The 227,618-nt window shown below is 38.9% G+C and overlaps 14 protein-coding genes and 1 long non-coding RNA gene across 28 annotated transcripts; 9 read left to right on the forward strand and 6 right to left on the reverse strand.

Annotated features, from left to right (window-relative positions):
• The first annotated feature begins 6,373 nt into the window (after positions 1 to 6,373).
• Positions 6,374 to 23,050, forward strand: rab11fip1b (RAB11 family interacting protein 1 (class I) b). 2 transcript variants are annotated; one of them, XM_079599901.1, is made up of 6 exons: positions 6,374 to 6,907; positions 15,187 to 15,614; positions 16,085 to 17,660; positions 19,301 to 20,476; positions 21,897 to 22,008; positions 22,158 to 23,032. In XM_079599901.1, exons 1-6 carry the CDS (start codon positions 6,558 to 6,560, stop codon positions 22,362 to 22,364), a joined length of 3,849 nt encoding a protein of 1,282 aa, XP_079456027.1. In that variant the 5' UTR covers positions 6,374 to 6,557; the 3' UTR covers positions 22,365 to 23,032. The 2 variants fall into 2 exon arrangements, with proteins under 2 accessions (XP_079456027.1, XP_079456028.1); XM_079599902.1 differs by lacking the exon at positions 19,301 to 20,476 and having other exon boundaries at positions 22,158 to 23,050.
• A 508-nt stretch (positions 23,051 to 23,558) lies between these two features.
• On the forward strand, positions 23,559 to 28,759 carry brf2 (BRF2 general transcription factor IIIB subunit). Its single transcript, XM_079599941.1, has 6 exons — positions 23,559 to 23,749; positions 24,004 to 24,153; positions 24,244 to 24,303; positions 26,015 to 26,336; positions 26,417 to 26,594; positions 28,016 to 28,759. The coding sequence occupies exons 2-6, from the start codon at positions 24,006 to 24,008 to the stop codon at positions 28,610 to 28,612; spliced, it is 1,305 nt and encodes a 434-aa protein (XP_079456067.1). The 5' UTR covers positions 23,559 to 23,749; positions 24,004 to 24,005; the 3' UTR covers positions 28,613 to 28,759.
• Positions 28,760 to 32,478: 3,719 nt separating this feature from the next.
• On the reverse strand, positions 32,479 to 36,338 carry prlhr2b (prolactin releasing hormone receptor 2b; the record flags this gene model as incomplete). 2 transcript variants are annotated; one of them, XM_079599950.1, is made up of 3 exons in its annotated part: positions 36,140 to 36,338; positions 34,214 to 34,654; positions 32,479 to 33,115 (listed from the first exon to the last, which is right to left on the reverse strand). In XM_079599950.1, exons 1-3 carry the CDS (start codon positions 36,223 to 36,225, stop codon positions 32,479 to 32,481), a joined length of 1,164 nt encoding a protein of 387 aa, XP_079456076.1. In that variant the 5' UTR covers positions 36,226 to 36,338. The 2 variants fall into 2 exon arrangements, with proteins under 2 accessions (XP_079456076.1, XP_079456075.1); XM_079599949.1 differs by having other exon boundaries at positions 34,214 to 34,657.
• Positions 36,339 to 36,932: 594 nt separating this feature from the next.
• Positions 36,933 to 112,606, forward strand: aak1b (AP2 associated kinase 1b). Of its 8 annotated transcripts, XM_079599905.1 has the most exons (22): positions 76,618 to 77,622; positions 81,071 to 81,189; positions 81,618 to 81,726; positions 88,122 to 88,264; positions 88,510 to 88,631; positions 89,183 to 89,264; positions 89,940 to 90,072; positions 91,519 to 91,622; positions 91,786 to 91,871; positions 91,952 to 92,118; positions 92,737 to 92,819; positions 93,421 to 93,723; positions 95,032 to 95,207; positions 95,362 to 95,582; positions 96,184 to 96,264; positions 96,741 to 96,800; positions 100,143 to 100,247; positions 100,872 to 100,973; positions 101,822 to 101,932; positions 102,245 to 102,349; positions 110,598 to 111,112; positions 112,424 to 112,606. In XM_079599905.1, the coding sequence occupies exons 1-22, from the start codon at positions 77,457 to 77,459 to the stop codon at positions 112,430 to 112,432; spliced, it is 3,102 nt and encodes a 1,033-aa protein (XP_079456031.1). In that variant the 5' UTR covers positions 76,618 to 77,456; the 3' UTR covers positions 112,433 to 112,606. The 8 variants fall into 8 exon arrangements, with proteins under 8 accessions (XP_079456032.1, XP_079456034.1, XP_079456036.1 ...); XM_079599906.1 differs by lacking the exons at positions 76,618 to 77,622; positions 112,424 to 112,606 and adding an exon at positions 36,933 to 36,997 and having other exon boundaries at positions 110,598 to 111,332; XM_079599908.1 differs by lacking the exon at positions 93,421 to 93,723 and having other exon boundaries at positions 76,610 to 77,622.
• On the reverse strand, positions 50,631 to 59,001 carry adrb3b (adrenoceptor beta 3b). 2 transcript variants are annotated; one of them, XM_079599947.1, is made up of 3 exons: positions 58,851 to 59,001; positions 56,353 to 57,660; positions 50,631 to 52,642 (listed from the first exon to the last, which is right to left on the reverse strand). In XM_079599947.1, exon 2 carries the CDS (start codon positions 57,559 to 57,561, stop codon positions 56,389 to 56,391), a length of 1,173 nt encoding a protein of 390 aa, XP_079456073.1. In that variant the 5' UTR covers positions 57,562 to 57,660; positions 58,851 to 59,001; the 3' UTR covers positions 50,631 to 52,642; positions 56,353 to 56,388. The 2 variants fall into 2 exon arrangements, with proteins under 2 accessions (XP_079456073.1, XP_079456074.1); XM_079599948.1 differs by having other exon boundaries at positions 56,353 to 57,573; positions 58,851 to 58,978.
• anxa4 (annexin A4) lies at positions 61,512 to 75,619 on the reverse strand. Its single transcript, XM_079599961.1, has 13 exons — positions 75,336 to 75,619; positions 73,090 to 73,144; positions 71,927 to 72,014; positions 69,081 to 69,175; positions 67,761 to 67,874; positions 65,496 to 65,586; positions 65,294 to 65,373; positions 65,098 to 65,154; positions 63,990 to 64,083; positions 63,310 to 63,405; positions 63,163 to 63,221; positions 62,953 to 63,075; positions 61,512 to 61,815 (listed from the first exon to the last, which is right to left on the reverse strand). Exons 2-13 carry the CDS (start codon positions 73,096 to 73,098, stop codon positions 61,756 to 61,758), a joined length of 966 nt encoding a protein of 321 aa, XP_079456087.1. The 5' UTR covers positions 73,099 to 73,144; positions 75,336 to 75,619; the 3' UTR covers positions 61,512 to 61,755.
• An 11,192-nt stretch (positions 112,607 to 123,798) lies between the features above and the next one.
• On the reverse strand, positions 123,799 to 163,867 carry antxr1b (ANTXR cell adhesion molecule 1b). 2 transcript variants are annotated; one of them, XM_079599936.1, is made up of 18 exons: positions 163,337 to 163,867; positions 151,242 to 151,313; positions 150,831 to 150,902; positions 150,403 to 150,484; positions 150,282 to 150,315; positions 146,914 to 146,993; positions 146,568 to 146,636; positions 146,353 to 146,433; positions 144,583 to 144,643; positions 144,277 to 144,375; positions 142,174 to 142,243; positions 141,063 to 141,141; positions 140,088 to 140,183; positions 139,744 to 139,788; positions 137,295 to 137,390; positions 137,025 to 137,192; positions 127,960 to 128,040; positions 123,799 to 126,135 (listed from the first exon to the last, which is right to left on the reverse strand). In XM_079599936.1, exons 1-18 carry the CDS (start codon positions 163,489 to 163,491, stop codon positions 125,581 to 125,583), a joined length of 1,995 nt encoding a protein of 664 aa, XP_079456062.1. In that variant the 5' UTR covers positions 163,492 to 163,867; the 3' UTR covers positions 123,799 to 125,580. The 2 variants fall into 2 exon arrangements, with proteins under 2 accessions (XP_079456062.1, XP_079456061.1); XM_079599935.1 differs by having other exon boundaries at positions 140,928 to 141,141; positions 163,337 to 163,837.
• Positions 144,300 to 148,222, forward strand: LOC306991795. Its single transcript, XR_013796167.1, has 3 exons — positions 144,300 to 144,421; positions 144,553 to 144,648; positions 148,087 to 148,222. It is a non-coding gene; the product is annotated as an uncharacterized lncRNA (long non-coding RNA).
• On the forward strand, positions 151,704 to 159,665 carry LOC306991759 (uncharacterized protein). Its single transcript, XM_079599900.1, has 2 exons — positions 151,704 to 151,871; positions 152,029 to 159,665. The coding sequence occupies exon 2, from the start codon at positions 152,799 to 152,801 to the stop codon at positions 158,967 to 158,969; it is 6,171 nt and encodes a 2,056-aa protein (XP_079456026.1). The 5' UTR covers positions 151,704 to 151,871; positions 152,029 to 152,798; the 3' UTR covers positions 158,970 to 159,665.
• Positions 163,868 to 164,627: 760 nt separating the features above from the next.
• On the forward strand, positions 164,628 to 169,724 carry npffr1l1 (neuropeptide FF receptor 1 like 1). Its single transcript, XM_079599942.1, has 4 exons — positions 164,628 to 164,802; positions 165,332 to 165,618; positions 165,736 to 165,835; positions 167,953 to 169,724. Exons 2-4 carry the CDS (start codon positions 165,348 to 165,350, stop codon positions 168,761 to 168,763), a joined length of 1,182 nt encoding a protein of 393 aa, XP_079456068.1. The 5' UTR covers positions 164,628 to 164,802; positions 165,332 to 165,347; the 3' UTR covers positions 168,764 to 169,724.
• Positions 169,725 to 171,183: 1,459 nt separating this feature from the next.
• bmp1b (bone morphogenetic protein 1b) lies at positions 171,184 to 195,481 on the forward strand. Of its 2 annotated transcripts, none has more exons than XM_079599912.1 (20): positions 171,184 to 171,861; positions 176,741 to 176,851; positions 178,752 to 178,901; positions 179,177 to 179,294; positions 182,313 to 182,491; positions 182,662 to 182,767; positions 184,842 to 184,966; positions 185,698 to 185,813; positions 186,504 to 186,606; positions 186,744 to 186,860; positions 187,870 to 188,015; positions 188,254 to 188,449; positions 188,528 to 188,653; positions 190,387 to 190,550; positions 191,683 to 191,863; positions 192,214 to 192,339; positions 193,610 to 193,737; positions 193,855 to 194,068; positions 194,147 to 194,397; positions 194,474 to 195,481. In XM_079599912.1, the coding sequence occupies exons 1-20, from the start codon at positions 171,726 to 171,728 to the stop codon at positions 194,606 to 194,608; spliced, it is 2,928 nt and encodes a 975-aa protein (XP_079456038.1). In that variant the 5' UTR covers positions 171,184 to 171,725; the 3' UTR covers positions 194,609 to 195,481. The 2 variants fall into 2 exon arrangements, with proteins under 2 accessions (XP_079456038.1, XP_079456039.1); XM_079599913.1 differs by having other exon boundaries at positions 171,268 to 171,861; positions 190,390 to 190,550.
• Positions 195,482 to 196,707: 1,226 nt separating this feature from the next.
• Positions 196,708 to 202,372, reverse strand: trim69 (tripartite motif containing 69). 2 transcript variants are annotated; one of them, XM_079599939.1, is made up of 6 exons: positions 201,713 to 202,372; positions 201,530 to 201,625; positions 200,149 to 200,382; positions 199,033 to 199,055; positions 198,813 to 198,928; positions 196,708 to 198,263 (listed from the first exon to the last, which is right to left on the reverse strand). In XM_079599939.1, the coding sequence occupies exons 1-6, from the start codon at positions 202,232 to 202,234 to the stop codon at positions 197,719 to 197,721; spliced, it is 1,536 nt and encodes a 511-aa protein (XP_079456065.1). In that variant the 5' UTR covers positions 202,235 to 202,372; the 3' UTR covers positions 196,708 to 197,718. The 2 variants fall into 2 exon arrangements, with proteins under 2 accessions (XP_079456065.1, XP_079456064.1); XM_079599938.1 differs by having other exon boundaries at positions 196,714 to 198,263; positions 198,813 to 198,931.
• Positions 202,373 to 206,500: 4,128 nt separating this feature from the next.
• On the forward strand, positions 206,501 to 208,997 carry pcna (proliferating cell nuclear antigen). Its single transcript, XM_079599966.1, has 6 exons — positions 206,501 to 207,032; positions 207,591 to 207,688; positions 207,854 to 207,921; positions 208,024 to 208,218; positions 208,302 to 208,425; positions 208,508 to 208,997. The coding sequence occupies exons 1-6, from the start codon at positions 206,812 to 206,814 to the stop codon at positions 208,582 to 208,584; spliced, it is 783 nt and encodes a 260-aa protein (XP_079456092.1). The 5' UTR covers positions 206,501 to 206,811; the 3' UTR covers positions 208,585 to 208,997.
• A 1,159-nt stretch (positions 208,998 to 210,156) lies between these two features.
• LOC306991768 (GTPase IMAP family member 8) lies at positions 210,157 to 213,372 on the reverse strand. The gene is made up of 6 exons (XM_079599937.1): positions 213,250 to 213,372; positions 212,371 to 212,971; positions 212,165 to 212,241; positions 211,312 to 211,903; positions 211,181 to 211,230; positions 210,157 to 211,059 (listed from the first exon to the last, which is right to left on the reverse strand). The coding sequence occupies exons 1-6, from the start codon at positions 213,257 to 213,259 to the stop codon at positions 210,428 to 210,430; spliced, it is 1,962 nt and encodes a 653-aa protein (XP_079456063.1). The 5' UTR covers positions 213,260 to 213,372; the 3' UTR covers positions 210,157 to 210,427.
• A 12,194-nt stretch (positions 213,373 to 225,566) lies between these two features.
• LOC306991789 (GTPase IMAP family member 7) lies at positions 225,567 to 226,935 on the forward strand (the record flags this gene model as incomplete). Its single annotated transcript, XM_079599965.1, has 2 exons — positions 225,567 to 225,669; positions 226,172 to 226,935. The coding sequence occupies exons 1-2, from the start codon at positions 225,603 to 225,605 to the stop codon at positions 226,933 to 226,935; spliced, it is 831 nt and encodes a 276-aa protein (XP_079456091.1). The 5' UTR covers positions 225,567 to 225,602.
• Positions 226,936 to 227,618: the final 683 nt, after the last annotated feature.

Below are 227,618 nucleotides of genomic sequence, written 5' to 3' on the forward strand. Positions count from 1 at the left end.
CATGCAAATACTAATAATATTACACTGGAATAATGTTTGCCTTCAATTCAAATTTGTACATTTAGTTTAATACCATTACATGGACAAAATTTCATGTTGAAGGCTTTTGAAAGCTTTGCTGCCATCTTGTGTTCCAGTAAAAAAATCATATATTTACGACAAGGCACTTGAGTATTAAATTCTCGTTATCTGTTTTATCTTCTTGTTGTTCCCTCTCTCTTCAACTTTCAACTGATCTTTCTGTTTGTGAGCTCTCTTACACCATGCGTTTTCTAATCCCTACTATTACTAACATGCGTAAATCCAATGTCACACGTCGGAGGCGGTACAATCCTAACAACCTGCGTACCCTTCCGATGTCTTCTACTATTTTCTCTTTTCCTATTGGTCTCTGGAATTGCCAGTCTGCGGTAAACAAAGTTGATTTCATTACATCTATTTCTAGTCATTCAGGTCTCAGCCTTTTGGCCCTGACTGAGACCTGGATCAGACCAGAGGACACAGCCACACCGGCTGCGCTCTCCACTAACTTCACTTTCTCACACACCCCTCGTCTGACTGGAAGGGGTGGAGGTACCGGTCTGCTCATCTCAAACAATTGGAAATCATTTACCACCTCTGTGTAACAACAGCTCATTTGAATCACATTCTATTACCATCACTAGCCCTATTAAAATCCATTGTGTAGTTATATATCGTCCCTCAGGTTAGCTTGGCAGTTTCTTAGAGGAGCTTGATGTGCTACTCTCATCCTTCCCCGAGGATGGCACTCCTCTCATAGTTCTTGGAGACTTCAACATCCATCTTGAAAAACCTCAAGCTGCTGATTTCCACACTCTGCTTGCCTCATTCGACCTCAAACGAGTATCAACTGCGGCTACTCACAAATCAGGTAACAAATTGGACCTTATTTACACACGCTACTGCTCCACTGACCAGTCACTCCACTGCACACCTCAGATCACTTCCTCCTCACTCTCAACCTCAACCTGCCCCAGAACACAACACACACTCCTCCACAGGTCACCTTTCGGCGGAACCTATGCTCACTCTCACCCTCTCGCCTATCCTCATTGCTCTCATCCACACTTCCTCCACCAGACCAGCTCTCAGCACTATACTATCAATACAACTGATACTCTTTTCTCCACTTTAACATCCTGCTTGGACAACTTCTGCCCCCTTTCCTCCAGGCCAGCCCGCGCCACTCCCTCTGCTCCCTGGTTATCTGATGTTCTCCGTGAACATCGTGCTAAACTCAGGGGTGCAGAGAGGAAGTGGCGCAAATCCAAAGATCATACTGACCTTGCTCTTTATCAATCCCTCCTCTCTTCCTTCTCTGCTAACATATCTACTGCTAAAATGACTTACTATCACAACAAAATTAACAATTCTTCTGACTCTCGCATGCTTTTCAAAACCTTCTCCTTCTCCTCCTTCATCAACCCAAACAGCTGACGATTTTGCCAAATTCTTCATAAATAAAACAACCACCATCAGCGGACAATTTACCAATCCACAAACTGACACACACATTTTACCAGCTAACACACACATTCTTCCCTCCTTCTCCTTGCTTTCAGACACAGAAGTCTCAAAACTCCTCCTTTCCAATCGCCCTACCACTTGACCGCTTGATCCTATTCCCACTAACCTACTTTTAACGCTATTTCTTCCTCGGTTATACCTGCACTCACACGCATCATAAACACCTCTCTTCACACTGGTACATTTCCCACAGCATTCAAGCAGGCTCGGGTAACCCCACTGCTTAAGAAACCCACTCTAAATCCAGCACATCTAGAAAATTACAGACCGGTATCCCTTCTTCCATTCATCGCAAAAACACTTGAACGAGTCGTTTTCGACCAGATCTCCTCCTTTCTTACGCAGAACAACCTCTTGGACAACAATCAGTCTGGCTTCAAAAGCGGACACTCAACTGAGACTGCTCTGCTCTCAGTAATTGAAGCTCTGAGACTGGCAAGAGCAGCTTCCAAGTCCTCAGTTCTCATCCTGCTGGATCTGTCTGCTGCCTTTGACACAGTTAACCACCAGATCCTCCTGTCAATCCTAAAGATGAAGGGCATCTCGGGAACTGCACTTCAAGTCTTACCTCTCGGGTAGGTCCTTTAGGGTGTCGTGGAGGGGTGAGGTGTCAAAGACCCAACATCTAGCTACTGGTGTGCCTCAGGGCTCAGTGCTTGGACCACTTCTCTTCTCCATATACATGACATCACTAGGATCTGTGATTCAGAAACATGACTTTTCCTATCACTGCTACGCTGATGACACACAACTCTACCTCTCATTCCAGCCTGATGATCCGACGGTAGCCGCTCGCATCTCAGCCTGCCTGGCAGACATTTCTGGCTGGATGAAGGACCACCACCTTCAACTAAACCTTGCGAAGACAGAGCTACTTGTAATCTCGGCTAACCCAGCACTCCATCACAACTTCACCATTCAGCTAGGCTCGTCATCCATAACTCCATGAAGATCAGCCATCAATACCATCATATACAGTCATGAAACTCTAGAGGGCGCAGGCTAATTTTATTTCAGGTCCTTTACATACATTCTGCAGGCAATCATTACCGCATGGCACAAGCTGATTGGCTCTGCTGATCCTACTTGCTCTACAGCAGCAGCATCAACAGCAGCAGCAGCAGTGTAGCAGATCTTGTAATACTAACACTGCCATATTCAATAACCTATTTATAATACATTCAGAGAGTTGTCGTGAGTGATACATCTTATTTATAGAGCATAAAATAACATTAGGATGTCTTGTTGAACTCATGCTCTCCGAGTCTTGTGTCTGGGTGAGCTTTAATTATCCAGTATGAGCTACAGTCTCGTTGACCCTAAAGAGCTCAGGAGAATCAGGACGCAAGTTCAACCTCAGCGACCCAGACAGTCCAACACTTTCAGAATACTACAGGAAGGACTAGAACATGAGTATTTCATTTCACTCTTATCACATGATTCATTCCTGCATTAAAACCTCTCAAATAAAACATAAAGTGTGCCTCATGTAATGTAAATGTGCATGATTTTTGCAGGAACATCACAGCCATCTGGAGCGATCCAGCACAATCAAAGGTTACACACTTGTGAGAGATGTGGATACGTCATTGTGTGAGAACCTAAAACAGAGGACATATTATGCTTTTTTACATTTTCTACTTTTTTATTGTGTAATGCTGCTTTTTGAGCCTGTAGAGTCTGTAAAAAAGCACAAAGTCACACCAAAGGGAGTTATTCTCTATATCAGTGCGCACTGTTTCTGAACTCCCTGAAACTCCTCCATTGTAGTCTTCAGTTTTCTTCCAGGAATGTACATGTCACAATATCCCTCATTTAAATAATTCCTGCACAAAACATATGCAAAAAAAGGAGTGAGGCCTGGTTGAGTTGCGTTAGTAATGTGTTGAAACTTGCGGTTATGGTAAGGCCTTTAACATTTCCAAAACAAAATTGAAACAGCTGACCAATCACAACACACTGGTCCAGCGGACCAATCAGAGCACACTGCACTTTTCAGGAGGGACTTCATAGAGACCGGAACTAAACAGAGCGTTACTGACAGACTGGGAAGAGAGGTTCTGCAACAATGTCAAATATTTAATAATTATTTTTTTAACATTCAAGCATGAAAAAAAATTCTATTCTACTATTCTAGTAAACCCCCAAATCAAAATCAAGACTCTGAAAAAGGGCATAATATGGCTTCTTTAAATTAAGCTTACATTTTTTTCCATCCTGCGAGTTATATTGTACAATATTATATTGTCTCAACAAGAAAGAAAAGTGATAGTGTTTTGATATTTTGTCTAATTTGAAGTGTGTTTTAAGTATCTAAACACTTTTTGTGGTGTTATAGTTTTTATTAACAATTTGAGTCAGTTTTATTTTTTATATTTGCCATTTAATTTTTATTTTAAAGGGTTTAGTCATTGTTTCTTTTGACATTTTTAGGAGTTTTTTTAATGTCTTTATCATTTTTATAATTTTTAATTTTAAAGTTAGTCATTTTTATTTTTTTTAGCTATTAGCATTTTAGCAATTATAACCCTGGTTTAGCAATTGTATGTTTTTTATGATGCTCATCAAAATACAGTTGCTCCAAAACTTTTACAATAGTGGCAAATATATAATTCATCTTAAGTTCACCAAAAAAATCTGTCTTTTTCTACTCTACAGAACAATGAAAGTGGATGATAACCATGGCTATCAAGCTCCAAAAACGACAACGCACCATTAAAGCATCATAAACATGTCCTGAAATCTTCAAATCCCCCTGTGGTGAAAATTAAGCTTTTGTTAATCTGTGTGGTGTTTTTAATATGCTTTAAGACAAACCATGTGCAAATAATTCATAAGTCAACACCATTGCTGAGTATTTTCAGTGAACCAAAGACAGTCTCAAATAATCGCTGGTGTTTCTGACGTCACAAACTACCTTGTAACCAATCACGACTTCGAGTGGAGCGAGTGGAGGTGGCGCTAATTTGCATATTCATAAAACCCATAGACAGTATATAAAGATAAAACCGCATATACTAAATGAGGCAAGGATGTAGAGTTACATTCAAGCTATTTACAATTTTTAAACAAACGTTTAAATATTTCATTTTGATGATCAAAGATGAGTTTTAAAGGATACAATTATTGACTACAGGGGGACTTTAAACCATACAGTACCTTTGTGTTTTTCATTATATGGTTAAGTTATATGGTTTCAAAATTCCATGATGAAATGATGACAATTCAGATTTTTGGCTGAATTATTCCTTTATTGCATTGGATCATAGTCCTCTCTAGAGGGCAGTATTTTCTCATGATTCACTATTGCATTATAGTAATTCAATACATGCAGTCTGTGACTGAATGATAAAATGATGCTTTTAATTAGTCTCTGGCTCTTAGTGGAAGAGATGACATCATTGGCACACATCCCACGGCCATAACATAGAAAAAAAAGAGTGTGGCATTTCATAGATGCTTTTTTAAATATTATGATTGTATTTTTGCTGCTGTAGCAAACCATAACCTGCAGCCTGACCTCATTTCATCATGTAAATAATACAATGATAAAGAGTTAGACGGCCGTGCCCTGTTGACTTCCACTCCCCGTGCAGATATGAAGGCCTTGAACGACAGGTTTCAGGAACAATACAAGCACGCATTATCCTCACGAATGAACTGGTGTTTGTCCTCGTCATGTTTATTAACCCTGAATGACAATGAAGGTTCATCAGTAACGTATGATGGTGACTTTGTGTTAATACCTGGTGTTTTGTAGAACAACAACAGACTAATATACAATTATAAATTATGAAACAGTAGTCACATATATTTACATTGCGCTTTAATGCAGATTGCTTCAAAAGCAGCTTCACAGTAGTAAACAGGAAAATACATGTTGTAAACTTAAATTTCAGCCGTAAAGCAGCTGTATTAGGTCATTATAAAACTTTATTTGAAGTTATCAGGGTGGAAGTGTTTGTTTCAGTCTCTTAAATGGCTTATCCCTGTTGGTTTGCTCTATATATCAGTGTGGACATGTGTTCTTTACAGAAAAGTCTTTCTTTTAAGTTTTTTTTATCTATTTTGCATTAAGAACAGAATAGATCCTGTTCGTTTGTGTTCCTTTTTTCATGAACAATGAGAACTGGTCCCTGCCAGCATGACAATTTAGTATAATTGTTGCTTTGTGACACTGTGCAGTTCTCCAATGTCTAAATTTAGACAATTTAATTATACATCTCTATTAAAGTGTCATAATTGAAAGAAGCATCAATTATTATAAGCTACAAAATAGAAAAGCTGGGAACTCAAGTGTGCTGGGAACTTCATAACCGAAGCAGCATTAGTCATGGGTTAATTTAGGCAATGTCATGTAAATAAAATCTTAGAAAATAGTCCATAAACCTTCCAAATGATATATATATATAATAGTAAAGAAGCACAAAAATTAAGCTTTTTTCAGAGATTGTTTCCAGCTTTTTTATTATTATTTTTATTTATTGAAGAAATATCAAAACAAACAATACAAATAGAATACATTTCAAATGCGTGGGGGAGGTATTAAACAGTATTATAGGAATACTTTAAAGAATGTATATGTTTGTAAAATTCGAATAGCTTTTGGTTTCTTTGGGCAATATTGACTCAAGAGCCTAATGCTTCACTTAATTTTTAAATGTAATAAAACATGTTTTTTGCTTTTCTGAAAATGTACATTTATGAATGTGAAATTTAGCCATCAAAATAAAAAAATGAGTGTGGGGTAAATTGTTTCCAGCTCTGCTCAATGAAACAATTATTCGTTGCGTCACATCAGACCACGCCCACACGCAGTTGCTCCATATGAACAGGCGTGTGGGCGTGGCCTCAGAGTGACGCTCACTTGTTGCTTCACAGGATAAGTGAAACTTTTCCAGCGAAACATTAACGGACCGCTTTGACACAACTTCTCTTCTGGCAGGACGGCTCGAGCGTCCTTGTAGCTTTTTCCAGTTCCAACTGAAACGGGTTAGGTTTTCACAGAAATGTCTCTGGCAGAGCAAAGCCAGCAGTGGTATCCCACCAGCGTCCAGGTAACGGTGCTCCAGGCGCGGGGGTTGCGGATCAAGGGGAAGAATGGCACCAACGACGCGTACGCCATCATGCAGGTGGCGAAGGATAAGTTCTCCACCTCGGTGGCCGAGAAGAGCGTCGCGCCGGTGTGGAAAGAGGAGGCCGCGTTCGACCTGCCGCTCTTTCACCCCGGTAACGCGGAGCGCTGCACCCTACAGGTGTGTGTGATGCACCGGGCTCTGATGGGACCCGATAAAACACTCGGTCAGGCGACCGTCAACCTCCTGGAGCTCCAGGACAATAAATCCCGTAATAAACCAGAGTGAGTGAACGTGACTTTACATGTATCCTGATGACTTGTGCATTCTTGAGTTCTGTTGCGTCACATGAATTGCATTACACTGAAACATTTTATTATTAGAAATAGAATATAACACACACACACACACACACACACCACATTTGGCAGAGGATATCTATATCCTTCTGACAAACTAAGGCATTTCTCAAGTGCATAACTTTTCTCTGCTTCTTATTAGTGTTTGAAATATATATTTCACAAGCATACTAATGTGCTGAGGGATGCCATCAACTAATCCTCATGTGGAAATAATGAGCTGAGTTTGGAGATCTCTCATGTACTTGGTCATGGTAGACTAGACAGGATCCCCCCCCCCCAACCAGAACCGTCACAGACCTCCATGTTTTCTTTAAAGGATCTGAAAATCCTAAATGAACGCTAATCGAATGTGGAAACTCATAAGATCAAACTAATAATGACTTGTTGGATAGAAATTCCTATTTTGGGTTTATTTGTTCAGATTTTCCGTTAATCCAGTGGGATATGTGATTCTTGTTTGAGCCTATTAGGATTGTTTGATGGAAATTCCATTGGAATGTTTGTTAAAGGTCTGGTGAAACCAACAAAAGATCTGGTGATTGTTCCATCTCGCTGAGAGCCACACGGTGTACATTATGCACAGACTTCATGAATAAATTAGTTTAGCTCTAGACATCATTGTAACATCAGTCACGGCATAAACGGCAAAGGTCAGAACTGAAATCTAAAAAGTGGCACACAAATCCGTCACTGCTTGAAGAGCTTGCTTTAAAGAGCTTGTTTTCTTCACCTGCTCCCTGAATGACTTTCATTGTTTGCTTCTAAATGCATAAAGCTTTTGATTACACCTCGTCTGGTCGTTTTCATTACGAGACCTAATTCAATCCCATGCACAAAGGCAGCCAGTGCACGTCTGGCCTTCTGCCGAATAATCGTTGTTCTCTACAAGTTTATCTCGCTGTTGAGTCAGAATGAAAGCTGTTTTCCAATGAACTGGGCCACTAGAGAGCTTGGCTTCTATGCCGTCGGGTTCTTTTGAGTCTGAGACGTTTCCTGTTGTGATGTGAACGTTTAAGTGATATCTTGTCCTGTTCCAGCGTGGGCTGCTGTTCCCCTCAGGACAGGAACCGGGAAACACAGTCAGGTGTCTCGAAGTAAGCGGACTCGTATGAAACTGGACCTCTGTGTTTCTTGTAAACTGATCTGCCATTCTGATGGTGATTTAAAGGATTAGATTGCCAATCTTGTGGCTGACTGACATCAACAGGGTGTTCTCGCTGGAAAATCTCATTTGAATATTCAAGATTCAATGCGGTCGAGCTCAATTGACAGCGTTTGTGGCATAGTGTCGATTACCACAAAATTAATTGATCACATGTCCTTCCTTTTCTTAAAATATATTAATGTTGAATGTTTCCAATTGTAAGTGTGTAACCTAAATTATTTGTAAGACTTTTTTGTTTTTTGTGGTAATCAACATTATGCTACATCAATTAAAGGGGTGGTATAATGCTATTTTCACAAAATGTAAATCAGTCTTTGATGTCCCCAGAGTGTGTATGTGAAGTTTTAGCTCAAAATACCCCTCAGATATGTTCAAATTGTCACTTTTTGAGGGTAAGCAAAAACGCACCGTTTTTGTGTGTCCCTTTAAATGCAAATGAGCTGCTGCTCCCGGCACAGAGGGCGGAGCTACAAGAGGTTGTGTCACTTTACCTCACATGCACCGAAAAAATTTCAATGTTTGTTCAAACCGGAGTCTGATAATAATGGAGAGACTCAAGAAGTGACAACATAATGCAACTGGACATTTCTGAATGGTTAGTTGATGAATTTCTGTAGCTTATGTGTAGTTATCTTCTAGTCATTAATGAGCATATTCTGTCATGATGATCTATAAATTGTGTTCCGGGGGGCGGGGTTTATGTGAATGTTAGTGTTGGTGATGTCACTAACCCGGGAGGAATGTCGTGTATTCCCTATCAGCCGTTTCTTGTCCTTAAACTATTTCTTTAAAGGACAAGTTCGGTATTTTACACTTAAAGCCCTGTTTACAGATAGTATCTGATGAAATAGAACGGTTAAGATTAAAATTTGGACACATGCTCCTGTCGCGAGAATTTTAGGTTTATTTAGGACCTATTTTGCCAAACGTGTCACACCCGTGATTCTTCCGTTGAGAGCTTGAATAATAGACACTCAAGCGGCGGAGTAATACCGCACCTCACACAGCACATTCAATACAAGTCATGGAGTTGGACAAAAACTACGATAAAACCTGTTGGAATGCATCTTTTTCAGCGATTTTTTTTGGGGACCGTATCAGTGAACACCCCTGACCACTCTGTGAGTTTCACGTCTTTGTAAACGAAAGTTTAATGTGTTTTAGGAAGGAATCTTCCAGTGGCCATAGACAACCATTGTGGGGGTGAGGGGGGAAAGCGATATAAACCTAAAATTCTCGCGACAGCAGCATCTGTCCAAAGTTTAATCTTAACCGTTCTATTTCATCAGATACAATCTGTAAACAGGGCTTTAAGTGTAAAATACCGAACTTGTCCTTTAAAAGCAAATATCTTCCTTTGCTTTGAGCTTCATAACTTTGCAGATGTTGTTTATGCTCAAACAGCAACATAACACACTAATTAAAGTTAGAAAAGTTAAATCATAATCAACCACCCCTTTAAGCATAACTTTTATTGAAACCAGAACATTGCTTGATTTCCAAGAAGCTGATTCATTCTTTCTGCCAAAACAAAAAAAATATTTCCTGTACTTCTCATTGCTGTCAATTTCACTGATCGTCATATCAGTATTTTCTTATCTACTGTTCTTATCAACTTATCAACTAGTTCTTGTTTTTTCTTTGATCATAACATTAGAAAATAAAGGTCACTACTTATAAAATGTTTGTTTATTTTTTTATATTAGTTAATATTTGTACATTTTTGGTATTAGTTAAGGCTAACAGAGTTAGTTAAGTCTTAGCCATTAGTTAAGGCTAAGACATTAAGTTATAAAATATTTCTATATCAAATAAATGCTTTTCTTGAGCAGCAAATCAGAATATTACTTCTGAAGAATCATGTGCTTGAATGGAGTAATGATGCTGAAAATTCAGCTTTGCATTACTAGAATAAATTACATTTTGAAATATTTTAATATTAGAAAATGGTTATTTTAAATTGTAATATTTCACAATATTGCTGTTTTACTGCAGATTTTAGATTCCCCTGTTATATTGTGCAGTTATTTAAATAAAACAGTATTTTGGAGAAGGTCAAATATCCAACATCCCTTTTTCTGGTGTCTGATTGTTCTGTTTGTGCCCCAGTTCTCTCTCAGGCTTTGACTCATGTTCCCAGATAACGCTAGTTCTGTTAGCGTGGCATAAAGTCCAGGCTTGTCAACCGCTTCAGACTTCAAAGTCACGAAAGCACTTAGTTTTAGTAGGACGCTTCAGAGGATATGCCTAAAATATGCTAAATGCCTCATGCTAATACAGAATCTCCTGAAAGGCATCAGCTGTCTCTTTCTGCGTGACCTTATCCACTGAGACTTTGACACCGTAACTCTTTCCTGATTCCAGGCAGAATGGGAGCACGTCTTCCCCGACTGCAGTCTGTTGTCGTCTTATCTCCTTTGAATATTACAGGTTCTGTCAGGACCACTATCATCAAATACGATTGACATTAGCATATTGTTTGGATTGGCGGTATAGTTCTGTTCTGGGCGAGAACTCCCTGCGCTTCATGCAGCCTAGCATGGATAAGAGAGCAGCGATAACACAACTGAACCAACATGAATGTATTGCAGATATCATTAATTCAAGATTTTAAATGTGTTTCTTTAGATTTTTTTTAGTTTTAGGTATTATAAATGTAGTTATTATAGTACCTCAACTTTAAAAAAAAAAGAGAAAGGATTTCCTTGACAAATAGCTGAAATAAAATATTGATTTTTAAAATTTTATATTCTTTCCTTTCAGTTAATGTTTACTTCATTTCAAGTACTGAACCGTTTTTATATAGTTTGTTCTAATGATAATAATAGCTAAATAATCTTATTCTATAGGCCTACATCCTCTCATTTTACATGGTCAAGCTCAACCCTACAGCATAGGACAAACTGATCAAACAAATATTTTTTTTATTAATTTATGTGAAATGTACTTGTCAAAACAACATGTGGTAGTAAAGTTGTAAAACTATTATTATAACACTAATTTAACACCATTAAAACATGCTCATATAATTGTTTATATGACTAATGGTTCATTGACCATTTGTTGAAGTGACTATTTTGTAGCCTGCTTATGGAAAGTGTCAGGGAAGATAATAAAAAAACGAAATAAGCAAAGTTCTTCTTGATAAACTCATGTTCTGCCCTGAAAGATCCTCAATAACAGCTGAGCCCAGACAGGAAGTGCACGCAGCATCAGATGAATCAGCACTGGAGGTCCCATTGTTCCAGTGTGTCTCTCAACAGCTTGACTTCCTGTATGTGTGCTGATAAGACCGTTGACTGACAGGACTGTTATCACACACACAGCAGCGCAGGGACCTTGCTTCTCACAGTTGGTGATATTCAACAAATTATCTATGTTGCTCTGACATATTTTGTCACGTGACATAAAAACATGATACTTTATAGGAACCAGCAAAACATCACTAACCAAGATTTAAAGTTTGTAACAACACAAAGCAGGTTGAAAATAAACAATGTTGATAGTATGTAAATGAACAAGGTTTACTCGTTCTCTGTTACCTGGGCCGAGAAATGTATTTGTCAGAAAAAGTCTGCCAGATGAAGCAAAACGTTGACTACAAACACTGATTTTCCATTCCAGAATTCTCTCCATATTTACGACTCTTTGCAGCCTTTAGTCACTGACTCTCAGCTGATCCACGTCTATATAGAATGCGACGCCTATCACCGTATACATATATAAGCTCTTCAGTATTATCAGCTGCTATCGTGTATCTCAGGAGCGAATTACCCTCCTCCCTCCCCAGCTCCTCTCGTCAGTCAGGATTTGGCATTCGGATTCCCCTTTAAATCAGAATAAATTCTCGAATGATGTTCTACTTTAAAAATAAAACCTAATTCAAAGTATTAACAAAAACTATAATAGTATATCGATAATGCTAAATCTAAAGACGCTTGTTCCAAAGAGAATTTTAAGAGTGAATTTGAGAAATTTTAAGTATATTTTTGTAATGGAGAAATCATGATGTAACATCAAAAGTAAATATCACTTCAATTTTAAAGTAATTTTTTACTTTAAACACAAACAACATTTGTGTGTGTGCGCATGGGGCGAGGGGCAGACTTTGTATTAAAAATAGCTCGTTTTCATGTTAGGTTAATTCTTGACTAGATAATGGCTTATCTGAAATGTCTCACAAAAAAAACTCTTAAACAAGACAACACCCTGTTGCAACTTCCCTTCTGTGAACAGAACTGTAATGCAACTTGTGTGCAGTTCAGCGATCTGAATGACATCATAGTTTGCATCAGTGCACTTCTATGGGTGTGTGTGAGGTGTTGTCCAACATGTCGTGTCAAATGAGCACCTCAGATGTGCAAAGCCGTTTCTCTTGTCATCGTGTAATTAGTTGGTTTAGCAACATCTATTGTTTAAGGGCATACTTGTGATGCTTATGGTTCAGTCTCCAGGACTTGATTCAGCAATTTTCTAGTTACCAGCCCTTTAACCACTTCTGTTAAAGGGATCGTTCACTTTAAAATGAAAATTGTGTCATCATTTACTCACCCTCAAGTGGTTTCAAATTTCTTTCTTCTGCTGAACACAAAGGAAGATATTTTGAAAAATGTCAGTAACCAAACAGTTAACTGGTCCCATTGACTGCCATAGTAATTTTTTTCCTATTATGGAAGTCAATGGGACCAGTTAACTGTTTGGTTACCGACATTCTTCAAAATATCTTCCATTGTGTTCAGCAGAAGAAAGAAACTCATACAGGTTTGAAACAACTTGAGGGTGAGTTAGATGACACATTTTTCATTTTAAAGTGAACTATCCCTTTAATACCTTGAAATTCCTGTTTTACACCATGATTTCAGTTATTCAGGCTCTTAGTTTTACATCCATGCTGTGATCCAGAAATGTAGAAAAGCGACATTAAAAGCCTGATTTAAAATCTTTATTGCAAAAATTCAGTATTGCTTTGTTGTCAGTACAAAATTAACCAACATTGTGATGATTTGAATGATGACCTAGTGAAATGGTCTTGAAATTGTACATGCTTTTAAAATGGTTTAGTTAATATATGTAGGTGAATATTGCTGTTTAGATGTATTATGTTGCATAGAAATCATGCAAATTAATGTGTGGAAAACAAGACTTGAGTATTTTATAAAACTAAATTTGTGTACTTATTGTTTTACTTCTGCTTGGCTCAAAAAGCTGTTTTTTTTTATCACAGAGATCATAATCAAAATATAGATTGTTGTTGCCATATCAGAGCAAATATATAAATATCATGGCCAAAATGGAGTTGTTTTTAGCAGTATTGTCCATTCTTACTAGCCAGTATGTTGTTCTTTGACGTAGATGTGCTGTGTAATGGTGCTAAATGTTGTTGAGGCGTAGGCTAGCGGCAGAGATCATTTACTAATAATCCCAGGGTTAGATGCTATATTTAGCTCCAGAGTCATCACAGTATTATTCATCAGATAGACACAGATATAAACACACGCCCAACATGTTATTTTCTCCACCGCATTATCATTGCATTACTCACTGTGTCCAGTGCGTGTTCTGTCGTCATGAACACAACCCCCTGGTTTCACAGACTAAAATGAGCTGTTAACCCAAAAATATCTTCAAGTATGTCAGCCACGGTTTTGTCTCGATGCACACCAGGAATGTATTTATTTTTCTAAGGCATGAATAAAAAGCTACTTAAATGTCTAATCCTGGCTTAATCTAAGCCTTGTCTGTGAAACAAGGCCTTAAAGTAGCAGCTGCTGTTTAAGTGGCTTGTCGAGACGCGTAAAGTCTCAATTCAATATCCATCAACTGTGTTAAGTTCTGTGATCATCACCAGTTCTCCATTTCCCCCTAGACCTCTTAGAAGAAAACAAGGCAATTATCCCAGCATTTAATTTCCAAACCCTGAAGTCAGGCACTCGTATTTGTCGTATTTTATATATGGCTTTTTCCTATTTTTGTCTAAAATGCAGATTTTAATTTCAAAATGCACTTTCATTTGAGACCACTATGCAGTAGACTTCAAGTCATTGTCCTCCGCTAGTGTCCTTGAGTTACGATAAGACGCCGTTGAGGAATGTCAACAATCCCGTTAATCTATTTACACAGACTTTGGGCTTTATCTTTTTTTTATCGCCAAACCTTATCTCAGGCACTGTCATATTTTATATGGGGTTTTCCTGCGATGATTAAAGTTGTTTAAAGAAACACGTTTGGCTCTTATAAGGTTTTAGTGAACTGCCATTTTCCCTCGTAAATTCTTCATCTGACCCTAATATGCCGAAGTGTGTTTTCTGCCCTGAGTGTCAGTAATGTCACTGTGTCATTCACAGAGCTTTCTCTAAATTGCTTTTCTAAGCCACCCACTCAATTCTCACAGCCGTACGCTACTGCTTTTCCATAAAATGAGGCCTGTGTGCAGTTACAGCACCCTTGTGTTCTCATCTTATTCCTCTGTTTTTTCATGGATCTAAGTTTGTTTTTACTTAGTCATGTTAGCTCAGCAGCTTAGTCATTAATTTCCTACAACATTAAGCCTGGAAAACATGATGCGTCTCTTATTGTTGCTCAAAAACGGCTTGCTCAAGGCTGTACATTGTTTTTTGGGCATTTTAGATTGAGTGGCCTATTTTATTGATGCCCAAAAGAAAAATGCAGGGTTTTAAATTCAAACTGTCCAATGCAGTACATTTTTGTTTTGGACCCTGAAACCATTGTCCTCTGTCAGTGTCCTTGAGTTATAACAAGTCAGTGTCTAGGACATTGAACCATAATATGCCACTCTGGTTTAGTCGCTGAGGAATGTCAACAATCACATGAAACTATTTACTTGGACTTTGGAATCCCATAGCTTTGAGTGCACAACAACCTTGTCATTCTTTGCACTTCTGACCAGTTTTGCAAAGTGTAACTACATGGCACAACACAATCTTATTCTATAATCTCATATTTTTTTCTTTGAGGGGGGTTCTCTGGAAAATGAAAAATGCTTAACTAAACATCCTGTGCTATTTGTTTCCAACAGCTGGTTTAAATTGATGGACAAGACGGGTAAAGCTGACAAAGACCGAGGTGAGGTGCTCCTAGATATCCAGTTCATGAGGAACAACATGACAGCCAGCACGTACGACCTCTCCGGGCAGGACAAGTCACGCTCACGGCTTGGCAAGCTTAAGGATAAGCTTAAAGGGAAAAAGAAAGATGGGATGTCAGATTCTGCTTCCGCCATTGTGCCTTCATTTGGACAGGTACTGACTGACAGCGAGGGTGAGGAAGAACCAGACGTCACACCTGGAGCCAAAAAGAAGAATAAACTGAAGTCTCTCTTTGCACCCAAGTCGGGTTTGCAACGTAACATGTCCCAGTCCATGTCCACGCTCGCCACCCTGCCTGAAAAAGACTCGCCCATCAGTCTGAGCAGATCGTCTGGCCTAAATGTAGAGTCTCCTGAAGGTATCACCACACAATGCATTGCTGCAATATTGATATATCTGCTACCATATTGTTATTGTAGGTTAGTACAGTTTAATGGTAGCAATGCCAAGGTTATGGTTCGATCATGAGTCATCGTGAACTGATTCATTTATGCTCTTGTATCTGCCAAATGTAAATATTGATATCATCCATTATTAATTATACTGGTTTAGTCTGATTTAGATGAAGTTGAAATCAAATCATATTTATTTATTCTAAAATTCAAACTATTAAGTATTTCCCCGTGACATAAGGAATCAAGTCATATTCATTTAAAATTCTGACCTATATTAATAGAGATGCACCAGTCGACCGGCCATACATTTTGTTTTATTTTTGGCCGATCTCTATTCTGGACTTGTGCACAAACTGCATTGCAATCATTTACCAAACTAGTGACACATTTCAGTGGTGTTATATTATTCATTTATCTCTTTTTATCTTCAAAGGCAAAAAGAAATTTAAATTTCTGAAGCACAAGCGGACTGAAAGCTCTGACAGCAAGGTTTCCCAAGGTACCGGCTCTCTTGGAACGGGCATGGTGCAGGGCAATGTGTGCATCAATGGCAGTCACGTCTACACGAAAGCGCAAGAGAACAGAGCTGGTTCCACCTTCAGCCTGAACAGCTCAGGCCATGGGTCCATGGAGGACCTGCGCAGAGGTCATGACCAGAAAACCTCAGTGGACTCTCTTAAAAACTCTGACCTGCAAACTCAAGGGAATTCAGTGGAAGAGATGCACAGAAAACAAGAGGAACAGAGGAAACGGGAAGCGGAAGTCCGGGAAAGACTAGAGGAGGAAAGGAGACAGGCTGAAAAGGAAGAGATGAAATTGATTGAGAGAGAACAGGGAAAAAAGAGATTGGAGGAGGAGGAGGAGAGGAAACGGTTGGAAAGAGAGGAAGAGAAGAGGAAGCTAGAGAAACAGATAGAGGAGAGGAAAAGGATTGAGAGAGAGGAAGAGAGAAAGAGGATAGAGAGGGAAGAGGAGCGGAAACGGATCGAGAGAGAGGAAGAGAAGAGGAAGCTAGAGAAACAGGAAGAGGAGAGAAAAAGGATTGAAAGAGAGGAAGAGAGAAAGAGGATAGAGAGGGAAGAGGAGCGGAAACGTATGGTGAAGGAGGAAGAGAAGAGGAAGCTAGAGAAACAGGAAGAGGAGAGAAAAAAGATTGAGAGAGCGAGGGAAAATGAGCAGAAACGGATGGAGGAAGAAGAGAAGAGGAAGTTGGAGAAAAAGGAAGTGGAAAGAAGGATTGAGAAAGAGGAGACAGAAAGGAAAAGGATTGAGCAGGAAGAAATGATCAGAATAAAGAAGGAACAGGAAAGAATTAGACAGGAAGAGGAAAAACGAGGGGTTGAGGAGAGGATCAAAGAGGAGAAGAGGAAGCGAATGGAGGAAGAGGAAAATGCAAGGAAGGAAGAAGATAAACGGAGAAAAATGGAGGAAGAGGAGAGAACAAGACTTGAGAATGAAAAGCTGCGAAAAAAAGGAGAGGCCGGAAAGATTGAGTTGGAAAGACGCGCTGAAGAAGAGGAAAGACGACGGAAGGAAAATGAAAAGGTGGAAGCGGAGGAAAAGAGGAAAAGGGAAGAGGAGAGAAGAATGACTGATGAGAAAGAAGCGAAAGAGCAAGAAAGTTTGCGGCTGGAAAAAGAGAAGGTGGAGTTCGAGAAAAAGAAAATTGAAGAAAGGATGAGAGAGGAGCAGGTGAGAGAAATGGCGGAGGAAGAGAAGAGGAAGCTGAAGGAGAAAGCAGACCAGGAGAGAATCAGGCAAGAGAAAGAAGAGATGGAGAGACAGAGGCAAGAGAAAGAACAGCGGCCCGAGGTGAAACCCAGGAGTGCTCGACTGAATAAAAGTAAAAAAGCACCTGACGAGATGAACTCCGACTACACCCCATCCAGCAATCCCTTTGAAGACCTCCTCTCAGTAGACGAGAGCTCCACCAATCCCTTCGAGCAACCCACCGTTCCTCAACCTGAAGCCCTCAGTCGCTCAACCAAAGTGTCTGCGGTCAAGCCAAGGTCAGTTTGTTACCTGAAATTACAGAAGCTTGTGTATTTAAACTACACACTTCGGCATTATTCATGAAACATGAAGAGATTTTTCATGTAAACCCTTAGGCAACAATTAATATAAGAATGAATTCACTAAGATTTTGATTTTATTTTTATGATTTACACAGAATATCTACTTGTTACATGAATCAGGCCCTAAAACACAAAATGACAACTTAGTAATTTATCTGTCCTCAGTGAAAGCAAAATGCTGTGTCTCAAATCTCCCTCATACCTCTATACCATCAGGGGACGTAACACTGTGGAAAGTGTTTTTATGTTTAATATACAGCTACTGTGTGTGGGGTAGATTTTGGGCAAATTGGATTTTGCATAAACCATTCTAAAATATAAATAAGCAAACTACTAAATTAAAACAATTTATTGACCAGTCAGTTGAATGTATTTAGCTTGTTTACAAATCAGAACCAAAAGGAAGCGCTCCTTTTTCATGAAGTTTGTGGCTTGACAGACATCCAGCAGACTCTAATAACTCCACATCTTTGGAGCTCACTGACAGTCCATGTTCTTCATAACTCATTAATGTATCATTTCACAGAACTGTTTCAAATCATTCTCCAAACGTCTCCTTTTTACCAATTCTGCTGGAAGGCAAATCCATGACCTGTGATCACAGCTTTAATATTAAAGGCATGGAAGTGTCTCTCAGTGTTTCTGTGGTATGTTTAGACTCGATTTCAGTGTGGTAGGGTCCATAACACCACGCTGCCATGATTAACACCGTCCTGTAAGAGCTTTTGGCACCATTATGAAATATGCAGTACTCTGTGTTTGTGTGTGTGTGGTGTTGTGAGCGTGTCTGTTTGTGTCCTGGCATGCAAACGTCTGGCATGAGAGGCAGTTGTTTTGAAACGTTTTCAAGGACTCAAAGTATAATATAGACATGCACAACTTCTATTAGTCTTTCTCTCTCATATTTTCTGAAGATGATTGCCATACCAACAAAGTTGAATAACCCTTAACCAAATGAAATACAAAAACCTGAATAAACAAAATTGTCTATTTATTTTCTGCTGAGATGCATTAATGCTGACAGTTATTTATAAGGTCTCTAACCCTCATTGTGTTAACTCTTGTGTGGTACTTAATTGAGGTCTAACCCAGAGGAAACTGGAGAAATCTGTTTCCCTGGGAAAACCGCTGATCAAACCGTTTCTTTTCTCTGACTCATGCGTTTCTACTTGAGGGCTTCATAATGGTTCTGGAATGTGTATGAGACTGGAAGTAGATAACATGATTTGTGGGTGGCTCTTTAAATCTAAACCAGTTATCTCTAGCAGTTAAAGAAAGCTCGTTCTGTCCTCATTTTCCTTCTGAATTTGTCTCGGAAAGCTTTGTTGCTGAAATATAATAAATGTCCATAGACTTATTCCAAACAAGTTTAGAATGACATTAGTAAATGATGGCATAATTTTAATTCTGGTTTTTAATGCAAGTAAATGGGGTCAGTTTTAATGTGTTTAATGCTTTCAGTGGTTTTGATTGCTATTGAGCGAAGCAAAGTGGCTTTATCTTGCAACATATTTTGACATTTAGCAGATGTTTGATCGAGTTTAATCTTCCCTCTCATTATCCTGCTCCTTCAGTTCTTCTGTTTCTGGAAACTTCTTTTCACAAGCATCTGTGCCGAACACCAACCCATTCTTAGATGATTCTGATGCCATTAGCAGAAACGCAGAGAGCGTTGTCAGTCTCAGAAACGTCACAGAAAGATCAGAGAAGAAACAACGTGCCCCAATGCCTCCCCAGAACAAGGTGCAGATGGAAAAACCAGAGATCCCTCCAAGAGCACCAGCAATTCCTCAAGCCACACAAAGTTTTCAATCTAGAGCTTCTGAGGAAGGTGGAGACTCCGATTCCTGCAGTTTACGACAAGACAAACGTCCCGCACCTTTATTACCAGATGTCTCAAAGAACAGGCAAGAAATGCACAACGAACATGCAGACCAATCTACGACTCTTCATATTGGAGAATGGAGAACTACTAGATTCCAGGAAAAAGACCAGATGAACCAAGGGTGCCCAGTCTCGCAGGATGAGTCAAGGACATTTGACGCAGACAATTTTAAGAACACCAGTTTATCCCATCTTAGCCAGAGTCTTCCCAGTAACCGACAAGAAACCAACCCTTTTATATCTACAGAGGTCAAAGTAAATAAACACAACAAGGGTCCAGCTCCAAAGCCTTTATTACAGTCAACATCTAACACTGAACCCAACAACCAAGCCATTCGTGAGGTATATATGACTAAACATGCTGTATCCCTTGTTGAAGACAGAGCTACCTCAAACTCCTGCATTGATCAACTAGATGAGTCTTCAAACCAGTTTACTGGAAAGCTTGTATCTGAAGAGCCTTCCACCAAACCGGAGTTTGAGCACTCTGATGACCTTTCCTCAAGAGAAAGTAGACAAGAGGATTTGCCAGCAAAGTGTAAACTAGATTTTCTTGAAAGAGACATTACTTTAAGGTCTGAACCAATCCATGGAATATGCCATAACGAAAATGTCCTGCCTGATATTGGTGTTTCCAAAAAGAGTCGGGCCCCGTTGCCTCCTGCCAATTCAGCAGCAACTAGCAACCTCAGCAAAGTGCAAACTAAGAATGAACCTTTTCTGAGAGTGGAAGCAGGCCAAGGGTCAGGGCACCGGTCCCTGCCAAAGGCCATAGTTTCACCGATTGATGTTAAGTCCATCATTGTGCAGAATAATGGAAGTGAACATGAGAGAACAGGCGATACTGCTGCCTTCAAATCCTGCAGGTGAGGCCTCTCGTAGAACATTTAGAGACCCTTAGAAGTAGTAGCAGATGTCGACGGTAGGTTTCTGTTAGCCATTAGTTAAGTTCTTGAGAATTGAAAATGGTTTGAAGTAATGTTCGACACAGAATTACTCTCAATAGAAGTTGTTTTTTTTATGTTATTTTCAATTACTCCATTTCGATGGAGAGCAGACAGTAGTATTAGAATGATCTTGGCTCATGAATATTAATTATGTGAAATGATGCACACCTAGCTCCCCAAACTTCTGGAGGGCCACTGTACTGCAAAGTATAGCTCTAACCTGCCCCAACACACTGGCATGGACTGCGTTTCCCAAAAGCATAAATCGATAGAGACCATTGGCACTAGTGGTCTTTATGATCTACTTGTTTTTAGGTAATGCAGCCCTAGAAGTTTCTAACAATATTGGAGGCCTTGATTATCTTGTTCAGTTGTGTTTATTTGGGCTTGAAGCTAAAATCTGCAGGAAGTTGGCCCTCCTGAAGCAGGGTCTGGTACCCCTGTCTTGCCCGGATAGTTGCTTACTGCTTGTGTGTTTGATAACCAACAGAACCCTTTGCTTGGTGTTGAATCTGTAAATTGATGTGGCCAACTGTGTTATACTGTGTTTTTGTTTTGACAAGTAACATCAACAACTCTTATAATTGGCTCTTATAATGTTTGTGTAATTTCCCAAAAAGTAGCAAGGTTATTGCTATTTATTATGGTGTCTGTTGAAGACTACAACAAAAGTTCATGTAACTTATTGCCTGACTGCAAGATGTGCATATTGGTCTACATCAGATTACACTCTGGACCCTAGATTACTCATTGTTGGGACGTCCGTGTGATGTTCCACATAACTAGTCTTTCTTAAAAACACAATGGTATAAACTGTCTTTTCAGAGTCTCTGGTGAAATGGATGGGGTGTTTAATTTCCCAGTGTGAACCTTCTCCTTTTACATTAACTCTAAAATGCTTATCCAATCATTGAAAACCACAGATATGAACACTTTCATCCTTGGAAATAAAGGCTTAAATTTTCACTTTTTTTTTTAACAAAGTACATTTAAAGCAATCCCAATCCTGCTCCTGGATGCACACCAAACAGTGCACATATTGGATGTCTCCCTTATCTGACCCATATATTTCTGGTCTTGAAGTCTCTACTAACAAGCTGATGAGTTGATTAAGGTGTGATTGATTTAGGAAGAGATGGAAAATGTGTAGCGTGTGTGTGTGCCTCCAGGAACAGGGTTGAGAAACAATGCATTAAAGCCAACAAATTCAGGGCTCAATGTATTCTTTTTTTTTTTAAAGAATGATCTTCTTGCAGAGTCCTCCGATTGACTGCTTTGTATTCTACCCCTGTATTCTTAGATCTGCTTGTAAGACTTACAGCTCTCCTTCTCTTGTCAGGCCGCATGCAGTGAAACCCTTGAGCACCACTGACAATCATCCAGACCTCAGAGAGACCCAAGACAATTCCAGATCTGCTACAATTACAACTGACATGGAAGTCAAGATGAAGGTAGTGTACGCGTTTTTGTTTTGTTTCTCATCTACTATTGTGCAACCGTTTACCATGCATTGAACAGAAATATGATATGGTGTTTAAGAAGTTCCTCTCACTTTACTTTTTTTAAAAAAGATTATATTTGTGTTCCAACTATCTTTTAGGCCCCAGTGGCTAAAGCGACAGGGCCGTACTCCCAGTTAACCAACGAAGAACTCATGAACTTGTTGGAAAAGCAGAAGGTGCAGCTTTCACAAAAGGACTCTAAGATAGGGGAATTGGAGCAGTATATAGACAATCTTCTAGTCCGTGTCATGGAGGAGAACCCCGCCATCTTGATGTCCTTGACCTCGATGAAGAAATCTGTTTGAGGGACAGTACTTTTGTAGTTGAGGGTTGTGTATCTAATGTGCACTGTAATCACAAATATGGGACGAACGACAATACAAGGTTGTGGGCAAATCACAAGGTCTTTCACTAAACCACACTACTGAGCTGAAGATCAGGTTGATGTATACCTGATTGATGACATCTCACACTAAATGGTGACAACATGAATGTTTATGATTTGGCTTGCCCCAGATCCACCTAACCATGTGACTGATAACATATGATTTATTTCAAGAATTTAAGTATTTTCCCCGAAGGTTTTTGCTGTCCACTTTTTCCATTTGAATTGCTAATATTCTTTGATTGGTTTTCTTTTTTTCATGTTATCATCTATTAAATGTTTTGGTCAATGCATTCAATGGAAATGATCCCCACATTTTCATTAAGTAAACAAAATTGCGCTATATATCATTCTTTATGCAAAATATTTTATATTGTTTATGAAGCTGTATCATGTTTTGTAGACTGAGCACTGTATTGATTGATGCATATTGAAGCACTTTAAAAGAATCAGGTCATCTGTAAATAATAAATGTGATAATTTGTATGTTATGCCTTTTGTCATGTAACTTTACAGCTTTATTATTCTCGCATTCTCAATGTATTCTGCTTTTGAAATAAAGAATGTCATAGGTGTGGCCTGCCTCATAACATTGTGTCTACGTGCATTTTTAAGGCGGCAGGTAAAACTTAAGTATTATAATGAAAAGCATTGAGTGAATGTCAGATGACTGTCTACACACAGCTCTTCCTCTGAGAGGAACTAACCACATTTATTTTAGTGTTACATTCACAACTAACTGATCAATATAATATTACCCTAGGTCACACTTAATATATTAATTTACTCATTGCATTTTACATTAGTTTTATTTTATCTCAGTTATTTTGTTAAACTGATATCTTGTTGGACACTAATTTCCCATGATCGAAACTTTTTAACAATAAAATATTTCCAAATTCCAACTACGAAAGTATTAAAATACCATTTGTCAAATGCATAGAAGAGAATATTATTTGCTGGTGTGTTAAATTTAGTCATATAAGAGACCTGTAATTATGATTATAAATTGTGATGACAGTTTTTGTACATTTCTTTGTTATATTTTATTATTTTATTTTTTTCGAACATATGTAGTTACATAATAAAAGGAACTTTTATTGACAACAGTCTTGTTTCCGCCCGGACTAATAACGTCATCAAGAAGCGCGGTTGCGTCCCGTTCAAAACAAACGTACATCTGTCGCAATAGAACAGAAGCCGCTTTCAGAAGTTTGTAATGTGCATAACAGGAGAAACGCATTTTGATAGTCTGCCATTGTAACGTTAATACTCCGCCGACCATTTGAAGAGCAACTGCCACAAGTAAGATCTTCAAAATCCCCTGTATAATAAATATTGTCTGTTTGTATTGATACGTGCGGAACAGTGTGATTCTCTTTCGTTTATTTCGTATTGCATAACATTGCATGTTTGTCATTAACTGATCAGAAAGTAAGTGCTGCTAAATGCTTTTAATATGAATATAGGGATTTTCTGTTTTCTCATGTGCAATGGTCGCATTAAGAGTGTGATGGTGGACTGCAGCTGATATAACGTTAACGTTACTTCTCATGCAGGAATGCCGAGCAGTTGCCCTGAGTGTGGCTCGTCCAGAGTGGTGGAGGATGATCTGTACTCTCAGAGGCAGTGGGTGTGTGAGGACTGTGGCTCAGTGGTCGAGGAGGGCTTTCTGACTACCTTACTGAGCGATGAGACCCAGGGCAGAGGTAACCCATCACGGGACGTTTCGCTTTGAACTGATCCTAATTCACTCTGCTTGAAAGCTTCTGCTTTGACACCCGTTTCATTTTATCCAGATGTTCCCTATCATGCTTCCACGGAGGAGATCAAGAAACCGTGCAGAAATCTAATTGCTGGTAAGATCAATAGCTCACGTTTAATCATGGGTAACACTTAATAAGGTCCCGCTAGTTAATGCATTAACTAACAGTGAGCAATACAATTACTCATATTTGTTAATATTACCTAATGAAAATACAACTGTTCATTGTTAGTTAATGTTAGCTCAGGTCCACTAACTAATATTAACAGATAGAACTATAATGTATTTGTAAATGCTGAAAAATTAACCTTAGAGGTACAGGGGTTGGACAATGAAACCGAAACACTAGCCAATATAGTGTTGAAGGTTTCACACGTATGATGGCCGATCTGTGTGAGTGTGCAGGTTGAATTAGAAGAGCAAAAGCAAAGCTCTACATAAAATATTGCAATCCACACAACATAATGGGAGACATATCAGAGTTCAAAAGAGGATAAATGGTTGGTGTCAGAGTCTCTCTGGCTCATCTGTGACCAGGACAGCAAGTCTTTGTGGTGTATCCAAACAAAGCTGTGGTATTCAGGTTAATGTCGGCTTTTCACCACATAGGATGAACCGCATCCAACAGGAGTAACTGTCGACACAAGAGGAAGCTGTCTGAGAGGGATGTCCAGCTAATAATCTGAATTTTATTTAAAAACAAAACAAAAACAAACATGAAACCACAGCTGCCCAACTCCCTGCAGAATTAAACACGCACCTTAACTCATGTTTCCACCAAAACAGTTCATCAGGACTGGAGCTCCACAGAGTCGATATTCACAGTCGGGCTGCTATAGCCAACATTTTGGCCATTCGTACCAATGCCAGATGTTGGTTTCATTGGTGCCAACAGTGCAAATCTCGGGCAGTGGACAATGTGAAACATGTATTGTTCTCTAATGAGTCCATCATTCTTTCCCACATCCGAGAGAGTTACGTGTGGAGAAGCCCCAAAGAGTCTGACCACCCTGTTGCTGCCCAGAGTGAAAGCAATACACTTGTGACAGAGTGGTTTGATGTATTGAAAGTGAACTTGAACCTCACTCATGGGCTGCACAGTCACCAGATCTGAATATTTTGGATGAGAAAGTTAGAAAAGGCTTTCCTCCACCAGCACATCGTGACCTGGCCACAGTTCTGGCTCAGAATCCCTCTGGCCGGCCGCTGTGCAGGACTTGTATCTGTCATTCCCAAGACGAATTGATGTTGTTTTGTCCGCAAAAGGAGGATCTACTATACCGTACTAATACATGATTGTAATCTAAAACCATGCGTTTCAGTTTCAATCTCCAGCCCTGTGCTTTTCATTGTTAGTTCATGTTAACTAATGCAGTGAACTAATGTGGACAAATGCAACCTTATTGTAAAGTGTTACCAATTTTTGTAAACAGTCCATTTCTAGTGTCTCGGTGTATGCCATTTTTGTATTATTAATGTATGGTACTATTATATTACTTATAAATATTTTAATTAGGTTTTTTTATGTTTTTAGTTTTCTTAATAGTTCTTACAAACCCTATTTTTATTTCTGTTATAGTTTGTCATTTTAGTACCTCAACTTTTCTCATTTAGTTGCTAAGGCAGCATTTCTAAAACATTTTTTCTAATATTAAAAAATTTCATCTAATATTTATTCATTTTCAGCTTAATTTGTTACCTACAATTATTTGTAATAGTTTTAGTACAAAAGTTAAAGAGTTTGCTGGCTTTTCATGGTTTTGAATTTTGTATGGACAGTATCTCCTCTTCTCCTGTCTCTCCAGGCTTCATTCGTGTGCGTGCGATGTGCCGTATCCTCAGGTTATCCAACGACATGGAGTCGGAAGTCGTGAGTCTGTTTGAGCGCGCTTACAATCACCCGAACTTCCTCCATGTGACCTTAACCAAGAAGGAAGTGTTGGGAGGCTGTTGCATACTCTGCGTCTGTCGCCAGAGAAACTGGCCTGTTGCCATGGGAACCGTTGCTTACCTGTTGGGAGCGGACAATTCGGTGATCGGCGCGGTATATCAGGAGCTCATGAAGAGTCTGAACATCAAGGCCACCACTACCGGCATCACAGACCTGATGGAGAGCTTCTGCTACGAGTGAGTCTGACGCTGTCACGACTTCCTCAATGTTTGAGTCGATGTAAAAGTCCGTTTGTTTACTTGCAGTGTTTTTGTAGTTTCAAGCTGGGTCCTAAACAGGTGGAGGAGGTGCTCTCTGAAACCCCCCAGCGGCTGCTGGACCGGATGTCTGCTTTGATTGAACTTGCTGCTGATACCTGGATCGTGACGGGACGCCAGCCTTTGCCTCTCCTCATGGGATCAGTGTATGTGGCCTGGCAGTCGCTGAATCCTTCCGTGAGTGACGTAATATTCTGATGAGTGTGTGCTTCTGAAAGCCAACGATGCAGTTTGTAAGACGATGATCGGGCAACATAAAACAAATGTGCACTACCATTCAGAAGTTTTTTTTTTTTTTAAAGAAATTAATGCTTTTATTCAGTAAGGACAATTTAAATTGATCAAAAGTGACCGTAAAGACATTTATAATGTTACAAAAGATATCAAATAAATTTGAAAGTCCTTTGTTGAAAGTGTATAACGTGATATTAAGCAGCACAACAGTTTTCAACATTGAGAATAATCAGAAATGGTGCTTGAGCAGCAAAATTAGCATATTAGAATGATTTCTGAAAAATCATGTGACTGATATGGTAGCCCATTTCTGTCACATAAGGGGGAAAATCGTGCTTTGGAAAATAAAAGGACTTACTAAGTCATAATGGAGTCTTTTTATGAGATAAAAAGTTGAAATTGTCAATTGAATTTTGTCTCACAATTTTGACTTTTTAGTCTCATAATTTCAATGCCATAAGTTTGACTTCATGTGTCATTGAAATTTAGTTACACAAATTTAGTTATTTTTTAAGTCACAATTTTGACTTTAATCTCATATTTTAATGTCATTTATAAAATAAAAAAATTAAATCAATTTTGATGTCACAATTTTGACATTAATCTCGTAATTTGTCATAATTTTAATTTGTAGTCATATCATAATTTACTTTTTAATCTCATAGTTTCGATTTAGTATGTAATAATTTTGACATGTCAATTTCACCTTTTTATGTCATCATTTGTCATCTCATAGTTTCGATGTCATCATTTTTATTTGTCATAAATTTGACAGAAAATGTTAATTTAATGTCATAATTTCAACTATCTCATATTTCAGTTTAGTAATTAAAGTTTTTACTTTTTAATGCTAGCTTTTGACCTTTTGATTTGTCAAATTCAACATCAATTTTAAATTTAGTATGTCAATTTTGACTATCACATAATAAAAATTTTAATCTCATAGTTTTGATTAGTCAATTTCAATTTGTCATAATTATGTTTTTTTTTTTAAGTCATAATTTAAAATGTTCATCTCAAAATTGCGTCTTTTTTTCTTATGTGGTGGTAATGTGCTTCCTCACACTGAAGACTGGACTAATGATGCTGAAAATTACAGAATCAATTATATTTTAAAATGCGTTAAAATACAAAACGGCTATTTTAAATTCAGTTTTTGATCAAATAAATGCAGCCTTGGTGAGCATAAGAGATTCTTTCAAAAACATAAAAAAAACATACCAACCCCACACTCTGAATGGTGAGTGTTGTGACGAATAGAAAGTGAATTTTATTTTTTGCAAAAAAAGCATACACATTAGTTACAGCACTGGTTTTTCCTGCAGGGAAATGTTGAATTATTCACGATTGTTGAACTTTTGCAGGCCCGCATGAAATACTCCTTCACTACGTTCTGCAAGATTGGAAAAGCACCGGAGCAGTCGTGGCGCAGAAGCCGGGATACGGCCCTGAAGCGTGTGAGCGAGCTGCTGGAGGTGTTGTGTAAACTGGGCCGAGAGCTGCCGTGGCTGAGGGGCGTCCCAGTGGATCCCAAAACCGTGATCACGCTGGTGGAGGACATCCTGAAGCACCGCAGGGCTTTGCTCTCGAGGGCCGTTCAAAAATACCAACAACAGCTGCAAAATCAACTCTCCGAGACCCAGACGACAGAATGTGACGGTGACCCATCAGAGGCGACCCGCTCCGAACCGCCCTCCTCGGAGAACTCTGACCAGACCGAATGTGAGAATCCTGCCGATGAAGAAGCCACGGATTGTCAACTGCCACCAGGCCACTGGGGTAAAAGCCACTTGTTTTTACCCCCCTGCGTGAAGAGTCGCAAGCGGCAGAGGGTGGACGTTCCCCAGCTGGAAGTGACCGGAGACGAAGACATATCGGACAGTGAAATTGAATCATACATTCGCTCTCCGGGTGAGGTTAAATTGTTTCAAAAGGCTCAGAAGGAGCTAAAGCAAGCATAATTGTTGCATCGTTTACACATAATTAATTACTGCTGATTAGTTTTTCGTTACGTTGATATTTATTTTTTGTTACATGGATTTGTAAGATTTTGTTGTTTTGTAAATCTTACGAATTGTTATTAATAAAAATATTTTTGTCGGATTTGATATATTTCTCTATTATTTTTGTACCGTTTTATATTGCAAAGCAATGCCATTTTATCCTGGTTTGAATCAGTGAATTAGTGCTGTTATGAATAGTTGCTGTGCAGGAAGTGGTTTATAATCTGGCCGGAGACTGTGATTTCATATTATTTGATTGATGCTGGATGCCTTTGACGTAAATAACAGCCTCTATATTCCCTGTGTCCTAAACAAATTGATTTTCCTTTGCCATCGTCCATCGAATGCATCATTCCAGGAAAGTTCATTTCCGAGACCTTGATATTATTAGTGTCCAAGTCACAGCTGTTCCTGCTCACGTCGTGTGTGTGTGATGGAATCATTAATATCAGCCGTTTTCATTCTTTCATTAGCTTGAGGCTGTGATGCAGACCATTTAAATTGTCCTGCAGGTGTGTGATCTTGACGACTTCACTGTGGCAATGATTTAAAGTGCTTGTTCTCATTATGTTGTCGTATTTGTCCGGTCCTTCAGGAGATATTTTCGTTTTAAGATCAATGGCTGCTTTGAATAAAAGGCTTTCTGGCAATTGGACCTCATTCAAGGACTTGTGTAAATGGATCAGACATCAGAACACGAGGTATTTTTTAAATGTCATTGCACTAGATGACAAAATATCAACCCAGCTGGCATTTATTTTAAAGAAAGCATGAACACGGACTACTTTCCATAGTTAATGTGATTATCTGCTACACCATAGTAGTTCTGCGAGGACTCTGAGCCCCATTTCTAAAGCGTGTGTTTATGCTCAGATTTGATCTTAGATTATGCATACACTGAAATCCACGGCAACATTCATATTAAAACGGTCTTTGATGAGGAAAAGTGCTCAGGGTCTAGTTATTATGGTTTAACTGGTTTCAACCTTGATAATAATAATAATAAATGTTTCTTGAGCACTAAATCAGCATATTAGAATGATTTCTGATGGATCATGCGACGATTATGCTGAAAATTCAGCTTTGCCATCATTTCATTTTTAAATATATTCAAATAGCAAACAGTTATTTTTATTTTTTACTGTATTTTTGATAAAATAAATGGTGAGCATAAGAGACTTAAAAAAAACATTAAAAAAAATCTTACCTTTGAATGGTAGTGTACACTGAACATCCAAAAATCACCAAAACACCAATTGAAAGTAAATCTTTATTCATCTTTAATAGATAGCATGCAATAATTTAAACAGCATGTTGTAAAAGCTTTGTCTTCGAAGCACAGATGAATCAGTTTTGTTATTTTCCCTCATGATGCATCCGACTTTTAACATTGTTGACATGTTGCACTGCACATTCGCAGAGCTCTAGTGCATTGAATGATTACAACTCCTTCTTAAGCAGGAAATTGCTAATGGAAAAGTGAATGGCAAAAAAGTAGTCATTACTGGAGCACACGGGCTTCTGGGACTCTCAAAGTCAACATGAAAGGTTTCTGCTTTTATTGTGCATGATTTCAAAGAAAGAGCTTTTTTTTGCAATGTCATCTCGCAGTAAAATGTAATAGCTGAAGTCACCAGAGACACGTTCCCTGATGAATATCCCGTTCCACTCATAAAAACAACATTGCAGCAGAAAAATTGGTTGAGAATGCCATTTCATGTTGATTTCACCCTTGTGGATCCTTTGAAAACAGCCCAACGAGCTTAGAATCATTTGTTACAACGTCAATAAATAACAGTAATGAATCAGTCGAGTTAACACAGCCGTCCTAATGGAGCGTCCTTCAATTACATTAGGCTATGCCCACACTAATCAAATGGATCTATTTGAAAATGCCGTTTTCACGTTGTAGTGCGAGATGTGAAAACAGGGATTTCAACACGATGGCGCATGTTTAGTCATGTGACGCATATTGTACCCATACAGTAGATATCTAGATGTGGTATCTGTCAGGAGTTGGGCGTTTACACAATGATGTACAAAAAAACTGAAAAGTTTGTCCTTTGAGTTTTTCTGCGTTAAGGATGACAATGCTCTCAGAACGATAACCATTCATACGGATCCGCGAGAACGGCTAAAAACGAGCATGAAGTCACTGTTTTCACAAACGCACATTTTTGTAGTTTATATACAGAGATGATAATGGTGTGGTTTTCAAAAACTTGCATTTTGGGGCCGTTTACTCACAATTTTCAACAAAAAAGGAAAACTTTTTATGCTTTTTGGCCAAATTGCAAATTCAAATAGCAAGTTTTTGAAAGCGATACCGTTATCATCTCCGTGTAAACTACAAAAACACGAATTTGTGAAAACTGACATCATGCACCTAATGTTTCCTTACAAAGTGACCACCAACTACTGGCCTGGAATGAATAATGCAGCCTTTTAAATCGTTTTTGTGGATCTGTGTGACTGGGGATCGTTTTGACAACGTTGTTAACTGTACGACGTGAAAAAACGCAAAGGAAAAACGTTTCCGTTTTTAGTACATCGTTGTCATATAAAGTACTTCTGACATCCGTTTTCAAAAGTTTAAGTTTTTAGGCCACCAAAACGCTGGTGTCATGTATATGAATGGCCAAAACGCATAAAAAGTTTTCAGCTTTGAGTTGAAAATGGTTTTGTGTAAACAGCAAGAAAGCACACAAGACATGAGTAGCGAACTTCACACAAGTTAGTGAACGTAACACAACATTTAAGAATAGTAGTCAATAATACAATTCAACACAAAACTATAGTTTTACCGGCATTGTTGTGCCTGCTATTCCATTTTCAGAGTATTGTTAAAATAAATGTTTTACTTTAAAGATTGCCGTCCTGTGGCAAAACATGAGGGCAACTCCCATTCATGGAGTAGAGACTTTTTGCATATTTTGCTAGTAAAATTATTGTGCCAGAAGAACTTTTTTATGTTAGGTTTCTCTGTATTATTTTCCGACATTACAGTGTGGATGAGAAACTTTTTAAAAAATCATTTGAAAAGGCTTGTGTGGACGGAAAGTGGTTTGAAATTGAAATGCCATTTTCAAATGTATCCATAGGATAGCCTTAAAGGGATAGTTCACCCAAAAATGAAAATTAGCCCATGATTTACTCACCCTCAAGTCATCCTAGGTGTATATGACATTCTTCTTTCAGACGAATACAATCAGAGTTATATTAAAAAAAGTCCTGGCTCTTCCAAGCTTTATAATGTCAGTTTCTGTTTTGAAGTCCATAAAAGTGCATCTATCAATCACAAAAGAACATCTATCCATCATAAAAGTGTATCCATGATAAAAGTACTACACACAGCTCCGGGGGGTTAAAAAAGACCTTCTGAAGTGTTTGTGTAAGAAAAATATCCATATTTAAACCTTTATAAAGTAAAATAACTTGCTTACAGCCAAGCGAACATACGGATTTGACTTAAGTCTAAAGCGCAACTTATACGAGTAATGCGACGTACTGCTGATATTTACGCTACTCCATGACGCACTACGCTATTCTGACGTCACAAGTTGCGCATTAGGCGTAAATAGACTGCGTATGGCCGTAAGCTAGTTATTTTACTTTATAAAGTTTTAAATATGGATATTTTTCTTACACAAACGCATCGCTTCAGAAGCTCTTTATTAACCCCCCGGAGCTGTGTGGAGTACTTTTATCATGGATAGATGCACTTTTATGGACTTCAAAACAGAAACGGCCATTCACTGCCATTATAAAGCTAGAAAGAGCCAGGACTTCATGAGTTTTCATCTTTTCTGAAGCCCGGAGCGACGTCATAGTACGACGCTCGCGGTTGCGCAGTGGTTGGCGGGAATTCCAATGCGACGGTGGCAGGTGAACATCTTGCGCAGTTCTGCGCGGAAACGGTCGTGCAGCCACGCGTACAGGAACGGGTTGCAGCAGGACGAGCTCATGGCACACAGATGACACAACAACTGGATCAACAGGAAATGGCGCTTGTTGATGAGGCGGATGTCGATGTCGCGCAGCACGTTGAACACGTGGATGGGCAGCCAGCAGACGGCGAACGCCGCCACCACTAGAGACACCAGCCTGAAGATCTTCCGCTTGCGTGCCCGCTGGGCCTCGGCCTGGTCCCGCGTGCGGTGTCCGGGGGCCACGCAGTTCCGGAGTTTGACGGAGATGCAGAAGTAAGAGACACAGACTGCGGATAAAGGAAGGATGTAGGTCAGTAGCAGTGTGCTGTAGGCGTACACCAACCGCTGGGTCTCCTGGCCCAACCAGAACTCCTCACAGATGGTCAGACCCTCTTCTCTGAACTCCACGTGATACGTGTGGGCCACAGCGGGAGCGACTAGCACACACGACAGCAGCCAGATCCCAGACAGCACATAACCGCAAGCCGCCATTGAGATTCGCTTCTTCAAAGGGTGAACTGTAGCGTAGTACCTGTTACAACACACAGAGATTTTAGATTATATTATAAACATATATTTCATTATTTCAAGTCTTTTTCTTTTAAAAATTACCCACAAATCAAATAAAATAATTATAAAAGCATTGTTTTGTGTAAAGAAAATTAAGCCTGTTTTTTGAAACATATTAATATATTTTTTTTTACCATTTAATCACTTTTAAACTCAAATTCTCATTACTGTAATTCATCTGGACATTTTACATTTGAGTTTTTTTTATTCCTGTTAATTTATGCATTACTAGAATAATGCATAAATAATCATCATTATTTATAATAATTTATATTAAAATATCATTTTAATTATAAAAAGAATCAATATAGTTATTTTTACTACAGTAATATGCAGTAATGTTTTTATTATTATTTTTCTTTCAGATATTACCCCAAAATTAAATTAAATAATAATAAAAAAGACATGTTTTGTATAAAGACAATGAAGCTTATATTCAGAACCATTAATATTATTGTGTGTTTATGTATATATGTATATTTAGCACTTTAACCCTTAAATACTTGCAATTCATCTGGACATATTACATTTACAATCAATATAATAATTTTTACTATGGCGAAAACGCAGATGGTTTAAAAAAACAAACAAATAGAAAAGTAGTTCACTACTACAACATTTAAAAATAATATTATAACTTAATAATATTATAACTTTTTACTATTTTTTTAGATTATAGTAAAAAATATTTTTCCAATTATGGTCATGAGACACTAACAATATAGTTATTTCTTTCTGTATGAGATTTGCGAGGTGAAATATGACATATTTTGTGGGTTAAGAAAGCAAGAAACAATTCAATTTGGTCAACAAACATCAAAGCAGGAGTGGGGAAACCGCACGGATAGTGACCTTTTCTCAAACTGCAGACTTCACTTTACAGACCTCTAATGATCTCCAAAGACGCAAAAACCCTTTTCAAAAGAACCATGATTCAGTGCACATCCTTTGGACATCCTTTCATCTCAAGTGATCTGACCCACTTTAGCCCCACTCAGCTCTGATATCTAGCGTCTGAGCCATTAGTGAAATCATTAGAAGGTCAGGTGGGCTCACTCACCTGTCGACGGCAATGGCCGTGAGAGTGAAAACGGACACGTATACAGTGACGGGCTGGATCAAGAACACCAGGTAACACATGAAGCGTCCGAACGTCCACCCGTGAGGGCTGAAGGCGTAGGCCAGCGTGAAGGGGACGCAGGTCACGCATATCAACATGTCCGAGAAGGCCAGGTTACCGATGAAGAAGTTGGTGACGTTGTGCATCTTCCTCGTGCGGCAGATGACGTAGATCAGAAGGTAGTTGCCAAAGACGCCCACCAGCAGCACAAGAACGTAACAGGGGATGATGAGCGGCTTGAAGCTCTGCAGCAGGGCTACGTCTGCGAAGGGGAAGCTGTGAGGGGACGAGGAGTTTTGGACCACCGTCACCTCGTACACGTGGCTTCCAGGAGGCTCTTCTCCACCTTGCCAGCCAGAGCCCTCCATCTTCTGTCTCCACCTGCTGGACGAAATCACAAGGGTTTTTCAAAGGTTCTACTTCAGTTTATTTGTACAGCACTTATACAACAGCCACACGACTGACCAAAGTGCTGTCCAGAGGTTCGTCAATTAAGGTCTTTAACAAAGGTCTCACTCAGTCTTGAATATTTTGTTACATAACTGCTCATTTATGAATCAAAGTGCTTTAATGTACCTGTATGAAAGCGACTATAGAAAAACGAAGGTCGTAAAAAAGCTTCTCGTTCACTTTGCTCCAGCATTTTAAAACACACCAGTGTGCCTGCAGTGATGTATTTTTCAAAAGAGTTTTTGTAATCTTCCTACATTAATCTACTTTCACTGTCAGACAAACAAGAATGATGAATGTCAAAACTTAGCAGGTAAACGCTGCTTGAATTCAAATGTTGGACTCGCGTCATCTGTGTGAATGCAACATTTGTTTAGTTTAAACTCAAATGCCAGTCTTTTTGACGAATTGGCATTGTGTTCTCTGTTCTTGCTGAGTTCAGTTGTGCGAAAATGAAACTTTTGCAGTTTCATAAAATACCCCCCTTTCAGACATCCATGGTGGATATGGGAAGAATTATGAGATATGATTATTAAGTTGACATTACATTATTTTAGAAAGTTGCAGTGCAACAGGCTAAACTGTTTTAAACGGAATTGTACTATTCTTCTATCATTAATTTGCATGCAGAGCCTGTGTGATCATGTTAATTGAGAAGTTGCATGGAATATTTGTACTTTTCAAAATTCATACATTTGGAGTTCATTAACATCTCTAAAGACATTTTGAATCACAGAATTTCATAATATTCATCAGGACAGCATCTTATCACATGCAATCATCTAATGAGGACAGCAGATAAAGAGCTACTTGAATAAATATAGACTGTACATGAGAATAAAGGTCATGGCGTATGGATCTATATGGTCTGAGAAGGAATGGGTGTGAATCTGCAATACCATAATTCTCTTACTGTCAGTGTAATAATGCTGATAATGGAACTTAGAAATAAAGTATTCTGTTCTCGGTTACATCCATAGAGTATTTTTTATTTACGGTATTTTATTCTTTACATTTAATCATTCTACTAAATTAAACAGATGCATAGCTTTAATCCACCCTATACCTGTAGCCAAAATGTAGATTTGATAGTGAATCAATATATATTGTTAAGTTTTGCAGGGTTGTTTTTATTATGTTTTTTTATTTATTTCAGGGATGAAGTAAAAAGATATTCTCGTGTCCACATGATTAAAACGAACATGCAGAGCCAATACTGCTTTTTTTAATCAAAACCAGTTACTGAGATATAGCCCTTCTGTTGTGACAACTAGCCCCGGGATCTTCTAAGCCTATGCATTCTTTAAATATCATGACTAAAATGTAAAGAAAATTCGATGTAGAGTCAAATTAGCAGTAGCCTAGATCAACGAGACTTCAGGATATTTGCGTTAGAATAAAAAAACAATACATTACCTAAGACACAGAATATTCCTGTTTCTGAGAAGTGTGTGAAAGCAGCGTTGTTTCTCCGGTGTGGTTCTCCGAGTGTCTCTCAACATCTGATGCGCAGCTTCTGCTCCGAGAAACAAATCACACAAACCAGAGACCGAATGTGCAGCAGGAACAAGTGCTCCACAACTGCCACTCGTTTACTCAAGCAAACATGAAGCCCAGCAACTCCTGTCACCCTGTCAGTGAAGACCGTTGAGGGTGCGAATGGAAGGGTTGGGAGGGGTCCAATTAAAGCTCGAACTTCGTCAAAGGAGGTTAAAAAAAAAAACGTTTTTGTTAATTTTTTAAAAATAAGATATACGATACTCAGCAACGTTTTTAAACAATGTTGTCAAAGGAGTTCAAGGAAACGGTTTTGGTTACAATTATTTATCATAATATATAGCCTAGTTAACGGTTTTTAAAAATTAAAATTTTTAAAGGCCACTGTGAGTTTTCGTCGCCCCCAAGTCAACTAAATTTAAAAAATGAGTCAATACATCACCATCCTTCTTCCAATGTCGTGATGGTTTTCGCGAGAAATTGCATACTTAGGCTACGTCATTCGCCGGCGTGCGTGTCTGTCCATCATAAACGGAGACAAGTTGAGGCCTGTAGATATCATGGTGCTAGGAGTGGCATTTTCAGTCACAGAGAAAGGTTGGAATTTCCAGGGAATCACCCGTAAAAAAATTACTTAAAAAGTCTGCTGCAAAATGAGAACTGACGGAGAACACTATAAAACGAGAAGCAACATGGCTTGGCTTTTCGGAGATGGCGAGAACTGAGGGATTTGAAATGTTGAAAAAGGACATAGAGATGGTGTTTATTACTAAACAGGTGAGTAAGGTATTTTATTGAACAGATAAATTACACACGGCTCTCTAACAGATCATCGTAAACATTTTTATTAAGGGTAGGCCTAATATTTATTTTCAGTCACAACAATGTTCTTCCACAAAATAGCCTAGTAGCCTACATGCATATATTTTTTAGGGTTTTTAAGGTAGCCTATCCACTGAGTAACAACAGCTCCTTGACCAAATTTATTATTACATTATAAATTTACACATCACAAATGTGGACTGTTTTTGTTTTGTTTAAATTACTTTATTGTTTTATTTAAAACATCTAAAAAAGTGGTGCCAAAAGACAATTCGGTTCGCGCGAGACGAGCCTCGAACACCCTGAGGCCCGAGCCTTTTGGGGGCCCTAAGCAGAATTTGATTTTGGGGGCCCCTCCTACCACGCGGAGTCACCTGTGCTTGACGATTACTGACACAAATGTCACGCTATAATGCTACATTATAAATACAGTGAGGTTATGTGTTAATACAAAATAAATACTTAATAAAAAATAGATACTTAAATAAAAAGTTGTAACTTTTACTTTACTCTTTTACTAACTCATTGAAACTTCTGAAAACAAACTCTCACAAAATCTTCAACTACAAAATAAAACCAAAATAGACAAACATGGATATAATCAAAAATAGAATGTTACAAAAAAAATAGATAGGCTACTTAAATAATGAAAGTGCATACATTTTTCACTTTTGTTTTTAAAACGTTTAACTTTTACTTTACTCTTTTACTAACTCTCTCAATTATTTACATCATTTAAAATAATGACAAAACTGAGAAATCAGAAACATAATAACAGCAACAACAATGACAATTATTGACGGTGTAACTGTCCTCAAAATATATATTTTTAATATATAGATTATTATTGTAACAGACTTTGTTGGATTGTACATGCATCATGACAGAATCCAACAAAGTCTGTTACAATAATAATGATGTACTGGCGCTAGTTGTATATGTGTGCATGCAATGTATTTTTCCCCTCGGGGCTTGCCGTAGATGCGCACTTGGTACTGGAGTGTCGCGGGGTTTTGGAGTTAGTGATCTGATGTGTGGAATATAATAAAGTCAGAGAATGTCTAATAAGGGGAGAAGGTTCACTCTCACTACACTTCCGGCTTCTGACTGGTTGCAGTTCCACTCTGATTCCATATGAGGGCGCTCACAGGACGAGTGCAGAATGAATGGAGGTCTATGGAGCTATACCCCTCAAAATCCACTTTTCTCAAGATATAATTTTTTGTCTAGTAATTTGAATGTTGTATTCGAAAGGAGATGCAAAGAAATTGCACATTGCTGGGTGTTAGATTTTTTAGAGTCACTTATTTGCTTTAAAAAGTCTTTCAAAATGTCAATGACGTCATACACATCGTACGACCAGAGATACTGCTTTACGGCAATCCTTCAGTCACTTTGGTGCTTTCGCGCTCTGCACTTTATTTTCTCTCGAGGCATCACCAGCACAGCTGACACAGGTAAACACACGTGCTAGAAGAGTTTCTGCTAGAATACATTCTGTTCCCGCTTCGGATGCCATAATGCCATCAAGCGGTATCTCTGGTCGTAACCTGTCCTTCACTGACCAATCAGCGTTCATTAGCAGAATGCTAGCGTGTTATGGGCAACAACAACTCAACCTGTAAGAAATCGAAAGGACATAAGTACTCGTTCATTCAATTTTCGACCTATAACCCATGTTGAACTTGCCAAACCTACAATCAAATCTGAGATTTCTCAACGGCAATCGGCTGAAAGGGACAAATTTAGCCGTCTAGCCCCATAGACTCCCATTCATTTTGCACTCGGGGGCGATCGCCTCCAGTGGAACTCTGGTGGAACTACAACCAAAATTCGGTACAATAGGACTTAATAGGGAGTGAACAGGCTCTCCGTAGACGGGCTCTGATAAAGTGGAGAAGACTTCAAACTGCTATCGTTTATTATTTTCTTATTTCTGTTAGTGTTAGGTGAACCCTATACGAACGCTCGGTCACATTATTAAGATTATTAAAACCACATTATTAATAAAGTTGAAGTCTATTTTCATCACAGAAGTCTCCCCACCCACGAATTGTCTATGCACGCGAGGTGTCTAGAGCCAGGGGGCCCCATGCAGCCGCTTAGTTCGCTTATGCCTCGGGCCGGCCCTGAGACATATAAAAAGTCGCTGAAATTAAAGTAATTGAATACTTTGTGCACTGCACTTCTGTTTGCTGTTAATCAAAAAATGATCTTTGCTATTTAATCTCTTCTGCAAAGCTTTTGTGGATCTCAAGTTTTACATCTGACGTCATGTGTCAATAAGTCATGGAGCTGCAGTCGATTAACACAGACAGACTAAAGAGCTTTCACATGAAACTGTCAGTGATCAATATGGATAGAGCACCACGACTAACCTCTTCGTCTCTTTTCGTGTAAGAAAACCAGAGGTTTGGAACGACATTAGGGCGAGTAAATGCTGACAGAATTTTAATTTTGGGGTAAAGTTGAACAACTTCTTTCAGGCAGAGAAGCATAAACAGTAACCCCCGACACAAAACACCACCAATCCAAAAAGTAAAGTAAAATTGGAAAAATGCTAATTTGATACAAGCCCAGAGGTCAAAATAACAAGCAAACTAATGAGCTTGTATTAATTTTTTCTCACACTTATGTGGTTAGTTTTAAATGATGAGCTCTATGGCCTGAGGGCCAGAAATCTGCTATTTTTTTGCAGCCAGTAACAAGCTTCTGTTAGGCAAACAACTGCTCTGATGAATAATAATAACATATAAAAACACTAAAACTAAATTAAACCACCATTTAGCAGCACCGTTTCTTTTTTATTTGCTCAGCTTCTGATACTTTATTTGTTGCAAGTGCTTTTATCACACATTTTGTCATTTGGTGTGATTGTTTTCAGTCGTCTATGTTTTAAACAGTTTAAAGCCGCAGTCCGTTAGCCTGGCAAGCCAGACTTACATCAAGATGTTTAGTCTGGAAACTCTCCATAGGCTTAATCCGAGGGGCGGGATAAACAGTTGTCTCTCAAAATCCCTCTGCACGCAATAGGATAGCGCTACAACCAACCAGAGCAACGAAGGTGACGTAGTCAGAGCGGCAAAGATCCGGTCCAGCAAAACTCCGAACACTTCTTCCTTCCTTTTTTAACCCTTTCGCACGTACGATCACACCGGTGTGATCAGTCTTGGCTGGTCCCTGGAGCGTACGATCACACCGGTGTGATTAGAACGGTCAGCGCATCACGTGATCAACTGCTAAATTCAAATGTGCTTTTGCGCGTTGGCTGGCGCTGAGCCAGAGATGGACGTGCTCGCGCTTGTCATATATCACAACTATTCAGTGTTTTCAACCACATAATGTTTATTTTAGGTTTCAGGCATTTAAAATCACATAAGTACTAGCAAACCACTGAATTTGAGTTTGTAAAATACACACAGATGTCTATGGAAGCGCCAATAATAATCCTTTCCATTATAATAAGACGACATGTTTTATTCATATCAGATACACAATGTGTAAGTAGCTTTACATTTTACCCTATTCTTCTCCCAGTTAACCTGCCACTTACTTTCATGTATTTCGTGAGAAGTGGAGGAATTGACGTGTTGTAAATCCGGCACAAACTAACATGGCGCCGCCCATCGCGCATACAGCTCAACTAACGCGATCGTTATAAAAGTGTTTAAACAACCAAACACATCCACAAGCACATATTTGACAATCGGAATATCTGTGTTTCATGCTATATCTAACATATTTTTGAATATTTTGAATCAAAAAGAGAAAATTACATAAAAGCAGATCATCATTCATTCAGCGCTGTGTTGTGTTTGCGCTGTGTCACGTGACAAGCAATGACGCGTCACCATGGAAACGATAAAGTGACAGGTTCTAAATAACGGTCGCCTTGAAAAACTCACGCTGGGGGGTCAGTTAGAATATTTTAAACTTACGTGTGAAAGGGTTAAGAATGACTTAAGTGCCGTTCTTTGCTCTTTTCTTAAAGAAAAACTTAACTCCAAGTCCTCCAGAGTCGCGGCCAAAGCTGATTCGAAAGACCGCTGTTCTCCATCCGCAGCCGCCATTCTTTGTTTTCAAGTGGCAGCCGTCGCAACTCTGTCGTCATATGTTAAGCCCGCCCCGCCTAGTCTATACACGACGTGATTGGCCTGACCCAATTTAGGTTTTTGCAGCTAGAAGGTCTATGGAGAGTTGCTAGACTGCCCTGGCTGCAAAATACTTTTTGCTGCCGCTAGGGTGCGTCTAGATTTCTAGGCTAGCAGTCCGTAACTTTTGGCGATCTAGTTAATAAACAGAACTGCATGGGCTCCGCAGTGGTATGACCCATACCAGTCTAAAATAGTCCAAATATAAACACTTTCATTCATGTACCGTATCAGGATAAGACAGAAACACGGTTTGGAAAATGGATTCATGATGTACTTGCTTATTATATACATTTTGTAAATTTTTAACACAAAGTTACAGACTACAGCTTTATTTAGTACATCTTAAATGGCGGATGTTCACACTCTCCATGCATCCTAAAGTCAGCATGGAAGTTGTGATAGTATCTTTTCTGTACTAGCCTATAGTGAGTGGAAACTGCTTCTCAAACAAGAAAAAATTTAGGCTGGGATGTGATTTTGGGCTCGGAAATTGATTGGATCGTCGTGGTTTGCTATTGCTGTGGTGTGATGTCATGTGAGTGAGAGGTTGCCCCGCCTCACGCCAGTAAACGCATCATCAGAGAAGAGATGTAGGTGCAAGAGGGAGGAAGAAGTTATTTTGATTAAAGATTATGCCGGTAATTATGCCGGTCTTTTTATATATAAAAAAAGATTTGTATGAGGAATCATTTATAATAAATACTCCAATATTCCTTAAAAAAAAAAATATTTTTTCAATTTGATTTCATGGTGACTTTAATGTTCTACATCTTCGCTGAACAGGTTTCCGACTCGTCCTTTTTTAACAGTAAACGGCCCACTGCTGTATAGCATGCTTGTAATGAAGAGATAAACAAAACACTCGAAAAGGATCGAGCCACACAGGCCTGACATTCAGGGAAATATTATTATAATTTTTGTGTGTGTGGTCATTCTGTATCACAACTTAGCTTGAGGGGAAAACATAATGTGGTGCGTGACGTCATTAGCGAGTGGCGTTAGCACAAGCTGAATTAATATCAAATTGGTCGGCTGCACTATGTCATAGGACGAGCTTCTACTCGAACAAGATAATTTTAAATGAATAGCACACCGTTTATGGCCTCCATCATATTCAGAACAGATTCTCGAATTTATACAAGGCTGCATTATTCCATTATGAGAGTCATCTAAATGGCTTATAATCTTCTGGTATGTTTTTGTGTCTTATTGCACATAATATTGCCCATCTGACGTTACTATTATATGTTTTAGTCTACTAAGATTAGTCTACTACTAAGATGTCTGGCTAAACAAGCTTCTTCAACATGTTCTCCACACAAATGAGATTTGTTTAAAAGACAATACATGTACAGCTTTCAAACATGTTCCTAGAAGAAGACAGGCAGATATGTTTCTCTGTGTTTAGTACATTTGAATTCAGACTGTGATGTAGAATGAAGAATAGATAGATAGATAGATAGATAGATAGATAGATAGATAGATAGATAGATAGATAGATAGATAGATAGATACAGTAGATAGATAGATAGATAGATAGATAGATAGATAGATAGATAGATACAGTAGATAGATAGATAGATAGATAGATAGATAGATAGATAGATAGATAGATAGATAGATAGATAGATATAGATAGATTGATAGATGTCTCTTTATGTGAGTACATTGTATGTATGCAGATATATTTATAGTTTAAGTTGAAAGCAGGATGCTGATCACAGAGCCTGAGTCGACTCATGATTATTCCTGCCATTTAAATGAATCAGTTGACATATATCATCGTTATTGAATAATTGTGACTTTGGCCTTTAATTTAGATTTATTTGTTCAGGTTTCAGTGGCTTCCACATGTTCAAGCCAATTACCATCCTTCTGTCTGGCTTTGCCTGCATGGCATCAGCAGATGTGTGTCTTTTCGGATTGTTAATGGCTTTTATTTGTCTTGTTATTGTGTAGCAGAACATTATTTTTTACGTTTTCTTTAGAAGGCGGACAAATAAATTTGACATACAAAACATTGCATCGGTTCCGTTGTAAGAAAGTGTTTAAAGTGCACTTTTTATATTTCCTCACAAAACACACATCCATTTTGCTTTTAGTGACCACAGCTCCCAGCTGTCGTCACTCCCTCACAACATAATTCCCTTTCTCATTACTACCACCTCTATTTTTCACTTCATTCCCACGTTCCTCTTCTTTTCTTCCCTCTCTTCTCTGTTCGCTCGTTGAGTCACAGTTGAGATTCCGATTAAAGGTCTCTAAAAAGCGTCGGAAACATTTCCGTGGATGCTGAAGTCTTAATGGTATTTAATGATCAGGAGCCTTTCGCATGTTGCTATGAGAAATGATCATTCTAGTATGAGCGGAGGATAAAATGCATGTCTTTATATGTGCTCTGAATGCCACATGGGTTTTATTATGTGTCATTTGCCCAGCTTGCATGGGAAGACCATCAAAACAGATTATTTGTGAAATTGTACAGAGCATTTGTTTTCTCTGTGGAAGCATAGATCTGTCATCATTTATTCACCTTCATGCCGTTTCAAACCCCTATAACATGCAAGTCTTTTGTTCAGGTTTGGAACAGCATGAAGGTGAATATGCCTAAATGATGCCAGCATTTGCATTTTTGTGTGAACTATGCCTTTAAGGGCAGATTTCCCTTTACGGGCACTTGGTCCAGTGAGCGTGAGTGAAACTCTTCTCCCTGTAAGGCATGATGCTCTTCCTCTAGTCAACAATGAGCAGTGCAGCTGATGGGTGTACGTGCTTTCTTGCACACTTTCAGATGTTGTTTTGTTAAAAAGACATTTTGACCAGCTGTAGTCTTTGACATGCTGTATGTTTTTCTTAGTACTCCCCATTTCTGCCTGTTGCATTAAACACAAGGTTATTCAGATGTATTAGTGGCAAACTGCAAAAGGAAAAATGTTCAATAGCCTGTTTGCTCACTTTAAGCTATTACAAGCTGTTTCTAAGAGGAAATGTAGAGGGGAACGTTGAAATTGGCAAGTACTTTTTAAATGCATGTTCCTGATGTTTTATGACCAGTTTATCCTTGTGTGTTGTCTTAAATCATATAAATGGGCTTTCATATAGAGTCCACTTATAGTGATTCAAGCTATTCCTAATGGATAAAATGAAGTGCAGCCTTTTTTCTGTTCCCCCCCCCCCCCCCCCCCCCCATGTTTAATATCCTTTTTCGCTCTGAGAGACAGTATATACCTAAATGCTGACTTTAATGCACGCTCACTCTCTCTCTCCCCCTCTCACAAACACAGATTTGCCTCACCTGCATTCATATGTGCATTGCATAGATCTGGTGTGATTATGAAACATTGAAAAGGTGAAATATTGATGGCATGAACTGAACTTTCCCCTTTGGCCCTTTCATTAAATCTCCATCAGGTGCTTGCAGGAATATGCTTGAATGTTAGAGCAATGTCCCCTGGGTAATATGTTCACACTCCAGCTTTATAATGTGCTATTATTAGGGCTAGGATGGAGTCTAGAACATCAGCAGCCCTTTAAAGCAACACTAAATAACTTTTCCTCTTCGGTCGCCCTACAGGTTGGAAGCGAAATTGACCCTTCGTAGGGAGCTTGATTGACAGGTGATCTGACCAATCATACTTCGCCATCCGCCATTTTGTCGGACAAAGCAGTCAGGAGAGTTAGTAGATTAACATGAGAATTTGAACTTGAAAAACGGAGTGACGTCTTTCCGCGGTTAAAACAACATTCCTTCTTATGTTCATTCATGTTTATTTTATGCTATAAATTAACTAGGAGGAAGAGATGATCAGTTCACGAGCAGCTTTAGCTCTACAGCGATCTGTCAGACACATTAAAGAGCCACAAAACGGTATTTATTGTTTAAATTTCTTTTAAAAAATGACCAAATTTAAAAGGTGAGACTTTGTTTAATACGTTTAATATCAAAAGTAACCAAAAAGTAACCTGGCATGTCCTGTCTGTCAGTGTGTTGTCGGTCTCCTCTCTGCTCCGCGATGTATTTCTCACTGCGTGAGAACATGGTGTGGCATGAGAGCGGCGTAGCTTGTCGGGCATAGCGACAGTAACTAAGGTGGGCGGGTCTTTGCAAACGGTCAATTGTCCATTACCGCTGCCGTAAATAATTTAGCCTACCACAGCCTACCGTCGCACGCACGCTCGCTGTTTATCCAGCACTGGCTTTGGAATGAACAATGTCCACAGACAAGGTAGAGTATGTTGCATGATTTCATGAAAGTATGATGCATTGCGACATCAGAAACGAAGAAAAACAAAATAATGACTATTGTAATAGTGTATGGCAATCTTACAGTGTGTGGTTATAGCAGATATAGGGCCGCAAAGCGAAGGCAGAAGTGTCTTTCACCCTGTTACGACTTGATGAACCGCTGAAACAATTTTGGAAACATTATTTTAAGGTAAAAAGGTAAAAAAATATTATTTAGTGTTGCTTTAAATCAACTGTGATTTGGGATAGTTCACCCAAAAATGAAAATTGTGTCATTACTTACTCACCCTCATGCTGTTCCAAACCTGTATGAGTTTCTATATTTGAAGAGTTTCTGATATTTTGAAAGAGAGAGAGAGAGAGAGAGAGAGAGAGAGAGAGAGAGAGAGAGAGAGAGAGAGAGAGAGAGAGAGAGAGAGAGAGAGAGAGAGAGAGAGAGAGAGAGAGAGAGAGAGAGAGAGAGAGAGAGAGAGAGAGAGAGAGAGAGAGAGAGAGAGAGGAGAGAGAGAGAGGTAGCTAACAATTGGGGTGTGGTGCTTTGCTGCTTGTGCATCATAACAATAGATGTTCCCTGGGGGCAAGAAATGCCTTCTTCCATCATTCCACATACATCATTCAACTCAGCTCCTGCTTACTCCTTTACTCCTGAGTATATAGAAGTCTGAATGGATGATCAGAAGGTTTGTGCATTGAAGGGACATTGAGAGAAGACTTACTGTGAGCGCTCTTCACTTGAACTCTATACCTGTTTTCCTGATGAACCTGCACACCTTGAGCTGCATCTGTTCAAAGAACACTGCATCAATGAAATAGGCACATGCGTGCAAAAATAGCAGGTGAAATGATATTATTTTGACACTGACTGAATTCAGGCAGAGGAGAAGGTACCACCTGTGCCCTATATCAGTCTCTGCTGAAGATTTAGAAGTATTGAAGGTTTTTTTATTCTGTTGTTGTTGTTGTTGTTGTTGTTGTCTGTGGTGGTGGTTATCAATTTACAGGAATAGATCACCCAATATGTCATTTTATATATTATATTATACAGTTATTTATTATATATTATATTATACATATACAATTGTCGTCAGAATTATTGGCACCCCTGGTAATATGATCAAAGATGGCTGTAAAAATAAATCTGCATTGTTTTGATCTTTTGATCTTTCATTTGATTCCATGGACCTTTCATTGAAGTAAAATTATTTAAAGTGGGAGGAAACTCACATAATGAAATAAATGTTTTTCTCCCAAACACGTTGGCCACAATTATTGGCACCCCTAGAATTTTTGTTGAGTAAAATATCTCTGAAATATATATTCCCATTAATATATATTTCAAAAATGCACACCAGGGGACTAGGAACATGAAAATGTCTAACTTGTTTCACAGGAGTATAAATACGAGGAAACACAAAGGCCAATAATTCCATTAATCATACATCACAATGAGTAAAACCAAAGAATATAGTTCTGATGTGCAGCAAAAGATTGTTAAGCTTCACAAAATAGAAAGTGGCTGTAAGAAAATAGCTAAAGCATTGAAAATTCACATTTCCACCATCAGCGCAATCATTAAGAACTTCCAATCAACTCAAGATGTTGAATCTGCCAGGAAGATTCGCTAGACACGACTGGAACTTCAAAAGGGACCCGGTTATATGGTCAGATGAAACTAAAGAAAGAGCTTTTTGGAAGCAAACCCACCAGATGGGTTTAATGCAAACATGGAGAAAAAGTACCCCCTAAATATTCTGCTGGACCTTTAATGTTGTGGGCCTATTTTTTTGCTGGAGGTCCTGGACATCTTATACCATGTAATATAAAAAATACAATCAACACAAAAATGTGTCACTGAGCACAAAATGAAGTCCCCTGACCTGAACCCTACAGATAATGAGTGGACTGAACTGAAGAGGAGAAGCACCAACATGGATCTGAGAATCTGAAGGATCTGGAGAGATTCTGTATGGTCAGGTGTTCTCCAAACTCATCAGGCATTATAGGAGAAGACTCTTGGTAAAAGGAGTTTGCAAAAAGTATTTAATAAAAGGGTGCCAATAATTATGGCCAACGTGTTTTGGTAACACAGTCTCACCCCAAAACGTCACATACTGACGGGTCTTGACCATACGGCAACATACGACGAAAAGGGTACCCTTTAACGTCCATGTGTGACGATTCGGGTATGGTTGGGTTTAGGTATGCGTTAGGGTACCGCTAGGAGGCGCTGCTGGTGCGCTTATGTCTGCGTTATAGGGGTACCCTTTTCGTCGTATGTTGACGTATGGTCAAGACCCGTCAGTATATGACGTTTTGGGGTGAGACCGGGCTGGTTTTAGAGAAAACTCCATAATGTGATTTACCCTCCACTTTCAATTCTTTTACTGCAGTGAAAGCTTGGAATTTTTCGAATGAAAGATCAAAAGTAGGCTATAAACAATGCAGATTTATTTTTGATCATATTTACCAGGGGTGCCAATAATTCTGACCACAACTGTACAGGGCTCACTGAATGTAACAAAATCAGAATCATTCTTGCATTTCGATGCTTAGTTGTCTGGTCACTTGGCTCTTCAAAAACTTGTCCCGGACATGTGTTAATGTCGAGCCCTGATATATATCATATAGGCTATACTTTTTTAATATTTATATATTTCCTTCTTTTTATATATGTTTGTATATAATATATGTGTACATGCATTATGAAACAACACCATGTTTTCATGAGAATTGCTTGAGAATGTTATTTTGAAGAGAGGCATATGGTGTAATTATCCAAAGATTAAGGCAAGGACAAATTAACGAATATTAATAACCACTGAGACAGCTGATGAGAATTATTACAACCTGAAGGGGGCATTAATGAACCATAAATGCATTTAATTTGACATATTTTGGAAAAATCAGTCAACTACATGGCCAATCTTTACTCTTTGGATTTGTTCTAGACAGACAGGCAGTCAGACAGATAGTCAGACAGACAGACAGCTTGGATGAGCCGACTGAGTGCATGTATTGTGCGAGGGCAGTGCTGTTGCATCAGGACAGGAGTATGAATCCGTGATGAAGAGAGCAGGGCTCTATACTCTGATGAGGAAGCATTGTGCTGCTTCCCGTGAGCAATCACACCTGTGGTTTGTTCAGGCTTTTATGCCTGCTGGGCTATATATACATTTTACAGAAAGCGAGAGTAATTTTCAAGAAGCTTTTTCCTCTCTAAAGCAAACATTAGGCTAGGCCTAACTAAAGTGATGAGAGAAAGAGAGGCAGGCTTCTCTTTCAATTTTTTTTAAACAACATGTCAGCTCAGACTAAACGTGTCTGTGGAATAGCCTAACTAATAGGAAGCTAACATTCTAAAAGGGTACCATGCCTTCTACATGTTGTGTATCTATAATCATAATGAAAGAAATGGGAAAGCTGCTTTAGAATTGTAGTTTGAATGTGAAGTTATTTTAGTGGCATTGGTGTCAGGAAACTTAGTTAAAAGAATGACTTTTTTTAACGTATTTTATATATCTGATTTGGTCCATTTGTACAATTTCACCTTTTCCATAATGTCACGTTATGCAAAAAAATCTGTTTTGACCTCCCTTGCCTATATGCTTAGTGCTGTGTTTAACTGCAAACCTGAATCTAACTGATGGAGTTTTTTCTTTTTCTTTTTTTTTTTATGCGTGTAGTTGTCTTTGGTCCTGTCCTATGATTTTTACTGTTGATTTGTCTGTAAAACTGAAAATACTACGATAGATATAAGAAAAAAAAGGAAAAAGAATAATGACTTTTTAAAGGATGCTCTTGATCGATCGTCTGATAATCACTTCCTATGCAACGATTGATGGTTTCTCTACTTGTCTATCACATAAACGGATCAGATTGTGATGAGTGATGATGCATAAAAACAATAGCCTGAAGATTTCCTGTCATTACCGGTGTGGTTTTTATAGGTCTTGAACATTTCTTTAAAAGAATAATTTGCCTCATTTCAAACCGGAGGTCGCATTTTTAGCATTTGTTTATTATTAAAATGTACTTAAACCATTCAAATGGAATCCAGAAACATTTTAACGGTAAACACAGGATTTGGTAAAAAGATCACATGAAATTTGAGAAAAAAATTAATTAGCCTATTTATTAAATGTATTAAATATAAATGATATATAAAATTTCATAGGGCACAACATTTTTTTTTTTGCTAAAGTTTTAATAAATTGCTGTTAAATTGTATAAGTTTTATGATTTAAAATAAGTATACTTGCTTTTGGATTAATAAAGTGTATAATTAATAAAATAAAATAAACGGAATAAAAAAAAAAGAAAGAATTTGGGAAATAATAAAACGGATTTCAGGGCCCTACTTCGTACACAATAACGGTAACATTCAATGGATCATTTTTGAGAAGAAAATTAACTCAACCTTATTAATTATTCATGCCCCAGTGCATGATGGGAACATTTTTCTACAAGCTTGAATTGAGTACTAATATAGAACTTACTTAGTTTTTTTAATTCTTGCCTGAACAAATTATTTAATGTAGAAATAATTTTTTAGAAGCCTATTTACTTCACCACATAATAATTTTTATCAGTGTGTATCCAAAAAGTTGAGCAATTGTCAAATAGTGTGTTTGTAATGTAACAAATAGGTCTACTAGTTAGCTTACGGTAAGTAGGTTTGGCAAAAGTGTGTTTTCTAAATTCTTGACCTTATTCACTCTGTTAAGTTGTTGCTCAATGCGAATCCAGGGGGACGGTGTTATGGACTCTGCAAGATTTGAAAGCTGATGCTATTCATTATGCTGTTTATATTTTCTTGTGATTCAACCATTGGCCTATTTTAGCAGCACTCACGTCGAGGAATGTCATATGATGCTGGAAGAGTAGCGTATGCTAGCTCATGATTAATGCTAAAACTATATTTTTGGCTTTCTTTGTAGAGTGCATTCGTAATAAACTATTGCTTTGAAATTTCAGGGATGTGAACTTTAGTATGCATGAGCATGACACAAATGAATTCAGGATAGTCTGGATAAAGTCATAAGTTTTTCACATTTGCAGTTGTCAGTGTGTTTCTTCTCATGTACACTTTCAGATGAGAATGGAATAGCACACTGCTTTCTGCATACTGAGCCAATACTACCAATAATAAAAACAAAAGTATGTGAGACAGTACCTTTCTAAATTGTTTCGTTCTTCTAAATCCTTTTATTTGATTTTTATAAATACAGTCATTTTGCATTTTTAATCAGAATTGTATCATTTTTAAAAAAAAAATCAGCAAAGAAAAATCAATTAATCAAATCAATTTAATAAGTTAAACAAAAGATGGCTGATTTTACTTACAGTTCATTTACACATAAAATGGAAAGTCATATAATGCACATATTGTGGGATATGGTATTTTGTTCAGTTGTGCATATTTTGCACAAGGAAGATCCCTAAAATGCAAGCAGTTACTGCAGTGCATGCAGAAATGATTTGAATATTGTGCCATTTCAAACTTGTTCCTCCGGCAGGTGCTTTTCAATGGCATTAGCATGCCGGCTGTGCAGAAACCTCCAGAAGGTAAAAATTATTATTCAGCAAAAAAAAAAAATTTTGTATAAAGGTCCTCATATTGATTGTCAAGGGCTTGCATTCGCCTTCAGATTGGCACATTTTTGCATCTCATTTCGAAGTAAAGCCTCAGGATGCTCATTTCAGACCGGTGAGTCAGAGCCTTGGAAAAGACTAAAGCAGAAGTTGCAAAATGATGTTCTGACCTTTTGTTGAGTTTGCAGTTAATTACAATGCTTCCACCATTTGTATAGTTGTGGAGTTGAGCTTCATCAAACTAATGCATTTGATGTTTTCCACAAGACAATGACAAGCAGAGAGAACAGACTCAATTCAAATGACTCATTTCCCTTGTGACGCCTGATTTGAATTGATAAAAACATGCGAAGTAACAGCTTGTTATTCGGAAATCAAATATTTCCATGTAGCTCTTCGAGATTGCTCCATGAAAAACACTCCGCATCAAGACTTTGAACATAGATACTTTTTTTGTAAATATATTACAAAGTGCATGCATTTATTCATTCTGCTTCAAATGTCTGTACAAGGTTTTTTTCTTGTGAGGATAAAAGTTTCAGAGTCAGGATCAAAGAAGCGAGTGAAGGTGACTCGCAGCGCTCGGATCAGAAGATGAATAGAAGTTTGTCCTCGCCACCAACCGCACCGATGCCAGCGTGCATTCACATTTGATCAAAACACCAATATCACAAACCAAACACTCAGACATGCAACTGTTCAATTGTCATGATTTGTTTGGCCGCAGTTGCATATTTATAAGCCAAACGCTTTGGCACTGCATTCATCTGGGCTGTTAGCTTGGAGCTGAAGTGTTGAAACCGAACAGATGCTTAGATGTGTGGCACAAACAGCCAGTGAAATGTCCATCTGATCCACTCCAGAGTGCGTGCAGCGTCCAAAAAGAAAGCTTTGCCACACCTGCTGATGAAAAAATGACCATAAATGTTTCCCATGAAACTGTAATTTAGATTGTTTTTATTTGAATGATTTGTCTGTTTTTCGCCAGTCGTTGTGGCACGTGTGCATTTTGGTGAATTATTGCAATGAATATTCCATGTACTTCTGGAGAAAAAGAAGAATTCCAATCATCCTTTTCCGATTGTCATTTTTCCGCTGAGGTTGGAAATGTTTCTTTAGCACCATTTTTGGAGCTATTTGAAATTATGAAGAAAAATGAACTATTATGGCACCATCCAAGGCCAGCTTGTGCGATGTGCTCATTGTGTTCCTATATTTCCAACCAACGGCCAATCGACTCTCTAATTTATTTAATCACCAATGGCAGTCTGTTTTGGACCCTGATCATTTTTCATTCAAATTCATCTCTGGAGGCCAATTGAACTGTTTTGTTTGTTTATATGATTGTAAGGTAAAGAGATGGCATTTTAGGACTTCAACTTTCAATCAGAAGTTCAAAAAACACACTCTGCGTGATCATTTTTTATGTCACGGTTTGATCTCAATATAATTTTTCCGCTTTGTTGCTCTTCACTATGAAAATTGGTCTATTTTGCCTTCGCTCTGGTGTGAATGTAAGACAGTCGGGGTCCGCGTGAACAGCATGACGTTAGAGTACAGTTGATTCCCTTGAAAAGCATAGGATCTGTTTCCAATCTTCAATGTTCCCTGTGGGAGGAAAATAATTATGAAATCATTAGACATTTGATCTGGAAGAGAACAGAGAGCTAGTGTGTGTGTTTCTGTGTGGCCTGGTACTTGTATGCGTTGTTTACGCACAATATGTATTTTTCTATCAACACACGTCGTTTGTGACATCAGAGGGATTATGCTGAAATGTTTCTCAGATGTGTTTGTGTCTGCAGTGTCTCAACGTGTTCTTTTCAATCACCATAAGTACATGTGATTTAGTACACTATAGTGTCTTATCCCCTGTGGCGTAAGATGTACACTCTTTTAAAAATGCTGGGTTAAAAACATCCCAGGTTGGGTTGAAAATGGACAAATCCAGCGAATGTGTTGTTTTAAGTCAGCGGTTGGGTTAAATGTTTGCCCAACCTGCTGGGTAGTTTTATATAACTTAACTATTGTTTAAACATTAGTGTATTTCTTTTTTTAAATGAACCCGAAGTATGTTGAAAATTAACATTTGTTAATCCGTTTAATAAATGAACATTTATTCATACGTTTAATGAATAATAATTAAACAATAAACATTTAATAACCTTTTGGTTATTATTGTTGCCTCAAGTTATTATGTGTGTGATTTTTAATTTCCAACCTATTTTTGGGTTCATTTTAAACCAGCCATATAGTAATTTTTAAACAATAGTTGGGTTAAATAAAACTGCACATTCCAACGTTTAACCCAACCGCTGGGTTTGTCCATTTTCAACCCAACTTGGGTTGTTTTTAACCCAGCATTTTTCTGAACCATAATTCTGATCCAGACCAGAAATATTATAATCTGTGTGCCAGATTCTGCTGTCTCTACTCACTGTAATGTTCCCTCAGTTCTTTGATTACCGGTATATTAATCATTTATTAGTTGTGCTTGCTAAAGCTATTGCTCATTCACAAACTTTAATTCTTTCATTTTCATTTCATTATATCTATAAAATCATGCAGCTTGTGTTATATTCTTTTTGTGACTGAAAAATAGCCATAGATTTACATGATCATAACCATCTTTTTTTGTAAAAAAAAAAAAAAAAAAAAATGAATCATTTAATCATCAAAAAATCATTTATTTGATCAAAAATACAGTAAAAACATATCAAATATTGTGTGTAATAGTATTACAATTTAAAATAACTATATATATATATTTTAAAATGTAATGTATTCTTGTGATGTATCATTACTCCAGTCTTCAGTGTCACATGATCCTTCTAATATGCTGATTTGCTGCTCAAGAAACATTTATTTTATTCTGCTCTATTCATTTTTATTTAATTTGATATTTTTCTGCCTAATTCTTTAATGAGAAAGTTCACTTAAACAGCATTTATTTGAAATAGAAATAATTTGTAACATTTTAAATGTTTTTACTGTCACTTTGATCAATTGAATGTGTCTTTGATAAATAAAAAATAGTATTAATTACTGACTGAGCCCAAACTTTTGCTCAGTAGTGTATCACAAACCTAAACATACATCACAGTAACTGTTCGTCTGACATTACAGAAGAATGTCAACTCCTTTCTGTAACTGTTTTTTCGTGAATCTTAAAAGAACCGGTTCATAAGAGTCATTTGCTTGCTAATCGGGCATGACAGTTCACACTGTGTTTGTTGTTATTTGTAGGAAACACTAAGCTTTGCTGACCAGATTAAAAATGACTGTTTCACATTTTTACTTTCGTCGAAGTAATCACTTCTCCCTTCTTAGCTCAGAAAATTTAGAAATCTTGTTTAGCCTAATAAAAAAAAAAGAAGCTTAGATGCACAAAAGATGAAAAACGTATTTAATCAAATACAACACACACATATATATATATATCACGCAAGCACTCAAGGCCTCTCCAGCATCATGAATCAGTCACAGCACTACCTCTCCTATTATTATCTCACATTAATGAGGTCATGAACACTTAAGATCCATGGGTTTCCCACCCTTAAGTATTCGCACACACACACACACATGCACACACACACACACACACACACACACACACACACACACACACACACACACACACACACACACACACACACACGCACACATGCACACACACACACACACACACACACACACACACACACACGCTCACTTCAGAATGTCTCTGCCAACTCATTTCAGCCACTTCAGAAACCTCTTGAATTGTATTGTTCTAATCAGTTTTGAGGGTCTGATATCACCCGAGGAGTATTTTAAAGGATATGAGGTAAAGGATAAGAGGTTTAATCTAGCTAAGTACTTTTCACGTCTATCAAGATTGGAATGAAATGCATCGTGGGACAAATTTTGAAGGCTGCTACTCTGGGTCTCTGTTGGAAAGGAGGAGGTATAGATTTATGTCCTAATTTGTGTAATCATCACCGTCATACTCCAGATCCAGGATAATAGTACATGCAAACGGTGTGGCATGCTGTGACCCAGTGATTCTGAAAAACATTGCCACCAACCAAAAAAAAAAAAAAAAACTTTTTGTGTGGTTGCTTGTTTTTGTTTTTTTGCACATGTCAAATTGTATTGAATATGACCATAGACTGTTTTTAGGAAGATTTATTGTTGTTGTATTTTGCCTTTATTGAGATGTGCTAGAAGAGAAGTGGTAGAAAGAGGGAAAGGTCCCCAAGCCGGGACTCCAACTCAGGTTGCCCTCGAGGCCATCGCCTCCGACGACCATAACATTTTTAAGTTCACTTTTGAGTACACTTGTAATATTAGCTTGAGTTAGAGGTGTTAGTTATTTTGTTCAGTGCATCCATTCATCAAAGAGGAAGTCCAGTGAAACACTGAAATGCTTTCAAATGAATGTGAAAGCGATAAGTTGACAAACCGCAATCTCCACCCACATGGAATTGGTACAGTATTCGTGAGAGTGTCTCATATGTGGCTTTCTCAAAGATAAGCTTGATTGTTAGAGTTCAATCGGTTACACTTTGTGCACTTGTTAAGGTGCACTTGTAATTAACTACATGTACGTTCTATAGAGTTACGGTTAGGGTTTGGTTTAGGGTTAGTTACTTGTAACTATGCATAATTTACTGTTATCACTATAGTAAGTACATGTAGAAGCGTGTATCTACTGTACGTTAGGGTTACACTTTATTTTAACATGTCATTGTTACAGTGTAATCATATATTTAAGTACTGAATAATAATAATTAACAACATGTACTTTCTATAGGGTTAGGGTAGGATTAAGGTTAGGTTGAGAAAATTATGGTGAATTTTTTATTATTAATCATAATATTTTCCAGATCATATTGTAATCATTGCTCTTGGCTTCGGTACAGTAAAAGTGTTTTTTACTATATCATTTTATTTTTAATATCACGTTTTTATATCACACTGTAAAGGAGGAATAAATAGCTGGGGGATCATATGTTTGGGGGTCTTTTGCATCAGTAAAATATTCAGAAGATAATTTGAGCGCTGCTTCAGAACTCAATGGCGTAATGCTATAGGGTGTTGCGAATGCTTGCCAGCGCATTGGTATAAGGTGTTCTGAGTAGTTTTAGCATGTTGTAATGTAGTTTCTAGGGATTCTTGGTGTTTTAAATGTTAATGGGATTCTTTTCCCCAGCAATTTGATCATCCTCAAGGTGAAGATCCAATCACTTAGATAAGTATTAGCACACCCCACCTCACCAACTTGACCGGTTTGAGGCATCGTTCACATTTAATACTTTGAGTTTTTTCGCCCTTACCTTAAACGTCTCTTCTACATTGATCCGTGCCACATTTCAGTCTTCGAGAGCCTGAGTTTCTACCTCTTGTACTTCAAGAACTGTACACATGTCAGAGCACATGTTCCCACCCTCTCCAGTCGGGTCTTCGTGACCCAAGCAATCCATCCTTACAGAACTGTTGCTTTGGATGTATGAGGTGAGGCTCTGTAGATGCTTGTGCATGGACTCGTGATTTAGCCTCTTCGCCAGTTTTTTGCACCCTAGGAGATTCAGGAAGGCGTTGCGGTACTCGGGACTGTGGCAGTAGATGATTGGGTTCAGGCCTGAATTGGCGTAGCCGAGCCAGTTCAACAGGACGAACACGGACCGTGGCGGCACCTCGGGATTAAAGACCTTGATGATATTGAAGAAGAAGAAGGGCAGCCAACACAAAATGAAGATGCCCATAATAATCCCCAGTGTCTTGAGCGCCTTGTGTTCTTTGACATAATGCCTCGTCGACCTCCACCTATAACCTCCAGCTGTTTTGCTTGCAGAAACTGTACTTTCACTAGAATCCTCCATGCCTGTGCTCGGAAAGCGCAGTCTGTCCTTGGTGATGAGTTTCAGCTGTTTGGTCGCGATGGCAAAGACCTTCCCGTACACGAACACCATAATCACGAGGGGCACATAGAAGGACACCACTGAGGAGACGATGGCATAGGTCTGGTTAGTATGGAAATCACAGCACTCTGTGTTATTGTAACAGACTTGCGCATCTGTGGCATTTACATGAGAATAATGGTTCATGATCGGCACGAAGGAAACTAGGGACGACACCATCCACACCATGCATATGATGAAGCCGGCTCTGCGCTTGCCCAGGAGGACCTGATGCTCGAGGGGTCTTGTGACCGCAATATAACGCTCAACGGCGATGGCGCACAACGTCTCGATGCTGGCCGTGACGCAAAGCACGTCCACGGACGTCCACAGGTCGCAAACCGTTTTGCTCAACAGCCACTTCCCGCTAACCAGCATGCTGACGCCCAAGGGCTGGACCACACAGCCCATGATGAGATCCGCGAAGGCCATGGAGATGATGAAGACATTGGTGGTTGTGTGGAGCTGAGGGGTGCGAGCAATAGCCAGGATGACCAGCAGGTTCCCCATCACCGTGAGGAAGATGACCGGCACCAGAGGAAGAACAAGCAAGGGGTATGCATCGCTGGAGTTGTTGGTGCTCATCCTGAGAGGAAGCTTTCGGTGAAAAAGAGAAATGGATTGGTCAATCCCAAAATGCAACAAAAAAAAAATCTGTCGTCCTTTGCGTGCTGGGTTAATGTCCTGCAAGAAACAGATTCCAGGTGAGTTCACGGTCAAGAACAACGGCGGAACGTTTCCACCATCGAGATGGAGATATCAAGGGCTTGCTCATTTTCGAAAGATCATAGGCTTTATAAACATGAGAGATAATTGCGTGGAAACTCCCAGACTGTAAGTTAAGCAAGCTGGGCAAGACTATTTATCTTCATGCACTAGGAGGAGGAGCATTCGCTGGGTAGGAGAACTGGTTGTTAACATATAGCTTTGAGAGACTTCTTGACCCTCCTTCTGACCTACAGTATAATGCATTATTTGTGTCATAATATTTTTCATGTGCTACTTTGAAGTTTATGCAATATATCACAGCAGCAGCTTATTTCAAACTACGTATTTATGTGCTGAAGTGAAACCGACCGGCATGGAAAGTCTGATGCCTTTATGAAGTAATAAAGCAATTTCAGCTAGCTTACCCAGACTTCTTGTCATTTGAGCCATATGGGTCACATGACCCATAATGCATCATATGTGCCATATTTTTTACTTTTTACTGATTTTATTGTATTATTTTCTTAATATTAACTGCGATTTTCATTATTGTTGATGTGAGTTAATTGTTAATGCACTACTCTGCATTTTATGCAGTATAAGGTCACAAAAACAAAAATATTTGCTGCAATGAAACCGGCTGATGTGGAAAGTTTATGCATTATGAAGTAATAACGCAATTTCAGATTGGTCATTTGGGATGATCAAATATCCTCCTGACCCATAATGTATTTGTGCTAATTTATTATTTAATTATTCATGCACTAATCTACATTTTATGAAATATAACTTCACAAAAACAAAGCTGCTGGTGTTTACTTGTTTTTTTTTTTTAAATGTACATGCTGAAATTACACTTACTGATGTGGAAAGTTTGATGCCTTTATAAAGTAACAAAGCAATTTCAGCCAGCTTATTCAGACTACCTCCTCCTGATCCATAATGCATGATTTCTGCCATATTTTGATGCTTTTATTGTAAAATGTTCTTGGTATTAACAGCTATTTCCATTATTGCTAATGTCATTCAATTCTTAATGCACTACTCTGCATTTTATGCATCATATACACCAAAACAAAGCTGCTGCTACATACAGTACCTATTTCAAATATTTCCGTGTTGAAATGAAACCAGTCGATGTAATAAAGCAATTTCAGCCAGCTTACCCAGAAAGGAACTTCCTCTCTCAATTCATCTTGATTAATTTACGCTTGATGAGAAGTTGCCCCAACATTTAAACTCTTATCTTCCATTATCGTGCACTCTTGCTCCGCGCACCTTCCCACGCCTATGTGAACATTATGTTCAGAAGGATGCAGGACGTGTGGTTTGTGGCGGGCACCGTATTGTCAACTTCCTGTGGCAGAATGGCCTTTACAGAAGAACTGTTATAAGGACACGGTGAATGAGAGCATTGCTTTCAGAAATGTCATTGTTCGTGAAATAATTAGGCCAAAAAAGAGAGCAATTATGCATTTCTGTTATAGCCACTGTAAAAAAAAATGGTACATTGTACATTGAACTTGGATGTTTAAGTCATATCAACTTAAATTACATTAAACTGACTTAAAAAATGAGCTTGTATAACGTATAAAAAAGTTGAAAATTGCTTACCTTATTTTGATGAGTTAAAGCAACGTAAAAACATATGTTGTCATAACTTATTGATAATGTCATTTTTTAAGTGTATGTTTTATAACTCTTGAATCAACCAACAACACTCTCTTTACACTTTGTTACAGAACGTTTCTTGTTTCCTGTGTTGCATCTTAGTTTAGGTTTTGTTTACTCTAGATTCACAGCGTATGGTCATGCTATGCATTTCTGTTTGTCAGACAGATTACCCATCATTCATTTGCTTCTGCCCTCTGGCAGTTCTGACAAAGTTTCACAACATTTCACAACGTTTTCAATTTACATCTTGACAGATTGTTTATTAGAGCGGGTTTATGGGAAAATATCACAGAATGGCAGATGGTTTGTTGGGATGTCAATGGTAATAAGGCTACCGAAACCGTCTTAATTGGTCAATGCAGAACACTGACTTGGGAACATGTTAAAGTTTTTTGGGAGCATTTGCTAAGTATTCTTTGATTGTGATGTGTAATTCATACGGTGGCTGTGAAGCACACAGCTTGACATTGATGGACTCTGGCCTCAGGGAAGTTTGCCGCTCGCAATTTCACACACACACACACACACACACACACACACACACACACACACACACACACACACACACACACTATCTGGGTTACTTTGGTTCACTGTGATAACGATAAAAAAGTATAGTTACTTTTTTTAAAAAATCAAAAACTTTCTTGCAAATTGACTACAAAATCTGGGCAAAGATCGCATGGCCTTAAGTGGAAGAGATTTATTCATGCTGTGAGCCATCATTAGCCCGGGAAAGAGAGAGCGCTTTCTGTCATTTGCTGTCATTTGCAGATGATGCTTGGATAATATGGAGATTTACAATCCCGTTCATGTCAGGATGTTTGGTTTTTATACTGTCTTCCACTGCAGAGTCTTTGAACAAAGCCTTTCATTTGTCTAAGAAATTGCTTCCCATGTTGGTCCATCTCTGATAATACAAAAATCATCAAACTTGAACAACACATCTGACGGGGCCAGACAATCTGCTGTAGAACTCAAGATATATAAAAACACACACTACCAAGATTAGACTCCCAAGATCAGTTGAATTTTCCAACTGCACACACGCACGCACGCACACACACACACACACACACACACACACACACACACACACACACACGTTTGCTGGCATCATGGCTGCCATTATCTGTATCTGTTTGTCTCTGGCACTTTCCATGAATATGTTACAAGAAAATTGGTATTAACATTTTCTGTGTATAGGAATATTTAAATCATACAACAGGGCCGGTTGTATAATTTTGTCATAAGTCTGAAATTTTAAACTAACTTGTTTCGATTACTTTTATTTTATTTTAAATTACCAACTAAAAAAAATCATTTTTGACATTTATGTTTTAGTATTTATTTGAACAAATATTCAAACATCAAATCAGTGTTATTTTAGTATCATTTAGATACTATTATGGTTTTTATTCATATTTAGGATTTTTATTTTAGTTAAAGGTTTAGTATTTTTTTTTTTTTTTTAGGGGCCAAGCACCTAAGGTGCGGAGGCACCTATTGTTTTTTTATTATTAGTTTTTTATGTCTATATGTCTATATATATATATAATTTTTTTTCATTTTTAGTTATTTTAGTGCAATAAGCTACACTAAATGAAAATGAGAAATGTATTATTTCAAGTAACAATTTGTTTTTAGTTTTAATTAACTTTAAATACATTTTATTATAAATGACCAAACTACCAAGAAAAAGGATTTAATGAAATAAATAAAACAATACTTATTTTAGAGTAGCATTTAGTGTTTATTGCTAGAAAAATAACAAATGTTTTTAAAACTGTATGTCCAAAAATAAAATACAGATTATGTAATACTTTGTGCACAGTGCCACTTAGTGGTAAAAGTGTAAATACACTGCTTTTTGTCAGTAATTTCCCCATAATTCTACCAAGCCTCATGTGATTCATATGCTGCACTTGATTAAACTGAGGCATGTAGTCTGTGAGACTTCTAGAATCTAGAAAAACACAGAAATAGTCTCATGAGATCTCGTATGCCGATGCAAGCAACCATGAGCAATTACTATAATTGGGCCGAGTACACATAGATGTTGTACATTAAACAAATTATACTCGGAGTAATTAAACAAATGGACCTCAATGAGTGTGCTGAGATTAAAAAATGATCCAGAGAGACAACAAAAGATCAATACAGTCAATATGGGCTGTTCTTTTCTCCTTTTATTTATTTGACAAACTAAGATGTGCCAATCTATAAAGGGCTCCCATAAACTCCAAGGCAATAAACAACAACAAAAAGAAAAATCACAAATCTTATTTAAAACGTCACTGTTTGCTTTTAATAGGTATTACAAACAAGGAATGTGTTTGAAATGCAGAGGCCAGGTGTGAGGGAGAGCGTTTCACACTAATGAACGCGCCAGATGTGTTACTTTTCCCCGCCGCACAACTCCAACAGGATCTTACGGTAATCGCCCGATGTGTCCCCCTAGAAAACACACAGAACAGGGTTTCAGCATGGGGTAAACCAGCGGAGTGCTTGGGTCTGTAGAAAAGTTTAGAGAAAAACTGTAAAAACTGTTCAAAATGTATAAATAAATAATAATGTAACATAATAATATAAAATTATTATTTAAATAAAATTATATTTTATTATATTATAATTAGGGCTGTCAAAAGATTAATCGTGATTAATCACATCCAAAATAAAAGTTTGTGTTTACATAATATATGTGTGTATACTGTGTAGAATTATTATGTATAAATACACACACATTCATGTATATATTTAAGGAATAATTGCATTTATATACTGTATATACATTTATATAATTTATATTACCGGTATATATAAATATTTTATATATAAATATAACCAATTTTTCTTAAATATATACATGATTGTGTGTGTTTTTATATATATAAATAATTATACACAGTACACACACATATATTATGTAAACACAAACTTTTATTTTGGATGCGATTAATCTTTTGACAGCCCTAATTATAATATATTATATATTTCTCACATATATTTTTTTTATTTACTTTTTATTATATTATAATAATTTATACAGTAGCTGCATTTTAACTTTTAAGATGGGCCCTCGCATCAGCATCATATTTGAGGGTCTGCGGCATAGAAAAGATTGAAAACCACTGGGTTAAACGGTAGTACTTTTGATAAGGGATTTTAGCGTGTGTGTGTGTGTTTGTGTATCTGGAAAATTAGCTAAAATTAAAAGTTTGGCTTGGCTTGATTCCTCGTGGATTGTTTTAAAGTTATTGTAATATATGCTTTTAAAGGGACTCAAAAACGAAAATTCTGTCATCATTTACTCACACTCAAGTTGTTCCAAACCTGTATGAATTTCTTTCTTCTGTTGATGTCAGTAACCAAACAGTTGACGGGCCTCATTGACTTCCATAGTATTTTATTTTCCATACTATGGAAGTTAATGGAGCCCATCAACTGTTTGGTTACAAACATTCAAATATCTTCTTCTTCAAAGATATTTATACAGTTTTGGAACAACGTAGGGGTAAGAAGAATTAAAGTTTTTGGGTGAATGACTTTAATGGCTTTTTAGTCAAATGTCCTCATGAAACAGCGGTGTCCCACCTTTATAAAGGAGTGAAGGGTCTTTCCATACATCTTCAGGAACTCTGCTTTAATGTCGAGCATATCGATCTCTGCGCGAGCCACCATGATCCTGATCAGCACACTATCTGTGGTGCCTAAACCCTAAGAGAAACAAGAGGAATTATTACTTTAGCACCGGCCATATCCCTATCGTGTGCAAATATTAGATCAATTAGTGTTTTCATTTACCTTCATTGACTTGTAGAGCCTTTCAGCGAAAAATGCCGGCTTGTTTTTAATGCATTTCACTGTAAAGGTGAAGGACGCTTTTTATATCCAAGTAGGCAATTGAAACCATAAAAATGTTACTCACAATACTCAATACTCACAACTGACCTATTGCCAGAAATGCATCCTCTAGGGAGCCGGACATCTCTCTCTTGATGCTGTCTTCAATGTCCCGTCCGGAAACCTTCTGATACTCCTGAAACACTGGGAAAAGAACAGGGCTTGAGAAAATGTTGGACGTAATACTGCAGCGTATGTAAATTAAGTATGTGTGAATAAATGTGCAGTGATAAAGGTTTCAAACAATAGTACTGGCCGGACAATTTTGCATGTTCAATTCAATCATCATATAAATAAACAGCAATTTTGCATTTTTAAATAAAATAATGAGTTAATATAACAAATAATGTACATAATTGCAAAATATGATACTTGGCAAATAAATAAATGGACAAAGATTGTATACTGCACATATACAGTGTGTGTGTGTGTGTGTGTGTGTGTGTGTGTGTGTGTGTGTTTAACCATTTGATTTCAGCTTTAGTGAACCAAAATTAAATAAATTAAACATATATATATACTGTATATAGTAAAATAACAGTGTACTGCACATAATTTAAATAGACAGAATGAGAAGCAGTGTGAGGAACTATGTCACCACAAGGTGGAAGTAATGAGTCTACTTCATTGTCGCAGGGTTATTTCCCCATGCTGCTTTCTAAGATTACATAAGAACGATCACATAACTGGGAAGGAAGATTGGTGTTATTATCTGGTGGCACAGATACCTCGGAGTAAGTGATTTCTGTTTCTCACACACAGCACAGTGAGGAACTTGACCTCGTCTGTTCCCCATCGAGCTTCGCCCGCCTCGAAGATGTCCTGTGGGATAAACAATAGAGAACTTTACCTGAGCAATTTACTTTTTAACTGTTAATGATTAATAAACATCAGCATGACTACTGTGTGTCTAAGGCTGAACCCCACACAAAAGCAGCTCACTGAATGTATACAGAAACACAGCCATGGATAATTGTAAATATGGAGAATACAGCAGCTCCATTCATTCGAAGTATTTGCACACCTCAGCCACACATGAAAAAATATAACTATGTTACTGCGTTAGATAAAATATCAAAGCAAGGGGTGTTTGTTTATTTTAAGGAATGGAAGGCAGCAAAAAAACACTTTTCACAGCTGATGAATCAGCGCCGTCCGAACAAATGAATTGAATGAATCGGATCTTTTGGTAAATCAAAAAGATAAAATGCGACCAACGTGCTCCGAATACCGAACGAATGACTCTTATGAGCCGATTCTTTTCAATTAATCAAAAACATACAGCGCAACCACCAACGTAGTCCGAATCCCGAACGAACAACTCTTATTACCCGGATATTTAAGTGACCAGCCACCATGCCAGCCACCAGTCTAAACGATTCCCAAACGCATGACTTAATGAATCTGTTATTTGTATAAGCTAATCATCGTACAAAGTTGTGAGGGTGTAAGGCTAACTGCAGTTACTGGCTGGTTGTTCACATGACAATGTTGAACACTATGGGTTGTATTATATATATAGCCTATAATGAAATATGCATTTTATTGTTTGTATATTACTTCAATTTAATTTAAAATGACATTATAATTTAAAAATTATAATCGTTTTTTTTTTCTTTCTGTTTAAAGAGACTAAAAATGTGTTAATGAAACAATTAAGGAAGCGAAATCAGGAATTCAGGTTGATTGGGACACTTTTTTGTCCCATCATCTCAATGGCAAAAAGTGTACCAATTAACCTTAATTCACCCTAATATATGCAAAACCCATTACACCACAAAAATCGAACGTGTTTATTAGGCAGAAAGCTACAGCCAACCCCGTCAAAATCTTCACCTTTGCGTCCTGGACAGCCTGAGCCTCATCTACCTTGGTGCTCTCGTCACGCCCAGCCTGTAAGCAAAGCAGAAAAGACAATATCTATAAATCCAGCATGAAAAACACCAGGGGTCACACCTGCCCCGGCCGGACACTGTGGACGGCGAAGGTTTGCATGGCAAACAAGATAAATACAGGCGATTTGTTTATTTACCGAGAGTAAAGACACCAAGACCCTCTGGAACATTCCGGACGTGTCTCCGCAGATATCGTCTTCAAGACTCTTGTCATTCACTGTGATGACGTAAGAAAAGTGAATGAAAATAGTGTAATACGGGAAGAAATATATATTTTCACAGTATAACTTTCATAATGGAAAAGACTGTCCGTTTCCATCCATAAATCTTAGCATGTACCTCTCTTGTAAGTAGCGATGATTTCCTTAACCTCAGAATTGGTTCTTGAGGCCAGGATGTCAATGAGACAGGCCTCCTCTGTCCCGGCACCCTGGACACAGGGAAGAAAAGAAAATGAAGAATTCACCTAAAGCCATCAATACACAGTGACATTTTAAAATAGACTGACTTAAATAGTATTTGTAGTAACTTAGAACAACTACAGTGTACCACATAATTTACATGTTAAAGGGATAGTTCACCCAAAAATTTAACTTCGCCCATGATTTACTCACCCTGAAACCATCCTAGGTGTATATGACATTCTTCTTTCAGACGTATACAATCAGAGTTATATTAAAAAATGTCCTGGCTCTACCAAGCTTTATAATGGAAGTCAATGGGTATATTTTTTTGGAAGTCCATCAAAGCGCATCTATCCATGATAAAAGTGCTCGAAACGGCTCTCCGGGGGTTAATAAAAGCCTTCTGAAGTAAAGCGATGCGTTAGTGTAAGAAAAATATACATATTTAAAACTTTATCGTCTAAAATAACTAGTTTCCGGCAGACGGCCGTACGCAAGCATATAAAAGTTTTTTTTATCACGGATGGATGCGCTTTGATGGACTTTGACTTTGACATTGACTCCCATTATAAAGCTTGGAAGAGCCTAGTAATGGGCGATATAAACGATACAAAATTGGCCTACGACAGAGATTTTAATTCTATTGCACTATCGCGATAATGCATGTTGATGACGCAATCTACCCGCGAAATTTAGAGCCACGAGCTGCAACCGGCTGAAACGCATCATATTCGTAAAACCTTTTCACTATATTCTAATTTTGGGGTTTCATAAGCTGCTAGCCATAATATAAACATTAGGGCTACTTAAAGTCTCTGCAGCTAGTGTACTTTAATTTTATTTATCTGCAACATGTGGTGGAAATTTTAATTCTAGATGTGTTTTTACCTTAGATGTGTTTTTACCTTAGATGTGTTTCTACCTTAGATGTGATTTCTTTTACTTTAGATGTGATTTTTACTTTAGATGTGTTTCTTTTATTTTAGATGTGATTCTTTTTTGTTTTTGAATATATAGATATGACTAACATTGAACTTTTATTTACTCATAAGCATTTAAAGGAATATAATCATATAAGCTGAAGCACAATAATAGAATATGTAACCAACCTTTAATCATATAAGCTAAAGCACAATAATAAAATATGTAACCAAACATTTAGAGATGCATAAGTTAGAATAAGCTTGCAGGAACAATATGTTCTAAGAAGAACTAAGTAGCAAAAGACTATGTATACTCCGAGTGACCTTTTGTACTCCAAGTGTGAAGAATATATGTGTGTGTGTAGTTTTGTTCGAACTAAAGATAGGCAATAGGTGTGAAAAAAAAAAGCTGTAGCTGAGAGAGGGGATTTCTGTGCAGGCAGGGCATTGTTCTGTCCAGATAGAATTTATGTTTAGACGAGATCTTGAACACAGAAGTATACAGACGTTTCCTTTTAAGGTAAACGAGAGACAAGTCTTTATGACAAATGCAACCCACTCAGGATATGTTGGGGGTATATAATCTTGGCAAAAGGGACTGACCTTTGCCTTCTCATATCAGACGTTCTCTGTATGTGAATGCCAATTTCTTGCAAGAAATAAACTTTTGATACTTTGACTTTTCGAAGGTTCCACTTGTCTGTATTCCTCCTCACTTTTCAAATAGAATATTTTCCACAACAAACATTATGTTGTATAATTACAGTTTTGCACAATAAATGTTCTCAAAACTACATGCACTGTTTCTTTCTTTCTTTCTTTAAAAAAAAAAAACATTTAGCAGTTGTTTGGCTTTCCTTAGGGTCTGTGTAACCTGTTCTGAAATGATTGTTTTATTATAATTTATATATCGTGATATATATCGCTATCGCAAGAGGCTGCAATGTATATCGCAATATGGATTTTAGGCCATATCGCCCATCCCTAGAAGAGCCAGGACATTTTTTAATATAACTCTGATTGTATTAGTCTAAAATAAAGAATGTCATATAAACCTATGGCTTCAGGGTGAGTAAATCATGGGCTAATTTTCACTTTTGGGTGAACTATCCCTTTAAGTACAATAATGCATTTTTAAACGATGCAATGGTACATGTCCAAAACCCATATAATTCCTATATAGAAATATTTTTCAATTCAAACAGAGAAAGAAAGAAAATTGTCCCTGATTTTGAAAAATAAAGCACAGTACATTTCCCCGCTCTGTCCTCACTAACCTTGATGGCGTTTCTCAGCTCATATGCGTCGTACACCGGGCCGGGCATCATCAAGCCAACCACTACCGACTCAAAGTTTCCAGTGAGCTCTGACTTCAAGCAGTCAAGCAGTTCCTGAATGAGGGTTTAACATATACTGTTATTTACCACATGCTTTTAAAAACTCCAGTGCAGAAAAGCTTAAAATTAGAATATTTCTTCTTAGACACATTCATTCATGCTTTAAGCCACAAGGTTACAAATCTAACATCCCAGAAGGAAAAAGAAACCAATGGATTTGCTGTTGGGAAATGGTGTTTTGTTGACAAAATGGTGTAATCTCTGCTGTGAGAGCTGGGTGGGGAAGGCATGTCGAGTCCACGAGACCGTCCTGAACACTGTCCAGAACTTCCCCCACAATGACTCACACTTTCTTGCTCTACAGAGAGCGCTTTAGTCACTCAAAGTTTCCATTAACATACGCATCGAGACCTGACTGTGACTTTCACTGACCGAGTTACAGAGGGTTTACAGATTAACAGAAGACAACCACCTGGAAGTACAATAAAAGCCAGTGCTGCATTCTTTATTATAGTCGGTTACGATAACAGTCATAAAGCAGGGATGTCTCCTAAAAGACAGTTTGTAAATTGCATGGACTCTCTGTTCCCTTAGTGTGAATATTGACATGAAGAGTTAATGATTGAAGTCGACAGCATCTGTTATCAGTGACACATATTCTGCTTTGTCTATCTTCGTTCTGGCTACAGTATCATCAAGAAATGTCAACACTGTTATCTAATCTCCTCGTGAACCAATGTGTTTAATGTAAATACAAACTGATGGCTGCTCACCCTGCCATTAGGACCTTCCGCAAAGATGAGATAAGATAGCAACAACAAGTTTCCCTAATTTTGTTCCATAGTTAGATCTGTTAATGTTAGGCCACTGTTATTTATAGGTCTCATGCACAACAAACTTCAGGTTGTATCGCTTCCGGTTCAGGTCTTTAGTATGTGCTTTGTTAAATATAGAGCCTTCAAATGAGCAAGCAAAGATGAGCATAACCAACATCCGTCGCATATGCTGATCGATACCTAAAAATTTTTTCTTCTTCTCACTAACATTCAGATGGTAAAATTTAAAAAATAGCCAACGATTTAAAAAAAAACTAGCTAGGATAGCTACATGGTTTCCTTAAAATACCATATTATTCTCTGACAAGTGGATGCGAAGAGACCCGTTTTCCTGTTTGTTCATGTGACGTTCGGCATAAAGCCCATTGCAAGTGAGAGAATGATGGCTGTTAATGAGGCAAACGTAAAGAATGGAGTGTGTTACCTTTCCCACGCTCTGTTTGAAAGCTTCCTTGATTTTTATCCTTTGTGCAATAGTGCGATGAGCGAAGATCTCGATGAGAGCCGCCTCGTTGGTTCCTGAAAGTATATCATTACAAGAAACAGTTAATGCAAAAATCACATTTCAAAGCAATAATTTAACCATTTTGAGATTATCAGCATAAGCGGATAACGGCATCCCTTTCACCTTTAGTCATCTTCACCAAAACACATTGATAATGGATAGTGTGGTTTTAAATGTGCCATTACATCTATATAAAATACATTATATTATAATTATTACATATATAATAAATAATGTTGCATTTTTTGAAAGTGTCTTATGCTCACCAAAGCTGTATTTATTTAATCAAAATACGATAAATACAGTGATATTGTGAAATATTATTAGTATTTATAATAACTATATTTAAAAAAATATATAATGTCATTTATTCCTGTGATGTCAAAGCTGAATTTTTAGCATCATTACTCCGTCTTTAGAGTCACTTAATTCTTCAGATTTTAATTCTTAATTCTTCAGATTCTTGTTATTATCAATGTTGGCATTATCTTATTATCAAACAGTTGTGCTGAATAAGAACAGAATGAACAGAAAGTTCAAAAGCATTTATTTGAAATAGAAGACTTTTGTAACATTGTAAATGTTTATATATATTTAATTTGTATTTGATATATACAGTCATGTGAAAAAGAAAGGACACCCTTTTGAATTGAGTTAAAAAAAAAAAAAAAAATGATCTGGTCGTTAGCAGGTCTTAAAATGAGGTGAATACAACCACAGATGAACAACAACACATGACACAATACACCGTGTCATAAAGCCAAAATGGAGAAATCATGTGTAACAAACTACCGGTAAGTACACCTTTTGATTCAATTGCTTTTAGAGCCACCTTTAGCAGCAATAACTTGAAGTTATCATTTTCAGTATGAATATTTGACCACTCTTTTTTTTAAAACTTTGTTTAATTTATTTGTGGTTTGTGGGAATTTGTTTATGCACAGTCCCACCACAGCATTTCAATCTGGTGGAGGTCTGGACTTTAACTTGGCCAGTGCAACACCTTGATTCTTTTCTTTTTCTGGTGTAGATTTCCAGATGTGCTTAAGATCATTGTCCTGTTGCATGGCCCAATTTCAGCCAAGCTTTAGCTGTTGGACAGATGGCCTCATATTTGACTTTAGAATACTTTGGTTTACATAAGAGTTCATGGTCGACTGGTCCAGGTCCTGTGGCTGCAAAACAAGCCCAAATCATCATCACCCCTTCATTATGCGCTGTGCATTATGACCAAACATCTTTACTTTTGTCTCGTCTGTCCAACGTTCCAGAAGTCTTGTGGTTTGTTCAGATGCAACTTTGCAAACCTCAGCCGTGCTGCCATGTCCTTTTTAGAGAGAATAAGCATTCTCCTGGCAACCCTTCCAAACAAGCCATACTTGTCCTGTCTTATTCTAATCGTATTTTCATGAACTTTAACATTTAACATGTTAAGTGAGGCCCGTAGAGTCTGAGGTCTTGGGTGTTTTTGCAGTTTCTCTGAGAATTTGCTGGGATGTCCACTCCTTGGAAGATTGGCAACTGTCTTGAATGTTTTCCACTTGTGAATAATCTTCCTTACTGTAGAATAATGGACTTCAAATTGTTTGGAAATGGCCTTCCATCTTGCTTCTCTAAGATCATTGCTGATGTCTTTTTTCCTTGACATTGTGTTAACACACACCCAAAGGCTCCAGACCAGCAATCTGCCAAAACTTCTGCTTTTATAGAGGTGATCACACTTACTGAGGATCAGATAATGAAAGGCATTTGATTATCAGCGCCCGACTGCTACTTGCCCTCGTAATTCCTATGGAGCAGTAAGGGTGTACTTAGTTTGTCACCCATGGCTTCTCCATTTTGGTCCTAGTTTTTGTTAAATAAATAATGGCACGGTGTAATATGTCATGTGTTGTTGTTCATCTGAGGTTGTATTCACTTAATTTTAAGACCTGCCAAGGACCAGATGATTTGTTATTATTATGTCCTGATACATAAAACCATCGAATTAAATAGGATGTCCCATTTTCACATGACTGTATATATATATTTTTTTGTTTTGTAATACATTAAATTGTTTATTCTGCAGAACTTCTCCTTTTACTTTCACGTTCCATGGAAGTGATTGCACAATTTCCATTTCTGCATAAATTTTTTTGAATTACAAGCTTATTGGTATTACTAGGTTATTGGTATTATTAGGCCTCAGGCTGGAAATCACATGCTTGATAGTAAAACTGCAAGAGATACTTCTTTCTTTTTTGTGTGTGCACTGCATTTTACATTTTTGACACTTTCAGAATTATGTTCACAGTTATTTAAAGTATCAAATCGCATGTTTCTCATAACTCACTTTAGGCCAACACGTGACTCTGTGAATAACAGCACCAGTGTGAGTGTGAGTGGTGTTTTGTAATGTTCCTCACACTAAAATCAGCTGATGTCCATTAAACTAGAAAGCTGCGTTCTCATCATAATGCCAAGCTCTAGTCTAAACCGATGAGGAAACACCTTTTCGGTTACAGGACAATTGCCAGAGACTTCTCTTTTTTTGGATCAAAGCAGCTGAGGTGTCAGTGCTGGTAACAGCTTGCAATTTTAACTGGAAATGAAGAGCGAGTTAGTTCTCTGATCTGTCTGTTAAGACACTTAATGAGGAATGAATGCTTAGACATCATTTAAAATGCAACCAGGGGGTGATTCTCGTTTTATTCAAATAGGCAGAAAACTCGATCATGTAAATGCGCTCATCTCCAAGTCCGGTTCTGATTTGTCTGATCACTTACCAGCTCCTTTCATAGCACCATAGATTTTCTGGGCATCTTCCTCTGGCTTGAAGCCTGATGCCTCAGTCACGGTTCCACGGTTGCCCAACTACAGCAAAAAGAAGAGAGAACAGCACCTTTACACAGAGAAGTGTAAACTGACACCTATAAATTTAAATTTGCTGTCACAAGGCTGCTTGACAACTCGCATATTTTTAAGATCAGATTGTGTCAAAGGAAAAGCATAAATGTGAAAAATTAAATGTAGAGTATCACTCAAAATCTTTGACACACAAAGTTTGGGGTCGCTAAGATTTTTTAAATGCTTTAAAATCCCTTCTGCTCACCAAGGCTGCATTTATTTTGATCAAAAATACAGTAAAAACAGTAATATTATTACTATAACTGTAAATAACTGTTTTCTATTTTAGTATATTTCAAAATGTAATTTATTCCTGTGATGCAAGGCTGAATTTGCTCCAGTCTTCAGTCACATGATCCTTCAGAAATCATTCTAATATGCTGATTTGCTGCTCAAGAAACATTTCTTTATACAGTCAATGTTGAAAACCGTTGTGCTGCTTAATATTTGTGGAAATCATGAGACATTTTTTTTTTCAGGATCCTTAGATGAATAGAAAATTGAAAAGAACAGCATTTGTTTGAAATAGAAACGTTTTGTAACATTATAAATGTCTTTACTATCACTGTGAATTTCATGCATCCTTACTGAATAAAAGTATTAATTTATTTAAAACAATCTTACTGACCCTAAACTTTTGAACAGTAGTGTACTCATCCTCTATTGTGATGTTTTTCCACATAACTATTTTCCATTATTTGAGAATTTAAAACTACAAAACTAATTTGACGCATTTAAGCAGAAGCCTTTATGTTAAAAGGTTTACAAGATCCAGAATTTTGACTGGCAAAAAATGAGAATTAATGAGAGAAAGCCACTTTTATTTGACTCCAAATATATGTGATCAAATAAATTGCCTTTGAATTAGCCAGAAGTGTGAATAAACGCGTCAGTGTTTCAGACATTCTCATGCAAATGGTAAATAGCGAGATGGCGGTAACAGTGTATCTTTATAACTGCCCATATTGGAAATGTAATGTAGATGTGCAATTTAATTGTAGAAATCTTAAATCTCTCTTTACATTCAAAATACTTTTCTTACCGCTGCCATTGTGATGGAGGAAAGGTTTCAGTCTGGAGATGAAGAGATGAGAACACTAAAGGCAAGATATACAAAATAAGCATTAAAGTCATTAGGCAACCTTCCATATAAAACACAAATACATTTTTACACGGTCAAAATGCAAAAGTGGTTGGTTATAATACATTTTGAAATCTCATTCACAAAAACATTCACAAAGCAAAAAGTTTTATTTTTGACACATACCGGAAAAGTGACACATTCTGTGATCTTTTTGCTTGAATAATAAAAAAACAACAAGACTGCATTTCCCAAAAGCTTCCTAAATCGATCATTTGTGCCAGTGGGTTCTGCGATCTATTACACTTGCAAAGCTTATGGGAAACTGTGATGGAAATTTTAATTCTAGATGTGTTTTTACCTTAGAGGTGATTTCTTTTACTTTAGATGTGTTTCTTTTATTTTAGATGTGATTCTTTTTGTTTTTGAATATATAGATATGACTTGTATTAACGTTGAACTTTTATTTACTCATAAGCATTTAAAGGAATATAATCATATAAGCTAAAGCACAATAATAGAATATGTAACCAACCTTTAATCATATAAGCTAAAGCACAATAATAAAATATGTAACCAAACATTTAGAGATGCATAAGTTAGAATAAGCTTGCAGGAACAATATGTTCTAAGAAGAACTAAGTAGCAAAAGACTATGTATACTCCGAGTGACCTTTTGTACTCCAAGTGTGAAGAATATATGTGTGTGTGTAGTTTTGTTCGAACTAAAGATAGGTAAGAGGTGTGAAAAAAAGAGCAGTGGCTGAGAACGGGGGATTTTTGTGCAGGCAGGGCATTGTTCTGTCCAGATAGAATTTATGTTTAGACGAGATCTTGAACACAGAAGTATACAGACGTTTCCTTTTAAGGTAAACGAGAGACAAATCTTTATGACAAATGCAACCCACTCAGGATATGTTGGGGGTATATAATCTTGGCAAAAGGGACTGACCTTTGCCTTCTCATATCAGACGTTCTCTGTATGTGAATGCCAATTTCTTGCAAGAAATAAACTTTGATACTTTGACTTTTCGAAGGTTCCACTTGTCTGTTTTCCTCCTCACTTTTCAAATAGAATAATTTCCATAACAGAAACCCAGCCCAGTTTGTTTGGGTTTTGAAATTTAATGAGTGGAACTGAGCTCTTAATAACAGGGTTAATGACACTTTTAAATAAATTATAACTTTGGATGCCTCAAGCAAAATGGTTTCCACTTTACTATTCAGCTCATTAAACAGAAGAGGCTCAACCGGTAATTAACAGCCTTCTGCTCGGAGTCGGTATCAGTTTCTCATTCAAACAATCACTTGCAACCTTTTGTTGTAAGGTTTTGTTGCAAACCCCAAAAGACCTCGTTTAAAACCAAGAAACAGTTGACATGCGGTCTTTCATTTTTCGCCTCATTGTATTCTAACATTGGCTCTATGACGATATAATGCATCATTTAATGATCTTTTAATAATTTATTGAACATGCTCTATATTCAAAGGGCCCGTTGACACATGCAGTGCAACTTTGACACTATTCAGAAACCTCTTTTGATTTTGAGTCACATTATCAGAGATTAATTCATTGACACTCACAACATATTTCAGTATTTGACATCTCAGCATGTTTCTACCAGTGTATTCTATTCTGCAAATTAGTGCCCAGAGCTCATAATATCAGGCTACATAACTCAGTTGTAGCTGAAGTTATGATTTATCAACTAATTATCAACTAAATAAGATTCCTCTGAAGACATTAAAACAGAAACACTAACTTTTGACACGAAAATTACTATTAGATATGAAATGTTTGAGTTCATATTGAAATCTCTATTTTTTCTTTCTTTCCTGTGAGACCAAGTAGGTCATTGTCATGTATGTAAAACATGCGGTGTAATTTATTTGCAAAGCAAAGCCATATGACTCATTGTATTTTAATGAAAGCCACATATCGGAGGATCATGTTGAGCTGTACTACAGTCACGTGACAGGAATATGGGCGTTTAGTGCTCTCGCAAAAACGTTAGGATAACACTTCATTTTACAAGCTTCATTTCACGACTACTTTTTATTTCCATAACATGATTTTCATTCGCCTATTAAATGAGAAAATGAACGTCTATAAACGTTCGTTATAGAGCGAAAAGAGACGAGGGGTATCATGAAAGCACTCAAAGTTTTCTATTAAAGTCTATAAAATTCTATATAATGTGTCTTACCTGAAGCGCTGGATTCAACGAGATGCGCGAGACCCGTCACTCTAAATGCGGAGGTCTGCGGGAATGTTTCTGAGTTTTGTTTCCAACTTTAATGGGTGTTGGCTTGTGTGGAGTACTTGAGTCGTGTTACAGTTCCTTATTTACGGCCCCTCCTCTTTATTTTACGTTGAGATGAATGATTGAACAGTTCATAACCCGAGCTGAAACTCACTTGTTGACTTATCCTTACTGAAGCTTTTGAACTCTGTAAAAATGTCTCAGCTAACCATGCCTTTAATTGCTGTTTGTTCTAAACGTTGAGGTAAAGTTTAAAGTCGTGCATGTTTTAAGTAAAATTTTAGTGACATTAAAGAAAATTTAAAACATGCACGAGTTTAAAGGGATAGTTTACTATAAAATGAAAATTTTGTCATTACTCACCCTCAAGTTGTTCCAAACCTGTGAGTTTCTTTCTTCTGTTGAACACAAAAGAGGATATTTTAAAGAATATAACCAGACAGTTAACTGCACCTATTGATTTCCAATGTAGCCTATAGGGGGGAAAACGGCAGTGCCGTTTACTCTCAGGTTACCGATATTTTTTAAAATATCTTCTTTTATGTTCGACAGAAGAAAGAAACTCATACAGGTTTTAAACAACTTGAGGGTGAGTAAATGATGACAGAATATAAATTTTTGGGTGAAATATCTCTTTAATCGCATTGCACGATCCATCATGGATACATAAGTAAATCAGCTATGTTACATATTGCAGCAAATATGTACTTTTGTAATTGTGTACCTATTTGTACATAAAGCTCTTCCCTGTTGACAAGTGTCTCTTCTGAGTAGCATCCACTCTTGACAAAATTGAAAGTGCCCATCCTTCACATAAACTGCTTTCTCCTTTGTTCTTCTTTGCAGTAAATGCCAGTCTTTTTGCTTTGGTTATTTCTTGTTGCTGTTAAAGTATGAAGGTAGTAGTGACCTATACATTTTAAAATGAGTAAAAGTAGGTCTTTGTGGTGCCTATTTACATGTAGATAACAATTTTTTGAATGTTATTTACAATATGTCATTTAAATTCAACATCATTGAAAATAATAGGCTATATATATATATTTTTTTTAAATAACCAAATTATGCCTTTTTTAAATATTATAAATACGTATTTATATGTGGACGCCCCACATTTAGATGACTATGTTGCAAAACTCATAACAATAAAGTACAATGAAGAGTTTTTTCTATTAAGACTTTCGGACTTTTATTATAGTTACTTTAGCGCTGACTTCACTCTTCCGGTGTGGTTTCCGGTTAGCTGGCGCATCTGCAGCATCCGAAGCCGCAGACGAGAATCGCCATGAACAACACGCTCATTTCTGCATGAATTCGATTCTGTCTGATTAAAATCAAATCGCATCCGTTCACCGTTCACCTGCAGGCCACCGACGGGAGCGCGCAGATGAGATGCGAAACGCGTCTGAGTGGGTTCTGCAGGAATGCTAGCGTTAGCTCCTAGCTGATTATATGTTGAATTTAAATTATATATTTTCATCAGTCAAGGGCCGAAATTAATATGCTTATGGGCGTTTAACTCGTGAAATTATCAATCATTCTGATTAATAGCCGCATGTCATCTGTTTTTCTGTGAAAAGTGGGTGCTTTTTCAGAGGCTTTAATGAACTGCACAGCTGGCTGATGATGGAGAGTTTGACTTTCATCCATCCAAACAATCACTTCTGTTGACTTCACATCTGAAGGTTCACTTTTCAACAGGGCTTGAATGTTTACATCGATGTCAGCTGGATTTAAATATTTATATCGTGATATGGGCTCGTGTCACTTGTATAGACACTAGACAAACACATTAATCATATCAGGCCATCGCTGATTGATGCTGTTTATTTGGATATACTCAACTGTGATGCTTTAATTTAGTACATATACTGTTTACAATCGTTTACTTGTACGTTTTTGTGGCTATACGGTTCATTTAAGCTGTGGTCAGCACCAGAGTTGGGCAGCAAGTCCATGTTTGACAGTCGCAGCTGATCTAGACCTCTGGCACCAGAACAACCAACCCTCCCACTTCAGTTTCTTCTAGACTTGCATAAGTGTTTGAGGGATCTTTGACACATCATGAAGAAGTTCTTTGACTCCCGGAGGGAGCTGGTGGGCTCTGGACCCGGTTCTGGAGGGGGAGCTGGAGGTTCTGGATCCAGCAGTGGCGCTGGTGGGAATTTCATCGGTCGGGCTTTCACTGTCGGGAGACACCAGGTCACTGTAGAAGAAACTTTGGCAGAAGGTACGTCAGGCTGATGTTTGACATTTCCTTGCAACTTTTCACTTAACAGGACAGATCTTCGGCTAAGCACATCATAATCGACATCATGAGAATCAAAAACAATGTCAACGATGAAATTCTTTAAGACTGGTTGAATTTAATTTGATTGAGCTTCAAACAATATCCAGATTTGACAATGACAAAGTTATCAACAAAAACATTCAGTGACTATAATTTATAGATGATCGGGGACAAGTGTAATGCATTACTGTAATTGAATTACTTTTCCCATGAAAAAGTAATGGATTTCGCTTATTTTTTCTGTTATTTAATTAGTTACTCCTGATGTAATTACATTAAATGCTGTATAGACTATATAGAACAATTCTATATAAACCAATAGTGGATTTAACATAAAAATGTAACGGATAGTTATACAATATGTTTTTTATGTAACCTTTTCCCTTTAAATACTTAATTATTTTTACAATTTTGTGTTATTTATTTGAAGGAATTAAAAGGGCAGTTTCATGTCTATTGTTCAACTGGTTGAGGTTGATATGGGATTTAGAAAGTAATAAGTAATGTTATACTTTTTAGAGAGAGTAATTAGTACAGTAATCTGATTACACTGTTTAAGATGTAATTAGTAGTAATTAGTAATTAATTACTTTTTTAGAGTAACTTACACAACACTGATTGTAAACAAGGTCATCCTATGGTCATGGAAAAGGGAAATATTATAAAAGTGTTAGCAGTTTGGTAAATTCATAGAAAAGTAATGAAGCTAGATATATATAGATATGAAAGTGTGTGTGTGTGTATATATATATATATATATATATATATATATATATATATATATATATATATATATATAGCCTATATATATATCCACGCACAAATAAATAATGCACATGCAATTTTTTCCTCAAAATTCACTCTTTAAATGTTGTTTAAATGATCAATTGCCAAAGCTGTCAGTTAATTTTGGACTTGCAAAAGGGGCAGGTAGTACTTCTGCCAATCATTGGTCAATGCTGATCATTTTAAAATCGCCAAATATTGAATAATTATTCTGGTTGACATGTCGCTCTGTCACTGCATAATGTTTTCTTTTCGATCCTTTCATGATGTTCAATATTATAGGCCGGTTAGTTACACTTACAGATAATTGAATCCAACAAACAAATGTCGTGCGGGTGAACTGTGGTCAGATCTCTGCTCTTCTCGGCTCCTCTGGCAGCTTTATTTACTGGCCTAAATCCTTTGTCTGGAAATCCCTGCTCATCTGTACTTGGGTGCTGACATGTCCGGCGCTGTGACATGTTATATTCCTAAAGCATTTCATTGATTCTTTTATCATTATTATAATGCAGTTTTTCTATTAATTGTGAGACTATATTGAGTATTTGTACTTTCAAACATTAATTTGCCACATATAATGTTCAAAAGTACAGGGTCAGTAATAATTAATTAAACGATTAATTAAAATGATTTTATTCAGCAAAGATGCATTATATTGTTTAGTTGACAGTATAGACATTAAACATTTATAATGAAAATATTATTTCAAATAAATGCTCTTTTGAACTTTCTATTTATCAAGTAATTATTAATCCTTTAAAAAAAGGTCGCCATTTCCGCAACTGTTGTAAACATATAGCAGTCATAATGTTTCTTGAACACCGCGTATTAGATTTCTGAAGGATCATGTGACACTGAAGACTGGAGTAATGATGCTGAAAATTCAGCTTTGCATGCATCAAAGGACTAAATTAGATGTTAAAATATATATAAATAGAAAAGTAGTTATTTTAAATGGTAATATTTTACAATATTACTGTTTTTACAGTGTTTTTGATCAAATAAATGCAGCCTTGGTGAGTAGAAGACACTTCTTTCAAAAATATTAAAAAAAATCTTTCTAACCCCAAACCTGTATGTGTCAAATCTAACCTGACAATATTGATGTTGATTCAAAGATCCATTTTTTTAGTGAGGAATTTGAAGTCCCCTAAACAATAACAATCTGTCATTATTTACTCTGCCTCGTGTTGTTATAAGAGAGGACATTTAGTTAAGCATAGTATTGACACCATACTAGGAAGTGAATGTTGTCCAGGTTCTGTGAAAGCTTAAATTGTTTAAAAAAGCAATATGAAAATCCTGCCTAAAACCTCTTTTGTGGTGTACAGATGAAAGCATTACATTGGTTGAGTGTGCGTTCATTGGGTCATCGTGAATTGCGTGCGTTATCAGTGTTGTAAAGGACACAGTTGTTTACTCTGTTTAATTTAATTTCCAGTTCACAGATGGAACTGGTAAAGAAGCGAATAGACTTTCAGGCCTGGTGCATCTCAGACTCATCTGTGCTGTTCAAACACCTCTCAGCGTCTTTTTTCAGCTCTGCAATAAACACAAAACACAGATAATCGCACCGATTGTTTGACTGTAAATTGACTGTTTCTATAGAGCTAGAAATATCTGTGTCCTACTTTCCCCCAGCAGTTTCCCCTGTGCCTGCTTTGAGGAATAACACCCTGCTCCACATTGTGCTAACACAGCAAAACCTGAGTGCAAACATACAGGCTCTGATGTCTGACCGGACACTTCAGCATGGACTATAACACCACGAGTAAATGCTTAGACTAAGTGTCTATATGCTGTTCACACACGCCTGCAGTTGCTTACGCTTGTTCCCAGTGCTTCCACTAAAAATGTCTGGCTCAACGAAACACAATTTAATGCTTGCATGCAGAAATGTGAAGAATGGATTTTTTAAGTGAACTTATAGACAGGGTGACCGGTGTTTGATCCCAAATAGTCCCTCTGTGGTTAAAATCCAGCTTTTAATGTTGTTTATATGTCTGTATGTGGTGTTTTTAATATACTTTAAGACAAACTAAGTGCAAATTCATTAGTCAACACCATTGCTGAGTATTTTCTCCTTAAAACTGCAGTGAACAGTTTTAAAAACACGGTTTGAAGTCGCTGGTGTTTCTGACGACACAAACTACCTTGTAACCAATCACAACAACGAGTGGAGGCGGGACTAATTTGCATATTCATAGAACCGCGTATACCAAATGAGGAAAGGGTGTAGAGTTATATTCAAGCTATTCTAAGGCATGAAGAAATGTTTTCAAGGAAAAAACTTTCAAATATGTCATTTTGGTGATCAAAGATGAGTTTTAAGGAATAAAATTGACTGCAGGGGGACTTTAAATAATCATATTAATATCAATAATTTATTATTATTGCTGTTTTGATTTATTACAAATGAACTATTTAAAAAATAAATAAATGATTTTATATAATATAATAATTCTAACAAAAGAAAATTCTAATGTAAACTGAATTAAAATTCCTGCTGATTTCCACATGGAGGCAGTGTTGTGGTGTAAATATCAGCTTACTCCTTTAGTTTTCAGCAAAAGCATTTAAACTTGTGTGCTTTCCTTTGCAGGCGGCTTTGCAATCGTCTTCTTAGTGCGGACGAATCAGGGTGTGCGCTGCGCACTAAAGAGGATGTATGTCAACAACGAATACGACCTGCAGGTCTGCAAGCGCGAGATCCAGATCATGGTGAGCATGATGAAATGTCTTCTGTGCTTTAACACTGATAAGATCATTTATATTTGAGACATGTTATGCTGTAAAAACATGACTTGCACTACTGTTCAAAAGTTTGAGGTCAGTAAGTTTTTTATTTATTTAGCAAGAATAGATTAAATTGATCTAAGGTGACAGTAAAGACGTTTACAATGTTCCCAAAGATTTCTAGTTTAAATAAACGCTGTTCTTTTGAACTTTCAATTCATAAATGACTGTTTTTATGATCAAATAAATGCAGCATTGGTGACATAAGAAAGTTTTTTTTTAATAGCAGGTACCATACAATATTTATTTTAATATAGTATTTAAAAAATCTGTGCTTTTTGTGACGTGGGCCTGCTTGAGCTCATTTCGTCTGATTCATTCACACTTTCTGTTCTTTGTGGATTGTATTCCAGCGGGATCTCAACGGTCACAAGAACATCGTTGGGTTCCTGGACTCCAGCATCACGGCTGTAGGAGGTGGAGACGTGTGGGAGGTGTTTATCCTCATGGACTTCTGCAAAGGTAAGTCTGCCTTTCAGCCCCATAATGCCTCTGTGCACGGCCGCCTTGTGCTCTGTGTGGGAAAACAAACATGCATTTGACAGAGTAAACTTAAATACAGATTAGTCAACTAGACAACTGTACTACCTATATGACAAACAGTGATGTGACTAAAAGCTAAAAATACTCCAATGTTTATGTTAAGCATCTTTCCAAAGCAGGGAACTACACTGCGACCAAAATGGTCGCATATGCGACCTTTTGAAATGCCATTGCGACCCTAATTTTTAATGGGTCGCAAATGTATCACTGATTATTTTTGTTCCTACCTTATGTTTTAGGCAATATGCTATGATTTACTATGAGCATTTATTAAAACAGAAATTTGTATTTTAAGAATACGTTTTATAACGTGCTCTGAGCATTCAACACAAAGTTGGCTTCAGCCCCGCGACTTATAAAGTAATCGGGTTGATGTGCGCGTTTACATGTCACACGTTTCCCGCTGTTCGCGCATAACCATTCTCCTCTATTGGTTCTTTATGTGTTTTAAACAGCAGACGTAATATTAATCCGTCTCTGGTCATGATTTGGAGACAATGAGCATTGAACCGGTTTGCCGTGCTGCTTATATTTATCACGCCATAAAAATGCCCCTCCCCGCGGCCAAAACCAGTCGTCTGTGGATGAGAATCCAAAACAATTAGTGGGACGTTGTCCTGCTTCACTTCACAGGCGCTGAGTGAAATGAGAATTTTAGAATGACGGGACACTCATTTATATTACACTTTATTCAACAGGAAGAACAGCTCGTTCCGCGCGTCATACGTCATTGTACATGCGCAGTCCTTTCAGTTTCGGTTTTCAATCCGATCAAGTGTTGACATGTTCTCTCGATCGCATTACAAAAGGAATAAACCACCCCTTTCAATCCGATCGAAATTGCATTCGGATCGAGCTCAATCCGATCGATTAAGGTGTTTACATGAAGATTTTTTTAGTCCGATTGAGCCGTCAATCCGATTATAAGTGTCCATGTAAATGGAAGCTTCACAATGACAGTATGAAGCACGCAAAATGTATAGACATGTACATATCCCGTGACGCAGCAGCCCTCCCTACTGCATTTCGGCGTCAAGCAAACCGAGCAAGTGAGGAATCTGAATTGATAATTAGGCTAAGTTCAATGTAGCTTATAATATAGCCTTATTTGTGGCTTATTATATTTCACTTAATTGTGAAGTAGACATGCATTTTTTTTATTATCTTTAATACTGAATAGTCAATAGCTGCTGAAAATCTATTATTATTTTATGGATTATATTTATTTTATTTTAAGAGTTCAGGAGTCTGCCCATCTGTGGCAACCATAGCATGTTGAAATCCAAAAGAAATTAATTTAGCACATTATTGTGTACTGTATTTTCTATTGCAGTAAATCTATCCCAACCAATGTTAAAGAAAACAAGGCGGCATGTGGTTTAAAAGATGGAAAGTAAAATAAAAAGCACATCTGTATGCAATACAGTTTCATTATTGTTCATTATTATCCAGAGCGGCTTACTATAAATAATTTGTGCGACCAAATCATGTTTTGCGCCAGTAACTGAAAAAGTTAGTAGCGCAAGTGCCACCAGTGGAAAAGGTTAGTGTAGTTCCCTGCAAAGAATAGTTAACAACTAATAAGACTTTCTTTTCAAATGTCTTATTAAATTTCCCTTTTATTTAGTGTGTGTTCACTGTTCACTCTTGTAGTTTAGTTATTTCGGTCCTGACCAAAGGAAAAAATAGTCCTGGTTCACTTAGCGTTCAAACTATATATTTTTTTACACTAAACCTAAAGATACAAAAAACAAAAACAAAAGAAAAACGCTTTTATGACTTATATTTTGAAAAGGAACGTACTGGACATCCAAAACAATGCTTTGTTCTGGGCTAAATGTGCATGTGATGCTATTTTCATCAGATGAGAACTCACAAAGAATTTAGAAAATGTGTAAATGAGCCAAAACCACACTAAAAATTCTTCTGATCTGCTGCAAGAATATTGCAATTCTGCCACCTGTACTGACCTGTAATATGCAACATTGCTCCTATGACAAGAAAAATCAAGTATGTTTGAGCGTTCTGCCCTTTTTAGGTTCGCATCTTGTGAAGTCACGTCCTGTTTAAGATGACATGCTGTCTTCATCTGATAGGGTTTCCCTGTCTTGATTGGTTAATTCAAGATGTTATTCTTAGACTTTCGTAAAGCTCAGAACAGTTTGATTTTTTCATTATTCTAAAAGATGCTTGTTTCTTTCTTTTGAGTCTTCACAAAGGCCAACCCATTGGATGTATTGAATGCGGCCATGACGTGATATTGATACTTACAAGATATTGATTGAGATAAACGTGCTTGTTAGGGAGTCAAATTAAGGCAAATTGACATCATTGCTGGCGAATTGAAAAGGCAGATTCACTCTCTAACAGTAGGTTGCGCTTATAGAACAGCGGCAACATGCCGTTTCTTTGGTTACTGCTGTACACTTCCTATATTTTGCATGTCATAAACTTTTTGAGCTTGGTACAGTATCTGTTCTGCTGGCGCATCTGCTCTCTTCTTTGCATCCGTCTTCAGCGTGTCCCGTCTGGCCTGTGTTAACGTCTTGTTTAAGAGACTTTGGAATAGAGATACAGTCATGGTCAGAATTAATGGCACCCCTGGTAAATATGATCAAAACTGGCTGTAAAAAATAAATCTGCATTGTTTATCCTTTTGATCTTTCATTAAAAAAATTGTCAAAATTCTAACCTTTCATTGAAGCAAGAGAATTGAAAGTGGGGCTAAATCACATTATGAAATAAATGTTTTTCTCCTAAACACGTTGGCCACAATTATTGGCACCCTTTTATTAAATACTTTTTGCAACCTCCTTTTGCCAAGATAACAGCTCTGAGTTTTCTCCTATAATGCCTGATGAGTTTGGAGAACACCTGACCCGAGATCAGAGATCATTCCTCCATACAGAATCTCTCCAGATCCTGCAGATTCCCAGATCCATGTTGGTGCTTCTTCTCTTCAGTTCAGTCCACTCATTTTCTATAGGGTTCCGGCCAGGGACTGGGATGGCCATTGCAGATCTTGGTTTTGTGCTCAGTGACCCATTTTTGTTTTGATTTTGATATTTGTTTTTGGATCACTGTCCTGTTGGAAGATCCAAACATGGCCCGTTATAAGATTTCTAGCACAGTCTGTTAGGTTTCGATTTTTTATCTGTTGGTATTTGATCCAATCCATGATGCCATGTATCTGAACAAGATGTCCAGGACCTCTGGCAGAAAATTAGGCCCACAGCAGTAAAGATACAGCAGAGTATTTCATTTTACACATGGGGTACTTTTTTATCCCTGTGTGCACCAAACCCATCTTACGTGTTTGCTGCCAAAAAAGCTTTTTTGTTTTTGTTTCATCTGACCATAGAACCCGTCCCGTTTGAAGTGCCAGTTGTGTCCGGTACTTTTCAAACGTTCTATGGACAGAGGAACCAAAAAAATAGCTTTTTTGGCAGCAAACACGTAAGATGGGTTTGGTGCACACAGGGATAAAAAAGTACCCCATGTGTAAAATGAAATACTCTGCTGTATCTTTACTGCTGTGGGCCTAATTTTCTGCCAGAGGTCCTGGACATCTTGTTCAGATACATGGCATCATGGATTGGATCAAATACCAACAGATAAAAAATCGAAACCTAACAGACTGTGCTAGAAATCTTATAACGGGCCATGTTTGGATCTTCCAACAGGACAGTGATCCATAAACAAATATCAAAATCAAAACAAAAATGGGTCACTGAGCACAAAACCAAGATCTGCAATGGCCATCCCAGTCCCTGGCCTGAACCCTATAGAAAATGAGTGGACTGAACTGAAGAGAAGAAGCACCAACATGGATCTGGGAATCTGCAGGATCTGGAGAGATTCTGTGTGGAGGAATGATCTCTGATCTCGGGTCAGGTGTTCTCCAAACTCATCAGGCATTATAGGAGAAAACTCAGAGCTGTTATCTTGGCAAAAGGAGGTTGCAAAAAGTATTTAATAAAAGGGTGCCAATAATTGTGGCCAACGTGTTTTGGAGAAAAACATTTATTTCATAATGTGATTTAGCCCCACTTTCAATTCTCTTGCTTCAATGAAAGGTTAGAATTTTGGCAATTTTTTGAATGAAAGATCAAAAGGATAAACAATGCAGATTTATTTTTTACTGCCAGTTTTGATCATATTTACCAGGGGTGCCATTAATTCTGACCATGACCGTATAGGCCAAAAATAAAAGGAAAAGAAAGAAAAATATTTCTGGCTGGACGACTGGTGCATCTCTATTTGGAAGCAGCTTTTCAGGGGTTTTCAAGCTCCACTTGTTTGGTGCGCACCAGGGTTTGGATATCGGCGTTCACGCTTATTCAAATGAACCGCACTAACAAAGCAATCGCACCAGAGTTCGTTTTAAATGAACTAAACATGCCAAGTGTGAACACAGCCTTAAAAGGATCTTTGATTTATTTTATTTTGAATGTGTTTACACAGCCACAAAAGACGCCTGCTCTCCACCTACTGACCTAATGCGTCAACATTATTGGGAAGCGCACTAGCCAGACGGGATTTAAACTTTGTCGGCTGGAGACCCAAGTTTGGTTTGAAGATGAAAAACGTACCAAGCACAATGTTCTCTCACCATTCCTGATTTCTAACACTCACTCACTCGCAGCGTTTGGCTGATCTTGCGGCTGTCAGAGCAGAAAAGAAAGCTGATGCTCTCCGAGTGTTTTTCTGTGTTCTCCGGGAGCGTTCATGTGTAAATTGCACAAGCTTATTTTGTCCATTTGATAGAAAAATCTGAAAGAACTGCCTATAGACCCTTCCCTTGAAGAAATCAGGACAAGTGGACAAAAGAGACCGATTAAAACACCAGGTGTAAACGGGAATGTGTCTTCCTCATCTACTTGTGATCCGATCGACCAAAACGCATTTTAATACCAGGGGTGCTTCTCAATTCTTATTTGTGCATCTTCGTTTCCTTTCCTCGAGTCTCAGCTCCACCCCCTGCAAGGAAAAGACGTGAGGACGGAGGAATCGAAGGAAGGCTTATTTATACATTGGAATACTTGATCACTCGAGCGTCACTTCATAACGTCATCAGCCGCGCTCAAAGGATCTGTCCATATGTTGTTGAAGTTTGGTTATTTAAGAAATTCATAATAATAATAAAGCAAGGAGACGAGGAGGGATATTGAGAAGCACCCCAGGTGTAAACAGGGCCTTATATACAGTATCTCCTCTTGTACAAGGTGTTTGTGCTATTTATACAATTCATCCACCTGGAGGCGCTCTTTAGATAGATTTCAGACCTCCATCACAGCCTGACAAGACCTTATATCCTAATCTTCTTGTACCTTGAGAAAGCTTTTCTGTACTCAAAGTCTCGAATTGTGTAAGGCCGGTATGTCATCTTTTAACAGCACCTACACAATAAACTAATCCTCACTACTGGAAAAACGTTTTCCAGTGTCCTCATCTGAAAGGGTTTCCCTAGGTCTTGATTGGTTAATTTGCTAAAAGAGGTTATCCTTAGAATTTCGTAAAGCCCAGAACAGATTGATTTTTTCATTATTCCAAAAGAGCTCGTTTCTTTCTTTTGAGTCTTCACAAAAAGGCCAACCCATTGGATGTGAATGCGGCTTTCACAGCGAGCTTCCATCACGTGATATTGATACTTACAAGATATTGATTGAAATTTAAACATGCTCGCTAGGGAGTGAAATGAAGGCAAATTGACATAATTGCTGGCTAATTGACTTCTGAAGTGCTTACAGATGGATTTAAGGGCCGACATGTGGGTTCTTGTGTTCAGATATATAATGTCCAGGGATACACTTTGAATTAATTGTTTAGATTTGGACTGTGGGTTTATCTTTCTAATTTCACATAGTGTCTCTGCTTTAAATGGATAGTTCATTTTAAAATGAAAATTCTGTCATCATATACTCACTCTCAAGTTGTTTCAAACCTGTATGAATTTCTTTCTTCTGCTGAACACAAAGGAAGATATTTTGAAGAATGTCAGTAACCAAACAGTTAACTGGTCCCATTGACTTCCATAGTATTTTTTTTTTCCTACTATGGATACTGACATTCTTCAAAATATCTTCCTTTATGTTCAGCAGAAAAAAGAAATCCATACAGGTTTGAAACAACTTGAGGTTGAGTATATATGATGACAGAATTTTCATTTTAAAGTGAACTAACCCTTTAATTCTCCTCAAGAACCTCAGAGAAAACCCTCTCAATCGCAACGCTTTGAATACTATCCTGGTTTTCTTGGTGTTTACTTGGTTCTGGTATTGTAGTGTTCTACATCTCTGTTTGTTTGCGTGCAGGTGGTCAGGTGGTGAACCTAATGAACCAGCGTTTGCAGACGGGCTTCAGCGAACAGGAAGCGCTCCAGATCTTCTGTGACACGTGTGAGGCTCTGGCACGTCTGCACCAGTTCAAAACTCCCATAATCCACCGAGACCTCAAGGTTCCTTTATTTTCTGCTTTGCTTTTCTACTTCTCTTATGAGCAGCACTTTTTTCTAAGAAAAAGTGTTTCAGTTTGGGCTATTGATTACATGAGTCACAGTTACAGCTGTTTGTGACTGACTGTTACCTTGGTAAAACTACTTCATAATGAACACTTGATCAAGAGTTTAAAAAAAAAACATTATTTCATTAGTTGAAGATGTGATGTTGTACTGGAGTGTAATTTGTGTATGACTCTTTGCAGGTGGAAAACATCCTGCTTCATGACAGAGGACACTATGTTCTGTGTGATTTTGGCAGCGCCACCATGAAGTTCCAGAACCCCCAGAGTGAAGGAGTGACCGTGGTGGAGGACGAAATTAAAAAGTAATTCTCTCCAATCAGCCTTTTTCTGTGAAAGTCAATTTGGTTTGTTACCAGGTGAAATCGGCAGAGGAGGTTTTCCTACTAATGTGCAGAACTCAGAACAGTGATGAATATAAAAATATATTTTATTCAACATTTTCTCACGGTCATTACTGGAGGTGAGTCCACTCACTTCACGGATTCCAAGAGGCTATTGATTATTTGGAATGAATATGCATAATGTTGTAAATTGTTGTATTGATGCATTGAACCTTCCTATATTGACATGTTGGGTGAGTGATCAGAAAAAATATAAAACATTGTTAATCAAGACTATAGACAGATCATATACTTTTTTTCCTCCATTAAAGTAGATGGCCAATAACCATTATGATGGATACAATTCTAAGTCTGTACTGTTCATCGTTCAACCTAGAATTTTGAGGTGAAATCGGCCATTAAAAAATTGCTTGTATTTATTGCAAATTATGACAAATTTCTTTTGATGTGATAATAATAATAATAGCACTAATTATAATGGAGAGTTTTATGAAATTGTCTGTTTTGTTAAGGTACACAACCCTGTCCTATCGTGCTCCTGAAATGGTGAACCTGTACAACAGCAAAATTATCACCACTAAAGCAGATATCTGGGTAAGTAAATATATTAAAGATATCAGAAGATATTTTAAAGTAATTGGCTTTTCTACCCAGTTGTAACTGAGAGCGGGTCTGGGGAAGGTTCATTCACAGCCCATTTCCAAAGGGACGTCACTCAAATGCCTCTGGGTGCAATTGGATAGACCTAAAACCAATCAGAGTGATTGTCATTGTGTAAATCCCGCCTCAACGTTTGTGATTGGTGCCTCGATTTGGAAAAATTGGAAATGGGCTTGAATGGGCTCTTGGCCAGACGGACTTGCAGAGCATATCTCAAATTTGCTGGAAGTTCGTCAGGGTTTTCCCAGGCTATGGCTTTTCTTAAGCTTTTCGAATCTATCTTTCACCAGACTAATAGCAAGTTTGCTAAATCAATGCCTAAATAGCTGTTAGGTAATTGGTTATATTAACGTCAGTAGATAAGGAAAGTCATTCCAGAAGAGATTACAAAATGTTTGCAATAAGACCAGAATGTGTATTTAAAAAATAAGTATGGTCAATTTTGCTTTCTTATTAACTTTAATGTATGCTTGTTTTGTACCAAAAAAGAACAGAAGTTATAAGACTGTTTAATTAACCATATTCAAGGCTTTTATACATTATATTTTGACCTCAATCAAGGGTCTTTTTCCCGTACTGTACAATGACGTGTGTTCTTTGTTCTTTCAGGCAATGGGCTGTCTGCTCTATAAAATCTGTTTCTTCACATTGCCCTTTGGTGAGAGTCAGGTGGCCATTTGTGATGGCAACTTCACCATTCCAGACAATTCCCGCTACTCACAGGACATGCACCGTCTCATCCGTAAGTATCTGTCTGCCGCTGCTCGCGTCTCGCACCAGGTGTGTGTCCGTCTCACCACTGGCTCAGTATGGCTGTGGGTCTCACTTGAAAGGGCCAAAACTGAAATTTTGTCATCATTTATTCACCCTCAAGTCCTTTCTTTCTTCTGTGGAACACAAATGGGGAATATTCAAAGAAAATCCCAGTCTTTAATTAAAGGTTATGGAAATTACAGAGTAGCTTTGTGTGACGAACAGAGCAAAATGTAAGTCAAAATCTTTCTATCTAATCTTATCTTCCCTTCTTTTGTAGATATTTAAAATAAAAAACATGGCAACATTAATGTCAATTTTGTTTTGTTTAGGGAAAAATAATGGTGTTTGGCTTTTTAATGGTGTCAACACCATTTTATTGTTTATATGGCTACGTTCAGACTGTCAGTCCAAATCTGATCAGATTTTGCAAGTGTGAACGGCAAAAAATCACAAGAAATGCAATTTTTCCAAATCCATTTTGAGGTATATGCATATGCATATCTGGAAATCCGTTTCAGTTTGACTGATCTTATCGGATTTCGCGTACCGTAGTTTATGTGACTTTCTCACCTCGCATAAAACGTAAATGTCAGGCGTTGTTTTAGGAAACATGCTGAAAGTTGCTGCAGAAACAAGGTTATGTTGTTGCAAAGTGCTGGACGAGCAGAAAATAACATTATTACGGAGACATGTTTTGAGACCGATATTTCCAGAGTTTTCCAATAGGAAACAGATAATCATATTTGGATTGAAATTGTGAACGTAGCATAAGATAGTCGATTTTAGAGCTTTAATGAAGTGATATTTTAAATACAGGTCATGAACAGTTCACCAATTTTTTTTTAATTCTTTTAACATTTACTCACCCTCATGTCGTTCCAAATCTGTATGACATTTTTTCTTCTAATAAACATAAAATAATATTTTTTTTAAAGAATGTTGGTAACCAAACAGTTTCGGTTCCCATTGACTTCCTTTGTATTTTTTGTCCACACAATGGAAGTCAACGGGAGCCAGATAAGAAAGTAAGATATACAGGTTTGGAACAACATGATCATGAGTAAATGATGACAGAATTGACATTTTTGGGTGAACTTATTCCTTTTCATTTCAGTCTGTTGCTCACACAAAGCTATCACTTTTGTGGTACTTTTAGTAATTTAGGATCTTGACAGCCCATTACATGGAAAAGATTGGCATACTCATTTAGTGTTTCATGGATGTACAAATGGGTTTTGAACAACTTGATGGTGATTAAATGATGAAGACTTTCTAATTTTTGGATGTACTATTCCTTCAACTTACTCTATTTATGAACGTTTATACCGATCATCCACTCTCCTCTTTTTTTCCTTTGTCACGTTGTGACACTCTCTCCCTTCCTCCCACTCTCCCTCCTCTTTACCTCTCTTTGTGGTGGTGATTTTATCAGGGTACATGCTGGAACCAGACCCTGATAAGAGGCCTGACATTTATCAGGTGTCCTATTTTGCTTTCAAACTGGGCCGGCGGGACTGCCCTGTCCTAAACGTCAAGGTTAGTCTCTTTCCTTCCTCTCCTCCAGGGTTACTCTCGGCCTGTTGTTGGGTCAGCACTTTTACCTCTGGGATCAGTTGTTGGATTGGGTGCTTGTGTGCGTCAGCCTGCAGGAATGCCTGAAATCATAAAAACTAAACTAATCTGAAATATGTCCCCCTAGAATTCTCCCATTCCTGCTAAACTTCCTGAGCCAATCAGAGCGAGTGAAGCAGCTGCGAAGAAGAGCCAAACGCAGATTAAGGCGAGGTACGTGTCCAGAGGCTCCATTGTGCTTTATGGTCGGTAAATTTGACCTGGTCTCATTTGTCTCTGTTTTTGTCCCGTAGACTTACAGACCCCATTCCCACCACTGAAACTTCCATCACCCCTCGCCAGCGGCCCAAAGCAGCACAATCCCAGTCTCAGGCACTAGGAGGCATCCTGCCCATCCAGCCTGCTGCCCTGACCCCACGCAAGAGAGCCAACTTACCCGCCGGAGCCGCCCAGCCAATAGGTACAAATGATGAAATATTTGTCACAGTTCTCTGTGTATTAGCACAAAATAAGCTTAAGGCAAACAGTAGTTTTAACATGAACTTAAAATCCCATTCATAAAAAACGTACTATTCAGAACGTGACGGAGAATATTGAGCTGGGTGATGTTGAGAAGTGCTATTATCGTGCAGTGTTTAGATATAGCCAACCGAAGCAGAGAAAATATTTTTTTGTAAAAAAAAAAAAAAATATTTGACAACATTAGTATTTATAATATATTTTTGTTATAAATAAATGTATAATAAACATACATTCAATAATAATACATATTAAATGTATAACATTTTAAATGTATAACTTAAATGTTCAATATATATATATATATATATTTATATATATATATATATATATATATATATATATATATATATATATTTATAAATATATATCTTTAATACAATATTTTGTTTATTGTAGTTTTTAATTAGTGTCATTTTTAATTTAACATTTTATCATGTATAGCACCTTTTATCATTATCTTTATAAAAATATATCAAACATATTAAATAAATCATACATATATTGACATTTATCAAAATGCACCACATCTATCCACTAAGTTCTCTGTGTTTCCCAGCGGTCAGTGTGAACTTGGCTCAGCCAGCTGCAGCTCTTCAGTCTCAGAAAGCCCTGGCGTCTCCAGCCCCACAGCATAAAACGGTCTGTATTTCACTTCACTAATCCAATCCCACAATACACAGCTCTTTTTAATTGCATAATATATTATAAAAGAATGTTAGAAATTAGTATGTCATTGTTAAAAATAACAAAAATGCAGGTTGGCAAGGAACTGAGATGAAATGAGGAAAAGCAGCTATGCTATTCTATTTGAACTTTATTACATTTAATTCCATGGAAGAATGTGTAACTTCTGTGCATCTAATGTCACCAAGTATGACTAGAAAAATGACTGATTTCCAAAAGGCTTTGTAAACATCATTTCCATCTTTTGTTGGTAGGACAAACATAGGCCTATAGCCCTGCCTCAAACTCACGCTATTAGTTGTGAGAGATTGAATTCGTATTGAATTCAAATATTGGTTTGAAGTCCTACGAAAGCAGTAGAAAGTAGTGAAGTCTGGATAAAAAGAAATAAGAGTCAGATCTATATGACGTATAGGCATCACATAATTTAATCCATTTCAATGACTCTTCCAGCCTGTAGATTGCATGTATTAAATGAAACCTACAGTCTGGGGTGTGAAGGTCACTTTTACAGTTTGCATCATGGTATAGTTGTCTGGTGCTGTCTGTGTGCCAGCCCGTGCAGCCGATCCCCATCACAGCAGCGGCTGCGGCAGGAGGAGGGGGTGTTCCAGTAGCAGCGGGTAACCCTGCGCCTCAGAAAGCTGTAGCCACTCCTCCTCCATCCAGCCCTGCGCCGCCCACCGCACCGGCACGGAGCGCCCGTCGCAAGCAGGCGCCAGCGGCTCAGCAGCAGCCCATGCCCGTCCAGCCCACCACCACTCAGCCGGCTGGTGCCCCGCTTCCAGCACAGGCAGAGCCCGCTGTCCAGCAGCCAGCGCCTCAATCCCAGATCAGCCCAGAGAACGCAGAGGAGAGGGTAATCACCTCCACCCTGTGCATGCTGCTCTGTCCTGTCCTGTCCTGTCCTGTCAAAGAGCTGGCAGACTCACACTCACTGTTGAAGCACCTCATGCAGTGCCTCATCATCCATTGTTTTGCATCCATCCCTGGTTTATTTTGGATCCGCGTAGATGGTTTTGATTGTTTGTGTGACGGGTGTTTGCTCGTTTTGGTTTATTTGCTCTGAAAAATGTCTGAAGACTGTGACAGACAATGTTTTTGCTAAAACAATACGTTTTGATGAAGTTAAAATCTAATGGTGTTTATTCTTCATTTACACTGCATTCAAATCTGATTTGTTTGTAATGAAAATGAATGATGAAATCAGAGCCATTTGTTCAGACAGTGTAGTAAATATCCTGTGTAATTAGATGTTGATTTAGAAATGACTTAAGTATCAGCGTCATGATGCAAAGAGGGACAAAATAAGTCATTTACTACACAGTACTATTTTTCACATTTACTATTCACTAAACACTAACATCAAAATGTCGAAATCTGTACTTTTTTTCAATATTTTTGAAAGAAGCCTCTTATGCTCACCAAGACTGCATTTATTTGATAAAAACATATTAAAAAGAGTAATATTGTGAAATAATATTACAATATAAAATAACTTTTTTTTCTATTTGAATATACTTTAAAATGTAATTTATTCCTGTGATGGCAAATCTACATTTTCAGAAGCCATTTATCCAGTCACATGATCCTTCAGAAATCATTCTTATATGCTTTATCAAAGTTGAAAACAGTTGCTGCTTAATGTTTTTGGTGGAAACTGTGATACTTTTTCCAGGATTCTTTGATGAATAAAAGTTTAAAAGAACAGCATTTATTTAAAATATAAATCTTTTGTAACATAAAAAATGTCTTTACTGTCACTTTTGGCCAATCTAATGCATTCTTGCTGAACAAAAGTATTAATTTTGTTTAAAAAAAGTCTTACTAACCACAAAGAGATGTGATTTCGGATTGGGTTTATAAAATGTATATTTTTCTACTATTACGCCAGTACTTTTTCGTCTGATACGCCAAATTTTACGGCAAAAATCAGATTTTTACTACCTGTCTAAATTTAGAGGTAATTGAATTGAGAAGTCATTTTGGAAGTCATCTGTTAATATTTTTATTTTATATCTGTATTCATTGACGCTTGATCAATCACCTTTTGTTTTCATTTTGTTTTTAACATTTGTAAATTTCATTTGCATGTCACACTCTAATTTCTCTGTATTTTATGAGTTCTTAGTTGCTTCATCCTCCTGTCTTTTCATCTTGTCCTCAGCCTGTGGTCCCTAGCCTGTCTCAGACTCCTCCATCGTCCCCGAGGACGGCCCAGAAGGCGGGGCACAGGCGCATCCAGAGTGATGTCACACACAGTGCTATGTTCGGAGTGCCGGTCAGCACGTCCACTCAGCAGCTGCAGGCGGCCACAGCAGAAGCCAGCCTTAATAAGTCAAAGTGAGAAATCAAACCTACAAATATAGAATTTAAACCCTTCGCAATGTGACACTGCCATTATACAGCCTACATAATCAAGAAGAAGTGTTCTGTCACCTTCGAACCTACTTAAACTAATATATGAACACTTCTTTCATTGTTTGGACACAATTAGGTCAGCCAGTGCCACCCCTTCCAACTCTCCCCAGTCCTCCCAGCAGAGTGTGTACCAGCCTGCCCAGCAAGGCAGCGTTTCTGTCCCCCAAGCTCCTGCTTCAGCCGCTAGCCTGACGAGCCCCCCGGTCCAGCCTACCTGGAATCCCTTCGGAGACGACAATTTCTCCAAACTCACGGCTGAGGACCTGCTCAACAAAGACTTCACCAAGCTAGCTGATGGTAACTTTGCTTGCTCACACACTTTGCAGAATGCAGTTATCAATGTTTTAAAGGCTACATCTACATGAATCCAGATTCATCCAAAAACGCTCTCCGTCCACACTTGCGTTTCCAAACGTTTTTTGTACACTGAAATGTCAAAAAAATGCCAAAATCATGTTACTGTGTATGCGTAAAACATAAGAAAAACTCACTGAGATGATACAGAGAGACCAAACATAATACAATCATTTTATTAGCAAAATATCCCACCATTTACTGGTGCACCCAGTTTGCACTCAGTCGCCATTCTATGGTCTAAAATGCAATTGTTCTTATATTTTACATAGTACATTTTCTGTCATCTTTGCAAGAATATAATGAAGATTGTACAAAGTAACATTTATCTTTAACAACACTGTGAAAGTTAATGGCACATAGCAGACACAAACCAGTGTAAACAGAGATATCTATCGGTGCAATATGCATGACTAAACATGCTTCATAAGTTTCAAATACCTGTTTTAGATTTATCCACTTGGGAGTTTCTTTTAAAAAAAAAGTGTTTTCAAGTGGAGCCAGATTAGTGTGGATGTAGCCAAAGTGTTTTTGCTGTTTGCAGAACCTGTTGAACCTCTGATTGCTGCTACTGAGAGTCTTATTCCCGACCTGGAGGCTGCAGAACCTGCTCCTCCACCTCCCGGTAAGTGTACCATCAGCCCTAATCTGATGTTCCACTCTTAAAGATATTTGAGTGAATTGAACTCACTCAGCAAATATGAATCACTGCAAATCCCCCCAAGTCCCTAATCCACTGCAAATCCCCCTCATTGTGAATCCTTGCTGCTTGTTCCATACGCGTGAGAGTGCCAGTCCCTCTCTTTATTTCGATACCATTCCTGGCCTCCTTCGCTAAATGTCAGCACATGCTCAGTATATCTAGAGGGAGTCAAACTGGTCTCCAGAATCAGCGGGAGACTCCTATTAACATGAAACACTCCAGTACGATGTGCCCTTTGAATCGCATCCCACCACTTACCTCAGCATCCCTGCTGAGCTGCTTGTCAGTGTCTTTGTGCTTCTTCTGTTTATACCTATGCTTAGCATTTAATGATTCCCGTTGATGTCCAGCTCTTCTTGACTACCTTATGCCCATTTTCTTTCTCTGCTCTCATACAGCTGAAAGACCCACTGACATTCTGGGCTTGGAATCGGGAGCTGGTTTTCTAGCTGTGCCAGGTAATGCAGAGGTCCATGCCAGCTGTGCTCACCTCAGTACTCATCACACATATGCAGTTGTCACCATACCAAATACCTATTCTGGTGAAATTTTGTGATGCACAGTAACATTTTTGATACCAAAGCGATCACTATTGTACTATTGAACAATATTTTTTATTTAAAAAAAAAAATGATATTAACAAATGAATCCTGACACGTTCTTCAGGCTTTTCTAGTCATTTTTTAAATAAACTCTTAAGAACATTTAAATAATACATTAAAGAACAAAGAAATAAAAAGCAATAGAATAAATGCGGAACAAAGAAATAAATTATAATTATATAAAGCTGCTTGAGCTTTATCAGATATCATTCAAAAAAAATAAGTATTAAAGTAAACATTTAGAAATTTGAAAATAAATTAATCAAATATAAAAGGAAATTACTGAAATAATTGCTGTTGTCTTCACGGCAAGATTATTTGATATTTAAGACTGATTGGATGCTGTTAAGTGAAAAACTGCTGTAGTTTATTTTGATTTATCTTTATACCGAACTTTGTGTTGTTGTTTGATTCTTTTTTTTTTTTTTTTTTTTTTTTTGCATTTACTTAAGGCAAGCCAAATACGCTTTCATTAATACCTTGCCAAAATGGTAATTTTAACAAAAGGTCATTTGAGCACATATGCATGCAAGCAGAGGCATCGTGCCCAGTATGGAGACGAAGCTGGTCATAGGTCTGTGCAGAGGACTTATCTAGTTCTGGTTCTTGTGGTCTTTGCTGAGGATCTGTGCCGATGGCTGTCGTGTCGACGAGGCCTTCACAGGGGATTGTCTAGTTGACAGAAACTCTGCTGACCTTCAGGGCTGCGTTTTGGTCGTGTCTAGGTGCAGGTCCAACATCTGATCTGGATACGGACCGGATACGTCTGACTACGGTAATCTCGGGATAAACAGAGAGACTTATATTAGCGTAGTAGATCATTCTTATGATGAAACGAGTACATCGGGTGTTATGGGAAGTGCTCCCCGTTTGGCCTTATTTATCCAGCCTAACAATCCTTTAACAGGTGTGAATTATAGAAATGTGATAATGTGTAACTTGTGTATGCCAGGCTAAAGAGAGTGTTTGGGTGCTAAATAGGAAAAGGATCTACCGCCTGCAGATGATTTTAATATTCTAGCTATTATCAACTGGCCAGAACTTTGAGACGGACTGTAATGCGTTAAGAGCTTGCTCAATTACTGAGGAGCAAACCATTTAGTGCTTTTTAAGTAATTAGCAAATATTTAATTCAAATGGATGCAATGTTTAATAGGAAGATAATGCAGTGTTGACAGAACCGGGCTAATATGGTCATACTTCCTGGTTCTAGTAAGAACTCTAGTTGCTACATTTTGAACCAGCTGGAGTTTGTTTATTAAGCGTGCTGGGCAACCACCCAGTAGAGTATTACAATAATCTAGCCTTGAGGTCATGAATGCATGAACTAACTTTTCTGCATTTGTCATTGAGAGCATATGATGAAATTTAGATATATTTTTAAGATGGAAAAGATCTTAGAAATGTGGCTTTCAAATGAAAGATTTTTTTTATCAAAGAGCACACCCAGGCTCCTAACTGATGACAAAGACTTGACAGAGCAGCCATCAAGTGTTCAGTATTCTAGGATATTATATTCAGAGGTTTTTGGTTCAATAATTAAAACCTCTATTTATTTATTTTCAGAATTAAGTAGTTGTAGATTACTTGGTCATCCGATTTTTATATTGAAAACTAACACCATGCTTTCTAATGGTATCAAATGATTCTATAAGGATAGAATGTACAGGGTGAAAAGCAACAGTCCTACTATTGAGTTAATGATTAATTGAGTAATATTAAGTGTGATTTGAACCATGCCATTGCAATTCCACTAATGCAATGTAATTTTGGAGTCTATTCAAAAGAATGTTGTGGTCGATATAGATACTGGATCTTACTGCTGCATTTGACACTTAACACTAATAGAGAGATACAACCACTATCCGATGATAAGAGTAAATCTTTTGTAACTCTAATGAGGGCAGTCTCAGTACTATGGTACGGTCTAAATTCTGACTGGAAATCCTGGCAGATACCATTTCTTTCTAAAAAGGAACAGTTGTTAGGATACAGCCTTTTCTAGTATTTTTGACAGAAAAGGGAGATTCGAGATCGGTCTGCCATCAACTAGTTCTCTAGTTTAATAACAGCCTAATGACAATGATGAACTAATAATATTAATAAGAGGATCTATAACTTCTAAAAGCATCTCTTTCAGTAGCTTAGTCGGTATATGTTGTTTATTTTGATGATTTAACAAGTTTAGACTATTATTCCTCTCCTATAGCAAAGAATGAATGGAATTTTTCCTCAGGGAGTCTATAGTGCAATGTCCAATGCGCTACTTTAGTAGACGTTTGCAAGGTTATAATTTTCTCTCTAACAGTATCAATCTTGCAAGTAAAGAAATTCATAGTCATTTCTGCTGTGCTGTTTGAAAACATCTGAAGTTGAAGCTTTATTTCTTGTTAATTTAGTCACTGTATCAAATAAATGCCTAGGGTTGTATTTGTTTTCTTCCAAGAGTCAAAAAGTAAACGCATAGAGCAGTTTTAAGGCCTTTCTGTATGCAGTAATACTGTACTTCCATGAAATGCGAAATACCTCTAGTTTTATTTTCTTCCAGCTGTGTTCCTTTTTTCCTGCTGCTCTGTTGAGGGTGTGAGTGTGCTAGTTATACCACACCGTCTGACTATTTTCCTTAAAATTCTTAATGTACAAAGGAGCTACCGTGTCTAAGTGCTGGAAAAGAGAGTCAATAGTTTCTTTTGCAACATCGCATTCTTCTAAGATATCTGGTTTGCTGAGGAGTTGAAACCGATCAGGAAGATTATTTATAAAGCAATCTTTAGTGGTAGAAGTGATAGTTCTACCATATTTGTAACAGGGAGTTGTTTTTGCAGCCTTGGCTAAATGGAATATACACGAGAATAGATAATGATCTGAGATGTCATTGCTCTGCTGCAGAATTTCAACGCCCTCAACATCGATTCCGTGTGACAATATTAAATCTAAAGTTTGATTATTACTATGAGTGGGTAAAATAATGTGTCTTTTACATTGTGCACTTGGCCTGAATTGTGCAATTTATAATTTAGACCCATCGATAATTCTTCTGCGGTTTATTTCCGTCTCTGCAAGTTACCTTTTTCTAATCACCAGTCTTGCTTTCAAACCCTCCATTGTCCTTTCCCTTTCCTCTTAGTTTATGCATTGGCTACATTTCGGTGTGTTTATTCTGGCTAACACTCGCTGTTTCCACTGGCTGACTTACAGAGAAGCTGATAGAGGGCCTGAAGTCTCCAGATACCTCTCTCATGCTGCCTGATCTGCTGTCCATGGACGACCCCTTCGGCAGCTCCATGGACGACACCAGAGGTGGTAAGCTCTCACTGACTGTCTTTCTGTGTGCTTGCTCCTTTTACAAAAGCTATACTAAACACTTTCGTATTCTCTGAGACAAAGGATATTTTCTATATTCATCCAGTCCCTGTATTTGTGATAGCTTGCAATTTTCTCCTCTTGCCACATACAATTTAACTTGAGGCAAAAATGGATTTGTATAGGCATTGTGAAATCAACACAAAAGGCTGAAACGACAGTTATAGCTGTGTGTTATGGAATTGCCTTGGAAGAAAAAGCTGAGTCATTTAGTAATGGGTCCCCGAAATATTGTGTATTTAAAAAAAGATGAGGGGGCTAAGCACCGAACTCTGATGTACACCTGTAGTTTGTTTATATGACTTGCACACCCCTCCTCTCCAAGATACCTTGAATAATCTATTCATCATGTTGGGCTCAAAGTAGTGAAAGGAAGTTCTTATGATGTCCATTGTTGAGAAAATAGACAGGGTCCAGTGAGTCACAAGGCATCACAAGATCCAGCAGAAAAATGGTTTGAATTGTATATAAAAGATTCCGGTGATGTGTTTGATGATTTTTTAAAAAACTTTAGATTGTGGCATCATCTGTTTTCTTTGACTTTCCTCTCTCTCCTACTCCCAGTCAAAACAGACGTGTGTTTGGACTCTCTGATTCCTGGCTTGGAGCCCCCTCAGGCTCACCTGCATCCTGTGGAGGCTGAACCAGTATTATCAGCACTGGCAGGTAAAAATAGGCATCATAGATTGGCAGAAGAACCTCTGCCTAGCATTATAACACCCTGTCGGATATTCAGTGGTGACAGAATGTTTTCTTTGTGCGGAGAGAGTGCCTGAGGCTATGACTGATTTCACACATTAAAACCCTGATACCCTAATCCTTTCCCCCTCCACATTATGCACAATGTACCTTAAGCAGTTAATTTCAGATGTGCTCAAATGGGTCATATCATGAGGAAATTTTCTTCAACTTTAGATATAAGTTACTTCAGTGTACTTTGAAAAACTGTAATGGTCCAGTCATATTGAAGGCAAAATTCAGCTATATAAATTGCATTTAGGAATTTTGGGTAAAACTTCCCCATTCAGATTTGGCAACAGGTTCAAGTTGGCCACGCAGAATAGAAAACTGCTTGGTTTGAAAGTGACTTCTGTGTGAGTTGTGCTTCATACATCGCTACACTATTGACAAACAATAGACCTTTTTTGGACTACAAAATTCTATATATTGAAACTAAGTTGCCACATCTTGCTGACAGATGTTGAACACATATGTATTACATTTCCACATACACCTGTTTGGTGTATATGGGGAAGCAAAAACTTTGGTTGAATCAGCATCTCTGAAAATTCATCAAAAATGATAATTTCATTAAATTCTGAGGGTCAGAAAAATAGTAGGAAATGGTTATGATGATAAACTATATTGACTTTTTAGCACAAAATCCTTCAACATTATAAGTGGACCACGAAAAACATAAATAACATGATTTTAACCCCCTGATTTTTTTATGTACCGTAGTTAGCATCTTTGTGATTTAATGTTTTCGTGCGTTTCTCTCCACTGCACTACAGACCCTTTGATTGGTGAGGACTCCCTGCTTGGCTGTTCACTCCCCTGTGGCTCCGCCTCCTGTCTGGATGACTTTGCAGCTGTCTCAGGAGGCATCTCCCAGAACATACCAGGTACAACCAATAATTTTTTGTTTTTCTGGCACTTATAGCTTATATGCCTTGGTGCAGCATATAACTTGGGGACAACACTGAACATTTTACTGGTATAAAAAATGAAAAGTAATTATTATTTACATACCATATGGACTTTCTTGACATTCATTTAGCTTTTGAAAAGTGTCAGCCACAAACATTAATGTTAAGCTTTCAGGGTTTACATCATGCTAACAGTGCTGTATTTTTCTCACCCATCTGTTTTTCTCTACCACCCTCCCATCTTTTACCCATAAACTGTCATTTTCCCCAACCTTCATCACCTCTAAGCTGCAGACTCCTGTTTGATCTCAGGCTTTGAGCCTCTGGGCGCTGAGACAGCCAATGAAGATGAATTTGACCCCATACCAGTATTGGTCTCCAAGAACTCCCAAGGTAAAGCTTTGAGGAACCAAATCCTCTTTCTGAGAATGAGTGAGCAATTTGCTTCTGGGTCATTCCGTGTCAACTCAACCAGACGTCCCCGGTTCAAATTTTTTATTTTGTTTATTGTTTTTCTGTAGAAAGACTAACATAAATAGTGATGAAAGCATCATATTAAATGTCACAGATGTACATTTACTGAGTAATCCACTATTTTGTTGAGGGGCTCAAAATGACAATTTTAACCTGAGATTTGGAGCCAAATTTGAGGGGTGTAAAATACTGTAGAAAGATGGCAGCAGCATATATTTTTTAAACAGAGATTTGTACATCTATTAAACATCTATTAGTAAAATCTGCTGACTTTAGCAACATTGTTTAGCAATCTTTTTTTTGCCTCAAGTTTGCCTGCCTATAACTCAAGAAGCATTAAAGATATCTTAATATCCTTAGGCATGCAAACTTGAGGCAAAATAACACAAGTGCTTTTTGTCATTTTTGAATCACCGTTAGCATTTAATGATATAAAAATTGAAGATATTATGTTTGTCTTTGTACTGAAAGCCAGGGAAGTTTCCGAAATTTGTTTGATTTGACACAGAATGACCCTTTTCACTCTCATTGTAATGAAAGAAAGCAGTTAGTACATATATGTGTGACCTGTATATTTTGCACACGTTTTTTTATTTTTGGCAGTTGCGAAAATTCCGAATTGAGATGTTTTGTTCAAGGCAGATGAGCCATTTTGCACTCATATGGCTTGGGATGGGAGTCGAATCGAAATTCTTTTTTTTCAGTTCCACTTTAGGATTCGTTATAATATCTTATAAGATAAATATATTCTTCAACCGTACATTGTCAATTCAATAAATATCTTCAACCGTACATTGTCATTTAAAAAACCCATCCAATATTTCACAGATTTAAGCCTCATGCATGCATAATAGTGTAACTAGTTTGAAGTTCACATGACAAAAGTAATTACTTGCATTTACATTTATTCATTTAGCAGATGCATTTATCCAAAGTGACTTAGAATTGAGGAATACATCAAGCGATTCATCTTACGAAGGCCAACGTTTCAGTCATCGGTCAAGATAGTACAAGATATTACTTGTCAGATATTATATTGACACAAAAGAGTCATTCTTCCCCAAATCAGATTACACTGGATGCAATGTATATATTTGTTATTGTGTATAACAAGTGAGGACTTTTCAAAGGAATATGCATTTTTGTGTTCTTTGTTTTTATCAGTATCAATGCAGACAAGCCAGTTTTTTAGTATAATTTATATATTATTATAGCACTTATGTTGAGTTAGCTTTTCCCCCAGCTGTTATTCTTAATCAGTCTTTCATTCTTATTAAATATTTTCATGTTGTTTTCATTTTCTTTATTTCAATTTTAGTACTTATTTTTTCAGATAGTTGCCAGCCAAGGCAATGTGCCTAATTTTCATTTGTTATTTGTATCTAATACTTATTTCTTCTATTTTAGCTATTTCATTTACCAAAAACGATTGAATAGCGTTAGTTAACAATAACAACACTGAGACGAGTTTACGTTTTTTTACCTTGACTTGTAGATTCAGTAGTGGTGCAGGAAACACTGAGAGGTACTACTAAACATTAACATGTGCTTTTTGTGATCTTTAATTGAGTGAAACCTCATCTATAATTACTTTATAGTTTGTTTAAAAGAAATCAGCTCCCAAGATCTCGATTCCCAACCCTACGCGCGATCTCTCGTAACATTCTCTCTTGACTTTTGGTGAACATCTACTTACCTTTGTGTCTTTCTCTCCCTCTCTCCTCTGCTGTCCCCTTCCTCGGTCTCGATTTGACTGTCCTCCCTTTCCTCCTCCCCTAACCTTCCTGTCCATCTGGCCTCTTTTAGGAGGTCACTCTCGCAGTAACAGTGGCAGTTCTGAGTCCAGCCTGCCCAACCTGGCCCGTTCCCTGCTGTTGGTGGACCAGCTCATCGACCTCTAGGCCCTACAGATAACTCCCGTTGCGCTGAAGATGACGTCAACCGCTGTAGTCTTCTGCCTTTAACCATGAATCCCTCCTCCTATCATTTGTCCTATCCTCCACCCTCTATCATGGTCCATTTCCTTCTTTAATCAGTTGTTCATCTTTCCATTCTTCCTGCTCGTCACATCTTACGTTTTTATTCTTTCCCTGTCACTTTATTCCTTCAGTTCTTGTCGTCATCAGCATCATCGCTCATTTGATTTGACGTCCTCCACATTCCTACCCTGCACCATGCCATTTCTCTCCCTGATGAGTTTATGTTCAACTTTTTTCATTCGAGTTTAGTGCGACCTTTTTCTACAGGCTCAAAATCCGATTTCCTCTGGCATCCATATCTGTGCTTCCTTTGGACACGCATTTCATCCGCCTCGCGTGCAAGCTTCAAACATCAGATGTTTGCCCGATCCTTCTTCTCTTCAGTCTTTATCTGTGTATTCAATGGCACTCAGGAAGCTCGTCTCCAGATTAAACACACATGGGTTTTAGTACAAGGGAACCAAATGTTTACAGACAGGAATATTTTTGCTGGATGTTTACAGATCTGCAGGTAGGCAAACACAGCTTGTAAGAATTTATCTTCATCCAGACTGAGCGCAGGGTACGAACAGATCTTAACACTTCGTGTAAAGCTGACCAGAAACTCCTCATTGCCATCAGTGGTACCCGTTTTCACCATCTCATGACCTCCAGACCATCATTCCTCTGTTATTTCTTTGTAAATAGCTCTATTGATGTTGTACGTTGGCTCGAAGCTATGTAAATTGATGTATATCTGCAGTATTCGACTCTCCCGCCCTCGAAAGTGATTTGTTCTTCCTGTGTATAAAGCATCTGGTCCAAATGTCCAGCCATTCCTTCAGAGATCCCCTTCGTCTCACCCCATAATATACATGGAGAATAATTTAAAATAAATATTTCATATAAGGTTAAGATTATATGTGAATATGAATAGAGTGTTAGAGAATGAATGTATGAATCGAGTATCCATATATAAATGCAGATATGTGTATATGAAACCTATTTAAGAGGAAACTTTATCTCTTTGTTCTGTGTGTTGAGACGTGTTTGCGAATGTAAATTTGTCGGTTTCATCTTCAACGGCCATCGCTGAACAAAGTCGGTTAAGAAAAGAGGACAATCTCGAAGCATCGTGACACGGTTCGCGAGCAAATCGGCTGGATTTGTTTTCGGGTTTCATTGCCTTTTATTCTCAAGACATTTATCAACAGAAACAGGTTGTAGTCGAGGAAAATCCTCAACGCTGTACGTATACCATCTCCTCCTCCGAACTACCGCCCGATGCCATGCTTTCTTGCACAGTTCTCGTGAATCAGACGCATATCGAAGCATGGCAGCTATTATGAATATGAAGTTACGACATGTCTGTGGCCAATCTTCATATCAGTACTGTACGTATGTGTGTGCGTGTATGTGTGGACGTGAGGTAAATAAATAGCTAGTCTTAGTTGTTGAAAGTGGTGGGGTGGTTTTGTCTTTGACATGGTTTAAGGCCCCGCAGCAGGCACCTCGGTTTCAAGCACAGGTTCTCCTCATTCACTGAGTCTTTAGACGTTGAAGCACCTGATTGAGAGCAGGGGAAATGAAGAGCAGAATCCCGATCGGTGAGAAATGCTGTAGAATTGAACGTTCTGTAATCATAAAACAATATCAGCTTTTTGACATTGGAATCTGTAAATGCCATTGAAATGAGTTCCCCAGATGCATAAGAGCAACTGCAGTAGGGCTGGGCGGTCGGATAGAGATTTTGCTATGCGCTTTATATCACTTTAGATATATTTGCACGGCTATAATACATTAACTGCTTTTCCCATGCTGTCAAATTTGGCTTATCTGATCAGAAATGATTCTGGTTTAATTTGACTGGTTTTAATTTTTTTTTTTTTTTTTTTTTTACTTACAAAATGTTACTTTTTTTTTTTTTACATTCGATGCTGTGTGTGTGAGTGTGTGTGTGTATATATATATATATATATATATACTAATATTTAATATTTATATATATATAAAATGAATTGTTGGTAAGAATTTTTTGGTACCACTTTATTACAATAAGGTTTAATTGGTTAACATTAGTTAACTGCATTTGTTACCATGAACTAGCAATGAACAATGCTTATACAAAATGTATTAGTCTGTTAATGTATACATTTACAAATACATTATAAAAATCTAAAGTTGTACATGTTAACATCAGTTAATGTTCTGTGAACATTTTTATTAGCTTACATTAACAAAGATTAATATATGTTGTAAAAATATATTGCTCATTGGTAGTTTGTGTTAACTACATTACTAATGTTAACTAATAAGACCTTATTGTGAAGTGTCGCTTTTTTAATGTTTTTGAGAGAAAACAAGAGTTAACCTTATGCTCACTAAGGCTGCATTTATTTATTCCAAAATACAGTTAAAACCGTAATATTGTGAAATATCATTACAATTTAAAAATAACCGATTTCTATTTGAATATATTTTAAACTATAATTTATTCCTGTTTCATTGCAATTTGTTGGTCAAAAAAATAAGTATTTTTTTTATGTTGAAAACGGTTGTGCTGCTTAATAAAATAACAGCATTTATTCTAAATAGAAACCCCAAATTTTTGAATGCATGTATGTGCGTGTGTGTACCTTGTGTTACAAATCTTATCTTAATGAGATAAACAAATCAAATGTAGTACCTTTTCTTTTGTATTCAACCGGTTTAAAAACAAACATTACCAAAAGTATGTGTGTATATATATATATATATATATATATATATACACTGAGATAAAAGATATTAGTCATACCGCCCATCCCTAAAGTGCAGTAATGAAACCAAAAAAACAAAACAATTCTTCAAGCTTGGGATATTTGATGAGGCATTGGTGAAGAACCACAGAATAGCACTGCACGTCAAGAGGAAAAGAGATGCTGCCGGGTCTCCGTTACTGATGTTTGTTGTTGGCAGTGTGGATTTCTGAGATTTCTATATCCTCGCCTCTCCTCTGTACAGCCGTCCGCAGACTCTCATGTTAACCTATGCAATCCTAATGCTTCATCTTGTAGTTCTCAGTAGAGGTCTTTGCCCCGCGGGTAGTGTTTGACTTGTGTTGTTGTGCAAAAATCAAAGATTCCTTTTATGTGCTGTTTTTGTTCAGAGAAAAAAAAACAATATTTATGACCATGTTTATCCCCAGAGTTGGAACCTCATTGGTCTCTGTAGCAAACACCCTCAGCCCAGTGTTAGAACAGTAATGGGTTCATGTGCACCTTCTATTTTTGTCAAAACCAATAAACAAAGAAAGGGGTGGTAAATAAACATGTAAATGTGAATGTAAATTGTGCCGGTGTTCTTTTTCTTTTGTCTGTTGAAACTGCGCACTTTGTTGTCAAGCTAATCGTGCATTGAAATCTTCTACATGTGAACCACTGTTGAATAATATTAATAATAATCCAATATGTAAATATGAAATGCTGTTATAATATATATTTTATATTTAGATATTGGATTATACATTCAAAATATGAATGTGTAGTCAGATTATTTAAACTATATTTTAGTTATGAAATTTGTGTTGATCAACAAATAGAAAAATGGGCAGGGGGGGGGGATGTAGGAAAAGAAAAAATAATTGAAATAACTGTTTACTATATTCTGTGAATATTTATTGTGAAATGCGCTATACAGATGCACTTGAATTGTTAAAAATATCCACCTTTTTTATTATTTTAGAAAGGCCAACATATTTATCAGCTTCTTTTTGTGATTCACATCGGTGATACTCAGGCCTCTGTGTGTTCCTGTAAGACTGCGGTCATGTAGTGGGCATAACAAATGTAATGATATATTGAAGGATTACTTGGGTGTAAAACAGTTCTCTCTTTCTTATCACGTTACAACTTCTTGCTGGAGGTCTGGCTGACTCAGCCGCGTCTTCTCCAGGTAAGTTTTCTTCATCAATGTTGTGTTCTTTCTCACTCCTTCCTTCCTTTGTCATTCGAGCATTCATTCGAGCATATACACTTGTATAGGAGAATTGCACATTCACACAAAAACGTTTCGATGAAGGAAATGGATTCCGGGCAGACACAGAAGGCGAGGTGGCTGAACTCCTTCATTTACTCTCCCTCATGTTGTTCATAAACCTGCAGAATCACAAGACAAAAGCACTGGCCTTTCTGCCTCCATTTGGGCGCATCTTACAAAACATTATTCAAGGACGTCCGAGTACCTTCTGGTTTTATGTCCTTTGTTGCAGAAGCCTTGATCTGTATGCTTCCAGACCTGAATCAGCCTTAACCTTTTAAATATTAATCTTAGGTATGTTCTTATTTTTAGTCATAAACGAACCATCATTCTCTTTCAAGCATAGTGTTTTACAAGTCTGTGTAGCCAAACTTGCCAGGATGCCTGTAGGTATTTTGCCTTTTCAGGAGATTTTATAGAGTTTCATTCCATTAAAATCACTTGAGACTTTAATTGACCTCTTAAAGCGTCAAGTTCATGAATAAATTAGGGCTTTGAAGCAAGAGTAGCCTAATTTGGTACTGCGCTTCAGGCTGGTATTCAGTAACACAAAAACAGTCTTCCTCAAAGGCTTGATTATCTATTCTACACATTTGAAGAATTCACAAGCAGGTCCTCATGCTGCTTTATACAAATGACCTGTTTTGTGATTGGCTTACCTCTTTGCATGTGAAATGGGTAGCAGGTTGATAAAGAGGATAAATGTGGTCATCATGTAAATGTTCACATTGTTTGGACCTCTATAGAGGATGTTTCTTTGAATGGTCTGGTTGGACTGGTGATGAAGGTTTTCGTGAAAAATGATTGCGAATTCAACCGTAAAAGACTGCAAAAATGCTACATTAAAAACCTGTTAATTAGTTAATCTTAAAGGGATAGTTCACCCAAAATGTTTGTCATTTACTCACCCTCATGTTGTTCCAAACCTGTATGAGTTTCTTTCTTCAGCTGAACACAAAATATATTTTAAAGAATGTTGGTAACCAGACAGTTGGCAGTAGGCATTGACTTTCATAGTATTTATTTTCCTATAATGGAAGTAAACGACTACCATCAACTGTCTGTTTACCAACATTCTTCAAAATATCTGCTTTTGTGTTCAGCTGAAGAAAGAGACTCACACAGGTTTGGAACAACATGAGGGAGAGTAAATGATGACTGAATGAATTCATTTTCATTTTTGAGTGAACTATCTCTTTAATTTCCTTTACATCAGTGGTGTCCGAACTCAGTCCTGTAGGAACACTGTCCTGCAGAGTTTAGCTCCAGCTTGCCTCAACACACCGGCCTGGAACTTTCTAGTCTTGTTTCTAGTCCTGCTAGTCTACCTAGCAAGAATGTGGCTGTGTCCGAAATCACCATCTTCACCCTAATCGACTATTCCCTACATTAGTCCAATAATATAGTTCACTTGAGGGAGTGAATGAAACCGGGTGAGCGAAATCGGACACTGAGTGCGCCAGAAGGGATACTACTTTTTCATAGTTTGTTCTTGCTGTTTAATAATAACTTAAACCTTAGCAAACTGGCAACTCCAGTAGTAATGAAAAGACGCTGTCATGGAAACTGTACAAACCTTACTTAAACATGAACCTTACATTATACCTGTATGATATTACACTGTAACCACATTGAACCAGCGGTTTGGAAAATGGATTGATGATTCAGCTGCAGCGCCATCTTCTGATGACACATGGAAATTCATTCAGTACGCGACTCTCAGTGCATTATGGGTGGCCTAGCCGTTGAGCGTACATCGGTTGTATTGCAGTGCATTGTGGGATTGAATGAGTGCACTCGATTATGTCCACTATGGTTTCGGACCCCACTACAAATGGCTGTCCCCTCAGATGCCCTATTTAAGGGTGTAGGGCCGATTTCGGACACAGCCCTTGATGAACTGTTTTAGGTGTTTAGTTGTGGTTGGAGCTGAACTCTGCAGGACAGTGGCCCTTCAGGAGCAGGATTGGACATTAAAATCACTGTTGCACACAGTGTCATACACAGAAGAAGAAAAAAACACCATCACTGTAACACAATTGAAACTAAAATGGTCACTTAAAGAAGCGAGTAAAATGTTGCTTATATTTTTGTAAAAAAAAAAATTTTTTACTGTAAATTTCACTTTTTTATAGTATGGAAAAGCAAGTGTTCTCTCCTTTTATTTGTTGTGCTCTTATTCTCTTTTGCAGATGATCTTCCTAATGTGAACGGCTACGCATTGGCACCGGGAGCCAGTGACGTCCAGAGCTCAGAGGTTCCTTCAGAAGAAGAAGAGGTTCTGCACACGTGCGGTGGCTCAAAGCTTCTACTGCTGGACTCCAAACTCAACGCAACCGCTCTCAAACTCTCGCCATCATCCTCTCCAGACGTTTTCTCAAGTGCCCCATTCCCTGGATGTGGGCGCGACGGTAGGGACATCTTCACCAGTGCTCCCTTTCCCCAAATTCAACGAGCCCACACGCAGCCTGACATCTTCCTCCAGGCGCCCTTCTGCAGGAAGAATGATCCACAACATCTCACAAGATGCTCGAATGGCAACGAGCCCATCTTGCCCCATCCACCTGTGCACAGTCAAATCCGGTTTCCCTATTGTTCTGAGGCTCCGATGCCCCAGCAGCCCATCGCCGCCCATCGCGTGGTCTCCAGCGTGGGCCAGCAGGCAGCCGTGAGCTCCGTCCCCGTCGGACCCCTTCACTCCTGGACGGTAGGTGTTCGAGCGGTGATGGACCCCTTCCTGGCGGCCCCGTTCCAACCTCGGGGCCCATTGGGAAAGCCTTAATGTTTGAGAATGTTGCGAGTGCCCCTTCTTGCCGCCCCATTGCTGGTCGTGTCTGTGGCAAATCTGGCGTAGTCTATCGTGAGACGACTACCTCAGCCCTCGTGATGCCTCATCTGGTGTTTCCACAGCACTTTAGCTCCGCTTCACTCCGATGTTCTGCATCCGTGCATCGCGCCACCAGACATGTAGAGAGCCGTTTCATTTTTATGATATAGAGGTCTATTACCCACATGTATTCATCCATTTCTGGTTTACACAAGCTTTTTTATATCATATGTAGTAAATTATTTCTTACTTCTACATTGAGTCCAGTATTAAAAGGACATAAAAATTTGAAAATGAAGGAAGTTTAATGTGTGGTCACATTAGCGAAATGTAGGCAAAATTTTGCAGGCAAAAAAGTTCCTTTTCCATTGTCAATAGTAAAGCGATGGGTTACACTTATGTTAAGGTGACGTAGTTACAATGTACTCCCTTAAATAAGTACTGAGTAATATTAATTAACTACATGTACTTACTATAGAGTTATGGTTTGGTTTAGGGTTAGTAACTTGTAATCATGCATAATTTACTGTTATTACTATAGAAGATTACACTTTATTTTAAGGTGTCTGTGTTACAGTGTAATAATGCATTTAAGTACTGTAATAATCAACTACTTACTATACGGTTAGGGATAGGTTTGGGTTTGGTTTAGGGTTAGTTGGATGTAATTATGCATAATTTGTAGTTATTTCTACAGTAACACGTGTAACATGGACACTGGTAAATAAAGTGTGACCCTATAGAATGTACATGCAGTAACGTGTAACTATCACCTTAAAATAAAGTGTTATTCTACTCGAATAGAAGTCACTTTTAAACCAAGAAACTTCCTTGTGGTCGGCGCTGCAAATTTGCACGACCAACTTGAACGAAAGCAAAATCTGGATCGGAACGTTTTCACCCAATCGCACGCATTCCTATTGAATTGAATGGAATTCGCATGTGAAATTTTGCAGTGCAATGTTAAATGTGACTGCACCTTTGCTCTGTTTACTGGTATTTTTGTATAAGGGAGCAGCTGATGAGACTATTTAAAGGGGTTAGACTTTTTGTAGTACTAACTTCCCTTTTGATTCTCAAAGCAGGCAGAATACCCAGAACCTTGTGACGGTTGTGATGAGGCCTTACGTAGGTAAAAATGGCTGGAGAATAATGTTTCTTTGCTGATATTGTGCTTTTCTTGAACCTAAGGTACTGTAGACGTTTCTAAGCAGGGCTGGAATGGACTGAAAGTAACTGACGGGCACATCCACACCGTCTGGTGTGAAAACATTGAAGCACTTTTACAATCTGTAGTCGTGGATATACTAGTTTTGCTATATAACAATCTGCTGTATATTCACTGTATATTCCTTACATGATAAAGACTTTGTTAAAATGTCTTGTCTTTGACTCTTCCTTCATAACTTAATATTAATCATCCTTTGAACTCCTGCAGGACTTGAAGGCTGAAGCGTCAACCAGAAGTTATTTTCTTTATGTACAGTTTATATATATATATATTACACTTTTTTATTTATTTATATCACTTCGCCAGTTTATTGCTTCAGTGTTTTGATCAAAAGCTTCACGTCTATCAAAAATTCAGAACTTATTGGATTTTTTGGTGTACAAAGGAAAATATTTTTCTCTGTGTGTGTGTGTGTATATATATATATTTTTTTTTTGCGTTTGAGGATCAACATCAAGACCATGTCTATCAATTTTATTTATGGATCTTTCACGGAGAATGAGAAAAAATGTATAGGCTTGTAGCTACATTTTCACACATTGAATAGGCCTTGAGAAAACTACGCTTTAGAGGTGAAAATACCAGCAGCTCCTTTTATTTAATTCATACTTAGTAAGGTGTGATATAAATGCATTCAGTGTCTGGCAGAATATAAATATATCTTGCATTAATGAATCACAGGACATAGGGAGTTTTGTTCAGAAATGATACAGCCATTAAGCAGCAGCAAGGTGTTGAACTCAGCCAGTGTGCTGCTATTGGCCAGTTCCACCTGACGACTGCTGGCAGATTCCACTGCTTTTGAAGAGCTCAAGAACTTCTTAAGTTCTTTTTTTCAAGTTGCTTGACGGGAATTCTGGGACTGAACCGCCTGCAGGTTGGTTTCATATATTCGCCTTCACTGATCACTTTATTCAGTCCTCAGAAAACACTAAAATAGAAACATCAGAACGTATTTGCTTTTCATGTTAGAAGCTTCAATGCCTACTTTAATACATTTCAAGGCAGAACGGCCGGCCATGTATTCTGTTTTATGCAAATCCTATTATATTATATATTATATCGGTTTCCAATATATTTCTCTACTTGTGTCTGTAATTCGGAGGGTTTACACGACAACAATGTAGGCTACTAAGAACAGAAAAGTTTTTCCTTTGTATTTTTCATGTACAGACAACGTTTTCCTAAGGCCTATTTACTTTTTGTGAAAGTCGAGCTGTATTTTATTTTTATTCTCCATCAAAAATCCTTTAATTAATTTTTGATGGACATGCTTGATCCTCAAACAAAATACACACAAAAAAAACTTGTGTCTCAGGGGCGTTTTCTCTGAGGAGGCAAGGGAGGCAGTGTCTAAAAGTAACACTGTCCAACAGCGACACCCGCGGGTTAAGTTACAGCGGGAGGCTTGCCTCCCTTGAGCCCATTGACTTTTAACAGATCCCCTAAAGCGTGTGCAGGGTTTGGTGGGGGGTTATAGTGGTGCAAGTGTGACGTCAACCGAGAGTTAGCATCGCACTGGCTCCCTCGACAAAAAAAGATGTTGATTTTTAAGCTTTTGGATTATCGCATAAAACAAGCTCTGTGATCAACGAAGGTTTATGAAAACAGTGTAGTGTAAATGACCCCGACACTTCTCTAAACACAGTAGCCTATCAGAAATTACACTCAAGACTGTTGACACCATTTTCAACTAAAAACTGAAAACTTTTTGTGCGTTTTGGCCATTCATGCGTGATAACAGCGTTTTGGGGGACCTGAAAAAGCCAACTTTTTTTTAGTTTTTGGGAAAACAATTCCCTTTTCTCTGTGTCAACTACCAAAAACGTACTCGGTTACTAACGTAACCTCGGTTCTCTCTAGGAGAGGGAACGAGTACTGCGTCGAAAGAACGCTACGGGAAAGATATTTCTTTGTCGAGATTGAAGCCAAAAATTAATCCTTAATTTTGTAATATTGTAAAACGCTTTTCTGAAGCATACAACCTAGGCGGAGCAATACAGCTCACCCATTGGCTGCTCTGCCAGAAAAGCACAGCCTATGCGAGGCCAGGACGCTGACCAATGAGGACGCTTCGCGCCCTTCTGCGTCACCTCCCGCCCAAACAGGCGTGGCCTAGGCCTATAAATACGAGCATAGCTGTCTAACACGCCGATTTTCGTCAATGAAGCGACGCAGCGTGGACACGCACGGCATGAGACGCAGTACTCGTTCCCTCTCCTAGAGAGAACCGAGGTTACGTTAGTAACCGAGTACGTTCTCTTACGTAGAGTTCTCTCGTACTGCGTCGAAAGAACGCTACGGGAACCCTATGCAAACCGCCGTGCGTGTTCTTGGATCGACACAGACACCTAAGGGCGCGCGCGCCCTGGTATACAAGCGCCTACCCCAAGAAGTATAAGGAGAGCGGCTAAAATAGCATCATCCCTTATAGTAGTGCCTCTCAAGGCATAATAGCATATATATGTAAATATAGATATATATGAGGGGTAATAGCATGCTCATGGGACACATTGTCAGTGAGTGATGCTTAAAACATTGAAGTGACCTGGGCCGCAGCGCGGGGCAGGAGCACTTATACATATTAGACATTGAAGTGACCTGGGCCGCAGCGCGGGGCAGGAGCACTTGTACATATTACCATTGAAGTGACCTGGGCCGCAATGCGGGGCAGGAACACTTATACATAGTCTTCTAGACCGAGAGCAGTTTAGCCTGCAACGCAGGAACCTCTAGGTTATAGAACCTAATAAATGTAGACGGGGAGGCCCAGCCTGCCGCCATACAGATATCTTGTAACGAGATTCCGCTATACCAAGCCCATGAGGAGGCCATGCCTCTCGTGGAATGTGCTCTGATGCCCAAAGGGCATTCCAAGCCTCCAGATGCGTAGGCTAGCGCAATGGCGTCCACTACCCATCGAGACAGACTCTGTTTCGTTGCGGCTCGTCCCTTGGAGCGCCCGCTGAACGAAACGAAGAGCTGCTCCGTCTGTCGAAAAACAGCGGAGCGGGACACGTAAGCTCTTAATGCCCTGACCGGGCAAAGGGAGCTATTTCCGTCCTCTGAGGCCGGCAGGGCCGACAGGGAGATGACCTGAGCCCTGAACGGTGTGTTGAGGGACTTAGGCACGTACCCATGCTTCGGTTTCAACACGACTATAGAGTCGTTTGGCCCGAACTCCATACAAGAAGCTCTCACTGAGAGCGCTTGCAAGTCTCCCACACGCTTCACTGAAGCGAGAGCCAAAAGAAACACGGTCTTGAGAGACAGGTGTTTCATGTCAACTGAGTGAATAGGCTCGAAAGGGGCCCCTTTCATAGCGTTCAACACTGTAGAAAGGTCCCACACGGGGACTGAAGGAGGCCTTGGAGGGTTTAACCTCCTGGCGCCTCTCAGGAAGCGGACCACCAGGTCGTTCCTGCCTAGTGAACGGCCAAGCGTTGGATTAACGAACGCTGATATGGCAGCCACATAGACTTTGAGCGTGGATGGGGTTCTTCCCTTATCCAATAGCTCTTGCAAGAAGGAGAGAATCTCCGGTTCTCCACACTGAAGTGGTGACAGACCTTGATCTGAACACCATCCAGAGAACACCGACCATTTGGAAGCGTAGAGCCGTCTAGTAGACGGAGCCCTAGCTTGTTCGATCGTGTCTAACACTCCTCTTGGGAGGTTAGCGGGTACCCGTTTATGGCCCATACGTGTAGGGACCAAAGCTCGGGGTGAGGATGCAAAATCGAGCCCTTGGCCTGTGAGAGGAGGTCTCTCCTCACTGGTATCGGCCACGGGGCAGTACTTTTCAGTCGCATCAAAGCTGGGAACCAGGTCTGATTCGTCCAGTATGGAGCAACTAGTAGTACTGAGCATCCGCTCTCCTTGATACGCTCCAGCACTTGAGGCAGGAGTGAGACAGGAGGAAAAGCATAGAGCGGACGGCGGGGCCAGACTCTGGCCAGCGCGTTCGTGCTCTTCGAAAAGAATTCTGGGCAGTGAGCGTTTTCCTGGTTTGCAAACAGGTCTATTTCCGCTCTGCCGAACGTTTTCCACAGCAGACGCACCGTCTGTGTGTGTAGGGACCACTCTCCCGTAGGAACGTTGTTCCGTGAGAGTCTGTCCGGGCCTACGTTCAAGTGGCCTGGCACGTGCATTGCTCTTAACGAGCGCAGGTTGTGCTGGGCCCACACCAGTATGCGTTCCGCTAACCTGAATAGGTTCCGGGATCTCACGCCACCCTGGCGGTTTATGTAGGCTACTACCGACATGTTGTCCGAGCGGACCAGGACGTGGTGTCCTTTTATCCGGGGACAGAAGCGCCTCAGCGCAAAGTCCACTGCCATCATTTCCAGGCAGTTTATGTGCGGTAGTTCGGCTCGCTCTGACCACTGGCCAAAGAGCGGACTGCCGTCGAGCAGTGCTCCCCAGCCTGAGGTGGACGCGTCCGTGGACACCACCTTTAGGCTCGAGGAAGTCCCCAGGCTTACACCTGACCGGTACCAGTCTGACGCTCTCCATGGTGTCAGGGCTGAAATGCATTCCTGAGTGACCTTGAGGCGATAACGACCGTGTAACCATGCTCGGCGCGGTACGCGCGCTCTCAACCAGAACTGTAGTGGGCGCATGCGCAGCAGGCCCAACTGCAGCACTGTTGAGGCTGAGGCCATGAGGCCCAGCATTTTCTGAAATCTCCTGAGTGGCACTATGTGGCCGCTGAGGAAGGATTTCGCCATTGCAGGGTATTTTGCCTGCGCTGTGATGACAGCTGTGCTGTCATAGACAGTGAGTTCAGATCCAGTCCTAAAAAGGAGATCCTTTGACTGGGAAACAGTGAACTTTTCTCCCAATTGACTCTCAGACCTAAGCACTCGAGGTGATCGAGAATTAGGGTCTTGTGGCGGATGCGTTCTGAAGGTGATTGAGCTAGAATCAGCCAATCGTCCAAATAATTCAGAATTCGAATGCCGCGGAGTCTCAGGGGTGCCAGCGCCGCGTCCATGCACACTGTAAATGTACGAGGTGCTAGAGACAGGCCGAATGGCAGGACTGTGTACTGATATGCCTGGCCCCCGAAGGCGAATCTCAAAAATCGCCTGTGACGTGACGCAATTTGTATGAAAATACGCGTCTTTCAGATCTATTGCCATAAACCAGTCTCCTCGGCGAATCTGCGCGAGGATAGCTCTGGTCGTGAGCATTCTGAACTTTCGCTTTGTCAGCGCTTTGTTCAGATGCCTGAGATCTAAAATGGGTCTGAGACCCCCGTCTTTTTTCGGTTCCAGAAAATATCTGCTGTACAGACCCCCTTCGCTCTGAGCTTGAGATAAAGGCTCTATGGCCCCTTTGCTCAATAGCTTCGCTATTTCGGCTCGAAGTAGATGTGCTACTTCTGTTTTCACCGTAGTTTCGACTTTCTCCGTGAAACGGGGAGGGCGTCGATGAAACTGTAGCGAATAGCCTCTTTTTATAGTCTCTAGCACCCATTCTGAGACCCCGGGAAGTCATTCCCATGCATCTGCACGTGTGACTAGGGGTTGAATGTAATCTGGGCCCTGGTCGCGAAATGGCGGCGACACGAGAGCAACCGTGTGCTGTGACATGGACGCCGTGGCGTGTGAGGCGGGGGGCATGTTTAACACAGTATGCATCCCGCGCGCGCTCAGCTCTCTGTGTCGAGAGAGAGCGCGCGGGACGAGTCCCGTAGGGCTCGTGATGTTTGTGAATAAACGTGGGCGCTTGGTGGCGGGCACATTTATAACACCGGGAACACTGTTTTTGTGTACTGACTGACCGTTCGTTAGTTTCGTTTTTACAGAAAACCGCGGAACGTGCAGTGTGTAGTGGTTGTGGGCACTTGGCAGTGGGTCACGCTCACTACATGTAAAACACAATCGGCATGAGCCGATTTTATGTGTGCAGACCCTGTGTTGTTCAGGGCTGTGCTTGCACGGGTTGAAAAACCGGGCTCTGGTCGCGAAATGGCGGCGACACGAGAGCAGTCGTGTGCTGTAACATGGGCGCCATTGCAGCGTGATGCGGGGGCGCGCTTAATCGAGCGGGCAGCCCGCGCGCGCTCTCAGCTCTCTCAGCTGAAAGAGGGAGCGCGCGGTGCGAGCCCCGTACGGCTCGGCATGTTTGAGAATAAATGTGGGTGCGTGAACGCGGGTACATTTATAGCACTGGGAAGTACTGTCTATTAGAACTGACTGACCGTGCATAGGTTTCGTTTCATAGAAACCGTGTGACATGTAGCTTGTAGTGATTGTGGGCGCTTGAAAACGGGCACGCTCACTACATATAATGCACAATCGAAATGAGTCGATTTATGTGTGCAAGCCCTGTATTGTGCGGGGCTGTGCTTGTGTGTACAGATGGGCACTGGGTCGTGGGCATACAGTTACACACATTACATCATCGGCCATGGCCGGGACACCGTGTAGCACAGAGAGTACTGTCTATCAGAACCGACTGACCGTACATTCGTTTCGTTTTTACAGAAACCACGGGACATGCAGTGTGTAGTGATTGTGGGCACTGAAAAGCGGGCACGTTCACTAGCTTACATGTGAAGCACAACCGACACGAGTCGATTTTATGTGTGCAAGCCCTGTATTGTGTAGGGCTGTGCTTGTGTGTACGAATGGGCACTAGGTCGTGGGCATTACGGATACACACATTACACCATCGGCCGTGGCCGGGACACCAGTAAATACATTTTCAGATTTACCTGGGGCGTCGTGAAAACGGCGTCTGTGTGCAGGCAAACGGGCATTGATGCCGATTTGGTGACTGCAAAATACACTGGCACGGTCGCGAATGTTGGGACTGTGCGAGCGAGACATTTTAGTGAAATCCGGCCGCGGCGGGATTTTAACACTGTAGCTTTCCTCGAAGCAGAAATGCGCATCCTGGCTGAAAACGGGGCTTTCCGGGACTCCGCGATTTCTTCGTGAATTCAGGAAGAAAAAGGCGCGGGTCGTGAGGACGGTAACGTACGTTCCTCTGCAGAAAAGCAGCCATCCAGCCGGTAAGCGCATCGATGCTGGTCTTTCTCCGTCGACGCTCACGAGCGGCGGGGGAGGGGAGATCCTCGGAGCTCGCCCATCCCTTGCTACCCGAAGCGAGGAGAGAACAGCAGTCGTCCTTCACAGACACGGCTTCATCTTCCTCATCCATGACGGACGCGGCGGCACACAGCGGCCCTTGTCCGTCGGTCAGAGAGTCCAGCGAAGCGGGCGGAGGAGCTAGCGGCAGCAGCGGCGAGCACCTCGTGGTGAAGGGAGGTTCCGGGCTCCGCTGAGCACGGCGCTTTTCACGGCGCGGCACTACAGCGGGCGGAAAAGGGTGCAGCTTCAGTAAATGAACGCCAGGCGAGTCCGCAGAGTCACCGTAGGCATCAAATTACAGCGATGGCAGCCGCCATCGACGAGAGCTGAAGCTGCGTGATACTCACAGGCAGGAAACACAGCACGTGGTCCCTGTCGCTGAGCGGGGCTCTACACGAGCCACAGGAGGTGCGAGACATCTTGAAAAAGACGCTCGGCTCTTTTAGTGTGGAAAAACTGTGTGACGCGACGGCGAACACACACACAAAACACACACACATAATGTAAAGGATATTCCACGCCGGAGAAGCGCAGCAGGGAACGGCGGCTGAAGGCGGCGATGACCAGCGGCTTCAGGTAAGAGGCGCGTCCTGCTGAGGTGCTTGTATCCAAACGGCTGTGGTGGCTCGAATCCAATCCAACGATGCGTGCAGCTTCGTGAATTTAAGAAAATCGGCGTGTTAGACAGCTATGCTCGTATTTATAGGCCTAGGCCACGCCTGTTTGGGCGGGAGGTGACGCAGAAGGGCGCGAAGCGTCCTCATTGGTCAGCGTCCTGGCCTCGCATAGGCTGTGCTTTTCTGGCAGAGCAGCCAATGGGTGAGCTGTATTGCTCCGCCTAGGTTGTATGCTTCAGAAAAGCGTTTTACAATATTACAAAATTAAGGATTAATTTTTGGCTTCAATCTCGACAAAGAAATATCTTTCCCGTAGCGTTCTTTCGACGCAGTACGAGAGAACTCTACGTAAGAGAACACATTTGTATTACGGGTTCAGTCAGGCGCGTAGTGTTTCTTTACAAAGTGACATTGCCAACAATGTCATTTTTAGTCATTTTCGCGGATCTGTGTGAACGGAGATCGTTTTGACAAAGTTGTCATCTGTACACGAAAAACGCAAAGGAAAAACTTTTACAGTTTTAGTACATCATTGTCGTGTAAATGTACCCAAAGATGTAAGACAAGAATCCCTTTGTTTTATTCTCTTTTGTTGATTCAGAGAAGTATCTTCAGTTTCAAGAGCATTGAGCTGCATCAAACATGAGTTTTCACAAGCTTGGAAAAGTCCTTTTAAACCAATATGGAAAAACTTTGTCTTCCCTTGATTTGTGTTTTTAGGATTTATACAAATATTTGATTTCTTCTTTTATTATGTACATTTAGCATTCGAAAAGAAATCAAATCCTTTTCTTTCTCATTTCTTGTCTGACACGTAACACTTTTAATAGTTTCCCGGTTCGTTTTTTTGGCCAATTGTCCTTGTGAATGTGAGCAACACACGAGTGGAATTTTCCACCCTGCGCACTCGCTTCAAAACCAGTCGCGCTTTGTCTCCTGCTTTATATAGCTCTGTGTGTCATGGTCTCAGATTATCCTGCAATAATCAAACATTGATCATTATTAGTACTCTGATAATAATAATCAATACATCTGTTTTTACAACCCTGTTTACAAGCTTCAATTAAAACCTAGATTTTTAGCATTTTCAAAAAGATGTTGGGGTGTTTTAGTTGTTTGCCAGGGCATTGCTGACATTATTTTAGTATGTATATACTCTTCTTCTATTTAATCATATTTTGAATTTACTGTTGTTATTTTTTTATATTTTCAGTTTTAATTTTATTTTTAGTCTAGGTTTAGAAATGTTATGTGCTTTTGTAATTTTATTAGTTTTTCTTTCTTTAAAAATTAAATCTTTATTAAATTAAATCTTTCTATTTTGCCTTATTTTTATTTTAGTTTTGGTTATTTTACTGTGTTGCTGTGTGGTTGCTAAGGTGTTCTGAGTGTTTTAGCATGTTGCGAAGGAGATAAGAGTATTTGTGTTGGTTGCTAAGATGTTCTGCGTGCTTTTATGTGTTTGGAGTAGTTTTTACCAGTCAAACAAGCATTCTGATTCTTAGATGATTCGAGTCCCTCTTCAATGTTAATTGTCCACAATAAAATGTCACATATAGAAAGTTCAACATGCAGGTAAAAAACGGCATTGGCGTGTATATGAAACTGTAACAATCGCTATTGCTGCCGACTGGAAACATTTTGTTGATTTCTAACAATATAATGCTGTGAGAACATGAATGAGAACAAACAATGCCCGTCTCTCTGAGTATCCAATACAAATAGTAATTTACGTCTTAAAGGGATACTCCACCGTTTTTTCATATTAAACTATGTTATTCCCTTAACTAAGACGAGTTGATGCATACCTCTCTCGTCTCAGTGCGTGCACTCAATCGCTCTGGCGCGCGGAGACACTTTGATAGCACTTAGCTTAGCCCAGTTCATTCATTAGTGACCAAACAGAGATGAAGTTAGAAGCGACCAAACACCTCCACGTTTTCCCTGTTTAAATACAGTTACACAAGTAGTTACACGACCAAGTACAGTGACACAAAATAAAACGTGGTGCTTTTCTAAGCGGGTAAAATGGATAACTATAATGGCGGAATAGCACTTGGAAGCACTTCGATCGGCGCAGTAATATCATCACTCCTGGATTTTTCATAGATCCTAATGAATGAACTGGGCTAAGCTAAGTGCTATCAAAGTGTCGCCACGATTGAGTGCACGCACTGAGACGAGAGAGGTATCGTCTTAGTTAAGGGAATAACATAGTTTAATATGAAAAACGGTGGAGTGTTCCTTTAAATGAAAGTAAACAGTTGAGAAAGAAAATGCATATGTACAGATTGTATCATTGGATCCGTGTATTCGGTCTTAAAGTGACAGCGGCCTAATATTCCTGCTGCTGTCTGCGTTTAAAGTTAAAAATCACTCACTCGTGACTGAATAACTTTAAGGATTAATCTGTTTAATTTATACAGTGAAGACTGTGCAGTGTTATTTTACTTTTGATTAGCCTACTTTACTCAATTTCTACCTGAAAACTAGTGTTAGACCTGCCTGAAAAGCACGGTTTATTTAACTTGTATAATTGGCCGGTAAAACATGGCTGATAAGTTTCCTTGAGTCACAGGCCATTGGCAGGGGAAGCAAAAAGTACGTTTTAGGCCCTGTTTTCAATGACACCATTTGAGTGTTGTTTTTGAATAGAAAAACAGTAAAAACATCGGGAGAAAAAAACAAACCGTGGGGAAGCTGAAACCAGCTCCAATAGATTCCCTTTATTCTACAAACCTCTTGAAATGTTTACAACCTTTCCAGTAGGGTGAGTATGACCAGGAATCAATTACAGCTGTTATAACCACATCAGCCTGGAAGTCATTTTGACAGGTCAGTCTGCCACACTTCAGAGCGAGATTAAATCCTTTATCCTCCTCTTAGGTATTTACTACACTTGGCTCTTGAAAGCTGAGAGCTGATGTCATTAGCCACAGGACCGAGAAGACGGTCTCACATAAAAATAAATCAACAAACAGAGCTGCAAAGCCTTTGTGACGGGGAAAAAGGTATTAACAACAGAGCCAGAAACCACTGCCACGTTGCTTGAATGCTTCATCAAACTCTATTTATCTGACGAGTAAGGGAATGCAAGCGTATTTTTCTGTAAATTGAGCGAGACGGTTTGTAAATGTAGTGCGCTTGCAGATGCCAATGTGCAACATTTTTAAAACGCTGCTCTTATCCATGCTAAGCTGCATGAAGCGCAGGGAGTTCTCGCCCAGAACAGAACCATACCGCCAATCCAAACTGTATGCTAATCGTCAATTTTCGACGATAGTGGTCCTGACAGAACTGCATTCACAACCCATTTTACTTCTGTATTATGGCATCTCTGATTGAAACACGACATGCAATGGAAAGAAGCGTGCCAGAATGGAGCGAATGATGTGAATGTGAGATTGCATGGACCAGAGCATGGGGGTTAGATGTCAAGTTCACCCTCCAGAGCATCTCTACAATTCCAGTGGTAATGCTGCTTTTTCAGATCTATTATTCAGTATTTGCAATTATTGTTGTAACCTGTGTGACATTAACCAGCATTAGATTGCAGACGCAGCATAAAGTAACTAAATAGCCGGCTATTCATTTTTGAAGAACGATTGTGAACTGAAAAAAATATTTATTTATTTAGAAAAACGTACACCGATAAATCATGCACAATTAGGAAAACATAAAATTCAATAGGGTTCATTTTAATTTCAGGCTGACTTTATGCTGGATTTACAGAGCCTTCAAAGGGACCTTGAGTTTGGTGAATTACAAATAACCATGCTTCATTTAATATTGTATATCTGAGTGGCTTGTCTCAAAGGAGGCACATGAATTATCTCTGTAAAGGAACACTCTAATGTACTGTAGCATTCAAATGATTCAGTACCAGTTCTGGGAATCTGATTTGCATATGGACATGTGACTTGTGGCTCAAGTTGAGTGTTTCCTTTATCAACAATGTGGATGGTTTCAAGAAAACATGCTATTTTGCTGAAATTCTTGATAGCCCATAGAAATGAGACTGACCCAAATGTAAGACGCAGAAATACAAATTCCAACATTTAATTGAAGCGTGTAAAAAACATGCTCTTCGTTTAGAAATAATTGCCTGACACACACTGAACATCTGCAACAGCTCAAGCATAAACGTTCAACCCAGCATGAGAAATAAAAAAACATTGTTGAAGAAAAAAAAAAAGAGAATAGTTCAAACGGCAAAATTCTGCCATATGCTTGAATGAATGGTTTGCAGAATAATTCTACATTCTGTGATCGTTTACTCACTATCACGCTGTTTCAAACATGTGTGTGATTTTCTTTTGCAGAATATACTGGGAAATATCTGAAATTCATGGAAAAGAGAATCCCGGGCATCCTTCATTTGCGAGTCAAACGGGTTTGGAGTGACTTGAGGGTGAGTAAATGATGACAGAATTGTCACTTTTCAGTGAACTATCCCTTTAAATGCATCACTGGCAAACAACAGAACAAAAGACGACATTTAAATTAAAGAATTTGTTTTTTTCATGAATTTTTACTCATGAATATTGATCTATTCTTAGCACAGCTGTTTGGGAAGCATTCATATATACAAAACAAAAGCCTGCATTGCTCCTCAAACATTGGAAATGTATGTTGATTTTCTTCTGGGTTGAGTTTGTGTCAATGTTCCCTTCCTGAAGGTTTTATCCTGCAGATGTTTTCCTGACCTATTCAGACGGCTTTAAAGCTGAACATGATCTCTCAAGCACAACAGGATCTGTAATACTGATGCTTCTCGTTCAACCTTTTCGAATGTATCTGAAAACTATATTAAGATGTTAATAATGATGACAATGTGAATAATTTACAGAATCATTTTTTACTAACAATGAAGACAGTAGGTATTAGAATATGGCTACTTTTTTTTGTAAGAATTGTCAACAGACTGCCGTATAGTCTTCAATTATTTAATGGTCTATCACCAATTATTCTGTATGAAGACACCATTACCTCATGTTGATGTGTATATATCTCTCAGTTTTTCAAATAACTATGCATTCCATTGATATTTTTATTTTTTTATTCAAATGTTTATAATTTGCTTCGTCTGTCTCTTTCTGGTTCTTTTGCTCTGACTCTCTTTGGCGTTCTGTTCATTTGAAACAAAATAAAGAACATGGCAAGGTGATTCTGAAAGTTAACAAACCTAGAGCTACTTCATAGACGTGCAGTTTTAGAAAATTAACACCTTTGAATGTTTGTCAACCAATCAGAATGAAGTGTGCAGTACAGTCACTGCCATCTGCAGCCAATGCCAGTTAATCATGCTGCTCCTTTCTAATGCCTGGAAAATGTAGGTCTCAATTTTTGCCACCAGCGTAACCAGCAGTTTTTCTTGTGCAAATCTCTTGCATCTACTCAGTCCTGGTAGAACTGTGGGTCCTCTGGGCCTGGACGTGGAGGTGGACGAGAAGGGGGCGGGGCTCGCCCGGGCGGAGCTGCCAGAGGGGGCGGAGTCAAGGTGCTGGGTGATGATGGCGGTGTGGGAGAAGAAGGGGGCGGGACTCGCACGGGTGGAGCTGCCTGAGGGGGCGGTGATGAGGGCGGTGTGGTTGGATAAGGGGGCGGAGCTGCCTGAGGGGGAGGAGCCAAAGTGCTGGGTGATGAGGGCGGTGTAGGAGTAGAAGGAGGCAGAGTCACATTGATACTCAGACTGGCAGAAGGAAGAGCTCTGGTTGGAGGTGGTGTGTAAGGGGGAGGGGTTATGGATGTTGGGGGTGGGGTTGATGGCAGGGGGGGCAGGGTGGAGGTGGGAGAGTGGGCGGAGCAGCGTGGGGTGGGCGGCAGGGTGCCCTGTGGGACAGGAGGGCATCTGCTATGGGGGAGGCTGTAGATGTGGCCCGAGGGGTTGTTGTAAAGCGGGTATCGAGGAGGTGGGCAGGATTTCATACGGGTGAATTTCATACAGCGACCCTAGAGAGTGAAAAATGTAAAAATCCATTTACAAAAGCTTTTATATGTTTTTACACTTGGATGTGCTAAGCTTCTGAAAACCTAAAAAGAGTTTTTTTTTTTTTTTTTTAAGAAATGAATACTTTGATTCCCCAAGGACACATTAAATTGAGCAAAAGTCACAGTAAAATGCTGTTCTTTTGAACTTTATATTCATAAAAGAATATTGACAAAGACTGGAGTAATGATTGTGAAAATTCAGCTTTGATCACAGGAATAAATTACATTTAAAATTGTAATGATATTTCACAATATTAGTTTTTTTACTGTCTTTTTGATCAAATAAATGCAGCCTTGGCGAGCAGAAGAGCCTTTTCAAAAACATTAAAAACCACAAACTTTTGAACGGTTGCATATATTAATAGTTTCTGTTTTCTGACATCAGAATAAGCTGTTTTTGCACTATTACTATTCAAAGCATTTAGTACATCAAACTTTACAAACTTAACTTTATATTTTTAAAAGATCAAGGAAAAGAGTTTCTACTTGTTTGAAATCAGTTGTTGTTTTCACAGTATGGCCCTGAATAATAAAGATGGCATTCGTGAGATGAATTTAGCCCAGTTTTGTGTTCTATAGTTCAGTGCAGTTTAATATTGCTTTAAAGTATCAACAGAAGCTCTTTCCCAGTGAAGATGCATAGCAGGCCAATTGCTTTCATTTTAAAGGCCATTTGATTTCTGTCCAGCATTCTTGTTCTATTTACCACAGCAGATCAGACACTAAACTCCCCTCTGTGCATTCCTCTGAGGGAAAGGGGAGGGTGGCTGATGCTTTAAGCAGACTGTGGTGCATTCCTTTAGGCAGGAGAATATTAGCAGACTGGTTCTATTGGTCTGAACCAAAGCCAGAATCCTGAGTACTTTCACTCTGCCTCTGTTTCTGACTGCACTTATTGCTAACAGCTGGCCTCCTTTCATCCTTAATATACCTCACATTGTTTTTCACGTGATCCTCACAATCTGCCTGCAACATTTTCAACAAGAATAGATTCTGGAAGAAGCCAGAGGTCTGCTTTTCTGGGCATTAACTACTATTACCTCCTTATGTGAAAACAGATTCTGCCTTTTAATGTAGTGTTTTTCTAACTTAAGAAAATGGTCATAGACATAAGCAATAAGCACAGCTGAGTATATATATTAGGGGTGTAACAATATTATCATGTCACGATTCAATACATATCACGATACTGAACTCACGATACGATAAAAAATGTACTGTTAATTAAAATGCTACATTATATTGTGGGTGTAAATGAATAGGCTTGGACTTGGTGCTGATAACCCAATGCACAAAACAATGGTGACACCAGAATAAAAATATTGATGATTCTGAAGCTGAAAATACAGAATTATTTAAGACGAATATGCTTGCACTCTGACACTGACTAGATGTATTTAAAATAGTGTATGCCACTTTTTACTGGAAACATAACATATTTGGCACTATCAGGACCCACAAATATTCCCCCATTGCATTATTATACATTATATTCAACATTATGTATTGTAGTCTAATGTAGTACTGACACTAAAAGTCTGAAAACGTGATTTTTTTTTCTCTCACAGTAATACTGGGATAGTAATAGAATATAGTAAACTATACACAATAAATATTGTCACTATCCACAATACATATTGGTGCATTTTTGTATTGCGATATATTGTGATATGATATATTGTTACACCCTTAATATAATGATATATATATATGCGTAAGCCACAAACTGACAACATATATGCAATTTTATGGAGCATTTGTGTCATGCATGACACTATTTATCACCTTCTCTCCAGGTTGAGGTCTCATCACGGACACGCGGTCATATCCTCTCCTAAGCCACACCCACAGGGCATCCAGTTTCCCCTGAAAGATTCAAACACAACAGCGGTTCAAGCAGATCAACACTTCAGAGCGTGCTGCTGGGACATTCAGGCTGCAAAACACACTTCATCAACAATGCAAAAGTGGTTGCCAGGGTAATCTGTAACTGACTACCCAGGGCCGTGCAAAGAGACATAGGACCAAGGTACTTAATTTACATTCATTTTATGCAATAAATTGAGTGTTAATTGACAAGTTTCTAGTTTACTGTCTGAATCAAATAAATATAATAAGTGGATCAGCAATGAGAAAGAAATGCATGTTCCTAAAATTGGAACATCTAATTGGAACGTATAATTGGAACATCTAATAAACTGCAGCAGACAGACAGAATTTTTCCTGTTACTTTTCTCAGATATCGAAGACTAGGAGTGCCGCTCAAATAAAAATAAATCAAGTATCAATGTATATAATAATAATAAAATGTTACTTTTCAAATTGATAAATAAACAATTAAATTGATAAATCTTTAACAACATTTGCCTTTGTTGGTGGCCAGTGTGTGTCCAAGGAACATGTCGTTCATTGGTTGTTTCCACATATGAAGGGTCCAGTTGGATTTATTTTTTTATTAAGTGGATAATGCAAATTGATTACTATGCATCATTTTGTTTTTGTTTATTATTTATTGTTACATTTAACTACCATTTTAATTTGTGAATTATGTGAACATCTGTGAATTATAAATAATCTATACATTGATAACTGATTCCTTTATTTTATTTTTGTGTGGCAATCCTGGCCACTTTTGAGTAATAATTGGATTAGGATTTTTGTATTTTGTAGCTATTCCATCAAGATTGCTGGGATGGATTTCCATTTATAAGTCAGCTACAAATCATTAGACTTGCTTTTTAGTAAACAAATGTCTCCTATATGACAAAGCATCCCAATATTTTAATATAGCTCAATAGAGGATTGGCTGTTGGAACCACCAATAACTCCCTGAGGTACAGTCAATCATTTTCTCTTAGAAAACAGTTATTAGTAACTGTCATAACGTGTCCCGTGAAGGTCAAGGGGAGGTGGTAGATAGGCTCAGGACTCAGACATCATCCAAAGAGGATTTTTATTAAATGCCAGTGGACAAGAAGGGGTGAACATATTCACAGTGATGTCTCAAAATAAAAATAAAAAATTACAAAATTAAACAAAAATAAATATACACTTAACTCAGTGCAAACTTTGATGTATCAACCAAAGGAAAAACAAATTGCTACAGGCAGCATAATCTTCAGGAGTACATTCAGCAATATGACCCCGTCTTTACCCCCCAAGGTTCAGTTTAGACTGTCTTATATAGCCTAGGACAGGCTCATTACACTCAAGACCGTACCAACTGCAGGGGCATCAATACAAAAACCTTTGTAGCAAAATAACTTACAAAAATAACTTCCAACAATAATTTAAATAAACTCATTCAGCAACTTAAACTACATGTAAACACCATAAGGCATTTCCCCATGCCTACATTACCAAGGGTTAAGTCCCATTCCCTATTATTAGAGATGGTTTGCCCCAACACAAGAAAAGGGAAAGCTGTGGTCCCGCCCCCTCCTTTGAGGAGTCACAGGAACAGGAAATGGTGAGTAGACAACATGTGGGGTAACAGTTTGCCATGTGGCAATAACTACAGATTTGAAATAATAAATACCAAAACGTATAACTACAAACTTGTCTCTGTGTGGTTAATGAGAAAAACAAAGGAAAACTATAGTAGACATAACATGTTGTGATGACCGCTGATATGTGCACCTATCTGCAATCAACTCAAACAGCATATCTTAAACGTATTATAAATTAATGTTATAGAATAATGAACCTAAGGGACCTAATGCCATAGTCAACAAACACACAACCATAAATAACAAATGTAAAGAAACATAAGCCCATAAACAGTTTGTAATGACTTTGGCAGTGATGACGTCATCCTAGTACCCGTCATCACACACCCCACCCCTTAAGCCCGTCACTCATCATAGTGACGGGACAGAAAGTCCGCAACAACATTCTGAGCTCCAGCCCTGTATTTCACTTGAAATTTAAAAGGTTGCAGGGAGAGGAACCAGCGGGTAATGCGAGCATTACTGTCTTTCATCCTGTGGAGCCATTGTAAGGCCCGATGATCAGTCTCTAAGGTAAAATCTTTACCAATGAGATAATACTTCAGAGTATCCAATGCCCACTTAATAGCCAGTGCCTCCTTCTCCACCGTAGAATATCTGACCTCACGGGGGAACAATTTCCGGCTAATATACTGCACCGGCCTTCGATTTTCACTGTCACCTTGCAACAGGACAGCTCCTAGACCTACTCCCGATGCATCCGTCTGCACTGTGAAAGGAAGGTCAAAGTTGGGGCTCTGCAACACTGGCCCCTGACACAAACAGCCCTTAAGATCTTGAAAGGCTGTTTCACACTCAGGTGTCCACACAACCTTTTGGGGGCTGGCCTTCTGAGTGAGATTAGTGAGCACAACTGCTCGGGTGGAAAAATTAGGAATGAAACGTCTGTACCAGCCCACCAGACCTAAAAAGGACCTCACCCGCTTTTTGGTTGTTGGAGGTGGGCAAGAACGCACCGCCTCCACTTTGTCCACTTGAGGTTTAATTACCCCACCCCCCAGCACATATCCCAAATAAGACACTTCAGGCTTTGCCAGATGACATTTAGTGGCGTTAACCACCAGCCCAGCATCATGAATTCTGGCAAATACAGTTGACAGGTGCTCCAGATGGTCTTCCCATGATGAGCTGTAAACAACCACATCATCAATGTAGGCTGCTGCAAAGTCCTCAGTACCTCTCAGTACACAGTCCATAGTCCTCTGGAAAGTTGCTGCGGCCCCATGAAGGCCGAACGGCATGACCCTAAAATGATAGAGCCCACTTGGGACTCTGAAAGCAGTTAGCTCCTTGGAAGTGTCAGTCAAAGGAATCTGCCAATAACCCTTACATAAGTCCAGTGTGCTCAAATATTTGGCTTTACCCAAACGCTCTATGAGTTCGTCAACCCTTGGCATGGGGTAAGGGTCAAAGGCAGAAATAGCGTTCATCTTGGAGAAATCTACACAAAATCTTAATGTGCCATCCTTTTTCGGCACCAAGACGACTGGGCTGCACCACTCACTCCTGGAAGGCTCGATCACCCCCATCTCCAGCATTACCTTTACTTCATTCTTTAATTCGGGTATGAGTCTTGCAGGAACTCTACAGCAAGTCTGTCGGACTGGACCCTGTGATAGCAGGTGGATGTCATGCTGCATCACCTCTGTCCTGCCTGGTCTATCACTGAATAGGCCCTCTGGAACCCGTGATTGGAGGTTTTCCTGCTGCTCTGATGTCAGGTGACTCAAATCAGGGAAGACAGGAGAATTCACAGCTGTAGGGAAATATTGCTCTTTGGACTCTTCCTCCTCGTCGATCTTCCGTGCAAACAGCTGGTCTGATAGCGGCCCTAGTCTTTCTTGCCAGGGTTTCAGCAAGTTGATGTGAAAGACTTGCTTCTTTTTCCGCCGTTCAGGCAGGTATAGTTCGTAATTGACAGGACCCATCTTCCTCAATATCTCATAAGGGCCCTGCCACTTGGCGAGCAGTCCACTGTCTGACGTTGGGAGGAGTAGTAACACTTTTTGGCCAGGGGTCAAAGTTCTTTTCCTGGATGACTGGTCATACCATGACTTCTGATGTTGCTGTGCCTTGGCCATATTGGTATGGACCAATTCTGCCATAGAGTCCATTTTCTCTCTCATTCTCAAGACATATGAAACCACATTCACCTGTTCCCTTGCTTTGCCTCCCTCCCAGGCCTCCTTCAGGATGTCCAGCGGTCCACGTACCTGGCGACCATAGAGCAATTCAAATGGAGAGTAACCTGTTGAGGCCTGGGGAACCTCTCTATAAGCAAAGAGGAGATATGGAAGCCACTGATCCCAGTCTGAGCCTGTCTCAGATACGAACTTGCGAAGCATTGCCTTTAAAGTTTGATTGAACCGTTCAACCATGCCATCAGTCTGGGGGTGGTACGGAGTGGTCTTAATGGCCTGTATACCTAACAGTGAATAGACTTCTCTTATCTGTCTGGAAGTGAAATTTGTGCCTTGATCTGTAAGGATTTCTGAAGGTATCCCTACCCGTGAAAACAATTGCACAAGCGCATTCACAATTTGCCTGGTCTTAATCTTTTTAAGAGGAAAGGCTTCAGGATACCTTGTTGCATAATCGCACACGACCAAAATGTACCGGTTCCCTGACCTACTTCTCTCTAAAGGGCCTACTATGTCCATAGCTACTCTCGTGAAAGGTACATCAATTACGGGTAGGCTGACCAGAGGTGCTCTATCACCTTTCTTAACAGGAGCTGATAACTGACACTCTGGGCATGACTTACAGAAGTCAATCACATCCATGTACAACCGGGGCCAATAAAATCTGCTTGAAATTCTTGCCAGCGTTTTCTGTTGCCCTAGGTGTCCCGACCAAGGAATGGAATGGCCCAAATGCAATACTTTAGCCCTCACCGACTTTGGAACAACTAACTGATCACCACTATCTGTTTGTCGGTACAACATGTTATCCTTCAACACAAACAATTCTTTGTCTTGAAATCTATTTCCTGAATGTGATCTACCAGCCTTCTGAAATAGACCTTCAAGTGTAACGTCCTTCTTCTGCAAATCAACTATATCCTGAGGGATGTCATAAAAGTCGTTCCCGTCAGGTTCTGGGAGTTGCTCTACAATAACCGTTCCCCTGACTTTTCCCTGCCTTTTCTCCCTTCTGGACCTTTTAGCTTTGGGCTCCTCTGCAAAAGGTAACAAAATAAGAGTTTGTTTCTGCTCTTCTGTCTGTCTTGCCTTTGCCCTTGTAACTGCTCTAACCTCTGCTACACCAGTCTGCCTTTGCAATAAATCAACAAGTACTGGCACATCCCTACCCAAAATAACTGCATAAGGGGCTTGGTCCACAATGCCTACTGTCAACAGGTAGGGTTGACCCTCAACCTCCATCTTCAAATCAACAGTAGCATACTCTCTCTCGTCTCCATGAACACAACGTACCCTTAGCTTACCCTGACTGGACATCTGTAGATCTCCAACACACTCCTCTCTCACCAGCGTCTGACTAGATCCAGTGTCTACCAAAGCCATAAACTGCTTACCTCCTATTTTCACAGGAACAACTGTGTCAATATTCTGACCCGTTTCAACTGCTATTTGAGACGGTCTGGGAACATAACAAAGACGTGCATTACTAACTCTTTGTAACGTACATTCTGCCTTCTTGTGCCCTGCCTGGCCACATCCATGACATATAAGCACTGCCTTCTCTTTGTATTGACCTTCTGACTGTGGATAACTTTTGGGATAAAATTTGGATTGGGGAGTCTGTGAACTAAAACCTTTAGTGCCGCTATAAGGTTGACCACTACCGAACCCCCTCCCAGACTTACCCGTCATACTGTAGGCGCCGCCATGACTGTGACCCAGCTGATAAGTTGACCGTCTAGCAGCAATGAAAGTCTCAGCCAGCTCAGCTGCTTGTCTCGAAGAGGTGGGGTTGTGCTCACAAATCCAGGTTCTGATTTCAGGGTTAATCACTGCCAGAAACTGTTCCAGCACAATCATTTCTCCGATTTCCTGCTTGGTTCGCTGTCTGGGTGTTATCCATTTGTCATACAGGTCTTTCAATCTTGCCTGCAGCTCTTTAGGAGTCTCCTCTTGTCGTAGAGCCTTTGCCCTAAAACGACGCCTGTAGGTCTCTGCATTAATCTCAAATTTATCCAAGATTGCTTCTTTCACTCTAGCATACTCAAAAGTGTCAACAATATCCATGGCAACATAAGCTGCTCTTGCCTTGCCTGACAGCAATGGCACTAGATGCAACGCCCAATCTTCACTTGGCCATCTACAGGCTTGAGCAATCCTCTCGAAGGTTGTTAAATAATGCTCAATGTCATCATCCTCTTGAAGCGGTAACATCTTTGGGCCTTGCCAGCCCATCCATTGCGGTGGAGCAACTCCCTGCGTGGTTACAGGTGGTGCTGTTTCTTGACTCTCTCCTTCATTGCTCCGCCGTCTGTGAAGTACACGAGTGGGAAGGGCTGTATTGTCTAAGGAAGTCAAAGGGGAAAAGGCTCGAGCTGCCACACCTCCCAATGTTTGTCGCTCTTGCCGCTCTCTCTGTACCTCCGTCTGCAACTGCCCGAACTGATGTTGAAGAGTGCGCCACCGGTGTTCTTGCCGCTGTGCTTCCTTTTCCAGATGCGACTCTCTGGCATGCTGTGACTGCACGAAGCTCTCCACAGTCTTTCTGAGCTGATCCATTTTCTCCCCTGTTGAGTCTGCCATCTGTGAAGATGTGGCCCCTGACACCATACCCTCCTGGTCAGGCATTGACTCAGCATTATCGTCAACTTCCTCCACTGTTTTCTGATTAGTCTGCCTCTTGGGTGGCATCTTGACGTTTACTGAAGCCTTCTACTGCACTGGACAAGACCGCTGCCACCATTTGTCATAACGTGTCCCGTGAAGGTCAAGGGGAGGTGGTAGATAGGCTCAGGACTCAGACATCATCCAAAGAGGATTTTTATTAAATGCCAGTGGACAAGAAGGGGTGAACATATTCACAGTGATGTCTCAAAATAAAAATAAAAAATTACAAAATTAAACAAAAATAAATATACACTTAACTCAGTGCAAACTTTGATGTATCAACCAAAGGAAAAACAAATTGCTACAGGCAGCATAATCTTCAGGAGTACATTCAGCAATATGACCCCGTCTTTACCCCCCAAGGTTCAGTTTAGACTGTCTTATATAGCCTAGGACAGGCTCATTACACTCAAGACCGTACCAACTGCAGGGGCATCAATACAAAAACCTTTGTAGCAAAATAACTTACAAAAATAACTTCCAACAATAATTTAAATAAACTCATTCAGCAACTTAAACTACATGTAAACACCATAAGGCATTTCCCCATGCCTACATTACCAAGGGTTAAGTCCCATTCCCTATTATTAGAGATGGTTTGCCCCAACACAAGAAAAGGGAAAGCTGTGGTCCCGCCCCCTCCTTTGAGGAGTCACAGGAACAGGAAATGGTGAGTAGACAACATGTGGGGTAACAGTTTGCCATGTGGCAATAACTACAGATTTGAAATAATAAATACCAAAACGTATAACTACAAACTTGTCTCTGTGTGGTTAATGAGAAAAACAAAGGAAAACTATAGTAGACATAACATGTTGTGATGACCGCTGATATGTGCACCTATCTGCAATCAACTCAAACAGCATATCTTAAACGTATTATAAATTAATGTTATAGAATAATGAACCTAAGGGACCTAATGCCATAGTCAACAAACACACAACCATAAATAACAAATGTAAAGAAACATAAGCCCATAAACAGTTTGTAATGACTTTGGCAGTGATGACGTCATCCTAGTACCCGTCATCACAGTAACATTTGCCTCACGCTGCTCTGGATAACATCTCACTTCATTTCTTGAAGACTTGTGGGCTTCAATGGAGACTAAAACGAGAGCAGAATTTCGTGCAGAATCACACACACTGAAGTTTGTCTTAATTTTTCTCAACCTGTATGTGTTTAATCTCTGCCTCTCAGAGTGGACTGTCACCCAACATAATCCTGAGGAAAGAAGGTGGAAGAGAAAGAGAAAAGGAGTTTGTTTTGTTGGGAAACGGACCAGCTCTGCAAAGCTCATCTCTCTTGGGTCAGCTCGGTTCAGCGTCTGGTTTATATCAACCCTCCCCTTCCATCTGACAGAGACATTATGAAACAATGCATGAACCGCTTCCCGGACTGGCCGAGGCCACCACAACAGCGCGCCGCTTCTTCTGAGCTCCTTCCAGTCTTCCATACCCTGGCCACGTCATTTGTTGTCCACCAGATGAGCATAACGTAAGCACGACACTGTACTGGGTCATCCATGGCTGTTGTGTAATGTGGTTTTGTGAGGACACACTGGGATTTGAAAAATGTTTGGCTTCGTAAAAGGTACCTTTTACAATGCCATCCCTGGCCAATTGGTTTAGACCTATATTAATTTTAATTCTGGTCCAGGCTGGTTAGAGCTGCTTTGGTTCTGGCCAGTGATTGGCCAACAATGCAATGCTGTTCACCAGCAAAACATGGTGAATCAAGAATTAAAATTTTATATTATAAAAAATAGTAATATATACTGTCATTTTTTTGTGAATTAATTAATCTGTTGGTGTATAGATGAAAAAATCAATTTAAAAAAAAATATCTACAACATAATATTAGAAGACTTGTTTGACTGTTTTAAAAGATTTGTCAATAAATCTGTCATCAAATATTTCATTATTTTACCTTTTTTTCAGAAGATTTGTTTTCATTGCTTTCAGCTGTTATTGGTTATCTCATTATGTTAACTGAGTTAATAGTTTGGTTAAAGACAGGGTAGGCAAAACAATTTTATCAACACTTTTTGTTATACTGGTTGAAACTCTCTTCACATCCTGATAGCAGTTAATAATAGTGGTCTAAATATTAAAACATGTACAAATATCTTCTGGGGAAGTCTCAGGACCAAAATGTTTTAGTTCCATGATGTGTGATGTCTGCGCGAGCAGGTGCGCGGAGGTATGGAAAATAAATACATATGTTAACAGGCAGGTACAACACCGAACCAGATCACACATCATCAGCGCGTTACATGCTATATAGACAGACGTGTCACCGAGCGCCACGACCGAAACAGCAGCCGCCTTTTACTGTTCCCTGAACCAAAACAATGAGCTTATGCTGCGCTCACGCCATGTTGTAACTATGAGATGGCAACCTGTGATTTTCTACTTTGAGAGTTTACATTCTCTCGCCTCGTGGTGGTTTGAAGTTCATATGTTTTGAAGGAGGTGTGGCTTTAACCTACATTTAATTTGACTAACAAAACCTTTGGCTTAAACAGATCTACCTTGATAGGGGAGTACCACTTCTGAGGGGAGATTGGTTTCCGCATGCCGTTGTTTAGGGTCCGTGTGGTGGGAAACTCAAACTCTTGCTTGGGCATCTTCACCCGCGCATTCTTGGCCATCTCCAGTTTGGCTCCTTCATCAGTGGATCCCTTATCTCCCCAGCGCACCTGGAGTTGTGACAGACACACACACACACACACATTCGTATTACTGCAGTGGACCGGAGCGAATGCAAGCTGTTCTTTTCTTTCCAAACACCCTTGACGTACTTCCATCCTTTTGATGCCACCAACTCCTCTCCCACCGTAGTACGAAGCATCCACTGTTGGCCACTTCTTCTTTGGGTAGCCTTCATCCTCTTCATCCTTTAGAAAAATACAATCTTATTAAAATTTACGTGAATTATTCAATGAGAAATGTTAAGCAGGGCTTGATTGGATTGTGAAAATGCATCTCTGTGTAAAATAAATAGTAAATAGAAAATAAATAGTTGATTTTAATGCCATGTTAACTTCTGCTAACTTTAAATTGTCATTGTAAAAACATCTACAAGAATATAGGGGAATATTTGCCATTACTTTAAAAAACAATCAGTGAAAGATCATAGAAAAAGATGATTTTTGCATAGATAATGGTGTAGTTACTTAATCTGCCAGCAGGGGCTGACTGGCTTATGACCAGCCAAACTGACCCAGTTATTAGGCATTAAAGAGATGTTTGGAAGAGCCAATTACAAATGAATGCATCCTTTGTTTGATTTGATTATGCTAAGGGCGCAACAAGAACAAAGTCATTATTTATTCTCATGAACTCAAATCCACTTTGAGTTCAAAACCATGTAAAAAAAAAAAATCCTTTCCAAGCATCTCAGGAAATGATGTCAGCTTATACCTTCCTGTCATCTATCTGAATTTCTTGGCTCATAAAAAAATCTGACAAAATTGAATTTCCATATGTTCCCTTGCAGTCTGACTGCAACCGTTTTAATGAGCTTGGGAGGACGAACTCTCTTAGAAGAACTGTTTTCATATTTTTATTTTGAGTATTACCCTAGGTTACCCTCTGCTGAAACTGAAACTTTTGGCAATCTGGTAATGATCCACAACTTATCTAAACACTTCAGGATTTAAGAAAAATGTTTAATTAAACTATTTTTTCAATTCAATTTTAATTCTGCTGTCTTAGGAGAACTGTTGACTAATTGACTGATGGATGAAGCAAAGCATTTGGAAAAAAGAAAATTGTTTTTAAATGAAGTTCGGGGTCAGTAAGTCTTCTGTTTGAATATATTTTAAAATGTAATTTGTTCCTGATCAAAGCTGAATTTTCAGCGTCATCACTCCAGTCTTCAGTGTCACATGATCCTTCAGAAATCATTCGAAAATGCTAATTTGCTGCTCCAAAGAATGTTGAAAACAGTTAATATTTTGTGAAAACCAATTTTTTTTTTCAGTAACAGAAGGTTAAAAAGAACATAATTTTTAGAAATCGAAATATTTTATAACATTGTAAATGTATTCAATCTCATATGTGTCAATTCAATGCGTCCTTGCTAAATATAGGCTAAACGTCATTCTTAGTAAATCTTAGAATAAAAATACTGACACCAAGCTTTTGAACAGTTAATATGTGTGAATTATTTTCAACCATCATGACCCATCCCTAATAGAGCACAGTTGGTCTTTCTGAGGTAAAAAGATACACATTTCGCAGTGATGAGCCCTGAGAGCGGGAATACGGGATCAGTTTATACTTCCACTGCAGACTGTTACCTCAGACACTGCGAGACCTGCTTTAAGCTTGTGGAATTTCCTGTTTTGAAGGAGAAATCGGAGACTTGGAAAGAGGAAGACAACGTGTCCAGGTTGAAATGTGCTATGGACAATTAAATTGTTCTCAAAAATTCATAAACTTGAAGAGGTAGGCTACAAAAATTCCTTAACAGTGGAACTGCTCTTTGTCATGTCGTCTCCAGATGTTTACATTTAAAGAAGGGGAAATTGTTCAAATTCATCTACATTACAGGGTGGATTTTCTTTGAAAATTCGAGACCTTAAATCACATAATTTTCTGACGCTTTCTGTCTTTTGTCATTATCAGTTTGGCGCCCGGGACCACATCTGTGAAAACTTTGCTGAGCAAATGTTTGGAACAAATGTCAGCTGGCGTCTCCTCACAAGCAAAACCCTCTGAAGAAATCTTGTTGGAGGAAAAAGGTTTCATGATGAGAATGGTGGCTTCTACCAAAACAGCAAGCATTGAAAATCTACATTCAATTTAAATGATTATTTGCTATATTCTACTCTCCAATCTAATTTGAGCTTTCCAAAATGTGACTTGAGAGCTACAGGGAAGAATTTCAGTGAATTATGTCTTAAATATAGATCTGTATACACAAAGCTATCACATGGCTTCAGACCAGTGTTATTTCAGTTAAAGTTTATTTTATTCAAGCAACAAAAATTATTCTTTTATGGTTTTAGATTGAGTTTAAAGTATAATAACCCTGCTTCAGATGACTAGCCCTATTGACTTCCGTATTGAAAAAAATAAACTATAGAAGTCAATGAGGCCCATCAACTGTTGGTTACTGACATTCTTCAAAATATCTTCTTTTGTGTTCAACAGAAGAAAGAAACTCATAAAGGTTTGGAACAACTTGAGGGTGAGTAAGTGATGACTGCATTTAAGTTTTTGGGTGAAAAATGCATCTCTTACCGAACTGTCGTCCATCACGTGTGGCGGCGGCGGCTCATGGACGATCTGTTGCAAAAGAAAATAATTTTTTTACAGTCTTTAATGTTACAGGAACCATCTTTGAAGGAATGGAAATTAGATTTTAATGCAAAATGTCATTTTTTAAAACTTTTCTTTTTATCCCATCTCACTTCTTAGCAAGACTTTTTCCATCTCACATTCATTTGCACTTCAGAAGAGACATCATAGGCTCAAAAACTGCTTGAAAAGCACTTTTCAGCACAGTAATGACTGGATTTTGGGCTCCGGTCGGGGTAACTTCAGAAAAAGAAAGCTGAGATGAGGGGCTTCAGTGCGAGACTTACCACGGTGCAACAGAGGGGCCAAAACCACCAGAATGTGGCCATAGCGATCAGCAGCAGAAGTATCAGCAGCGCTATGGCCAGGAACGTCCCGTCGGTCTGATGGACAGAGCAGAAACACAGATCCAGGGGAGGTTTATGGTCCAAAGGAAATAAACATTGAATAATCTTTCCTCATGCCACACTCAAACCCTTCTGGATGGGGTTCCACTTAAAAGTTTGCGGTGTAAATGGAGTTTAGGGAGAGAATATTAATGGGAATTTATGCAAGGAGCTTTTTTAAAACAGTATCTGGATCTCTGCGTGAGTGACAATGCCTGGAACCCTGTCTGAAGTTAAATATAGTATCTCACGAAACCTTTAAAAAACATCGATTTCAGTCACATTTCACCACAAAATCAAAGAAAAGAAATAGGAATTTATATTTAGCTTGGAAATGAAACTGAAGCCTATTTTTTTCACTGTGACATTATTTTCTTAATTATTAACTAATGCAAAAAAAAAAAAAAAAAAATTTGATAATTCAATACTTCAATTGTAAAGTATTTCAACTGATTTTAAAAACCGTACTACAGTAATACGATTATGAGAATCACCTAAAAACTTAATTCAATTAAAAAATGTATGCAAAATATATACATTTATTTATATCTATATATTTATCTTCTGGTTTGCTGGTGAAACGTGACGTGGACATGTTTTAATGAGATCACACCTTAACAATGGAGTTCAATCAATTCACATGCTTTTGTGCCTCTGTCTCGCAGCAAATCTACCAGTAAAGGCACCCCACCAGAGGAGCGTTGGATTTTAGAGAGGGCAAGAAGGACAGAATATACTGACTGTGTTCAGAGGGTAGACTGAAGATGGAGCTGAGCTAGAGGAACTGCCCAGTGTAGTGGTACTGGGAGTGGCTCTGCCCAGTGTAACAGTGGTAGTGGGCTTGACACTGCTGCCCTGCAGGGTTACTGTACTCACACAGCTGACGGTCGTGATGGTCACAGAACTGGAGATAAAACTCAGGCCGTTGTTCATACTGACGTGGAGGGAGGCAGACCTGTGAATGAAAAAGAGAGATAAGATTTTTGTTCTTTTTTTAAAGTTCTTTTATGAATTTGGCTTTCATATTTAAATACAATCTGCATTTTTCCACAAAATTAAAATTACGTACACTGGTAAAAGTGATCAGTTGACTTAACTTAAAACAAAATTAGGAAACCGTTGCCTTAAAATTATTAAGTAAATAAACTTAATGCTTAATCCAAAAAATTAGGTAATGTGGGTATACAGTGCATACAATTACATATACACTACCATTCTTAATCCTGGGGTGGTAAAACTTTATAATAACTTTCATTATTAAATAATTAATAAACATTACATAATGCTTAACGGATCATTAGGTAATTCAAATAGCTAGAAATATGAAATATGCTTGCTAATGTTTACTAAAACGTACTAAAGGTACTAAATGTATTATAAAGTGTTACCCCTGTGGTCGGTAAAAAGTTAAAAATGCTCCACTTATATGATATTACACTTTAGTAATTCTGTGAAATATAATTAAAATTCGAAATGGGTCTTCTATTTGAAGATGTTTTAAAACGTGATTTAATTCCTGTGATCAAAGCTGTATTTTCAGCATCATTACTCCAGTGTCACCCGATCCTTCTGAAATCATTATATGCTGATTTGCTGCTTAATATTTTTGTGGAAACTGTGATGCATTTTTACGTAATATATATTGTCATGTAAAATCTAAAAAAAATGTAATACAATAGAATCAACTATGATGGGTTATGCAGGGACTTCCTTTTACGGTTTCCACTGTAAATTAAAACGTGACTACATGCATTTTTTAAATTTGATTTCAATGAATAGATTGTAATTGAATATAAAATTCAACATATAAAGTTATAAAGATGTTTTACAATGCTTGATAAGCTAAAAAGCCTGGAATAAGAATGCCTTTGAGAGAGCTGGGCGTCTTTCTGTCCTATATTTGAATTTGTTTCTTGGCTTGTGTGTTTCTCTTTCCATTCTAGCTTTATTTGCTTCAGCTGAAGAAAGAGTTTCCAGCAACACTTACGTTCCCTCCTCCTTCAGTACAGGCGCTGGGCAGAGCAGGTACGTGTCTTCAACTACCAGAGGCCTCTTCACTGGAGAAAAACACACAGGACAAGAAGCAGCTTGGCAAGTGCCCTTAAGATTGATTTCAGTGACTCTGTTTCATTTTACCATGTATTTGTGGATCATTTTACAGCATCTCAACGTATAAACCACCCTTACAAAAATAGTTTCATACTGTTCAAAAGTTTGGGGTCAGTAAGATTTATTTTTTTGTTTAAAAAAATTAATACTTTATTGAGCAAGGATGCATTGAATATATCAAAAGCTTCAGTAAAGAAATGTATATATATATTTAAATCCTTTTTTAAAAATGCTGCTATTTAGAAACTTTCAATTCATCAAAGAATCCTGAAAAAAAAGTGTATTTTTCCCCCCACAAAAATATTAAGCTGCACAACTGTTTTGAATAGTGATAATAATAAATGTTACTTGAGCACTAAATCAGCATATTATAATTATTTCTTAAAAGATCATGTAAGGACCCCCTAAAGGAACATGGTGATGGAAAAAAAAATTCGATTGGAGGAAAAATTGTCAATGGTTTTGTGTTTTCTCGCTAAATGTTTTGCATTCCCCAGAGAAACTTTGTGCTCGCTCACAAAACCTTTCCTTGCGTTCCTTGCGGGGGAACGCACAACGTTTTTTTCCCCCCAACCCATATTTTTCCAATTTATTGCTTTTTTTAATGAACAAATCCATAATAAACTAGATGTTTATATGTTTGAAGCATAATTCCAGTGCTTAATGCAGAACTCAACACCATCTGGTTGGTTGCCAGGGTGTTACTATGTAGTTTCTGGGCTGTTTTGTGCGATCGCTAGGTGGTGACTCCCTGTCTCAAGTCAGAAGTGTCCACACTCAAGTCTCTATGATATTTTGTTCTGTAGATATGACTCAAATCCCTGTTGAATTGTAAGTCTATGGAGTTGTTTTGCTGATTTTCTCGTAATAGCACACCTCTTCTCAATAAACCGCATGCTTTGAGGCATTATTGCACAAACAGTGCAGGACACGTTATTTGAAGACCTTTGAAAAGCCCCTAACCCTACGTATGAGTAATGGAGATGCTTGGCTTAGCAATTACCACTTATAATTATTTTCAGAAGAAAAACACTGAAGCTGCATTGCATATCTTTACCATTCAGGTTCAGCCTACAACTGAAGGGCAGAATTTTTCATCCTCTTGTCATTTTCCACATGAAAAATGAGAAACTGGAAAATGTTTGACTCCAAAAGCCTCATTTACCCTGGCCGAGAATCGCACTGGTGAGACGGGCCCTGCATTCCCATGTGCCATCTGATATTCTTTAAGTAAAACAGCAGCTGAGAGAGAAGGATAGAAGCTCAGAGCTCAGAAATCATTAAGACATCAACACCGCAGCAGACCAATTTCTAGCCATTCACTTCCAAGATAAATCCAGCGTTCCAGGCGCTGTGCGTTGAGCCATTTTATTAGTTACCAAATGTTACTGTTATGCAAGAGCCATACGATGGTGAGTATAATTTACGACATACGCTAAAAATAATTTGTTCACCTATATGTTTTTTGTGACACAACTCTACACATGCTAATCAAACCAATACAAAACAATTAAAAACATCTAATATCCTGAACCAAAAGTCCTGTTAATATTTTCCATGGTGTGTTTTTTAATGGTGTGTAGATGTGTGTTTGTTGCACATGTGGTTTGCGTTCAAGGCAAGTCTTGTGATTTACAAGTGTTGCGGCCAACCTTTCCCGAGCCCATTGCAGAAAACACGGCAGCCATACTGCCATTTGGATTCAATTGGCTTCTTTATCATTACGAAAGACAAAAACAAAGCTGTCTGCCTTGTCACATGCATGAAGACAATGCTTATTTTTCTATGTCCACTGGTGAGTTGAGCTTGGCCTTGATGAATAAAAGATTCAGTCCTTTATCAACTAGCACTTTTGTTCTTTATCAACTGAGGAGATCATTTGGGTTAGCAGCTAATGCTAACACAGGATGGCCTATTAATTCAGCAGGTCACAGCTAGCAATGCAAGGAACAGGAATCCGTCTGTGCTGTTTTTCACTTACTCACGGTGAGGGTGTTGTTGATACGGAAGCTGCAAAGGATTCTGCTCACATCGCGGGCGTGAAGGAATCCGTTCCCTTGAACCACAACCTCAAAGGATTCTGGGGGGGAGGAAACACATTGCGTTTGATGTTATATACATCAACGGTATATAACAAGTGTCCTGAACAGAATTGTTTTTTAATCCAATATATAAGTTCATATAAAAGTTCAGATGGTGATGTTTTACAGTTGTATATGTAAAAAAAAAGCAGATTTTTGTTGTCTGTCTTAACTAGGTCTTTGCTTCAAGCCTGACGTATGTTTACCTCCTGCACAAATGCTCGAGGGCTCCACGGCGAGGATCTCTATACAGGATCTCTTCAGAATCTGAGGCAAGAAAAAATGTATGCATTTATGTTTGAATGTTTTGCATGTCATAGGCAATTTATTGTAGAGACACACCAATTTTGACAACTTACTGTAAGTTTTACTGATATAAAGGCTCTGTGCCCAAACCTAGTGAGCTGGCTTTCTCTCTAGTGCATACTAAAGCACTGAGCACTGTCCGTGTGACGTCATTTTCGTCATCAGGGAGGGTCTTTCCGTGTGCAGCCCAATTTTTTTGTGGCCGTGCGGATGGTGCGCGTACAACAGCGCATATATGAGTAACTTGAGTGCTTGAAAACAAAGTCCACTAGACTTCACTTGAAAGGCTCGCTCAACTGTGCACGAGATGGTGCGGAACATGGAAAATGAAGTATACCCGGGCCTTAACTCATGAAAACTCATAAATGACTGATTGTAGTGCTCTACACGGGCAGCTAATATGCGTCAACTCACAATTGATATCAATAGAGTTTATCTTTAGTGTAATGGAGGCCAGCTAATAAGAGCTGTGCAAGTAAACCTCACTCGCTTGGCCTCAAGAGGCGGACGTTAGAGGCTGGGCTCTTTAGCGTCCTTTTTATCGCACACACCTCCCATGTTGGAAACGCTGGTTAGAATCCTGCTCGTCACTGTTGCATTGGTGCCGTGACCCGGATGGGAGTGAGGTTTAAGGGGGGTGAGTTTAATACCTGTTACAGACTGTGCGATTTTGGCAATCCTATAAAAGCAGTACAAATCACACTATATTCGTGGATCTAATAAACTTGGGTACAACATGTACGTATATGTAGACTGTACAACGATGATGATACATATTGAATCGTAGGTTATGGAGCAAGTTAATATAGAAGAATAAAATGCCATCAGCATGCGCTAATAATGGTAAACAAATAGAGCCAGATAAATCACACTTTGGCAATTGTGATTTTTATGTGCGCTGAAAAAAAAAGAGGAGGAAGCGAAAGAGGAGAAAATGGACGCGGTCATGGCTAGGGGAAAGAGGCCAGCTTGGGATGCTAATCTTGCAAATAGAGCTTGAGGTAGTTTTAAGTTTTAGCGCCATGTTACGTTGATAATTGTATTGGCTAGTCAGTAGACGTAGGTCGTAGCAGCAAACACACAGTGAGATGATCATGCTAAATTTCTGACACTGTCAGAAAATGATCGCAGGCTAGCTTTGGTCGCAAGACCGTGACAACGGCAGAACCTCTCACACTGTACGACGAAGCAGTACTGTTTAGGAGCCACGACCACAGAAATCGCCACGTTTGGTCATCTTGCGTCTGGGACAGCGCAAAATCATACAATGTGTACCGACATAACGGAGGCCAGCTAGTAGAACCAGTGTTTTTTATTTATTTATTAGCTAACGATGATACTCTAATTATCATCAAAATACATACCACTATGTTGGCCAAACTTGTTGCTGGATTTGAATAAGATTGAACTCTTTAAAAAAAAAAGATAAATGTTGATTTTTTTCACTGAGTCACATTATCAAATTGCTTTTTCAGTGAATGATACATGCAACGCCACCTTAGAATTTGGCTAAAAGACGCCATGCTTTTTGTCTCAAAAGTGCACATTGATAACATAAAATGCTGCCTAGGCAGCTCACAAGGTTTTGGAACACAGCTTTTAGATGCATTAATAAAATGATGAAATGAAAGATGTGAGAGTAGCTGTGACTGTTTAATTAATTCACTCACTGAATCAATGACCCCTTGCAGTGCTTCAAAGCCATCATTGACAGGAAAGACGTGATCTTCGCTGTCGGCTATTGTTGCCAGCTGTGATTGAATGAGAAATCAAGAAAAAATATGCTTCTCTATTCTTTCGTTCTTACATTGTACATCAGTTGCTTAAAAACCCAGATTGAGGTGACCTGCTCACAATGAAGGGGCAAATCATTTTATCACCTTACCTGGGTTTCATTAAAGTCCTTCACTCCAACACAATACACAGAAGCTCCCAGCTGACGCGAGCGACCGGCCTGCCATTTCAGCGTATCAAAGACAGGGTTCAAAAAGATGTGTTGGGTTGCATATATTCAATTAGAGCCAGCAGCACATGTGAAATATCAAATATTATCTAGATAATAGGCTAAAAGAGACAGTCTGAGCAAAAGAATGTCCAAGATTCAGTTTATTTTATAGCTGCTACCTCACGGGTGAAGTCAAAGCTAAAGGCTGTCGGGGCAAAATAGATTTTTTCATGCTCGGGGGAGAAAGAATGGAAAATATGGCAGGATCTAAGGTGTAAGGTCTCACCTCTCTGGCTGCCAAGTCAAATTCATTCTCGCGCAATTCTCCATCGGTCAGAGCAATGATGACACTCGCTGTGCGGTATCCTAAGAAAGAAAGAGAGAATCTATAATAGTCTATAGAACCCAGCAAACACAAAGCATTGGCACAACGTACCCAACCCAACTTCTAACAACGTTTTAACAACATGGCCAAACGGTTGCTATAACTACGTTGTGTGGTGAAGGTTGTTACAGCGTTGTCACAATGTTGACATTGAACCACCGTTCAGGGCCATTGCTTAAGGTTGTGCCTGGACAACCACTGGACGACATATGTACTCGTCACTGCCCTGAAGCGCAAATCAGCCTTTTAAATTTCAACCGACCGGTGGGCCGTCTCATTCTTCATCGAGCAAGGATACATTTAATTTACCAAATAAGATGCGTAATTATTCAAACACAACCTACAACTTCCTTGTCTAATGTGATATTTATTTGTTCTGTCTAACTGAACCCTTTAATCCTTACCGTTAGGAAAAGTGTTGAACATCTTCTGGTCAGGTATGACAAATGTTTTAACTTTATGCCAAAAGTTCAATGCATTCTCATCCTAGGGCGTCATATACTGACATGTTTGACATTTCGTCTACATCCAACGCACATGGCACCCTTTAGCGTCAATATGACACGCACAGAGCTTTGTTCGGTTATGGGTTTACGTCTGGGGTAGGGTAAGTAAGGGTTAGACCGCTAGGAGGCGCCTTTTGGCCCATATCTATCTGCGTCTCATATTGACGCTAAAGGGTGCCATGTGCGTTGGATGTAGACGATATGTCAAAAGCGTCAGTATATGACGCCTTGGAATGAGATCAGGCTGCAAAAGTTATAACCCATAATGAAGCTAAAATGACTTTAATGATGAGTTATTGACATTTCAGAACTCCTTGAACAGACAGTGACTTAAGCGTGTACTTGTTGCACGGTAATGTTTTTTTTTCCTTTTTGGAAACGCAGAGAAAAAAAGGCACACGCACACCTGTTTATTTTTTCCTTTGATTTGTCTGCTATTTAGTCTCAACTGTTTCAATGCTAGATTTTCTCTTGTCTGCCCATGCTAGTTAACGTTAGTCACTCCCAGTATAGTCCTGTCACGTGAAGCTTCATTTGCTTTGTTCTCTGTGTTTACCTGTGCCTGCAGTGCCGCCCTTTCTGGTCCCGGATTGTCTACCTGGACGCCTACTGGTTTCTGGGCTTGCATCTCTCCTCTGGATTTGTTGATGTTTCCTGGACTGATTCCGGTTACCGACCTTTATCGCTCGGCTTTTGACTACACTCCCCTGTCTGCCATGTACATGAAACTTTTGTTTATTAAATGTTCTGATCTGCCTTTGCTTTTTGTTTTATTTATTATACTTAAAATAATTTTGTATATTCGTATATTTATTTTTTTCTTCTTTTTCCCCCCACAAATATATGACTTTTGGAAGTGCAATTTGATTATCATATGCATTTTTCATAAAATTGAATTAGCTAAACTTCTATGTCATTTTTACAAGTATACACTTGCAGGTCTTGATTATAATTAATTTACTGTTAGGCCTATACATAATAATAATGATTAACCATAAAACATAACATGCTAAATGGGTGATATCTATATCTAGCATTAAAAAAATTGTCAGAACGTCGTCTCGCAGTTGCTGAATGTCGCTCACCGTTTTACAGTCCTGTCGCGTCTTTACAATTCTACGATGTTACAATGTTGCGCGAGCACGTAGACAGACCGCGACGTTGCCATATAGTATAAATGCAATTATGTGCCACAGACGTTGCCACTAAACAAATGTGTTTGCTGGGAACAACCTCAATGGTTCAGAGAGCAAATTATTCAATTACTTTTTGAATTTCTGACAGTAATTTCTGGGGGCAATCAATCGTACTTTGGGGTTCGTCTCGCGCAACCATTGTATTTTGGCAACTGTAGCGCATTTAGCTAACCGTCAACTGTCGTTAACAAGTTTTAAACTTTCTTTGTGTTGGATAAACAGAATAACATGATAATGCCAGTACCCTAGCTACTTATATTTTTTCGATTTATCCTACATCATCCGATACAAACCTCGTCAGGCGAAAGAACGAACGAATGTGACATCTTTAAACAGGCTAGGCCTACTTTGGTGCGGTCACACACATTAGTAATGTCAAAAATGTAGAAATGTATGAAAGTCTTTTTGCGAGCGACATTCCTGCCCCACTGCGCAATGTGGCGTCGGAGTGACGTCTTTTCTATGACATTTTTGGACGTCCAGTTTCGGTCCACTGACGGGGTTGTTTTGTAACGCCAGACGACGTCTTTTTTTTACATCTACCGCACGCCTAATGTTGACATCCGTGTAAGGGTTATTTATAGTTCAAATGTGGTCGTTTGTGGATGTCTTTTCAACATCAAATTTAGACAAATTTGTGTTTTTGGAAAACAATCTTAAATAATTATTAATAATCTGTATTCATATGTATTAATCATGTTGATAACAACAATGTTGATATTTATAAATAAAAAATATTATATATTAATCAGGTAAATTTCCTTCACCTGTCATAGACGTCCAAATGACGTCCAAAAAATGACCCATTTCAAAGGTCAAATGTTGAATGTCAATATGACGTCCAAGTTGGGTCATGGTTGGACGTCCAAATTGTGGACCTAGTGGACGTTGAATAGATGTCCAGAATTGGTCATGGACCGACGGACCCAATATAGACATGATCTGCACGTCTATCCGACATCCAATGTTTAGTGGGGCTTTGGTCGATTCCAAGTGAAATTACTGTAGGCTACTTCGTAAATGTGCTAAATTTAAACATCGGCTTAGTTTAACTTTTAAGGTTGTTGTAACGTCGTTAAAAATGTAGGCTATATAGCCGTAACATGGGGAAATATGCCCCCTTAAGAACTTTTAAACTGTAACCTAGAAGTTTAGCATGTGAAGGATGATGATGCATCAGCCAATTTGTTATTATAGGAAATAAATAGAAACATTTGTTAAATTAGTTGTTATAGAACAAAATGTACAATTATTCAAAGAGGCCATTTTACCCCACTACACCCCCACCCTTACCACCTTTCCCACCCTTACCACAAGGGTCTAATTTTAGGGTATTTTTTAATCATTAAAATAAAAACTATAAATTTTACTCCACAAATCTAAAAACATTACTGTGTCCACAAATCCCTCATTAACAAGTATACACAAAAAGTTTGATATTCAACATAATACAATGTCAATGTCATAGATCACTATTTTCCAGAGACACTAATTTAGATAAATTCACCTTTCCACTGACTAAATAAAAAAAAGGTCAGTTACCAGAGGATTTTGATTTGTAACTTACCGTCACCTGTTCCATAGTAGATCTGCTCGCTTGCCTAGAAAACCACACAATGTTTTTTAATAAACTGCGTTTAATGTTTGTTCTGATTTGTACTTTAGTGTATTTTACAATATCCTCTTACCCTCTGAAAACCTTTGTGCATGAAGGTATCTCCACCTGGTAAGACATGCTGAAGTTCCTCCAGCCCCGCACGAATCAGATCCCTGAATATTAAGATTTGTAGCAGTTTGAGTTTTCATGACAATTCAAGTATTTATACATCATGCAATATTTGCTTACTGTCTTTTATTTAAATAAATACTTAAAAAGAGAGATACAATTCATGTCAATGTACTTTTTTGTTTTTTTTTTACCAGCTAGACCAGAGCCAAACCAACGGTGACCAGCATAAAGCCTGGACCAGCATGGATTTGAATGTTGCCAGCTCTTCTTGATTTGTTGGATCAACACAAATAAAGCTGACAGACTCACAGCAAGTACATAGATATCAAAGTCAAAAGCTTTTCAGCTAGAGATGTTGGCAGTATGAAATCACAGCATGATTCTTGCCTGTCTTCTGTAAGTTTCATCAGGATCCTTCCCTCCGTTGAAAAGACTATAAATGACATTCGGAGCTGGGGGCTGAAGACAGAGAAGAATTGCAAAATGTCATTTGTTTATTCACAGACCATCATGCTGTAGTGGCCGACTAGCTGACATTAATAGGGTCAACTAGGAGTTCCAGTATAGCTATTGTTATACAAGCTGTCATTATTCCTTATTATATTATATTTTTTGGACAGTGGCAACTCAAAATTGCACACCACAGTAAAGTGTGCAGGCTTTCAACAATTTAATTTGAACAGAACAACTACCTAAAACTTTAGGTTACATAACAGTTTTTTTATATAAATATATTGTGGTAATGAGATAGCAAAAATAAGAATAAAACACAGCATGCTGAGTTTCTGCTGGAGTCACCTGATGAACTTGTGTGCAAGGTGATCAACAAAGTAGTAGATCTCATTCCAGTGGTGCTGTACACTTCCAGACCTGAGAAGATGTTATGCATGAAGGGTTCAGTATTAGGATTGCACAAAATAACAATGGGATTTTTTTTTTTTTTTTTTGTCATACAAATATATGGGCACTTAAGCGACACTCAAAATTAACGAATGAATTTCATTAGATAAACTATCAAGCTAAGAGGCATCTGCAAATAAATACTGCAGGAGTTTTGTAGCTGCCAGCAGAGACAGTTGCATAATTTAAGTTCCATAAAAGAATAGTTTTAATTTAATAAGTAACCACGTTTAAATACATCATAATATATTTATATTTATCTGCATTTCTTTTACTTTGAAATATGTGTACACGCTGACTTGTTTATGTAGGCTTATATAGCGGAACTATTGTTCTGAGGTTTGGTTGGTTCAGACGTTTATTGATGTTACACCAGCATCGGAGAATGTAGCCTGCCGAGCTAACTGCGGCTCGTAAAGTTTGATATTGGTAATATCATTACATTTGTAAGTTCACTGAGAGACACACGGAAGAGAAGTTGCCTTTGTTACCTGTTTTACACTCCCTGGAGTTAACGCGGCCAATGAGGTATACATTGTTCTTTTAATGTGTAATTATCAATGTAAAGCATAACTGTGTGACAGTTAATTAACAGTCAATCTAACGTTGTGTTTATTTATTAATGTGCTATTCTCTGTGAGAATATTCTTATTTCTGTAACTTATGTGAGTTTGTTTTTATTTAGTTCTCACGGCATGTTTGATGGCATCGAGGATGTTTGACTAATAAATGCCCGTAAAGAAGAACGCCTTGTGTTCGTGTCTGTTGACTGGAGGGAGCTATAGTGAGAACTCAGCCTGCTCGACACGAGGTGGAGACGTGGGGGAGATGATGATCCGCGCCTGCCGTCCGTCGACGGAGCTGAACGCACGTTTACATTGAATGTGAGCGTCAAAAGATAAGACTGTGCATACAACGTTAACATATTAAGAGGCAATCAGAACCCGGGAGCATTGCATGGTTAAACCTACAAGAAGTCGAATATTTAAAACAAGTTAAATATTAAGAAGTGGAATAACCTTCAACTGCTAAAGGGGCTCTATAAGTGCTAAAAGTTAAATGTTAATTTGTGATGTGCATGTTTACATGTGGAAGTGATTGCTCAACTCACCAAGTTATTTACTGCTAAGCTATTTGAAGGGTAAATAATTATTTAAAGGGCCCATCATAATATTTCATTTATTTTATTTTATTATTTTGGTGTTAAGAGAAGTGTTTATTCTGTTTTAAGTGAAAATAAGTTAATTTGCATTGTGGAAAGTGTTTCTAGCACTGTAAAAACATACTTGGTTAAATCTAAAGGTAAAGTTAAGGTACATAATTACAATCTAAACAAAAGCTTACTGTAACATTAAGCTAGGTTTGTCACTTACTTTATTTAGCTACTTTATTTAGCTACTAAGTTTTAGCTACTAAACAAAAGGTGTTAAGGTGCCAATTAAAAAAAAGATAAAAATGTCTGAGCACGAGTATGAGACAAATGAAAAGGGCTTAGATGCTAACAATGAAGCCACAGGTTTACAGCAGCAGTTTAAAGACCTTGATATAGATGCAAACCTATCAAAAGAGACTGAGGTAGCTGTAGAGACCCAAGCTGCTGTAGAAGAAAGTCTAAGAAGAAGCCAAAGAACCCGAGAGCTTACTGAAAAGGGTCAAGAACTGTATGACAGCCAAACTAAAAAGCTTCAACATCGCTTTACTACCTCTTATGACAAATGGAAAGTTCTTGCTAAAGAGACTAGGAAAGCAATCGATGGAACATCCTCCACTGAAATCCTGCAAACCTACATAACCAAGATCAGTAACGCTTCAACAAGTGTAAAACAAGCTTATCAAGATTTACGCCAACACACTACTCCGGATGGCAAGACGCGCCGCCGAGTAGACACGTGTGATGCTGTCTCAGGAAAGCTATTGGAACATGCAGAGGATTCTCTTGAATTAAGAGAAAAGATACCAGACACTCACAAAGAACGAGCATACTGGACTGAGACTGGCTCAGTGCTTACACGTGCAACCTCCAAAAGGTCTAGTGTATGTGCGCGAAGTTCAAAGTTTGCAAGCACCAGTTCAAAGCGATCAAGCCAGACCTCTTCAAAGAAACTGGAAGCTGCAGCAGAGCTAGCTGCCACTCAAGCCACATTAAAGGTATTAGAGGACATGGAACTTAAGGAACAAGAGCTTGGGAACCTCGAAGTTGAGAACAGAAAGAGGCTTGCACTACAAGAAGAAGAAAATGCTGCAAGAAAAAATGTATTAGAGGAGAAGCGCAGGCAGTTAGAGCGCTTAGAGACAGTTAAAAAAATTAATGCTGCAAAAGCACGTCTACAGGTCTACGAACAGGAAGTGGGTTCGGACGAAGAGATATCAGAGTTGCTCCATAGCAGTACGCATGTGAAAACCGAAGCTAAAACTACCCAAAGAAGTCTTTCTGTGCATCATGTGACAACACCACAAAACGCCACACATGTACAACCTGCTATGGTGAGACAGACTGTGGAAAGTGTGCAACCTGCTGCCATTGCTCATCAAGAAGATAGCACCACAGCACTTGCCAAAGCAATAACAGAGTCGATCAACGCAAGCCATCTCCCAATACCAGAGCCTTCTGTTTTCAATGGAGATCCACTAAGGTACAAAGACTGGAAAACGTCCTTTGAGACATTGATCGGTAGAAAGAATATTCCAGTGAATGAGAAGGTCTACTACCTCCGCAAGTATGTTGGAGGACCTGCAAAGAAAGCTATTGAAGGTTACTTCCTGCTAGGCACAGATGCAGCCTACTATTCAGCATTGGACATCATGGAAGAAAGGTATGGAAGCCCCTTTGTGATTGCCAAGGCCTTCAGGGATAAGATAACTTCATGGCCAAAAATAGGACCCAAAGACAGCATTGAACTAAGAGAATTCTCAGATTTTCTACGAAGCTGTGAAGCAGCAATGTTGCAGATCAAGAGTCTTGCTGTCCTAAATGACTGCGGTGAAAACCAAAGAATGCTCAACAAGCTTCCTGATTGGCTAATAGCCAGATGGAACAGAAAGGTCCTGACGGTTGAAGAATCAACACATGATTTTCCAAGCTTTAGCGAATTTGTTCAGTTTGTTGCAAGAGAAGCCAAGATAGCATGCAACCCTGTGACATCTCTTCATGCTTTGAAGTCTGGTGATAGTGAAAAGGTTAAGACACCAAAGCCTCGAAATGTTGGTGCAAAGGTGCTGGCAAGCAGCTCAGAAGAAAACCCAGACCCAAAAACATGTGTCTTTTGTGAGAAGTTGTACCATGGCATTCAAACATGTCGAAAGTTCAAAGAAAAGTCAATTTCAGAAAAAGTCAAGTTTGTGCAAACTAAAGGACTGTGTTTTGGATGCTTGAAGTCAGGGCACCGTTCTAAGAACTGTGAATGGAGGAGTGTCTGCGACACATGTAAAAGGAAGCACCCAACCTGTCTGCATGAAGACCGGGTCAGGGATGACGGAAAGAAGGATCACAGAGATGACGAGAGAAAGGAGAGTTGGAACCAAGCCAAAGAGAAGGAGAGGTCAAAGGAAAGGACAGATTCTAAGCAGTCAAAGGAAGCTTATAAGGAAGCCACCTCTAACCGTGTGGTGCAAAACATGAATGGAACATACACGTCCACCGTTATTCCAGTGTGGTTGTCAACAACATGTAGCCCAGAGCATGAAGTTCTCGTATATGCTTTACTGGATAACCAAAGTGACACCACCTTTATCCTAAAAGAAAAGGCAGATGCTCTGGACACACAGAAGGAACCAGTGCAACTAAAACTTTCAACATTGTCATCGAGAAGTACAGTCATTCCAAGTCAGAAGGTAACTGGGTTGCAGATCAGAGGGTTTTATTCAGCGAAGAAAATCACTCTTCCGGTAACCTATTCAAGAGACTTCATTCCTGTCAATGTTAGTCACATTCCCACACCCAAGACAGCAAGAGCATGGCCTCATCTAGAGCATCTTGCAGAAGAGATTGCTCCTTTAATTGACTGTGACGTTGGTCTGCTCATAGGTTACAATTGTTCTCAAGCCTTGTTACCCAGAGAAGTTGTGTCAGGCAGAGACGAGGAGCCTTTTGCTCAAAAAACAGACCTCGGCTGGAGTATTGTTGGCCCTGGTAGTTCCTGTGTCGACTACGGAGATGCAATTGGAAGCAGCCACAGGACTATTGTCAGACAAGTAATGCCATGCCTTCAGTCGTCTGCCAATTTGACAAATGAAGTCCGATACATATGTCGAACACAAGTCAAGGAGTTAGTCACTCCGCAAAATGTTATGAGGATATTGGAGTCAGACTTTAATGAAAGAAGCGTGGAGGATGCTCACTTCTCACAAGAAGATCTTCGCTTCATTTCAATAATGGAGGAAGGAATCAAGATCAAGTCTGACGGTCACTGTGAAATGCCTTTGCCATTTAAAGAAGACAGGCCGAGTCTGCCAGACAACAGGAAATGTGCTGTTCATCGCCTTACGTGTTTGAGAAAGAGATTTGAGAAAGACAAACAGTACCACAAGGACTACTTAATCTTCATGAACGAAACAATGACGCGTGGAGATGCTGAGAAAGTTCCTGAAGAAGAAATCAACAAGAGCCCTGCTTGGTACATCCCTCATCACGGGGTGTATCACCCACAAAAACCAGGCAAGATACGCGTTGTGTTTGACTGCTCAGCAAAGTTTCAAGGCGTGTCATTGAACGATCATCTGCTTACTGGGCCAGAGCTGACCAATACGTTGGTAGGTGTTCTCTGTCGTTTCCGTAAGGGTCCAGTAGCAATAATGTGCGACATAGAGCGCATGTTTCATCAATTTCACGTAAGAGCAGAAGACCAAGACTATCTAAGGTTTCTCTGGTGGGAGAATGGGGACTACCACTTCGAACCATCCGTCTTTCGGATGAAAGTGCACTTGTTTGGTGCAGCCTCGTCACCTGGCTGTGCAAACTACGGCCTCAAACACATTGCTGCACAAGGGCAAGGTCGTTTCAGTGAAGCATCCATCCGCTTCATTGAACGAAACTTTTATGTGGATGATGGACTGACCAGTGTGTCAACAGAAGAAGCAGCGAAGCAGCTAGTCAGTGAAGCAAGACAGCTTTGTAGCAATGGCAAGCTACGCATCCATAAATTTGTTTCTAACAGCCAGGAGGTGCTAGAATCAATTCCCAAAGAAGAGTGTGCTCAAACAGCCATACATCAAGACCTAGCCTTGGGAGAGTACCAAATGGAGAGAGCCCTAGGGGTTAACTGGTGCATTACCTCAGATCAGTTCAGATTCAGAATAGTGGTGAGTGAACAACCGTTCTCTAGAAGAGGAGTGTTATCGACCGTTGCCTCTGTCTATGACCCTCTTGGCTTTGTAGCACCGTTCGTTCTAGTCGGAAAGCAGATGCTTCAACAAATGTGCCGGGACAAAGTCGGATGGGATGAACCACTGTCAGATGATCTTCTACCACAATGGGAATCCTGGCTCTTGGACCTACAGAATCTAGGTGATCTCAAGATAGACAGATGTTACCTTCCAGCAAGTTTTCCAGAAGACCGGAAATATGAGCTCCATCACTTCTCTGATGCTAGCATCACAGGATATGGAGAGTGCAGCTACCTGAGAGTGATCGGGACATCAGGACAAACTCACTGTGCTTTGGTGATGGGCAAAGCCAGAGTGGCTCCTACGAAAGTCACAACTGTTCCAAGACTTGAGCTTTCAGCAGCTGTTGTTGCTGTGCGTACAAGTGATCTGCTCAGAAAGGAGTTGGATATAGCAGAGGTCCAGGAATTCTTCTGGACTGACTCCAAGGTCGTCCTTGGATACGTCAACAATGATGCAAGACGATTCCATGTTTTTGTGGCAAACCGCATTCAGCGCATCAAGGACAGTACCAAACCAAGTCAATGGAGATACGTGTCATCGGAAGAAAATCCAGCTGACCATGCGTCAAGAGGCCTTAAGGCAAAAGAGCTCATAGTTTCTAACTGGTTTAACGGTCCAGATTTTCTTTGGTGTGAAGAGCTTCCCAGTGGAGATAGTAAGGTGGGAGACATTGCAGTTGAAGACCCAGAAGTTCGTAAGGTCTTTGTGCATAAGACATCGACAACAGAAGATTCACTGCTTAAACGCTTTCTCAAGTTCTCCAGCTGGACGAGGTTGGTCAAAGCCATTGCTAGACTTAAGCGATGTGTCAAAGAGTTCAAAGGGTTGACATCAAGAACCAACGAAGCCAGCAGCCTGGAAGAGAGAGAAGATGCAGAACTTACCATCATAAGCATCGTCCAGAAGAATAACTTCTCTGTGGAGATTCAAAGTCTTCAGTGCAAGGAGGAAATAACCAAAGGCAACCTGCAAAGGCTAAATCCTTTTGTGGATGGACAAGGCATCCTCAGGGTGGGAGGACGATTAGAGCATGCTGCTCTGCACCCTCACATCAGGCACCCGGCAGTCTTACCAAAGACCAGTCACATAACAAAGTTACTGGTTGCACACTACCATGAGCGAGTGCAACACCAAGGACGTGGCATTACAATGAATGAGCTAAGGGCTAACGGGATCTGGATACTTGGATGCAGTCATGCGGTTTCGTCCTACATCTACAAGTGTGTCAAGTGTCGAAAGTTCAGAAGGTGTACAGAGGAACAAAGAATGGCAGACTTACCTCGTGAACGTATGGAGACAACGCCCCCCTTTACATATTGTGGGATGGATTGTTTCGGGCCATTCTACGTTAAAGATGGAAGGAGGGAAGTGAAGCGTTATGGCCTGCTATTCACTTGTCTGTGTTCTCGTGCTGTGCACCTAGAAGTGCTTGATGATATGACGACCGATGCTTTTATCAATGCTCTTCGTGCTCTCATTGCTCTGCGTGGTAATGTTCGACAACTTCGTTCTGACCAGGGCACCAACTTTGTTGGCGCAAGACGTGAGTTCCTGGAAGCGGTTAAAGAGATGGATCAGGAATGCCTTAAGAAATTGGGCTGTGAGTTTGTCATGAATCCTCCATCTGCGAGCCACATGGGCGGAGCCTGGGAAAGGCAGATCAGGACAATACGAAGTGTGTTGACGTCCATTCTAGATCAGGCATCCCAAAGACTTGACAGTTCATCTTTGAGAACTTACCTTTACGAAGTAATGACAATTATAAACAGCCGACCTTTAACAGCACATTTGCTGAGTGATCCAGCTGGGCCACAGCCTCTTACGCCTAATCACATTTTGACGATGAAGTCTTCCATAGTCTTGCCACCACCTGGAGACTTCGTGAAAGAAGACCTTTATCTTCGCAAAAGATGGCGTAAAGTTCAGCACTTAGCCAATGAGTTTTGGTCTAGGTGGAAAAAGGAGTACATGTTAAATCTTCAAGAGAGACAAAAATGGCACAAAACCCGCAGAAATGCACAGGTCAACGATATAGTGATTGTGCAAGATGACAATGCACCACGAAATGAGTGGAAACTCGCCAAAGTCACTGAAGTGTATCCTGGTGAAGATGGACATGTGAGAAAGCTGCGATTGCTGATCAGTGAATCAGCACTGGATGACCAAGGAAAGCGGCTCACAAAGCAGACTTACCTAGAACGGCCTATTCACAAGACGGTAACCCTGCTTGAAGCTGATTAATGCAGTCTTGGTTGTTGCTACCTCACTTAAAACAAGTCTCATAATTTTAAGTTCAAATCTTATGTTTATTAAGTTAATAAGAAATCACCAGTGATTTGGTGGGAGTGTAGCTGCCAGCAGAGACAGTTGCATAATTTAAGTTCCATAAAAGAATAGTTTTAATTTAATAAGTAACCACGTTTAAATACATCATAATATATTTATATTTATCTGCATTTCTTTTACTTTGAAATATGTGTACACGCTGACTTGTTTATGTAGGCTTATATAGCGGAACTATTGTTCTGAGGTTTGGTTGGTTCAGACGTTTATTGATGTTACACCAGCATCGGAGAATGTAGCCTGCCGAGCTAACTGCGGCTCGTAAAGTTTGATATTGGTAATATCATTACATTTGTAAGTTCACTGAGAGACACACGGAAGAGAAGTTGCCTTTGTTACCTGTTTTACACTCCCTGGAGTTAACGCGGCCAATGAGGTATACATTGTTCTTTTAATGTGTAATTATCAATGTAAAGCATAACTGTGTGACAGTTAATTAACAGTCAATCTAACGTTGTGTTTATTTATTAATGTGCTATTCTCTGTGAGAATATTCTTATTTCTGTAACTTATGTGAGTTTGTTTTTATTTAGTTCTCACGGCATGTTTGATGGCATCGAGGATGTTTGACTAATAAATGCCCGTAAAGAAGAACGCCTTGTGTTCGTGTCTGTTGACTGGAGGGAGCTATAAGTTTTGTGAACAACTAATGTCTTCACATCGTGACTCGTGTTTTAGTTTTATTGGACGTACAGTAGTATGGTGTCAGCACCTCTTTTGTAGTATTTTATATTTTCTTGAGACAAAAATCTTTTCTAAACTGTTTTGCTTAAAAAAAAAGTGTGCTTTGTCTTTTTTTCCCTGGACAAATACCACTTGCAAAGGCAAATGCAAGAGGGCATGTCGGTATTGCAGAGGCAGAGAGCATTGCAAGACCAGAGGAGATAAGTCTGCATCAATTGTCTTACAGTAGAAGGTGTGACGTGTATGACTGCTGTCTGAGACATTACATCATCTGCCAAAGTAGCATACTGAGAAACACCCAACTCTCTGGAAACCGTTTAGAAGTTCACATGATGGATTAAACCCACTATAGGATTTAGGCTGCATGGTCAGGGTGATTTCCCCCTGAAATTACACACTCCTGATATCCTATTTAAGGATTATCTCAATATTCATTACAGATTTGCATGGCAGCGTGTCCCTGTCCAACTGTCTTAAAAAGTAGTTTTTAAAAGCGTCTGACACAGAGAATGATATCCGAGCATCTAGACGCTAACTTCTTGTTAAGTGGGCTTCTTTAATGGCTCAGCTTGTGTAATAGCTCATCTGGCCGGGCAATTGTGGTGGAGACAAATCAAAAAAGAATGCTAAGCTTACGTAAGCGACGTCAAAGCCTTCCAAAGTCAGCATAAGCTTTCCTCTGTGCACATCCACCCCCACAAACACACCAGTGCTGCTAATTCAGTCTTGATCAATTCAACAGATGGTGATGCACATTTTCTTTTTTAATGTGGACAGTCTATTATTGTCTCGGATTCTTTTACAGTTTTCGATAGTTTATAATTATATATATTTCTTTTTTTGGGTGTGAAGATATGGAATTGGAGCCAATACCAGACCATTCAAGACCCAAGACTAAACTCATCAAAGCATAAATTCAGAAAAAGACAAGAACCATGCAAGGCCAAGCATTTTAGCGAACTGAAGAAAAAAAAAAAGATGAATTTATTGTAGTATTCATATGAAACACTGCTTTTTCAAATTCTCTGCAATACCGCACTGACCTGTGGTTGAGGTCACTATCACCTTTAATGCTTTGGAAATAAGTTGTGGTTTTGTCTGAAACCATAAGCCAAGACACAGATCCAGGCCAAAACTTTAAGTTTGAGACACAGAGCACATTTACTGTACATTTATGCATTTAGCAGCTGTTTTTATCCAAAATAACTTACTAAAGCAATTTGTAAAAGAGCCAACAATTTTTGTAATATACAATGGCTGTTTTTTTAGACATCTAGATTAGGAAGTGAAGATGAGATATGTAGAGAATATTTTTTTTTATTATTACTGCAAACTGTAGTTATTTGAAATTTGGAACATTTTGACACGAGGAAAGTGAGAGTGAACCTTTTGAGGCCCAGATCCTGTTAGGGTCCAAAAAGCTGGCTGTCAATTTTAATGAGTTAAAAAAGAGAAAATTCTGAATATATTTCGAACGCTTAACCACTTGCAGATCCGTGGTTGAGGTCATTATCACATTTAAGACATTGGAAATTGACTGTGGTCTTGTCTGAGACCATAAGCCGAGACCTAGACCAAGACATACATTCTTGAGACTCAAACCAAGGCCAAGACACTGAGTAATGAGAGCTAAAGAAGACTCTTTATGCTGTCTTGAAAGGTTTCGAAATTAAGACTCCCAGATCCATACTTGGGAAGATGAAGAATTTTGCAGGTTTTGAAAGAGAGAAAAATAATCACCACTTACACTGTGAAAAATTATTGTTTCGAAGGTCAAAGTTTGGAGGAAGTTTTACAAGAAAGTAGGCTACTTTTTGTCTTTCTGCTTTAAATTATTTTTAATTTAGTGCCATTAACTGAAACTTCCTAGCAGTTTCTGAGTGAAATATTTTTCAAAGTAAACCCTACCTACACCAAAAATTCACATTTTGTTTATCAAGAACTACATAAGTATGGAAGAAAAACATACTAATAATTCCGTTCTTACATTTGCTGAAATATTCAGTATACAAAAGCAGACTCAACTAGGAGACAAAAGGATGTCAACACTGTAAAAAAAGTTTCTGTCTTAAATTTTAAGTACAATCAACTTGAATGTTTAAGTCATTTCAACTTAAATTACATTAAACTGACTTAAAAAATTAGTTGAATCTTGAAAAAGGTAGAAAATTGCTTAACTTATTTTGATGAGTTAAAGCAATATAAAAACATATGTTGTCATAACTTATTGATCATATAATTTTTTACAGTGAATAATATGCATACCTAGAGAGACTTTGAGTTGGAGGTTGGGATATTATAATAAAAAAGAACAAGACAGACCTTATCAGCATTGCCATTGTGCATCTGCACTGTTCCAACAGGAAAATGAAACTCGCAGTGTACGCCAACACTTCGCTATGACCTCATCAAATAAGAACCTATAACCATCACTGAAAAGACTTTTCCCAAAATCTAGGCTGTTGTCCTGCACAATGAAGGCATTGTATTATTCTGCCTCCAAAGAGAAATCCAAATATTTTCATGCATGTTATATTTGCCTAATGCACTCTATATTCATCACAGTGTGTGTGTTTTTCACATCTTTTCTCTGAGTTTATCTTTGCTTTTTAAAGGAAGAATGTTACTGGCATGACTAAACAATGGCATACTTTCTCCGTCTCTCCCTCCCCTCGGTCTCTTTCTCATCTCCATATCATTTGTGCTCAGATGCGAACTCTGGTTCAAGACAGCTCTGAGGCTTTGGAACATCTGGCCCTGCTGGTGAAAAGGTTCAGCACATGAGGAACCCAAACAGCCCTAAACGCTCCACTCGCCCTCACCTCGCGACACCTGCATCAATCTAGGCTTTCCTATTAAATAAAGACCCTGAAAAAGTGACTTCAGACTGAAACTGAATATATTAAACATCATAAACAAACTGAGGGCAAACCGGCAGGAGAGCTAGACAAAGGAAAATAATCCTTCACAACCAAAATATCCCACAAACATCAATACATTTTGAAAATCTTTTATAGCGTCTTTTTCAATAATCAGTTCAGATCTTCTGTTGTTTTGATGTCTTTTCCAAGCTCTGTCTTCAGGGGGGTTGTTGTCCTCATAACTGTTTTTATGGTAAATGGTTATGCATCCACAAAGCTATTAAAATATAATACAACAGCCAGTTCTGCAGTGCAATTTTGTGTTTGAGGATTTTATCTGCACGTGATATGCTTTTGACCATTTGTTTTCATGCTTCCTCAAAACTTCAGAGGATATACTGGAGCTGACCATCTTAAATGTCTCCGATATGCTGCACAGAATATCAATTCCAGGTAAATTATACATTTCAAAGGCCTTCAGAACACAGGAGGTTTATGCCATAAACATAGGCACATTCAAACCTAAAATGTGAGACTGTAATGATGCTTAATGCTTCTGAAATGCTTGCTGATGAGTCTCTTTAGAGACATAATAACTATGATTGCCTGCTTGACCTTTGGTTGTCTGTATGGATGTTGAATTAACATCCATACAGCATCAGATTCTCAGGTGCCATTACAAAGACACTCTCAAAAGCGTATGGAAATGGAAACACTCACTTGTCCAGCACAAAATAGAGGTCAAACCCTCCATAGCACGAGGACCCAGCCTCCCAGCGTTCATAGCTCTGTCCAGCACAGCAGCTGAGCCTCAGGATGAGCATCACAAACAAGCCAATGAGCAGCCGGTCACCTCCACGCCAGTCCATGGACATTATTCCAGGTCGATAACAGACAAGTCAATGGCACTTCCCAGCAAACCCTCAAGGCAAGACATCCAACTTTGGTGGAGATGATTTACTCTGCAGCCTCTTTAGCCTGTGATCCATCCAGGTCGGAGCAGGTCTGGAGTCCTGGAGCTGCAGTCAGATCCCGAGGAGCCTGAAGCACTCCCTCACGCTCAAATGACTCTAATACTGCAGTGCAGATGTGTTTCAGGCTTGTTGAAGTGCTGGCCCTCAGCGTGCCCCTGAGACATATGTTGACTGTGACTTGGGTTAGTTTAAAATCTTCATGAAATCATTTGATTTGGTCTGGTGGTGTCTGGATCTCTGTGAAAATGGGGGTTTATCTTCAATACAAAGAGGGAGTGACATGGTCACTTTTGGAAAAACGTTCAAAACAGTTTTACACTGAGTCTCTCTCTCTCTTTCTTTGTTGCTCTCAACTCTCGATCTCTGAATGGGCTTTTTGTTGAGGGTATTTTTCTTCTCTGCTGCCACAGTGTGGTGACTTTTATTTTTGTTGTAGTGGGGGGACATTCAACGTGCCAGTGTAATGGATGAGTGTAAATTAAAAATGGTACCACATTTTTTCTTTATTACTTTTATTTAAAATATATTTAGAATAATTATTAAACTGCATTTATGTAGCTTTCAAAAAATAGTCAAAGGAATAGTTCACCCAAAATATTCTGTCATTTACTCACCCTCAAGTTGTTTCAAACCTGTATGGGTAACCAAACAGTTGACTTCCATTGGGGAAAATATCCATTGACTTTCATTTTATGGGAAAAACAGATTTGGTAATTCAAGTTCAAAATATCTTCTTTTGTGTTCAGCAGAAGAAAGAAACTCATACAGGGTTGGAAAATTTGAGGGGGAGTAAATTATGACAGGATTTTCATTTTTTTGGGGGGTGAACTCTTTTAAGTCAGTTCTGTACAACACACCTGTGCAAGAATTGAATCAGGCTAAATCTGAAAAGATTTGATCATATGGCAACAGACTGCTGGAGGCAGTAAATGTAGGAAGATTTCTACATATTCTCCCCCTGTATTAACTACTGTATGATGTTTAAATGACATTCTCGTATTACGTGATTAAAACTATTATGATCGATGACGTCACTCGCTTGACATCCAGCTGTCACCGCATTATAGTGGAATACTGTCGCGTCGCGCGCATGTTTCCAGTTCACTGCGCTTTACGATGAAGTGAGAGTTGCGCATTGCAGCCAGAACACAGAACACAGCAACCTGCTCATCACACGAGTGGATTTAACACAGGCACACACACACGCAACAGGTGAGCAGTCCTATTCGCTTTTCGACTGATATCATCTTTTCTATGATACGCTATGTTGCAATACTTTTTTGTTGTCATTAAAACTTTTAAAATACGAAATTGAAAATGTCATACTGTGGCTATAGATGCTGAGCTGATTAAAGTCTCGTGTTTATACTTTGAATAACACTTATGCACAACAGTAAAAAATTATTTACTATTGTTTTAAGAATTTGTTATGCAAACTAATCCTAATAACCTAAACTAATAATATATATATAATTAATAAATGAATGTAAATCTATATTTTACACTAGTTAACACCAGCAAAGACTTTTGTCGTCCTGTTAGAATTATTTGAACAATTAATAATTGATTAAAAGGAAGTTCATTTTTAAACAAGAAAGTCCTTTGTGGTGTGTTTCATACATTTTCATAATTTAGATATCTCATCATCAATAAATTGTGGAGATTTTTTTTTTTTTTTTTTTGCAGTATTTGATCAAACCAATATGAATATCTTATCAGAATGAATATTTCCCTTTTCAAGATGCAAAATAGACAAAATGAACCTCTCTGCTGACAACCTCACTTCGGACAACTTCACGCTCCTGCCGTATTACATCCACTCGGCAGGGATGGCGGTCAGCTACGTCCTCTCATACCTGCTGGTGCTGCTCCTTTGTGTCGTGGGGAACGGACTCGTCTGCCTGGTGATCATCAGGAACCGCAACATGCGCTCGGTCACTAATCTCTTCATCCTGAACTTGGCCATTAGTGATCTGCTGGTGGGCGTGTTCTGTGTGCCCACCACACTGATCGACAGCCTCATCTCAGGTCAGTGGTCATCATCTTCATCAGCATTGCCATCATTATAATATTATCATGACTTCCATAATCACAGTCGTCAGATTTCTGCTTCATGTGACAATCATGTCCTTGATTTCTTGACAGGTTGGCCTTTTAGCCAGATCACCTGCACTGTGAGCAACCTGGTCCAGGGCATGTCAGTGTCCGCTTCTGTCTTCACCCTGGTTGCCATAGCAGTTGATAGGTAATGATTTTTAATTTTACATACAGAAAAGGCATAAACCTAGTCCAAGACTAAAATGCATTATTGAGCTGTTTTAACTAAAAGTAACTGATATATCTTAAAATATGCCAGTGCCATTGTTTTGTCTCAAGATGGACACCAATGTGTTTTTCTAAGGCATGTTTATAAAAGTAACTTAAATGTCATGATTAAACTAAAGCCTAATTCTGGCTTAATCTAAGGCTTGCCTGTGAAACTGGGCCATAGTCATTTAACATTTTCATTAGAAAATGATTCTGGGTAAAGTAGTGTGTAGTGCAATAAATAAGCTTTTGTGTCAGATAGATGGGAAGGTCTGTGGTTCTTTTAGAGTATAATTGGCAACTATGCACTCAGGGACTACGAAACACTGCTGCTGGAAAATTGCCATCTCAAAAAGCATTATTTGATCTCGCTGTGTTATTATAAACTATGCAATTTACCTGCATAGGCTTGTACATCTTTCATTTTGTTACAGTGGTTGTTTGACACGTTATTTGAGCATGTCAACAAATGATGATACTTTAGTTTGAGTTTGGTCAATATTTTTTGTAATACTGTTAATAAAGGTACATAATGCAACTTTTTTGTGTGAAAAAATAACAAGGTTTAAATCATCTTCTTTCAAAGTGTTTTTTTGTCTTACCCTGATTCACTATGGTAAGCCTATTATAAGTTTGATATTTTAGACCGGACGGCATGCTTTTTACGGGAAATTGCGTACATGTGTACGTCACTCGCCCGTGTGTGTCTCGTCAAATCCGTAAATAAAGAAAAGTTGCTTCGGCTACTTGTTGTGTGTATGGCTGGGAGGAGTGACGGTAGTTGTCACAACAAGTGAGAAAGGTTGACATGGAGCAGCTAAATCTTTAAAGGAACACTCCACTTTTTTTGGAAATAGGCTCATTTTCCAACTCCCCTAGAATTAAACAGTTGAGTTTTACTGTTTTCGAATCCATTCAGCCGATCTCCGGGTCTGGCGGTAGCACTTTTAGCATAGCTTAGCATAGATCATTGAATCTGATTACACCGTTAGCATCTCTCTCAAAAAAATGACCAAAGAGTTCCGAAATTTTTCCTATTTAAAACTTGACTCCTCTGTAAATACATAGTGTAGCCTACTAAGACCGACAGAAAATGAAAAGTTGTGATTTTCTAGGACAATATGACTAGGAACTATACTCTCATTCCTGCGTAACAATCAAGGAACTGTGCTGCCGTACCAGCAGGCGCAATGATATTACAAACTTAGAGCCGGTCACGTTGGAAGTTTCCTAGCTGGGAACTATTTTCAGGCGCTGCATGCGTAATATCATTGCGCCTGCTGGTACGGCAGCACAGTTCCTTGATTATTACGCAGAAATGAGAGTATAGTTCCTAGTCATATTGGCCTAGAAAATCGCATCTTTTCATTTTCTGTCGGTCTTAGTACACTATGTATTTACAGAGGAGTCAAGTTTTAAATAGGAAAAATTTCGGAACTCTTTGGTCATTTTTTTGAGAGAGATGCTAACGGTGTAATCAGATTCAATGATCTATGCTAAGCTATGCTAAAAGTGCTACCGCCAGTCCCGGAGATCGGCTGAATGGATTCGAAAACAGCAAAACTCAACTGTTTAATTCTAGGGAAGTTGGAAAATGAGCCTATTTCCATAAAAGTGGAATGTTCCTTTAAAAAAAAGGCCAAAGAAAGGAGCTTCTGCTGGCAAAAAGAGAACATGTCAGAGCTTGTAATAAAACAAGAATCAACATTGTCTTGGCTTTTCAGAGATGGCGAGAACTGATGGATTTGAAATGTTGCAAAACATTTGTATTGAACAGATAAATTATCATATGTATCTCTCTAACAGAGTTTATTGTAAAGCATTATCTATTGTGAAGGGTAATTTCATTATGGTTGTTGTAGCGCTGTGCTATTGACATGTCTATTAACGGGTAAAACTACAGTAACAGTTTATTAATCAAGTACAAAAGCAACAGCATAAAGCATAAAATGTCTAAAATATCAGCAGAATTCCTAGTTTTTTAATAACTAGTTTCAGATAATAATATCCCTGTATTTAACTGAGTACTTAAGCATTACACGTGTCTATCGACAGGTTTACCGGGATTGTTTACCCTTTCCATCACCGCCTGAGGCCGGTCACTGCGCTCTTCGCCATCATCTTCATATGGCTGCTCGCTTTTGCCATCATCTTTCCTTCCGCTGCGACCCTGACCGTCATTCACCTGGATGACATCTACATGGTCCAGGACAACCAGATCTACCCACTGTTTGTGTGTTTCGAGGACTGGCCGAGAGCCGACATGCGACGAGTTTACACCACAGTAATCTTCATCCATGTTTATCTGGCCCCGCTGGGTCTCATAAGCATCATGTACGGCTGCATCGCTGCCAAACTCTCCAACAGCCTACGGGAGAATCGAGCTCGCTCCAGGAGGAGGATGAAAGTCATCAAGATGCTCATCATGGTTGCCGTTCTCTTCATGGTGTCCTGGCTGCCGCTTTGGACTTTGATGCTTCTTACGGACTATCAGGATCTGGACCGCCAACAGATTGACTTCTTAAGCAGCTATCTTTTTCCTGTAGCTCATTGGCTGGCGTTCTTCAACAGTGGGGTAAATCAGATCATATACGGCTTCTTCAACGAGAACTTCAGGAGGGGCTTCCAGGCCGCTATGGCCTGCGGCTCCTGCAACTCTGTTGGGTTGGAGATGTGTCACACGCACTTTGCTCTCCTGCCCCCTAACAAAGTATCCAACGGGAGCCGAGTTGTGACCAACAGACGGAAAGATTGCTGCTTCGCTGTAATGCCCCAAGGGGCGGCTAATGGTATTCAGGGAATTCTCCTTGAGGACATGAATGGAATTACAGCCTCCCACAGAGTTATAGGAGCCTGGATGGAGTGAAGGATTGAGGAGTTCTATATAAAGCTGTAGCATTGCCATTCTTCTCAATGACTCAAGTTGCTCAGTTTGCTTCATAGGCAATCAGTCCCCAAACATGTGATTCTGAACTTTTCAACCTTTTTGCATGTTGCTCGCAAAAATTATTTCCGAATAAACGGCTACTTGTGAATGGCTGTCAATGGATAAACATGCTTAATGGTCTGCTTAACAGGATGATGAAAAAAACCCAATGCCAGACACAGTACAGGATTTATCACACATATCTGGGAATAAATTAATTCAAAAGAGCAACCAAAAAAAAAACCATGCATTATGTTTCCATTCCGAAATACTATATACTTGACATCATTGGACATCAAACCACATGTGCCTTGTGAATACTGTATATTTGTAAAAAAAAAAAAGTAGGGATTTTTAAAAATCATTTATTTTTATTTTTTTAACATATATGACTCTTAATCCACTTTTATTCTCATTTAATCCTTCTGATATGTTTTGTCAGTAATGATTTACACAGATGGAAAAGTTTTACCTGCTTTAAAATGTGCAAAGTGTAAAGGCACTGATGGAAACAAAAGGGCAACGAACCTTTTTGTATATTGCATGACTATAAGTGGATATGTGGGAGGTATTTTGTGCCCATTACTCTTTATTGAAGTAACATGTAATGCTAAATACAGAAGCACAGAGAAAAAAGAAAAACAATTAAATGATGTTTTTACATACATTGTGAGGTTATTTAATGTGTGGTCACACTATGCTGTAATGAACATTAATATTTTCTGTCAGCTCAGTTCTTGCTGTCCAGATTTAGGAGTGTTATTGCCTCTGAAAGCACCATATTATTTTGCTGCTATGTTGTCATTAGTAACACATTGTTATACAAGTTCATGGAATCATAACTGAAGATAAACCACCTAACTGGAAAATAAAGCCATTAATTGTGTAAAATGTGACCGCTAAAATGTTTACCGGAGTCAATTTTTTTTATTGTAAATATGTTAATTACGTATATTCGATTAATTGCTTCTGTTTTTCACCATATTTGCAAATGTTCTGTTAATTGTAATACCTTGCTTAGTCATTTTTATACCATGTGGATTTTGTAAAACAAGCTAGCATTTCCACTCTTGGGCATGTAATTCATATTTTAATAGGTTGGTGCTGCTAAATGCCTCTGATATTGAGCTACTAACACATACGTTTTACATTCAATTGCAAGTAAGGTGACCCAGGAAAAAAAATGGTACAAAAGTTGTCACTGGTACGGTACACTTTACAATAGTTCTGACCTTTTCCATTGTCCCCAGTGACAGCTTTTGTACCTTTTTTCTAAGAGTGTGAGAGCCATTATGTAGGGTTGTTCCAAACAGAAGGGCTCAAAAATAGCCTCTACACAGGGCCAGTCATCATACATCTGCACCAGGTTTGCCAAATGTAATGTAGTTAAACCAGCTTGGTCTGCAAACATGCTCTGGTTTTGAAACTTTTTAAAATCCATATATATTCTTGTATTTGGGTGTAAACAGTCCTATTCAACCTGCTCTGAGCGGGATTCGAACCGGAGTTACTGTGGTGTGGGAGGTGCCTCTTGAGGCCAGAGGAGTGAGTTTACATGCACAGTTGTTACTGACCCGAGGCCATTACACACACACACACACACACACACACACACACACACACACACACACACACACACACACACACACACACACACACACACACACTCCTAAACCCCATCTGGGTCACGGCACCAAAACCAGTTCCACTCAACCCGTTTTGAGCGGGATTCGAACAAGAGTGACCAGTGTGGGAGGCGGGCGCGCTAACAAGATAAATGAGAACCGCAGCCGATAGTGTCAATATAAAAATAAGTCAATGGTTTTGCATTCCCTCAAGAAACTGCAAAACATTTAGCAAGCGAACAAAAAGTTTCTCAGGGAAATGCAAAACATTGGTGAGAGAACTCAAAAGCATTGCCAAATCAAGTCACATATGTCAAGATATTTAGAGAAAACTATTACAAATAGAATATGGTGCTGCTGTACAGAATGTTTAAGGTTAAAGTTAATGACTTTCCAAAAACAGTGCCTGAATCACTTTTTATATTGGCTACAAAAAAGCCCATAGGCGACTTAAAACAACTTTTTTTTGGAAACGACTATTTTTGCTTAAATCTAAATAACTATAGGCTATTAATAATAAATAACTTGCCTGTTTAAAAAAAAATCTCTTTGTATATTCTGAAATGTCAAAATTTTACCGAGAGCATTTCTGATGGGCTTCTTTTTACATTGGCTAAGATCGAAGTGCTTGGAGACATGCGCAAAACATGTAGAGAGCGTTTCTGATTGGTTAATAAAGCGTGGGTCGGCCTTTGCTGTTGAGATTTAAGCGCAAAATTAGTCACACGCAGAACGCGTTTCTCATTGGTTAAAAATAGCGCGGGCTGCTCACCTGGTTCTTCCTGTGCTATTGTATTTACACAGTCAGAGTCTGTCACAGAGACAGGTGTGATTCTTCAGGACACATTTCAGATAGCCTATAGGAATATTTTATGATGGCTATTAAAAAGAAATGGAAGACATTGCCACTAGGCTATAAGTGCAACTAACGAAATATCATTTGTTAAAATAGCGTCGGATTTGTGTTTTAAGCATTTTTGCTTCTGCTCTGCAGTAAAATGCACGAGCGAGCGCGTTCGCATTCTTCTCCCACACAGATGGACTCAGGACACTTTGAGTGCACTGACCTCCGATCTGTGATGTTTGTAAGCTTGGTGTTGGCTCTAGGCCCGGGTATTTGAGCGAATCACTGGACTAGAATAAAGGCATTGAAGAGAGCAAAGCCTCGCCTTCCCGGGAGCTCCCATTTTCCCAAGTCCTTCCAAGCTCCCACCACCGCAGCCCTCAGCTCTCAGCTCTCCGCCGGCTCCAGGTCCACATCCGCACTCATTCCCGTCATGAATTCCCTGTGGACATGTTTGCTTATGTTCAGTCTTCGGCTTTTATTAACGATCGCATTGAAAGTGGATTCAAACTATCACACAAGTCCAGGAGAAAGTGATGAAGTTGACTACATGGACCCATGCAAAGCTGGTAATTGCCTATATTACAGTCTATGTTTCTAAACTAAAAGTTTGTTTTGTTTTGTCTTGTTGCCGATGTTATTTTGTTTTCTTTAATAGCCTACTGTTTTGTTTTATTATTATTATTTGCTTTGTTTTGGTTACAGTTTGGTGATGTTTATATTATTATTTTTTGTTATGATTTAAAGTTGTTTTGTTTTATTTTGCTGTCGTGTTGCTTTGTTTTATATTTTGTTTTGGTTAACATTTTGTTTTATGTTTTGTTTAATCTTGCGTTATTTTGTGTCATTTGGTTGTGTTGTTGTTGTGCTGTGCTGTTTGTGTTGCTTTGTTTTGTTTTGTTTAGCTGTGTCCTGCAGGACAGCATGAGATCTGGGACAAGTGAATGGGATCCTGGTGATTCGGCACCTCCCCCTATCCCAACTCAGAAATCAGCATCCTCGGGCAGAGTGTGTAGAACTAAAATGTTTACAGCACGAAAAGCATTAGTTCGGAACCAAGTTTTGATGACCTGTAAAAGTTTAAACCCTAACGTGACATCTAACACAGACAAAAGCACCAATTCTTTGAGCTAAACTTTGTATTTGCAATAGACAGCAGATTAAATGTTTTTTGGACTATTAGAACTTCATTTAATACTAGTATGTTTACATGCCATTATGGTCAAACAGTGCTCTCTCTCTGTGAAACATTTTTCACAAGAAAAATAGCTACATATTCACTATTTATCATTTTCATTATTGCTGGAGTGCAAATTCATTATTATTACTATTATTAAATCAGCACGTTTTCCACTTGCTTAGAGGCAACGTTACTGAGCCAGTGGCCAAGCGTATGTGCTTCCCACCTGCTGATGAAATCATTAACCTTGTAGTATTGATTTTGACGAATTTAAAGGATAAATCATCCCATGATTTACTCACCCTTAAGCCATCAAGCCAGATATGACTCTCTTCTTTTAGACGAATACAATCAGAGTGATATTAAAAAATGTCATTGCTTTTCCAAGCTTTATAATGGTAGTGTATGGTGGTCCTGATTTTGAAGTCCAAAAAAGTGCATCTATCCATCATTAAAGTGCCCCACACGGCTCCAGGAGAGTAATAAAGGCCTTCTGAAGTGAAGCGATGCGTTTGTGTAAGAAAAATATTCATAAGTACAACTTCATAAACTAAAATAACTAGCTTCCGGCAGACGACCTACGCAAGTCGACTTGCGCCATAAGAGTAACACTTGACGCGATGCATGACGTTGGATGTCAGATGTAGGAGTATCGTAAGTTTAGACGCCTCTCGCGGTTCAAACGGGGCTTCAAACAAACTCAAGCTCCTCCGACATTTAAACGCATTCTCATCCTAGGGCGTCATATACTGACACTTTTGACAAATCGTCTACATCCAACGCACATGGCACCCTTTAGCGTCAATATGACATGCACAGTTATGGTTGGGTTTAGGTCTGGGGTAGGGTTAGGGTTAGACCGCTAGGAGGCGCCTTCTGGCCCATTTCTATCTGCGTCTCACATTGACGCTAAAGGGTGCCATGTGCGTTGGATGTAGACGATTTGTCAAAGCGTCAGTATATGACGCCTTGGGATGAGATCGGGCTGGACATTTCTCTTTAAAAATTCCCATTTTAGACTTCTAATTGGTGAGCGGTGTTTTGTTTTGCTCTATCCTCTGCGCTTCCGCGTTCGTCAATACGTCATGCGTCTGGTCGGGTTATTCTTTCGCCGTAAATCGATGTGTACAGCCGTCTGTCGGAAACTAGTTATTTATTTTCATTTAAGTTTTAAATATGCATATTTTTCTTAGACCATCGCATCGCTTCAGAAGGTCTTTATTAACCCCCTGGAGTCGTTTGGATTACTTTTATGATGGATGGATGTACTTTCTTGGACTTCAAAACCAGGACTGCCATTCACTACCATTATAAAGATTGGAATGACAGGACGTTATTTTTTTTTATATAACTCATATTGTATTTGCCTGAAAGAAGAAAGTCATATGAGAGAAGCGCTTTTAAAAAAAATAGTTGAAAGGCATTTGAATTTACATATTAATCATTTATGTTTCTGACAGGGGCTGCCTAGCATTTTGGACAACTGTTCATTACCCTCACAGCATGTAGTGGGCTTCAGGCCATTGAAACCTGTCAGGAATTTGGTTTGGCACAACCAGCATTAAATTGAGACCGTTAATTTGATGCTAACAAAGAGAAGAACTGAAATGGGAAATTGGAAGAGGAATAACTACTGCTGCCATGTAGCGGTAATGATTCGATGGACCAAAAAGAACAGATTTTAAAGGAATTGTTCACCCAAAAATGAAAATTATCCCATCATTTACTCGCCCTCAAGCCATCCTAGATGTATATGGCTTTCTTCTTTCTATAGAGTTGAGTTCCGGCGTAAGGGTGAAAACTGACGAATGTGGAAGCGCAGAGGATGAAAAAAAAAAAAAATGCCGGTCACGAATTAGAAGTGTTAAAGAAAAATGTCGGAGGATTTCAATATAAGAGAAGAGGAGCTACGTCTTGGGTCGCGTATGTGAAAATGGAGTCGTATGGATGACTTTTATGATGGATGGATGTGCTTTTTTTCAGAAACTCACAGGCACTATTCAATGCCATTACAAAGATAGGAAGAGGCAGGATATTATTTAATATAACTCCGGTTGTGTTTGGCTGAAAGAAAGACAGACATATACACCTAGGATGGCTTGGTGAGGGTGAGTAAATTATGGGATCATTTTCATTTTTGGGTGAACTATTCCTTTGAATGTGAAGGTCTGTCTTTGCATCCCTTTTGCTGAAGGGAATTGTTTTTGGAATGAGAAGAAGGGGAAGGTGAAAAGTTTGATGTCTTTAAAGGTTAACCTGAGACCTGGCAGTGTATTGACTCAATATGGGTGAAACGTTGAGAGATTTTGTGTCTGTACACTTTCAGTTTTGAGCAGAACAACAGTGAACATGGATTCTGAAAGTTACACATTTTCTCTCAAGCTGTTTAGACAGCAGATTTAAATGTAACCTTTAACTGGGAACTGCTTTACCTCAAAATTGGTGTGCTGTGACTTTCTTGTTTCTTCTTTGACACTCGGAGAACAGCGTGACAGGAAGGCGTGAGTGTATGTCTTTATATGCATGTTTATAGATTCGACAGCTTTGGGTGAAAAATTCAAGCGAGACAAAAACATACTCATATATTTTTTTGCTTTGTTTAGCAAATGTTTCAGGCTTAATAAGGTGTCCTGCCAGGCTGAAAATACCAGGGTAAAATAATAAAAGTGCTCCCTGCTGCCTCAGAGTCCTTACAACTATGAATTCTGCTGCTAGGTCACACATTCCAGACATGAATGTTCACAGCCACTCATGCAGAGTTATGATGTCTTTATACAGAATATAAAGGATGAAAACAATTAGTAGTAATAAAAGCCATGATACCAAAATAAGGTTTTATTGCATTTAGTTGACAAAATAAACTTAAATAAAAAAAAATGTCATAAAGATATTAGTTAATATATATATTTCATGGGCAAGCAGACCAACATTACAGATCATTATCTTCATATTTTGTACAATAAAATGTTCTCTAGAACGACAGGGTTCCATCTTCCTGATAACACACAAACTAGAGATATAACAGCTATTGACTATTTTAAAAGCCTTTCATTTTATTTTACGAACAAACTGTATGAAAAAGCTTTAAAGGGATAGTTTGAATATTGTCATCATTTACTTACCCTCATGTTGTTCCATACCTGTAAAGAAAGTTTCTTTCTTCTGTTGACCACAAAAGAAGATATTTGAAAGAGTGTTGGTAATGAAAGTTGATGGTAGCCATTGACTTCCTTAGTTGGAAAAATAATACTATGGAATTCAATGGCTACCATCAACTGTCTGGTTTCCATCATTCTTTAAAATATATTATTTTGTGTTCAGCAGAAGAAAGAAACTAATACAGGTTTGGAACAACATGAGGGTGAGTAAATGATGACACAATTGTTATTTTTGGGTGAACTGTCCCTTTAAGCTTTTACAGAAGGACACTTATTGATCTTTAGATGTCTGTGTTTTATGTTTTAACATTGTCGCTCTTTCATCCAACTAAATACATGTTTGCAAGAATGGTTTGTTAACCTAATCAACAGTTATGAAACTTTTCTTAGCTGCGAAAAACCTTACTTTTCCCTTCACTTATGGATTATATTTTAATATTCAGACAGATACATCCATTTAAGGATGGCGGTGATGACTTAAAGTTTAAAGCTCTAATGAATATAAAGGATTAAAAACCCAACAAACAAGAAAACTAACACCGAAATCCCAAAGCAGATTTGCGGGAGAGTTACTAGAATCACAAACTTGTTCTGTTAATACATAGGGACCATCCATGCAATTACTGTGCTGTAAGTCCCTGAAAAATGCAGAAGTGTCTGCTGAAAGGCTGCTAATAGGTTCTTAGAAAAAGTAACACAAATCCCTGTTCATTTAGATTTGTAAAGTGCCTTTTAAATCCCTCCATTTTAAAGCCACCGCACCTGCACTTTATGAAGAATGGCTTCTGCCTGCACAGGGTAGCGTTAATGATCAAAGCCCTGGAGCAAAGTCACTGGAGTCTTTTTCTGGAAGCTGGCGTTGGTGTGTGGTTGGCCTGTATGAGAGTTATCCTATTAAAATCTGAGTTGAAACTGGTATACAGGTTGCAGGTGTGACCCCAGAGCACAGATTTAGTTTTTGGGGACCTGTGAATCTAACAAGAGCCTGAAACTGGGCTGAAAGCTGCTTCTCATCATGGCGATGTTTCCCCCCCTCATCAGTCTCACAGGGTTGCATGTTACTTGACCTTGAGAAATTCAGCCGGTGATTTATTATCATCTTTTGTTTAGCTGCTTTTCTAGGGGACATAGCCTTAGATGAGGAGGACTTGCGCTTTCTTAAAGCGAACTATATGGATGCTACAGAGAATGACTCCTCTAACTTCCCTGTAACTGATTCAGGTGAGTACGGTTGCCAAGCACAGACTGCTATACCATACAATGATACTCAGTGCTGGGTAATAAGTTAACTGACTGCATGTAATCAATTGCATAATCAGATTCCAAATATTAAGTACTTGGGAAATTGGATTATATTACATTGTAAAATACTCTTAATCATGATGTATAGTTGTGAATCATCCAGTGACCTTCACTAATTATTGATTCTGGAAAACTGAAAAAACAAAAACAAAAACAAAAACCTGGAAGACATTGCCCGTTGTAATGACTGAGACAGATCAGACACACAATTAGGTTTTAGGGCACTAATCTAATTGATTACACTACAGACTACGGTTTTCCTCATGTAAATTATAATTGATCTAGCCAGCACTCATTATTAAATTAATGCGTAATACTTAAAGGGGTGGTAAAATGCCCGTTTCAAATTTCTGAGTGTGTGTGTGAAGTTTTAGCTCGAAATACCTCAGATATTTTTATATAGCAAGTTAAAGTTGTCACTTTTTGAGGGTGAGCAAAAACACAGCGTTTTGTGTCTGGCCCTTTAAATGCAAATTAGCTGCTGAGGGCGGAGCTTCAAGAGATTGTGTGTGTGTGTGTGTGTGTGTGTTAGCAGCTCCGATTACCTCACGCAGATACACACTAAAATTACAGAAACTGTTCTGCCTTTTATGTTTAAACGGAGTCAGACAATGATGGAGAGACTCAAGAAGAAGTGACAACATGTGGGATGCAACAGGACATGTTGTCGTTAGACACATTCAATAAAATTGAATCTGATGACTGGTTAATGCAAAAAGTGTGAATAGAGGTTATGAACATACCATTTTACTTTAAATCTAAATAGAAATTTAATCGCAAATGAATGGACAAATTGAGGGGCAAATCAAAGAATAACAAAATAATACCATTGCAGAGATGGCCACTCAATTTTCTGTTGCTATGTTATGATGACATTGAAAAGCAACAATGAAATGCACTAGTTGTGTGGGGAATAAGATGCATTTCTGCAGTTAGCCTTTTTTGGCTTTTGAAAAAAACTGTGTCCCTCACTGACACTGTACAAGCTGTGCCACTGACAGACTGAGCTCATTACAGCCACTGTGTAACGTTAGCACAATGCTTTTGAATGAACATAGTTAATGTAATCGGATGCCGTTAGGGACCGGATTGTAAACCTACAAGCGACAGCTTTCTGTGGTACCTGGTCAATGCAGGCACTAGGAGACTGTCTGTATACTGATAAGACATTCTGTAATAGAAGAAGATGTTTATTCATATAGCGCCTTTCACAGACATGTAGCTCACAAAGCGCTTTACATGAGTGTTTTATTATATTCACTTCTCACCACCGACATACATTCGCATACACAGATATCATTAATAGTCCGTTAGTATCCATAACTGACATAATCCACTGCAAAACTTCTGTGAATAGATACCTTTTTGATTTGCCTCGGGCTTTGCCTTCGGTTTGTTTTACCCTTCAAACGTGGCGGTGGCTTGTTGCTACGCAGGTCACATGATTTATGACGTAACGCAGACCAAGAGAATGGACTGCGTGTTTCTGGGGGCGGGGTTTATGTAAATTTTAGGGTCGGTGATGTCACTAACCCGTGAGGAATGTCGCGTAGTCCATACCAGACGTTTGTTGTAGTCCTTAAATAAAACGATTTCTTTAAAAGCTAATTTCTCCCTTTGCTTTGAACTTTGAGCGTTGTAACTTTGCAGATGTTGTCTATGCTCAAACAGCAACATTACACACTAACTAAAGTTAGAAAAGTGAAATCATACTCAACCACCCCTTTAATTTTGTGCAATCAGGCCTTTACAAACTTCATGGAATATTCTGAGTTAAGTAGACAAGTACACTTTGTCTGAAGCATTGTCTTTGCCCCAGCAAACAGATCTTCAGCTAATAGCAGTGCAAAGGACCCAGTTTTGGCCAACCGAAGCCTTCTACTACGCAGAAGGAGAGCAGCCACAGCCAGACCTGAGAGAGTTTGGCCGGATGGCATAATACCCTATATTATTAGTGGCAACTTTAGCGGTAAGGCCCCATGTTTTGTTTTTTATTTCATAATCTCATAATCATACCTGTACAGTATGTTTTTTTTTCCAATGTCCTAATGTTCCAGTGTAATGTAATTCTTCCAACTGCACTTAACATCATACAAAAGCTCTATTTCGCCGTAAGCTTAACACTAATCCTAAATTGGATTTGTAGTATTTTGTTAGTCTTATTATCCTAAATTTTCATTAGTAAGTAGGTGCTCAAAGTGTTATCTAGACGTCCTTTACTGATTTAAACCAAATGCCCTGTAGGCAGCCAGCGAGCCATTTTCAAGCAAGCCATGCGTCACTGGGAGAAACACACTTGCGTGACCTTCAAGGAAAGAAGCACAGAGGAGAGTTACATCGTCTTTACCATCCGGTCGTGTGGGTAAGTTCGTGTTCTGCGTTTCTTTGTAAAGAGACTACAGTTGCTCACCTTATTGACCATTCCAGTTTCTCCCTCAGTCCCCGATGCACAGAAACTCAGTCCCTGTCAGCAGGATATTCAACACAAAAAAAAAGACATTATTGTCTAACTAGACACTATTGCAGCTAGAACTGTGTGAATGTGTCTTTACAAAATCAATGTCTAAATAGCTTGGCTATTTGGTTAACATAATTCAGTTGTTTGTTTAATTGCCATTAAAGGATAATTCCGGTATTTAACACCTTGAGTCTATATTGTAGTTTGTTTTGGATGAACAAGAGTGGTGGACAACATTTTTTTGACAATGGTTCCTCTCTCGAGTTTTTGACTATAATAGAATTGGCCATGGACCCATTTAACATTGGAGTCAATGGCCATGTCCGAAAATGTCATTAAAACAGCCAATAATGTTCGTTTACAAAACTGTGCAACTCACCGAGTGATTAGTGATGTTAGTTGATGTTCCAGAAACAAAAAGTGTTGCGAAATACAGTTTCTGTCGTGTTTTATTCGTCATTTTGTAAAATCCCATTGAATTCTGTTGAAGGACTGAGTGCTCGTTAACATAAATGCGCTACCGGAAACGGAAAGGGGGCCGATTACATTTGGTCGATGTAGTCTTTTTGCTCGCTTCCGTTTCTCATAAGGCTAGCGAGCAGAGCAACTGTGCCCCGGGAGAGTAAGCGAATTCTAACCATATTGAAAGACGTGACCACTGACCAGTGCAATATGAAGTTGAACTCGACTGTGACCGTGAGTGTCCCGCGAGACATAAACATCGGTTATCGCCATCAAGTGGTCGGGAGTGTGCTAACGCTTCAGATTCAAATATTGAGCGGAAGTTACACGGTTGTGAAGTGTCTAAAAAAATAGTTCCACTATAGCAAAATAAACGGATTGGAATCATATATTGTGACGATATATTGTTTATAATCATCAACGAACACCACTAACCACTCGGTGAGTTTAACAGTTTTGTAAACGAACATTATTGGCTGTTTTAATGACATTTTCGGACATGCCCATTGACTCCAATGTTAAATGGGTCCATGGTCTATTATAGTCAAAAACTCGAGAGAGGAACCATTGTCAAAAAAATGTTGTCCACCACTCTTGTTCATCCAAAACAAACTACAATATAGACTCAAGGTGTTAAATACTGGAATTATCCTTTAAGAAGGTAAATGGTGTCAATTGTGATTAAAAACATGGCTCTGTTACTTTCCAGAGTGACCACACATACATACAATTGATATAATAATACAATAATTTTAATAAAGTTTTAATGTAATTATACAATCCTAAAACATTAGATTTTCGTTTTTTGCCTAGTAGATGATATAACAGGCTAAAAGGTCCCCTAAACCTGAGCCATACACTATTGTTAAAAAGTTTGGGGTCAGTAATAGTTTTGAATTTTTTTTTTAAAAAGTCTCTTGTGCTCACTAAGGATACACTTATTTGATCAACAAACAAAAAAAAACACTATGTTTTTATAGCACTGAATGAATGATTGACGTGGAGTGTAGTAAAAAGATGGACCTTGCTGAAGTTTTCATGGCGCTAACAGCCATGTCACTCCACCGCAGTTCCCAAGAGCAGGCCATGTGCCGCCTGTGACAAAAACACCCTTGCTTTGGGTTCAGTCAGCACAAAGCCCTTTTTCCTCAGATCCTGACCTCAAGGTCTGACCGACTATAGAATTTGCTGCATTCAGCTCATTGTGTCTCACAATAACTCAAAAGGCTGAAGGATGAACGTAATTGTTGTCATGCTCGATGGTTCTCAGACATCTTCTCCTCGTTTGTTCAGACAAACACCCACTGATTACATTCAACAATGCTGTATATGTTTGGTATAAAAATATAGTAAAACTGTAAATTGTATTTATTATATTATATTATATTATATTATATTGTTTACTATTTTTATATATTTTAAAATGTAATTTATTTTCAGCATCATTGCTCCAGCCTTCAGTGTCACAGAAATCATTCTAATATGCAGATTTGCTGCTCAAGAAACATTTGTTTTTATTTCATATAATATTTAACAGTTGTTGCAATTATTCCAGTGTGTAATGAATTGAGTAATAAATTGAAGTAATTTGATTACTTTTCCCTTGAAAAGGTAAAGTAAATGATTGCTCTTTTTTTTTTGGTTGTAATTTAATCGTGGTTAATTATGATGTAATAGCATTACATATTGTATAGACTATTGGACAATTCCATATAAAACAATTAAAATTGAACGTCTAATGTTAAAATGTATGTTTTTTATGTAACCTTCTCCATTTAAATGGCAAGAAGAAGATTTTTTGCAATTTTATATTTATTTGAAAGAATTAAAAGCAGTTTCATGTCTATCCTTGGATTGTTCTACTGGTTGAGGTTGATTTAAGATTTAGAAAATAATTAGCAATAAGTAATTTAATATTAACACTTACACTGTTGAAGATGTAATTAGTAGCTAGTAATTAATTCATTTTTAAAGTTACTTGCCCAACACTGGTGGAAACCATGATACATTTTTTTTTGTAGGATTATTTGATGAATAGAACACATCATTCTCTATAGGAAACAGCTGATTGGTTCCCTCTGTATCAGTAGCCAATGAGTTTGCAGTTGAACCTTCAAATACTTCCCCAGCTCCACCTGTAGATCTGCTATGGGTAATTCATGTATGCTATATTGTACAGCAACAGTATGTCTTACTTGCTCTTCAGCAGCAATAACAGCAGCAGCAGCGTAGCAGATCTATTCTGCCTTGACCAAACATATCAACACTGTCATATCCATTAAATCCATTACTAAACGCTCCAAGAGTTGTCGTGACAGAAATGACTTTTTAAACGGTAGAGTAGCTTAATCTGAGAAGAGAAGAAAGTAAATATACAAACATTAATTTGACTAATTTTACCAATGCATCTGCTAAATATGTTCAATAGTGCTTTCTAACCCCAAGTTGGCTTCTTTGCAGGTGCTGCTCATTTGTCGGGCGGAGGGGTGGAGGTGCACAGGCCATATCTATCGGGAAGAACTGCGACAAGTTTGGCATCGTGGTGCATGAACTCGGACATGTCATTGGATTCTGGCACGAGCACACACGACCCGACCGGGATGAACATGTTAATATATTTCGAGAAAACATCCAGCCAGGTACAAGAACTATCTGGAATGATGACATTTCATACTTCTGTTTGTTTATAGTTGCTACTTACTTACTAACTTTGTATGCATTATACTATATTTAAAATCCAGAATAATACGTAATTGCATGGGATTCAGTGGAAGTGTTTGTGTGATGGAGCCTGTGTTGCATTTTACAGGTCAGGAGTACAATTTCGAAAAGATGGAGCCAGAGGATGTGGACTCGCTCGGGGAGGTTTACGACTTTAACAGTATCATGCATTACGCCAGAAACACCTTTTCCAGGTTTTGACTCATAAGCATTTAATGCACTTGTACACAACTAGATATTATTATTTTAGAGATAATTGGATAATATATAACATACGAATAATTACCATTTCTGCTAAACACCACTTCAGTCTGATTATCCAGCCTCCCATTGACACTTTTATTATATTCTGTGTGCTGATTGGATACTCATTGTTATAAAGAATGATAAATATATTAAGAAATATAAATAATTATATTTTATATATTATATTATAGACATGAACTAACAATAAACAACACTTCTACAGCATACAAAATATAAATGTCTACACTAATTATAAATGACAGGGACATCATTGCATGTGTTAGTGTCTTAAAGTCTTGGCGCTCTCAGCGACTGCTGACTACGGTAACCTGTTGTTAGTGGCTTGAGGATGGAGAGGCAGACCGCTGCTCGTTGTTTAGGACAAGAGGAAGGAATCCAGACAGGGAGCCAAGGCTGAAGTGCAGTTAGGCTTTTGGTAGTGTCCTTTGGTCTGTTCTTTTGTGTTTTACAAAACTTCTCTGAATTAACCATGTTGAAAACCTGCAAACAGTTTGGAAACAGTGAGGCTAATTCTGGTGTAGTCTTAAACAGAACAAATTCATATTCAAGGTTGATGTGGTCAGCTTCTGTAAAAGTCACATTATTCTACATTACTCGGTCAGGGTTCCCACAGTAATGAAAAATTCTATTATTTTATTTGTATTGTTTATGAATTGGTACTGTTCTGTTTTCTAGTTTGCTGAAAGCAGACCTAGTTATTGCTCTTTGTGTGGAGTAAAAAAGTTTTTTAGTTTGTTCTTTTTTAATAAATCAGTTAAAACTATTTACAAACTGGTCTGAGTGATTCGCTAGAAAATCGGTCTGAATCTAGGAATCTGGCATGGTTTCTCTCTGATTGTTATTTTTTAGTGTTTTGGAAAGTGGCCCCTGTCCTATGGCCTCTCAACTAGGAATATTCACATTGTACGGTTTTACCTCCAGCATTTTGCAGTCAGGGGATCCTGGAACTAGGCCAAAATAAATAAAGCCCTTCCAGGCTTTTTGTCCTGGACAATTGCGGGGCCGGAGTGCTGTTGTGCTCTGGCATGCAGGGTGGGCTCCAGGGAGTCGGAGTCTAGGGAGGCAATGCTTTAAACTCTGCTCTGACCGCTCTGCGTCCGCATGCTGGCCATTCAGGGTGCTGTCATCATGGGAACTGGTGAGAGTGAAGACGGCACAAGCCAAAACCTGTATATATTGGGCAGATATCTATCAAATATATGCCATAGGCGGATATTTTAATTTAGGAATATTGGCATTGGACCAAGAACCAAATCCGCATATTAGAATGATTTATGAAGGATCATGTGATATTGAAGTAAGGTTATTATCGTCAAATAAACTAAAAATATTTTTGTTATTCAAAATAAACGTTAACTGAAATAAAATATAATATTTCAGCTAGTTGGCAAAGCAATGTTGTTTTTTCACATTTTACACAGTCAGGACTATGTACATACACAAATTTTTTTTTTGACACACACACACACACACACGGAACAGACATCTTGCAAATATTCACAAAATTGTTTGTTTGGGTGTTGATTTCAACTTACTTTAAAGGGATAGTTCACTTTAAAATTAAAATTCTGTCATCATTTACTCACCCTCAAGTTGTTTCAACCCTGTATTAATTTATTTCTTCTGCTGAACACAAAGAAAGATATTTTGAAGAATGTCAGTAACCGAACAGTAGTCTGTACCCATTGACTTCCATAGTATTTTTTTTTCCTACTATGGAAGTCAATGGGTACAGACTACTGTTTGGTTACTGACATTCTTCAAAATATCTTTCTTTGTGTTCAGCAGAAGAAATAAATTAATACAGGTTTGAAACAACTTGAGGGTGAGTAAATGATGACAGAATTTTAATTTTAAAGTGAACTATCCCTTTAAGATGAAACAACTTTTTTTTGTTTGCAGTACATTCTCCCTGCTGCTGTATCTTAGATCCTCTAAAAGGTTTCTGAGAATCCACTTGTGAATAATTGGGAAGTTGTTGTTTTTATGTCTGAAAAATAGAGGCACCTATCTTGACACCATGCTGCCAAGGTATGAGGTTGATGGAGTTCGACCTCCCATCGGACAGCGGACGAGACTGAGCAAAGGGGACATCGCTCAAGCAAGAAAATTATACAAGTGTCCAAGTAAGTGGGCCTTCACATCCCAGTAGGGCTGTGCAATCATTCGTAATTGATTTTCATTTTCGGTTTTTGCTTCAAACGATTACGTGAATGTAAATAGTTGAGAAAGAAAATGTGTGTTTAATAGTATATTGGATCCATGCATTCGGTCTTAAAGTGACAGTAGCCCAATACTACTGTTTTAGTCTATGTCGTTAATGTTAATCAAACAACAATTTTTTTTATATGAAATCACTCACTGCTCTTGAATAAATAACTTTTATGGTATTAATAAGGATTCATCTATGTTTAATGTATACACTGAAGACTATGCAGTGTTATTTTATTTGATTGTACCATTACTTATCTGAATACCACTGTTACATCTTTCTGAAAAACTTAACTTAAAGCACAGTTTATTTAACTTGTTTTTGTTCTGTTGTATTTATTCGTCGTTTTTTTCTTTTTTCTAACGATAATTGAGATAGAAATTGATACATTTGAATAATATCTAAAATTACTCTGATCATGAAATCGGCCATCTATAATCATGTTAAATAATTGTGATTTCAATATTGACCAATATCTTTTTGCCTACATCCCAGGGATTTTTGTACTGGTTTCAAAATAAAAGCATGATCTATAAAACTGACCTTACCATCTCCAAAACTCCTACTGTTTTCCGATCCGGTTAATCTGTGGTCAATCATCTGTGAGTTTCTCTCAATGTGGTTTTGACTCTGGTTCGTGCACAGAATGTGGAGAGAGCCTTCAGGACAGCACTGGCAACTTCTCCTCTCCTGGGTTCCCTAACGGATACGCCGCATATATTCACTGTATATGGAGGATATCGGTCACGCCTGGGGAAAAGGTAGAAGAAATTCACATAGAATAGACATTTTTCAGTCAGTAGAATAGTATTTTATTACTACTTTGCATTACACACAAAACACACACACACAAAAAAAAAATATTTGGAAAAGCATTTATATCTAAACTTATAATATACACCACCGTTCAAAAGTTTGGGGTCAATACGATTTTTTTTATTTCTGCAAGTTGATTAAGAGTGGCAATACGATTTTTTTTTATTTCTGCAAGTTGATCAAGAGTGGCAGTTAAAACATTAATACTGTTACGATTTCCATTTAAAAAATATATATATTTCAGTATAATACTTGTTGAACTTTGTATGCTTTAAAGTATCCTGAAAAAAAGTATCACGATTTCCTCAAAAATATTAAGCAGCAACACTGTTTTCAATGTTGATAACAATCAGAAATGTTTATTTAGCAGCAAATCGGCATATTCAAATGATTTCTGAAGGATCATGTGACACTGAAGATTGGAGTAATAAATTAGATTTTAAAATGTATTCAAATAGGAAACATTTCTTTTAAATTGCGAAAATATTTCACATTATGAATGTTTTTACGTAAATGCAGCCTTGGTAGAAACATTCAAAGACATTGCAAGAATCTTACAGACCTCAAACTTGTCAACGGTAGTATAAATAACCTTCTTCTGACTCCCAACTTCTCTCTTTCTTTCTCTTTGTTAGATCGTTCTTAATTTTACCTCAATGGATCTGTACAGAAGTCACTTGTGCTGGTACGACCATGTGGAGATCCGTGATGGATTCTGGAAAAAAGCACCTTTGAAAGGTTCTCATATTTATTAATATCATTTATGTGTTGTTTTTGTATTAAATGAGTTTTAATGGCTTTAGGATTATTGGAAAGAATCAATTCAAGAATCAAATAAAAACAAATGTTTTAATCAATTGGTTCTTTTGGTTCAGGCCGTTTTTGTGGAGACCAGCTGCCCGAGGCCATCGTCTCCACTGAGAGTCGACTGTGGATTGAGTTCCGCAGCAGCAGTAATTGGGTGGGGAAAGGCTTCTCTGCGGTTTATGAAGGTATAAGTCCGCTGACTATTCGTCTCAAGTCTAGTTTATTTATAGAGCCCTTTCCACAACAAAGCAGACCAAAGGGCTGTACAGTTAATAGCAGTCTACAGATAATAGCACATAATAATAAAACAGAACACAAGACAACAGTCAATAGTAACAAAGACAAACAAAAATAACCAAAAGCAGCGAGGAAAAGACATAACATACACATAAAACATAATACAACTGGCAAAATTGATATTTTTAAATCTCGATTGAAAACACATTTGTTTTCTATGGCTTTCAGTTCTTGAAATTAAGGGTGCAGATCTAATGTTAGGTGGAAGGGTATTCTACAGTCTTGGACAACAGAAAAAGCCCAAGCTTTAAAAGAGAGTTTTAGGAATTGCGAGAAGTAAACGATTAAGTGATCGTTGAGGTCTACATGAATTCATATTAATTAAATTAGTAATAAATTCTTCTTTAATATATTACCAAAACTGGGGTAATATGCTCCCTTTTTCTAGTATTCGTGAGGAGCCTTGCAGCCGCATTCTGGACTGAGCAACACGCGTGAGTTTGACAGCTGCCTGTCAGAGTGTCGTTTTTAGGATTGTATAATCTTGTAAAAGAAATGGACAAATACAAGCAGTGTGTGGACAGTGCACAGTAAAAGGGTACAGCGTGTGCGCAGCTTTCATAATACGATACATACATTTAATTAACTTTTTTTATTTTTTATTCTGCAATTTTGCACCCCGTCCAGCAGATGGCGCCCCAGGTGGCCGCCTGTGTCGCCTGTCGGCAAAGCCGGCCCTGCTAAGGGCAACAAAAATAAAGAAAACAAAATAGGCCCCAAAATGGAGCCTTGAGTAACTCCACAGTCAATATGAACTACAGAGGAAGACAAATCCCCAATCCTTACTGAAAAAGACGCTTCCTTCAAATAATGGGAAAACGATTTTAAGACCATTAACTGAGAAGCTCATCTGCCCATCTGAACAGTTAATGTGTGATGTCCTATCCATGGTTTCAGCTATTTGCGGAGGTGAAGTGAGAAGAGACAGTGGACAGATCGAGTCACCCAATTACCCTGATGACTATCGGCCTAATAAAGTTTGCACATGGAAGATCATCGTATCCCAGGGGTTTCATGTGGGCCTCATCTTCCAGTCGTTTGAGGTAGGGTACATGAATCTTGCTTTTTTTGTTTGTTATCGTCATGCAGTATTCTATAACTAGCCTCAGACAGCACTGTAACAGAGTGTCTGAAACCACACAAATATCACAAGTGCTTATTAGCAGGATGACAGTCTGAAGCATTCTTGTGTTGTTCCTCATTGACTTTTCTGACAGAGAGATGTCATGGGTAACATTTCTATTACGATGCTTTCCTCATGAGCTGCTCTTTCACACTCAGATTGAGAAACATGACAACTGTGCTTATGACTACCTGGAAGTGCGAGACGGTGATTCTGAGAGCAGTCCTCTACTGGGCCGTTTCTGCGGCTACGAAAAGCCAGATGATGTCAAAAGCACCTCCAACCAGTTGTGGATGAAGTTTGTATCTGATGGTTCTGTGAACAAAGCTGGGTTTGCAGCTAATTTTTTTAAAGGTGACACTCCTAAATTGCATATTGACCTCTTTACCTACTTTTGTGACCTTCTGACCTTGAACTTTGCTTGTAATGCAGAGATTGACGAATGCTCCAGGCCTGATAAAGGTCACTGTGAGCAGCGCTGTGTCAACACCCTGGGCAGCTACCACTGCGCCTGCGACCCTGGTTACGAGCTTGCCCCAGACCGCCGAAGCTGCGCAGGTGATCCCAATTACCTGCTCATGTAAAACGCACAGCAATGTGCTGAAAACCATGCAGAATACCCTAGTTATATCTACTCATATATATATATATTTTTGTTATTTAAAGAGCATTAGTAATATGCGCCTATAGGCTGGTGCACAACGCGCGTACACTCTGCTTATTACACACACAGGGACGAGCAGCAGCACACAAACTAGCCAAATATTACAAATAAAAGGATCATAATGTAAAAGATTAATATTGTGTACATAAAGATATGGTGGGCTTGTCCCGTAGATGGTCTGCTCGAGTGCTTTAAGCTCGTGCACGAGCAGATCCGTTTTCTCGCTAGAGATGGCGCGAACGCAACTGGTTTTTAAAGGGAATGGGAGATAAGCCTCTTTACGCCCAAAACACACCCTAAGTGCACTTGCGCCGTGCGCTTTAGGCTATGCGCTTAGATCGTTAAAATAGGGCTTAAGGTCTTTATCGCTGAAAATGATCCCACTCCGTTAACGCACAGTCATATCCCATTTAGAAAAGTTCAACTCAAACTTTAGCTTGACGCAATTAGTCACGAGTCACATGAGAGCCAATGCCATTTCAGAATCAAAGCTGACGTAATGCTTCATCTGGCAGAAATTTTAGAATATGTTCAGGACGGATCGGAGCTTTACGGCTGAAGACAGTGAACGCTTTTGGGTCTGTTCCTCACACAAATAAATCGTTTGTCTTTGGTACACTTGGAATAATTGTACTGCTTGAATAAATTGTGCTGTAGATGTATCTGCCCGTTAAATCCTGTGTTTTATATTATATAATATACACGGTTAGGGGTAGGGGGTTGGGTTACGTGCTCAAAATGTCTAAAAAGTAAGTTGAGTGAGAATGTGCTGGTTCTACCTGTTATTCTCAGGCCTTTGTAAACTAAACAGACTGAAATCAGACCTGAAGTGGTTCCCTTTTAACAAATAACTGATCAGGAAAACCAGTGTGGTAATTATATTCCAGGTAATAAGGGACCATTTCATTCACTGCTCTCCAATCAGGCTTTGAGGGTTTTCAGAGTGGAAACCTACTTTTCATTATATCAGTTTGTTAGGTTTTAACTGCAGTCAATGTATTGGAAAATTAGAACATGAACACTGAAGTGGGGTGACATGAGGCATGAATGGGAGAAATCATGGGGCTTGAGATGTGCTGTTACTTTTCCAAGTGATCAGACTTGGAGTCAGAAATTTTCGTATGCGTTTTTTCGGATTTGTCATTCAGGGGCTCTGAATTGTCAAAACCCCTCTCAAAATGTTTGCTACGAATGCGAAAAACGCGGAAAGTCAAACCCGATCCAAACATTTTTATGACGGACAAAAGTGTGTAAACGTGATTGACACAACCGTGAAGTTGTATTTATTTTTTAATGCGTGACAATTTTGGATGAGAATTTGGATTACATGGACTATTTACATTTAAAAGCCATAATATGTTTTCATACAATTGGTTTATTGATGCTTGCATTCAGGTTGCTTTATATCTTTGACCAGCTTTGATGTTTCTGGCAATGGAAAAGATAATAATTGAGTTGTTGAAAGGAGGAAAATATCTTCTGAAAGCCTTCAAAGGCATGCTTGTTTGGCTAGTCAGAATATTTGTGTACTAAAGTTTAACATTCTGGGTCATGTGTATCTCTTTGCATGTTGGCTTGCCACAGTCAATCAAGCCAATATAATAATGACTTCTCTATCTGATCCCAGCAGCAGCCTGTGGAGGATTCATCTCCAAACTCAACGGCTCCTTCACTAGTCCAGGATGGCCGCAGGAATACCCGCCCAACAAGAACTGTGTGTGGCAGCTCATTGCACCTGTGCAGTACCGCATCACGCTGCTTTTTGACACTTTTGAGACTGAGGGGAACGATGTAAGTTGACGTTTGACTTCGATGTAACTTTTCTGTATTTACGGATATGACGAGACTAGGGCTTCCCTTGACTAAATATTTTTCTAGTTAACTAGTAGTCGTTCATTTAAGCCATTAGTCAACTAATGACACTTTTATACTAATTTAAATATAAATAAATATTTACTAGGGCAATATATAGCCTATCCTGCACTCAAGCAGAGGCATAAAGCTTACTGTGAAGCACCAGCAAAAGTATTGATTATGGATGTGTCGGAAAAAATAGCAAAGAGACATTTTTATTATTTATAAATAAATAAAAGTGTGTTTATTTCTCTTTCCCTGCCAGCATTTTATTTTATTTCATTTTTTACGTTGCCAGCCACCGCCGGCGTTTTTGGTAATTACTTTGTATTACAAAATACTTTATTGTTTGAATATCTGAACATGCAGTTTATCAAAAGAAAGAACAGAGCCTCTAGCTTTTTACAACACAACCTGTTTTATCCTAGCTTCCTGCATTCTTTTTACCAACACCTGAATATGGGTAAGTTTCATAAAAAAAAGCAAAATTTTTAGCAAAAAGCTGTGAAAATCATATTGTCAAAGACTTGGTCCAGATGGGATTCAGAACGATGCTCAAAACACAGATGGAGTAGATCAAGTCCATCAACACCCTTTATGCTTGCACAGTCCTGTAGCTCGTCCTGGGTCGACACATTTCATTCCGTAACATTAGGCAGTTTTGATTTATATGCTGTTTAATGTTGGTGATCATGTTATGATTACATAATGATATCAGCTGTTTCTGCATCTTCTTTGCGTGTTTTGATCAGGAGATACAGTACTCTTTCAGAAGATGTGTAATAGCGCCCTCAACCGTATAACAGTAAAAACATAGATTGCCGGTAATTTCCGTCAATGGCAGGGAAAGAGTTAATAAACTAGTGTTTTCTGGCAGTATACTGTCTATATATATATATATATATATATATATATATATATATATATATATATATACAGTATATCAATATTATATATTGATTATGATTAACTATTTGTTTATTTAAATGTTGTTCATTTTGAGCAAAAAAAAGTTGTGAAAAGTTGAAGAAATGCGAAATCTATTCATTGGTTGTCTGTCTGTTTACAGGTTTGTAAATATGATTATGTTGAGGTACACAGTGGTTTGTCCACTGACGCCAAGCTTCATGGGAAGTTCTGTGGCACAGAGAAACCAGAGGCGATCACGTCCCAGCTCAACAGTATGCGTGTTGAATTCAAATCCGACAACACTGTGTCCAAGAGAGGCTTCAAAGCTCAGTTCTTTTCTGGTGAGCATGAGAATTGGTGATTTGCGTTTGTCTTGTCAGCTAACGAACAATATAAATGAGTTTCAGACAGTCTCGACATTCTTTTCTGACAGTTTCTGACTCTTTTAAAGAATACTTTCTAAAGGTTCTTGTACTGAACCCAGAATTTATGTCAAGCTGTCCGTCAGTTTGTAAATGCATACATTTACAGTAATGCACTTACAATGGATGTCTGTGGGGAAATATGGAACTGTCAAGTTTCCTTTAATAGCCTTCATGAATGTTGTAGACTCGTCACTGCTATTTATATAATTGGTCGTGTCAATCAACAAACTACAGAATAAACTACAGTTCCTCTTTTTCTCTGGCAGACATGGATGAGTGTTCTAGGGAGAATGGAGGTTGCCAGCATGAGTGTGCTAACACGTTTGGGAGCTACATCTGTCAGTGTCGCAGCGGCTTTGTGTTGCACACCAATAAACATGACTGCAAAGAAGGTTCGTCTTTACATCACGGCCAAGCGTTCTTGTATTAGAGGCATTCATTTGGCTGGAGGCATTTATTTGACATAAATTGGACAAAATTAAGTACTTCAAAGCTCGGTATTCTTTTTGAACTCCTACAGATGCAGAGATTAATGTTTTTTGTGAAGGGCCGTTTAGTTTTTGCTCCAAGGCTGCCCTGAGTACACAAAAAAACATTTCCATTTGCTTTTTGTAAACTCTTTAAACCTGAAGTTACGATTACCGCTTAACTACAATATGTAAAAACATTTTCTAACCTCTTACAATAACAAAGGCGTAGGTTGATGACGCAGTGATAAGCGGAATGATGGGAGTTGCTGTCATGCTGATGGATCTAATAATGTTTATGGATGAGTGAAAATATGCATATTTGTTAACATGACTGTGGTTGGTATGAAGCAGGTCGCGATTTGCTAATAAGAGACATATATCAGCGCCACACGCAAGTCCCGCGGATATAAGGAATAAGGACATTTCATTCTACCGAACTACCTGCAAGTGATCAATGTGTGTGTGTATGTATTTATATATATATACATATATTCATGCTCCCCCGTGAGAGATACGAGACCGGTGCGTCGCGCCTCACGCCATCCTTCCAAGGCCCTCGACCTCGTCCTGCTCGCCACAGTCAAATTTTCAACAATTGTTTTTCTCTTTGTATTGTATATATCACTATAGTACAATATGATCCATTTCAAATCTATCTTATAAACAAGTTATGGCAAAAAGTAAGGTCAAAAGTAATCTAAAAGTAATCAGAATAGTTTGATTATATTACCAAAAATGTGTAATGGGATGGGCAACGATTAATCACGATTAATCGCATCCAAAATAAAAGTTTGTGTTTAAATAATATATGTATGTGTACTGTGTATAATTATTTTGTATATATAAATACACACATATGCATATATATATATATATATATATATATATATATATATATATATATATATATATATATATATATATATTAAGAACTATTTGCATGTATATATTTATACGTAATTTATATTATATATAAATATAAATATTTTATATATAAATAACACATTTTTCTTAAATATATGCATGTGTGTGTATTTATATACAAAATAATTATACACAGTACAATTTTCAGTACTTACAACTATTAAAACAAGATATAATTTCATTAAGCTTTCTGAAAATATTTTCTATGCACCCTTTCCTTAGTTGAGGATTCACAACAATCATCTATGTCCTGGTTTTGTGTTTTTAGTGGGCTGTGATCAAGCCATTACCAGTGTGTCCGGTATCATCACAAGTCCAAACTGGCCTGATAAATACCCCAGCAAGAAGGCCTGCACATGGACCCTATCCACCACCCCAGGCCACCGCATTAAACTTGTACTTGCATCATTCGGCCTGACAAAATGAGTGGTTAAAGATACAGTATACACTAGTAAACCATTCCACCAGCTCTGTTTGTGTGGCGGTTAATCCGAATTGTATTCTCTCCCATAGGCTTTTGAAGAGATTGACATGGAGGCTCATCAGGAGTGTACATACGACCACTTGGAGATATATGACGGCCAAAATGGCAGAGCGACCACTTTTGGACGCTTTTGTGGGAGCAAAAAGCCATCGCCGGTCATTTCCAGTGGTAACACTATGTTCCTGCGGTTCTCCTCGGATAACTCGGTACAGAAAAGGGGTTTTAAGGTCTCTCATTCAGCAGGTATTTCTCTCTATGAGTGGTCCTGAGGTTCTCCGTGAATGTTTGATTTTGGCTACCGATAATCGTCCTTGTTCTCAGAGTGTGGCGGTAGTCTGAAGGCGGAGATAAAGACCAAGGATCTGTATTCCCACGCTCAGTTTGGTGACAACAACTATCCCGGAGCTTCAGACTGCCATTGGGTGATCTCAGCGGAGAAGGGCTATGGGGTGGAGCTCATCTTCCGCACCTTTGAGATTGAGGAGGAAGCCGACTGTGGCTATGATTACATGGAGCTGTTTGATGGCGCTGATGTCAAAGCGCCCAGGCTGGGACGCTATTGTGGATCTGGGGTAAGCTTGAGATTTTTGTTAAGCCAGCATAAGCACACAAATCTAAACATTTATGCGTCAATTTTATCCTTTATAGCCACCAGAGGAGATCTATTCAGCTGGTGATGCCATTGTCATCAAATTTCACTCGGACGACACCATCAACAAGAAAGGTTTCCATGTTCGGTACACAAGCACCAAGTTCCAGGACACCCTGCACTCTAGTAAGTGAGTTGTTCAAGACAGAAGAGCTCCTGTGCACCTGTATTTTTGAAGGCACTCGAGACCTCTTGCTCCCTCCCCTCCAGAATGCAAAGAGTCCTAATGGTGCCAAGCCCTTATGTAGCCTTTCAGCTATAAAAAGCAGAGATGACAATCGTGATGTAGGGATATGGCAAAACATTTTTGTCGTACTTCAAAGGATCCATTGTATACTCTCTAGGAAATGGAACATCAGACTGGCAGATATTATTAGTATGAAGAGCTTTGTTGACTGCAAGTCAAGGAGGATGGATGAATTGGTTTCAAAATGTCCCTGATGCACTTTAGCCTCCCAGAGATCTCTTCCATTCCTTGAAGGCTAGAATCTTAAAGACTTTTAGATGTTTCTTTTATTTTAAAAAATAATTGTATTTTTATTTTATTGCCACACATCTGGGTAATTGAGTTTGGAAATGTATAAAATATCGAACAATCATACTTACAAGGATTATATTTTTTGTAAAAAACAAAACAAAAAAACAATTCTAGCACTATTCCTTACATGAGAGTTGTACATGATTATTCAGACTTCTAAGCTTAAATTATATTAGTAAAAATAGATCTAGTGCAACGTTACCCACTCACATGTTGCAAGGAATAAAGTAAAGCAACAATGAAGAAGGATCCAGATAATTCAGCAACACTTCAAAAGTATAAAGTATATCAAAGAATACCAACACGGTTCGGCTTGAGAGCCTCCCCTTAGACTTAAATTGTTTGCCATTTGAAATTGAAATTGTCCATCTGAAGCAATGAACTGTTAGACAATGTTAATGTGACTAATAAACAATTTGAGATGACTAAAGGTTTGTATTGCTCTTTTGCCTTTGTGAATAAAATGAGCTAGGATCATCAGTGAGTAGTGTATGAGTTAACAACCTTTACCAGGAATCATGATCTTTTGAAACTAGGCTACTAGGCTAAGTTTTTAACTGTTATAGCCTATCTGCAGTGAGACAACTTGGCAAAAAAAAAAAAAAAAAAGAGTTGTCAGACTGGACAGTTTTCAGCTGGTCAGGCCCATAGACTGCAAAAACAAAACGACTGTAGAAAAAGGCCTGTAGAATTTCATGCTCAATATAGCTCGGCCGCAAGTGCATTTGTTGCATTTATGGGTCATTTAATGCATAATAAAAATATTAGTGACAATTTTGAATTGTTAATTTTTATTTTATAATTTCTTTCAGTAAACATCATTAAATGCTTTGCTTCCGTTGGGAGATACCGTAGTCCCTCGTAGTCGCGTCTCGCACAACAGCAGTTTCAGTTTTTCTGTGTGCTACGCAGTGATGCTTGTAAAACTAGGCTAACTTCATATCGTACATTTTAGCACAGCTGGAATGCTGTGTTTGTATCATCATACAGATCTGGAACTACCTTAAAAACAAAGTCTAGTTTTAGAAATTTCTTCTCATTCTTTTCAAACTGACGTGTACTGATTATTTAACGCTGTATGCCACACTTTGAGTTTTTCACCCTGTAATAATAGTTTTTTTTATTACCACATTTATAACCTTAAATATAGCTAATTCTTGAGTTGGACCCCACAGGGCAAAATAAAGCCAGATCAATTTTCATTGCAAGTTTAAAGGACTTCATGACTCATGCCACTTGTTATTTAAGTCATTGTGACTAATAATTATAAAGGTGGAAATCAAGAGCTTTAGCGTAGGCCTAATTATGTTTAATTGCTGCTCCCAGAAAACTTGACAGAAAGGGAAAGGCATAATATCCACGCTGACTCTGTGTCGGCTTAACACTGGGGTGCCCAATCCTGCTCCTGGAGGGCCATTGTCCTGCTAAATTTAGCTCAAATCCCAATTAAACTCACACAAACCAGCTAATCAAGGTCTAAATAGGCATACTAGAAACTTCCAGGCAGGTCAAGTTGGAGCTAAACTCTGCAGGACAGATAAAGTTTGGACACCCCTGGCTTAACGTAACAAGAGTACAATTACACCGCCTTGTGGTTAGTAAAGGTAACTGCATTGATCAATGGTGTTACCATTGTATCAAGGTAACAAGGTGGGAAAGAATTTACATTTACCAGACAATAAAAATGAAGCAACGCACTTTGTTGTTGGTTTTTAATGAGTTTCTTCCAGAGATTGTACATGTGTGTATTTAAAGAAAAAAGATAAAATCATTAAGCTTTAAACTATAATTGCACATTATCCTACAACTGTATTATGTGATTTTTATTTATTTATTCACATCTGTATAGTTTCTTATTCTCAGCAGGATATGTAGGACCATGTTTCTTTATGCATAAAGCCTAGTTTTAAGCTGATATAAGTGGTATTCGCACTGGCTACACTAACCTGCACTGACTCCATTTTGCTGTTTACATTGAGCTGTGACATTAAAGGCTGCAGATAGGGCAAATAGCTATTTTTTTTAATAGTCCATTTTCATGCTTTTAATGTCCTTCAGAAAAGAATATGTCACTGGTTAAATATATACTGTAATATACTCAAATAATTTTGATGATATGTTGCTTGCAAACAAATAGTTTTTAGTCAAAATATACAGATCATTTTGAATGAATGTCGATGGAGAAAAATGATTTTTGTTCTCAGATGGGTGTAGTTACTGCATCTACCAGCAGGCGCTGACTGAACTATCATGACCAGCCAAATCTTCACTCACCCCTTTGTTTATAAAATCTAGAGTATCACAGAAACATGTGTATATACAAAGGCAGTGATATCTGTCAGGGTATCTTATGCTTGGTAGTCCAAAATAAAATAGCTTACTGCAGCATTAAAGTGAGAAAGGGCCATGAGCCATGGTTTATAACCATTTTCTAAAGACTTGGTTTCATTTTACATGTGCCTCCACTAACCCACTGTGATGTTGACATAAATGCTTTTCCAAAATATGTTGTCATAAATTTTTTAAAAAAGCATATCTTTTTTGGGAAATTGCAATTTTGCTTCCCTTTAAACAACACTCTTATTTAAAAAAAACTTTAAATATCCAGGTCCAGCCTAGTGTTTATACGTATATAGAAAAGAAGTATTAATATTATGAAATAAAAAAGTATAAAGCATGTAAAACATGAATATTAAAACCTAAAATTCAGATTTTAGGTAGGAACACCTTAAGAGGTTCATTTTCATGCACTTTATCCAGGAACCCCAGGTTAAAATAGGGGTAGAGGGTCTCAGTGAAGGTGTCCTTGAAGGTGTAGAGGTGTGTCATGTTCTCAGCATTGTAGAAGGACACCAGCCCTCTTTTGTAGTCCAGATACACGCCGATTCTCGCCAGTGGCTCTTCCAAGGCCAGTAATGTTGGCGGAGACGTCCCAGCCATGTATTGAACTCCGTACGACAGTGAGAGCGTCCAGAAGCCGTTGGCGGGCATGGTATTGATGACGCCTTTTCTCGTGACGGATTCACGAGCGACTCCTACGGTCCACACGGTGCTGCTGTACACCTCCACCTCCCAGTAGTGGCGGCCTTTAGTGAACCCTTGACTGCCCATGAGAGACAGGGCGGCGTTGAAGCGCTGTGGGTTGTCCTGCACCGTGATGTTGAAGGTCTGGTAGCGCACACAGGTGAGCGAAGATGTAAGACTGAGCCAGGGGTTGGCTGTTTTGGAGTTGAATGTGATGGCTGAGGGAACTAGAACAATGTAATAGAGAAATGTTAGTTCATGATATAGTCGGTTAAATGTAATCAAATAAGTCTTAACTGCATTTACTGATTCTAGATTGTAGTCTATTGGAATCATTGGTGCCCCCTTGACTTGGTTTCGATCTTATGTTACGGGTCGTACTCGATTTGTAAAGTTGAAGCAGTTTAGATCAAAGCCTTAGTACATCAATACTGGTGTTCTGCAGGGCTCAGTTGTGGGTCCTTTTTTATTTACTATTTATCTTTTACCCCTTGGTAATATTTTTTGGGAAATTTGGTATCAAATTCTACTGCTATGCCGATGACACCCAACTTTACCTACCTGGTTTACATAAAATTTCTTAAAGGTAGGCTTTTATGTGATTGCTTTTATGCTTGTATCCAGCTCTAACCAGGCTGTAATAATGGTTATTTGTTGTTTAATGTTGATCGTTTTATTGTGTTTCTAAGGTGTCTTTGAGTGTCATGTAAGGGGTCGATAAATTAAATGTATAATAAATGCATTTATTTTAATTTTATTTAGGATCATTCCCAAACCTGGATAGATGCTTCCCTTCAGTAACTTCCACACTCTGTACTGCAGGGGCCCGGCGAAGCGGCCCTCACAAAGGCTGGGTGGTGTCAGTGCCTGCCTCTCGAACTTCGGTGGCTGCCTGCTTGAAACAACAAAAGCCCAGACACAAAAACAATTCAAGCATTTCCTCATGAAAATATTAGTGAACACATTAAATGTAACAGATCCATAGAGGTCGCTCACCTTTGAAGCAGGCCCTTTATACTCTGCAAAAAAAGACAGGAAAAGGGAGATTGATGAAATTGGCTCAGTTCGAGAGGCAGGGGCAGAAGTTTTCCACATGAGATCAGTGTTTGAAATTAAGCTACATCTGCGACTCTGGAAAATCCCCTTGTGCTGCACTAATGGCATTATCTTCCTATTGCAAGGGTGACATCATTAGATTGTTTCCTGTGTGTTGACCCAACCCAAGTGATGTCCCACAAAGCTTTTCCTAACAGTTAACTATTGAAATGATAATTTAGGATAAGATAAATAATATACACATTTTTAATGTACAGTATGTTACTGAGATCAGTGTTTGAAACTAAGCTACATCTGCGACTCTGGAAAATCCCCTTGTGCTGCACTAATGGCATTATCTTCCTATTGCAAGGGTGACATCATTAGATTGTTTCCTGTGTGTTGACCCAACACAAGTGATGTCCCACAAAGCTTTTCCTAACAGTTAACTATTGAAATGATCATTTAGGATAAGATAAATTATATATATATAATTTTTTAATGTGTGTTACAAGTATTATTTAATATTTTTAAATAGTTTGCTGATATTTAGTATATGTATGCAGTAGGCCTACATACAAGAAAAAAAATGAAAATGTTTAATAATATTTATTTTCATGTAAAATATTAATGTAAAAAATATCTATGTAAATATAATATAATGATTTATTTAATATTTAAATGTATTATTATTATATGTAATTATTAAATATAATTATAATATTATAATTAAAATATATAATACTGTATGTAAAGAGGTAATACATATAAAATTATTTAAAAAATTATCTCAACAATCAATTTATTTTGTATTATGCAATTAACATTGCCTATCTTTAAAGGGTCGTTTACACAGCGAATCACTGACAGCAGGGTCTACTCCACCGCAGGATCCAACTAACTGTAGCCTATCTGGCAGCGGATCACACACCAGCTTCTGCACACCCATTACCAACAGTCTGTCTGACACACTCCAATGTCAATTCTAATCATCGCCACTTCCAATTGGAAATAAATGTCTTTGGTGCTGCAGATATCTGTGAGTGTGGACGTGTGGTTGACTGTTCACTCACTCACCCTGAGTAGCGTGTACGGGTCCTGTTCGCTGAGTTTGTCCTCGATGTCATGCATAGCTCTGCGCAGACGGGAGATCTCCACACTGAGCAGGGCCTTGTGCTCGTCCAGCCTTATCAGCTCCCGACGCTCCTCTGTCTTCAGCTTCACCTGCAGGAGTTTCTCTTCCTGGTACAGGAACTGGTGGAGCTCGCTGAACTGTGCCTCGATTCTCTGCTTCAGATCTGCAGTGTGCTCCTGCGTTCACAAGCGGTCACATTTTTGAGGTAATGTTTTCCCTCAGAGGTGGAAGTCAACACGTAGGCCTACAGACAGTGTCTAGCATTTGCAACTCAAGCTTGCGCGAAACATTTAAGATAATTTATTGACAATGGTATCGAATGTTTTTAAATTGACTGGAAATCAGTAGTAGATATTTTGAAGAATGTTGATAACCAAACAGTTGACTACTGTACCGTCAACTATTTGGTTCACCCTCGTTCCAAAACAGCACTCTTTAAAATAAAGGTTCCAAAATGGGTTTTTCGCATTGATGCCATTGAAGAAACATTAAAAAAAAATCCCTTAGTGTGAAGAACATTGTATCTGAACAACTATTTTCTAAAGAACCTTTTGTTCAATGGAAAGGTTCTATGTAAATCACAGGTTTTTCATGGAACCATCAATGGCAATAAAGAACAAACCCAATACAAAGTGTATGCATGTCTTGGTTCTGCAAAAAAAAAAAAAAAAAATTTCTTTAATAAAAATGTCTGTGTTTTTGGTCCATACAATGAAAGTCAATGGGGTGCAATGTTGTTTTGATGGCAAATATGGAAAAAACTGTTGGAATACTGCATCTTCAAAATATATTCTTTTGTGTTTGGAATGACGCGAAGGTGAATAAATGATGGCAGACTTTTGTGTGAACTATCCTTTTAAGAAAGTAACTTTGAATTTGTTTATTTGAACCTATTTACTTAGCCTACTATTAACTGGAAAGCATCACGAATTTCAGGTCCAGGGTTATTTTGGTCAACTAATACTAAAATCGTAATCATTTTTTTTTTTTTTTTTACTTGAAATTAAATGAATGTTAAAATAAATACAAATTAAACTTAGAAATGGTCATTTTCATTAAACTTAATATACCATACTAAAATAACCAAAGAAATAAACTGAAATTAAATTAATTAGAACTGTAAAAACTGAAAAAATATAGAATTGACTAAAACAACAAAATTACAATGAAAATGGAAAATAAACTATTTTAAAATATATATAAACTATATTGGTCAATGATACTAGAACAACACTGATTAGGTTAGGTTTATGAATCATTGTTTTGCAGGGAGTATTGAAGAGTGTGCATGAGATTGTGTGGCAAGAGTTAGTTTCTTCTTACCTTCAGTTTCTTCACCTCCTCTTCAGTCTCCCTCTCACACTCTAGAGCAGTGTTGAGCTCTTTTTGAAGGGCAGTTGCAGAAGTGGTTAGAGAAGCCTATTCAACACACAAACAATTACTTTTTTTTCTTCTGCTGAGCTAAAGAGGTTACAAAATAAGAGACAAATTGTCTTTGATCCTTACCCGATATCTCTCCTGTGCATCTTGCACGCACACCAGCGTATGAGCCCGGTGGTCCTGAGAGATCCCGCACACCAGACACACCAGCTCCTGGTCTTCCTCGCAATAGAGTTTCAGCTCTTCTCTGTGTCGGCTGCAAAGTGGGGTTTTAGGAACCGTGTCTGCCGACAACCCGGTCAGCCGAGCCCCACTTTCCTCGATCCCCTGGCAGTAGCTCTCCACGATGTTGGCCACAATGCGGTTGGGTCGGTAGCTCTGGCCAGGGAAGACTTTCCGGCATTGAGGACAGGAACCAGACCCGCATTGGCCTTTGCCGCGAGGGCCGCTCCAGTAACTGGAAATACAGGCCTCGCAGAAAGTGTGGTCGCAGGGCAAGGAAACCGGGTGCTTGAACAGGTCCAGGCAGATGGAGCAGGTGAGGTCCCTGCTCAGGCGCTGCGCAGAGCTCTTGGACACTCGAGGACTGAGTTCAGCCCTCAGCTTTTGCTTGTCCATTTTGTCCTGTGTGGTAAGATTGCTGGACATCTAGACTGTTCACTGTGGTCTTCAGTGCTGTGCTTCTCTTGGTCTGTTCCCTGCCTGCTCTCTCCGAGCTCTGGCCCTGTCTTTCCTGTTAACTCTGAGACAGGATAGGGGGAGCTGAGGGGGCGGCTCTCGTCTCAGGCTTGATCCTGCCGAAAGTTGGCTGGAGTTGCACGTCCCCTCTGCTTTCCTTCAACATGACGTCAGACCTACAGCCAGGAAACCAAGAGCCTAGAGCCCAAGGACTGTTTATTTTTGGGAGAAAGCCCCTTCTAGATTGGTCCTATGAAATATTGTATAAGAAACTTTATTGCACACATACAGCAACCTGGTATTTATCCAAAACATGAATCCCCTCCATGTGACTGTGCATATGTCAGCACAAAAAGCTTTGTGAGTAAAACCAGATGTGCCCTACTTTTTTCCCACTCTTTCTTTTCAAAACTTGCATAAAGGATATAGAGTGTTCGAGTTTGGTTTAGGGTTAGTTGCATGTCATTATGCATAAGTTATTACTACAGTAAGTACATGTAATAAAGTGTTACCAATTTTTTTAAGTTAGGATTTGAGGACGACTGCTGAGACAGTTGTTTATTCTGTTGAAAGTGTCGTTGTGGTCTGCACATGCCTGCATGCTTGTGTTAGTGTATCTCGAGGGACTGCAAGCCGAAAAGAAAGAGCTGGGTTTTAACTCTCTCCTCATGTTCCCCCCATGACCGCTCGGCCTCCGCTTCCTTCCTGTTCGTTCAGTATTGTTGAAGTTCAGTTCCACATATCCTGCCCCTCTTCCAAGTTCTCTGAGGAAAAAAAAAGATGGAGCTACAGCTATAATTTAATGCAGAGAAGAATAGCCAAGCGGATGTTTGAATAAACATAGATATAGCTGTGGAGTGTCTCTTGGGAAACGCAAAGTCAAAGTCTTGAGGGCTCAGAGTGACTCAGAAATGGGTTTTAGGTCAACTCTGCAGTGGTGGTATCTCAATCTTTACAGGAAACTTGGCAGTCACGATGGGGGCTTTTATATCAGAGACTCTTTTACAGTTGTTTACTAGCATTGGGAAATTCCACCCCACTTCAGCTGGGTGGGTTTAAGAGTTTTGGGGCTAAAGTGGGAACATGAGAATCCCACACTAGGAACCAGCTGGTAAGCTCTACGGTTGAGGATTCTGCCTGCAAACACTTGAACTGCATAAAGCCTCATGTGAGTTTCAGTGCATGAGTCACCATTTGATCCCATTCCACAAACATTATCACGCACACCTGAAACGATGCTCTGTATTTGTTAGAACATGCTATGGAGGAATGTTCATACACAGTTCGAGGTCTATAGATTGCTGCCAGTTATTCATGCAGGAAATTGCAACAGGATAGCTGTCCTGACATGTCCCACAGTCGTGGCAGTGATCCATTTTTTAATAATTATTATACAGTACATGCACTTTTGATTCCATGGCCTGGTTTCACAGACAAGGCTTAGATTAAGACATGATTAGGTCTTAGTTAAATTATGACATTATAGCTTTTATAAGCTTGCCGTAGAGAAAAAAAAAAAACATTACCGAGACAAAACATCTTCTTCAGACAAAACAATAACACTGACATATTTTAAGATATGTCAGTGCAAGTTGTTTTCAGTCAAACCAGCTCAAACATGCATTTTAGTCTGGGACCTAAACCTGAGGCCCATTTCAGAAAGGAGGTTAAGTAAAAACTCTTTGTTGACCCTGAAATGAGGGAAACTGGGTTTTCCGTTTCAGAATGGAAGTAGGCCTATGTCAAACCCAAGAAAGCGGGGTAAGTCAAGGCCGTCTCTGAACGAGAGGTAACTTATTCTCCAAGTCAGTTACCATGGTAACTTACACTGTGAACCTAACCTGGTCGGGTTTCTTTCAGTCTCCTCCTCCTCTTTCAGAGTTTCTTTCAGTCTCCTCCCTCTTTTTAAAGCGTAAGCGTTGTTAAAATACTTCATTCATTCATTCATGCAGCAAAAAATACTTCTTACCCCATTGGCAGATAATGTGCAAAATAATAAAAATGCACTTAAATTGTTACAAAAATGTCCCTAGGAAGCAAGACTAAATAATAGCCCATGCACCGTATGCCATTTTTTCTCATGAAAATGCATCTTGATATAACAATCTTTAGATATTTTGACTGGACACAAAAATACCAAGTAAATGGTAAAATGGTACTACGTATTTGAAGTGCAGGTATTCATTCATTGCGCATATTTTCATAATGCAGACAGTCAAAGGGACAAAAATGGCATGTCATTTTAAACAGGATCCTGTAGATGAGGAGACTACATTCATTCATAGGGAGTTACATTTATGTCAGGAGAGGACATTGGATTTTGTCATATCCACATGCATATTTATTTGAGCAGTACCATTATTAAATGGTAGTTTTCTATATTATAACATCTGGATCTATGCTCGAGCACATTAGCATGGCCTCCGTATGCAGAGCGGTAAGGGAAGTGCTCTTTCTTAGAAGTTTTGTGTTGTTTGTTTCCTGGGCACAACCTTGTTGTGAGAGCCATCAAAGAGGAGTTTCACAGGATTGCAGGTCAGTGGTGTAGAAACCGCTTTAAATGAGGCTAATCTGATAAATGACGTTCACTTGAAAACATCTTGCTGCGACCTCTGGAAGTAACCTAATAATTAGAATTTCCTTTAGGATTTCCTATGTGGTTGGATGCATTGATAACAGGCATATCCCCATCATTGCACCTTCCGGAAGTGAACGAGATTACTGAGTGGAAGGATGCCGGACGGAAGGCTAGTCCGAGATATATGCTGTAACCACCACCACAGCTGTTAATAAACACAAATTATTAAATAAACAAATGTGGGTCTTTTTTATTTCATACAAATACAAAAGCAACAGATATTCTTTTTCCTATTGGATTTGATATTCTTCCACAATCTCTTCTTCATCTGTCAGTGGTGGTGGCCCAATTTGTGCGCTTCTGGCTTCTGGCTGTTGGGTAGTAGAAGTCAACTGTTAATTTCATTACCGTAATTAAGAAATGTAACAGGTTGGATTAGAGAACATTTAATTACGCGAAAAGAGCATTAGACTATGGAAAAAGCTGCTACAAATATAAAACAATGAATATTTGTTCAATAACTTACCGTTCTGCCAGTTTTCACCTTTGATAGCCTATTAAACCAGTGATTAAGAATTAAAATTACATATTGACTCGGAAGTATTTGGACGTCTTTTTGTCGGCTGCTGTTGCCATGGTGAATCGTAATTTTGGACCTCGATTGAATGATCATGGCTTTTCATAGTCGTGGTGCACGCGCTTAACTCAGTCAACCCACTCAGAGTTGATTGAAGTTCAATCATTGAACTAACTAAATTCAGCTGTTCTGAAAACTAAAAGTTTCTCATATAGGGTAAGTCAACTCAGAGTTCAAGTTTGAACCTCCTTCTTGAAACCGGCCCCTGGTCTGTGAAAACGCAGGCATATTAATTAATGCTTCCATGTACTCCCTCTTGTGGCCAATAGCTGCAATTCACATTTCAGAGTTTTCAAGATTTAATCATTTTTGACAGATTATATATGCGTTTATTTTAGGGCTGTCAAAAGATTAATCACGATTAATCACATCTAAAATAAAAGTCTGTGTTTGCATAATATACGTGTGTGTACTGTGTAGAATTATTATGTATATAATATAATAATGTATATAATTATGTGTGTGTGTACACATTCATGTATATATTTAAGAAATATTTGCACTTATATACTGTATATACATTTATATAATTTATATTATATATAAATATGTTTTATAAATACAAATTTTTCTTAAATATATACATGATTGTGTCTGTTTATATATATATAAATAATTATACACAGTGCACACACATATATAATGTAAACACAAACTTTTATTTTGGATGTGATTAATCGTGATTAATCTTTTGACAGCCCTAGTTTATTTATATATAATATAATTAATTTATCACCCTGCGGGAGCATTAAATTCAGATGATAACTAAATAAATAAATAAATTCATAGGGCCTAAATGTTACACATGCACCCACATACATATTCATGTTATTTGTAGGATTTTTTAATTTATTTTGTTTAAGTCTTTTTTGTTCTTAAATTCTGTCTTCAAATTTCCTTTCAGTCATTAAACATTCTCAAAAAAAAAATGTTAATTTTAAGAGTTACTGGTTTGACAAAGAACGAGCTCACGCAACATATCAAATGCGTATGAAATGACGCCCTCTTGTGGTCAGTGGCTGCAGTTCCGTCCGTGTTCCAGGAGGAGTCAAGCGTCAGAGGAAATGACGAAGGCAAGAGAGGGTCAGTTTATCAAAGTTCCAGCAAAAGCGCGCGCAGTTACATTCAGAGCCCCGAAAGAAGAGAAGACGGGACATTTACATCTGTGTTTCTTTCACAGTCTTTGGACTTGTACCTGCTACGGTTAAAACACTTTGATAGACTTCGAGTACTGCGCTCCTGCACTTGAAGACAAGCAGAAAACCAGGCCGCGCTTGTGTCATAACAGGATTTAGATAACTATTTTTTCTCCTAACATAAGAAAGAAGCACAATGTTTGAGGCACGTCTCGTTCAAGGCTCAATCCTTAAGAAGGTTCTGGAGGCTCTGAAAGACCTCATCACCGAAGCCTGCTGGGATGTCAGCTCCTCGGGCATCTCTCTGCAGAGTATGGACTCCTCTCATGTGTCTCTGGTGCAGCTCACGCTCCGGAGCGATGGCTTCGACTCCTACCGCTGCGACAGAAACTTGGCCATGGGTGTCAATTTGAGCAGGTAAGTTAATGATGATAATGATTGTTTTTCTTTTTTTTTTCAATATTTGCCGTCTAACTGCGTAGAGAGTGAAAGTTGAACATGTCTGTACATGTCCGCCTGCGCGAGCAAACAGCAGCCCGCCATTTTTAAGATGTAAAACAAAAATGTGTCCCTTTCACTATTGTTAGTTTTGAAATGCATAGTTTTAATGTGTTTAATATGTCCCAAATATATCTGTAGTATTATTTGGCGCGCAGTGTTTCCTGTATTCTTCCCCCTCACTGCTGGTCGTGACGTCATTTACCCGCGCTCAAGCTTGTTGGCGGGAAAAAAAGCCGGGTTGCTGACTGACAATATGGCTTTACAGTTGGACAAAGAAAACTTGCTTAGAAATAATTTTACTCTACTTTTATTTTATAAAACTTTATATTGGTAGTTCATCGTGGCTGTAATGTTTTACATAACAAATAGAAAGAACGTTTTTATGTTTTATGCTTTTATTCAGCATGTCATTCTACATGTTTCAATACAAAGCGCCTGTTCATTAATTTGAAAGGAATTGTTCTTGTTTTCTAGCATGTCAAAGATTCTGAAGTGTGCTGGAAATGAAGATATCATCACGCTCAGGGCAGAAGACAATGCAGACTCTTTGGCGCTGGTCTTTGAAACACTCAGTGAGTACATAAGACTAAATTGAAATTATTATTCCCAGTTTTAGATGAAATGCTTAAGTAAAGTTCATTGTAAATAGCCAGGATAAACTATAGCTCACTATCAATAAAAACAAGGCATGCGTTATACTAGAGAGAGCCAGTGCTGATCTCTGCATGTGTTTTTAGATCAGGAGAAAGTGTCTGACTATGAGATGAAGCTGATGGATCTGGACGTGGAGCAGCTTGGCATTCCAGTAAGGCTTTTTATTAAACATGATTGAAATTTTGATATGATTGTGCATGTTTTTATTCCCGTTTTCTCCAATGGTCATGTTTTGTTCTGTTCTTCACCTCAGGAGCAGGAATACAGTTGCGTGGTGAAGATGCCCTCTGGTGAATTCGCCCGAATCTGCAGGGATCTGTCGCAGATCGGCGATGCTGTCATGATCTCATGCGCCAAGGATGGCGTGAAGTTCTCTGCCAGTGGAGAGCTGGGAACAGGCAACGTTAAGCTTTCACAGACCAGCAGTGTCGACAAGGAGGATGAAGCGGTAACATTCTTTTAACATTGACAACATAACTAACTAAAGTCTGTTTTAACTATGAGGGTTATTAACAACACTGTTCTTCGCAGGTCACAATTGAGATGAATGAGCCAGTGCAGCTTATTTTTGCATTGAACTACCTGAACTTCTTCACCAAGGCCACTCCTCTGTCCAAGACAGTCACACTCAGCATGTCTGCAGACATCCCACTAGGTATGAAAAGTTCTCACATGCTCATTACATTGCATTTTGAGTTGAGACAATTGAAATGAATGATTGTCTTTTCCTCCTGCAGTGGTTGAGTACAAGATTGCAGACATGGGACACGTCAAATACTACCTGGCACCCAAGATCGATGAAGAATCCTCCTAAATCCAAGTTGAAGGCTGTCATCTGTGGGATTTCATTCTGCATATCAGATATTGTTTGGATAGATGTTTTGGGAAAATGAATTTTAGTACTCAGTGTCTGTTGTGGTTTCCAGTTCAATGGATTCACAATTCGGTGGCCTATGCCATTTCATATGATTGGCAGATACATGGGTGTACTTAAACTATGGTAGTTTGGTCCTTAGCTTTACCAGGCACTGTGGGCTGAATCTAGAGTGTTTATGGCAGCATAAACACTTAACTTTGGTTCAGTCTCGTTTTCTCAAACTTGGTCCCGCTTTACTCCATTTCAGGTTTTTGTCCAACTGCTCCTTCTTATGTATAGATAATTGTCTGTAAATATGCTAATTGGACACTGTTCATCCAGTCAACCATTAATAAAACTTTTTGTAATGATGATTTGTGATTGTTTATCTCCTGTCACAAGATGCTTGATATTTAAAAGATTGTTTAGACATTCTAAAACTGGGATGGTTGCCATTATATTTTTAAAACAATGATATCTTGGTAAAGTAATATTGACAAACTATATATCAGTTGAAAGCTTACAATCTCTAGTTTTCATATTTGGTGGCTGTTTTGGGGTGACAGTCAAAGGGTTAATATAATTTTGTAGTTTGGAACAAAAATGAAAGTTGCCACTAGAGGGAGCCAGCGTAACATTTACCGCAGTTTGATACGTTTGCTCAAGCTTCATAAAAACAAACCTTTTCACAGTGTTAATGACTAAAATGGGATTTGCCACTTTTCTGTTGAGTAAATATCATTGAAATGGCATTTATGAGAATGCTCATATCTTAAGATAAATATTTCCACTAAGACAAAAGATGCTGGATATTTGAATGCTGCTTAATAAATCGTTATTTAAAGGGGATAGTTCACCAAAAATGAAAATGTCATTACTTGCTCTCAAGTTGTTCCAAACATGTATGAGTGTATTACTTCCATAAAATACAAAAGATATTTTAAAGAATGTCAGTAACCAGACGATGGTAGCCAATGACCTAGGAAATATGGAAGTCATGGGTGCCATCAACTGGCTACCAACATTTTCAAAATGTCGTATTTTGTGTTCAACGGAAGGAAGAAACTCATACAGGTTTGGAACAACATGAGGGTGAGTAAATGATGACACATTTCATTTTTGGGTGAACATCGGATTTTTTCAGTTAATTTATCGAACCGGTTCTTAAAACCTTTTAGGTTTCCCAAAAGCGTCGTAATTCTAAGGTTGTAGCCTAATGGAGACGACCAATGGTTCAATGCTTGTGAGAAACGCAGCCCTGAACGATCCATTCCTGAATCGGTTTTCCTCGAGTCATCTCTCAGTTTTATCGAATGATATCCGATTCGTAATGATCCGGGGGCATTTTAATTGGTAGTAACCTAACCTGCTGCAGACCCTCGCCCTCTATACTTGGATATTCGCACTTTGAAGACATCTTGTGAAAATAAACAAAAGAGTCATTGCATCTGTGGTGTTATTATATATATAAATACATGATGCAACCATGGACTCATATGCAGGGTTTAATATTTTTTATTTTTTTATTTTGATACTTCAATATTTAGCGGTTTACAGGAAAAACAGCTAGACTATAGGCTACAATTGTATTTAGCATTTTGAATTAGACAAACATTGATTGGAAGCATAAATACTAGCAACCCTTAATATTAAAGCCTACTCAAGTTTAACAACTGTTCAGACTAACCCAAATAAAATCTTTACATTGTAGAAAAAAAAAAAAAAAGATCATGTTTTGAGGGTATCCCCACAGTAAGGTTTTGTGAGATTCAGCTTACTTCACATCACACAGTTCAATATCTTATAAGATACTGCATTCTTTGTTCTCCTTATGCTTCTTTTTATAATTGTGATGATTTGCCATGGCCATAATTCCCTGCATGTCAGAAATGATCTCCAGCAGTTGTTTCACCTGATGATGGCTTTTGTCATTGTTGTTAAATGCATGACATCTTGAATGACAGATTTTGGTCAGTTCCTGAAGTTCTTTGTCACTTCCATTGATGTAATCATTTAAAGTACTGTTCCTCAGCTTCTCTTTACCAGTGAAAAGAATCACAGTCTTTGAAATCACATCCTCGCCAAACTCTTTCTTCAGACGCGGGAGAACTTCTCTCTCGCCATCTGTGAAACGACCAAGCTGCATAACCAGCAAATATATGTCAGGCCCTGGCTGCGTGAGCTCTTTGCACTTCTTTATCTGCTCTTCCTGGTTTTTAAGGTCTTCACTGAAGAAATCGGGGGTGTCTATAACCCTAATCTTCATTTCAAGAACAGTTTCTTCTGCCATCTGGCACTCTTTTGTTACCGGCACAGAACTGGCACGTGATTCAAAATGTTGCTTTTTCAGAATTGTATTTCCTGTCGCACTCTTCCCACTTCCTGTCTGTCCCAGTAGCATAATGGTCATTGGTTTTGGCTGATGCTTCCTAACTGATGATGTATAGTTAGAATTAGTTAGAAAACACAGCCAGTGCATAGATACCAAACTATTATCTACTAGTGTTCAGGTGACATTTTCTAATTCATAGGTTGAACTCAAACGTTTTGTTACCTGCTTTGTCTGGTATTGCTGGCGTTGTCTTCATATTGGCTTGTGTCCTTCTGGAATTGAAAGAGTGATTGATATAGGGTTATATAAATTAATAAAATTCCTGCTGCTTATCATAACTATGTATTACCTACATTTCTCTGACAGATTCAGATGTTTGGTTCGTCTGCATGCCTTCTACGTGTTTTATCAGTTGTTTGATTAGTTCATCACTCTTCGTGTCTCTGTTGTAAACACACTCTCTGTTTCCACACTCATTCAGGATTATGGAGTAATCTTTGGAGTAGTCTTTTTTTAAGGATTCTAGTCGGCCCATTGAATTTGAAGATAATTTTTCACTGTTAACCAGCACAATTGTGTTTTCAACCATTTTCTGTCCAAGCTTCTTCTTCAGTTCAGTAAACACCTCCATCCCTTTTGATGACACCATTTTGTTCTTGAGTATGAGGAGGAACACGCGCGGACCTGTGTATGACGGCTTCAACTCCCTCATTCTGTCAGCTTCTGGATCTGATGAGTTTGGTTTATGAAAACGGTCTGGAGTGTTGATAATACAGATCGTCTGACCAGCAACGCTATCCACAATCTTCTCACAAGTGTTTTTTTCTGATCGGAAATGATCTTTGTCAAGAATTATGTTTCCTATAAGACGCTTATTGTTGCTGTTCTTTCCCAGCAGGATCGCTGTCATCTTGCATTCACCTCCATACGTCTGGGTGGCCGGTTCTGAGATAAATTCAAACAATTACAGTTAACACAATTGCTAAAATGAGATTTGAGAAAGTTACAGAAACGCGTCTAACTTGACAAAATCGAGTTCAAATCCCATTCTGAGAGAAAATGGCATCCAAAACATTGTCTTGCATAACAAAGTGTTTTGAGCTCATTTGACTACTTTAGATTGACGTGAAAGGCAGGTTAGAAAAAACAGCATGTTGATTTTATCATATTCTTTTAGATGACTTGAATAAAATCTGTAAGCAATACTTCTGCTGTTTCCAGGCACCCTTGACACTTCAGGTATTTTCTTCATTGGTTCATAAGAATCCATGTCTTCATATAACCTGCAGGGTTGAGATGATGTTACAGGTCAAATTATAGATGTAAAGGAATTTATAGGTAGCCTATGTAAAGAGATTTTTCATTAAAAAAAAAAATTAAAAAAAAGATCGAATCACTACTTTATGTCTTACGATTCATCAGCAGGTGTGGATTTGTTTGTTTCAATAGCCTGCTTCTTGTGCATTGCCTTCCATTTCTCCATAACCTGTTTGGTCAGCTCATCATCTTTCTTGTCTTCATTCTTGTTGTGAACACAAATTCTCTGTCCACACTCATCTAATATTTTTTTGAGACTCTCATCGGCTTGGTCATTTGGCTGTCCAGATTGCTTTTCTTGACTGTTAACTAGCACAACAATTGTATTTTCCACCATTTTCTCTCCAAATCTCTTTTTAAGCTGGCTGACCATATCAATTTCTTCCTGTGAGAGCTGCTTGTCATGCAGAACCAGAAGGAACGCACGTGGACCTGGATATTGGGGGTTTGTCTCTTCTATACTGTCAGTGTCTCGATCTTGGTTTGGTGTGTGGAAAAGGTCTGGAGTGTTGATGATACAGACGATCTGATCATCTAGTTTTTCTTCAGCTCTTGTGCATGTCTCTTTTCCAGCTATGAAACGCTCTGTCTTTAGCATGATGTTCCCTATCATAGACTTATCGTTGCTGTTGTTCCCCAGCAGCACCATAGTGATCTTGTCACCTCCATCAGATTGCGCTCCCTTTGTATACTCCACTATAACAAATCACAAGAATAATTCCGATTTAAACTGAGTTTTGGATTAGGAATTAACTTAATTCCTAAATCATAACCCTTGATGACATCATACGCATTGCTTGTTTATAAATATTTGAGAAGGATTTTTGAATCTTGTCATTTTATTTTACAAGGCAAAAAGATTGGAGTTGAGAATCAAATTAATGCCATTAATATGAGAAACTATCAAGTCAAATCACTACAATTTTACAAAAATAGACTAAAATATATTTAAAAAAAACAAGCTGGTTACTTACATTGTAACATGTTGAGTTATTCCACGGTAACTATATAATGAGCAGAGTAAGAATCATTAAATTCTTAAGTCTAAGAATATAAAGCTATACGTCTCTAGCACTCTTGAAAGGACAGTCATGAATAAATGAAAGCAAAAATGTATACTTGTCTTAAAAGCATGAGAATAAAGGGCTTGTCCAAAATCTGGTATAACACGTCGAGTCACTATGCTACAGTACAGCTGCGCTTATCCTTTTTTTCTCTACTGCAGTTTTTACATTTTTTTGTGAAAATGTTCGTCTTAATGTAAAACAAAGGTCAGGCTTTGATCATCATTTTCTACAGAGTGAGACTTTATAAAGAAAACTTTTACAATAGAGGTAAAATATCAATGCAATTGTGTCTTGATTATGCAGTCAACATATTTTGTTGTTCCTGGAACAACATTCCTGTCCAAAGAATTTAATCGTAACCATTTCCCTAAACCTAACCATAAGTTATGATAAAATCAGAGGGGAATGATGAATAACACCAATAGAAGCACCAAACTCTGATTGAAGTGAAGATAATGGGTAGACGCTCAGTCTAGGTGCTAATTCTGGGTTTATCACCAGGTTCACTCAGATGTGTCGGCCAGAACACCACTTAAGGCCAAATATTCCAGAGTATGAAATCAAGAGCTGAGAGAAAGTTCTTATTATTCCGTTTATTCTTTGCTTTTTCTTGTGTGAGTGAGTTTGAGGGTGAATGTAATTTTGAGTGTGTGTGGTTTCTATAAAGAGAGAAACAAAATACAGATGAATAAAGGAAACATGCATACACTCATTCCTCCTTAAGCACTAATATACATTACAAACATAAAATAAATAATAGTCAGAATATGACTAGCCTATATATCTCTTAAACTCTAAGAATGTAAGAAGAGAGAAAGGATTCAAACACTTATATGGGATTCTCAGATTTCCTACTATGCATTAAGTTACCAATAACGTAGATATAACCTTCTGTCGTCTATAAAATACTTCAAAGCCTCAATAGCGTTCCAGATAATAATATTTAACGCCACTTTTTGCTCAACCAAAGTAATAAATATTCATAACAACAAATAGTAAAGTATAAGCATGTCTTAACACGATGCTGTGACATATTTTGACTCGACGTACTGAATCAGATGGACTGAAGCTAGAAAGTAACGTACGAACGTGGATATAATCAACACAACGGTCGCGTAGCGACCCTTAACCTCCTAACTCTCATCCATAGCAAATAGCAGAAATAACAGCAGACAAAGAAATACAATATCACGAGTAATGCAGCAGATATACTTACTTTCCTCATTTACGCACACTCTGAAGAAAAGTGTCCCTCACAATTATCATCCGACCGACGATCTCTATCTTACAGCATACTAACAACTGTGACAACCAACCGACTATCTCTATCGTACTGCATACTAACTGTGCAACGTCAGATATACTATACAAACCAGCGCGCGCTTTACTGTCACAAGCACTGAATACACGGGAGTAAACATGAAACATAAAGCACAATATGGTCTAAATACTAAATAATTAATACTAAATAAAGCAAAACTAACATAACTTTGGGGCCTTTTCTACAGCCGCCCCCGAATGTATGTAATACATTCGCTCATCATTAAAGGCAACAAAGTTCTATGGCTGGGGTGTAGCGGCAGGAGTGGAACCATCTCCATCTTCTCCAGAAGAAAGTGCAGGGAGGACAACCAGCCTGGCAACTGGCCGGGTGTAGATTCTCTCCTTCACCTTAACATCAGCGGACCTGATGTGCCCGTCAGGGCTGGGATGAGTCTTGACTACTTTCCCAATGGGCCAGAGGGCCCTCGGAAGATGTGGATCAGCAATCATCACTACACAGTCCCCTGCAATATCAGCTGGTGTAGCCTGCCACTTCTGGCGAGCTTGCAGACTCGGCACATAGAGTCGGATGAAACGGGCCCAAAAGTGATCAGCCAAGATTTGTGAGTGTTTCCAGCGGCGGCGACAGATGAGCTCACTTTCGGGGTAGACTACCTGAGGTAGCGAACCATCAGGCCGCCCCATAAGAAGAACACTGGGAGTCACTGGATCTGGGTCGCTGGCATCTGAAGACACATAACCCAAGGGCTTACTGTTAAGGATCCCTTCTACCTCAGTAAGTACGGTGCGAAGCACTTCTTCTGGAACAGGCTGAGCACCGACTGTGGCATAGAGTGCGCTCTTAACTGAGCGTATCTCCCTCTCCCATACCCCTCCGAAGTGGGGAGCTGCTGGGGGGTTAAAGCGGAAGGAGATCTTCTGTGGTGCAAGGAGATGTTGTAGTTCATTAGACATTCCAACGAAGGTCTCACGGAGTCTCGCTCACCTCCCTTGAAATTTGTCCCCTGATCGGAGAACAGCTCTGCAGGCGTTCCTCTACGGGCAATAAACCGTCGAAGGGACATCAGAAAAGCATCTGTATCAATAGAGGTAAGGAGGTCCAAGTGCACCGCCCTAGTTGTGAGACACTTGAAGATGATCCCCCATCTCTTCTCTCGGCGCCGGCCCACTTTGATCTCAAATGGCCCAAAGCAGTCCATCCCTGTAGAATAGAAGGCGGGCTTGAAAAGGCGCAGACGGGCTGATGGCAGGTCTGCCATCTTCGGCACTGCAGGTTTTGCCCTCCATCGCTGACAGTCAGCGCAGCTATACTGGTAGCGGCGGACAGCCTCACGCCCTCGCAGGATCCAGAAGGAGCGTCGAAGCTCTGCGAACACCCGCTCTGGGCCTGGGTGGCGGAGGCGGTTATCGAAGTCTTTGATCAAGAGCGTAGACACTCGATGACCTGGGTCTAAGATGACTGGATGAAGAGTGGTCAGTTCTAGGCCTTCTGCTCGACGGAGTCGTCCTCCAACACGAATGAGCTCTCCCTTTTCATCCAGCTCTGGAGATAGAGTGCGAAGTCGACTGCTGCTGGGGACTGGTTTACCAGCTTTCAGGAGGCTGTACTCCTTCTGAAAACTATCCCTCTGAGCCCTCTGAAGTATTAACTGTTCAGCCTGTCGGTAGTCTTCAGCTGTGGGCTTATCATTAGAGTTGGCCGCCCCATGCAGCTCCAGCACTGTCCCTTCCAGCAGCTCCTTCCACGAGCCGTATTGGTCCACATCTGAAGTCGACTGGCTTGATGCAACTGCGGCGACCCCACAGAAGATAGACTTGCGCAGCTCTGAGGTATCTTCTGCTTGGTCAACAGTGGGGTCTACTGGCCATGAGTCTGGACTGGTCAGGAGGAAGGCAGGTCCCAGGCTCCATCTATTTGGCTGAACAAGCTCTCGCAGCTTCTTCCCTCGGGTTACGTCATCAGCAGGGTTTCTTGCGGTATCAACATATCTCCAGGTATGCTCGTCAGTCAGCTCCTGTATCTCGGCCACGCGGGTGCCCACAAAGACCTTGAACCGGCAGGATTCAGACCTCAGCCATGTCAGCACCGTTGTGGAATCTGACCAAAGGGTTGTCCGATCAATGTGGATGGTAAGCTCCCTCTTCAGCACCTGTGAGAGCTGTGCACCAGTAAGGGCAGCACAGAGTTCTAATCGGGGCATAGAGTGAAATCGCTTGGGAGCGACTCTGGAACGGGCCATCAGGAATGACAGATACACTTCACCGTGTCTGTCAGTGGTCCGGAGGTACGCCACTGAACCATAAGCCTCTTGTGAGGCGTCGCAAAATACATGCACCTCTCTCTGAAGACCGGAGATGTCCACGGACTTCGACAAGTACGGTCGGGGCAGGGTGACTTGAGGTAAGACTTGTAGTTCTTCTTCCCAGTCTTTCCACTGCTGCAGAAGCTCCTGCGGTAGTAGTGGATCATCCCATCCCCTGTGTTTGTCCCAAAGGTGTCGAACAATTATCTTAGCCCTGGTGGTGTAGGGTAGGATGAACCCCAAGGGGTCGTACTGACTCGCCAGCACCTTGTAGATATTGCGCATCGTGGGAACACCGTACTCCACATGACGATGCTTGTAACCAAGGACATCAGTGTGGAAGAGCCAGCTTAGCCCTAGAGTAGATTCTGGGGTATCCGTCTTGTTCTGAGCCAGCCATAGCTCAACACTAGCAGAGCAGCTCTCTTCTGGTAGATGACTTATTACACCTGGTTCGTTGCTGGCCCACTGACGTAGATCGAAGCCTGCAGACGCAAGAAGGGCTCGTAGTTTGTCGACTAGATGCCTCGCCTCAGCAATAGTGGGGACACTCTGGAGGCAGTTATCTACATAGAAACATTTCTGAACCGATATCCTCACCTCTTCATCTGGCTGGCTGTTATCGGAGACGTGGCGTTGTAAGGCGAATGTGGCACAGCAGGGGCTACATGTTGTACCAAACGGTAGCACCTGCCACTCGTACACTGCAGGAGGTCCTTCTTGACTGATGTCGCGCCAAAGAAACCTGAGCAGAGCACGATCTTCTGGGAGGAGGCGAACTTGGTGGAACATGCCTCTGATGTCTCCACTAACTGCAACTGCATGCTCTCGGAATCTTAGCAGAACTCCCAGTAGTGATGCTCCTAAGGTCGGCCCAGGCAGTAGATGATCGTTGAGGTTCTGCCCTCGATACTGATAGGAGCAGTTGAATACCAGCCTATTCTTGCCATTATGGCTCACCATATGGTGAGGGATATACCATTCCTCACGACCCTCCTCGTCGGAAACTTTCGGTCCACACTTGATGACAGAGCCCGCCTTTATAAGTTTGTCCATCTCCACTCTGTAGGCTTCTGCCCGTACAGGATCTCTGGCCAGTCGCCTCTCTACACCTCGTAAACTGGGCATTACGGCTTCTTTAGTAGCCTGAAAGAGCGGCATGTCTTTCCGGCGGAGCAGCGGGGTTGCGTAACGGAGAATGCCATCAACCTCTACCCTGATGGTTTTGGCCTCCAGGATGCTGATGGCCTCTTGGTCCTGCCTTGAACGAGTAACTAGTTTCTCGCTTCTGAATGGAACAGTGTCGACCTGCCATAATCTCTCAACATGTTTCATCAGCTCGCTCGCCTGGGGTGTTACTGTTGTAAATAGACACTGCTGTGGTTGAGCGAGGTGACGGACTACACTCGCTGGGCCCTGCAGAGTCCAGCCCAGCCTTGTGCGGATGGCAGCAGGCCCACCTGGAGGTCCCAATCTGACAGGTTCAATGGGAGTGACGAGATGGGGATGGTCACTCCCAATAAGAAGCAGGGGCTTGACATTTATAAGAGTCCGTATGGGAAGGCCAGTGAGGTGCTTGTAGGTGCTCCGGAGTTGCTCCATGGGGTAAGTATGGGCAGCTAGTCCAATACGACTACTGGTGAATGCACCTATAATCTTGAACTTGGTCTTTGGCTTTGATGGCGAAGAAATGGAGAACGACACTGATGCACCACAGAGGATCTGCACTTCTTCTCTAATTGTGCGTAGTGGTAGGTCCTCTTGAATCCCCTGCACACCTAACTTCTCTGCAGCATCTGGCAACAGCATAGTTCTCTCTGAACCGTCATCAAGTATTGCATAGGTGTTGATTGATTGGTCACCATGGTGAATGCGGACTTTGACAACTTTCAGAAGGACCCGACTGCCTTCAGTGGGTCTGTCTAGATACAGAACCTCTGTTGTGCCCCTTGTGCCTTGGCTTTCTGCTGCCGGTGTTGATGCTGCCACCTTGGGTGACCTCATATTCACCTCATGCAGCACCTGGAGGTGTTTCCCTTGGCAGAGGCTGCATGTCTTTTTTAAGTTGCACTGGGCCGCCTGGTGTGGCCGTGCACATCGCCAACATCTCTTGTTACTCTTTATCCATTCAGTTAGCTGATCCTTTGTTAGCCTGGATACCTCTGTACACTGGCTAAGGTAGTGTTCCTCGTTATTGCAGAATGGACAGTATGGCTTGCTCTTGTTCCATTTGAAGGAGCTGCTTGTCACTGGAGCCTCAGGTTTCTTAGCGGTGTCCTTCACACCATGGAGAACAGTGGTAGGTAGCTTGCCCTTCCTACCCTCATGTCTGGACACTGGCTTCTCCCGAGCTCCTCTCACAGCTAACTGTCCTTCAGAGTCCTGACACCAAGACTCGTATTTCAACCAATCTGAAAGATTAGTTAGGGTGTGGGTTTGTGTGCCCTGATGGTACATGCAGCGGCGAAACTCAGCTCTCTGCTCAGGTGGCAGCTTGCTCAGCAGACGAGCAACATGTGAGCCACACTGTAGTTCCACTTCACCCTCATGGCCTAGTGTCTTCAGCATTCCCACAAGTGACTGTATCTGGAGTGCAAACTTCTCAAATGCAGCAAAGTCTCCCCGCCTTATGTCTGGTGAGTCCATCACAGCAGCAATACGCCTCAGTGCTATCTGATGTGGTTGGCCAAACTTGTCATTTAGGGCAACCATTGTGTCTGAGAAGGGTGTTGTGGAGTTAAGGTAAGCATCTGCTATTAACCTGGCTTCTTCTAGTTGCAGGTGATCGACCAACACTTGGTATTTAAACAGCTCAGATGCATCATGTGGTAAGAGGTTCTCCAATGAGATCTTGAGCCGTGCAAACTCACTTGGGTCCCGACTTGAGAAGTTGCGGATTGTTGGGCGTGGCCCACGGTAACTTGGCTCTGGGACATTGTAGTTATGACCCTGAGGTGAGCTAAAGGGCAGAGGTTTGGTCCATGCCATGCCTGGATGTCGCTGTTGGGGCGTTGGGTTGCAGCCAAACTCACTCCGTTGACCAACATAAGCAGTAGGGTACTTGGGCTCAGCTGGAGGTAATCCGTGTGGCTGCGGCAGAAACTGAATGGGCTTGAACCAGGGCGGTGGATGACGGCCAGTGTCATCCCATGGCTTTGCAGTATGAAGGGCCCCACGTGCTGAATGATTAACTTGTGGCTGGCCCACAAACATGTCAGGAGCTGGGGCTGGCAGTGCTTCTTCCTTAGTGCTTGGAACCTCATCTATTCTCCTAATAAGCGAATGTAGCATAGGTGGGTCACTAGGCAGAAGTTTGTCCATTACTGGGTCTGGCCATGGTGGTGGTGCAGGCCAATCATCCTCTTCCTCTGCTTTAGATTCACTTTCAACAGGTGGCCGTGATGACATCACCGTTAACTCTGGCTCTCTGGTATGAATAGAGGTTGGACTCTGCATGTTGCGAACAGCATCTACTAGCTGTCTCATGTCTGCTCGCAACGCTCTAAGCTCGACTAAGTCTGATGCCATGTGCCGCTGTGTCTGCTGCAGGAGGTGTCTTTCATGACGAATGTCATCTAACTCAACTTGGCTCTCCTCCTGTGGATGTATAGGGTGCAGCGCTGAAGGTAGGGGAGTAGAGTAATCTCGTAGCTGTTCCCTAAACTCTCTCTCTGGAAACCGCTGGGGGGCTAGCTGATTCTTCTGGCTGTGCTGTTGGTTCTCCGTCCTATAGCCCAGGTCCATCTCCTGAAGAATAGCATCCCGCCTCTGCAGGCGAAGGGGAGAGTCATAAGGGGAGGTGAGGGGTGTCATCCTGGCATTTCCCTCCTGGTGAGTACTCTCTAGTTCCTCTCTGTACCTCTCATCGATGTAGCCTCTATAATCAACCTCATAATCTGCATAGCGCACAGGTGGGCGAACATGCCGTCTGGGACGTGCACCACTAGCATCATACTCTGGATGTAATTCCATCTCTGACATAAACCCAGTGATCCGGCTCGAAGGACCATCAATGAAGTGAAGATAATGGGTAGACGCTCAGTCTAGGTGCTAATTCTGGGTTTATCACCAGGTTCACTCAGATGTGTCGGCCAGAACACCACTTAAGGCCAAATATTCCAGAGTATGAAATCAAGAGCTGAGAGAAAGTTCTTATTATTCCGTTTATTCTTTGCTTTTTCTTGTGTGAGTGAGTTTGAGGGTGAATGTAATTTTGAGTGTGTGTGGTTTCTATAAAGAGAGAAACAAAATACAGATGAATAAAGGAAACATGCATACACTCATTCCTCCTTAAGCACTAATATACATTACAAACATAAAATAAATAATAGTCAGAATATGACTAGCCTATATATCTCTTAAACTCTAAGAATGTAAGAAGAGAGAAAGGATTCAAACACTTATATGGGATTCTCAGATTTCCTACTATGCATTAAGTTACCAATAACGTAGATATAACCTTCTGTCGTCTATAAAATACTTCAAAGCCTCAATAGCGTTCCAGATAATAATATTTAACGCCACTTTTTGCTCAACCAAAGTAATAAATATTCATAACAACAAATAGTAAAGTATAAGCATGTCTTAACACGATGCTGTGACATATTTTGACTCGACGTACTGAATCAGATGGACTGAAGCTAGAAAGTAACGTACGAACGTGGATATAATCAACACAACGGTCGCGTAGCGACCCTTAACCTCCTAACTCTCATCCATAGCAAATAGCAGAAATAACAGCAGACAAAGAAATACAATATCACGAGTAATGCAGCAGATATACTTACTTTCCTCATTTACGCACACTCTGAAGAAAAGTGTCCCTCACAATTATCATCCGACCGACGATCTCTATCTTACAGCACTAACAACTGTGACAACCAACCGACTATCTCTATCGTACTGCATACTAACTGTGCAACGTCAGATATACTATACAAACCAGCGCGCGCTTTACTGTCACAAGCACTGAATACACGGGAGTAAACATGAAACATAAAGCACAATATGGTCTAAATACTAAATAATTAATACTAAATAAAGCAAAACTAACATAACTTTGGGGCCTTTTCTACACTGATTGTAAGCATAAACTTGACATGCACTTTAAAATCTGATCTAGGATCAACAGAGATGTGAAATCAGGTTCAGTTCAGTGGGTGGAGTTACTGGAAATAGCCTTTGGCAATTTATGCAAAAAAACAACTTTACCAAACTCAGTTTCTATCTACTTTTCTTACAGTATGCTTCCTGAAACTCCAGCAAAAAAAATGTTAGAACAGTGATGATAGAATGAAGGACCTCTAGGCAGTTTTTTTTTTCATGTTTATTGCGCCATCTAGACATTACACTATAGGATTATAACTTGTCTTTGCTGTATTTAGCAAAATCTTACACAAATCAGTTACACAGGACATACTAAGTGGACTAAGCTGATTTCTTCCTGATATGTCCCGTAAGCTGTCGAACCAGCTCAATGCTTTTCATATCGCTCCTGAAAAACCCGCCTCGTCAAGAATCTTTTTGCTGTTCTCAACAGTTTGATAGGTCTCTATTTTCTTCACTTTTCAAATCTCTCCTTTAATTGGCTGAACATATCTATCTCTATCTCTTCCTGTGATAGCGTTTTGTCTTGCAGTATCATGAGGAACATGCGTGGATCTCCGTATGATGGTTTCATCTCCTTCATATTGGATGGGCTTGGTTGAAAAGGTCTGGAGTGTTGACAATACAGACAATCTGAGCAGCTCTACCCACAACCCTCTCACACGGGTCACTCTTTCAATCATGAAACCATCATGCTGGAGGATATGTTCCCTGTTAGCACCATGGTGATCATGCAGCAAATGGCTGGACATTCACGCTCTCCCCTATGAGACAGTACACATTTAAATTAATAGTAATTATTATTTTTTTTTGTGCAAGGCACAATTTATTTGATCAAATTACAATAAAACGGTTATATTGTAAATAATTATTACAATTTAAAATAATTGCTTTCTATTTATATATTTTAAAATGTAATCTATTCCTGTGGTGCAAAGCTGAATTTTCAGCATCATTACTCCAGTCTTAAGTGTCACATGATCCTTCAGAAATCATTTTAATATACCGATTTGGTGTTCAAAAACATTTCCTCTTATTATAATGTTGAGAACAATTGTACTGCTTAATATTTTTGTGGATATTCAGATTTTTCTCCTATAAATTATTAAACCAGTTTTCTCACAATTAAATGCAATATAATTTCAGGTACAAAGTCAAAATATAGAAACTATCAGACCACACAATGTACAGAAATTAGCAAAGTAATAATTTTTAAAAAGCCGATCAAAAACCCACACTAACTGATTCTTGAGAGTCGGGACAAAACACATTTTAAAAATCTTTTAAAAAAAATACACACTATATCAATTAGAGTTATATGTTTCTGCAGAGAAAGGTCTTAGCTATTTAACCATGTAAAGGAACAGGTTCTAAATAAAAACAAATTTTTAACAAATAAACATGTTTCCCTTCAGAACTGGATTTGTGTCAACTCCGTCAGACACACTAAAAAGTATACAATTTTAATTCTTCCAATCCAACAAGAATCTAAAGTTCTGAAGTATATTGTAATAGTAAAATAAATACAATATATAAACTTAAGTTGTGATTTCACACTATTCTGAAAACTCATATTTGCATTTTCAAACTTTGATTTTAATTTCAATATTGTAAAAACAAATTCCTTAAATAAATAAAACATAAGAGGATGTAGATCAGATGGTCCTTTATTACAAAAACCACATAAACTGAAGGAAGAATATTTTTCCCCCAAAAAAATAACAAAAACATACATCCAAACGTCGAAGATCTGACGGTGTTGACGAAAAACTGACGGTGTTGACGAAAAACTGACGGTGTTGACAAAAAATATGTGTGCATTGCTGATTATTGAACAGATGTGCTCTTTAAACACTACTACTAAAACTACTCCTTGTTATTAGAGTATTGAACTTACTGTAAAGCAAACTATAATAAACATATTGCACATACACCGTTTCCAACTATTATAAATTACACCGTTTCCAACTATAAAAAAACAAAACAATAAGGGAAACCAGGGGCTTGCTCCCTCCGCATGCTTGCTCTCTTGGTCACTGTTTAATTTTTCTCTTCTCTTTCGTTGGTACTCTCTATTTCTCCTCCTTTGCTCTTCAACTGACAATTTCTGTCCAGCCATGCTTTCCTACAATACAAATTGAAATAAGCAAAAATCTGCCTTTGTACTTGAAAGAAATAAAGATTTGACATTTATCGTGATAATTATCGATATCGACTGATATAAAAAAATTTATCGTGATAGTTTTTTTGGCCATATCACCCAGCCCTACACTGGCTTCTCCTTTTTCTCTCTCTCTGTCTCTACATATATAAATATATATTAAAGTTACACGTTACACAATAATAAGCAGACCACTGCCTGCCCATTCTCTACAAGTCAGATGCGTATGGTTAAATAATATAATGCATGCTATGTATGTGCATTTATGTGTAAATAAACCCCTGAAATAACAGTTTAACCCTTCACTATATTCACAAATAATATTATATTTGCACATTAAGAGGTTATTGGTGGATTTGTCAACTCCGTCATCTTACAGGTCAACTCCGTCAGACATAGAACCTGACGGAGTTGACGTCTGACGGAGTTGACGTAAGGGCATGTATTTTCATTCCAAAACATGTATTGTACACTGCAGCTAGGTAGTTTTTCCTCAGTTGCTAGCTGTCCCAATAACCTCACTAAAATGCTTAAATTCAATCCACTATGGTTTAAAATAAAGTATCTTAGAAAGATGGTATTGACATGGTGCAGCTGTGACCATAGGAATATTGATTGTTTCTCTAAAATAAAATTAAAATGTAAACCGTACCAGAGCATGTGTGGTAGTGCTGCATTCACCACAGGCAGGGAGATGAAAAGGGGTCCTCAGGGATATAGCTGACCATGCTATTTCCTGATTTAAAGAGCTTTATGAAAAAATCTGACGGAGTTGACAGAAACTGAGGACACAACTTTAATAGGCAGATTTTTATGGAAAATATTGTTTGATGTTCACTTCATGCATTGTTTTTTATATGTATACCCCTTATTTTTTATTTGATATATATGTTTTCACAATTGTAGAGCTTTTTAAAAGTTTTTTGGGATGGTTAATATTGTGACCTCTTGCTGAGGACAAGTGCAATAACATGGACATTCTAACCAGACCATACATTTAAACAAATTTTCCCCTAAAAGATCAAAAATGTATTCTAAAATATAGGTATATACAATTCCTTTATATTTAACTTTGTAAGTATGTCAATCATGATGAATTTCTTAATATTTGCTATAAATTAGACTTTTCTATGTGGGACATGTTTTGTCCCGACTCTCAAGAATCAGTGCACTACTGTATGTCTTACCTTTTGGCATGTTGAATTTCCAGTCTGTTCACCAGGTTGCGAGAAACTCCTTCAACTATTTCTGTCATGTGGTGAAGCAGGAACATAGTAATCAAATGAAAGTAAACTTTGTACATTTGCAAAAAATAAACAAGTGGCGTCACAAGAAAAACTGGTACTAATACAGTGGCGCAAAAAAATTGTTTCAGTCGTTGTTGAGAGAAGCTGTTGCTGAAGGAAATGGACTGTAAAAAGTGTCTGTGTCCATGTCTGCGTCCGAGTCGTCGCTGCAATTCTCCTGAGCGAAGTAAGTTTTCTGTTAAAACTTTTGATTTTGGTTGTTTAGTAAGATTTCTATTCAACTGGTGAAAGCGCACAATGGCTGAAACATTTTATCATGTTCAAAAAGTTTGATTATCTTGATTATCTTACATGAAGTTGTCTTGTCAAATAGTCTGTAAAAGCAAACAGAGTTGTTTATTGTATGACTACATTTAGTAAAATATTAAAATATGCATTAAACAAAGATACAATAGTAAGTTAACTTAAACCAAAGTTTTAGGTCAGGTAGGTGTCATGTCTTCTTCATTAATTGTTTTGACATCATTTTTGATGTAGTTCAAAAGGATTTTAATAGATTTGCTTCATAAAGCAAATAAGTACCTGAATATGATACATTAGGGCCAGGCTTAATAAAACACTCTACAATATGTCACAGGGTTTCCTTCCCTGCCTCTATCAGTTGATTTTATATGTACAAGTTTCATTATCTCTGTATTTTTTTCTCCTTCATTTTACTGTGTTGATAGATCGACCACTTCGCATAGTAATGATTGGAAAAACCGGAGTGGGAAAAAGTGCTGTGGGGAACACCATCCTTAACAGAAAGGTTTTTCACTCAAGCCCTTCTGCAAACTCTGTCACTCACTTGTGCCAAAAAGCAATGGTCTATGACCATAGAGAAATCTATGTGATTGACACACCTGGAATCTTGGATACCAGCAAACCGAAAGACCTCATCAAAAGAGAATTGGTAAGATGTATTCAGATTTCAGCACCAGGTCCTCATGTGTTCCTGCTGGTGTTACAAATTGGCCGTTTCACTGCCGAGGAGCAAAAATCTGTCCAAGCCCTGCAAGAGCTCTTCGGAGAAGAAGCTTCAAAATACATGGTAGTGGTCTTCACTCATGGAGATTTACTCAAAGGTCAAACTATAGAAGACTATGTAACAAAAGGCCATCCAGAACTCCGTAAGGTGATCCAGAGGTGTGGTAGTAGATATACTGTGTTTGATAACACTAACATACAGAAGCGAAACCAAGTGAACACATTAATGAAGAAAATTGATGAGATGGTGTCAGCAAATGGGGGAGAATGCTTCACTCAGGAAATGTTTCAAGAAGCGGAAGACAAAATTCAGCAACAGAGCATGAAGAGAGCGGCCGCAGAGCTTCTGGAATATCAGTTTAGCTTTCTTGGGGTTCTTGACGCAAGAGTCGTTTTGTTCCAGCAAATGTTGATAGAAGGCTTTAATGAACAGTTTGCTATTGATAGTGGCTCTTATGGTTACTGAAGAGACTTAAATCAGAAACATCTTGTGTTTATGTTCAGCTGTACTTTTATATGACACACTCATTTATGTGATATTATACAGCATATACATTTAATTCAATAGAGAGGTGGCCAACCTTCTAAAGAATAAATGGTAGTTTTCTTGAGATCCTTGATGAGAGAATTAGTTTTCTACCAAAAGATCTCGATCTGTAACCTGATCCTATACTTTTCTCAAATGTTGTTAAGACATCCACAGTGACATTTATTGTGCATTTTCATTTTAACATTGGTTTTATTAAAAAAAATCTCCTGTTATGGTCAAATAAATTCTTATTTCAAATGTAAGATATAATTTGACTGCCGCACATTGCAGAATGAATATGTTGTGGAAGTGAACTTCTTCATGAAGGCACTGTGTTCTCTAACACTTTTGTTTTTGAGTTTTTTTTGCACAATTTAATATAAGTGATGGTATTCATTAGATTACCAGTTAACTTTTTGCCTAATATACTGTATTGCATGCATCAAAAAAATACTTTATAACTGTAGACATAAATGTATCCATGTCTTTACCATTCTTTCTTCTTAAAGCTTACATTTCTTTATTGTAATCTATGAATAATAATGTGTGACATCGGCATTCTATATTTTTAAGACGCACTGGAAACTTTCCCCACATCATTTAGCACTTTTTTGTTACCA

The sequence above is a fragment of the Phoxinus phoxinus genome (assembly GCF_949152265.1).
Source record: "Phoxinus phoxinus genome assembly, chromosome: 23".
In the NCBI taxonomy this organism is placed as follows: domain Eukaryota; kingdom Metazoa; phylum Chordata; class Actinopteri; order Cypriniformes; family Leuciscidae; genus Phoxinus; species Phoxinus phoxinus.

Excerpts from the sequence above, each read along its gene's own strand:
- rab11fip1b (XM_079599901.1), top strand. The coding sequence starts at position 6,558 with ATGTCTCTGGCAGAGCAAAGCCAGCAGTGGTATCCCACCAGCGTCCAG. Across the intron at positions 17,661-19,300 it reads GTGTCTGCGGTCAAGCCAAG|TTCTTCTGTTTCTGGAAACT; the intron begins GTCAGTTTGTTA and ends CTGCTCCTTCAG. Across the intron at positions 20,477-21,896 it reads GCTGCCTTCAAATCCTGCAG|GCCGCATGCAGTGAAACCCT; the intron begins GTGAGGCCTCTC and ends TTCTCTTGTCAG.
- pcna (XM_079599966.1), top strand. The coding sequence starts at position 206,812 with ATGTTTGAGGCACGTCTCGTTCAAGGCTCAATCCTTAAGAAGGTTCTG. Across the intron at positions 207,689-207,853 it reads GCTGGTCTTTGAAACACTCA|ATCAGGAGAAAGTGTCTGAC; the intron begins GTGAGTACATAA and ends ATGTGTTTTTAG. Across the intron at positions 207,922-208,023 it reads TGGAGCAGCTTGGCATTCCA|GAGCAGGAATACAGTTGCGT; the intron begins GTAAGGCTTTTT and ends TCTTCACCTCAG.
- npffr1l1 (XM_079599942.1), top strand. The coding sequence starts at position 165,348 with ATGAACCTCTCTGCTGACAACCTCACTTCGGACAACTTCACGCTCCTG. Across the intron at positions 165,619-165,735 it reads GATCGACAGCCTCATCTCAG|GTTGGCCTTTTAGCCAGATC; the intron begins GTCAGTGGTCAT and ends ATTTCTTGACAG. Across the intron at positions 165,836-167,952 it reads GTTGCCATAGCAGTTGATAG|GTTTACCGGGATTGTTTACC; the intron begins GTAATGATTTTT and ends GTCTATCGACAG.
- brf2 (XM_079599941.1), top strand. The coding sequence starts at position 24,006 with ATGCCGAGCAGTTGCCCTGAGTGTGGCTCGTCCAGAGTGGTGGAGGAT. Across the intron at positions 24,304-26,014 it reads GTGCAGAAATCTAATTGCTG|GCTTCATTCGTGTGCGTGCG; the intron begins GTAAGATCAATA and ends CTGTCTCTCCAG. Across the intron at positions 26,337-26,416 it reads ATGGAGAGCTTCTGCTACGA|TTTCAAGCTGGGTCCTAAAC; the intron begins GTGAGTCTGACG and ends GTGTTTTTGTAG.
- antxr1b (XM_079599935.1), bottom strand. The coding sequence starts at position 163,491 with ATGTCCATGGACTGGCGTGGAGGTGACCGGCTGCTCATTGGCTTGTTT. Across the intron at positions 144,644-146,352 it reads TGCAAGGGGTCATTGATTCA|ATTCTGAAGAGATCCTGTAT; the intron begins GTGAGTGAATTA and ends TTCTTGCCTCAG. Across the intron at positions 144,376-144,582 it reads CTCGAGCATTTGTGCAGGAG|AATCCTTTGAGGTTGTGGTT; the intron begins GTAAACATACGT and ends CCTCCCCCCCAG.
- trim69 (XM_079599938.1), bottom strand. The coding sequence starts at position 202,234 with ATGTCCAGCAATCTTACCACACAGGACAAAATGGACAAGCAAAAGCTG. Across the intron at positions 201,626-201,712 it reads ATGCACAGGAGAGATATCGG|GCTTCTCTAACCACTTCTGC; the intron begins GTAAGGATCAAA and ends TGTGTTGAATAG. Across the intron at positions 199,056-200,148 it reads ACCCGTACACGCTACTCAGG|AGTATAAAGGGCCTGCTTCA; the intron begins GTGAGTGAGTGA and ends CTTTTTTTGCAG.
- anxa4 (XM_079599961.1), bottom strand. Across the intron at positions 65,155-65,293 it reads TCTTGGTGTCTTTACTCTCG|GCTGGGCGTGACGAGAGCAC; the intron begins GTAAATAAACAA and ends CTTTGCTTACAG. Across the intron at positions 63,222-63,309 it reads GGATGCATTTCTGGCAATAG|TGAAATGCATTAAAAACAAG; the intron begins GTCAGTTGTGAG and ends TCACCTTTACAG.
- aak1b (XM_079599903.1), top strand. The coding sequence starts at position 77,457 with ATGAAGAAGTTCTTTGACTCCCGGAGGGAGCTGGTGGGCTCTGGACCC. Across the intron at positions 77,623-81,070 it reads AGAAGAAACTTTGGCAGAAG|GCGGCTTTGCAATCGTCTTC; the intron begins GTACGTCAGGCT and ends TTTCCTTTGCAG. Across the intron at positions 88,265-88,509 it reads TAATCCACCGAGACCTCAAG|GTGGAAAACATCCTGCTTCA; the intron begins GTTCCTTTATTT and ends GACTCTTTGCAG.
- LOC306991768 (XM_079599937.1), bottom strand. Across the intron at positions 211,904-212,164 it reads GGTGCCTGGAAACAGCAGAA|AACCGGCCACCCAGACGTAT; the intron begins GTATTGCTTACA and ends AATTTATCTCAG. Across the intron at positions 211,231-211,311 it reads TCTGAATCTGTCAGAGAAAT|AAGGACACAAGCCAATATGA; the intron begins GTAGGTAATACA and ends TTTCAATTCCAG.
- adrb3b (XM_079599947.1), bottom strand. The coding sequence starts at position 57,561 with ATGAGCACCAACAACTCCAGCGATGCATACCCCTTGCTTGTTCTTCCT.
- LOC306991759 (XM_079599900.1), top strand. The coding sequence starts at position 152,799 with ATGTCTGAGCACGAGTATGAGACAAATGAAAAGGGCTTAGATGCTAAC.
- bmp1b (XM_079599912.1), top strand. The coding sequence starts at position 171,726 with ATGAATTCCCTGTGGACATGTTTGCTTATGTTCAGTCTTCGGCTTTTA. Across the intron at positions 190,551-191,682 it reads TTGAGACTGAGGGGAACGAT|GTTTGTAAATATGATTATGT; the intron begins GTAAGTTGACGT and ends GTCTGTTTACAG. Across the intron at positions 191,864-192,213 it reads CAAAGCTCAGTTCTTTTCTG|ACATGGATGAGTGTTCTAGG; the intron begins GTGAGCATGAGA and ends TTTCTCTGGCAG.